The sequence below is a fragment of the Manduca sexta genome, chromosome 11, assembly GCF_014839805.1.
Source record: "Manduca sexta isolate Smith_Timp_Sample1 chromosome 11, JHU_Msex_v1.0, whole genome shotgun sequence".
Lineage (NCBI taxonomy): Eukaryota > Metazoa > Arthropoda > Insecta > Lepidoptera > Sphingidae > Manduca > Manduca sexta.
In genome coordinates this window covers 11,891,249-12,179,606 of record NC_051125.1, presented here as the reverse complement: position 1 = coordinate 12,179,606, position 288,358 = coordinate 11,891,249, and the positions used below count along the sequence as shown (strand labels likewise).

General features: G+C 35.9%; 6 protein-coding genes and 1 long non-coding RNA gene across 21 annotated transcripts in view; 2 read left to right on the top strand and 5 right to left on the bottom strand.

Moving 5' to 3' along the window:
• Window positions 1–9,418, bottom strand: part of LOC115451283 (eukaryotic translation initiation factor 5) — a 46,514-nt gene extending 37,096 nt beyond the window's left edge. For 2 of the 9 annotated variants that reach the window (XM_037437650.1, XM_037437651.1), the window contains exons 1-2: window positions 9,165–9,417; window positions 8,811–8,945 (exon numbers count right to left, since the gene is read on the bottom strand). The gene's annotated coding sequence lies outside the window, so the exon portion shown is untranslated. Of the gene's footprint in view, window positions 1–8,810; window positions 8,946–9,013 lie in introns of all 9 variants that reach the window. The other 7 variants (XM_037437652.1, XM_037437653.1, XM_037437657.1 and 4 more) reach the window with 5 other exon arrangements.
• Window positions 9,419–9,875: 457 nt separating this feature from the next.
• LOC115451285 (mitochondrial import inner membrane translocase subunit TIM44) lies at window positions 9,876–13,605 on the top strand. Its single transcript, XM_030179562.2, has 8 exons — window positions 9,876–10,057; window positions 10,141–10,236; window positions 10,690–10,851; window positions 11,316–11,457; window positions 11,773–11,879; window positions 12,381–12,470; window positions 12,696–12,818; window positions 12,985–13,605. Exons 1-8 carry the CDS (start codon window positions 10,055–10,057, stop codon window positions 13,570–13,572), a joined length of 1,311 nt encoding a protein of 436 aa, XP_030035422.1. The 5' UTR covers window positions 9,876–10,054; the 3' UTR covers window positions 13,573–13,605.
• Window positions 13,606–15,585: 1,980 nt separating this feature from the next.
• On the bottom strand, window positions 15,586–103,286 carry LOC115451281 (echinoderm microtubule-associated protein-like 2). Of its 5 annotated transcripts, none has more exons than XM_037437390.1 (20): window positions 103,006–103,286; window positions 72,136–72,230; window positions 45,788–45,985; window positions 44,257–44,365; window positions 42,997–43,137; window positions 41,230–41,343; window positions 39,981–40,052; window positions 34,421–34,585; window positions 28,314–28,524; window positions 26,835–27,041; window positions 26,246–26,432; window positions 25,424–25,632; window positions 23,361–23,487; window positions 22,843–22,973; window positions 22,370–22,491; window positions 21,264–21,396; window positions 19,349–19,436; window positions 18,672–18,816; window positions 18,056–18,137; window positions 15,586–17,362 (listed from the first exon to the last, which is right to left on the bottom strand). In XM_037437390.1, exons 2-20 carry the CDS (start codon window positions 72,200–72,202, stop codon window positions 17,237–17,239), a joined length of 2,634 nt encoding a protein of 877 aa, XP_037293287.1. In that variant the 5' UTR covers window positions 72,203–72,230; window positions 103,006–103,286; the 3' UTR covers window positions 15,586–17,236. The 5 variants fall into 5 exon arrangements, with proteins under 5 accessions (XP_037293287.1, XP_037293285.1, XP_037293289.1 ...); XM_037437388.1 differs by lacking the exon at window positions 103,006–103,286 and adding an exon at window positions 84,699–84,800; XM_037437392.1 differs by lacking the exons at window positions 39,981–40,052; window positions 103,006–103,286 and adding an exon at window positions 84,699–84,801.
• A 17,732-nt stretch (window positions 103,287–121,018) lies between these two features.
• LOC115447428 (MD-2-related lipid-recognition protein-like) lies at window positions 121,019–123,993 on the bottom strand. Its single transcript, XM_030174464.2, has 4 exons — window positions 123,825–123,993; window positions 122,871–122,987; window positions 121,916–122,088; window positions 121,019–121,136 (listed from the first exon to the last, which is right to left on the bottom strand). Exons 1-4 carry the CDS (start codon window positions 123,907–123,909, stop codon window positions 121,050–121,052), a joined length of 462 nt encoding a protein of 153 aa, XP_030030324.1. The 5' UTR covers window positions 123,910–123,993; the 3' UTR covers window positions 121,019–121,049.
• A 2,644-nt stretch (window positions 123,994–126,637) lies between these two features.
• LOC115447422 (MD-2-related lipid-recognition protein-like) lies at window positions 126,638–131,736 on the bottom strand. The gene is made up of 4 exons (XM_030174457.2): window positions 131,525–131,736; window positions 127,602–127,715; window positions 127,101–127,264; window positions 126,638–126,773 (listed from the first exon to the last, which is right to left on the bottom strand). Exons 1-4 carry the CDS (start codon window positions 131,610–131,612, stop codon window positions 126,684–126,686), a joined length of 456 nt encoding a protein of 151 aa, XP_030030317.1. The 5' UTR covers window positions 131,613–131,736; the 3' UTR covers window positions 126,638–126,683.
• A 1,687-nt stretch (window positions 131,737–133,423) lies between these two features.
• On the bottom strand, window positions 133,424–217,314 carry LOC115447416. 2 transcript variants are annotated; one of them, XM_037437521.1, is made up of 16 exons: window positions 217,026–217,314; window positions 202,582–202,671; window positions 201,988–202,096; window positions 161,025–161,140; window positions 156,665–156,805; window positions 144,622–145,100; window positions 144,118–144,346; window positions 140,936–141,536; window positions 139,708–139,881; window positions 139,214–139,376; window positions 138,595–138,707; window positions 138,063–138,282; window positions 137,310–137,427; window positions 136,596–136,750; window positions 136,014–136,158; window positions 133,424–135,490 (listed from the first exon to the last, which is right to left on the bottom strand). In XM_037437521.1, exons 2-16 carry the CDS (start codon window positions 202,639–202,641, stop codon window positions 135,290–135,292), a joined length of 3,024 nt encoding a protein of 1,007 aa, XP_037293418.1. In that variant the 5' UTR covers window positions 202,642–202,671; window positions 217,026–217,314; the 3' UTR covers window positions 133,424–135,289. The 2 variants fall into 2 exon arrangements, with proteins under 2 accessions (XP_037293418.1, XP_030030307.2); XM_030174447.2 differs by lacking the exons at window positions 201,988–202,096; window positions 202,582–202,671; window positions 217,026–217,314 and adding exons at window positions 169,052–169,833; window positions 181,859–182,075.
• On the top strand, window positions 201,443–246,522 carry LOC115445876. 2 transcript variants are annotated; one of them, XR_005112207.1, is made up of 4 exons: window positions 201,443–201,716; window positions 223,751–223,877; window positions 238,532–238,634; window positions 246,304–246,522. It is a non-coding gene; the product is annotated as an uncharacterized LOC115445876 (long non-coding RNA). The 2 variants fall into 2 exon arrangements; XR_005112208.1 differs by lacking the exon at window positions 246,304–246,522 and having other exon boundaries at window positions 238,532–238,845.
• Window positions 246,523–288,358: the final 41,836 nt, after the last annotated feature.

Sequence of the window (288,358 nt, the reverse complement as noted above, 5' to 3'; positions counted from 1 at the left end):
CTCACACCCACCACTGCAACTCCTGTAAGCCAGGATCAGCAGTGGCATGTTATGAGACTGAGTGATGGAGCTCAAAGATTCTTAGGGAACACTGATCTGCACTGTCTTGCAACGAAATTAATAAACAGAATGATATGAAGGTGTTGGAAATGTTAATAGTGCACTTCCTTCCATAGCAATGCGGGAGACAAAATAATGAACTAAAGAAGCATTCTGGATTTATATAAAATATATCCTACCACCAGCAATAATTAAACACTTTTATTTTTAATGTGCGTTAAATTGTTATTGACGCCAGGCTCTGGAATAGTGGTTTTCTTTTTATACTTTTCATGCCTAGCCTAAATAATATAAAAATAAATTAAATATGCGCTTCTCATTGCCATGTTTTTCTCACTGACACAGGCCCATTAAATTATGAACACCGAAATATCTCGTATTTTAGGAAAGATTTCACTTAGAGGGAGGTTTAAAAAATTATAGGTTAAGACCTAAATCTTTACATTCCAAACTTTTTCTAAGCTATCGTGGTACAATCAGTGAAATGACTTAACGCGAGTAATGCATTACTGCGTACTAGCTTACATTACGTTTTTAAAACAAACGTTTGATTGAAAACAATCGTATCAGAACAATCAAACGCTGTTACACTTCGCGTCAGCCGTCAAAATGTTTACAATACGATGCAAGTTACTGTCCATAAATGAGCAATTAGTATTACAAACAAAATTATTCATCAAATAGCAAGATTCAATTTCATTAGAACATATTTTATTACAATACGGGATGTGATGAAGTTTATGGAATTAAACCGTATTCTAATCTCAGACAACATCCCTCTAGGCTCCGTTCATATCTAAAGCCTCTAATAACCGTTTAATCAAATTCCGCGTGTAATTTATTACAAAACATAACAGACATGTTTGAATCCCAATATAATGGTCTAGTGCAAGAGATATCGATCCGTGCGGCTGCCGAGGGGCGGAGGGATGCGGGAGGGATGCCGCCGGGGAGCGGGGGCTGGGGGCAGGAGGGAGGAGGGGCGCACGCATCCCACGTACACGTATATGCACCTCGTTTGCTACGTGTTAGATATTGCAGGTACTATTACTGTAATATTTCGGTATCGCTTACGATGACATGGGATATATTTTTACAGATTCAATATTTTATGGATCACGTCGTGTACGGTTAAACTGCAATTTATGGAAAAGGCCCAGAGACTACGAGTGAAATTTCATCTTAGACTTCGCGAGTTTCATTATTTATCACTTTACTATAATTTCATTAGACAAAAAGTTTAAACTTACATCAAGCATCTACTTCCTTCATATAGGCTCTAGTTTCACTTAGACCATCAGCATCTGCAATAATAACTCAATCCACAATAGATTTGAAGAACAACGCACGAGAAAAATTACCAACGCTTGAATCGAACCTGCGACATGCCACTACTCACCCAAACAAAACCTTTTAAACAAACTAAAAACTAGCAACGATATGGCCGCCCGCATTCCCCGCGCCGCGCACCGTTCGGCGCTCGGAAAAGTAAATTTTTGCACATTTTCCACCGTAAAGGCTTTTAACCCAAATATGTAGGTAATTTCGCAATAAAGCATTCCGAGTGCAAAACGTATTCGGATTCCGACGCTCCTCGCGGCGCGGATTTACATGAAAATCACGTAAAACTCTGAAGCTCGCGTGAATGGATTGATGAAGGCAATAACTTTGGAAGGCTGCACAGTAATCGTGCTTCTATACTTATGGAAAAGGTAGTAAAAGACGCGTACCCGAATATATTAGTCTTGAATTCTACTTGGATTTATTAGGTCTGCGGAATAGAATGAAAGGGCAGTTGAAAGTACCTGCAACTAAGCAAACGAGGGTGATTTTGTATAAAACTAAAGTAAACGCGCAGGTGACGCGCGGGATGATAGGAGCCGTGTCTTTGTAGGCCGTGTTACCACCCTGAACTTGCACGATGCATGGTATTAGGCTGCGTTATGATTGTCAAAGCCCAGTAATTATACTTCAATGACCTAACTAGAACATAACAGCGCTTGATTGTAGCTTATAAGTTGAAATAAACAGTGGTTGTGCCGACTGCTGACCCAGACGGACCTGCGTAGAGACCAACTAATAATGATTTCTAATGTTTACGCGAATGTAAGAAATCGAAGTAATCTAGATTTAGGAAAAAAAATATAATTGTAAAATGTAGGTAGATATTGTTACAAACTTTTGGACGACCAAAACCTCAGGCCGCCTCTGACCATGAGCGCTGCAGCCTTCGAAACGTCGGGAGAAAATTAAAATTATAAAAATACCGCGATAAAATCGGAAAAGTAGTTTTATTTCGAAGGTCAGCCAATAATTTTATGGATAGTACAACTAGCAACCGGATTGTATACATTTACATATTTTGGCCATTTACGTCGGTTAAGGCATACAATGCCTAAAATCATTAGATTGTTGTGCATATTTGCGCTATTATTAGGTGAAAAACAAATAAGCAAACCTTTCTGAAATTTTTATGCGTGACATTATGTGTAACATACAAAAAGGACTTCGGGTTTAGGTCACCACTTACTACTCTTTTGAACAAAAACACATGTAAAGTACGAATTGGTAACAATAATAGCGCAATAGAGTCTAGTGACACTTGCACAAGCTTGCATAACAATTACACAATAAATCTTGCCATAATGACAATTGCATGAATCAGCTTATGGTTTTTAAGATCAGCCAATTACACCGCTATGATTGGCAGAGCGATTGCGTCCAGCTAGACCTGCATAAAAAATACGTAATAATTGTAAGATTACAACTCTCATGTTATCGTGCCATTACTTTTTTTTTCATTCTATAGCAGCAGAAGCGATGAGCAGATTTTTGCATATTATTATTAATAAAAATACTAGTGTTTCAGTCTTATAGTCAGTCCTGTCACTGGCATCATAAAACTAAGCATCTATTACCCATGGTGACAAGAATATTGCAGTGCAATATGCAGTGTTTTATGTTTCGAAGTTCTGCGTGGTGTTGCTGTAGTGGCACTTACATTAAGACGAGCGATTGTTCCTTAATTCGTATAAAAATGTGTGATATAAAAATGTTATTTGTTTATGAAACATTTTAAACAGTGTCGATATGTCAGCATCGTTCATGACAAACTTCAAACAGGCCTTAATAAGATACGTCAGCCACGTATTACGCTGGAGTCGTTCGTGACTGAATTTCGGCGGATTACGCCGCCCCCGCAGCATAATTACCATGCAAATGTGCTTGTACACGTCAAACCAGAGCAGTGTTACGAATAATTTGATAAGCAACGCAGTTTTCACCACAAATGGGCCATGACGAGGTGCCCGCGGCGTTATGTACTCAAATTACCGTTTTGGTTGTCGAGAATTTAGGTTCACGGCCTTCGTCAATCTACGCGAAAGGGCTCGACGGTTTCTCAATGTATTATGGTATACATGAAAATTAAATCATTTTATTACATCCACATAATAATAATGTGATTTTGAAAATGATTCCCGATCTCTAATTTACCTATTTTACAATACAAAACAGATGCTATTAATTACATCTCTGACACCACATCATTTGATTTAGAGCAACTCATTCATACGTATTTTTGTTGCCCACATAGATAGCAAATCCTCATTTGTTCCTTAAAGGTCAATAATGCATTCATAGCTCCACTGGCATTGTGGGTGTTCATGGACGACGATCATTAAACAATTACCATCAAGTGATGCAGTTCCTCGTGATATAAACACATATTCGTTATTCCTCTACTGAACCGTTAACAAAAAAAAATGATTTTAGATGCAAGCTATTTATGATTTTCGTCCAAGGCTATTTCTAATCCTGTATCGTAAGGAATTTCGAGAATTGCCTCATTAGCATCAATAGATTGGAAAACAAGTCTCCTTCATGACATAGATGTTCTATTCTCATATCGTCTCTTTGATTTACGATTGCCAATATCACGATACATACCTTTACCTATGTAAAGAGAAGTGGGAGAATCGCAAGAACTGTTTAGCCTGGCGAGAAAGAGAGAAAAAATAAACCAAGCTGACAATGTACAACTTCGGTAAAGGTTGGAATGGCAGCCCAAAAATATCATGGGATCAAAATAATTTTAGCTATGAAATTATTAATGATTACATTATTCGACCTTTCGACCTCTAACAGTTCAAGCGTCATTATCAACCAGACGGAATGATGCAAAATTTAACACCATTACAACATTTGCAATTTAATTTGTGCAACTTGAATTTAGTCGGGGGACCGCCGATAATGACTCAGTCATTTTCTGGATAGAACTGACTTCGTGTCTAACTTCATGCGGATCAAGTAAAATAACTTAGGCAAAGAACTCGAACTAGTAATAAGATTATACTTATCTGGTTGTAAGGACTTTGACCGTTGACTCAACGTATTGAAAACGTATTGCGTGAAGTCGTAAAAAAAATCCGCATACTTTTGAACAAAATCTGTCGCCGTATTTAATGGAGTCAGACAGGAAGTATGCGGAGATTGTGCTGGTATAACATAACCTGATTCTTGGGGTTCCGCGGATGGAACATAGAAACCTAGATATTAGTAGTCTATGATTATAGACTTTATAGTGTACTTAGGTTCCCTCACGGATTATAGTTACTAGAAATATTTAAATCACTGTAGCGTGCTCGGCACATTGATTACTTATTGAAAACATTTTATCATATTCTATTAGAATTGTATTCAAGTTTAGAAAAATAATCTAATGCCTATGATAGATTAATCATTGGATGTCATGGTAATATAATTTAATATTTTTCACAATTACATAATAAACCGTACATTCATTTGTCTGTTTATAGAAACATCACAGAACCCACAGCAACGAGTACGAGTCGCACCCGATTGATTTTTATTTTTAGCGTACGGAATGTAGAAAGTGAAACAGTTTTGTTTTCAATCCACGTATATATATATTCATTGTACGCGGCAAGGCTCAGCCTCAAGTTTAGTCTGGAGGAACGAACGAAAGAACGAATCAATGAATGAGTAATCATGAATTCGCACGCGGATATCGCGAGCAACGCACGTGGTTACACCCTAGCGTCAGTATTAGAGCTTCTAACAAGATAAGGGACGCGATAAACTCCGGTCATTCAGTTGGTTATGAACATATAACATTTTAGCAAGTAATCTTTTGCGTAAGTTTTCATGCTCATGGTGTTGGATGCAGTTAAAGAATGCTTTAGCATTTCGCTCATTCGAAGAGGTGTCATAGGCGAAGGTGGCGGTATAATATAGCGAATGCACACTATAACCTTAATTTTAAAGCAACAAAGCTCAGCACCAATTTGGAATCGAGGCTTGTTGGTTATATAGGCTTAACAGCTCCGTAAATTCTGACGACAGGAAGATAATGCAATTCGGGAATGACTACACCATCTCGAGATGACAGAATTAAGTCTAAACTATTGCCACGTTTTGTATTTGATCAAGCATATATTGGATTATTTTACAAATCTGTTAGGATTTTACAATAGATGAATATCACATTCATAATCATTACAATTAAAGTTCTTCAGCTTACCACCAGTTTTAGTCCTAGAAAATAAGAATAAAGTATGTTGGTTGAACATGAACATGTAAAATGAACGTTCAACCAGTCATTTCACTCACAAGCGGCAGTCCCGAGGCTAATTACCACAAAATGTTGATATAACGGCGCCGATTGATAACGTAAACTGAATAATAATTGCCTCGCCATTATAGTACGATGTAGTTAACTCGGCCAGCTGCTAGCTAAATACGAGCGACGGTGCTGTTCTTTTTTGAAGACTAAAAAGAAGACGAATACCGCGGTCTATAAATTGTAAAATGTATTTGTTTTAACGTTCATCTCTTTTCGCAAGGCAGCATTTTTATAATATTGATTTGCATTTCAAGTAGAAGTATTTCTTTTAGGCTCCAAGCTTAGCGCGTATTATACATCGTATTCTGTAGGCATTTTTAAGGGATCGTACATTTAAAATTGGTAACTTAAACAGCGTGCAAGGACTGTGGACTACTTAGCGATAGACGAGCGACATTCTCAAGACGAGTTGCACATATTATAAACTCAGTGTTGCATTATGAATAGTTAATGAACTAAATGTTTATAAACAGTTCTGTCTACACTCAGATAAAATCACTCAAACAGCATTTAATGCATGTCGCTAGTCATTGTAGCGTAATTGTATGCGAAATGTGACTAATAAATGAATATTAATTTACATCCAAGCATCATTATGCCGCTGTTAGATAGGCCCACAGCTACAATGTAAAGTGACAACTAAGTCCGAGATGAAAAAGTCAAGAATTATTTGCGCCATGTGAGTCTTATTCAAAACGATTAATAAAGATTACGACAAAGAGTAGCTTTTCGTAAAGGAGCCGTGGGAAACGAGGTGTACTTTGCTGCTTTATTGACTTGGACTTGGATATAGTAGGGTTTGGCTTGAAATATATCGTCCTTAGCATTATTTAATTTATAGTTTCCATAAGCATAGGTCGCTCAATTTGTACCGCTATTTACGTATTTTCCGGGAGCAAAAAAAACGTCTTCGAATGCAACTATGCAATCACTCAGGTCACTCAAGTAGCTCCTGTCCCTAAGCCGTGGCAAATACGGCCTATTGACAAATCCAGTATTGATCTTTAGTACGTTAGTTTATTTTAAAAACTTGCTGCAATTTTCGTCATTCCGCCTTTCAGATAAAATTATGTTTTGTACTTTATACGACATTGTCTTTCGTCGAAACTTTTGGTGTGATTCCACGACCCAGTATAACGTGGAGTCGGCATAACACACTTAAACCTGATTGCAAAAACTATTTGGCGTATTTTTAACACAGGCCAACGTCAAGTCCCTGTAAGGATGAGTGTGATGCAAGCTTCTAGTATGAACATTTTATCTAAGACATATCAAGCTTCTAGGTAAATGTTCCTGCCACTGATCATAGGGTCAGCAATGTGACTTCTGACTGTGTGAGGTTCAAGGGACTTAGTTTATTAATTGTATGGAGTTCTCAACACATTAACATATAACATTACATAATTTGAAAAGAAACAGATGTATAGACTTGTTGCAGTGTGGCAAAATTACTTAAGAGACTGATAGCCCTTCTGAACAGATGGGATTTGTTTATGAAACAGGACCAGTATTTATACAACAGTAATTTAAAATCCTTTAATGTTACTTTCACAAGCAAATGTTGCTGACTCAAATCCTTTCATCACAATGCTTGTATAATGTAAATATGGGAGGGTTCAATTAAACCTGATTTGAAGATGTGATGCTACTATTGTAATATACCTTTTTTGTGTTCCTGGCCATTAATGATATTAAAAAAAATTATATGTGATCACCTAATGTTATCTCACTATTAGACTATCTCCTAGATAACAGATTTAGCCTCCTTTAATAAATTAATTTAAAAAGAGAACAAAGCCAATAGCTCTAATTAAAAATCCATTTAACATGATAATACTGCTCGTTGCATCTTATTAGTTTCATTGAGTACAAATGTTTTGAATAGTTAATCCTATTACTGTTTCAGATAAGATAACAATTTGTTACATGATATTAAAGCTTTTGGTAACTTTGGTGTTTTTAAATATGAATGCAATTGGCATGACTCAGTTACTGAACTATTTTGTTACAGTCTCTGCAATGCAGCACTCGGCAAATCAAATGAAGACCGAGAGGCTCAGAGTTCAATCTTTAACATGGCAAATGTGGTTTGGAAATATTTGTATATGAGTTAGTTGTTAATGTTTCATACTCTGTTTTGGAGTATCTTCAATAAAATGTTGCATTTGAGTATTTTACAAATCCAGCAGTTCCCAGTTAGAACATAGACTTTATTTGACAAAGCTATCTGCATATTGCTTCCAAAACCATGTTTCTCAACCACAAATTTCCAGAAGATTAGACTATACTAATAATATAATATGTAAATTAACTTAATAATGTACCATAGTACATGTAGTATGGAGCTCATTTCCAATACAATAGTATTATTCGTTCCAATTAATATGTAAATTTAAATCACCTATTGATGTATAAAGTGTCCTTTTTTATATTTAGATAATTATAAACTTGAGGAAAATGTTGAGCTAAATGGGCTTAAAGTCAAAGATAATTGAAATTTTGAGGAAAATGAGCTAGAGAAAAGCTAAACTCAGGACTATATTTTGGTTGTCAGTAAATACTGTTTTATCAAGTTAGTGGTCAAGTAAACAGGTACATAGTTATTTGCGAATGTACCTAAATATGGTTGTACAGTGCCAACAAAGTTTTTTTTTTAAGTAATGTTACACACAAGATATTCTTTTCTGCTGTGTCTAATGTAAATGTAGATAAATCTCTCGAATGACCTCAGCAGCACAGTCTGAACTAGCACTTTGTACTCAACTTTAATTACTCAATAATAACTAGAGTATATACTATTAACTGTTGAGTTTCGCAAAAATGATTTAGATCTAAATCCAATAAGCCAGTTAGTAAGTACATCACTATGTTTCAAGCGATGAAGAACATAAAAATCTGTCAATTCACGTGTCGACAGCTTGCTAAGTTGACTAAATTTACCATCGTGCGTTCAGGACACTACGCGAAAATAATCATTATCCATCCACGTTTCAACAGCAATCGATCTTCGCGGACGTTGTTAACCCTCAACATCGGAGTTTTTGCATCGCCGAATCACGTTGGCAATCTACCCTCGTGATGAAATGATGTGAAATAATTTGCTCACCTGAATATCTTGCTAAAGGCATATAAGACGGTAACGCCCCGATGGACGAGATCTCGCGAACGGGATGAATTGTTGATCCTGGCTTCGGTGAAGCTGCAGTGAGGGGACTGGGTCGCGCGCACCGGCCGCGACTACCTGTCACACACACCACACGTCAACTAAATACAACACATCACACACTAACGCATCTCAATGCTACTAACTACAGAGTACCGGCTCAACTAAAAGATTTCTACCGCTGCAGTGTTCGCACCAGCTGGCGAAAACGTGGTCGCCACTCAACGACACCTACAGGCTACACCACACTATAACTATACGTAAATATGGATTAGATATTCGACACTACGTCGCTACCTTCTCTCTCACTGTCTATGACGGAGCGCCTCGTGAAACTTCTCTATATCGCGCGGTCACGGCACGATTTACTTACAAACACGATCGAACATAAAATAAATGATATTACATCAAAAGCAACACGTTTCCACGGATAAATAAGACGACAGAAAATAAATGAAAATTGTACAATACACTTTCTTATGTTTCATGAACTGCCTTCACACCGGAAATGAGCATTTTTTAAAATTGGAAACGACAATTATCACATAATTTGTAAAATTTAATTTTACTTCATTAACGTTAAAAAAATATTTCATTTCTATTTCTTTAGGTTAATTACCGTTACAAATAATTTTTACTTTGTTTTCAACTTGAAACTCAGAAAAAGAAACTCCGAATTAATTGTCAACAGGAAATCAAAAAACTTTTAAAAATAATATTGTCTCTGACTGATGCTTCAAACTATTTCTAGTATTTATATTGTATGTGTAATAAGGTAACTGATTTTTTTAAATAATTTTAATTTTATAGGTATAGTTTATTCCGAAATAATTAATTCACAATAAACTTATTTTGTTATTTTTATAAAGGGAATTTCATTCCTACTTTCACGTTTTATCTACGAGAACAAAATTGCTTTTTTGTGATTGGCTTATACGGAAAACAAACTGTTTTTTCATTGGTTATAATGTGGTAAAGTTTTCTGATAAGAAATAAGAAAAAATCTTTACTATTTGTCAACGAAAACAAACCTACAGTCTTTTGACAGTTGGTCGCACGGATTTACGAATGAGTTTTCGTCAATGTCGTAATAAAATATATATTTTTTTCTTTTACATATCTTCTAATTTAATAGCTTATCTGGGATATTTTATAACCGGTGTTATCTGTGTGTGTTTAATTGGAAAATGGTAAATAGTTGGATTTATAGGTTAGGTTATGTGAATCGTCCTTGGTGACCAAATGATTATTCTTCGTTATTTTTCGTTTTCAGCACTCGTGTAGACAGTTATTGTATAGTCCGGCAAGGTGGAAATGCGCTTTGCCAATAAATCTAAAACCCACAGTTCTTACAATCAAGTCGGACCAGGTGAGTCACATAATATGTAAATTGTTCTCTTTATTGTGAAACTTTTATTCAAACACATTAAATATCGCTAACGCAGCTGTTAGATTCGACCTCTAAACACTTATCAGTGTTAAACTTTATGTAAATAAAATAATGTTTCATTCACGAAACTATGTTTATGTAAGCTTTACTACCGATTTTTATGATATCACCTTATCTATTAAATAGATTTTTTTACATCCTAATTTGATTAAAATTAAGGTTTTCTTGATACGTTTTCTTACTTTAGTTATAGACACATACTTGCCGTACACATTCTGCTTAAAATAACACTGTTTTTATTGATGAACTTTAAAGTACCTTACATTAACACAACAGCCAGGAAAATTATTAGGAAGCGCTCAACTATTAATTGAAGTACAATAAAACATGTTTATTGAAACATTTTCAATGTATCTGTTTCCTATATTCCAGTACACAGTGCAAGAATGCCGGCAGTACTCAGCCCGGAAGGGTTTCTTCTCCTCAATCATAGAGAACATAAAGGAGGATATAGCCAAGAACAAGGAGATGAAAGATAACATCAAAAAGTTCAGGGAGGAGGCGCAGAAACTTGAGAACTCAGAGGCCCTGCAAGTAAGTTCTACATTAACTAAATAACTCTCTCATATTTTTCTGGATAAATCAGTTTCTCTTAAAAAGGGTTTCTCTTTCTCTTATTTCCTAGCCAGTGTGATTAATTCATATTATCAATTTATCTCTTTAATTTATAAATATTAATAGTAATATATAAATAGCTACTTATTACTGGAACTTCATATATGTAGATAACCAGCAATAAACCTGTTGATTGTGTGATAAAGTAATAGTGTTTGCTGGGTATTTATATAAATAATTGTCTTCAGTTCATACCTACCATTAACATTATAGTATCACCTGTATCAAGAACTAGCATTTTGTCTGAAGCTATACATTAAATTTCAGGTTAATTGTAGTCTGGCACTCACAAATTATGTATCTCTTCCAGATATTGTTCCTATAAATATTGATGTTAACCTCCATAAAAATATATGTTTCTATAAGATTATTTGTTAAAACAGGCAGCAAGAAGAAAGTTCCATGCAGTAGAGTCAGAAGCCTCCAAGAGCTCCGAGGTCCTGAAAGAGACAATTGAAGGCATCAAGGGGAAGATGGAGCATGTCCTGGAGGAAGCAAGCAAAACCGACATTGCCAAGAAAGCTGGTAAGAAGTGTATTATTTAGTTTAAGTATTTTATTCTCTATCTTTCATGTGCAAGTTGTTTGATAAACTGTTCTGAAAAGAATTCTTGTTTAATAAATGTGTAACAGTTGGTAATTATTGGTCCTCAGCTTTTTGTGGTCAAGACACCACCTCAGGGTGATTAGTAGAGGATCTATATGGCATTCAGCCAGTTATTCATTTTGTATAAAAAGTAAAAAATAAAATAAATAAATAATAATTCAATGGAACAAAGATTTTAATTATGGTTCACTAGTCATAGAACACACCATTTAATATTTTATTTTTGTTTAACAGGTAAATTTACAGAAGATATCTCAAAGTCAGCTAGGGGTGCTGCGGAGAGTATAGCAGACAAGAGCCAGAAGCTCGGTCAGACTTCTGCTTTTAAGACTATATCTCAAGTTAGTATATCTGTGATTTATACGTATTTTCCAATAACTGTATACCTTTTGGATTATTGCTGAGTGGGCCAGTGCTGATATTAAGTGGCGTATGTTTAATAAGCTTGGTCTTAATAGAGACGGCAGAAAAATCTTATCAAAGAACTCTCAGAAAAAAAATGTACTATTTACAGCATAGTTTTTTATTATAATTTCATTTCATTACAGGTTAATAATAAAACAAAAAACATTTTAAATGTACACTTTAATATTTTTTATAGTTATTATTTTTCGCCCCGCCAGCGGTAAAAAAATATCAATTTTATCAATGAGAAGAAAAAAAACTTTGTTAATAAATTAGATATTATGAACCAATTAACAAAACTATGAGAGCCAATGAACACGTGTAACTAATCAACCGCTGTGTACAATACTTATAAAATGTCCAGAGATTTTATAGATTGAGTCACAGAAACCCTGACAAAATTGATTGTTTTTGCAATATATAAAATTTGTTTTCAGGCTACAGAAGTAGTGAAGAATGAGATATCGCCGCGCGGTTTAGAGGGACGCGTCTACTCCTCGCCCGTCACGTTGAGGAAACGAGTTGAGGTAATCATACTATGATATTGTAAATCCGATTAAAATTTATTTATTCGTTCATAGATTCGGCCAAATTGATAGTGTGTTAAAATGTTTTTTGGAATTTGTAAATGTAAAAGTACAACAATGTTTTAGCTACTCAGGTGGCTAAATTATAATCGGTGCCGAATTTTCATAATATATTTTTAAACACTTTTTGACTTCGTAAAATTTTAATTCGTTGCCTAATTTCAGGTTGCTGAAGATGAGAGAACGTTCACCCCCGACACGGAATCCACTGGCGTAGAACTGCACAAGGATTCGAAATTCTATCAACAATGGGAAGACTTTAAGAACAACAATCAGTATGTCAATAAGGTAAGTTCTCTACCTTTGTATTACTTTAACATAAGCTTAGCGTATATAATCCACGAGTTTTGCGCACTAAATAATTGTATATCTATCATGGATAGTAAATTGTATTTTTTTTTAGTCGATAAAATATCATTATTGCTTGTAATTTAATTTCACACTTAAACCACAGGTATTAGATTGGAAAATAAAATACGAAGAATCGGACAACGCGGTGGTGCGGGCATCTCGCTTCGTCACCGAGAAGGTGGGCAGCCTCTTCGGAAATCTATTTGAAAAGACCGAGCTATCCAAAACGTTAACCGAAATCTGTAAAATGGACCCAAACTTCACGGCACAAAAGTTCTTAGAAGACTGCGGGAACGATATCATACCGAACATTCTAGAAGCCATGGTCAGAGGAGACCTCGACATACTCAAGGACTGGTGTTACGAAGGCGTGTTCAACATACTAGCGACACCGATCAAACAGTGCAAACAGTTAGGGTACTACCTCGACTCCAAGATATTAGACATTGAGCAGATAGAGTTAGTTATGGGCAAAATAATGGACCAGGGTCCTGTTTTGGTGATCACATTCCAGTCTCAGCAGATTATGTGCGTGCGGGATTCAAAAAACAACGTGATAGAGGGCGACCCGGATAAAGTGATGAGAGTGAACTATGTGTGGGTGTTGTGCCGGGACCCTCAGGAGTTGAACCCGAAGGCGGCGTGGAGGCTGCTCGAGCTGTCGGCCAACAGCGTAGAACAGTTAATATAGCCATGTAGATGAATTAAATCGTTGACAGTTTAACGAATGTTTTTAATCGACCCATCCAATTATCCCGATGAAGCTTTGTGGTTATCGATATATCGATATGGTGTAGCAGCATTATTATACTTTATGTATTAATGAAGTTCAAGTCACAACGTCCATGACTAAAAATATATTATCTATCAGTGAATTCTCGAATTCGTTACTATTTTAGATGTCGATAATTCTAGTCACTTGGATCGTTATGTAGTCGATATACTATCGATTTAGTGGTGGTTAATTTTGACAATTTATCTAATAAAAACAGATAAAACTAAGGATTCAACATGAAATAAAAATATGTAGTTTTTATATTCTCCTTTTATTTTTCATGTTGAACACGACGGTTTTTAAACCGATTTATGGAATGGTCTCTAAAATAATTAATTGTAAAACTTAAATATGTGATGCTTTACAATTCAAAAAAGAAATGATTATTCTTATGTACAAATATATTCAAAGTTATAAACTTAGTTTTTTTAGCCCAAAGATGTTTCGCACCGAGTTAACGCTGTCACATTTTTATGTTCGTTTAGTTTTATTTTTAAGTTATTTATGGTCTCGTGGCTTGACGGTGTATGGACCTTAGTTTTCTTGTGTTTTGTAAGAAAATGTTAAGGAACATAAAACTTGATTTTCAAGCAGAGCATCGCTAGGTTCGCGAGATTTTATTACGTTTTGAGTAGTAGTTTTTTTTAGTTTCCTATTAGTTTTATTTCTTATGGTTTATTTATGTTTTAATAAATTGTTTTATATTCTATTTTTTTTTTGTTTTATTTGCGGTTTTGGAAGGTCCACGCTCAGTAATATTTTTTTGCGATTAATTATTGATACTACTCAAATCTCGGTTGGTAGTAGTCTTTTCGTATAAGTAAAACGATCGGTTGGTATTGAAAAATGTTTTCGTTGAAATTGTCTTACTGACTTTAAATTTTTTCCAATATGTTAGACATTGTTCACGACACGCTAAGAACGTGTTCTTGTTTCAACTGCCTCTGCTGCCGCAATAATCGACCACACATGTATAAATAGTATGTTAGGTCCTTATATTGGTACAGGTTGTCTCATAGATAGCTAGGTATTACTTATTTAAATTGTCTTTATCTCTCTGCTCCTAGCGAAGTGTTCAAAAAACCGCATCAAAATCGGTCCATTCCTTTGGGAGCTACGATGTCAGGGACAGATGCACACGAACCCGCTCCTTTTTTTCCTCAAGGATTAGACATAGGTGCAACAAATGGACCCACTTTCCACCATGCGTATTCCGTCCCATGATGTGATGGAAGCTAGCCTATCGACATATCGGGCACAAATTATAGACTTCGGGCTTACACTAAATAGAAAAACTCAATCTCAGTGCCCGACTCAGAGATCTCAGTACTGTAGTTAGCCACCGCGGCATGTGGTCGGATATAATCTATATGTGGTCAATTACCTCGACTAAGCCAGTTGCGCTAAGATGGTGTGATTTGGCATCTCAAGGGAGTAAAGCCCTTCCAATAAAATCAATTAACTGTCAAAAATCTTAATATTATATCTTTTTATAATAAGTTTTGTGACTGTCGACTTTCAGCGAGAGTAAAAAGTAAAATTAAAAAAACTCGACTGCCGCGGTGGCGTTGTTGTAATGCGTACGCGGTACGAGTACGACTATGGTGCTGACAAACTGGCTTCGAATCCCGGGTCGAGCCAAAAATAATTGTGACTGCATTTTTCCATCTTAAAAATTACTCAGTCGCAGCTCAGAGACCTGAAGTTGGTGGTGTGATACCCCCGTGCCTCGGAAACCACGTAAAGCCGATGGTCCTGCGCCTGATCTCTCTCCGGTCATGTTGCATTGCCGTCTCACTGGACTATGAGAGTGAAGGAATAGATAGTGCACCTGTGTATTGCACACACTTGTGTGCAATACACAGCTGTGAGATTGACTGACATAGCCGAAATTCGGCTAGCAAGGATTTGTTAAAATGAAACAGCAAGTGAAATAAAGATATTTTATTAGAGGCACATAGAAATGCGGCCCTACACCGCCGTACAGATGTATTTACACACATTAGCTAATACAATATTAGTGCTAACGCTACGCGACAGTTGAAGCCATCGGTGACTAGGTTACGAACTGCTGATTAATATCGAATGTGTCCCTGGAATTGCTTAAAATAAAACTTGTGTGGAAATTGTATTTTGGTAGTTTATCGAGTGTTAAAATGTCGATATTATAAAAATAGACCATTTTAATTATCTGTCTATGAAAACAATTAAAAATGTGTATTTCTGTGAAATTAAAAAATAATATAATAAGTAATAAAATCCCAAATACAATTCTCACAAGTAACGAAAGCTTAAAATACGAAAATAGCCTAATTTGTATCATGACCATTAAAATTACAAACACATTAAAAAGTGCCATTAAAATTATTTTATCACTAATTAAAAATATCTCTAAAATAACGCATTCGTAAGCTCATCACATAAATTAGCACAATGTTGCAAGTGTAAAAAATATTAAAAATTGTTAAGTGTTGCCATAAAAGCGCTATGTATCGTAGACGGACTTCACGCCTTAACCCCAAGTGGGTAAAATCTGGCCGGAACCACATTCAAATTCGTGAAAAGGCGAAACTTATGTGTTGCACACAAATTACTAATAAATAATTGGATATATTATCTTCAACACCTTCATTTATAAACATTGATGTAAAGCAATTGGAAATTTACAGTGAAATATTCCGTACATAAACCTGACCTTAACTTGAGGGGATCCTTAACAGGTAAAAACCATCATTATGACGCCACACCGTACGGGTTAAATAAAAATGAAATTAGTAGCGAAGTTTATAAAATTTAGCACCCATACATAAGATTCATTTGAATATTCGCTTCTCGTAATCAGTCCACTTTACGCTATGTATCAAAAAGTATTCAGATAACGCCAACGTTTATAAATAAAGCCAACTACCCTCCGATCACAACCGTGCACCATTCAAGTCTTCGTGACATTGACACTTTTGGATTCTGTAAGTATATTCAGGAAATATGCAAGAGGTTAAAGTAATTTAGTCTTTATTACATTTTATTATTTCCATTGTATGTAAAATTCTTTAAGACAATAAATTTTGTCATACAGAATCCAAAAAGTATCAAAACTACCCACACTAATCAATGTGAACAATAAGACAATACAAAATATATCGCAATGATAGCAATTAACATCGATCGAGTATATACATTGTAGGCATCCTTTAGGCCTTGTTATATGTGGCCGTGCGGCATTCGATTATACAAGTTTAGATGCGTTTGTACACAATTTTGTTTTGGCTGCCTTGCAAGGGACATTCATAACTGCACCTTGCGTACTTTGAAGGCGAGATATTAAAACCAAACATTTCCCTCGCAAAGCTGCTTACTCAAATTTGATTCGTAATTAAATGCTCGTATAAAATATGTGATTTTAACAATCAAAAATTGCATAAAGGAACCTGAAATAGTATTTTATATCTCCACATGGATCTAAATAGAGTTGAATATAGATCAAATGAAATAACCAAAACCGACCATTTCAGGTCCTTTTTGCTGCCTACAAAATGAGAGCAATTTGAAGATGTATTAGTTGAGAAGTGCAGCAGTCCGTTCAGTCCCGCAGCCACTGCATGACGGCGGTGTCGAGGCCGCCGGCGGACAGCAGGCGCGAGTCGTCCGCCGCGAACCGCACGCAGGTGACGTGCGAGCTGTGGCCGCCGTACTGGTGGCACAGCGACTGCACACAACAACCTTTACTGCTCTAGTGCCTGGCACTGTTATACACGAACGAATTACATTCAAAAGAGCGAGCCTATCCAAAAGGCCGGCATCGCATCTCTGTCTCCTGGTATTGCAGATGTTCATGAGCGGCGGTGATCACTTACTAAAAAATGAACTGTATGTCCTATATCATAATAAATCACTGTTTCTAATGATATAAATTAAAATAAAATAAATTATACTTCATATTTGAACAGTACGTTATCTTAACTTTGGTAGTTTTAGATTTTTTATAATGTGGATATTGTATCAATAATATCAATGAATATGCCACTAAAATTATTGATTCTTTGCATCTCCTTAAAAACACACTTTATTTTGCCAAAAACACCATTAGACACAAATAGACAAAATAGTAAGTAAGCTTTTGGTAGTTTTAAATTTTTAAAAAGATATATTTTTTTTATACCTATATATTATTCATAAATCTACATATTACCGCCATAATTCGAGGACTAAAATTGTATGGAACGAATGCTCAAGACTGTTTGCTCGGAGGAAGATGCTAAATAAGTATACCGGTTGTAACAACAAGAATAAATGGTTTATTCAACATGCGTAATTTTTTTCATGTCTACTCCACTTTGGATTGATACAAGGACAAGTAAAAGATGATGCTATAATAGTTGAATATTGTCGGTTGGTTTACCTTGGGTTGGGTGACGGGATACGCGAAGAGCTTCACTTTGCCGAAGTCATCACCAGTCGCCACCAACCGGCTGTCATGGGATCTGCAGCAGAGAGAAGACGTGAGAGATGGTGAGCGACCGACTCGTACATATAAAGCTGTCATCCGTTCTGTGTTCAAGTGAATATATCCAGGTTCAAACAGGCCGGCATAATTGTGTTGACTGGCAAGAAGCGATCATCTTTTATCAATTGACAATATCTGGACTCCATTTACCACGAGGTACAGTGAGATCGCATCTAAGTGTCCTAAACAAATTCAGGAATTCTTTAAAAATACCATTTTTCTCTGAAGAACATAAATTATGCTATTCCATTATGTTCGCTTTCTGGAAAAACGTTTCTTGGCACCGGACAGCATTTTAAGGGGAGTTGTAACAAAATGTCTAAAATATATTTTTTAAATGCTAGGGAGGGGCGCCACGTTGTCGCTTTTTTGTTTTGCTAAAATGGTGTTTTTTTATATCTCGGCCGGTGTCTCAGGGCGCCAAATTTTGGGTCAATCCATGCCGGTAAAACCCACGCTACCCACTGATGAGAATGTAAACGTTACTAGAGTATGATGAGTGTTCCCCTACCTGGTGCAGGAGTTGATGTCGGTGCCGTCCGCGTTCTCGGGCCACACGCCGATGGTGTTGTAGGTGATGGGACACGTGTTGGTGCTCCACGTCACGTCGCGGACACTCGTCGCCGACGTCACCTGACGACACGTCGTCGCGTTCCCTGAGGGAGAAGTTACGTTTGTAAAGATTTCTTGCATCATGTGACCTTCTGCGAGTCGCTTTTTATTAAATCGTATATATGTCACATTTCTCCATCAGTATTTTTTAAACTCCAATTTTATGCATTTTTTTTTTATTTCTTTGAATGATGAGCTTGCCCTTCGCCTGATAGTAAGCGATACGACCGCTCATAAACAGCGGAAAAATCATCCAAAACTTTGAATTACCAAATAGTGTTTGGTATTCCACTACGCTCGCCATTCTGAGACATGAGATGTTAAGTGTCATTATGTCCAGCAGTTACACTGGTTACAGTGTCCTGCAAACCGGAACACAATAGTGACTACACACTGCTGCTTGGCGGCAGAAATAGACATTGCGGTGGTTCCTATCCAGGCGAACTCTCACATATGAGAGACCCACCACCAGTCATAAATTTTTGCATTGTAAGTTATAAGGACATGTGACATTCGTCTCAGCATAGCAATTCATACTCTCCGGAGTAAGTTATAGAGTCTCGAATCATTACTTACAAAACAGTAGCTCGTAATCGCCGGAGTTGCTGCGGATGTACTGGCTGTCTTCGGACCAATCCAGGTGCGTGATATAACTTGAGTGACCCTGTTCATATAGTTATTGCATTAGATAATTTATCGAACTTGTTTTTACAGCAAAAAGCATTACTGAAAAAGCTATAGCAACGATTCTATTATAATTATTGATTATAAATAAAAATATAAAATGCTTTTTTCATCACAGGCAAACATAGTTGCACTTATGATAAGTCGAAGTAAGTTGAGAATATGTAATTATTATTTAAACAAAGTCGCTTATATTTAAAAACACTTTATATTAATAAAATAAATGAAAGACTACAAAGTAAACAAAAAAGTCAGCTCGGGCTGGCAGGATTTATTTATATATAAAGTAGTACTACGATTATTGCATCATTATTAATTTGGAATAATGGTTAACATTACTGATTATTAAAAACATATAATTGAACTCAAATAGCATTAAATTATTCCAAGTTAAAACATACAAATTTAAACATTATCATGTTCGTCATACATGAATCTAGACAATTTTAACCAATGATTGTGTTAATAGTTTAGATTGGAACTTTAATTTCTTATAAAAGTCACCACAATGAATATAATGCGGTATGTCATTATTCCATCTTTCTATGCGCTACTACCAGCAAAATAAATTAAAAAGGCGTTACAAAAGATTTTACAAAGCTGAGCTTAATTATTTACGACCTAAGAAATAATTCTATAGGAAATATAGCGAAACATTACTATCTAATTGTGGAAAACATTTCATAGTAAATTATTAATTTTGATTGAATTTTAGTATGTTATGAACAAATTTGTCTGTCTGTCTTTGTACTGTAGAAAAATAATATATTTAATTAAATAACTTAATAATTATATTTTGACCAAATAAAATAAAAATATTTTGACTAAATAAAATTAAAATATACTGTATAAAATAAAACATCGAGTTTTAACTTTCATCCAAATATCTTGATTTAAGATACTCTATTCCTTCCACAAAATAATATCTATATAATAAGCTTCAATTACTAAAGATTGTTTTAACTACATATCAATAACAAGCTAAATTATATAATTTCAGTAAAAAATACTGAAGCTAATCTATCTATATATAATATTATCTACGTATAATATTAACTAACTACAATATTATTTAGTTATAACATGCAGAGGTTAGTTTGTTACCCTTCTACGCTTTTTCTCCGTGCACTAGAAATGCGTGAAATGTTCAATACAGTTAGAATATGTTCTGGAATGTTCTAACAGTAGTCAGGGGTGTTGGAATAATTCTATGTTGTGTTACAGGTTTGAAGTAAATTACATGTTCCTGGAATTAAGTAACTAATAGATTGTTTATTTAATAGGTTAATTGTTGATACTAATAAAATAATGAAATTAACGAAAAAGCTAATAGTTTGGGCAGCTCAAGTCATAATTAAGTTAATAAAAAAATATGTAATACAGACTATTTTGATATATTATAAGTGACAAAGTTTTTGAAGACTTAGTTTGGGATATTTTTTATTATAAGTAAACACAAATTGACGAATGGGTAATATAGTATTAATAATCGCAAGGACGAACACAGCAGGACAATTATCTTGAAAAGCGACTCACACGGATAGAACCTTAAAGACCATAGTTAATAAGTCGTTTTTAGTATAACAACTATAACTGCCTGGTGTAGTTGTATTGCGTACGTAAAACACCGTTCCGAGGTTCGGCTCAGGGTCGGGCAGTGTTGTAGTTGAGTTCAATATCAGTCCAGAGTCTAGAATATGTAGTCGATATGGCGACAGGCTTGCCCCCTATCACACAGCGGTAGGAAGTGCACTACTTCCACTCCTATCTACCCTTTAGAGGGTAAAGGCGTGATGTATGTACTGACCAGGCATTTCCCGAGTCTGCTGTAGCGGCTGCCGTTGTCGTCGACGCGGTACACGTAGATGAAGTTGTCCCGCGACCCCAGCGCCACCATCTTGTTGTCCGGCGAATATTGGATCGTTTGGATCGGCTCCGATCTGCAAAGTATTATTAGGTTTACGTAGTGTAATGTTTATTTCAGACGCTAAGGTAATTGTGTTTTTGTTTGAATGATATCGGGAGTAATAGGCAATATGAGACTTAACAGTTTAGTTCGGGAATAGACTTTAAAACAAACAAAAGTTGCAAACAAAATCTTGTTTCAAATACTAAATACTATTAGAGGCTATCAAAAATATCTCCTTCAGTAGCCTACAAATACTCAAGCTATGAATAAAATTTAGTTTCGAATATCTAATAATGTTAGAGGCTATAGAAAATATCTCCATTAGTGATTAGATCTCACGGTTGAGCTTTCTAGTAGAGACTTAACACCCATCACTACAATATCTGTAAGTGAGGATCAGTAGTGGCACGTATTTTATAACACCGAGCAGTGAAGCTTGGCAAGTCTTAGGAAAAACTAATTTGTTTTTATCCCGCAATGAAATTAAACAAATAGAAAGATAGGGAATGAGTTGAAAATATTAATAAAGTCCACTTCCCTCCATAGTAAAGCGGGAGTCAAAATATGAAGTAAGGAGACATTTCAACCTCAGTAGGAGACAAAATAGAGAATTAAGGAGGCATTTTACCCTCAAGTATGGGGAGGTCGGCGGTCTATAGCGGCGATAGCCTAGTTGGGTGTGGAACGGACTGCCAAGACGAATGTCCGCAGGTTCAAATCCCAAGGGCCACACCTCTGATTTTTCTAACAAATTATGTGTGTATTCTTTGTGAATTATCGTTCGCTTTAACGGTGAAGGAAAACATCGTGAGGAAACCTGCACATCCGAGAAGTTCTCTATAGGAATTTAGAAGGTGTGTGAAGTCTACCAATCCGCACTAGGCCAGTGTGGTGGGCTAAGGCCTAATCCCTCTCAGTAGTAGAGGAGGCCCGTGCCCAACAGTGGGACAGTATATAATACAGGGCTGATATTATTATATATAGGCAGGTGTCAGTATACGCACCCGTCGTGGTGTTGCGTGAGCAGCTCGCGCGAGTGCGGGTCGTACACCATCCACTTGCCCGACAGGCAGCCCACGGCGATCACGCCGCCGTCCGTCGACCACGCGCAACACTGTGCACGCTCCTGCACACAACACACTACTTCAGGCAAGGTTTGCATTACTTCACCGATCCAACATCTACTTTATATATAAAACGATAAGTATATTGGCTAAAAGACGGCCGGAGAAATATATCGCCAAATACACCTATTGCCACGCTCCTGCGCAACACACTACTTCAAGCAAGGTTTGCATTACTTCACCAGACCAACATCAACATACATATAAAAACAATGAGTCGATATTAACTAAAAGACGACAGGGGAAATATATCGACAAATACACGTACAAAACCACATACATTACATAGCATCATCAAAATAATACCCATTAGTGTACCCACATTTCAAAAAATTTAATGAGTCATAAGCTACCTCAATATCCTTGCTCCAGACGGTGGAGTGGCTGAGTCCGTCCCACAGTTGCAGCAGTCGGTCCCAGCCCGCCGTCACGAACTGCGGCAGCGTTGGGTGACAAGCCAGGCCCCACAGCTCATCCACGTGACCTACATATCATAATATTTATAATAATTTGTATCATTGCAAATACCTCTAGTAAATGTAGATTATGTTTAATGTATTTGTAATAAATTTTAGTTATTGAGAGGATAGGGATAGCTGAGATCCTGCTCGAAGGACCAACGTAGGTAGTACGGCTATAAGTTTAAATCTCGCTCACTCGGACAAAAATCATTTGCGATAGTTCCAAAATTAAACATCTATAGTCATTACACATATTATTAAGCAGTTATGTCCAATCTATATATGGTCACTTCCTTTCCTACCTAAAAATAAAATATAAAACTCAAATGAACGAAACTGACTAATTCAAGGATGAGGATACGATACGTAGTTTTGAGCATAGTAGATTTAATTTTGAATCTTATGCATACCCAGCACAGCGGGTGAGAAGCCCAGCTCGAGGTCTCCGTGCAGGATGCAGTTCTTGGTGGTGCCGATGTAGAGTTGGCTGCCGCGCCCCTCCGCCACCACGCGCACGCCGCCGTAGTGACCCTCGATCTAGAACAAATTATTCCTAGTACAATTTGCTTTAAATAGTATTTCAATTACGACATTGACGTTTAAATCAATTTCGTACACACATCGGAATGTGACTACTACTTTTTATATTATAAATAAGAAATGTATGTACGGTTTGAGAACCTTATTTAAATAAATAAAAATATATACATTTCGTAGCGTAGATGATGATGAATTATAAACACTATGTTGTCATTTGTCCTTCACTGAGTGATTTAGTTGTCGTTTTCGCAGTATAGCTTAACAACTGCAACCCGCTATTTTATATTCGATTTGAGTTTCAACATTGTATTATCCATAAATCCTGTGGGACATCGGACCATGTCTACGAGGTCGGTTTGGGAACTTCTACTCAGTCTGTGTTCATGATTATATAGTCAGTGTTATAAGTAGCTGAATTTTTTAAAGATGTCAAAAAAATTTAACCAAGATAATTTATATTGTGTTGCTTAAAATTAGTGTCGTTTCTTCTTAAACATTCATGTTTGTATCGACAAATTTTTTCTTCACTAAAATAAAGTTCATGGGGTTTATTTTCGATAAAGACGAACCCCTTATTCATAGACGTTTTTTCAGGGCCGTTGTGAATAGCTAATATTAATATAAGCCAATCACAATGGCCTATCGCCACGCACTGCAAAGACTGCCATGCCGTGAGCACTGAGAGACAGACTTGTTATCCCAGTTTTACTCCGTCCTCAAGTAACGTGTATGTATAAAAAAAAAGCGACGAGACGAATGTCCGCAGGTTCAAATCCCAAGGGCACACACCTCTGACTTTTCTAACAAATTATGTGTGTATTCTTTGTGAATTATCGCTTGCTTTAACGGTGAAGGAAAACATCGTGAGGTAACCTGCATACCTGAGAAGTTCTCTATAGGAATTTCGAGGGTGTGTGAAGTGTACCAATCCGCACTAGGCCAGCGTGGTGGACTAAGGCCTAATCCCTCTCAGTAGTAGAGGAGGCCCGTGCAGCAGTGGGACAGTATATAATACAGGGCTGCTATTATCTATACTATTATATAAAGCTTAAGAGTTTGTTTGTTTGTTTGAACGCGCTAATCTCAGGAACTACCGGTCCAAACTGAAAAATTCTTTTTGCGTTGGATAGCCCTATGTTCGTGGAGTGCTATAGGCTATATATCATCACGCTATACCCAATAGGAGCGGAGCAGTAATGCCTAATCTCAGGAACTACCGGTCCGAACTGAATAATTCTTTTTGCGTTGGATAGCCCTATGTTCGTGGAGTGCTATAGGCTATATATCATCACGCTATACCTAATAGGAGCAGAGCAGTAATGGCTAATCTCAGGAACTACCGGTTCGAACTAAAAAAAACATTTTGTATTGGATAGCCCTTTGTTCGTGAAGTGCTATAGGCTATATATCATCACGCTATGACCAATAGGAGCAGAGCAGTAATGGCTAATCTCAGAAACTAGGAGTTTGAACTGAATAATTCTTTTTGTGTTGGATAGCCCTTTGTTCCTGGAGTGCTATAGGTTATATATCGTCACGTTATGACCAATAGGAGCGTAGCAGTAATGACACATGATGCAAAAACGGGGACAATTTATAAGTTTTGAGAGCTTCTGTTGCGTGCGCTGCGTAAACGGTTAAAGTTATGCAACAATAATGTATGACGGGATTGTTCCTCTTAAAAAGTTCTACATAATTATATCATAAAACAAAGTCCCCCGCTGCATCGGTCTGCCCGAACGTGTTAAACTCAAAAACTACCCAACGTATTAGGATAAAATTTGGTATGGAGACAGTTTGAGACCCTGGGAAGAACATAGGCTTCCGGGAAACTACTACTTTTATAACGGAAAACTTTAGCCTGAAAAACTTTATAACGCGGGCGGAGCCGCGGGCAAAAGCTAGTTATGTACAAGGGGGTGAGTGCACGCACCACGGTCTCCCGTAGCGGCGCGTGCAGGTGCGCGTCGAAGAGCACGAGGCGGCCGTCCTTGCCGCCGGCGGACAGCACGGCGCCGTCCTTGAGCGCGGCCAGGCTGAACACGGCGCCGTCGTGCACGCCGCGCACGAGCCGCGCCGCCGTGTTGGTGCCGCGCGCCCACACCGTGATGTTGCCGCTCGAGTCGCCCGACAGCACGTCGCCTGCGCACGACAAACTTAAACTCTAACCGTATTCATAGACGTTATTTATATAGGGACGGAGCATTGCTGCTATAACAAGTCTGTTTCTCGGCTTTGTTTATCTGACAGCCAACTAGATTCAAGTAGGATTTCAATATTAGCCAAGAGGCCGTCAAAGTATTACGTATCGCAATTTTTGACCCCCACCCCCCTCTGCAACACACCGTAACGTTTTCCTGTACGCCCCCCCCTCCAAAAGTTATGTAACTCGAAAGTGATTTTTTTTGTAATATTCACAATTATTTTACGCAAAATACCGGAAAGTCTCAAATACCTTTGTTATTGTTTTAAAATAAAAAAAAAACAATGTTACATAACGAGATCCCCCTCCCCCACAAATTGCGTCACGTAATACTTGAACAGCCCCCAATCATAACGGCCCTATGTCTACGCATTGTGAAGACTGCCATACCGTCAACACTGAGAGACAAACTTGTAATCACAGTAATGCTGCGTCCTTAGACAAATAACGTCTATGAATAAGGGGGTAAAATTTTAGTAAATAGAAACCAATCACTGATTATTAAGGTAGGTTGCTACTACTTTACTCCCCAAATAGTTTTCATCCACTCACCATTGTGGTTAAACGCGAGGCAGGTGACGTACTTGGGCTTGTCTCTCGTCTCGAAGATGCCCATGCGCTTATACAGCATGTTGGTCTGGTCCAGGGTCCAGAATGCTATGTGGTTCTTCCCGCAAGTTACTATCTGATTACGGTCTAGCGGGTGGAATTCCGCTGCCACCACTGTGTCTACTGAACACTAAAATATAACAGAATATTGTATTAAAAATTCTTTACAAGAATTTTTTTTGAAAAAAATAAACATTCTAGTTATTGCAGCAAATGCATAATCAAAATTATATCTCAAAGAGAAAATAAACCGGAGAATTTTTTTTCTATTTGAAAGCAAAAAAAATTCTCATGCACATTTCGTATTAAAAAATTTGGATAGGCTGGTTAATATTTACTAGATTTGGTAGGTCACTTGACAATTATGTTGGGTTGTCATAAATATTCGAAGTCCATTTAATTCATATGAATATGAATACCAAAATATTATTAAAATACAAAGCCCAATTTACACAAGTAAATCATACACCAATAACATGGGATCATTCTTTCTATCTTCTTTCAACAACACTCTGTATAATGTTCTCCTTACTTTGGTCTCAGTCAAGCAATGTCCCTTATCGTGTCTTTGCCATTCCCACACCGATATAGTGTGGTCGGGTCCATCGTCCACTGCAGCCAGGAGTGTTCCACCATCAGCCCTGGAGAACGTGATGCAGGAGACGGAGCGCTCCATCTGCCCCGCGCCGATCACGGCCAAGGTCGCCAGGGAGACAGAGTTCCATACCCTTACGTGGGGCTGGGGGAACAATAATAATTAAGATAATCTAACTAACTAGAGTAATGGATCTGAAAAGGGCCTCTACTTGTTGGATCCATGTTCCCATGCAAGCCTACCATAAGGACCGGCCTTTATGCCGTGATTTCCCGCAGGAAAGATAATCTGAAACTTGCTTTTTAATTTTCTAGAAAAATAATATTGTGTGACGTCACCTTTTACTTCGTACGTCAAGGGAATTGTTCTATTGTACAAAACTATTTGTATTTTAATCGCTTTATATTAATACTGCAGGTCGTGACTATTTATGGCAGATATGTATAGAGGTTTGGAGTAAGAATTACTTAGACGGCAGTAGTTACGATTGCGACAAATGGTCATAATTTTAGGTGAAATATAATAATCAGCATAGTATCGTTGTAGAAGGAAATCAGACCAAGTGACTTGTTGCACTTTTATTGAAATTATTGAAAATCTAGCATAAAGACACAAATGGTTTAATGCACTGCAAATAAAATACTATACTATTTGAATATAGAAAAGATACGTATCAAATTACACGTCCTAAGCTGTGACGTCACCGTCATCATAAAGCGCACGTGGGAGTGAGAAAGTGAGATAAATATACTGCACGTCCGCTTTTGCTTTTCTATATTTAATCTATAATTGCTGCCTTTTTAAATAAATTTTAATGCTACTTTTCCAGAGGTTCCGTATTATTTACCGTTACATATACTAATGGACAAAATCAAGCAGGAACTGTCGTATTGAAGGTCATTTTGCAGAACAATGCATTACGTTAACCTTGGCAAACAATGATGAGCTAACTGATAACAGCACAATAATCAAACACTCCGGGCCCACGAGTCGCAACGTCTCGTTATCTGATGATACAGTGTTTGTTTTCGGAGAAAACCAACGGTGATAAAACATTTTCTATTGGTATGATATATAATGATTACATTTGACGTTCAATACAATTTTGCATTGCATGTTTCACTAAAAGGATCTCCGTATTCTTTGTAGGAAGGGATTCGGTAAAGCTCGTTCAGTGCTGTGATAGATTTCGTTTGGGTTTCTATGACAGTGTGGAAAGTGAGATGAGTTGGGACTCCGAAAATGTTTAATGAACGCAGCCCTTTGATTTCTGAAACCTGTTTTAACTTATTTCAGGACCACTCTTAGCCGTGCATCATGCAACTTCTTTTCTGACCAGAAAGTCAGATGAACAACTTAGTATTCCAGAAAATCTCCAAACGGCCATTATTTAGAACAAAATATTGCACAACTTACCCTGGCATCAAGCCGATCATGTCCCGCACACTGGCCGCTAGCTATGATCAGCTTGTTGGGGTGCACGGCGAGGCACTTCACGTCGTCCGTGTGGCCCGTGTAGTGTCTCTGGCATTGTTCCTCTACATTGAACAGGACCACCACCGCCGCCACGAAGTACACTATCTCACCAGTGGGCAGGAGGTACAGGTTGCTTCGACAGTCTTTACCCCTAGAACAATGATTTTGTTGTTGCAAAGGCAGGGGAACTTTCAAATCTACTTTTTATAAACTTTTACAACCATGGTTGCCTTGAAACGTTTTTCTATCAGAGAGGGTTAGTCCTTAAGTATCTTATTTTAAATATGTATATTTATATATTTATCTTGATGGTGCAATTGCAGAGGACAGGGGAATATTCAAGACAAAATTTTAAACGACTAAATAAAGTAACTTGCACTTTTACACATGGAAGGCGGTGTCGTTAAACGTATAAAGTTTTATCTACATTTAGAATGCTACCTAATAATTTACATCAGGTTTGAAGATGTCTTGCTCGTAATAACATTAAACATATACATATACTCAACAACAATAAAAGAGGATGCAAATCTTGAAAAGCGCACTTGATAAGTTATAAAACTTTAGTATAAAAAGATGTTACTACACAACAAAACCGTGGGAACTATCTGCATTCGAGCAAAAAACCGTTCAGTGGATCAGTATTCAGTTTGGTTTGACGGACACCGTGCCAGATGTTCGGTGAAGCGTGGCGCAGTGACCTTGGAAACAATTTGCTCATCATAAAGGATTCTAAAGGAGATAGATTTAGGTAGTCTTATTAGAGGTATTGTGTTCTAAATACAGTTTAATCATTGTTAAAATAACGAATGTGCGTGAGTATTTTGTGCCAGATTCGTTATTATAAATAGGGTTGTCACTCCTTTTAAAATATTTTGCTTATAAAATCAACAATACGTATTCAAATTAGCTTCTAAAATCAAAATATATCACAATGTTATGGTTTTAAAGTGGATAAAGTACATATCCATAGTTGAATTTTAAAAACAGTTTTATAAAATTGGCAACCCTATACAATGTGTACTATTTGGACCGCTAAACTGGGTTTAGTTAATAGAGTTCATCGATTGTGTTATCGCTAGTCCAGTATTTAAAAAATATTTGGAGCGATAGTGGCATAAGTAAATAAGTTTTTTATATTATAAATGTGATTGATTTGGTATATTAGAGATCTAGTTAGGTATTAAGACAAGGAGTTGAGGATCGATTCTCAGTCCGGCAAACTAGTTGCACATCTGTTTACCCTTTTATGATATCCATATGAGCTTGTATTCTGACTATAAATATATAGAAACAGATATAACATTGGGTACGCTTAAATTTGGAGTCCAATGTCCTCGCAAAAGGGTATGTTTTTGTTACACTAATCGGAATTTCATATGCCCGGTAACTAATTGTTTTAGGTTAGCAACAAACCATCTGATTAAAGTTTATAATAAGTGTAACGAGGGATTGGTCTAAAAGTGAAAGAACCTGAGTAAATTACTGCAATGCTCTATCGGCCAAGCGTGGCGTACAAAAAACAACCTTGGGTGCAACTCTACTCGTAATGCAGCCGTTACAAAGGGCAATTTTCCGCTAGGCAGGTGGGTGAGTGGGTGTGTTTTTAAAGTGACTAGCGTGAAGTTAGTCGAGGGACCTGTTTAAAGAGGGTATGTAGTGTTCGATTCTGGTCTAGAATATTTATAAAATATATGACCTTATTTTTTTTGGGAATTTTAGAGTGGGTGGTTGTTGGTGGTAGTTGAGTTATGGGTAGTTTAGTTTTTTGCCTTCCTAAACCAGGTTTGAAGTATGAAGGGAAAATGGGTCTTACTTAAATGTCATTACCGATAAGATAGGTCAAACAAGTGATTAGAACGAGGGCACCCCCATACATCGGAAGCCTTTTTACGTTTCTTTTGCGTTTTGTACTCTTCTCCTTTTTTTTTGCGTACATTTTTAATAATTACTTGCCACTATGAACTGTCGTGTGTTTAAATAGGTGCTTCAACTAAAAATACATACTGTGTACTTTATAAACTGAAAAAGAAGTAACGAAACGTAGCGTCTCTCCGCTGTCAGCACTATGCCGGCCTTTCTAGATGTACACAGTTTGACTACAGGTGACACTGGATCCATAAGACCAGATAGAAAGTAAAAAGTTTAATGTAAATAGCAATTTTAAGTGTATTATACAACATTTTTGGATGCATGTCAATTAGTTTTACAACATAATGGCAGCCAGATTGCTTTCCTGCAACTACACCGGTTGAAGTTATTGCTCTTACAACCCTTTATCAAAATTCCATTCGTATACATTATAATAAAAAAAAGCATCTTTATCTTTGCTAACTAACTACTTACTAACCATCGATATTACTAATCCATTAATTAATAGATGCATATTAACACACCTTTTGCTATCACAATTACAGTGGGATCAGCTAAAATTGCAAGTTAATAAATTAGTTTCATATGTAATTTCCCAAGGCTGTCCATTTAATGTTTTTAGGTTAATTATCTCGGGTGCTATGTTGGTCAATATGCCCTTCATTAGGGTGTGGTCAATTCATTTGAAAGAACGTCTAGAGGTCGCCTGTATAACTTAATATAAAACTCAATAACAACTGGGCCATGTGGTGAAAATATAATTTTAGCAATGTTATATAAGGATACATACTATGTTCATCTTTTTCCTCATTGCATAGCATTCCTGTTTGAAATAATAATTTACTTTTATAATACACTGGGCCTTACTAGTGCCTCTTGAAAGAACGAAATGGGTGAGAGAGCGACACTTTCCTCTTGGGAGTGAAGAGAATTTCGCAATATTTTGGTAGAAACAGGAACGATTTGTTTGCAATTTGTCTATACAGCAATAAATTCCGCCTGTTCCACATTGCACATTGAAGATTAAAAGTAGCGTTTACTTCATGCACAACCGTTCAGCAGTTCAGCTAACTGAAATCGGGTTTGTTCTGTCGGCATAGATGGGCACATGTATCTATGATCCTTGTATGTTGCACCGTGATGTCATTCTTAAATGTAAAATTGTCGTGTTGAAGACTTGCTGCATAAATCGTCACGTTCTTTATCTACGGATGTCATAAAAATCTATTTGAGTACCAAATTGCTGTAGGACTGTTCTATTGAAGATCATGTGAGGAATAAGCAGCATCTCTATATATTGTCATGATGGAAAGAACTGGTAGGAACAGGGGAGATTATAAAAAGGCCTTTGCCCAAAAGGGGTGTATCTTAGGCTCAATAAGTAAAGGCAATTTCAATTGTAATTTCCTATATCTACTTAAAATATGTATTTACCAACGATAATCTTATTAAATTTACTTCATAATTTCACGTTTGTTTTCAAAAGGGATAATTTCATGTCATAGCATATTAGTATAGGATTTATATTTTTTTTTTCTATTTAGACATACTTAAATTTCGCTTCGTTTATTTGGAATCTGTCATTATTTAACGTTCTTCAAGAGATCTTACCTCTGTATAAGTACGCTGCCTAAGACGGATTAATTAAATAGCATGGTTTAGACCAAACAAATGACTACTTGTTTGGGAAAAATACTCATTTAATGTGCGTGGGCGTCGCGCACAATTGGTCAATTGTCCAATGTCCAGTGCTATATATTTAATAGATCGCCGGTACAGCTGAGTTTACTGCCAATTGCAATAACTACACGTCGTGCGAGCGATCTTCCGCGTGTTAGATTAACCCATTTTTATTGCATACGTATGCTTTTATCCCCTGAGGGTATTTCTTTTTATGTATCGGAGTTAACACCGGACCCCGCAGTTAATACCGGGAGAAACCCGCGAATGGGATACTGGAATCCCCCGGCTTAGGGACTGCAGGGTCCTGGAGGAAAGTTGGGAAGGACGTGTGGGGTAAGGATAAGGATACCTGTTAGGATGGGAAGAGGACAGAAGGCTAGGAACTGTTTGCGAACCCTTATAGGCCTCAATGTGAATTGGCAACCATGTATACACACTTAACTGTGTAGGGCCGTGACAAATATGACGAGAGATGAGACATGATATGTTAAGTCTCATGTCCAGTAGTTACACTGGCTACAATGTCCTTCAATCCGGAACACATCAGTGACTACACACTATTGCTTGGCGGCAGAAATAGACATTGCGTTGGTACCTACCCGGACGAACTTTCACATATGAGAGACCTACCATCAGTAAGTACACTGCATTTTATATTCATATATTTTTTATAAATTGAGTTTGCTTAATTTTTTAAGATTATACGATCGTAAAATACACGTGGTATATAACCTCAAATAAGGCACATTCTGGGGTCATCTATGGCTATCTACCTTGAATCCATAAATACTGTATCCCTCAAACGATCTTTATCAACACTAAACGGTAAGCAGTGAGTACGTGTCAAGACTTATAATTCTCCAGCTACCTTAGTGTGGCCAAGTCAACCGTTCTTTGTAGATGCATTTGTTAAAGTGCAACATACTTTTGAGCCTAAAAGGTGTTCGTTAGGTCGCAGTATAGGGTTGGCGAAGGGCGAAATTCTCCGAACGGGAGCCTGATAACATATAGGTACTAATAATAGGTATACATACCGTTTGCCAATTGTTCGAATGATAATTCGATTTTATATAAATAAAGTAAGGGAAGCAGGCAGGGAGGCCGGTAGGCATCGGGTTATTTGGATCCTTAGCCACTGCAGTATAAGTAGACACCTTTGCAATATTTTGTAATTTTATATGATAGTAAAAGATGATAAAACGCATTATAATTTATTCGATGTCCCAATGAATAAAATTTTAAAAGACCGATATTCTAAACTATTGATCATCCGTTCACCTGGATAAAAAAGCAACTTTTATATTCATCATTCAAGCAATATATAGTTTTCTAACAATCGATGAGTATATCGAAATTCCATACCCTCTAATCACGGCCAAAATTCATATTGACCTGTGTTATCAACCTAAAGTTTAGTGTAGTAGGGATCAATTTAAATTTGCCTTTTGTCATCACTTATACGAGTCATGCAACCATGAGAGCGTACTATACATTACTAATGTACTCAATACTCATACAATATTAACAGGAATGTACACGACTATCTCCGACCTTGGCTACCCATTCTATCGATAAGGTAATAAGCTCACTTCAATAGTTCATAACACTCTACTGAAACATGCAGTAAATATGAATATGGATTATCTTGTTAATATTATACGGCATTTTTAGTTGATATTATTTTGCTCGTGGGTTTGTGTGAAAGCATTTATCCGGAGTATAAAGTAGTTCTTATTTCAATCCGTGTGTAAGCTAAATTCATTCAAATCCATTGCTATGGATCGCTAGTGATTTAGGGACTGTTGTGGAAAAGGTTTCTCACGCAGGTAAAGCTGGGAGCGACCTAGTTCTTAATAATATCAAAAGGTCTACAGACTCTCACGTATATACAAAACTGGGTAGGATAGTATATATTACAAGTTGTACATATACTTCTACACATATGTCGCGGTGCACCGCATGACAAAATTCCAAGTATTTCTTTAATAGCATCGTAACTTGTTCGACGCAATGACTGTATTATAATTCTCCTTTTCGCATAATAATTTGTTTCATGCTAAAAACGGGAGGAGCTTATTGCTAAATCATGGACGTCACGTCTTTGGGAGTAACATCATGTAGAGTTATAAATCGATATACCACGTACGTAACTTTCCTAATACGAGGTTATTTCGTATACTACGCTGTCCTAATTAATTTTGGTAGATTTCCAATGCCTTCAATAATCTTCAAAAGTTTCAGATATGCTAATTTCCTCGTGATGTTTTTATTCACTTTTAAATACTAATTAACAGCAACAGATGCTAACCTAACTTTGAAGTTTAAAATGACAAATGTATCCAAACGATCGAACCTGCAACCTTTACCGTTCCATGTCTCACTAAGCCATCACTGCTTCGCGAATCGTAACCATTACACTCATGCCGCCAATGTGCTGCTCACTGGCCCTAATGCTAAGGCGCTTATATAAATAAATAAACAAAATCCCTTACCTGTAACCGTAAACCCATTCAAGTTTCAACTTGTTCTGCGGAGGGGGGGCGACCTTCGCGGGGTCCAGAGGTTCCTTATCGCTGGGCCCGTACAGGATCACGGGCCTCCCGCGAAGGAACATCCTCATGGACCCGTCCTCTTCATTGTACTGACACGTGTGTGTGCTGCGGACAAGGTTTGGATAAATCATTCATTCAGGAAGGGAATAACTAAATGTTAACAAATAGGATCAATTTATTTACTATTCAACAGCTATATTTCCTTTTATACGGCCACAGGAATGGCCACTACACTTATTAAGTGGAGTAGCGTCCAGATAGAGTATCGACTGCAAGAGATTATTCCTTGTCAGTTGATACAATTATGCCGGTCCATTTGTAATTGACAAGTCTTATATAAAATTAAAAGCTGTTTGAAAAGGTATTATTTGTTAATATTTAGTTTTTTTTTCCCTTAAATGGAGTAGTTCTGGGAAATAGGATTTTGGTCCTTCGACACCGATGGTGTAGAAAAATAATAGTTTTTAAATTGTAATGTTAGATTATAAATTATGTTTTAACGTATTAGGCATATATTAGTAATTGAAAGTGATTATTGTTAAAACAGTATAATTGTTAATGTTACTTACAAAATATACTTTAAAACACAACATTTCTATTACGAAGTGCAGTGTGTTATTTTAGAATAATATTATGTTATGAATTATGATCAGGCATCGTAAGCACTTTGTGGCATTTAATAAAAAGGTAGTTATTTAGTCATTTGAGTTTTTTTTATATGAAATAATAATATCAAATATAATTGCGAGTACAAACAAAATAGTACCATTTAAATCATTTTTACATCTTTCAATGTTTATAAACATATTCTTGAATTATACGATAAGTATTTAAAAAAAAGTTTTTAAACAACACAGCATACCGTAATTAGTACATGCAACAGGAAAATTTAATACTGTTAGTTGATTAGCATTGTTAGCGATACTAGATTATTATCTGAGTATGAAAATAACTGAAAATGTTTGCCCATTAGAAAATAATTGAATAAAATAAACTCGTATTATTGTATAAAATAGTTTTCACTTCCGAGTAACTTTAAATTTATAACATATTTTTCAAATTAACATTATTAATGGATAAGTTGTTGAAACAAACTTAAACTACCTAAACAGATATATTTTTAAACATAACAAAATATGGTACTTAAATACATAAATATTTCCGTAAATACCCACGTTAATAAAATGTTAGTCACAAAAAAATCTCAGCGCATTTCCAAAAAAGGCAGAGACAATCGTCACATACAGCCAAATTGCAAAAACCACCCAAGCGACTTACATCGGTGTGAACGACATCGTATCCGATATGTTACGCTAATACAATACGCTTTTTATTCCTCTTACAAGCCACCATACGTCCGATTAAACTGAAAGCGATCTAAAAATGAAATTGACAAAAAAGTTATTCCTATAAAACGAAAATGACCCGATAACATTGATAAGATAAAACAATGCCCGCCATTACCTGTCATCCATAGCGTTAACAAAACGTTTTAAAAAAAGAAATTGTGTTCACGGCCGCGAACTTTTTAAAACCGGTTGAGCGCTGGCCGCAAGAACATACAGCCAACTAGCAAGCAACGCTCGGACAGACTGAGTTGAGGATAAATGCGTTCGTGTCAATTTCCAGTTTAATAGTATATTTCGCGTTGTAGTGTCTACATTGCCGGTCACTACACGAGGCAATTTTACACAGCTACATTTAACACGCAATGGAAAGCTTCGGATGTTTATTTTGTTTGTTATTCACGGTTGTCCATGACTCATACCTACGCAACAGCTAAGATGACGTTTTGTAAAATTAAGGAAAATAGATTCATTCAAGAACAATTGAAACCATGTAGTAACACTAATATCAGTAATAGTCGAATGATATTTTTTTTCAACCTATTTGTATTGTACAAAGTCTATATCAGTCATTTTTATTTTGCTGGCGCATCACTTACGGTGAGTTCAGTGCAGTAGTAATGACAAACATCTTGCATTCCTTGACTGTGGCCAAAATTAAGCCAGTCCGCCTTACTGGATGTACACCGGTTGACCCCGCCACGGGACTGGTCAGTTCGAGTAACTAAAGCGAATTTTATGTACTTACAATTATTATTGTGACTCTTGAATGTACCATTTTTTTCCATTTTTCGCCATATAAACCCTGTTCAATTATACGTAACGCAGGAAAATTAAGAACTTGAATAAGTTCCACTTATTTGTCACTTGCGGTCGACTTATTTATAAAAGCGGATCAAATATGGTCAAGAAACCGCTGGTCATATTATATTATCTAGGTATAATAAAATAAATCCGGTCACGAGGTAATGAGGTAATAATACTTTTAAATGTTATGTTTCAAAGTTTGATGTAATATTGAAGCGAGCAACTTAAAACAACGATAAAAATAAGATCACGAATATCTAAATTTATTGATTTTGAGATGAAACAATTTTTCGGATTTCATCGCGGTTTTTAATTATGTTAGTTTTCTCCCGACGTTTCGAAGACTTTGCAGCCTTCTTATTCAGGGGGGGGCTCGAATTTTTTGAGTTATTTTTTTTTATGGCAATTGTACATAATGCCAGTTTCAAGTTGGGGAGTAACTTTTTATCTAGGATAACTAATTACTGCTGTCTGTCGTTCCCCTTGGCCTTGTGTAAATATAATTTGAGAATATTTTTAAAACAAAGTCAAAAAGTCCTGGAAACTAACTGACTGGTCCAACTCGTGGGTCGAACATTTTCAAAACAATGTTTCACTACAAATTGCATGCAATTATTTTTCGCTTTCCCCCCGTCTTTAACTATTTTGCAAACCAGTGGCAACCAAAAGTCGAGTTTTAAAATTAAGAGAAAAAATTAAATTGTTTTCATTGAAACCTTGACTACTGATTTGTATCCGTCCAATTATAATGCATACAAAAATTAAACGAGATGGAACGGGATGGAGACAGTTTGAGACTCCGGGAAGGACATAGGCTTAATAGTAGTTAAGCTCGGAAAATATAGAGCAGGATAGGACTTAGATAATTCCATAGTCAGGGAGAACATACTAGATTAACCACGGATTAAAAATGTCCATTGATAAGTGCGTATGAGACTAGACAGTAGTCAGTCATTAAACTCTATACTCGAGTTGCATTGCGTGGGCTCACAATGCCGGCCCACCTAGGCCATGAACTCCAAAATGGTTACCTACCTTACAATACTAATTTATTATTAGATAGACGGAGTCTGTTTTGTTTTCTCAATTTGTTTAAATTTTTATATTTTCTAGGTATATTTCCTGATATATTTTTTATTAATCCAAAAGTACATTTCCTAATCTTCTACCAGTCCAAAAAGCAATATATTATTATAAATTATTTACTTTTAATTAATATCTGATGGCAGGGTATCGGACACATTTTCTAATCACTTCGATATAGCGATCAACAGTGAAACTATGTCCACAGTTCTCAATTCAAATTGCGTTTTGAAGCTAGCCGGCTAAAGTCTAATTACAATCGTCCAGGCAGTGGTAATTTTGCCGTAAAAGGCTAAAACGTAGTACCTTAAATATGGCACCAGTATTTTTTACTTTTTAACTTATACAAATAGTTATTATACACAAACAGATATAATTCTTATTTGCTATGAATAAATGGAAGTGATAAATCAAGACGTCCGTTGTCAAAATTAATGATTCTTTGACAATTCATATAAAAAGCCATTTATTATTTCATATTACATACATTACAAATGACTTCTGCTCAAATTATCAGATAAACACAGTTCTCATTGAGAGCATTGACTGCTTTGACTGAGGTTTTACGACTATTTTACACAAAACCGATAGGAATTAGGAATTTATTTCTGGTTTGATAGCCGGAAATTAGACCAATTCCTTACTCTTTTCCAATATACATTCCTCATTAAATATCGGTGACGCTTCCATAATTCCCCTGGCATTGTAGATTTATGGACAGTTAGGTGGTTGATTGCACGTAAGGTGGTCCATTTCCCTGCCGTGTGCAATAAACTATAATCCACGTGCACATGTCTGACAATTGTCTGAAGGTCACCTCGAATCATTTATCTTCCATTCACGAGTTTCGTGTCCATTGTTATTTATTGTGGTCGCGGCCTTCGAACCGTTACGGGGTGGACAGCGATCAGTTTACCCATTAATGGACATTCGTGATGAGACTTCGATAAAGTTACGTCATTAAAGATGAAGCCTTAATGTACAGATGTTCATACTACATTTAATTTTGGAACTAACCATGATGTCTTTTATTGTAGTACATATGAATCATTTTTAATTTTGCAGCATGTCTTTTGGAGTATATGTAAACTATCTAAATTTAATATAACGCCGTCTGGTGGGATATGCCCGAAGTACTTTTGCGGAGCTGTATTACGATTATACCAAATAAAAGTTAAAATACAGTTTTTTATGCCGACTCACAACTGTATAATTGGTTTTTAACTACGGAAGTAATGACTAATAATGGTTGGGTGTTTCTGACAATATTTTTTGCTTGTCTTGTAATTTGTCATCGTTACAACAATTACCTTTTTTTAATAAATGACACTAGAACTTCAGCAAGTGGCTGAATGGCGTATAGACTGTTATTCTAAGGTATACTTACTGGACTACTAAATACAATTTTCAAAATAAACAGTCACTTATTAGTTGCAATTTTGTGTTTCATGATATGCAAACACCTAAATCAACTAATTCATACAAAAATCCTAAAAATTGTCGGTAACACCTTGAATACTTCCTTTCTTCGTGCAGTTGTTTAAAAGCAAGCCAAGATATAAAAAAAATGTGATAAAAAGAAAAATGTGTAACAGGCAATAAAACCGAAACACCATCACAAGCGTTAAGTCTTGCTACACCGACACCATACTTGCATAGATGGTCAATTTACTGGTTGACATTAAAATTATATTACAATATATGACAATATTTTTCTAAATTTATTCTGATTTACAATTGATATTTGTACAATTTTAAATAAATATTAGATGGACTGCTTCTCGGCCATTACTTCTACAATACATAAAATGTTAATGAATGTACAAAGCTTCGATCTTAAATCAGGTGAGTTAGTCATCTTTTCTACTATTATTATTCTGGTAAACTAATTATGACCAAGGCAATATAGTTCAGTCCAAATAAAATGTCACACAATTAGAGCTTGCATCTCGACACTATAATGTCGGCATTTAGTCATACGCCTGTATTCATAGATGTTTTTTATCTAAGGACGGAGCAAAGCTGGGCCATAACGCCGTTGTGATTGGCTAATACTGTTATATCTCAATATTAGCCAATCACAACGGCCCTATGTCTACACACTGCGAAGGCTGCCATACCGTCAGGACTGAGAAACAGACTTGATATACCAGCTTTGCTCCGTCCTTAGACAAATAACGTCTATGAATAAGGGGGATACTCATTACACAGTTGTCAACCAGTTTCAACCATACCGCCACCAAGAACCCACAGGAATAACTTACCCGTGCTTCAGTATGGGTCCATTTTGTGACGGCTTTGAGCACAAGTTTAACAACGACTTTGTGGTCGTGAATCTAGGAAACCAAAATAAACATTAGGAACGAATAACGTTGACATTACAAAAGGTGCGTGCGACTTATACCATGTACTCAGTCACAAACTTAGCTCACAAAATCAAAATTTTATATAATTTTTATACTGTTGAGTCCGTAGCAACAATGGTTTCTTCTTTACTGAAATAAACTTCAAAGAGTTAACTTTATTTTATATAAAGTAAAAATGATGTTTTATTGATGTTAATATGTGATGCGTTTCGAAATTTTGACTTTGTTCAGCTACTTTTATGGCTGCTTGTAGGAAGGTTACACTAAATGTAAACTAATATGTACCCACTTTTTAATATAGGACTATATTAACAAATAATCTTTATAATTATTTCAAATTAAACGCTAATCAAAACATTTCTTCTGTACTTTAAAAGTGACACAACTATAATTATTTACATATTTTAGTTAAAGATCCAACGTACCTTACGATGTACGAAACATGAGTACGTACAAGCTAGAAACAAAATTACTTTCATCTCCACAAACGGCAGTCACAGTGCACAATGCAATATGTAAAAATAAAATATGATTTCTAAAAAAAAAAAAATTCACGTCGAATTGATAACCTCCTCCTTTTTTTTTGAAGTCGGTTAAAAAAGGTACTTATTGTTAACATCTAGTTTACTCCTTCCCTGATCATGGTATAAGTTTGCTAGATGTGTAAATGCAAAGTAACAACAAGCACTAACTACTTTTCTATCTTCATGATGCTTTATAAATAGGATTTTTTTATGCTTTAATCTTCTTTGTTGAGGTTTCTTCTATTTATGAAATCTTGATATTTTCCTCGATCACGTTTTCATTTCTTTCTATATATTTTTTTAAATTTGAACTTCGGGATCTGTTATTCCGTGTTATAAGATTGCCCTGAGTTTCGCATTCTGGTCATAAAACGCTTGCGTATGCCTGCAGCGCAGCATTTGTGGTAAAATATCAAAAGAATGAAACATAGTCTAAAATGTATTCCTTGTATGATCTTTTTACCTAACTTCTCCATTTAACGACACTGTGTAATGTTTCTGTACATTTTCCTCTTCCTTTTTTAAGGTAACAAAATCCTTTTCACCTGGCTTTTCCATTTCCCAAGAAATTTATAAAGGCAGTTAAGGTAGTCACACTCTTATATGATACAATAGTCACTAACCTGGTATTAGAAATGAATCCCTGCGCGTTGAAGTCCCCTGTCGAGTTCCACCGCTTGGTGAGGTTGAGGCCAGGGGAGACGCTTTGGTTGCTCGACGTTGAGTTGTTCCGCGACCTGTATAAACTACTGCTAGCAAGCTCTACGTGTAAACAATGGTGATGTTACGAGTATATTTACACACTAGAGTTTTGGGAAAATAAATGAAGATAACGGGAGGTGAGTGTGTTTATCAATAATTCGGATTTAGATTAAATACTTCGTAACATCACCAATGAACATTTGAATTTTATGATCTACGTCTACTTTGTGCTGTATCTACTTTACAATACATAACATTGTCCTTTTATTATTCTTAGTATATTTAAAACTTCACACATTAAACTACTCTAAATAAAATTCTTTATGTTGTAACTATTCTACATAGTACTTAATTTAACGTTGTTCATATCCATATCCCGACAGCTAATATTTTTTATGTTTTAAGTATAATCATGTGATTACTGTTGTCAAAATAAATTATAATAATTTTATATTTGTCTTCAATATTCGTGTATTTTGGTTAATGTAGTTATGCAATTATTTTGTTGTGAAATGTGTACCAGTTATAAGTATGTACCCAGGAAATCTTTATATCTTTGTGATTTTTAAATAATAAACTTCTTTTTTTTAATTCAAGCTCGTGCTGACAAAGTGACTAATGCACGTGATGGTAAGCGCGATGGCGTCCAGATAAAGTATCGAATGGCAAAAGTGGATCTCATGCCGTTCGACACAATTATACCGGCCTACTGAGATGTTTCTTTACACTACTAAAAATGACATATCGTTTGATATATTGTTTTCTATGTGTTTAGCTACCTATGTTAATTTCTTGTCACGTTGATTGTCCTACAATTTCTAATATATTACAACAGGTTTTTATATTGCAGGCGTGACGTAAGTGTACTTTAAACTTGTTTTCTTCAAAGCAGTCACCCAAAAATGGTTCATGGTAGTGACACCATTCTATGCAATGTGTCGTTTCAGCTAAGGTTACGTTCGCCACGACTTTAAGATTTGATCTATACTGCATTCATTATGTTCATTTGTCTTTGGTCGCATTTTATTTCATTGTCAGGTTTAGTTATATTTCTAAAAATTTCGAGTTTGTTTAGCTTGCACGGAAGAGCATTCTCCCGTTGTTTCCTTAGATTCGTATTTGGACTATGTAAACTATGTACACTGATCGATGTTTAGTCAATTCTTTCTTACATCAAGTAATGAAGTAAAAGAAACTTAATCCTGGGTAAGAATATAACTGATTGTTTTATTATCGGCAAGATGCCATAAAGCGTTATTTTATAGTATAAATCATTCTTTTACGCAATTCTTCATCTGAATCTACTGAGCTAGAAACAAAAGTTTGAAAAATATTTCAGAATATAATGGATATAAATATAACTCATAATAATCACATTTTTAATATTTAATGAAAAGAAATTGCTACAGTAAATATAGAATTTTTTTATAATTTAAATATTTTGACTTATACATATTTTGAAACTTGCGGGACTTGCTGCGAATTGTACGGCTTGTGTATAGAACTATTAAAAGTACTGCCACTAGTACAATACACATCTGGAAGTACTTGTGCAATATATTGCAGCAAGTCTTTGTAGTCTCAACTTAGCTTTCTGATGGGTATTCGATAAACACATCTCAAAATTTTCTAATAATTGTCTCAACATGACTACTCTAACCATTACCCTAGCTACCTACACCAAGTACCTGTAGGGCTGCGGCGGGTGCGGCACGTGGTGTGGCGCGGGGGTGGCGCGGGGCGAGGGGGACGGCGCCGGCGACAGCGACGATGACGACGCTGGCGAGTCCGACTGCAGCGAGCCTGTCGACTGGTGCTGCGGACCTCTTCTGTGGAACAAACGGTTTATTATATACTAGCGACCCGCCCCGGCTTCGCACGGGTGCAATGCTCATACTAAATACATTACAGAAAAACTGTGAACGTTGTATAAACAAACATAGCGGCCCGCTCTGGCTTCGCACGGTTGTAACATAACAAAATAACAGTATTTCTTCACTATTTAATGGATGTTATTATACATATAAATCTTCCTCTTGAATCACTCTATTTATTAAAAAAACCGCATCAAAATCCGTTGCGTAGTTTTAAAGATTTAAGCATACAAAGGGGGGACAGACAAAGCGACTTTGTTTTATACTATGTAGTGATTAGAGGTAAGGGCTGAGATCTGCTTTGATGGGACATGTCGACGGTCCCTAAGTATACTATCGAAACTGCAAAATTGCATTTTGCAGATTCAATACTTTGCGTAGGGACTGTCGATATTTAAGCGGTCTTTATTGAAATGAACTGCATTTATTTAAGACAATAAGGATCGAAGTGCTTATCGCCATGGTAATTAATACTAAACAAGCGATGTTTATTCCACGGTCCCCACGTAAAGTATCGAATCAGTAAAATGCAATTTTGCAGATTCGATACTTTACGTAGGGACCGTCGATGTTACTGGTTTAGAAACCCATCTCAAATAATCTGCGAAATGTTCAAGAATTATAATAAGGCAAGCCTAAATGACATGCTTCCCGAATAGCCGGTGACTCTGTTACGCGTACCACAGTACTAAAAATCCTCGCGGATTTATTCTATAGGTTGCCTTGGTTTCTGAAGGTTTGGCAACCATGTGAATGTTAGTTTCGAGGACGTCGTTTCGGTTAACACCGCTAGATGGCACTATTTTGTTTGAATTATATTTAAAGTTTAAGAAAATAAAAATAAATTAGGAAATAATACTCCAGCGGCGATAGCCTAGTTGGGTGTGGAACGGACTGCCGCGACGAATGTCCGCAGGTTCAAAGCCCAAGGGCACACACCTCTGACTTTTCTAAAAAATCATTCGAACCCACGGCCCATAAATTTTATGTAAAAATGTATTAAAAAAATCTAAGACGATAGTCTACCATTCATACCATTCATAATAATAACCAAGAGTATATCTCATGTTATACCTTTGTGGAAGTGATGACGCGCTAGACCCATAACTAGAGGTCCTTTTAGCCGTCTCTCTGTACGAGGGCTGTCTTAAACGCAGCTCCCGCGTGGGGGTGCCCGTAGACCCTGGAATAAAAAACAAAATATATAAATAAATAAATAGCGATATTCATACTGAGCGACGAATCAGGAATGAACGTCGCGGATTTCTCGGGTTTTAGGGAATTTAAGGGAATGCATATCCGTACGTAACCTAAAATTTGTTTTTATAGATCATTTTTGCAGAAGTTTCACCCGAACAGTTTCTTCGTGGTTAAGAAAGGCTCAATATGGCAGTAGGGGAGAATTAAAATGTTCAATATTTCGTATATCATATACAGAATCTGGATACATGTACACTGATGCCTTTTATCACCGAAGAGGTAGCCAAAGGCGCAACTGTCGCACCCACTTTTCATCGTGCCTATTCCGTCCCATTATGTAATACGGGGCGAACCTATCACCATGTCGGGCATAAATTCCAAACTCCGAGATGATGCCGAGTAGAAAACACAATATCAATACCCGACCCGGGATCGAACCCAAAACCTCAGCACCACAGTCGTACTGCTACGCTATGGAGACAGTCAGAATCTCGGTCTTCCCGAATTATTCAAACAAGGCAAACAGTGTGCGTCAACCTTTATTCGCAAGCTAAAGGTTATCCTGCAATCATACTACTGTTATTTTAAGAACAGTATTAGTCATTACTTTCCAAGAACCCTTACGAGAAGGTACGTGATTTTTCCGTGAGAGGTACAAAGGACCTTGCCTCGTGTAGTCACCGCTAGATCTTAAAAACCTGGCCGCGCAGTGAAAGGACATTGAATTAAATAACTTTTGCGAAATATCAGATATTCGCAACGATTTTCGAAATTGTGGCCAAATTTATAATGATGTTGCATTGGATTGTGCGGTTATGTTTTTGTGGTGATAGCGAAATAATTCGGTTATGGACGGACTTTGTCAATGGAGTATCTACGTACTCGTTACATCTGTTAGTTTTCGTTTAGTTATTTTAACTATGAAAGTCACACAATTGTTATTCAAATGAGGTGTGATATTATTAATAAACTCTAGGTGTTTTTGGTCCTCCGAGCCGGACTGTCCTGACTCTGTAGGTACCTTTGCAAGAGCCGATAATACCAGTTCTTTAGTCGAAAGTTTGGAATAAAGCACAGACAGCTATTTGTTATAAGTTTTTGTATTGATCCTATTTCATAACCTGCTACAACTGAACATATTAATCGGTTACAAAATGTAGTTTTTTTTTTATATACATATAACAGCCGACTGTGACTGTGATTGTAAAAATAAGGTTATATTTCTTAAGCGACGTTGAGAATAAGGAAGAAAACTTGTAGAAATCGACTGTCGCAATTAATTTTTTCCGTCTTATCACCAAGCTGTATTGACTTGCGGCAAACATGTGTAAAGAATTATTGAAATATTACCGATAGTGTAAACGTATCTCTAAGTTCTTGGTGGTTATATTTACAGGTGTATTACCTGTGTACGCGCCGTTCCTCTGCGTGGCGGTGGTGGTGGAGGCAGTGGGCGCGCGGCCCTCGAGCGCGTTGAGCCTGCGCAGCGCGTCGGCGAGCGTGGAGCGCAGACACAGCAGCTCCTCGGCCTGGCGCGCGCACCGCACCTCCAGCTCCGCCACGCGCGCAGCCAGCCCCGCGCCCTCGCCCTCTAGCATCTCATCTGGAACCAAACAACTTTACTGTTCAATATGGTCCTAATCATGGCCGCAGATGGCGTTATGGATCGGTTCCACTGTAAATCACTGTTAGAGACTTGCAGCGGGAAAGACTTAAATCGCATGCGAAGTTGCAACACCTAGTTTTATAAAGCCTTTTTGAATGGAAACACTGTGCAATTATTAAAGCATAATATATATTAAAGCATAGAATATGTTGACGAATACGTGTACCTCGGACAAGCAGTCTCATTTAAAAACTATACCAGCAATGAGATACAAAGGAGAATAGCTACGGCATGGAAGAAATATTGGAGCATGAAAGAAATAATGAAAAACAAACAAATAAATATATGTACAAAGAAAAAGCTATATGAGATAACAATACTGCCATGCTTGACATATGGTTGCCAAACCTGGTCATTAAAGAAAGAAGATGAAAATAGACTAGCTATCTGCCAAAGAAAAATGGAAAGAAGTATGTTGGGAATAAAACAAAAAGAAAAAATCAACAATACAACTATACGAGAAAAAACCAAACTAATTAGTGTGATAAAAGTGATACGATCTTTAAAGTGGAAATGGGCAGGACACATTTGTAGGATGGCAAATAATAGATGGGCAAAAATTATAACGGAATGGATACCACGAAATAATACGAGAGGTAGGGGTCGACCAATGAGGAGATGGAAAGATATTTTCTTGAAGTTAGCAGGACCAGACTGGATGACGAAAGCAAGAGATAGGAAGCAGTGGAAGTCGATGGGGGAGGCCTACGCCGAGGGGGCGACTACTACGTGAAGGTGTAACAATAATGTAAAGTATATTAAGTCCTTTGAAATGTATGTAAGTAGTAGAAATAAAGGCTTATTTATTTATTTATTTATTTATTTAATATATATTAAAGCAACGGAAATTGTAATTTGCTATTAAAAAAAGAGGTTATATAACCTTTAAATAAATGATCTGTCCCTCTATGTTCTACATTAAAAGTATAAATATAATAAAGCAACGCATATTGTAATATGCTATTACAAAAAAAATAACCTTTGAATAAACTATCTGTCCTTCAGTGTACATAAAAATATAAAATATAACAAAACATATCTTAAATTTGCAAAGCGCAGATTTAATAAGAACCTAAATCTGCGCTTTGCAAATTATTTATGATCAAATAAATCTTCCGTATTACGCTATTTTTAAACATTCATCCTAAACACATGTAAGGCGTAAGACATTATTTATCAATTTGTTAATAACTTGTAAATAAAATCTTCGAAATACTGATTAATCACAAATTAAGTAGCATTAGTGATTGACGCGGCTTTGCTTACGTAAGCAAGTCCTTGAACCAAAGCTTGTTGAGTTCATTAGTACGATTGTTTGTGCAACTGATAACCCTCGTCTGGCCAGTCAAATAATTACAAAATTACAGCGGTCAGAATGACACTTGTGTGGACAAACTACCCTCTTTACAAAATTATGCACTCTGTTGCAGTTATAATAAAAATATGACATCTGTATGTATGTCTAAATTGAAATTATTTGGAAATAGGCAGAAATTTTCGCGTTAGCTTTTGAAAAAAAAAAAAAACTATTTGTTTACAATAATGGTTTTGATAATTGTAATGCAAGAACAATTTCATTTACAGCCTTTTTCAATTAACGATTCTAACTCCAATCTTCAAGCTGATTGCGAGAATGAATCAATCAAAATAACTCATTTATTTGTATGTCAAAAAAATCTACGTTCTGATTGGTCCATGATAGATTGAAAACAAGTGGAATCGTTTATTGAAAATGGCTTTAGAGAAGAACGCCTCACTGTTAGTAATTACACCTGTATATATTGTACTATCATCATCCATTAAGAAGTCCACTGCTCATCGTAGGCCTCTCCCAAATGTTTCAGATCGACCTATTAGAACTTTATTTACCACCGTACATAGCAATTCAAATAAATATAATGGGCCTCCTATCTCTCCACATGTCTATCGTATATTTAAATAATGGGTTTTGAAGTCCTCACGCGTCGTCAACGATTAATGACATTATCATTGCCTCGCGTCGGTCGGTCAACGTTTCACAACATCATTGTCAACTTCACTTTCAGGTCAGGCGGCTAAGCAACGAAATTGGTGCGCAAATTGTGCACGCTGCACTGTTCTATTGTGTCCAAAACAATGGCCGGCGAATTCGACACATGCTTGAATTCGCGGAGCATACGACATGTAATTTACAAATGAATATCTTGTATACCTATATTTGCATACTAAAAAGTTTTAACAAATATAAGCTTTCGACACTCATTCTCCTGATAAAAGCATTTCCAAAAAACCGTTCTTTCATTTATTAACAAATTCTTCCAAATTTCACACATTTTTCCACGGAAAATACGAATTTCCATACAATTTATCATTCCCTTAGGAGATGAATTTAAAAAATCTTTTCGAAATGGTAATCACCGTACACCTCTATAGACTTCGAAACGTTTGTACCCCTTAAGTCCCAACCCTACAACCCCAAGGACCTGCGTGTAATAGTACTCTCAAGTTTACAAGTTGAAAGTGCATTTAGAGTGGTTGAGCCGAAGGTCGACGCGTTCGCTCCATGTTTATGTAATACCTACGTAGACAGGTGTCTAACTGGATATAAATCGAGTAGTTATAGGACATGTTTTTTAATTGTAATAGTAAATTGTCTTATAAGATAGAATAATTGCGGAGAAAAATGGTACTCGACCACAAAATGAGGGTAGAAGTTACTGGACACAAACGCAGCTTTCTGCCAATTCAAATGTTGCGTTGACGTAACATGCTTGTAATTTTTTTTGTCGCAAGTGACCTACATCAAGTAAAAGCACTACAATGCGCTCCTACTATAAAACTGACTGCAGCCGTTACGTTTAAGATGTACCCCGCCTGAGAAATAATGCAATTCTTCGCAACAAACCACTAGGTATGGTTTGCACAAAATATCGGATGCAACACTAATAAAAAAATATTCAATAGAACATATTGACTCGTATCGTTTTATGTAAATACAAAGATTAATTAATCTATAAATAGCCGTATTAATATGGCATGAAATTGATAAGGCATCGATCGTCAACAAGCCCGAATATGGACCGGTTCTCTCATGAATTATTTATCAAATGTTTTTGCTGTCCGTATAAACTTTTCATGTTTATTGTAAGTAGAATGTTCTATACGGCTCCCAATGATTACATATGTAATCAATACAAATACTTTTCTTTTGACTCAGGTCGCTTTTACATGGTATCCTAAGTTGTCCACTATGTTTGCTACACTAATAATTATACTTAATGTCCTGTTTCAAGCTTCAAGTAAATTTTATTTGACAGTTCATATTAAACTAATGTAGATAGTACTCATTTTATTACCATTTATTTGGAAACATAGATTAGTGTGCCTTTTGTATTAGGTCGACTTATACATTTATGGACGACTAGTATATACTTAGAAATTATGAAACAGGCACTCAATGGCCTTAAGGTTGAAAGCCTTTGATTAGCGGAAAAAAGGCAAATTAGATTTCTCTTAACAGACGCTAGAATTATGTCAGCCTTTTTATACATACAGTAATTGAATAATCAATACTTTTTAGTCCTCAACATATATGACAGCAACTCTACTATGTAACTTTGGTTATGTTTACTTACGCCACGCAGCATACACGTCGTTCATCGTGTCTCCGGGCGAGTCGCTCGCCCTGGAGCTGCGCGACTCCCGGTCTTGGCTCTCCATCGTGGCCATCACTCGCTTTGGCACATACTCTCACTTCATTATTACTGAGTTTATTTCAGGTGTTGCGTCTGCGTGTATTTTGCTATATGGTTTATAACATCAGTGTTCACATTGTGTAGTTCAAAAGTACTAAGACTAGTTTAGTCAGCTAGCAAAGTTCTTGTAAACATTTTTAGGAGAAAAGGACTTCACGACTAACCCACATTGATCTACGCCGTCAATACTAGATCCAATGTTCTCTATTAATAGCCAGGTAATGAGGAATTATATACACATATGTTTTCAAAAAAAATACGTGCAAATAAAATGAATATTACGATTAAATTTCAATTTCACAAAACCCGATTAAAAAAATATAAACGAACGCTTTCAGACCTCTAGAGAAATTATATAGCACTATCTCATCTTACGATCCCTAGGGAGCGAAATTTGTTTCCTCTTCCATCCCACGACAAGCCAATATAAATTTTCAATAACAATTTACGTAAGTCCAGTACATTACTTGCGCCGCAGGACCTTTCAAACGAAATAAATAATAGCAATGTTGTAGACGTTTTAAATTTATTGATCTTGGTTCGCTACAAAGTATTAAATACAGTGTTCAATGAACACAGGTCTTGTGCCTTTTGCTTTATAATGTAGTGGGTCCTTGCATTCAGAATAGTGCACGTCAATTTGATTTGACTAATGTAGTGGTGTAGTTTCATTGCGGCCGCGGTACGACATGGCGCTAAAATTTCGAGGACAACGTGAAATTTATTCTGCGATAATTTTTCTGCCCAATATCAGTCCAGAGTCTAGAATTTGTGCCGGATATCCCTAATCACATCATAGGATGGAAAAAAGGGGGTGCTTCGATTTTATCTCTCCCCACTCCTTTGGGTTAAAGGCGTGATGTGTTTTGAATTTGATTTGTTTTATTATCAATAAAAGTAATGATTCTTTAAACTTCGTAAAACTAGTTCCTTATAAGGTAAAGAACCCCAGAAAATACCATAAAACGAAATCAATACCCAATTAGCGAAGTAATGACGCATTAAATTAAGAAAATAACGTCTAACCAAAACTTAAAAAAGACAAGAATTACTGAATTAACTAATAATGATTGCTATGGTAATACCCCGATTCAGTATTGGAACAAAACACCTTATTAAGGTAAAGCCAAACACAACGAGAACAATAAGGTGCGTTGTAACACATCAGTTTCCAGCATTTTGTGGAATCCGGCGAGTAACGGTGCATACTCGTTTGACTCCACTTGCGTTTTCATATGCAAATTGTATTGCGTTCGGATCGGAATGTATGGGTATTTCGGATTCATATGCTTATAGTATATGCAAAGAGTATAAATATATAGTGTGAGTAAAAAGGTTTTTTTTTTATGCAGGCACGGTAAAATGACCCCACTGATGGTAAGTGGAGTGGAGTCCAATAGAACGTCGACTGACGAGAGATGATCACCCCTCGGCATTCGACACAATTCTGCCGGCCTGTTGGAACCGGATTTACACAGGCTGATCCTGGAACTCGACATACGTGGGCCACTTTGGTGGGTTTTAACAATTTGTGTACGGTGGCCGTATTCCAGGCGGATATAAAATTTAATCTACCGCTAGCATATCAATAATGATTTAGTATAAAAGGAAAATATTTTTTATCACAACAATAATTATATTAACCAAAGTTTTAACTAATTGCTTTTAGTTTTGTCACTTAACAAAACCAAATTGAAGATTTTGTATCGAGTGTAGTATACAATTGTAATATTCCAGACACGGTATAGTTTAAGTTATGCCTAATACGAAAGAAATCCGCAGTTTGGTCTACAGGTTAATGGAACGCGAAAGACTCAACTCATCGAGCAAAAAATGCAACAAAAAATGTAAACACTTTAGTTATCTGACAAGAACCCACGGAAATCCATCAAAGAAATAAAAGTATATAGCCAATAAAATCTAATCGACGATGTTCGTAATGTAGTTTTAGAATCATCAAACGGTTAAGAGTCAAGGTTATTGCCGCAAACGTTTGTTGTTAGACTCGTGTAGATATTTTTTTATTGCTTTGAATGACGAGAGGAGCTTGCCGTTCAACTGATGGTAAATGATACGACCGCCCATAAACAGCACAAACACCATCCAACATCTTAAATTACAGTACAAGTATTGTTTGGTATTCCACTGCGCTCACAATCCTGAGACATGAGATGTTAAGTCTTATTATGTCCAGAAGTTACGCTGGTTACAATGTTCTTCAAACCGGAACGCAGCAGTGACTACACACTACTACTTGGCGGCAGAAATAGATATTGCGGAGGTACGTACCCGAGTGGTCTCTCTCTCTCACATATGAGAGACCTACCACCTATTGTAAGTTGTAAGTAAGTAAACAAGACAAGAAATACGTACACTCTGATTCTTGTATTAAACGAACTACACATCACAACAAATATATTTTAAGATTAACGTTAGCGTGGATAAATTGTCCATCAATGAAATGATCATAAACAGTTTCAGATAGAATTGAGTTTAATTGATTATCGGTTGATGTTAGAAACATGTTTGGAAGAGGGTCATCAAGATGCACCTGTCGGTACCGTTCGACGGCACCATTGGACTTCATCGGAACGCGTTGATTATGCAGCTTTTGTCCTAATTACTTTTATTTAGGTCAAACCTGTCAGTAATGTTGAGTACAATAACGAATATTCGATGTTTTTTTTAACTGATGTGGAAGGCATGGGCGTAAACATGAATGGCTCTAACAGTACCCATACCAACTAGAATTTTCTTAATTATTTTATTTATTGCATGACATTGTACTAAACTCATGACCCTGAGACCTTAGAAGATAAGTTATACACTATCTAGTATTTATACTAATGGCATTCGAACCTGTAAACAATTATGCTAGCACTGTTACTTCGTGGCACAAATAGTCAAAGCTTTAGCTAAGGTACCATAACGTTAATGAAAATTAAAGACTGTTGCACTAGCATACATCAGATTACAGAGAAAAATTACTACAACATTTAATTTTGCTTTAAACGTTTAAATACGAAGAAATAAACTAACAAAAACCTCATCCAAAATGGATGTAATTTTAACGAAAATGACCGAGCCGTTTATTTCGATTGTCTCCAAATATTTTGCTTCCAATTAAGTCAATTATGGGTAATTTTCTCATTTACGTCAGTCTGCCATTTAAGTTTGCGTTCAACCGGCCATTACCGTTTGTCATTACCGAAATGTATGTGGCGTAAATCACGCGGCAGTACCAATTAAATTCATAAGGTAACGCGCAAGTTGAAGTTCATCTTTTAGGAGTTTTAATTTTTTTAAATGAAAAGCCTCTGTGAGCCGCAACAACATATTATATTGGCGTAATAGGTTATATGGGAAGTGCTAACATGGTTGATAAATAACATGTCTCAGTTCTAAAAGAAGCGACCACCACAATATGAGAAATAAAAATATAAATGAACCCTGAAGAGCTGAACAAGGCTACACATAACAAAGTCCTTGAAACTACACACAGTATTCACATAAAAACGAGATTTGGCAACCCGGCGACGGTCGGTAAGTTCAATGCTCCAATAACATCTTACACAACAGAGATTAGTAAATCACGAAGCGAGGAAACAGCAGTTTATCTCGCATCAGAGAGAGGCAAAAATACAATACTAAGGTGAGAACAATCCCACGTAAGAAAGTTAAAACTCGTGGGAATTTATATGAGAATGGAAAAGGACCGTTTGTTCGATAGCGTCTGTTAATTACTAGTTTTTGGGTCAAAGTCAACGGTGCTATCCTGATCTAGATTTCTATAATTTGGCTAAAGAGTTGAGATTCATATGGTAGGATATGAAATAGGTGCACCATAAACCGCTATTAACTTACTGATTTTTTTAATTAATAATGCGTCACTAACATAGTTTTATGAATAAATCTTTTTCAAAATTACTTTAAGTACTGAAAAAACTATATTGAGAGAATAATAAATTATAATCATTATTCATGAGTATAGTAATCAAATATTCACAGACTTTAAGTAACTAACAAATATTTCAAATTTCCAAAATGAAACCTTATGCCTATCATAGGTGGATGTATCTTACGAGTATTCAAATTCCATAATCATTGAAAACAAAGTAGTAAAAGATAATGATGCAACAAACAATACACGAGGAACAGCTGAGTGTACAAACGTAACAAGAAGCTGAAGGTCATTTTACTGAATAGAAAAGGAGCTTGAGTATTGTCACGATGTTGAATTTTAAAAAGGTTCTAGAAAATAGTCTCATAAATAAAATATTTTTATAGGAATTGAAGAGAAGGAGTGCGTATTTACGAGATTTTGGTGCTATATAAAGTGTAGACGCAGTTATATACCTAAATTCATCTTTGGTGATAAAGTCCAGTGCTTTATTTACCAAATAAAACTAAATTTAGACGTCACCTTAACCTTAAGTAAACCTATGTTATGTAGACAAATGTAACGGCCCGTAAGTTAAAAGGCAAAAAACGCTAACAATGAAAGTACAAAATCAGAAATATGTTTGATGCATAGGCAATGTTGTAAGGAAAGACTTTGAAAACTTTGTGTTTGAAAAGAAAGTATGATACCGAATGCGAAAGATAAGACGAAAGAACAAACTTCAGTTTCCAATATGCAAGTTTTCTTTACAGGCAAAAATAAACATTCGTATTGAAAACTTGGAAGTAATAAAACTGGTGCAGTCTAATAAAAGATCGTATCTTTCTGAACAATAAAACGATTTACAGCATTTTCTTAAAACAAACTATAAATAGAATTGAAGTCTGATATAACTGAGTATGACGAAACAAAACATCTAATGACTTAGGATGATAAACGCAATGTTACGCAGTTTGTATTTTAAAGTTTCTAATGGTGTTTCCAGGCTAGCACTTCCCATAATCGTGCGCTGTGCTCATCTCCGGTACTCAAGAGTTATATAAGAAATATAACTGAGAGGGATGTCACATAGAATATTACTACAACAATAAATTACAGTAAATTTATTGGTTGTTACATATCATTTATGTATACTTGTTTGTAACTAAAACATGAGCCCATACAGCACATGAAATATTTAAAAGATACGATATTGTTATTCAAGATCTTTTATTAATGGTGTAGAATATTTTAAGATAACATCGAATATATATAAAATGGAACAAGATTGTAGTAAGTTTAAAAGAATATAACGAACGTGTAATGGTGTGATTTGGGACTAGTACTTAAATGGACGTAATTGTAATTTTTTCCACGAATAACTATAGCTATTGTAGAGAAATATAGCTGGGCACATAGCAGTGAAATCGATAAAGGTTTTTAATTGCGTTAGTTGTCGTGTCACGGGAAACAAATAAGGTGTGCACTTCTCTAACCATCCTTTAGAGGTTAGGGATTAAAACAGCCAACATATTCAATTTAACGTACACATTATTACGAATATCGACAACTCATACTTTAATTCAGCAAATACATTTACGACCAGCCAAATAATAACTACCATAACAATAAGACAAATACTATTAGCTAATAACCAACCAAATCATGTCTAACATTCGTGCCATAATGTTCGCTGCAGGAAGTAAAGTTCCGCTCGATTACCCACGGGCGCCGTCGAGTCTAGACTCAGATGCCAGTTTGGCAGGAGCCACACTGGCGGAAGATTGTGTAAGTATCTGACATCGGGGCTTTATTATGCGTGATGGATGGTTGAGAATGTTCATTATAGGCTCAAGCCTTCATCCTTATGCTATTGGGTTTTTCTTCTGCCGCTTAAGGCAATGGACTTGCTTTTTATTACATGGGATCTATCATTGATGGAGAATTGTGGGAGAAATAAGTTACAGTATGTGGGTATCTAACTTTAAAATGGTAGCTGTAATTTTTAATGCTTGATTCGCTACATTAACGTTGATAAAGTTATTACTCCGTTATTTTCATGTTTTGAAAAGAACACTCACACGACTTAAATTGACCTTCTTGGAAATCGAACCTCGAAGCTCACGATTTACAACCCACAAACGCTACCACTACTGATGTATCCATAAAAATTGCAATGTTGCGATAATGGAATAAAAAAGAAATCTAAATTTTAAGACGTTCATTTATTAAAACATTTCGATTGATGGTAAACGCCGTGACAGGTCATAAACAGTAACAACTATACTTAAAATTTCTGACTGTAAAATACAGCATGGCACCGTCCTTCCATAATACTCTGTCTCAACAAGGTGATAGTAAAACGGTTTTATATATGCCGTGATCTACACATTTCGCAATTATCGAAAATATTATTACCATACATCTAAGCAGCACAGGTATAAATATTAAATACTCCTACACATCCTTTCCCAAGTGAAGTATCTACTGCGGATCTGATAGGTACAAAGGATATGACGTCCGGTAACACGTCTATGGCAACCAAGTCATCTGCGCGTGCGCAGCATGGAAATGTATTTTATGCGGGATTTTCCAAACTGCCAATTGCAAGACATTTTATTGAATGACGTATAGTGTTATTTAGATGTCTTAGTCGAAGGGTGAAGCGTACATGTGATTCTTGAATAAAGAAAAACTTAACATTCCAGATTTTGGCGCCATTTTGATGTAATGAGATAGGGATAAAATATAAATCTACTAATATTATTGCCATATGGGGAATATCATTTTATTCCCTAAAAAATTAAGAACCTTATTCAAAGAAGTAATAAAAAAATATATATTAAAAGATGTGCTGTATAAAAATAATATTTTGTAGCTTAAGAATTTTACGGTAACCTACCAACACGATTGATATTCTGAGCCCATAGCCCTACAGAGTAATGACACTACATCTTTGCAAATCGGTACAATCCTTTTGTGGAAAGACTAGACTAATGCACTAATAAGCATAGCAAAAGCAGTCACGATGGGTTTAAAGACAGCCTACCCACAAAGAAAGTCGTGTCAATTCAAATACAAATCTATCTTGCAGACATTTACAATAGATATTCAGATGAAGGGGTAAATGCGACAGTTGAATATATAGATACCTGTGTGTTAAAAATACATCGTAGATTTTGTCACGAAGCAAAAACTTCAATCGCCCTCAGTGATCAGCCATAGAGATAGAAGGTTAATTTCATACAATTATGATTACAATTAATCAATCTAAATTTAATTATATAAAAATTAATACGTACGCAAAATATACTTGAAAATAGCAAAACAGAATACATAAATGATGTAGGACAAACAAAAACTGTAGAATAAGGTACAAGGAAATAATAAATAAACAAAACTATTATTAAGATAATATTTCTCTTACCCTGCTGCCAGGGAAACCGAGATAAAATATTTGGAGGAAGATTATCGCGATCAGAAATCTGACCTTATCGTGGTCTATATTATCAAAAATCATCTCAAGTAGCTCCATCGTCAGTAAAACTTATATTACTAGATCCGGCTGACGCCATCATGGCTGCGATTCGAGCTGTCGTGAATAACAATAATTATTTAAGGTTATTTAGACGTGAGGTGTAGTCTTCAGTACACCTATTAACCTCGAATCTAAATATGAATGAATTTAATTAGATTTATTGTTTCGACGAGCCTCATTGGATGCGAATGTTCAATGTGATGTTAACTATATTTAATAATGTTCAATCATAAAGAGCTATACAATGAAGCCATTCAACAATGAATTTATAAAGCTAAAAGATGTAGAAAAAAATAATAAAAGAATTTGAGGAAAGTAGAAAAGGCGAAGTAGAGACGATCAATACAGCGAATATTTTATGCATTGATCAAAACCCCAATACGGAAGTAGAAGAGTTTTTATTTCTGCCTCCTCTTTGATCTTACATTCTGGTATACCATAAGGTTGCATTTTATTTGGGGTAGTGTTTATTTGCTATCAACAAGTTCATTTGATATGTCCATATGCAGTAAATTTGTTTGTAAGAAATATACCTATAAAACATACTTTTTTTTTTAACATCGACGATTAAGTTACACTCTGAATGTTAAGCCCACTGAGTATTCACAAACAGTGGCATTATTACTCAAATTTTGGAATTACAAACTACTATTTTGTGAATCTGTCATTAAATATATATGTGCTTAGTGGTGCTTAGCGACACATAGCAGATCCCACAATGGCTAGAATATAATAGACAATCTATACATATAATAAATCGCTTTTTGGGTCATTACATTAAGTATTTAAAACTATAACTGGAATACGCGAGCAATATTAATAAAGTGGCCAATTTGAAGGGTTAATATAGTCTACCAGCTATTTCAATTTTAAAATCTCATCGTATTATATTAAGATATTTTAGCTGGCCATATAAATGAACGGTATGAACGTTAACCCAGATATTCTTCGGAGCGACAAGTTTAAATATACGAACATCGAAAATCCGAGCTCCACAGAGGCTATTGTTGGGATTTTGAAAGCATTTTTCATTTCCAGTATTGGGCCTGTAGTTTGTAATTTATGGACGAACATTTCAACTGCAGACTTTTACAGCTTGCGTGATTGTAGTCACTTTGAAATAATAATAATGGCAAAGATACTCAAATAATGGGTTGCATTTTTGGGCTTAATAAATATACGAGTTCATAAGAAGATACAAACAAAACTGGTTTTTGGTACTTATAATTAGTTTTAAAAACTAAATAACAGCTACAGAATTCTAAATTAGTAGATATCCCAGGCAGCAAATAAAATCAAGAACTTAAGTTATTATACTTTTTATACAAATGTTTTTTGACTTTTTGTTTTTACATCTATAGAATGCATTTGAAGGGGCAAATTATTATTATGTTTTTTAAGAACCATTTCGCTCTTCAAATACAGCTAGAGGACGGGGAGACTAACTACAGGATGGACATAAAAGATCGAAAATCCGGGAAAGATATAATACAAATATATTTATGAGTAATTTATATACAGGACGATCAAGCAATTTCAATCAAAGTCAAGATCACAAGTCATAATGATGCAGGCATCGTTAGTAAACAAGGAAAACTACTCGACAGATATTAGCGGACGTGTGTGATAAATGATAATTTACTAGAGATGGCGGACGCGGCAAGCTTTATGGCAAAAATATTCTAAATCTGTTATAAGAGTATTTTGTGAGAAAATTCACACAATTTGAAACAGCAGATTATGTGAGAAGCATCTAAGCTCAGTGACGGCCCCAAACGAATGTTCCAGGCGAAGTAAAAAAAAAAAAAACAAACGCAAGGCCACGGGCGGAGCAAAAAGTGTCTCGGTTTTAACAGTTTGGACCAGGACCGTTGTCCCATTTACCTCCCCGAAAGGTCGCCTCTGTTTGAGCTATGGCAACAGTCAAAATACATTGTAAAGGCTTTGTAAAAGATTTTAGTTCCGAAACCAAGCTTGCATCTAATTACATCTTAAGAACGAAATGTCGAAGTGACATGTTCCCTCTATATTAATATTAAAAAAACCGGGACGCTACTATTTTAAATAATTTTACATACCCAGGGCTTAGCTTACTAAAACATATCTAATGTAGGGATTGCACGTCAAGTGAGTTTTCAGAACAAAACTTTTTAAAGTTGATTATAAATATTCCGATATTCATAAAGTTATCGTACTATCTCTATTCTCTAGAGTCTAGTGCATTAAATAAATCAGTCGTCTCGTGTAGTGATGTCATGGCAAATCAAGTCACATTATACAATATTTGATGTAAATGTTTACGGACGTGCCCGTTGAATAAACTATGCAAACTTAACTTAAACGAGTTTACATGATTAACAAGGCACCTGAAATAGATTTATATTTGCATAATATAAATATAAGCTACGCCATAAACTGAAGTTAGGAGTAAATGTGCGCTTATGATTCTTCGAGCTTATTTTGGACCAAATGACGTTGGTTTTAAAAATCCCAGATGGGAATCCCGAGTAACTTGTGTAAATGAAAAATCCATATTTTCTTTGTCTAACTTTGTGTTACATCCAAGATTTAGATATGAAACCTAAAGCAAGTAATCCCTCGATAAATTAGGCGAAAAAATAAATATTATTCAAAAACCTCCCAATATAACATCTGGATTAAAGTTATATCAAATCAATCTAGAGAAGGTGGTAGCTCAAGGTCCATTTTCATACATTTTGTTTCGGCTTTAATCTGGGTAACTAAACAAGTATTGGCAAGTAAAGAATTTAAATTCACGTCTAGTTAGTGATTAGTTCTCGCAGTTGAAGAAAAACGTAAAAATAATTAATAATCATGGATATTTCGGCCTTTAAAATTTAATATGACGAAATTTTAAAGGCAGAAATATCCATGATTATTAATTATTTTGTTTTCTTCAACTGCGAGAACTTATCACTAACTAGACGTGAATTTAAATTCTTTACTTGCCAATACTTGTTTAGTTACCCAGATTAAAGCCGAAACAAAATGTATGAAAATGGACCTTGAGCTACCACCTTAAGTAAATGCCGTAGATCATTATTCGCGTATTTACTAGCTGTAAACAGCAATTGACAACAATTCCCATTGGTTTTCTATTAGAAACTTTATTCAGAATATAAAATACCGATGTATTTTAAAGTTATAGAAAGCCTAATTTCCATCCTCTTTTCTGCAGCATCAATAGGCTAACTTGGCTACGTGTTACTTTATCTCATGCACAATAAGCGAAGGCTACTTAATTTGCCAGATTAGTTCAGTCAAGATTGCCAGAAACTCAAAATTCCTTGTAGAAGTCGGCACTACTCCTAATCCTTATGGTAAAGAAGCGATGATTTCATTCAATCTTACCAAATTGAACTGGTACAATACGATCTTTGATTTTTGGATCACGAAATTAATTAGATGAAGTAAATATGCATGGAATTGAATGTTGCGAATCTCTGTCAACCAGTCTTACTTCAGACACTTAAAGAACAAGTTAGGATAATTTCATAAGACCGCTTTAGTATTACATTGGTGCTATATCGTAATCGTCTGGCCGTTTGTTGACACGACGGAATTTCGCAAATGAGGTGCGAAAATTGGATATGGAATTGTTAGCTTTGTGTTTACAACTCGGTTTGTTTCTTCATTATGGCGAATAGGAGTAGTTTCTTACAAATGCTGTATTGTAGCCAAATTAAGGGTTATGAAAAGTATAAAATAGATAGAAAAGTATAAAAGAAATGATGCGATGACGGTGAATTGGAATAGATTGATGGATTGAAGATAATTACTCTGCAAACAACAATTAGGATTTCGGACAAAGGCAGAATACAGGAACAGAAAAAAATACTGATTGAAAGGACTAGATTATTCAAACAGACCGAGCTTCACGACATGCACTTTCATTTATATCTTTTTCAATTCTACACCGGACCATAGATTTCAATAATCACACAGGTCATGCGAATAAAGGTTAATCACACAACTTTGACCTGCGCAATCCATTGTTTTTCTATTTCGTTAACATGACACCATTTATGTTCTATGTTTTTTTAAAGACATACACAGTTGTTATGAAACAGTATGCGATCAAATATCAATGATACATGGACATACTTTCTAATTTATGATCGCGAATATGGAGTTTTGGCGGTTTAATCGTGTATAAGTTGGAGTGAAGGGACTTAATACATTTTAAGAGTCGCTATATTAATCTTAATTGTGTAATAGACCTTTGAGAAATAACAAAAGCCCTTCTAAACACTGATCAGGTAATGAGCAAGCTGGCTATACTGAAGTTAAGTAATGTCCACTGCCTATGAATATATTTTTTTTTTATTTGGGAAAATAACATTGTAACAATAAACTATAATATAACAATATAACATAATATAAATTAAATAGCTAATGTAATAACCACAGGAAAGAATATTATAAATACAGGGTTGCGTAGAAGAACAGTAATTTTGGCCCCAGCTTTCATATAAGGGAGACAATAACCTCAATAGAGACAAAAGTTGAGTTTCCACTGCGCTTTGGTTTTCTGATAAGACATTAGCAGCCAACAAGTAGTGCACATATTTAAAACATAAAGGTCTAAAAATCCAAAATGTTTCGTAAACACATAAACTTTAAAGTACATTTTGAAATGAAAAAAAGATACGCGCACAAACCACCTAATAACTATATATTCATGATCCGATTTTTGCAAAAATATCGAACCTATAAATTAGACTAATCGCGGCGCCACAAATTGTACATTAACTATATCTAGTCATTAGGGACATTCATTTTGTCAGGAAAATGCTTTACGGCAATTATTTTTAGCAACTGGAGTAATTATTTTTGGTAAATATAGGTTATATTTACGATAATTGTGAAGTAATACACTCGAAGGCCTTGGAGACAGTGAGTGGTGCAATTATATGACACGAACCAATTTTCTAATGAGGAATATAGGATATTCAAATCAAGATAATTATAAAGTAGTCTACAATACATAATACATAGACTGAACTGTCAATAATTCTAATCCCCTTAAGAAAAAAGTGGGTATGAATTACGAAGTCTTTGTTATACAAAACACAGCAATTTTTGCAAGTATGGGAATCCCATAAATTTACCAAGTTAAGGGGATCGAACCCATCGCCTATCAAGTTATAGTCGCATTGCGCTAAGCAGTTAATCAATCAAGAACATTCACTATTTAACCACCTGGATCTAATCAAATAGTTCTCAAGGTAAGCATTAAGCAAATGGATATTGAATATTCCCATCGCTTACTAAGCTGTATAGAAATACAATAGAACATTAAATCAACCGGTAATTGCCTTATTGATTTACGACTGATCTCTGGCTTAGCTGCTATCATATAAGGTACTGCGCTGAAGGCTTTGCTCAAATGCCTGTCAAGTTCAAATCCCGTAATGTATCACGTAGAATGAACTATCGTACCTTTTTTGTCGAGCACGGTTAACTGGAAATCACTCATTGTTCGACATTTTCCTTAAGTTCACCAAACCAGTGTAAAATTTATTTTCTAAATATTTAAACACGTTTTCTTTTGAAAAAACACGTTAAATACTACGTTACAATCACCCACAGATAAAAAAACAGTTCTTGCAAACACTACACTAAATCTAGGTAATCCACAAGCTTCATAAATTCTCGAAGGAACCTACTCATCACTTAGTACCACAATCTCGTAATTGAACGAATACCAATAAAGCAACATGGCCAACACAATTTTACGACTGCTATAAACTGAACCCTTCTCGGAGCTCGTCGCTGCCCGCCTACTAATTGGATTAGCGCGATGTTGCAATGGCTTCAGAGAATATATTGTTAATGTAAATAGTAAGAGTATGAATTGAGCTGGATGAATTGATCAGCCGTCCATGTTACAGTATAGGAACTCCGTCGGAACGGTTAGATGTTTAGATACTAAAACAGTTGCCGGAACTATCTTTTGGAATCAAACGCAATTTCATCTACTCAAGGCATTAACTGCTGACGTACAAAATGGGCAAGCGATCAACCACCATTAGATTAGCGTGGTAGATATCAGTTCAAAGTCTATCACGAATAAAGACAGTCTTACGCCAATTATAATGAAATAGCTCGTGACTGTCTTTTAAACACTAACATGGAGAAGTTTAAAAAGGCGTTATATAAGGCTCATAATACCATTTTTTTAGATGAGTAACAACAAACTAGTGTTATATTTATTTTATGTTATGCTCGTTTCTTAAAATTATACCGCACGTTATTACGCTAAACTAAAAGTGCATTTAACAGGCTACGCAGGTATGACGCTGTTTAAAATTGTTTATTATATGTAAGTTCATGTTGGTATATTACGTCTCAGATACATGGACCTTAATGTGATGATAATAAGTCTTGGATTCAATAAATAGTCAAATAGAATTGCGTGCTAAATTATAAACACGTCAGTCAATACTTTAACACATGATTGAGTCTCAGTAACTGGAGTTGCGGAAAAAGTGCTAGACTATTACCAAGTAGATGTTATTACCACATTTGGTGAGGACTTCTTATATCTTAAACCAATACCCTCGTAGGGTATATGCATCACTCTAGTTTGCGAATATAGTAGAACATCAACAAGAAGTCTGTTAGTTGTAACTAATTTGTACAACAATGTATTTTTAATTTACAAAGTAATCATTCTTTAATTCATTCATTAAACAATAACATCCTGAAACTTGTCACCTGGCATATCTAGTATCTCTAATTTTAACTTGCGAATACTAGAGGTATATTTATTTACATGTCGTGTACATATTCTGAACAAATTTTGACCACAGGAGTTGCAACTGAACTGATATGATAAACTTTCTAACATACCAAAACACAGGCAGGCAATAATACACCAAATCAAACCTCAAAACACAATACTTTTCAAAACCACACTGTTCAATACTTTTGACACAACACTACGAAAATGGAAGCGGCGACCGTGGTGGGTTTCGTACTAACTGAATTATCAATTGGGGGCTCACAGCTGATTAAACAAGAGACAATATGGTTCGATGGTACGCCGTCGATTCGAACCTTAACACTGAGCGAGAAAGTATACAGTACTAAAAAAATCTACAGGACCCTGGCTTGTTAACCGAGAAAGGTGATCGCGCATGCGTAGAACCCACCAGCGCTTTTACTCAAAATCGATTCTTGTGAGAATCCAAATAGAGTGGTAATTTCTTTGGATGAAGAAGCGCCTGCGTATTACTGTCGAGTAAGGTAATATTTTGTTTTTAATATACAAACAGTAACCAAGGAAATACTCGTGTGTACGTCAGGTAATGTTGATTATTTTTAATGAATTAACATGTACTTTCAATGGAGTAACATGTCACGTGGTTCGCTAAAACTTTACGATTATAGTAACGTGGGGACTGGCGTAACATTATATTAACGCGTTTGTAACTGTCATTAAGAAAGCTACTTCTAACCTTCATACTTAAAGAAATCAACGAATGTTTCTTGAAGTATATGCACACACAATTAATATTAGCTAGCAATATAATGGTTAGGGAACAAGCAGGGGAGGGAAGCCCCGGTAATTACGGGAAAATCCATGCCAAACACACGATGCTACGGTTATTAAGTAACAATATAAAGGAAACATAGGTATAATATGTACTCCGTACTAGATTTGGCGTTTCGAACATTCACTGTGTTCAAAAGATTTGAACTGATATCCATGCAAAATGACTTTAGTATGATCAATATTGACAGCATGTGGTTGTGTACGGAGTGTCGCTCATGATATAAAAACTCGGGTTTAAGTGTAAACCTAGATTTGAATAAAAAATATTAGTCAAATAAGTGAAATTATTTGTTGTACAAGTGAATAAATAGGTTATAACAGTGACGTTTTGGTTGCCATTTTGGATCAGATTTTGAACAAATAGTTTATATGGACGTTCGTGTCTAAGGAAATACTGCAATGGAAGGAAATATTGCAACGCTAGGGAAGGGGACATTCAAATTAAACTACTTTTCGGATTCTATCGCGGTTTTTTATATTTTAGTTTTCTCCCGACGTTTCGAAGACTTTGCAGCCTTCATGGTCACGGGGGGGACTGAGGTGTTGTTCATCCGCAAAGTCAAAGTTACAATATCTACCTACATTTTACAATTATACAACTTTTTTAAAATATTTTAGCAGTTGGTGGTCCGATCTTCGCAGAATGAGCTCATAGTGTCTTGAAGGGGATATGCCAAAATTGAATCAAAATATACTACACAAATTATTTTTCATTAAAGTACGTACTGTGCTATATTGTTATGCAAGTACTATCGCTTAAAAGCTTATTATCGCTGTAAAGGAGCAGCGAGATCCTCCTCCTAGTTTAATATTCAATGCAGTTAAAACTACGATTAGGGTGGCTCCCATCGATCGCAGCTGCTATTCCAGATTGCGTTTTCAATTCTGAACTGCAGAGAACGATTCCTATTTAAGTCTGTCAAGACTTACGAGTGGGTAGTGAATATTTTATAACTTTCTTCCTAATGGAGCTAGTTAGTAAAATTAATCTTACTAAATATTTATAGTTTTAAATCTCTCGTAGTTAGTGTCTGAATAGTTTAAGAAATAAACTTTTGTATGTCCGTAATGCTAGCCCCAATTACCTCCTTAGTTTCCATTTTGGTTTTAGCATATATGATAGAGAGGCCATACATTTATTCCCGGATAGCATTACTTTGTGCGGGTTTCCACATGATTTTTACTAGTAATCATATCAGTTTCTCTACAATGCTTTTACCATATCACTGTTTTATTTTACGCCAAATAAATTTCAAGTCACATGTAACACAGATGAAGTTAACCACTGAATAAAAAACGCTTCTTACGATAAGATTACGTTATTAAATGTTTACAAAATGCTCTACAACGATCGGAGCTCAGTATTGGCAAAGGATCCAGAGTCCAAGTGTATTTGACACCGCTCCAATTCTTTAAATTGGATAACTGCAGCTAAGTGTCGCGTCGCATCCTTAATGTCTGGATATCGGTTCGTGCCGTGGGAAGAATTGTTTTTAGACGTTTTGGGATTTTGCTTAGTTTTACTTCTTGTATAGGCTTGTCTATAGCATTGTGGAACGAAATTTTATCGATCAACCTATCTGCATGTTCTATAGATGGCGCAGATATTTATTTATTTATTTAGGCACACCAACAATGCAAACACAAATTAACCTAACAATAAAATCTGAGACTAGTGCGTACATTTGTGGCAGATGTGCACAACAATTTTAACGAAAATAGTAACCACCCCCCCTACCCTTCCCCTCCCTCTCTCCTATTCCAATTTATAATACGATTCTGTGATAATTCTATATCAGAAGGGAGAAAGAAAGATATATAGTAATAATAATCCAATATATCGAACATATCGGTAGTAATAATGCACTTCTATGCATATATGAGTTCTGGCAACATCGCTTTAATTAGGGGGCGTATTATAATACCAGGTAAGGTGAGTCGTACCAGTGAATATTACGAAAGTCTAAATCGGAGTTTATCGATTAAAGACTCAAAGATGTTCATGATCTCTTATAATTATGTGATAAGTTGCCTTTCGTAGGAATTCATATGGAGCGTAGCGTAAAAACTACATTGGGTGCAAATACTATGCTACCATGCTTTCCATTATATCAGAATGACCACCTCCTGGTATAATATTTTGTTGATCTATTATTACAGGAAAATTTATCGTTCCAAAAAATATCAGAGGGCGGCCTTTGAACTTATCATAATACCTACATATGAATAATGTTAAAATTCCACTACACGTATATTCGAGTAAAACCAATCACATCTGTCAAGGTCATGTGATGTAATATTGACATCATTATTCAATACATGGTGATGATGTGACCTTATCGCTCGGTTGATTGCATTTTAATCTTTAATGTCGAAAACTTTTTTATATGTTCCTGTATTACGTCTATAGCTTCTCTCTAATGTCGGACTCTCCCTAGTGCTTCTTGAATGAAGTTGTGAGGAAGCAAGACATTTTGCTAGAGGTAGGGGTAGGAGATCACCACCATTCGTAAATAACATGGGGATGATTGATAAAATAATAGACTTGAAGAAATAACATTAGTTATTTTTCCGTTTTTTAAATCTATTACTCCATATTACCTTTTCTGACTGACATAAAGACAAGAATATTTGTTCAATTATTGGATTTGGTTTTACTTTAAATATAACAAATATATTAGGTACAATTGCGTTGCTATATCGGTTTGATGATAACAATTATGACATTGAACTTGAGGTTCAGTATTCCACCTATGATGTCATTAGTCTTAGCGTGCACTTGCTGGGTATTATAAGCCTTTTTTCCTAGGGATACAGTCCTATTTAAGGATTCACATTCCAGTAAGAAGGTTGGTTTGCTGGACTCCCTAACCTTGAGACTAAACTGTCAACCACGTTCAGTTTGGCTCACTACTCTGATGATAAAAGTTAATTACAAGTAACATTTTTATATTTTGGCGAAAACATGACCTTTCATTATAAAAATCCAACAATTATCTTCAGCCTACGTTTAAATGACAATGAACCGTACTGTATATTCTATATTTAGTTGTTCTCTTAAGATCTCAGAGGGCACGTGTAAAGGAGATAATTAACAATTGTAGTGAAGTTTATATTTCCCTTATATGTACTTGTTTGTGTTGGACTATTCCAAAGTTAATTACTGATAGATGTTTTATTAATTATTTGTGTTCTCAATCAGGACTGTTAAATAGATGCAACGGTGAACATTTATTTTAAAAAAATCTCAGTATATTCAATAATCATGATAGTATGTATGTGTTATCACTTTCAATGTCCACAGCACTCTTATTCTCAATATAAAGTAACTTATTCTCAGGCCTTAAATGAACTTCAGTTTTTCAGCAAGCAGTAGCATGTGATACTTCAACAATTATAGAAACGATGAAAACTTTCTGATGAATTATAATAATTCTGATAGAGAGTTCATACGAAATAGCGAGGCATTTAAATTACGTTTGTGTTAGGTCTTATCATTGATGATTCAAAAACGATTGGTTATCTATAATTCGTCCCATGAAAGGGTCATCATATCTATTGGCGTGCGCACGCGCTTTGTAGGCGGCCATATTTCAAACATGGCCGCGGTGCCAGGGTCGGCAGTAATAATTACAATCACAGTATCTGATGACAACCGTTACGTAAGCGCCGCTGAATTCATTATCATTTAAACATGGAGCCTTCTAACAAATCTAGAAAACATTTTATTCAAACATGGATACTTCCATTTCTATTAAATCTGGAAAACAGTATTTTTTGAGAATGTGGATTTATTGTCATTTTAGTCTTGATAAAGTATAACCTAGGACCTTTTTAGGACGTAAAACAAGCATAATTCAGTTCAAATAGTCTGTATATATTTTTGTCAATAAAATGCATACACACACACATTCACAAATTTTGAAATCCTCAGGGAATGCAGAGGCGCAACAGATGCACTAGATGTGATAGGAGGTGATCTTATCGCCATACCTGGCACAAATTCTAGACCCCGGGCTGATACTGAGTAGGCAAACCCAATATCACTGCCCAAACCGGGGACCATAACCGAGATCTCAGTATTGCAGTCGTACCGTAATACAACTACGCAATTGAAGCAGTCAATAAGGACTACCAATTTACATTTGTAAATTTAAAACACCTAACACTAATAGAATTCCAAGCAAACTTCAATCATATTTCTAAGTTCAACCTTCCAAGAATATCATATTTCTACTTAAGATGACATCATCAACCAGGTATTTTTGACCGCAAAACGACTATAAGATCAATATCATTCATGTGTGCGCTACTACCAGTTTGACAACTATTAGCTGCATTTGCATTATAATAAGACTACTGCATGTGTGTATTGTAGTATGATATTGAAAGAATTGATATTATTTGTTAGTTGTAAAGCGAGGCTTAGATTAATAAGAAAACTTGCAGATTCATCTCCGTAAGTGATGTTTACCGTGTAAACATACAAGGTAAGCTGGCTACTAAAAATTTCACATTTTCCAGGTCCTATGACGTGTTGTATATGTATAGAATAAGTGAAATATTGCCGCAGTATATTGCTGCAAGAACTTGCTAGTCTAAACTTGGCTAAGTGCTTAACACCAGATATAGGACTGACAATTTAATTATGTAGTTTTTTTATAACCCTAACGGGGTAGGCTTTAGAAATTCTACTTCGTTCATATTTTAGTAGATTTTAGGAAAGTACAATCATCTTAATTCCAAAAAAAAACTAACCTCATTAGGGCTGAAATGACCACAAAAATGTTCCCTTAAACACCATTTTCCCACAGCATATAGATATAGTGGTTGACCTTATTTGTCTGTCCTTGCCCTCGCGTTATAAATAGCGAACACACCTAAATACCATGTTTTATAACATTAACTTGGCGAGCTATTTAGGGTTGCCAACTGTTAAGTTTTTTTAGTTTGGAAATTTGGCCGGACTTATGAATCTTTCTTTTTATAAGACTCATTGCTATGGGGTTACGAAGTCTCTTTTTTATTCATTCTACTATGAGATGATATCTGAGAAAAAGGTTGTGGTAAACGAAGGTCTAATTCATTTTTATCAAGTGTTCGATGCGCACGAGAGACATGAATGTAAAAGTATTTGAAGATGTTTGAATGTTTAAAAGTAAACGCCATTACCGCTGACCGCGCAGTTTTTGTATTACCTCAGAAATTACATCTGTAACTATAGTCAGAATTTCGTATCGAGAAAGCTCCTCACGTGCCCAAGTGGAAACTCGAACTAGTTTAATATAACATGTTTCATTACCCTTCTCAAATGTTCGTCTGTCATCAATCATCCCTTCTATTATATCACCAGCATGAGTGTCGGTGTATGCTGTGTAACTCGATTAGGCGTGACCGCGCCTGTCCGACGCACCTGACTTCCGGCCGCTGTTTCCTGTGTTTTGTCTGGAGCCCTCGCGTTACGCACTGCTGGCTTCATACAGTTGGAGTTTATTGATAAATTATTTTTAAGTACAGGATAGTTTGTCTCTAAGGGTCAAATTTAACTACCTGAATCACAATGTTCACTGAGAATTAAGATTCAAGAGCGTCGTGGGGTATGGTCTGGCGTAAACCATCCTTCATTCTATCTGAAGTTGGATAACTGCTCTTAGTAGAAAGAGCAGTAAAAATGAAAAAAAAAAAATGTCAACCGTTTATGAGGAAATTTTAAGAGGCGTTCGACGAGTAGCCATTTGTTATAACGTTTTCTACTATGCTCAAGGAATCGTAAGCATGCTGACCTTTGAAGAAAGGAATGTCTATTAGGGCATAGCTGACTATAACATAACCTTACTACTACATATCCTAAATTGTAAAAAAAACACCAGAATGAATAACTATCAGCCATCCGTTGGTATGCCATATCTACCCCTGGACTAATGATCATTTCTTTAATTAAAATATCCAGGAGTCACGAAAGATAGTTTCGGTTGCGTCGTTGTATTACGCATGCGGATTGACTACCGTGCTAAGTTTAAGTCATATTAGTTCTCAGTATCGCTCGGAGTATCGAGTTATGGACCGCAAAATGGATACAGGCTCGTCCCCTACATCCTAACATAAGCCTACTCTGAGATGGGAATAAAGTCTTGATACTATTTAATTGGAGTTTTAGCATGCTAAACTAAGTAGAACATTTTGTTTATAATTTTTTCTTATTCTTCGCACGGCAAAGTAACTGTAATGTTTTTTAATGCGTTTACAAGTTAGTCGTGTTTTACACCAACGGGCTGGCAGGGGGACGAGGTTAGTACAACAATGTTAGATATATTTGTTTGTTTATTAGCACGTGACTCTCAAGTACAATCACTTATTATGACAATGCATTAAGTGCTTCTCCACACTGGGCACGACTCAAGGTGACTTTAAAGTACACTATTGTTGAGTCGCACCCAGACCTATTAAAAATAACCGACAAGTATAACATGCTTACCTATTTGTTACTAAGGTAGATAATATTCCAAACTAAATCTTGGCTGTTTTGTCTCTTATTAGAATTTTACATTATGTTTTTTAAGATAAGAGATTTTTACAGCAATAAGAATTAGCTCGGCATTTAAATATGGAGTCTATTTGTATAATTCGTCCTTTTACAAATTACCTTCAATGTTTACAAACGCTTGGTAAGTTGCAAAAAGCTGAAGAAACTGGCCTTTTATTGCGACACTTACGGAAAGTGTTACTTTCTGTATTTTATGCAATAATTCAAATAATCGTTTAGCAATAAACAAGATTATTTGTAATCATACAAATTATACGATCTGTTAAATATACACTAGTCACCAGTGCCATTAAGATGTATCACTCCCCATCAGCTATTCTCATCAGTTTGCAACACGCGAGCATGGGAACGCGATACAATGTTGCCCGAACCCCGTTATAACTGTTATTTGTAATTCGTGTTTATTTACGATGAGTACTCTTGTCGTTTATCTACTGTGAAGATCCTTAACCTTGTGGTACGTTGTTATGTCCTCGCACATAGTAATTGTGAAGTCGAAGAATTTTCGTAAGGCGCCATGCAGACAGTCATTCAGTATTGTGTATTTGGATAGTTCTGATTTTATAAGTTCAATTTCATATTTCTATTTTAGACTATAGAATTAAAATATCCGTATTTCAAATGGGTGTGTAAGAATTAAGTGCCAAAAGTAGTCAGAAATAGCTTAAAAACGTACCTGTAATAACTTTCTTAATCTTAGACAGACTAAATGATTACACTGAATGTAGGTGCCATTTAGAGTCCTGTGTAACTATCGCCTCTTGTTGTGGTCTACGAGGTATCATAAATGAAGATGTATATGTACTCACTGGCATGGTCGTCATGCAGCAGGTTGTGGTAGCGGTGCTGCTTCTCGGACGCGTCGAGCCTCATCATCACGCCGTTGTCACCACATCGCGGGCATCTGAACAACAAACAATACATTATGAATAGGTATAATTTTAGATGCTTTACAAAAAGTTTAGCTTCAGTATTTTCTTAGAGTAGTGTCTCTTACGCGAAGTCGTACAAGCGTTTCGCAAAAACAGTTTGAGTTAACTTTAGGGGACGCTGCCTGCCGGACGTCAACCTTCACTGGGAGATCCAGTGGACACATCGAAAATGCAATCTAAATCGTGCTAGAAAAACTCACAAAAAGTGATATTAGGTATTCCATCTTATAACTACATCTCAATCACTGCCATTAAAGAAGGTAAGAGACAAGTACCCAATTAAAATTGATTTTCTAATACCTTTGCTCCCGGTAAAATCAGACATCGGTCTCACGTTATCAGAAATCAGTTCGCAGACTTCAAGCGAGTTCTCACGGACGACACGGCTATTAGCCAGTAATATGCTTATTACTATGTATTGTGGAAAATTACACGTATTGTGTACCATTATGCATAATGCAAGTTTTTGTAGTACTTAATTTTATAAATCAATAGCAGGTAATTTTTTATGAAACTTTTTGTTATTATTGCCTTTGTGATGGCAAGCAGCATCTGCCGCCTAGACTTTGCAATGCCAGAGATACAGCCAAGCTGTTGCCTTCCGGGAGGTGAGTACTCTTTTTAAGCCTCATTTAGAGAAGGACAAGTCATAGCGCTCGGGGAACACCGATGCAAGAAGTTCATTCCAAAATTTGCACGTGCACGATAAGTAAGAGCTATTAAAACACACCGTGCTGCTGCGAATAGAATTCAAGTAATCGATAGAAACTGCAGAGAGAGAAGTTTCATTCATGATATACGTTAGAGACAATGTGTGTCAAACTAGCGAGCATGCAGCGTTATCATTTAGTTTGATAGATGTAGCCAGTAAAGTTCCTAGTCTTAGGGGGCTAAATCCACTATTATTTTTGTATCTCAAGATCATCTACGTAGTTTAATCTCATGCAATTTATAAAACGATGCTCTAAATGTTTTTACTGTTAATAGGCGCCGTCATCAACAAACCACGAAATAATGAAGCCATCACCAATTCATTACACATAACACTTGGCGAAAGTAATTACCTACCAAATTAAGTGTCTACTAATGACAAATATTACACAAGACACCGGAAACACGTCCCATGCCGTGATGATAATTATAATATCACTTCACTTTCTACGCATTTCACTATCATTATTAATTATGTGGACTATGATACGTGAACTCAACTTTGTAATGCACGCAAAAATAATGCAGAAAGTGAGACTGGCTGATGATTACAGCAACTTTTTATAATTTATATTTTGACATTATGATACCAGTTTTTACGAGAAAAATCGGGATAATATCCATTTCGTTAACACAGAGTCCATTAATAAATACTTTGTAATAATAACTCTGTTAGTATATATATCACAGACATATGAGCAGGTGAGATTGGCTCCAATCATGATAGTTATTTGTATCTCTAAGTTCTTAATATATTCGCTAAGATAATTTATTTATTTAAAATTTTACACACCAGGACTAGATCGGGGACGTCTTTCGAAAGGGGCCTCAAGGAGACTATTTTCGTGGAACAAGTTACTATCTATATCAGTCCTATTATACATAAATCTGTCAATACATTTCTTAAGTTTTATATACTCGCAAGCAACAATCACAGATAAGGCGGTTTTGTAACAACATTAATAAGATAACGAGTAAATCTTGCAAAAAAACATTTCGCAACGAACACATTCGGGCTAATGACTGACCGATTAATATTATTTAGCAATACTCGAACGGTACACTTAATGATTTTTGTATAAATTGAGAATGCTTAATTTTTTTTTTATTTCTACGTAAATGTAAATCGCTATGTAATCCGCAAAATTGTTTTATTTCAATGTTTAAATGTCTTTTTATGGGTTTTAGAGACCGAAGTTTATTAAATTCAGTAGTGGAGGCTTAAGCCCCTCGGTGGGCCATTTTATAAACAACTTCGAATGAGTTTTTCACGATCTTCTGAATATAACGGGTTCTATATAACGGACCATGCAAACTATTATTTTAACAATCAAATATTTTAATTAACGCCCAATATAATTGTTCTGCCATTTATATGAATAACGGAATTTTCTTCGGCTATAGTTGTTAGAACATTTTTATTATATACTATACACAAAAGCACACGAAAATCAATACAAATATATTTATTGCCTATTATGATTCTACATTGGAAGCAGGATTATTTTTAAAACTTAATAATCGAGTTCTTTTACATAAATTTATTTAGATATCTTAAGTTGATTCATGACTTCCAACAAAATAAATCAAAACCTAACATTAAACGGAAACTTCAGATTCATATTTTCTTTGATAATATGCAAATATCAGTAATATTAGTACTACAAAACAACATATACAATTTCCTTTCTAGGTTTTCTGTCATGGTAAACAAAACGCAACAAAACAAGTTGCTTGGAATAATATTTCACATCAGTCGCAATAAATTGAAATCGCAAGAACAATCGCTCGCTTAGTTAGCTACAATCTTGTAATCTGTAACGGCTGAGTTGCAATGTTTGTAACAATTTGCTATGAATTAGAACTTCCTTCTATGTATTGGCATTTTTGGTTCTGAAAAACAAAAACAAACACACATCAAGCTTTTATCTCAGGTAAGGCAGAAGTGCAACTAGGGCATGCACTCTTCGCCATGTGTCCAATGTCATTGTAATATAGGGGCGAGCGTATCGCCATATCACTTTGCCCACTCTGTATATTACATTTGATAATATAGAACGATTCAAATATTAACCTAATTATTAGGACTTCTAAAGGTCTTCAGAGTTTAGCCAGGCCGGTTTCCGAGATGTTGAAAGACTGTTTCCAGCAGATAAATTGATAAAATCAGCTTCTAAAGCAGGTTATTCACCATATACAGTCGCTATCCAGTCAGAAGGTTGTAAATATAGGTATAACGTTATGTAACTAGGAAATAACAAACTGAAAGATAGAGAATAGTAATAACGAATCTAATTGAATATGTAAATTCTTCAAAAACGTTGTATAAGAAGTAGGAAATAAATAATTAAGTATTGTATTCGTTCCGTGTAGAATACGGTACGAAGTTAAAACAATACTGATGTGTTGTTTGATTTTTAACAAATTTCTTTATTAGTCCTGGAGGATGTTTAAATTTATCGTAAAGCTTGCCATAATTATAATGAATACACACCTTGAAAAGTCAGATCGGATACACGATAGTCTTTTAGAAACCAAAATATACTGTATTTAAATATTTAAATGAGATCATACGAGACCATAAGGAAAAATAAACTTAAATTTAACATATGCTGCTTCATAAATAGAGCGTTTCAAAATTAATATCAGTGCAAATTTACAAGAAGTAGAAGGTAAGCAGACATATTTTTTCTTTTAATTCCATCCTTCTAAATATGGTAGGTTAGGCAAATCAAGCATCGTAAGTATTGCACCGGCCGCGATACCTCCGTTCAGTTGTTTCACAGCAATTTGCAATCAATCCAAAAACCTTGTTTTTCGTAATAAATTCGAAACAGACGTAAAATTACTTCGCGGTAGTCTCACAGACCGGTTGTAAATGATATAAAGGCTTGATATTTTTGTCAAAATATCAGAAAAGGGTAGGTAAAAGGTTATATTATATAAGATTTTAATATACTGTTTATAGTGGCGATTCTTCTTTATGATTTATTGTCTTCCATCTAATCATTTCTTTAGTAATAGTTGAGGAACACTGATCTACTAGGTAAAAGATTGTCATCTATAGAAAAGATTGAGGAAGCTAACTATAAAGATAACAATTCAATATATTACAAGTGAAAATGAACATAAATATATATATTTCTGGAATCGTAACATTTAATTTTATTTCCATTCAAACCTTGAACTTTATTTTCAAATTCTTTTATTTCAATAAAGACAAATACTTTACAGCTTTAACCGCCGGTATTACTTTAATAGTTTTTAATGATACAAGGAAAGCATGAACCTGCTGATAAGAGCTGTGATATCTATTACCGAGCAACGAAAGCCGTCTCTCGATCATCGCCAAAAGAATGACGGCTTATGCAATTGCATCTCAACTTCAAGGATTCTATTGTAGAAAAGACGTGTATGTCATTCGTCACACAGTAATTGCATTACAAATACGCAGTTTGAAGTCACGACCGTCCTTACATAATGCCGGTAATGTGAAAATTGTTCCATCTCACGACATCATAACAAGAAATACAAATAGGAAACACAAGGGACATCATGCCCGAGTTTTTATCAAAAGATAATACGTATATATCATATGATTTGCATTAGTTTGTAATGAATTCAACTATTATATAATGTTTGAGATTTAGTAAGTCGCAACTCAATGGTGATCAGTGCTAAAATGAGTTCGCAAAAATCTTGAAAGGTTAAAGAAGCACAGATTAGGTAATAAATTAAAACAGCATTTAAATTTTAAGAGGGTATCGAAGTTTCCAGAACACCTGCAGTTGCAGTCACGTACGCAAGATAATATAAAATCAGGCAATAAATTGTAGCCATGACCACGAGGGATTGGCCCCAAATAATCGGTAGTATCGAGATAGTCGCTGATTTGGGTTGCATTGCTATCAATGTCTTTATCAAGGAGATAAACGACCTTCATCAATAGCGAATTTCGTAACTATTATCGCAGTTTATACACAACAGAAATTTGGGAAAAGTCTTCTTATATTACTTTTGGGCTTAGATAATTTCAAATCTAGAAATTGATGAAGTGACTGGACTAGGTCCTTAGATTCTGTAATCAACACAGCATGCTACGTAAGTAATCTTCGCATTATACGCTGACGATGTTTTGATGTACGTAGGAATTATAAAAAAAATATTCTTTAATATCATAACCATTATATAAAACTCAATAGAAGATAAGATAGACTCTTATGCTGAGATATGCAAATTACATTATTTACACATACCTCATATTATAAGTTCTCCAAATTTTAATCGGCATTTAAATTCGTACATAAAATAATTTAAATTAATTATAAATTCAATTATTTATAGCTAAGGATTTGCATACATAAATTGTAAAGAATTGATATTATATCAGTATTAAAATTTATCAAACAAATTATTTACTGCATGCTATATGTCAAATAGTGCATATCCGTATTGTTGCTAAAGTTGTTTAAACTTTTTTAAACTTCACCTGATATAAATTGCTCTTTTTAATTATAATGATGATTATTAAAGTGGTGTAATAAATTGTTCAATTATAATCGAAATGTATAGTGGTATTTACTTACCTAGTTGAAAAAAATAATTTTTAATTAAAGAGAAATCCATCAAGGCTTAGTGCCTTATGTATTCAATTTAATTTCTAGAGAATCAAGACTACCTGAAATGCCCCAAACCAAGATAGTTTGTGTTTAATTACTAGTCCTAACAATACATGGTGACAAACACTTACTACAAAGAAAGTAAACAATAAAAAAGGTTATGGAGTCAACGAACTACTTTTAAGTTATAAACACAGGTGGCACGTTGGCCCATGGAGTACCAAGAGCGGGTAAACATCACGCACTGTTGCGTCACGCAAATTACGAAGTTCACAGCCGGAGGTCGCAAAAAAAACCAAAATTAAAATAAGAAATTTAATTATAAATGGAAAATTACAATAAGAAATTATTACTAATTAAAATAGGTTGATAATTGATCGATGTTGGACCAAGAATGCGGCGCGGTTGCTACGACGGTTTCATGTGCCCTCCGATTGACGTCAATGGTGGTCACGTTCTGCTGACGGTGCAACACGTGTAGCTTCTTGTGTTTATGGGGCGATGCATGCGTAGCGCTTTCCATATATTAGCTATGCGTAACACCTCCCCCCGAAGAACAGCGACTATTGAAGACTTTTGTCGTAAATTGAGCTGGGGTTGATTAGGGTCAACCCTTCTGTCCGCTGGACACGCGTAGACTCCATGAAGATCAGGGTTGTCCTCGTTCGGAAGTTTCCGTTGACGCCTTTGCTTGTTTCATTCGATACTTGCGATAAAGTATGCCACTAATGAGTGCACATGCACTTAATATAACCACGTACATAGGGATTGTAGTGTGGAACAGTATGTGGTTTTCAGAGTTGTTCAATTTTACTGCTGATTGTAGGGACATTCTTGATGTTGCGGTATGTAAATGGTTTAAATTTATTGATTTCAATTTTATCTCTGGTGTGGCAACTTGAACAGCGGCGTTATATTTCGGCAGATCCATTATTTTCAGTGGTAGTCCTTTTAGGCGATTATTGTCATTCGAAATGGTGAAATCAGGCGTTTCCAGGTAACAATGTTGCGGGATTATTGCAAGATAACTGCCTTGAAGTGTCTTATAAGAGTCTTGTTCGCAGGAAAAGTGTACTTTCGTGGTTGCAGGAAGACTGATTGCGTAGTGTTTCTCGTCCAATTCCTCGTACGCGGAGTTTTCTAATGAAACCATGACGGGGTTACAGGCTTCGGTTTTCTGCTGCGTGGTGATGAGTTGATGGATGCAATCCTTTGATGGGCGACTTCGCAGGCTGCGTTCCTCTTCGCATATATACCATTTACTGGACTTCGGGCATTCAGCCTCTATGTACTTGAAATCTTTCTCATTAAGGACCAGAAATGGATAAGGAGGGATATAACTTCGTGATTTCTATTAGGAACAATGGATAATTTATATATATCATATGTAGAGGTCAAAACAATGGGGAATTTATATACTATGGTTATTTCGTTGCCTACGTAATACGAACCTATCTTAATTAAATCATAGTATTCTCTTATTTCTAAATCAACTATTCTATCTCTGCCATATAAAATGATTAACTTGCTTATAATAGCACGTATCGCATTTAAATTTAAAACTGAATGATGCATAGTGGACGTCTTTATAAAAGCTAATACATTTTGTAACCTTATTAATTCTTGGGAGATTGAATCTACGTTATCGCTGAATATCAAGAATACTTGAGCCAAGTGTGCATATTTTATTAAATCGTAATCTCTAGTAGCCTCACTTTGATTAATTCTGTTAACTAAAATCTCTATTTTATGCTGGTTTTCTACAATACTGTCTATGATTTTTGTGTATTGATTACTCCAATCCTTTGATATACTAATGTGACTATTGAGTTCCGACACTAATTTGTTCTCATTTTCCTGAAGGGTTTTAATAGCATTATTATAGTACAATGCGTCTGTATGGTCTAAGTTACCGGTAATACTTTTAACTATGGACCCGAGACCATCTACGAGCCCTCTCTTAACACGATTTGTTTCAAATGTCTCTAATTGTTCTGACACACTGACAAGCTTATTCTTGAGGTAAACCAAATGTGGTTCGAATAATGAATTCGTTTTATTGTTGAGTTCGGGCCTAATGCTATCTATTTGATTGTGGACTGACATGATCTTGCTTTTAAGGTCTTGTAAATTAACATTCTGAAGGAAACAGTGGTAATGCGAAATAACTTTTGCGGGACCTAATTTAAAAGGTAAAATTCCAGGCCCGTCATCAAGATTTTCAAGTTTTATCTCTTGTGTCAGGGCTGGCGTCAGAAGAAGATGAATGACCAGGAACATCCTGCAACAATTTGGCGCTTTTAGGCACTCTCTTGAGCCTTGTCTTTGCAACAGGCCCCTTTTTCTTTCGAGTATAAATATGGATAGGAAGATCGGCCATTACTACATCCTGAGTGTAACGAGGCGCTAATTTCTGACGTGCAGCGAATGGATTTTTAATATAAATTTGTTGCTCAGGAGAATACTCGACTTCGGTCTCTATTTTTATTTCTATTGCTCGTTAAATTCTGGCGAGAATCGTTACCCAATTCGTGCATAACATTATAGGCTTGGGTCATCCGTTCTCTATGATTGGTCATATACTGTTGTAACAAGTGAGAGGTAAGATCTATGTCAAAAGGATCACGTGGATCAAAGTGACCCGTTATTACTTCCAACGGTTTACATTTTGTAAAGCTATGTATGCTACTATTATAGGCCAAAAGGGCATAAGGCATAAGATTTATGATGGATTCGGATTTTTGTCTTAATTTTAAAATGCGAAGATGTTCTAATATGGTGGAATGAAATCGTTCGACTATACCATTTTCGTTTGGTGCATGTGGCGCTACTCTATGATGCTGGATTTTATGAACTCTGACAAATTCTGCAATTAGCTGGTTAGTAAACTCCGTTCCGTTGTCTGTGACTATAGTGATTGGTATGCCATGATGGGTGCAAAAGGTTAGTAATGCTTGTAATACTCTGATGGCGGTTCCATCCCTTAAGTAGTAAGCTTGTGCATATTTGGAAAAAGCATCTACAATGGTTAGGAATTTTTCATTATGAATAGTAAGCACATCCAAGTGAATTAACTCAAAGGGTCTACTGGCAGGCGGAACGACTTGAAACTGCTGTTTAATTGGGTTGCGATCATACTTTGCTTGGCCACATATGGTGCATTCGTTTATAAATTTAGTGATATGCTCTCTCATTTTCGGCCAGTAATATCTATGGGTCAAGGCAAGGAAACATTCGTTAATGCCCCGATGGTTAGTTTTCCTTCGTGGTACTTACTTATAATTTCCTGCTGCTTAAGATATTCCTTAACATTTTCTACTTCCCTTTTGGTTAGTGTTATGTTCATAGCGGAATTTTTAAATGTTTTTTGTATGATGGGTATGATCTGATACATGGCTAAATGCGGATTGATGAGTAAACCAGTTTTAATTTTGGGATGAACGTACTCTTTAATGGCGTTAATAACGTCCTCTTCTAAGTTGAACTCAGAAAGTTGGATGGAAATTCGAGTATGAGTTTCAAATGGTTTTGTTACGATGGGCCTACCTTTAATGTCACCAACTATATTGAAAATTAATTGTTTAGTAAATTTATTTAAAGGGTCATCTGAAATAGGTATTTCTAATATGGGGTTCTCATTGGCGGTATGGGCGGTGGCTGTTCTAGAATTGTCATCTTGCTCTGTGGCTGTGATGGTTCTAGAATCATCTAAATTGGGGGACCTTTCAGATGCATTAGCTAATATGGATAAAAGTTCTTCATTATTTAATTCAATTCGCGAAAGGGCATCGGCGTTGGTATTATGTTTACCCTGCTTATATACAACTGTGAAGTCATATTCGCTGAGTTTTAATCGCCAGCGAGTAAGTCGCGAATTAGGCTCTTTTAAATTCATAACCCACTGCAAGGGTTTATGGTCGGTAATAATTTTGAACTTTCTGCCAAATAGGTAGGGTCTAAAATATTTTGTCGCCCACACTATTGCTAAAAGTTCTGTTTCTATGGTACTATAGTTACATTCACTGGAATTCAAAGTTCTAGATGCATAGGCAATTGGTTTATCCGAGCCTATTGGACCTTGGGACAACACTGCTCCTATAGCAACGTTAGATGCATCGGTGGTTAATAAGAATTCTTTTGTGAAATCGGGGTATTGCAAAATGGGATCGTTAGTTAACAATGTTTTACAGTGTTCAAAGCAATTAATATAATTTTCATCGAGTTTAATTTTCGAACCCTTTTTTAAACATTGTGTTAATGGTTTAGTTACACGTGCAAAATTAGGAATAAACTTTCTGTAATAGCCAAGTAATCCGAGAAAACGTTTGATTTCCGTAGTTGTTTTAGGCAAAGGGTAATTTTCTATAGCTTTAATTTTATTATGATTAGGTTTTACACCATCAGTGGAGATTACATGTCCGAGAAATTCGGTCTCCAATTTAAGAAATTCAGATTTGTTCATTTGAATTTTAAAATTCGATTCGCGTAATTTCTTGAACACCTTTTCTAAATTTATAATATGCTCCTGAAGGGATGTACTGAAAACTATTATGTCGTCTAGATAAACCAAGCATACAGTATTCTGCAGATCTTTTAAAACATGGTCCATGACTCTTTGGAAAGTTGACGGAGAGTTCTTTAGACCCATGGGCATGCGTAAGAACTCATAGTGCCCATTTTCTACATTAAATGCTGTTTTATGAATATCAGCGGGGTCCATTTCGACCTGATAGAATCCGCTGGCCAAATCGAGAGTGGTAAAGTATTGACATTTTCCGAGTTTATCAAGCACATCTGTAATATTCGGTATGGGGTATTTGTCATCAATCGTTTTCTCATTAACTTTCCTAAAATCAACGACAAGACGCCATTTAATTTCTCCTGAAGCGTCTGCCTTTTGGGTACTATCCAAATAGGTGAGCTCCAACCTGAGTCTGAGGGTCTTATGATATTTTGTTCAAGCATTTTTTGAATTTGATCTCTGACCTCTTGTCGGTGAATATAAGGATATCTATAGCTTTTCGTGTGTACTGGAATTTCGTCGGTTGTTCGTATTTTATGCTTGATCTTGTTTGTGAACGTTAGAGGTTCACCCTCAAGATAAAAGACATCAGCATAATTTGCACATAGACGCTTTAAATTTTCACATTCCTCCGGATTTAGGTGATCGGTCCGTAGGCGTGATAATACCTCATTAACGCGATACGATGAAATTGGAGTACACTCGGTTTCAATATTAAACAAATCGGCTTCGACAGGACGATCCATAGAGAAGATTATATCGTTAGATGAAGGGTTAATAATTTCTACCCATCCACGACTGTTAGTTACATTAGTAAAGCAATCGGAAACAAGACAGTTGCAGATCATTTGATTTTCGATTAACACCTCACCATCTTTTGAATTAATCGGTAATTTAACTAATTTCGAGGAATGAGCTGGTATTATATCTTCGTAAAGATTAGCGTTTCTAGAGTCATACATCTGAATAGGTATCTGTGCGTTACGCGTTATTAATAATTTATTCTTTAAATCTATATTCGAATCCCAGACGTCTAGTAAATCAAAACCTAACAGTCCGTCGAAGTAATTATGAAACTTATACACATAAAGAGTTATATTACACCGCTCATTAAATTCCGGGAAGCATGGCAAAGTGATTGAATAATCATTTTTGCTGGTGGCGTGTACATTCGTCACCTCGAATGGATCGTAATTCAATGGAATATGACGGAAATATTTTCTTACACTTTCGGGACTTATAAATGATTGATTAGCCCCAGTATCAATTAAAAATTTAAGCGGCGGGTTAGATATTTCTATGTAACCTAATTGCCTTTGGATATGAAAGTTAACTTCTATTTTGGCTTTTCTAATTTTACCTCCTTCTGAAAATTTTCGTTTTTTGAATGTTCATCAGATGGTTCTACCTCCTCTACTATCGGAGTTTCGGAATAACTATACTGTTCTGGGTAGCAATATTCACTATACTGATCATATCCATAGAATTGCTGATCATAGTCCGTATAACCATAATCATAATCATAGTAATCCGCGTAGTTATCAAATTCATTAAAATTCAGTTCGCGCGTTTTAAAATAATTACTGGGTGGTGGATTACCATGTTTCATCCAATCGTGTCCGGTTGGTGGTAAAACTTTGGAACAAAATGACTTACACCGCTCATCGGGCGTGGTGTGTTTCCAAAATTAAATGATCTTTGCGGTTGAGGCTTATTAGGTAATTTGAACACATTACTTTGGGGGTTGTAATTTTGTGGAGGAGCGCGCATCATCTGTTGAGTACGCGTGAGCCCACGTGGTGTTTGCGTATGGGGTTGCATGTTAGGTTTCCACCCTTGCATTGACTGATATATTTGAGGCTGACGTGATGGATCCGGCAAATTAACAATTGGTTGTCTAAAATTTTTGATAAAGCACCCTTTTTGCCTCTATAGTAGTGCCAATCGACTCATGTAATGAAATATAAGTCATAATGGTGCTAAAAAGATTTTGACACCTTTCATAAAATTCTTGAGGAGTACTAGACCCCTGGGTCTGTAGAGACAAATCACTGTATAGAGCAGTCTCGTCACGATGGTCAGCAAAATTATTAATTAATGCACTCCTGATACCGTTCCAATTCTCAGGTATGCCGTTCGAGTTAATAAGCCTAGCTGCGGATCCTGTTATTTTATTTAAAATTCCGTTTAATAAGGCTAAGTTGGTTAATTCATGCCCTGGTTCTGTTTTAAAATGTGCCAAAATTAATTGATCACACAAATTTATGAATCGTGTCAGAATATGCGGATTCCCGTCAAATTCTGGTACTAACCTAAGCGATTTGTAAATGGTATCGACGTCGGATTGAGCCATATTTTCGCCCAAATTCCTTCTCTCGTCTATACTAGCCAACCTATGAGTTACTCTACTGTTACTTAACCTACTGTTCCTTAATTCTCTCGGATGGAAAATTTTGGAAGATTACACCTAACTATATCATAAAAAAAATTGTGTATAATATATACGATATATACTATACCTATCTCTATATTATAAGGATTATGATAAAATAGGAGGGTAAGGACTATGAAAGATTCAAAGTACTTACAACATTACTGCTTCTGGTATTTCTTGCTCGAATCGAAGTCTGGATTCCCTCGGCTGCAGCTTCCGTAGATTCTGGATACCCGATCGCACGCGCGCGGATTGCGATTTATCGTGGATATATTCGAGTATCCTACCGACTGCGCCAATTACGAAGTTCACAGCCGGAGGTCGCAAAAACCAAAATTAAAATAAGAAATTTAATTATAAATGGAAAATTACAATAAGAAATTATTACTAATTAAAATAGGTTGATAATTGATCGATGTTGGACCAAGAATGCGGCGCGGTTGCTACGACGGTTTCATGTGCCCTCCGATTGACGTCAATGGTGGTCACGTTCTGCTGACGGTGCAACACGTGTAGCTTCTTGTGTTTATGGGGCGATGCATGCGTAGCGCTTTCCATATATTAGCTATGCGTAACACGCACGCCCGCGCATGCGTGTGCGGCTGCATGGGTGACGCGCTAGGGTTGTCTACAAGGATTATTATTAAATTAGAATTTACTATCAAATTAATTATTGATGTATGTGCACAAGAAAACAAATTCTAATCAATAATTAATAACTACAAAAAATAACCACATAGTAAAATTTGTGAACAACATCATACTCCAATCGTCTAAGAGTGTACAAATCACGGTTTGCATAATGGATCCAGATATCCTATCTAGTACTCTAAATGCTTGCATTTTTTAAATTAAGTAGCAAATTTTTTCTATGTTTGACTTCTTAAAAATAGATTAAATTACCACGACTTCTTTTGACAACCCTATTTTCTAATAAATGCACAGTGCACTAAATCCCATGTTATCTGTACTCTAGTTAACTAAGCTTGTTATTACAACAAGGATGTTATCATGACAGGTTATAGCAGGTCGCAGCACCTCAGGATATGAAGTACCAACATCCTGCACACGCAGTGTTGCGACATGTTCGCCTGCGGATGCGTGTGTGACCGCATCGATGATGATATAGGGTTGTCAGCATCCCAAAGCTCGCTTGGATGCTATACTCCCGAGTGTCGACTTGGGGCCGTAAGACCGGTCAGCCAATAACCGTTTCGCTTAAACCCCTGTATTGATAGCGATAACGCGTTTTTCTCCGTGATAAAAGTAAAAAAAAAGTGTACATTACATATTTTTTTTCAGCGCATTTAATTAGTATATTTTTATGTGTTGTTTTAGCAGTCAATGCAGGTATTATTATACAGTCATAGCCCCACAAAAGTAAGAAAGTAGAACTTTCATAATGGAATGTTAAAGGTAAGAATTCCAACAAAACTTAATCGTAGGTGCGTGTAACATGAAGTAGACTCATGTTATTCCAGATAGCTAATCCCAGATTAGGCATAATGCATTAATTTGACGACATGCTCATTCCTTTACTGTGACATTTTTTAAATGCGCAAATACTGCGATTTCTTAAACAGGTCCGTCTGAATATCTTTAGGGCCGGCCGATATTCAACAGTGGATTTCATGTGGCTGATGATACAGTTTAAATATAAGCTATTTCCAGCATTCTTATACTTAACGTATCTTTTCTTAGTGGTATCTTATTCTATTTAACATAATGTAACAAACTCTCCAATAAACAAGGAAGCGTTGTAATTAAAGATAAGATTCGCGATCAGGCAAGGTCGAGTGACGAGTGTCGATACGTTATCATTAGACAGCGCGGCATGTGATACAACGGGAATGAAATTTAATTTTAATATAAATCTGATTGGATTTGTAAATCTTGGGGAAGGTAGGAATGGTTTTCTAAATGCTCAAATCAGGAAAGCCAAATTTGTTTACAGTATTAATTGACCAGTCCGTGGTTGAACTAAGAACTTGAATTTACCAATGTAACTTACATTAAATAATGCGGTTACTCTCAAAACACTGTCAATCTAAATAATACGTACAGTACTTCCAATTTTACTTTACGGCGCTTCACCTGTCCTATAAAAAAAACATAAGATGTACGCAAACTACCTTCCAGACAACCGCCTTATTTTTTGTCCATAAATGCAGGTAGCATCCCTTTAATTATTCCCTCTTGGTCCGTACAGCCCTACAGGTGGCGTAGGACGTGCGCAGGCGCAAATTATGCACACAAAAAACTAACAATACCGGCGCCAACGTTCCTCTAATGCTTAGCTTAATTACGCGCCCACGTGATAACATCTAAGAGACCGCAAAAACTACAAGTGGCAAAAAATGTTTAGCCGACGGTAAGAAAGTAAAGTTTTTGTACGTTGTATTGGTAAACAGCTTCCGTGCCGCAGCGGGTGGTGAGGCGAACGTCGAAGACGGTAGGTACGAATCTTATCCGAGAAAGCGTGCGATCTTCAAATATTTGATTGGTGAGATCTTGGTACTTATCGACCTTAAACTTATAATAATTATATTATGTGTCTAGAATTTCATGAGACACTAAATATTAGATGGAGCTGTATAAAGAGAATCAGCATGGCAGCGAGAGAACGTCACATATGTCAAAGATACGACGCTCAAAAAGCCGAAGCTAAATACTTACTGTCAATTATTTTAATGAAACTTCAGGATGACGTGTTTCAGAGTAGACGCGCCATTGGATGAACACCAACTTGTCTCTCGTATTTGCAATATTCGTTGTAATTATCGTGTCGACAATGCAACCGGTGGCATGCGAATTGTATTGATATTTAAAAGGTTGCTTAATTGTCGGTTACGGATTAAAGAAATTGTAAAACAGTTTTGTATTACGTTTACGTGGCACACGCAATGTCTATTATTCTATGCGTCAGCTATTTACTAGAAAAAACGTTTCTATCCGACCCTAGACTAAATGAAGAATAATATAAAAATTGTAGTTAATAATTAAGGTAATTCAAACTTTGATACATCCCCTCCTCCCAGGCGATTCTTGTGCCTGGTATTAATGTTCGTTTCCACACTTATTTGTCGCGGGCCTAAGCACACAGTTAAATGTGTATACCTCATGGCTGTCAATTCACATTGAGGCCTATGAGGGCTCGCGAACATTTCCTGGTCTTTCCACTCCCCTTCCTTTCCCGCACACTTCCTTTCCAGCTATTCCCTTCCAACTTTCCTCCAAGTCCTGCAGTCTCTAAGCTGGGGGTTTCTAGTAAGCCATCCGCAGATTTCTCCCGGTGATGACTGTGAATCCTATACCCAAAAAACCCTTTGATACACTCGAAGACCTGATGGACCACATGGTATTCCATTGATTACCAACGTCATGCTTAACGACAAAGCTTTTATCAAATTGAACAAAATCTTACTCATGTATTAAATAATGTATTGCACGTTCGTGGTCGCGTGTTAGTCGACAACCGTGTAAAATGTGCCGCAGTAGATTCTATATACATTATGAAACGGCTGTTACTGCTCTATTTAACGTAGGCTTTATTTATTGATTTAGTGCGGGCTGTTTCAATGAACGTTAAAGTTTATGTAATTCGATTTTAATATGACGAATGACGCCGTTAATGCTCTTTGTTACGTAACCTTATTCTTTTTGACTTTAATGATGCTTACTCTTGAAATTTGAAATCTTAAATAAGATAAATGTTCGAAAAGTATTTATGTATTGATATTGATCAATTATTATAGTTTAATATAAATTACCTATTGTATTTATCAGTGTTTATACCTGATCCTTTTGTAAGCCAGCAACAAACAAATGGCGTAAACAGTAATGTAGTTTATAAGTAGATAGGTTATTCACCAACACCTTAGTTCTTACAAAGCTTAAGAAATATTACAATATAATTGTTCAAACAGGTTGAACCGATCCGCCTTCTCTTCGAACAGCAGACACGATCCTGATGTCAAGGCTCTAGAATCTAGATTATTTATAGCTGACTAGATGACAACTGTAACAATATAGTTTAGTAGTCTGTTGTGAGCTTCACGATTTGGTGTTCATAATTGCTTTACTAAAATGTTTTTGTTTTTGATTTTAAGTTTTGATTACCTTGGTGACGTAGTTGTATTACGGTATGACTGCAGTGCTGAGGTCGCAGGTTCGATCCTCGGGTTAGATTTCTAATCAAGATCAGACAGAGTCTAGGATTTGTGCACGATATCACGATAAACTCGCCCTATATCATGGGATGGATTGGATGGAAAATGGGTGCACCAGTTAGGCCTCTGCCAACCCCTTCGGGTGTACAAAGTATGTGTTGTTTGGGGTATTCTTCTGGGCATGGAAATAAAGTCCCTAATCAAATCACTGAAATAAATGGTTCAATATTTTCACTCATGGGAACTCACTTCGTTTATGCCATAGATTACATTTATTTTGACAAATAAATAAGTAAGCCGAGATGCGAGCAAAGCTAGTACCAATATAAATCAAGAGAATGAACGAAGAATATGCCTTATTCAATTACCGAGAGATATGACACGTCACTAACAATCATTTAATAGAATTTAATCAATCGGTCCCATGTACAGACTTCAAAGCCAATTGTCAGTAAGAGCAGCACTTATTCTCGATCGACGCTTTACATATTCAATTTACGCGCAATACGTTGCCCATTAGGAATAAGACGGTTTTCGTTAGAATCAGTTAGGATGAAATAATCATGCTTTATAAATGCGATTGAGATCATTAAGGTAAGAAGTAAATTGAACGCTCAGCAATTTTGCGATATTTTTTTTTTGATAAAATTTAACACACATAGACTATGTCTTTGATTTATAGATACACAAATTTCTATCAGAATTGTATGTAGCTACTATACTAAAGTCCGATATAGAATAAGCAATAAAAAAACAATTTCCAGAATAATTACATTTAAAAAAAGCAACACAATGAATATCACTATGATCTCGAATCGATATAAACAATAGTGAGACAGTCGGACCCCTGTGTTCTCAACCTGTGAATGGATTGTTACATCTAGTGGCACAGTTTCACCGCGATGTGAAACGGTTGACGCGGCCACTAAACTAGATGTAGGTATATGTTTGACAGGATGACAGCTGTCAACAGCATTGTGTAATTAGTTTTATATACAACCAAAGTTAGTACTTAGTAACTTAACATGATAATAATTTCAAATTAACTTGATCATAAAACAAAATCGGTTTTTATAGTTAATTATAAGTGAACTGACAAAGGGATAACTAGATACAAGTATTTCGCTGTAGGCAAAAATATACAAACTTCCTTGAAGAGCCTTAAACTTCAGCTTTTGGCACTTAACAATACATATTAATTAAAAATTATAAACGAGCTATATTAATTCATACACGTACCAATAAACACCAATCGTTAGTAACATCCGTTTCCGTCCGCTATTTCCGCGGCCCCATCACAAATAGTAACTCATTGTATGCAGATGTGACAGACGGCGAAAGTAGATCCCCTCGGCCCAACGCGGGAACCGAACCGGCACGTCGCGTCGTCGCACCTTTCGTTTCGTGTGGTAACCGCCGACCGGCGTGCACGCATACCAAATCAAGAGGCATGTTGATCATGTAATTTGTATAACCGCTTGCGACACGTGAAAGTAATTTGGAATTGGTAATGTCGGAATTTAACCGCCGCGCCGATGTAATACGGCCTTATTTCTGCTTTTAGACAAAGTGTATCGAAATACTTTTTTATCTGGCTTTTTTTGGTTGCTCCTCGAAGGATACTGGAAGAACATTCACCGTCAAAATTATCCAAATCTACGTGATACAGCAGAGGAAAAATATAACGGATCATTTCTTGGAAGTTAGGAAATGAGTGTAGTACATACAATATGATATTGAAATCCATTCAAATTTTTGAACGTCATTCCATTTCATGGACAGGAGAAACGTTTACGTTCTCGACTCTTCCAATTGTCACTGGCATCTAATTATTAAAATAAAAAAATAGAACAAATATTCTACTCGTACTTCATAGTGAGATGAGAGCTCATTCGCTACGCCTGGTAAATAGTAATACCCGAAAAAATCAGCAATTAAATGCTTCGGGTGATAATGAGAATTAATGGCAGTTTTATGTACTGGTTACATCATGGTAATAATGATAAATAGCTTGTCAGAACATGTTTCTATCAATACTAATTAAGGTACGACTAACTTTCAGCTGCAAGTTTATTTTGGAGGCCGATCGGTAACGATGATGTGTGTGCAATGTGCATTAGTTTATATAACTGGTGACATTGTAAACGACGACATAAAAAAAATATGTAAAAAAAACACAATTGATGGCAAAACAGTATGCCCGGAGTTTCTTTCTGTATTTTTTCTTCGGATAGGTAAGGCATTAGTGGAAGGCTTGTAGGTTAGCTAGGTTAAGGTCTATTTATCCTCACCAGAGAGAATCGCGACGTGTCCTTGACATTATTTTGATTCAATATAGTTATATATTTTCTCCTCTCTCAGCCCAAGCTGGCTATTTTAATTACATTATGCTTTCCTTTTTTAATTTCACGTCTAGCACGAAATTTATGTAAATGTCTGTAGCTGTAAAAGTAACTCTTAATTATAAGAATTTTGTAACATATTATCACGTATCTTGACTTGTCATAAGTACAACTATATCCGCCTTCGTGAATAGATTATTTAAAAAAAATCATTCAATTCACAAAGTTTAACAATAAAAAAAATCATTATCCTTTCCCTATATTTCAATTATATATTCACACTATTAGTAGTAAAGAAACGTAAGTGAACATTACATTTTTTAGAAGCTTCTAGAAATTAATATAATAAAAGGAAATTCTATATTAAAATGTCTATAGCAACTCAAGTAATAATCGAAAAAAGAAGCCTCCAAAAATCACATTTTCTAACCAATTTGACTCTTCCCGCCAATTCACATTCTAAATTTAAAATTGTTTTTTGATATTCGAATCGACAAACTTGACCAATGGCCGGTAATCATAAAAAACTGATTACAATCTGCCAACATAATAAAGTGGGTTACAACTTAATGTTTTCGCACCGAGTTTTTTCGTCGTCCATCAATCAATAGGCGACGGAGTACGGACCGACCTTGCCTCTTACTCATTACTGTAGATATTGCGTGAAATTCTCATGACAGGTAGCAAACCGATAGTTACGTGTTACATTTTATTGATGAATCGTTTTTTGAGATTTTAGAGCTTAAAAGGTTTTTTGTTGGTTTGTGATGAATTTTTCGGTACAATTCATATAAAAACTTTGCTATTGTTCACATTCTGTAATCAATATTTCCCATATACAAAATACCATATTTTTTAAACTCGTAGTAATTTTTTTGAAAACCTGTTCCCACACACATTTTAAAATAAGGTACGCTCTATAGCTTATTAATGTCTAGTATGGTATTATTTTAAATAAGATATGATACGGCATTAATTATGCTTATACAAAATTCGAAATGATTGCAAACTGGGCAATATTGTGTTATACAGTCAGTCTTGTTTGTCAAGCAAGGAACAACCTTCAACATAAGTCACAACTGAACGTTTGAAATGCCAATTAGTTTAATACATAGTGAATTGATAATTTTGTTGCCTAGTTTGGTTTAGTTGCTTGTCCTGCAGATATACTGGATCAAGCGTGTATTACTAACTAGTTATTTCATTTACTTATGCCAAGTAACTGGTATAAATTGTATATCTTGGAATATAAAATTAGTTAATATTGTAGATATATTTTCATTCAAGCAAACTGTTTTACTGCATTATGCTATTAAATTCTTTCTAAGCGTCACCAGCGCTGGAATCATTCAGTGCTTGTTTCTTCTTGTTTATAGTCATGAAAATATCACTATATCTATTTAAATATTTGTAATCTTTGTTACTATAACACAAGTCCTTCAAACTTAAACGCAACATGTAAGGCAAACATTCACTTGCGCTAAATAAAGCGAATTCTTCGTTATCATCTGCCGCGGACCGGTCTCACAACCTGCCCTACCGGACCTCGAGGTCATACCAAAAACTTATTTTTATGCGAGCAAGCAGTGACTCCACTGCAGCTAAAAGCAAGTATAAGTTACAGATATGAGTATAACACGCATCAAAACTTTATCTCCGGAGAGGTAAGCAGAGGAGCAACTATGGCGCCCACTTTTCATCATGCGTGTTCCGACTCATGACGTGGTACGGGCAAGTCTATGGCTATATCGGACACAAATTTCAGACTTCGAAGTTAGAGCAAAAAAAACAAAATTACTGCGCAACCCGGGATTCGAATATAAGAATCTGAGAGGTGTCGTAACACGCATCCACCTCAACTACGCCACCAAGGCACTCATAAAAAGAGCGGGTTTAACTTCCAGCTGTCGCTATCCTGCCGGATACGAATTCTCTACCATGAGCAAACGTACAAATCTACACTTAGTGAAGTATATTGGCCTACTGCTAATTAGTGTACGAGGTAATGTTGCCACACAAATATGACGAAAGTCCGTCTATGACTCTTCACGATGCGTACATTCAATTAATCATTGCAAACTAATTTCATTGTTATTCGACAAGCTCAAATGATGAATGTTATACAATTGCAAAAAATGAAAGGTGAGAAATAGTTACAATAATTGATAACGTCTTCTTACTTAAGAGTTATGTAGTTGTGTTGTAATGCTATTTTATATTTTTTTTATTATGCACGATTATAAAATAACTATTGTGTAGTCATGCGACAGATTTGAAGAACAATTCTACTTCTAATTACAAAGTCATATGTTTTTTCCTACGTGCACGAAAAATAACCCACTGCACCTAAAGTGGAGTGGAGTCCAAAAGAATGTCAACTAACGAGAGGTGATTAATCCTCGGCAGTCGACACAATTATGCCGGCCTGTTAGATTCGGATATACACTGACTGATCCCCGAACGCGACACACTTACATGGATCACTATGGCGGGTTTTAACACTTTGTGTAGGGTGGTCGCTATCCAGGCGGATATAAAATATATCCAATAATCACCGACATAAAACGACGATATAAATTTAAATAAGTCAACCCCACCTACTTCTAAAAACGGCATGCATATTCACGGCCCCTGACCTTCACAAGATAACAGGCAAACAATAAATACACATCAGTGTCACCTCCTTATACGATTGGCATCTTCCGCCATTACCTCGTTTTGGCAGAATCTGCCAAACTTGGCGCAATCCTACGCGCACGATAGTATAAGAAACGTATGACCATTTTGACAAACTATTTAACTGGGCAGGGTTTTATGTGGTTTATTAAACTGGTCATTATTGAAGATGCCATGTTGGGTATCACGCCTGACTACCGCAGTGATGTTATCAAGTATTAAGAATTATAAGGCAAGGTTTATTATCTTTAACCATCGATATATGTATATATGTACTACGTACTAGATTTGGCGTTTCCGAACATTTACTGTGATCAACTGAATTGAACTGCAATCTATTCAAACTGACTAGTATGGTCAATATTGACAACTTGAGGTTGTCTACGGAGTGGCGCTCATGATATAAGAACTCGAGGCTAAGTGTAAACCTGGATTTAAATAAAAAGAAAATAGCCAAATAAGTAAAATTATTTGTTGTTCAAGTGAATAAATAGATTATAACAGTAAAGTCTTGGTAGCCTTTGTAGTTCAGATTTTGAACAAATAGTTTATATGGACGTTCGTGTCTATAGAATATATGTCAATGTCTTCAACGAATTTAATATCCTCTAACCTTCACATTGTCAAATGCCTAACAATACAACAGTACTTATACTACACAGCCGCTTGGCGACAGAAACAGATAAAGCAGTAGCTACTTATATAGAATTCTTAAATATGAGGTTTACCTGCATAATCTTGCCCCTGGATTTAATTTTCCTCATTTTGTTAAACACAGAGAGACTTATCACTCCAATCGCTTTGTGCAAGTTGCAAAATAACCAAAAAGGATTTTATCTGATTCTAAATGTGGGTCAATGAAAGCAAGGTGTGTGACCCCACGAATATATTGCGTGAGCAGTGTATGTTAGATGTGAATGTCTTTTCATGAAGTTTTTTCCTGGCAGTAATTCCCAGAAGCTATATCTTGTTAATGTTTTTCTATTGTCCATGAACATCCACAATGCAAAAGGAATCGTGAGTAAGTCTACTTCCCTTTGAAGAAAAGAATAGGAATATAGAAGTCATTAGTCCTCTGGTAACCTTACCGATTACCTATAAAGCAAATCTATTACTTCGCGTTGTTAGAGACGATGTCAATAATTCCATGATGCCGAGCCATTCCTCCTATAAATAGCAGCTACGGCAAGACATAACAATAACTTAATCATAACAATGTCTTACGAAGTGATCCCTGTTATAGAAGAAGGCAAATGAGCAGCTCAGACCACTGATGATAGGTTGATACTTCTTAAAAACCCTCAACGTGCCTACCAACACGTCCTTAGCAAGAGCAACATTCTCAAGACCGTTTTGGCAAACCAGTTTATCAGGCAATACTTAAATGTCGCTAGGAAGTTAAACTAGTTGCAGATTCTCATGGCTATGATGGATTTCTGGTAGCTTTACACGAGATTCCTGCATAAACTTTCTTGAAATGTATTTCCTCGTTTTTGATTCGAGTTGCTTTTAGGTTTTTGAGGTAGCGCTGACTGGAAAACTGTTTTGCGTTGAATTTGACTACATGATTTTTGTTATGAGAATGTCCTGTTCCACTGATTCGAAGGAAATCCCGACTATTTGGTCTAAAAGGTATTACAATCTAGTCCAAGGAATTGTGGGCCTATTTTATGTTGCAAATTATAAAAGGTTATTTTCATTGAGTAATTTACATTTCGTTTAAAAATAATAAAATGGAAAATAAACTGAATGCACTCATTATTAACGTAGGCTGGTAATGGATGCATATTATAAAGGTCGGATGTTTCCAATATCAAATATCAGGGGCAGGTAGGTGACATAAAAATGATGATGGATCACAAAAATAAATAATGCATGATGCGTTTTTCTAGAATAACTTATTTTTATGGCAGAAATAAGTATAACAGTAGGTCCTAATGGTATCACTATTAACATATGCAGGTCTTGCAATTGGAAGTAGATACCAGACCTTTGAGGAATAAAAAAAAAGGATGGAAATTATAGTTACCGGTAATCTTGCTGTTACAGGCAAGAAAAAGATACAATAAAACTGAACAATATCTACAGCATTATTAACAGCTGTAACCATACCAACAATCGCATTCCCAATTAAAATTGTATTTGTAACAAGCTCTAATCAGACTTTACTGAGAAGTCGATGGGTTTCGATAGTGATAGTCCATTGTGTCAACCTCCGCGACCGCCGAGGTAGCTGACCGGTCACCGGTTCTTCAAGTCGTGATGTCATAAATCTTAACCTGATTGTGGATACTAAAAAATGTCACGATGTTGACACAAATATTTTCTGGACCATTTTTTGTTTACTTCTGATCGATAATAGGCTTTAACTGTGAGGGATCATTAAACTTTTATTCAAAGAATTTTTATCAGAGGCTCCAAAGATTAGCGTATTCAAATAAACAATCTTTTCAGTATTATATTGTATTCACGGATCACGATGTTATTTTGATGTAATCTGAGCTCGCACCAGCGAACACCGAATCCTACTACTGCTTTTTGTCTATTCACGATTTACATACTCAAAGATCTACTTTGCGTACTGACATTAAAACTGTCGTCTATACGAATGGACCCTTATATAATATGTTAAATTATACTCTCATGTAAGCGAGTGTTATACAAGATCCGATTTATTTCCAAGTGCATAATTCTTGAATGTAATTTAATCTATTATTGCTCAGTTTTGTGGTACCGAGTTATGGTCATATTTTTTTTGTTTCTTTGGATTAGCAAGCAGTTGTAACATAGATATACGTATTATCCTTTTAAGATATAGTACTTAGGTAGTAATAATAGTGATGTAACCCACTCCTCTATACGAAATATTGAAGTGTTAAATGATTTTTTCAAAATTTGCGGTTGACGGTCTGATCTACGCAGAATGAGCTCACAATGTATTGAAGTCTAAAAGCCGGTCTTAACATTAAATCGGAACCTGAACGACCGGCTACCAGATTTTAAGAGACTGTGTGTTAAATTATTTAAAAAAAAGGTTCCTACTACATAAATTTTATTAAGTCCAATTCCTATTTACCGCTTTCAAAATCCTTCAAAGTAAAACTAACAAGGTGTTCTTAAAATATAATTTAGATTATCGATATCTATTGATAAAGGTATATTTTAACTAGGAAGTGACGTAAATAACAATATCTCTCGTAAACCTTGTCTTATCATAGTATTATCTAAGGAGAATCGACGAAAATAAACTTAAAAATTGTGATTGGATATTATTTTATCTTGTTTTGGTACTTAGCAATTTAATACTATAGTGAAATTTTTGAAAGGGAACTCGACACAATATATAGGTACTACGAACTTACAGAAATGCTGTCTGTAAATCGTTCTTATTATTAGATTTTACATAAGTTACGAAGGCAGGAATTGACTTGTATGGACCCTTCGCCACTGCTATCCAATGTATCTGGAACAGTTTGAATATCAAAGCAAAGACTTAAAAACAACAGGCCTTGCAAATTCTACGGATATCCTTAGTCTATTTTTTATCAACGGCTATTACATTCAATATGTCGTTTCGTTTCACGGCCTAGTTATGAATATAGACATACTGATAAAAAAAAAAAAAAAAACTCGGAGGTCGTGATCATAGAGAAATTAAATACGGTTTAAGAGCTTTATCTCTCTCTTCTCATTAAGGATTGTATACATAATTCACTTACTGAGAAACAATGTTTAAAACTAAGATTAATATTTAGAGCGCCCAAAGGTACGTAAAATAAAAACGAAACAGAGATAATAACAGAAATGTGGGTAAACAAACAATAATTAAGTAAGTAAGAAACTCGATCGTAGTCAAGCTGAACATGCGATGTATATAATATTTTGTTAATTTTGTAAAGGGTCTATTAAATACCATCTTTATTACGGCAGCTTTAGGTAGAATTTATTAGGATTCCAGTTTCACACATTGGCAACGGATCTCTGAAAATTGGTGCCCTCAAAACTTACCGCACAACATTAGCACGTCTCGATATCAAATCAAACAAGAATAAGACACGAGTTGTTGACCTTTCGCTGGCTATCAGGCACCGAATACATTGCTCTCAATATGTGAAGAGAAATACATGTATATAATTACACCGTTGCCTTTGCAGGGTAAGCAGAGACAACGAGTATGCAACCGTATATCGCTCAACGCTAAGGATTGGTGACCCATGATGTAATAGGTGATGAGATTATTAGTTAATTGATATACATTATTAACAGACTCATAAACATAATAATAAGCATCATAATCGCTAACTTAAAAAGTTTGTAAGGCCTAAATACTAACGACAGCCTGCATCCTGCAGTTGATTGGTATTGAAATGTCGGCCGGTTGTTTACAAAACGATTATGCAAGTCCACCTGCTATTTCGAAATCGGTATCTGGAGTACCGCTCTCAATACATACAGATGCCTTTCAATTTTGCTGTTTCATGATTTTGCATACATACATTTACAAAGGCTTCAATGGCCAGCGGGTGGTGAGCAGCTTTGAAATTTGACATTGTAGGTTCTACACGGAATTATGTTTGTACTGCTAAGTTTAGACTAGCAACTTCTCGCAGCAATATATTGCGCAAGAACTTCGAGATGGGTGCACATAATGTCATAAATTTTATACACATACGGCTCGCCGCAAGTCCAGCGAAAATCAAATTGCTGTGTTTGCTCCATACAAACTACTTGTGGAAGCTTCTGCAAGTCTTTTTGCTAACCAACACCTCACTTAAAATATACGAATTTGCATCATGTCTGTAATAGGTCAATTGTCGTAACTGATTTGCTAAGGGCATACTATGTTTTGTAATCTTCTTTTACATAATAAAAGACATTATGTCGTTGTATTGTTAAGTTTATAGTTATTTTTTTCGGTCCGCTTGAATTTTAGGACTCACCCGGTCTCACTCTGTTATTCTTTAGACCCTTAAAAGTGAATTTAGTAACAAAAAGCTTGTGACTATGTTCAATGCAGCCATCATTATCATTTATAAGGATAGCAATAATATTGCTATAATAATCTATTCTTATAAAGATGACGTCACAATTGTGACATCGTAACCCGAGCTACATTCCTCAAATCTTTATCTTTGGGTTATCAGTTATTACAATATTAAGTAAAGGAATTAATAACACGAGATATCATATAAAAGCTAATACTATTTTCTCAGAAATTTTATGCAAAGGTTAAGAACGAGGTTAGATATAATAAGTAAATAAATTCGCAAGAACAAGCAAACCTACGATTATCATTATTTTTATATCGGTTTGTGGTTTAACCGTCTTGGGGTAGGCAGAGATCACTCAAAGCGAAATGAGCATATTACTCCCCTGAAAACACACGAGACGAGTTTATATGAAAGGAAAACCTAAACACAGACAATATCAATGTTTTTAAAATAAATAAAATATTTTTTTTGAACCTTATTAGAATTAAACTCGGAACCTACCTATCAACTATTAATTTACAGTCACAAGACCATTGATGATTGTAATACATTTGTTAAATAAAAGCGTTATCAAGATTACGTAAAACTCAGATTAGGTACTTGGTTATTCTTGTTATAAGTTTATCAATTTGGTAATTAAAAACAAGAGATATAGCGGTTATTCAGGGGTTTTTGCTGATAAACAATAATATTCTGGTATTTCCTATTAGTTTATTATACTATACCTAGTAATAACCTATCCCTGACCAAGTATTGCTGCAAATTTCAATACAGATTGAAATGACTAAGCACTAAAGCGTCTTAGATCGAAAAGTTCATTATACTCGTTATTGGTAATAGCAACTGACGCATCGTAGGAACATTAGACGATTAGTTAATACAAATAATTTATTTTTACACATTGCAATTTAAATCTCATACAATTTCCTTTTGATCTTTTGCTCAGTTGCCGACTTTTGCTGTAAGTTTTTGGTTTCGATTAGATAGAACAACAATAATTGCCGAAAGGTTTCTTATTCATGCACTATCTTTACTGGTAACTATAGGGGTTGACACCAACGTCATACCAGGCATTAATTCTCACGGTGTTTTTTAAATAAAAAAAATTATGTCAAGTTTAAACATTTTTAAAATTCCTACTATTTTTCCTCTACTATTAATTTGGCTAACAATTTCCACCAGAGAAGAATGGGGAACGAACTCTAATATTGTTTTTCTCCAAATCTGTTTAAAGGTATAAGGTACAGTGCATAATTCAACAAATAAATATTTTATTTTGTTTTTACGACTCGTAAACCACAATTTGTTGCTTAAATTGGGAATTGAATCCAAAATCTCACATTTGACAGGCCAGCGGGTTAACGGAGAAAATTTAAATATAGAACATCGATTTGCACACATTACATTGACCTTTTTTTGCCCTTGATCTTTAACTTTCGCTCGCGGTTCATTCACGACTCAAAGGACCTTCAAATTAATATTTTTATGACTGAATAATTACTTAATCATCAATAAGTGCTGCATTAAAACTATCAAGTCAATATAGAAACCAATAACTATCATTAACTTTAAGGATAATTTACATTGTATTTTTGGAAATAATTATTGAATGATCTTGATCTTTTCTTGGTCATTTTGGATAACGACGTATGTTCGCCGGCGGCTGGTAAGGTGTGTTAAACTTCTGTAACGTCACCCAGAATTACGAAGCAGGACAATACGTTCGTCACCTTTTCAAATTCATCACAACTAAAAAACCCTACGAAGAAATATAAATCACAAGACTGGGTTAATTAGTCCTACCTCTATTTTTATAATCTATATGTATTTTTTTATATTTATTAATACAGTTCTACTTCAACGCATTTTTCTCTGGTAGCCAAACAAAGACTCGTAATTCAAAATCAAAGTCTATTTCAATTAATAAATTATTTAAAAACTTTTTAATTTATAAGAAAAAAAATACGATAAAGATAGAGTTGACTACACAGTAAAATCACGAAAAAACACAAAGGGTTCTAAGGTAAGAAAAAAGTGTTAGTCAACCGATACGCGCGTTATCAGTCATTGTCGTGAGACGGTTATCGCGGCCCGGTTTGCCGTTATCCAAACATAACCTCTATTTACTTCCTTGATTAGTAAAACATAAGCCCGCACGGTGCAACTGCGTTGGCGCCTCGTGGGGTTGTTAGAAACCATACGAGGGTATAACAGGTTTCGGTTTTGTGAGTAATTAGCAAATCCAGTATGACATAAATATCTCGTTTAACATTAGTAATAGCTTTCAAATTATGTAATTATAATTTTAATGACGAGAGTGTGTGTTCAGAGATAAAAGGCGTGTGTGTGTATGTTCATAATATGGGTATTACCAGGTGGTAGTAGGGTATATTTTATATCTGCCCGAATAGGCACCAGCGACCCTCCATAGTGGACCACCGAAGCGTGTCGCGTTCCGGGATCAGCCTTTGTATATCCGGTTCAAGCAAGCCGGCAAAGTATTTAGGCTGGAGCGGGATAATCATATTTTGTCAGCGAAACTATTTAATTCTCAATTGCTTACCTTCAGGTGCAGTAGATTACTTTACTCTTTCCGTATAAAAAAGGAGCAACTTCTAAACTTTCAATTAAAATAGGTACTGCATGTTTTTGCACAGCGCTCATCACATGACGTCAATTACATTTTATAATGCCACATCACACATGACTTAACAATAACACTTTAGCATAATTATCCACTGTCCTTACGATTTTTGCGAAAACTCTAAGTGAAGCCAAGTACAAAAACTCATTTTAGAACTATACAGACATTATCTCAGTCACGACAAGCTAATATTCATAAAAATGTAAAAGAATGGTGTACACGGGCGCGGCCGGCGACCTCCAACCGGTAAGGCTTACTTGTATAGACATTATGTTGAATATAGACGCCTGGCCTTATGATCGAGAGCCTATGCCCGGACAATTGTGGACACACCCGTGACCCGATGAATGTAGAATACTGGTCGATATTAATCTGATAAGTTCTTCCCCTATCCCCTCCCCATCTATATTCCCTTAGGTCCCCGCTGTCATTAAACAGTGAGGTAAAGTTTCGCATTAGCAGGTGCCTCTCGGCGTTGACATCAGGGAAACTTAGGCTTCTCATGTGCTTGCGTACCCCTGTAACCTAATGCAGAACTCCCAGGACTATGAACACGGGAAGGTTAAACCCAAAAGAAAAAACCGGATGAGTAAAACTAAATAGGAGTTCAAATATCAAGCTCCGAAGTGAACTCTTTGTTTTTTTTGCCGAGGATAGTTGCTTTGATTTGAAGAACGATGTACCATTAAATTTCTCGATTTCATAGAACGGCCTTGGTGTACTAATCATGGCTGGGAACCGACGGGTTCAATACGTTCATAGAGCAACCAATCAATGAGAACCTTAGTGATATGGATTTCAATTTACGCTCACACCAATAGGTTCCATATCCCACCATGGAATTTTGGATGAACTAATGCGCCTGTCGCTTCAAGGCTTATGAATGAGGGAATTATAATAAAAAGTTCGGCTTGCATGGACACCGGAGTCACCCTTGCGGTGAGACCTATGACTCATTGCAAGGATATCTAGTTACTCGGTACTTAGTAGACCGGCACATCGGCAGAGAATGGTCAAGTCTCATCTATCGGCTAGTCATGCTCTACTGTTTATGGTCTATGTTTTGACTGCGAAAATAGTTATTTTAGAGGTTGAGATTCATACCGTCCTATTTCGTTTTTAATTTTAGTAATTTGGCGCGATTCGACAGTCTCGTAACTTCAGAAAAGAATTTGAAATTTTACAGTGTATTTAGGGTCTTGGCTTCTTAAACTTGAATAGGTACTCCTTTACTTAAACCTTGATTTATAACGAGTGTTACTTAATAATAGGTATTTACAATAAATAAAAGTTGATTTATTTGCACAGTTTGTAAAACTAGTGTGACGATTAAAGTACGCAATCTGTTACAAACGTGATATGTTTCGCATTAGATTGGCAAACAATCGATGGGCGGATAACATACAGAATGAAAATATTAGGTATTCGCCTATTCATGCATTAATGGATTAGAAAAATAATTGAATTATTAGATAACATTCACCCACAGTCTACATCGCACAAAGTACACGCTCATTAGCAGACAATACAGATAAACTGCAATAAAGTAGACACGGTGTATTGCTATCTATAAAACAATGATCTCGACACCGTTATACCACCATGAACCAACTAAACACCATAGCAAAACGCAACTCACCGAAGCAATGGTATCAGCAAAACTCGACACGATTCAGTTCCGTTGGGAATACAAGTTTTTAAACGAGATTTTTTTCCAAAATCACGTCAAAACAAACATAAACACACTATACACTTTTTTAGCAGCACTAAATCACTGTTAAACACAAACACGTCGAGTTATTTTGCAGTTTTCGGTCAAAAATATCGTTACGTCTACGTAAAGAATTTTGAGATAACGCGACACAGCGACGTAGCACGTCCATCCAACGCGACGATTGTGATGCTACTAGCGCCGCGTTGGACGCGCGTGCGGCGAAATGTGGAACTAGTTTTTAAAATTCCGTTGACGCGCACGCTTCACGACGCGACAACCTGGCGCCGGCGACGAATTTTTGGCGGGTTACCTGGAATTTAGCATCAAAGCCTCAAAGCCATTTTTATTGTAACAGCCACGAAGTAAGTTTGTCTACCCACAGGTGGAATGAATGTGTCCAGAACATTGTGGAAGCCGAGTTTGAGCTGTTCTTCTCTCGTGCAAAATACCTAGGAACGTATGTACCTACGTGCACTACAGGCAATGCGTGTGGCCGTCGGACGGTCTGACATTCACCCTTGGAATCTATACTATTATATAAAGCTGAAGAGTTTGTTTGTTTGTTTGTTTGTTTGTTTGAACGCGCTAATCTCAGGAACTACCGGTCCAAACTGAAAAATTCTTTTTGCGTTGGATAGCCCTATGTTCGTGGAGTGCTATAGGCTATATATCATCACGCTATACCCAATAGGAGCAGAGCAGTAATGCCTAATCTCAGGAACTACCGGTCCGAACTGAAAAATTCTTTTTGCGTTGGATAGCCCTTTTGTTCGTGGAGTGCTATAGGCTATATATCATCACGCTATACCCAATAGGAGCGGAGCAGTAATGGTTAATCTCAGGAACTACCGGTCCAAACTGAAAAATTCTTTTTGCGTTGGATAGCCCTATGTTCGTGGAGTGCTATAGGCTATATATCATCACGCTATACCCAATAGGAGCGGAGCAGTAATGCCTAATCTCAGGAACTACCGGTCCGAACTGAAAAATTCTTTTTGCGTTGGATAGCCCTTTGTTCGTGGAGTGCTATAGGCTATATATCATCACGCTATACCCAATAGGAGCGGAGTAGTAATGGTTAATCTCAGGAACTACCGGTCCAAACTGAAAAATTCATTTTGTATTGGATAGCCCTTTGTTCGTGAAGTGCTATAGGCTATATATCATTACACTATGACCAATAGGAGCAGAGCAGTAATGGCTAATCTCAGAAACTAGGAGTTTGAACTGAATAATTCTTTTTGTATTGGATAGCCCTTTGTTTCTGGAATGCTATAGGCTATATATATCATCACGCTATGCCCAATAGGAGCGGAGCAGTAATCGCTAATCTCAGGAACTACCGGTTCGAACTGAAAAAATATTTTTGTGTTGGATAGCCCTTTGTTCCTGGAGTGCTATAGGTTATATATCATCACGCTATGACCAATAGGAGCGGAGCAGTAATGAAACATGATGCAAAAACGGGGACAATTTATTAGTTTTGAGAGCTTCTGTTGCGTGCGCTGCGTAAACGGTTAAAGTTATGCAACAATAATGTATGACGGGATTGTTCCTCTTAAAAGTTCTACAAAATTATATCATAAAACAAAGTCCCCCGCTGCATCGGTCTGCCCGAACGTGTTAAACTCAAAAACTACCCAACGTATTAGGATAAAATTTGGTATGGAGACAGTTTGAGACCCTGGGAAGAACATAGGCTCCCGGGAAAATATATAGCGTGACTTTTATAACGGAAAACTTTAGCCCGAAAAACTTTATAACGCGGGCGGAGCCGCGGGCAAAAGCTAGTAAAATATAAAGGGTTGTATTAAATAAGTTTTTCGTACCTACGTTTTTGTTGTTTCTAGGTTTTTCATGGCGATGCAATGGTGCCTACTGCCTATTATTTATCCTGACTACCGTCAGTGATGATATTTTTTAGTTTAGAAAAATAAGTAAGTAGATAAGTTTCTTCATTATTTATTAGTTTGTATAGCGGATTGTAAGTAATTCATAGAATACCTATTATGTGAAGGGATTATGTACTTTCTATATAAAAAAACATTTAATAATTGTCGTGAGATACTTCTACGTTAATTTTAACTAAGACCCCAAAAATGCATATCACATATAAGAAAGGGGAATCCCAACTCCCAGTCAACACTTAATCATGAGGTCCAAGGAGGTTTTAATCGGCGGTTATCTATGGGTATGCCATCATATGTATGTGACTCTGGGGCCTCGGTTTGAAGCTGTTAAACAGTCCAAGGGTTACGTATCCATATAAAATAAACTGTGTTCCTATTTTTTCAATTTCATTTATTTACTTTATAATTGATACTTATAATAACGTTCATAAGAAGGAATGTGGTAAGCACATAGCGAGATAGGATACATAAAAGACTTCGCAAGTAATGAATAAAGACAAAATGAAGATAATATAGGTATTTCTTGGAAATGGAACCTCGCCTCAGGCGGTACAAGTTCTGATAGCTTAGCCAATTCTTCTTATCCATCTAACAATCTTGAATCATCCCTTAAATTATCATGTTAAATATATTAAGCGATTCAAAATGAAAGTTCATTAAACTTAATTACTACATATTAGGGTGTGTTCTCGGCTTCGTCCGCGTGAAAAGCCTTTCAAGCTACAAAGGTCTCTAAAATCCTAATAATTCATAGCACCACCTGCATGACGCTAGCGCAATTTATTTAATAAATCCATTATTTTACATGGGAGCAAATTACCGGGATAAAAAGAGCCTATGTGTTAATCCAGCACATGGGCGACGCGTGTGCCAAATTTCACCCAAATCCGTTCAGCTGTTTCTTCGTTTACTTGTAACAAACATACAAACATTTTTAAAACTTGTGTATTTATAATATTGGTAAGATAAGAATGGAATTCTCGTTGGCATTAGAGTATGAACTCTAAAGGCTAATAGAAATTTCCGGAGTTTTTACTAAATGTACACATTGAATTTAAACAAATACATACATGTAGTCTGGATTTAATTATCATCCTGTTAGTTCTTAACCAAAAGACTTAAGATTGAATGTCCAATGTATTTAAGACGCACGCATTCGAATTAAACATAAGCTAGTTTCACGATAAATGCCATGATTGGAAATTCAGATTTACGTGTTAAGGCGAGTATGCGTGTCAGTAGATCAAGATGGTTCCCATGATCATTGAAGACTGGTTAACGGAACTATTTGCAGCTTTTCAAATTTATTGTTCCTGTTGGATGCAGTCGAATGTCTACTTTTACTAACAAGGAACTTCAAGAGACTAGGTTCCACAACTCTTAAGGACGGGACTCCTTTTTTCTATACAAACCGTTGCCATACAACAGCCATATGATTTATTTTATGTTGATCTTGCATTACCTCATTACATTACCCTATTCTTTCTTATCATTTATCTACTATATTTCTCTCACAGTATTTTTATATTCCTTTACTATTTTCAGTATTTTCCAAAACACAATACATCGGCTTGCTCACGGCTTCTTGGACGTTGATGATGATGTCTCCTGGGATCTTGCATACAGGAAAAATGACACGTTGGACATCTCTGAATGAGAATTCCCAGTTATATTACAAACGCGGGCAATTGTTTGTTGCATTCATGGTTACAGTCATGATGTTGACGTCACCAATAGACGCGCCAAATAAACACAATGGGTGATCGATTCTGAATATGCCACTCGCCATATGGCGCCAGCGACCCTGTCTCGTGACACACGAGCGGAGGTCATGACGGGTTAGGCTTGCTATCCTTGATCAAGCCCGGATATGAAGGTTCAGTGGCCATAATCTACAAAGACTGTTGCAAAGAGAATGATATGGCTAAAATTTATCGTTTTCACATGAAAGTTGCGGGAACTTGAAGTGTTTTATGAATCATTTGATTAAATATTTGATCCCAGTTGACCAGTGAGTCACAGAGTTATAACCAGTTTTAATTGAACCTAAAAATCCCAGCCCCAGAATGACCAGAGACGATTGATAAAAAAGGAATAGTCGACGTTTAAAATTAAATTATAAAGCCAGCAATTGCTTTTTTAAAGGATTGATAAAGACGAATGGTTTAAAAGATACATCTATCAGAGAGTAAGAGAGTCTATAAATCTCACAGCTGGTAAATGATTTACTAAGTTGTCAAACATTAGGAGAGTTTCGTTAATAATTACTACGACACTCGAATTTGTTTTGTTGCTAATTAGTCTATAAGAAATGCGTAAATAATCAAGAGCCTGAAAGCGTATGGAGATCATAATCATTACCAACAATACTCCATCAATCAGGATCGCTAGGTCTAATTCCCAATCAAGGCAAGTAGGATTACATAACAAAGGAACAGATTGCAACGCTTCAAACTAGATATGAGTGAATTGAATGAAAAGTCCATAACAATAGTCGTCGGCCTTTGTCTACCAAAAGTGGGTTATTTTATGCACCCACTGACCCGTTGTGGTATGCTAGGCGCTCAGTATTGACTCACGGCTCGTTTCATAATGTCACCACAGCCAAGTCAGGGCCGATTGGTTAGTACAATAGATATAACGGGTTAATGCTTTATGCGTTGGGATCAGATTAGATCAATATGCAGATCACGATCCTACGCGTTGCTAGGTCTTCGTAGTAACTCAGGATTCTAATTGTTCTAGATACAGACTATGTTAAAATCTTTGGCAAATTAAGATTAAACACCTGAATTTCATTAATATTGAGGAAGCTCAATTCCATCTACGAAGGCATATGACAACAATCCTCTATTTATCTATACAGATATCAAATCTGTCCTATTGGAGCACCTGTAATTGCAAAAAGACGAATTCGGCCCCGTGGTTGCAATAGGGGCCCATAACTGTAACATTTTCTTAAAATGATCAGAATGGGATCAAACGCCTGCGTTTTGTGCATACATTCTAAGAAAGTTTCCGCTTAATAGCTCATATTTAGAAGCATGAGTCGTCCTACGTGTAGTACAATATAACTTAAATGGTTAATTTGATAGAATTCAAGGGTTTTCTACTCAGGTTTACTTAACAGTAACAGATATCATGGCACCAATGACGCGTCTCCATTACAAACAAAAGAAAGCAAAGAAAGTCCGACAAATCTTGAACAACTAAACGATCAACTAATCTAAACAAGCTGTTATAAAAATTATATTTCATAACAGATTTGTAGAAAGTGCAATTACCGATTAATACAATAGTCATTATGGGCTTTGTGCCAGAGCTATTACCACCGTGATTGGACCATAATAGACCATTTATAGCAACTAGAATCCGATTGTTATCAGCAGTTATCTCGTGATGAGTTGAAAATTAAACAATTCACTTCGTGTCTCATTATTCCTTTCTTTTTTTAGACTGGTTTTGCCAGCTGGCAGTTAAGAATTCTGAATGGCAAACAGGTGTATGAGAAGACAACTGCGTATTCGAGTTTTTATTGAAATCTAAAAGGGTTGATTTATTATCCGAATCCTTCAAAGGTCAGGCAGCTGCAGCCTTGAATTTAAATTGAAGACGATATAGTTCTTTCATTAATCTACGAGCATGGTAAGAAATAGATATTCTTAATATATTCTTACGTTGTTATTTTACATTAGCTTTTAATTAAAAAAAATTGTATCAATTATGTATACTACATGTTCAGCCTTTAAATAATTCGAATTCCTACATTCAATCTTAAAATTTACAGTATTCTTATTCCTACACGCCCCAGCCAAATTGCTTTTCTTCACTTTATACTCCCAGTATTGTACTGGGGTTCCAAACAATTTGCAATATCAGTTAACATTTGAACTTTTATCCGGACATGGATCTATGCGTCACTGCCTGAGTCATCGAGCATTCCCAAAGATTGCGTTGTGCGTGGGGTTCCAGGGGTCTGGTCAGACTTTAGATAGTTGTCCCCTTAGCTTTTCTATCTTCGGTTTTGGTTATTTAATGAAGTCTCTTTAAGGATTTAAGTGTGGGGGTAGAAATTGATTTCAACCTACAATTTTATAGTGATACACATTGCTTCTGGATTAGACATGTACATGTTTACTGTTTTTATGATAATTTCTTTCAAATTTATTGATGACGGATTCAGTATGTCTCGGTGGCGTTGTTGTTTTGCGCAAACGGTATGACTATCGCAGCGAGGTTTCGGGTTTTAATTGTCGGTGATGAGCATCGGATAAGTAATAAGTATATCTTAATAGACTAAATTTATGACAGCTTTTCCTTATTTCACATCTCGCTGGCATTATCCCAGATAACGTCTCGACGGAACGAGGCAGAAATTTTTCCCTATTCAGGTCTCAGATTTCCCAATATGCACTGTGTTAGCTACCCTGTCTATTGTAAAATATTCCATAATTTCAGTACCCTGTCTTATCTAATAAGTCTCATCATCGCTTGGGCCACAGGTCTGTGACCAATGCTCATTTCCGCAAATCGCTTGTGTTACGTCTTTTGACATTCTGACCGATCGATAGTATGTCACTTGCATCAGTAGGCCCACGACAAATCGGCGGAAGAGCTCATTGTCTCTCGACCGAGAAGCGGAAACTGATGAAATTGCGTCGGCCATTGTGACGATTGCACAATATTTTATAGACATTTGTCCAGGTCAATACGTTCACTTTCGTGTAACCCTTGTTTATTAACTAACTAGCTTTTGCCCGCGGCTCCGCCCGCGTTATAAAGTTTTTCGGGCTAAAGTTTTCCGTTATAAAAGTCATGCTATATATTTTCCCGGGTGCCTATGTTCTTCCCAGGGTCTCAAACTGTCTCCATACCAAATTTTATCCTAATACGTTGGGTAGTTTTTGAGTTTAACACGTTCGGGCAGACCGATGCAGCGGGGACTTTGTTTTATGATATATTTTTGTAGAACTTTTTAAGAGGAACAATCCCGTCATACATCATTGTTGCATAACTTTAACCGTTTACGCAGCGCACGCAACAGAAGCTCTCAAAACTAATAAATTGTCCCCGTTTTTGCATCATGTTTCATTACTGCTCCGCTCCTATTGGTCATAGCGTGACGATATATAACCTATAGCACTCCAGGAACAAAGGGCTATCCAACACAAAAATATTTATTCAGTTCGAATCGGTAGTTCCTGAGATTAGCGATTACTGCTCCGCTCCTATTGGGCATAGCGTGATGATATATATATAGCCTATAGCATTCCAGGAACAAAGGGTTATCCAACACAAAAATAATTATTCAGTTCAAACTCCTAATTTCTGAGATTAGCCATTACTGCTCTGCTCCTATTGGTCATAGCGTGATGATATATAGCCTATAGCACTTCACGAACAAAGGGCTATCCAATACAAAATGTTTTTTAGTTCGAACCGGTAGTTCCTGAGATTAGCCATTACTGCTCTGCTCCTATTGGGTATAGCGTAATGATATATAGCCTATAGCACTCCACGAACAAAAGGCTATCCAACGCAAAAAAAAAATTTCAGTTTGGACCGGTAGTTCCTGAGATTAGCCATTACTGCTCCGCTCCTATTGGGTATAGCGTGATGATATATAGCCTATAGCACTCCACGAACAAAGGGCTATCCAACGCAAAAATAATTTTTCAGTTCGGACCGGTAGTTCCTGAGATTAGGCATTACTGCTCCGCTCCTATTGGGTATAGCGTGATGATATATAGCCTATAGCACTCCACGAACATAGGGCTATTCAACGCAAAAAGAATTTTTCAGTTTGGACCGGTAGTTCCTGAGATTAGCGCGCTCAAACAAACAAACAAACAAACAAACAAACAAACAAACAAACAAACAAACAAACAAACAAACTCTTCAGCTTTATATAATAGTATAGATTGAGTAGTCTAGCAGTTTTTCTTTATAGAGAAAATGTCTGAAAAAAGCAGCAGAATCGTTACGACAAATATTTTTATCACGGATGTCCCTTCTTCCCTGAATCTCCCTCTTCTTTTCTACTGATGGATGAGTGTGATAGTTTTTCTTCATAGACAAAATGCTCTAAAAAAGCAGCAGAATCGTACTGATAAATATTTTTTTCATGGATGTCCCTTCTTCCCTGAATCTCTCTTTTCTCTTTTTAAAACATTGTTTACATGTAAGATTTTGGTCATGGGGCCCGGTTATAGACATTTGCCTTTAGTTTTTGCTAGTTGTAGGATATTATATTTTATATCCGCCGCGTAGCGATCACCATATACAAGGTCTTAAAACCCACCATAGTAGCCCAGGTAAGTGTGTCACGCTCCGGGATCAGCCTGTGTTTATCTGGTTCCATCTGGCCGGCATAATTGTGGCGACTGCTGAAGCGTAATCATCTCACGTCAGTCGACAGTCTATTGAATCCCATTCCACTTACCATCAGGTGTAGTGGGATCCCTTTGGTGTGTACGTATAAAAAAGCTACTCATAACAATTATGCCTCTCGTTTAACAAGCAACTTGTCACCATGCTACGGACTAGATAAAATAGTTTCATTTCCAAGAACCAAGCTATGATACATTAACAATGTGTAACATTAAAGCATATTATTAAGAGCAATGGTCCAAAATTAATAGTGAGAGGCGCTCTTGGGCATCGTGAATGCGAGTGTGTGAGCGTGCGAGAAAGTTTATTATATGGACAAAGCATTATAACGGACTACGCAACATGTTGATAAACGTTGCATAGCGTTTAACTCTGTGTACAATAGGTAACATAATATGAGTGATTGATTTTCCTTCCTAACCGAATTTCGGCTACGGCGGCCATTCTCAACGGAGGTCAACCAAGTACGCAGGAGATATTATAGTGCACAAGTATGTCCGCAATACACAAGCACTCTCTGTTCTTTCACTCTCATAGTCCGTTGAGAAAGCAATCCGTCATGACCAAAAAGAGATCAGGTGCAGGACTAACGGCTTTGCGTGATTACCGAGGCACGGGGGTATCACACCGCCATCTTCCTGACTTCGAGCTGTGACTGAGTAATTTTATGAGATGGAAAAACCCAGTTTAAATTTTTTTTGTCCCGACCAGGGATTCGAACCCAGGACCTCAGCGCGGTAGTCGTACTTGTACCATGTACACCACCGAGGCATAACATATAACGTACGACTTGATGCCTATTATCTATAGCGGAATATGGAGAAGAGCAAGTCTGATCGTAAACGCCAGAGAAGAACCAATAGTAATACTGGGCAGTTTCAATTTTAAATCTCTGCCTCCAAAATAAAATGTCAATAAGGCTCATAATGCCCTGCAACATCGATCCTGTGTGCGAGCAACATGATGAGCTCATGCTCCTGGTCAAAGATTGCTAGGTGGTAGGTCACGTTTATGCGACAGATCGTCTGGGTAAGTAGAAGGTATCACCATACTAAAGTTTTACATCCGTATTCTAAGACGTATCCTCGAAAATTCCTCGAGTCCACTCAACCTCACTGGGGGTAATCTGTATTCTTAGTTGAAAAATATCTGTTCCACTCAACGTCACTCAACACTTTTCCTTTCTCGAGGAAAGGAATCAACTGTCAAAATCAAGGTACCTCGCGACTTACCTTATGGAAGATTCGAGGATAGTTATTAGCTTTGTAAACAGTGTTAACTTTATTCTGATATTATTTCAAATGTGTCAAAAATGGATTTCCAACGATTCCTGCAATACTTGTACGATACTCCATACGAATATACCGAAGATATTCCTCAAGAATCCTCAAAGAGGATCCTTAAGAATAGCTCAAACTTTAACTAAGAATACCATTTTCGAGGATTCCTTGAATTAATTCTCAACCTCGATTGAGATGAGGTTGAGGAATTTTCTAGGAAACGTCTTAGAATTCGAGTGTTAGTCTACAGACACTAGTGTTTTTCTTTGGAGACCAGTAGCCGTATAATTACTGAAGTTTACGAGACTCGGGACAACGCGATGGTGTCACGATGAGCAGTCTCAGTTGTGGGTAGTGTTAATTCTATTAAGGAAAGGCGCTTACTATTACGCGAATGATTTGCTCATCTCATCGCTCAGAGGTATAAAATTGTACATTTTACTTTTCCCATACGCAATCAGCTTTATGAGCAAGCCATTAAAGCAACAAACTAAATTAATTGCGAAGAAAGTCTATGAGTAAAGTACTGCCCGCGGCCGCCTGTGAAAGAACCCTGCGGTCATTCAGAGGTAATTTGATTATACAGAAAAACATTTAAAACTTCTACTTTTTATTTTCGCATTAGCGGTTAAGAATCGCTTAAATCTTTATTTTTATAGTTGGTGTTGTAAATTTAATTTAATAAAATATTTTACAAAACCTAGAGAAAGTGTAATCCGACCTTTGAATTTATATAAATAAATCAGGACATGGATTGTTCCTTTAAATAGTTGAAACACTAAATGAAACATAATATTGGGAAACGTTCGTCGCATGTTAAAAATCGACCTTTTAAATCTCTCATGATACCGATGCTGGTGCGAAATAAACTCTATATTCATTGTTTGCGTGCTAGAAAATGGTTCTATGATATTTGGATGTTTACATGAATTCTGACGAGCAATTACCAAAGGTGAAATTGAAAGTAACTTGACTTTAATACAGTTAGGTATAATACAAATAATCTTTCATTCAACACTCACTACATACAAATGCCTTCACAAACTTACATTTCTATTTAGTATTGAGAGAATACACACGCTAACTCATTTCCGAAAAGCAATATAACGATAATTAGAGATCGCACTAGGAGTGAGTTAATCAATACAATGTGAACCTTATCGAGCCTGTCGACATAATAAAATCCAATTGTAGGCAACATTATATGTGCTTTATTGATAAAGGTATAAAATTAATAAAATTGCTACCCGATAACCAAACCATGACATTTTAATTATTTAATCTACCGTAACATCGGCGCTGTTTAATTTACGTTTTACTAAAATCAATTTCGCACAATGGAATTCCGCAAAGCGATGGAAAGCTAACCTCATAGATATAGTATTAAAACCAGGACCCAACAGGTCTCGCGAGTCCACTCAGCTATTTGCGGTATGTGAGGTTGAACGACCGCCCGTGCCCCCAGACCGCTGGCCAGCCTAGGTTTCCAGTGTACCTTTATTACCTGTATACCACTATAATTAATATTCACAACGAGGATGAAGGAATTGAAAATCTTTGTTTTGGAAACTGAATCGTTAAGGTGATATTGAAAGTTGGTTAGATTTCCGACATACCTACAATTGTGTTACCTATGTGGGAATTAAAAACTGTTTTCTTTTAAAAATTTAAAAGTTGTGGGTTTGAATGATTTGGATTTGTTTTTGTGTTTATCCCTAATTATAAACAATATAAATAAGGTGAAGGAGCAATTAGGTGGCTTGATAGTTAATGCAAACACTTAAGAGCTAATTTGCATTGCTGAGCTATGGATTCTGTAAGGAACTTAGATATCATTTTTAGGTCTGGTTAAGCGTCATTTTTCTGTGGTAGGTACTTCAAGCACTGGTAGATTAATTTAATTGATGCCGAACTAAACTGGCATTAATATAGTCCAATATATCAACAACAAAAAATATTCTAATTGTTGTTATTTCGATAAAGCCTCACAATAATAAAAAAATAAACCTTAGTTTATTACGCAATAAAAAATAATTGAAAACACAATTAACGTCAGAAATGTGAGGAATTATTTTAACATATTTCTGCTTTATTGATCTGTTATATCTAATTCAATTACAATTTGCCCGCGGGGGATAATGAAAGTTATATGAAACCCACACGAGATTTAAATGAATAGCTATTATACAAATCTACAAGTAGGTCTGTACATAACTATTAATGAAAGCAATACAAATTTCACGCATATTTTAATTGTATAAGATTTGGTTAGTTACGTTAAGCTGAGAAAATAAAAATCATCGTCATGTTATGGTAAAACATAAAACTATTTTCTTAAATAACAACGTTAAATTTAAACCAATGGGCCGAACCTAAGAAAGTTTACGTTTAGTTTTCCTGGTCAAGCTATTGTGATCATAATCTTCATCATCTATCTATAACTATCTACATTTATATTTAACAGACGAAATGTAGGTCCGTTACCGTCCATTAAAGAAAAAGAAATTATATTTGAGGAAAGGTCCTCCGGAATTTATCTATGATTTTTGTAATAATGCCACTTGTAAGGCCTCAGTACAGAAGATCTGGAACAGTCCGCGTCTTACAGAAAACTATACTAAACTAGATTTGCTACATATTATTACAACACTCGAAGGACCTTTTTTTATTTATTTTTTTCATGGGGAAAATCCTCTTAGTTCCCCACCTACTAGTGGTACCCAGGGTATGCCAGACTTTTACCGGCTAAAAACCCTATGTTGGTCTCCACCTGCACCTTTGTAAAGCTCCGAGACGTCAAAATGAACACGCCAGAAACATCTTGTTTAGCATATTTGATACCATTGCGCAGTAGATATTTGCGTAAAACAAGTTCAACGAGTCAACTTTTCCCTTTGCAAAGAAAACAACAATTATAAAAGGCTCCATTCGATGTGAAGAAAGGGCAATTTCACCGTTAATAGACGTGGCACTGGTAGGAATGCAATATGGTGGCAAAAACTAGTCGCGACCCGAGGCACCACTGATTCATAATCATAACCGAGGTGGACCTGATGTTGAAAGGAGTTGTGAAAATTTAAATGCTACTATTCTCCTTATACTACACTCACATATTTTCCTTGTATTACTTAAAACGAAATTAAAGATGTTTTGATGTTTGTTACAAGTAAATGGTGCATCTGTTGAGTACATTTTTTTTATACGGGCACGTTAAAGTAACACCAGGTGGTAAGTGGATGAGAGATGATTGATTCTCGGCATTCGACACAATTATACTCGTCGGTTGCAACCGGATATAAACAGGCTGATCCCGGAATGCGACACCCTTACGTGGACTATTATGGCGGGTTTTACACCTCGTGTACCGTAGATCCGGGCGGATATAAAATATATCTTACGACCACCAAAATGGACCAACACCTGGATAACCCACAGGTAGCACAGGCTACTAGTATGTAAGAACAGTGCATACTCTTCTTTCTTGAAATAACATTCACGCGGGCACAACCATCTAAAGTCGAGCAGAATATAAATATATCTACAAATGGCCCTTCTTTGAGAACATCTTCATTATTTCCTTTAAATATAAAAGGCAATGGAGACTTATGCCAATTATCTCCAACTCAGCCCTAATCAAAGATCATTACAGTAGATAAGCCCATCTCCCCCTCCAATCCGATAATGAAAGTGTACCCAGGCGCATTCCATCAGACGTTAGAGAGTACACACCAGCTTATACTATTGGTTTTTGTTGTCACTTTCTGTTGTAATCGTAGATTAAGTTTTAGACACACTTGTCAAGCTAACCGGATTGTATTGATGTCATTTGGAGGTTAAATAGAAAGGTGTGTAGGCAAGAAGCGACGTTAGCTTAATTGGAATTTTCCAATTAGGTTAACGCCTTTTCCTTGTTTAGAACTGGACTGCCGAGACGAATATCCGCAGGTTCAAAACCCAAGGGCACGCACCTCTGACTTTTCTAAAATGATGTTTGTATTCTTTGTAAATTATCGCTGCTTTAAACCGTACAAAAAACATTATGAGGAAACCCGGAAAGTTCCTTGTAGGAATTTTGATGGTATGTGATGTCTACCAATCCGAACCGAACCGGCCAGCGTGGTGACCTAAGGTCTAAACCTTCTCAGTGGTAGAGGCGTGCCCAGCTCTGCGACAGTATATAATACGGTGCTGATATTATTTTATGTTATATGTATATGCCCAAGCCTAGACACTATTATTTTTATAAGGAAATTTCTCGAACGGATCCAATGAGGTTGGTAATGTAGGTATCATGTACTTTGAGCTGCTAAATATCACAATGAAACAGATGCAACTTAAGTTTTTTATATTTACTAAGAGACAAGCAAAACGCTCGTTTTATGGTCAACAACTGTCCATAATTATCAATTGCAACACAACTCGAACTTTACAAATCACTGATTGCCTCTGGCCACTGTCCCGCGGTCGTGCCCCAGTATACTCGTATACTTAATACACTTACTTACCTACACTCTTTAAAATATAACGTGTAGGGTTTTAATTTTAATACTTACCCTAAAAAATTTGTATTTATAGAATCAAAAGATTAACTTGCGGTACAATATATTAACATATTTGTTATTATAATACATGTTTAGCTATCTTTCAACTTTCTTTCGCTCAAGATGTATCTTTGTTTACGGAATTATTATAACCTCTTGACCTCGCTTACAGATCCGCCATGGACAATTTCTTCCTTCAAAATAATTATAAACCAACGCTCTATTGCGGGAAACAAAAAAAAAAGATAAACAATTTAATATGGTTCAAAGAAACAGTAGTTAGACTAGTACTATAATATGAAAGCATATACTTAGTCTGGCCATAAATACTGTTACACTTAATTATAAAAAAATATTACATTTGAATTTCGAATCTGTCATTTTTATACGATTGTTCATTGTGTTTTCTCATTTTGGCGCCAATACATTGTAAAATATTTTGCGATATTAAAATGGTGTGGGGTGATAAAGAGAACCGAATCGCTGTGATAGCATTACACAAAGTAGGTATGGAGCCAAATGCAATTTTTAAAACTCTCCATACACTTGGTATTAGTAAAATGTTTGTGTACCGGGCTATTAATAGGTACAATGAGACCTCCTCTGTTTGTGACAGAAAAGATCTGGCCGTCCACGTAGTGTTCGTACGAAAAAGGTGGTCAAAGCAGTAAGGGAAAGAATTCGAAGAAATCCTGTCCGAAAGCAAAAGATTTTATCTCGGGAAATGAAGATAGCACCTAGAACCATGTCGCGTATTTTAAAAGATGACTTAGGACTTGCAGCCTATAAGAGACGCACTGGCCATTTCTTAACTGATAATTTAAAGAAGAATAGGGTGGTAAAATCGAAACAACTACTGAAGCGGTACGCAAAGGGAGGTCACAGAAAAATTTTGTTTACGGATGAGAAAATTTTTACAATTGAGCAACATTTTAACAAACAAAATGACCGTATTTATGCTCAAAGCTCTAAGGAAGCTTCCCAATTAGTCGACAGAGTGCAACGTGGACATTATCCGACTTCAGTGATGGTTTGGTGGGGTGTTAGCTATGAAGGAGTGACTGAGCCATATTTTTGTGAAAAAGGTATCAAAACATCGGCACAAGTGTATCAAGATACCATTCTTGAGAAGGTAGTTAAGCCCCTTAACATCACCATGTTCAATAACCAAGTATGGTCCTTCCAGCAAGACTCGGCGCCGGGTCATAAAGCTCGGTCCACGCAGTCTTGGTTGGAATCGAACGTTTCGGACTTCATCAGAGCTGAAGACTGGCCGTCGTCTAGTCCCGATCTTAATCCGCTGGATTATGATTTGTGGTCAGTTTTAGAGAGTACAGCTTGCTCTAAACGCCATGATAATTTGGAGTCCCTAAAACAATCTATACGATTGGCAGTGAAGAATTTTCCCATGGAAAGAGTGCGTGCTTCTATTGATAACTGGCCTCATCGTTTAAAGGACTGTATTGCAGCCAATGGAGACCACTTCGAATAAGCTTTTTATATTTTTAATTGTTTTATATTTATGTATTAAACTGACACACTGTAAAAGTAATAAATGTTATTTGCAGTTAACAATTTTCTTTTTTCTTTATTACAATATTTATGGCAAGACTAGGTAGATAGATATTTATTTAACGTTTTGCATTAATCGCCAAACATTTTTTTTCTGCTAACTAGATATCATTGCAGTCAGTATCGCGGAAAAGCTGCGAACGGTATACTGGTTTCCCCAGGCTTACCAACTACAGGAGCCTAGGGATCGGTAGGGAAAATGGGATAAGTGGGAGGGAAGGGATGGGGGAAGAATAGGAACCCTTAACATCTAATCCTCTCAGGACTACATACGTGTCATGCAATGCTTCTTAATTCTATACATATACTGTATTCCGGTCAATAACTGTGGCTGACTATCAGATGAGAAATTCAACCATCTCGTTATTCCTTTAAAAAAACAATAAGCAATTTGCCAGAGTTCCAATATTAAACGATGTAAATGCGTAACTGCAGGAAGTCGTTATTGCCACTTTCTCGGCGCAGGGGTCACGGAATCGAATCTCAAACATCGGGGTGAACGCGCCCGAACAATGCTACGGGCAGATTTGATTCAATTATATTTAGCGTTATGGTTTCTGTTAGATAAAGGCACGTTCACACTCTTTGTTTTGAAATAAAATGAATTTTTTTTTGAACCTGTAAAACAAAACATTAATTTGATTCCGTCAATATCAACTCTACTGCCAGTTCGAAAAACAGGTTACAGGCGATGGTAAGTATGTTAAGCAACCTGGCACCTGTTTCTGTCCCCAATATGCAACTAAGTACCTACTCATAATATGTGTTTCTCAACCTACTTATTCAGGACCTGTACCTATATTTATAGCTATGTACTACGTTCTGATATTACAAAAGACAATCAAAACTAAAAAAAGACAATAACAAATTCCATGCAATTCAAGTGTGACTGTTTTTTATGACCACTCTTAAGTCCTCTGGTATAAATTATGAGGGATTTTTACAGTGAGTTTTGTTTATTAGACAGCACCGAACTCCCTTTTTTCAATAAACGACGCCAATCGCTTCCTTCGATCTATTGTAAAAATGGACCAATCAGAACAAAAGTTTTTTGAGATGCTTACAAATGAGTTATTTGATTGATTTCATTCTCGGATGCGGATTGAAGATTGAGATTGGGATTTTTTATTGAAAACGGCCGTTAGTTGACAACAGGCGCTTAAATAGCATCTCAAATTTTGCTTAAAGAATAGTTCAATGTCTTAAATGTTTACAATTCTACTTAAAGGTGTATTAATAGGGCCCATAATGATAAAATAAGAAATGCGTAACGCCAGCATCATACCGTCACCACAGCCCATAAAGGCATAAATACACCGTCCGGAACTTGTAAATCAAAACTGAAAAAAAATACAATCAAGTGCAGTGGATCACTTATAATAAACGTATAAAAAAATACAGGCAATCCTGAGACCATTGGTGTTTGCCTAATAATATCGCACACAAGCCTCCAAAGTACCTTAAAAGTTACTATCAAAATACACAGTAAAGTAAAAGTAAAAATACCAACAACTAACGCCATAACCCCATGATAATAATATATTTTTTTATCTCAAATCAGATACTTATTAAACTTTCATTTCTATTTGATATCTCGTGTTATATTTTGCCGTCGGTTGTTTACGTAGGGCTGTATACTATAGAATTAAAGAAATGGTATGTCTTGTCACCCCTATTGTTTTGCTACATCTTTTTTCGGCAGCCACCTGATAGTCCAGTTAAGAAGCGGTCAGCGTTGCAAATAATTTGGCCGGTACCAGATTTTTTTGCGGGGAAAAGCGCGTTTTCTTTTCCGTCGCTAGAGATTGGTTACTTGAATTTTAATTGATTTATCAGAATAAGGAGAAGATTTGAAGTTTTTTAAACAACATTATAATCTTTTTTTTTGTTGAAGCATTGTAAACTAGCCAGTTATTTATCTATAGTATAAAAAAGGCAGTCGTGACAGCCCTATTCAGACTATGGAAACGAGAGGTACTTTCACATCAACCATGGACAAAGATGACCAGTGGGTGAATCCTACCATTTATAGGCAAATATATTTTGAATATTAATAAAAAATACAAAAATGCCACAATATAATCCTAATTTATACTTATTTTAGTGTACGGTCAGAGATAATTATAAATACTATAATATTATGGTTATTGCGAGGTTTCATTTTTATCTGCGTGCCACAAAAGAAGTGTAATGTTTTTGAATTATCCATTGGACTTACGTCAATATTTGGGCAAAAAATAACACATATACAAAAATATATATTTTACTCAAAATGATCATTTTGCTTTAACAGTAAAAGTGAAACAGCACGCTTGCGACTCGTCCTCTTCGTTCCACAGTTTCACCTTTAGCGGGAATTTACCCTGGAACAAAACAATTACAAGAAAGTTCTAATACAGAATATTGGAATATGAAGGGAAATTGCACCTGTTACATACCTATCGAATGTTACTTTATACCTCGTTGTGTTACATTTATGGTAGTAGAGTATGTCGGGTTACCTACTAAAACCCTGTGGTAGTCTTTATCGCCGCATTAGAGGCGGCTCTAGGGCACCATAAGGCATTCCCTCAGATCTTATTTACCCTGCTATTTACTAGACGTATAGTTTTTTACTTTGATTTTATTCTTAAGCAGCAGAATTAGATTTATATTTAACGTATTTAAGCATAAGGAGACTTAAACTATCTTGCATTCGTATATAGTGAATTGATTTGTCAACTCGTCTTTTATTTGTGAGCAATTATTCTTCTACGTTCATAACTATCAAATGGGATCAGGCGCATACACAATATGTTAATGATTTTACGAAGCCTTATTAACGAAACACTACATATTTTTCATAGTTAAACAGTATTGTTATTATTCAACAAACCATTTGGTAAATTCAATTTCCGAATAGCAAGAGACCACGGGCTTCAGTCAAGATGCCTTTCTACTATTGTTAACGTTAATACAAAACAAAACGCATGAGAATGACATATCCCACCAAAAGTTATGTTTGCTATTTACACTGCTTGTTCTTGTTCTGAGATTTACACAATAGAGTTACATTGATTGAAATGTCATTTAACCTCTCTGTCATTCAAGTTTTGATACAGATTCCTCTACTGTATTACATAAAGTATTCACATTGACTTACGTTAGCCCTTTTATCAACACTGAAGTTCATATCGAAGAGCTTCCTCTCTTCAGCCTGCATGGGGCAGAAGAGATAGTCGCACGCGTCTTTAGGCGGTCTGAACATCACGCTGTAGGAGTCATCCTGAGCCACGTCGCCGTACACCGCCAGCTTTAGCTTGCTAGCAGAAAATTCTAGAACAGACCAGAAAGTAAACTGATAATGATAGTTAAAAAACTCCTTTCTTTCGTCATAAGCTTGTTTTAGGCTTAGAAACATTCAGATTACTAGCGAATTAGGGTTAGTTCCATAATAATACTTATGTAAGAGATATTGTAATATGTCTTAGAAATTAAATTCATGTTCTCCCAGTCCACAAATGAGATACGTCATAAGGGATAATATAATGCTATGAAACCGCGGCAGCGTTTTAATCATGTTCTTAGAATTCCTAAAACCCGAGAATATGAATAAAACATTCATGAAAAAGCTGCTCCGGGACAAAATTCCCACTTTATATTTTCCCGAGATAAAACGGAGCCTATAGCGTTCAGGAGTAATGTAAATAGTAATAACCCTATTAGTGAAAACAAAAATCAAGATCGGTTTAAGTAGTAGTTTCTGAGATTAGCGCGTTCAAATTAACAAAGCAATAAAGAAACTCTTCCGCTTTATATATTAGTATAGATTCAGTAACAGCCTGGAATTTGGAATTGTATGCAGTAAATAGCAACAGAATAGCCTCCTATTACAATAGATTTAATATAACAGGCGAAATGCGTGCGTCATCCTGAGACATAGGATTTTAAGTCTCATAATACAGCAGCTACACTAGTTACAATGTACTTCACACCTGAACACAACAGTGCATGTCCCCTGTTTTTTGCATGCATGTCCCCGGTGGTACATACCCAGACGATCCCTTGCATACGAGAGACCTACCACCACTGTTGCAGTATCATGTGTACATACTTACTGGGCGTCATGTTGATGGTCATTCCGTAGGACTTGTCGGGCCTGATTAGGCAGAAGGAAGGTCCTTGGCGGCAGGGGTCCACGATTACGCTGTGCACCACGCACAGGGACGAATCCACTGCAAATGTTATAAATTCAATAGAAATTTAAATAATATTGATTTCGACAATATTTAATATTAATACACAGATACATATATGCCATTAGAAGCAATTTGGAAGCTCGATAATGTTCAATCAGGACGTTTGCATATACTACGCGTAAAAAACGCATAGGTACTAGCTGCATTTTTTGTTCAAACCTTATTTTTTGCATAACACGTCAATGTTAAGAATGTGTGCCTCTACCTATATTTGCGAGAACACTTTTCGATTAATTTGTAAGAGTATTGCATAGGCTTTGTATACTTTATAAATATCAGGGCAATATGTCTATTGATAGAATAGCATAATAACAAAATGTCTACAAAAGAAATGTAGTTGGTGATATGGTTTTCGGATTTGCTTTGAAGAACAAACTGTCCACGATTACTATTTATGATCGCGGGAATATTTATATTGATTTCTTGCAGTCCGCCCCGCGACCACGAAAGCTGCAGACTCCAAAACGTCAGTAGAAAATTAGAATATAAAAAGGTACGATAAAATTAGCAAAACAGTTATTTATTCAGTAATTAATATACCTAATTAAAATATATGTCTCTCAAATTACTTTCTTAATAGATAAGTAAACAACACATTATTGGGTTCGAACATTCATAAATAACGTTTATTTATAAAGTGAAATCGCTAATAATTCTCGAAGGACCTTAATCCCTGACCCCAATGTAATATGACCGTGTAGATTTCCTACTTACAAATCTAATAACATCAATGTCCTTGTATAGTTGCAAAGACTAATTTCGATAAACTGCGTACCAAACCATCAGCTATACAGAAGGTAGTCAAAAACTTACCATCCTTACAAATCTTCTTCCTCACATATTCTGAGTTTGCGACGGTCACGCTGAATGCAATAAATAATATAGCACGGGCCCACATCGTGATGTCGTCTCGTCGACTGAGTTAAACTGTACATAAGTGTTAGAGATGGTCGTACCGAATAGCTCTAGAATCGATTGTGGAAGATGAATGTTTGCTATTACGTTGTAATATTTGTATGTACGTTTTAGTAATTACATAGACTCTTCATTAAGATACCGCACAGTCGGTGTCATTTAAGTTAACGCACAGTATAGCTCTTTTGTATACGAGTACCACTGACTAGAGTTGCCAGTTGACTCCATTAGTCCAGTTTTGAAGCCGGATATAAATAGGCTGATCCCGGCGACACCTACGTGGGCCACTATGGTGGATTTTACACCTTGTGTATGGTGGTCGGTATCCAGGCGGACACAAACTTCCTACCACCGCCAGTCTTGTAGACCTTCGGTGTATAAGATTACTTAAATATTCCAGGGGTAACGGATCTTATCATCAAGCGAGCCACTTGTTTTATTCGATTATTAAAAAAACACAGACGGTTAAATTCAAAATCGATTGCAAAATGTTTGAATTTAGTATCGATATTCACGTTGCAATCGATCGTTTTAAATAATTATTATAATGAGTTTATTGAACGTGGGGGTCAATAAATCACTTGATAACCGCAGTGGATGTTGTTAATTATTATAATTGCCGTTGTTTTCGTACCGCTATCGAGAACCTAACGATTGAACAAAGAACGATTGAGACAAAATGTTTGTAAATGTAATTGACTATAACACGTTATCTTGCGTTATTGCACTGTGGTAGATATAGTAAGCATATAGAATTGCTAGCTTCGCGGCTTCGGCGGCTTGAAAGAGTTTTCTTGTATAAAAGTTCTGTTATATATTTTCTCGGGATAGAAAGTATCTCCATACTAAATTGAAAAACTTCGTCATTCATGATTATTCCATAACTTTAACCGATTACGCAGCGCACGCAAAGGAATCTCTCAAAAGAAATAAATTTTCTCCGATTTGGCAACATTTTTCATTGATATTTTGCTCCTAATGGTCATAGCGAGATGCCTATGCCCTTCCTCGATCAATTGGCTATCTGACACCAAAATATTTTTTTTAATTCAAACCAATAGTTCTTGAGATACGTAACTACGTTAGTAAGTAAGTACTTATTCATTGTTATTCATTGCTACAATTGTCTGATTTGATTATATCTCCGTATCCAAAAACGAATCAAAATATCACTTCTTTATGTCCACTTTTCCCTGGGTTCCGTCCCATGAAGTGATAGGGAGCTAGTTTATCGTTATGTCAAACACAAATTCCAGACTCCGGGCTAATACTAAGCACACAAATACCACTTTGAAAGAATCAGGATTCGAACCCAAGACCTTAGAGCGGTGGTCGTACCGCGCACGCAATATAACTACGCTACCGAGACATTCTCAATATCCGGAAATTTTAAAATTCATTCTTCCAATCCCTAAATAATAGGATTACAGGACCCTTTCAATTTTATCCGTGTTGCTTTACATCAAGCTCTTCCAGTTGTAAATGTCTCTATGATTAAAGTTTAAAAAAAAACTTTTCTTGCTCATTATTAGTCTCCCGCTTTGTAGGAGGGAAGTAGAAAATATACTTCAAACTCCTCTCTATCCTTCTATTTCATTACCGTTACAGGTTAAACCTACTACAGTTCCCAGTGACTCGCCGAGCTCTACCGGTCAGTGTCATAATGCGGGCCACCCGATCCGAGGTAACTGGGGTTGCAGTGATGGGGATGAGAGCAGATAGTCTCGTATAACACCGTCCAAGAGCAAGATCGGAAGAATAGAGAGGGCGTTGTGGACTTATAAAGTGTGAATAGAGATAAATATTTTGCCCCGCATGGAACGCATAAGCAAATCTGTTGTTACATGTTTCGTGGGATTACTGTGAGTCAGGTACATACTACGGTCGAGTCGGTCCATTCCTGCTACAGTCAAGACGGGCTACAACATGAGTGACGAATAATAGTGAAAGCAGTGATTGATAGAAGCCTAGTTGGTAGTGAAACGGCTATCTAGATGAATATTCGCAGGTTCAAAACCGATGGGCACGCACTTCTGCCTTTTCTAAACTTATGTCATGTGTTTTTTATTTGTGAATAATCGCTTGCTTCAACGGTGAAATGTCGTGAGAAAACCTGCATAACTTAGAAGCTCTCTGTATGAGGGTATATGAAGTCTGATAATCCGCACTAGGCTAGCGTGGTAGACTAAGGCCTGAACCTGTCAGTTGCAGAGGAGGCCGGTGTCCAGCAGCATTATGATAAATAATTAGTAATAGTCAAAGTTTGGCTAATAGGAAAAAATCTGGGTATGTAAATTATCCAAATAAATGCTGGCTGCCTGTGGTTCTTCTGAATCGAACTGGAGATTTGATATTTATTTTGAAGTATGATAAGTAATAGTATTAAGATTTTTTTATCTAGTCAATTTTGCTTCGAGAAATTATATACCATAGAAATGAACCATTCATGATAACCCACCGTGAAATTACAGCTTGTTGAGTTTTTTAATGATAAATAAGTTTTCCGGAGGCTCAAACTTCCCCACTCTCTTCTCACAATTTCTATTCCTTTTATTTAAAACCAGGTGATCATCTAAAATTCTCTTAGAACTGACTGGTTTGGAGTGGCACAGATCAATGAACACCACCTGGTCGTGTGCAGATTATTTGCAGAAAAACATTGGGGTTTTATCCAAAAAAGGATTTCTATGCAAAAATTGATGTAACAACAATAAAATCAGATGTATATTTTTATTACAAAAAAACAATAGTTATTTTTTATTTCCTAATCTTTATTGTTGTCTTGAAGCAGCACAGTTGCGACGTCTCCTCTGGGTTCCAGAGCTTCCATTTGAACGTGTAAGTACCCTGGAGACAAACCATACAAAGTTAGGTTACCTAATAGATGATCAATATTTTACTTGTACTGCATTGTTACCACCTGGTTCTGTATTCGCCACCATGTATATGAAAACTGATTAAATGGTGGTAAGCAATAACACAGCAGCAGAGCTTTTACCCGAGCAGTGGGACAACTATATAATAAAGGATTTTTATTATTGTACTATTAAGCAACACTTAGAAAAATACCGAGTGCCAAAAAGAAAAATATACTTATTGTTGACGCGATACTTAAGGGGGAATTTGATATTTCAATAATTTGCTTGTAAATTAATAATTGTGGTAAAAACCAACCTGCGGCAGCTTCTTTCCAATGTAAAGGGTGTAGTCGAGGACCTGTGATTTACCAGGCTCGGTAGGGCACTTGGTGTATTGGCAGGCGTCCACGTTCGTCATCTCATCGAATTCCACGTCAAACGGTCCGTAAAGCGTAGTCACCAATTTTGACGATGCAAAGTCTGAAAAAAAGTTTTTTTTATAGAATTGGTCTAACAAAAGCTGAACTGGAAGTCTTGGGTTTGAAGCAGGCAATCTTTGTGTTATTTGAACAAAAACAAAACCTCATTAAAGGAGTATGACCATTTGGTAATAGGCTTATTTAAAACATATTATAGGGATAGAAATAACCTTAGTGAATCGAGCCCTTTAGATGCGTCTATGTCTATTCACTCGGTTCATAGGCAAGAGCTTATTATTTTAAGCAGACAATAAATAGCTCTCAATAATATCTTCTACCTTCTTGGAAATATAATTTCATGGCGGATAATCAATTTTCTCTGATGTATTCTAACTTACTTGGTTCGAAATCGAAGGAGATGCTAGCATTAACTCCCTTCTTGAAGATGCATTTCTTGTTTGGATTGCACGGATTGATGCGAACTTCCTTCACAGAGCACACGGCTTCAGAAGCTGTAATATAAAGCATATTAGAAAAATGTTAGAATATTCATAACAAGCAGTTTAGGTACTGTGATATATGTGCCATCTGGCAACACAGTTTTCACGTTGTTAATAACGCATCGTTTCCCGCCCTCTCGCAATTAAACGTTAAGTCGGCATTATCGTGTTTTTCTTTGGGTCTCCAAGTAATGGCAGTAATCCTGGCCAGAATCCTCGATAAATACTTGTCAGGTACAAATATACGTTGGGTAGGGAAAATATAAATTAAATGTAATTTGTAATTTCTTAATTCCACCAAGCGATAACTATTATTATTATTATTTAAGAATTTCGTACCGGTTTAATTTACAAGAAATTTGAACAGATATGCAACACTACTTTAACTCTATTGTATAAAAAAGCCCGATTTATACCTGAGCAGTTAACGCTTCGACTACCTATCTAGTAGTATTTATACTATACATGTATAATCTACAATTATTAAAAGTGATCCTTTTGCTTGTTTGCCCTTTTTCTAAACCGCGCTAATTTGAACTGTAGCCTCTTATCTTTAAATCAGTTCGTAGACGACACTTGTTTCTATATTATGTAAATCCGATGCGTTGGGTTATCGTAGAGTTACAATCCAGTTCTTAGAAATGTTAGTTTATATTTTGACTTTCCTATGTTTATTTTGCTCGGCGTTATCAGACAGTTGCAGAGACGCAGTTGCTTTTATTTTCGGGAAATCAGTGGCTAGCGATTAACTGACATTATTTTATATTGTTTTGTTAGAGGGCACATAGTTATTAATGTTTTTAATCGCATTTTTCTCAAATTTGCCAACATAGAATTGAGATAGATATATTTTCGGGGATAGTGCAACTGTGCGTAAATGACAGAAAAAATGATCAATCTAAGGTTTCATATCAAGTGGCGTGTTTTCGACCCTTACATGGTATTGCACTATTACGTAGCATTGCACTATTTTGTTTTATTTGGGAACATACAGTGTCACCAAATGCAATTCATAAACCAATTACATGTTTCCACAGTTAAATTTAAAGTATGTTTAAAGAAAACCCAAACGATGTGGCCTTCCAACGCTATCTTTTTCTCAAAGAATATTGTATAATATCAAAGATCAAGAGTTAAACTTATTCCATTTACTTTCGATTAATTAAGACCATCTGAGTGCAAGTGTACTAGTTATCTCAACAAGAGTTAGTGGACTTGAAACGAACCCGAATAGAATGATAATAGAAGCGTGTACATTTTATCTTTTGTACCGGATGTACCCACTATCTTCGCATTGTTCCAAAAGGTCAAATGTGATGCTAACGCAACACGATAACTCTTTGCACGCTTTTTTTACTTTATTAAGGAATGTGATTCTTTTTATGTATTTCATTTTGGATGACGTGAACTTCTTAACGTTTTCACAGTATCATTTGTACCAACTTTTTTTTATTGCTTTTAATGACGCGACGAGCTTGCCGTTCGCCTGATGGTAAGCGACACGACCGCCCATAAACAGTAGAAACACCATCCAACACCTTGAATTACAAAGTATTGTTTGGTATTCCACTGCGCTCGCCACCCTGAGACATGAGATGTTAAGTTACACTATGTCCAGTAGTTACACTGACTCCAAGCCTCCAATGTCCTTTAAACCGGAACACAACAGTGACTACACACTGCTGCATGGCGGTAGAAATAGACATGGCGGTGGTACCTAGCCAAGCGGACTCTCAGATATGAGAGACCTACCACCAGTAAAACTAATTTTAGTAGAAAGTGTTATTTTATTATTTATTTACGTAGAATAGTTAAAATAAAAAACAGACTAGTTACGTAGTGTACCTATTATTTAGATTTTCCTATATTTAAGAATAATTTTAAAATTACGCTTTTATCGTATACTATAACAAAAGATTTCAAATTTGTACCACTTATATTTTTGATAGTCACGTGTTTAAAAAACTGCTTCTGAACTTTTCTTGATAAGCACCTACATTGAGATTTGCATTTGAATGTACGAGCCGATAACCTTTTAAATAAACAAAGTGCGTAAATTGATATAAAAATATACGTATAGATACGTTTGGAATTTTAATATTTTTTATCACTGTTTGGATTTTTATGGCCATAATTATTGGAATTAATTGTTTGTTACGAAGGTATGTGAAGTCTGCAAGTCGGAAATTCTAATATCCACACTAAATTTCAAAAGAAACGATAATTAAATAATTTATGAAATACCACAGATTAGAGACAAATTATAGAATATTTGGATATATAAATAAACAATTAAAACCTATTAACTTGTTCCAGACCCAGCGTCTACCGCAGAAAAGAGCTTAAGTACGTAGAATAAAACATTTGTTACGAACTTTTCACGTATAAATAAGCGAGAAATAATTTAAGGGTTTATGTGTTTACTTCTTAAAAACTTCTTAATAAACTTTCTAAATAATTATTTAAGTACAATATTTTATTATACATGCTTTAGTCCGCCGCTCCGTCTGCGTGAAAAGGTTTTCTGGGATAAATATATTCGTGGGGTAAAAAATAGCCTGTAGCACTTAGGAGTAACCTAGCTTCTTATAAAAAGAAGAATTTTTAAATTCCATTATTCCAGAGATTAGCGTCAACAAATCTACACACTTATAAACAAACAAATAAACTCACTAACGTTTTCCTCTTTATAGTTAGTACCTGATAAAACTTTAAGTATTTTTTTTGCGTAACGACAACACAGTGTATAATAAATATAAACTATAGTTTTTATCTTTAGTAACCTTTAACTCTGATAATTACATAAGAATGTTTTATTTATAATATTCCATCTATCGACGTAACGAAACATTAGGTTTTGGTGAAGTTGTTGAAAGCCTTTGTTAATTAATTACTGGGTTTGATTACTGGTTCCATGGTTAAGAGAAAGTGACCGTTTTGGTTTTGTTCGATCTCAGGTTGGAGTGAATTTTCATTTAATTAAATTTAACAAAAGAGTAAGCTTAACATATCAAAAACTACTGTCATAATAGGAATTGTCGAAGAGTCAGATGTTAATCTCAAATTCTTAGCTACTGGGTTCAGAGAGAAATAAGATTTCTAGAAGGGACACAGAACGATCCCTAGGTAAGTCAGGATGACCTGATCGAAGGAATCAAGTGTTTATCGACTTAAACATGTCATATGGTCTATCAGATGTAAAATTTGATGTATTTTTGTGTAAATGTTTTAATGACTTGCGCCTTTTTATTTAATTTTTTGTTTATTTTTTATTTTATATGTATCGGGAGAGGGTATTCAAATAGTTAAAATATTCATAGCAAATATAACGACGGTCCCTACGTAAAGTATCGAATCTGCAAAATTGCATTTAGCAGATGCAATACTTTACGTAGGAATTGTGGAATAAACATCGCTTCGATTCATGATTGCAACAAGCACTTCGATCCTTATTGTCTTAAATTAATTTAGTTCATTTTAATAAGGACCGTTTAAATATCGACAGTCCCTACGCAAAGTATTAAATCTTCGAAATGCAATTTTGCAGATTCGATACTATACGTGAGGAGCGTCGATAAGTTTCAGTAGTGGCGTAAGAATATTATTTACAAGTCGTAGATCGTTTTAATTTTAGCTATAATCTGCCCCTAATTCTACAAGTTAGATGTGAGTCATTTTTCATACTAAAATACCTATAATTTTTTTAATTAATTTATAACATACCATAAAAATATGTAAGCATATTTATTCAGCAATGTTTTTGTTTTTCTTTCATAAGTACCATGGTTGTAAGAATTATATAAAATGCAGAAGTAATTTACCTTCTTCGCAGTTGTAGAAGATGGCCTGCTCCTCGGCGAGAGTGCAGCCGAGGAGTGCAGCGAGGAGGAACCAGTGGAGAGCCGCCATCACGTCTGATCGGCAAGGAGTGGCGCGACCGATTGACTGCTAAATATTTGTAGATCATTACGAAGCGAGTTAAGGGGACGTGATTAGTGTTGTGTTATTTATTAATAAATTATTATTGTTTGTGCTATCACGTAGAATTTACTGCTGTATCTGATAGTATGGTTAAGCCTAAATGTAAAATCTAGTAACCGTCAGATTTGTTCTGCCTTACATTGGAATAAAACAATTTTTCGGATTTTATCGGTTTTTGTATTATAATTTTCTTCCGACGTTTCGAAGACTTGCAGCGTTTTTAAAAGAATGTACTACGTTGTATAATTGACGACACTACTAATATCTAAACCTACCCTGTGACCACGAAGGATGCAGTCTTTGAAACATCGGGAGATAATTATAATACGAAAATTTATTTCAGTGTCTAACATTCACGTAAACGTAAGAAAATATTCTGCCTTACAATTCTAGAGCAAAGAATTGTGCCATGTTTTCGTTTCGAGTAAATAATGCAGAGACAATGTATATTTCTCTACAGTCGTTAAAAAATGCTACATCTACGTCAAAAAAACGTGTTTATTGTTCTATGAAATATAACTTATACGAATACTATAATGCAATTATTCGTGTTAGGGGTACTAGATATAGACTGCATGGCCCCGGAATTTGCTATTATGCTGGTGTATTTTGTAGGTATGGTCACTAAATAGTGGGGTACAATATATATCGACCCTCACCCGTGTGTGTGGCGCCAATTTAACTTATAGCGTACCTACAATATTTTTAACGATTGTAAAGTAAGAAGCATTTCATAAGTAAATTATATTTCACTTGTTTTATCTAAATTGGGACCCACTACAATTTTTTACTGTTAAATTTCATTTTTACGGTTAAGTGGTTCAATGGATAGATACGTTTAAATTAAGAATTTAGATATTATTTAAACGTAAACAGAATTAAAAGTTGTTTATTTTGTACAAGGTACATAGGAATAACACTTTTAAGTAAATTGATAAAGTAAAAATTACATTTATCACATTATGTTTTGTATTCATCTTGAACTTTTGTAACATTCCCGTACGTTCCCTATCACACGAGACCTAAGAGCAGTCGAAAAGTCAGTGTGATACACCTCTACTTTCCCATAAAAGAGGATCAGGGTGCTACGTATGTAGATAAATGTATAAACTTTGTCCTATATAATTTTTCAAGCAAAACCAAAACCCAATTTTTAATAGTTTTCATGCCATATTGTTTTCGAGAAGATACTTAATTACTGGCACTTAACGCTCGTTATCTCCCAACTTGACACTCGACCTGGCCTTACTCATCACTTAATGAATTTCAAATAACCAAGCTATTTAGCCTCTCATCAAAACAACATCGATTTCTTTGGTTTTTATTTTAGCATAAGTCGGATCGCTATTCATGGCAGAATGTTGGAGAAGCTTCTACCCATAACTAAAGCCGGAAAAATGAAGTCGGCAAACGGAAACGTTCAAGTGAATCACTGTAGGTGAAAAGGTATTAATGCAATTATTTTTTTTAAATGTATATTTAGGGACCCACTTTTCGCCATGTTTGTCCTGTCCCATGATGTGATTTATGCAAAGCCTATCGCCATATCGGGTACAAATTTTAAATACCGAGCAGTAACACCTAATATGACCTCGCTCGACCCCGGATTTAAATCCCGGAGCTCGGAGCGGTGGTCGTACCACGTGTGCAATACAACTACGCTACCTAGGCACTTGATGTAAGATATCTCTATAATACTAGAAAGGGGATTCATAAAAATTATTAAAATAAAAAAAAAATACCATAAAAAGGTTTATTAAAAATATGTACAAAAATATGCCTCTTAAACTTAAGTACACCATATACATAAGACAATGGTAATTAAGTACGTTGTAATGTCGTTGTTCTGATCACTTATTTACATACAAATATATACAAACTTAAGTATAGAAGTATATACTTATATTTTACACATGCCGATCATTTTCTTTGGCATACCCATTGGAGAACTGATTATTTTTTGTTTATCGCATGAAGCAATGAAGTAAGTTTTTTATGATTAATACTTTGAATGTATGAATATGTATAATAAATTATTATTTTTCAACTGAAAGTAATATAAACTACTAAATCAAACGTCATACAATTCTCCTAGTCACATCACGATAGGTACAAATGTTGTGGGTATCGACTAAGAGAGATCGATACAATTATTTCTGACCAAAGTTGAATATATTTTGTCAAACATCGCACCGTTCTTCGTGTAATTACCGAAAATCGATGATGCATTCCATAGTTTGTCACTTTTCAAATGTGGATTATAAAGTCAATTTAACGGTTTTTTGCATTTGCGTCATTGTAATTCTAAAGATACGATATGATAAACAAACTGGCTAAGTGTATCGCTCATTATTAAATCGTTACATTAATAATAGCTGGCTACGATACTAAAAATTTTTACGACAAAATAATACAAGTTGAACTGTAGTTTTGGCTTTATCGTATCGTGTTCGTTAGTTTTATTTGGAACTAGCGACCCGCCCCGGCTTTGCACGGGTGCAATGCTGACTATTTAATGGATGTTATTATACATATAAACCTTCCTCTTGAATCACTATCTATTAAAAAAAACCGCATCAAAATCCGTTGCGTAGTTTTAAAGATTTAAGCATACATAGGGACAGAGAAAGCGACTTTGTTTTATACTATGTAGTGATATTCATATTGGTATGTTGTAAGTTCATTCGATGAATATTTCGTTGAGTATTTATATTTATGAATATTTGATGATAAAGTTACATAATGTCCATTTGTTTTTATAGGTATTGTTATTGAAAACATTTTTTTATTATCATTATAATATGAGTGTTAAGCGCTCAAATAACATATAATATGTGATATAACAATATATTTAGGAGTCCTCTAAAGATAGAGAGCGTTAGGGTGAACAAACGAAATAATTGAATGATATTGAACGATTGGAATGAATGAATGGGCATAACTCAATTATAATCTAACCTATGTAAAGAATAATTTGCCTAAAAACTTAAAATATACGCGATACAAATCAGTCATTGTAAATTACCCGTAAAATATATTTAGAGTATTTATAATGTGTATCTTTAAGTACTTAAAATAAACTAATTTTTACATGAGTCGAGATTCGTTGTTCAAGTTTAATTACTAAGTCTTGAGTTAAAAACTTTATTTTCTTTTTTAATTGGAGTATTATATTTGTCATGAGAAATCGTTTGGTCGATTTTATTCAAATAAGTCATTTTTGTGTTTCTCTTTTAGAGATTTTCTCTTTCATTCTTGCATCGTATATTTAACAAAGAATATTGCCTCCGCCTCGGACATATCATAAATGTGATATCCGGGTGGCTACATTACAATAATAAACCTTACTACTTGTTCTTAGAGTCCATTTTCAGGCAAGACCTCGTCATTTAGACAAACGCAGTGTATTAACCCAAAAGTCCGGTTACATGTCACTGACCCTGATTCTGTAATGCCAATACTACCAGATAACAAGTGTAGTCCAAAAAACCGACCAAAGAAAGACGACCTTTAACCGTTGTCAAAATTATGCCGGCCATCTTCATCGTCTTTAAAGCCTTTTCTTAATTAAATCTGGGTATATCCTCATCAAAGTATAAATGTAATTAAACAATAGCCAAAGTAGTGGTGGTGCTGTGGGGATCGTCTCTGGACATGTGGTGCTGCAGCTCCTGGTGGATGCCGGCCTCCTTCAGTATCCTCATCCTGGGGCCCAGAGGCACACCCAGGGCTCTTAGCTTGTCTTCGCCTACGTAAGGCAGCTCCGCCGCTCCTACCTTCTCTTTTTCTAGCAATGCTGCGTATTTCTGAAAAAAAAAACAATTCGATTTATTCTGATTGTATTATTTTAAAATATCTTGGGTTTTGATTATCCGCTTTGATATCTTTCGTACGAACAATAGCTTGAAGGATTAGGATATATTATTTAACACAGATTCGGACAGCTGTCGTGATTCTACATCATCACCAGGCACAGCATGTCCACACTGAACAGGCCTCTCCTAAGATGTTTCAGATTCAGGCACCTATTAGAAATGGTTTGCGTTTCCTACATTTACTCTTAATTATTCCGATCTCTATTTTCAAATGTCACTGTTGGAATTATCAGGGACTTTTTGCTCTTTAATCGAGCATCCAGAGGTCGAAACCCGAAGAGATCGGACCAGATCACTGAACAGCTGGAGATCGTCATTAGCATCGCCTTTCATCCGGTGACGGATTGTATCAATTGCAGAAGGAGTCACCATCCTCAGTAATGGGGGATTAGGAAAAGAGAGAGTCGAGCACCAAATACCCTGTAGCCAATAAATATATCAAAGAAGACGATACCTCATATCCGAGTTTCTTAAGGAACAGCCTCATGAGTGGCGGCTCGTCTCCGAAGAACTTAGTGAGTCGCTTCACGCGGTCCGGGTTGCTGAACGAGTACGGGTCCAGGTGGCGATGGTGTCCCGACCGGATGTACTGCTGCGATCTGGAAATAAGGAATAAAACGTGAATTTTATGTTTTTGTATTTCGGATCTAAAATAAAAAAAAAATGCTGTAGAGGCGTCGTATTTATTTTTTTTCGTTATAAAGTTAACATTGTTAAACAAGAAATTAATTTCATATTTTTTACAAGATGTTGCAGTATATTTATTTTTGTGGCGCTATAATTATCATTACTAATATATAATCTGGTAAATTACTAAATTACCAACATTAAACATAATTAGCCTGTTTAAGTGTTCAAAGGTATACATAATAAATATATCATATAATGATCATCTAGCACCATTTCGAGATCTTGTTAGCTATTTTTTTTGCCCTGTGGCATGATTCAGCGACTGATCCCTCAATATAGTGGAAGTGTTAATTTGAAACATAACACTAACTTGAGGAATCTATAGTACGTGTAATGGAATACTGACTTGTACATATGTCTGAGCGCGGCGATCTCGTTCCGGATCTGGTCCATCTCCTGCATGACGAGGTGTTGGGTCCTCATCTCGCTGGACAGATGCGCCACGGAGCGCGCCAGCGTCACCACGTGAGACTCCAGGCGCTGGAAACGCTTGTTGATACCCTGGGGAACAACATGCAGATGGTAAAACATATGTTTTGCATCATTATCTCATATTTGAGAATTCGCTTGTATAGGTACCAGTGCAATATCTGTTTCTGCCGCCAAGCAGCAGTGTGAACTTAGTTATTGTTGTGTTCGGGTTTGAACAGCATTGTAGCAAGTGTAATTACTGGACATAATAAGACCTAACATCTCATGTCTCAGGATTGCGAGCTCAGTAGAATACCAAACAATACTTTGTAATTCAAAGTGTTGGATGGTGTTTCTATTGTTTATGGGCGGTCGTATCGCTTACCATTAGGCGAACAGCAAGCTTGTCTCGTCATTCAAAGTTGAACAAGAAATGTTGAATGCAATATGATTTAATCTTTTGGTGATTCCAATTGAAAGTCCTCTCCAAACAAAAGTCTCCATGCAAATCAAGGTCCTAATTTATTTATGTACTGAAATTTTTGGAAACCCCACGTTCGACAGGTACATCTAAAATACTTGTAACTACGAAGTTACAAGTGCAATAGCGCCTTCCCCCGTTGAATATGTGAAGTGGCGCAGCGGTCACCTTCAAGTCGTGCTTCTTCCTGTGGTCGGCGGCGCGGCGCTTGTCGCGCGCGGGGCGGCTGCTCACCGAGCTGGACGGCAGCGACGACATGCTGCCGTAGCGACGCTTCGACGACAACCTGCAGGTATTCATGTTCAGGGTTCACACGTTCTGGGGCTAGCACTTCATGAGAACAGAAGCTCCATGATCTCTTTATTATATCTATTTTAATTGTTTCGATTTGGAAATCATGTTCGAAGATGTTAGAGTGCGATTTCTAAAGGCCCAAACACCTCTCCCGTCAATTTTTTTTAAAACATGGCATTATATTCATGATCCTTCTAGTATTGTTGACACACGTCAACAATACTAGAAGAGCTATGGTACTACACATGAGCTATGGTAATTTTATAAGGTCCTGAGATAAATAGAGAGACACAAACAAGATTAATACATTTTCTTAAATCTATTGTGTACAATGAGCGGTCTTATCGCTACAAGCGATCTCTTCCAGGCAATCTTTGCCTGGAACCTCAACCTAATTTGCTCGTATTCCGATCTATGCTATGAAAACCTTGAAAATTTATTAGCATACACCATATATCAGGCCAATAAATACATTCAAATTTGTATACATGGTAATATACTTACTAACTCCATTATACCTAAATATGGTAAATGCAGTACCTAACAGACTATCGATTGACGAGAGACGATCAGTTATCTCTCGCCTCTGACGACAACTATGCAAGCCTATTCAAATATTTGACTTACCTAGACTCCCAAGTAGGGTGTTTAGCGAGACTGGCCGGCTTCCTGACCCCGAGCAGCTGCAGTACCTCGGCGTACATGTTCTCTAGTCCTCGCAGTTGCCGTCGGATGGCGCGAGCGTCGCCGGTGGACGCGTCACTGTCCGTCCTACCGTCCAGCAAAGACGAAAGATCTAGACTGCGAGTCGTCGTGGACGTCATGTCGGTTGTGTCTAGACCAAATACTGGAAAAACAATTAGGTGGGCTTGGTGATGTTTGTCAATATTCTACACGTTTTCTTTATGAAGTAAGTTTGGGTATTGTATTTGTAAAATATATTGATGTGGAAATAATTTTATCTACATAATATATTGCTTATTATTCACGTTGAAATTTAATCGCTGTGTTTCCAAAGCATATATATTCAGTCAATGAATACGCAGTGTATACCGATTTATTACTAGTTAATTTCAGACTGATTGAGAAAAGTAGATTAATAAATACATTGATATTAGAAATAGTTTGAATAAATTGTTATAATATTTTGAAAACTTACAATGTTTCTTGTAGTGACTGTCCCGCTTGGAGGAGTGCTTCTTGTGTGAGTGCCAGCGCGGAGACTCCCTGCCGCGTCGCCGCTCCTCCGCGTACTCCGACCGGCCCGGCAAGCTGATCCAACATCACATCAGCGTTCATTGAATAATCAATACTTTCAGGATTATTTAATATGTACACAGCAAAGTGACCCCACCTAATGGTAAGTGGAGTGGGGTTCAATAGAATGTCGACTGACGAGAGATGATTACCCCTCTGCAGTTGACTGTTGGAACCGAACATTCACAGCCTGATCCTAGAACGGGACCCACTTACATGGGCCACTATGGCGGGTTTTAACACCTTGTGTGATATAAAATATATCCTACCAGCAAGAAAATCAATAGCGGCCATATTGTGTGACTAGTTTTACCTTAGTAAATGTGACATTCAATTAGAAAAATTCATGTGAATTATCCATTGAATGTGATTGGTTGATATTTATCAAGGGCTTTAGGAAATAAAAACAATGCACCTGTAGTTATAAAACACTTCTTAGAAGTAGCTAATAGATGCTCAAAATCTGTACATACGGACCATGAAGTCGCTTAGAAATGATTAAATACTGATAAGGATTTTACCTATTCCTCTTATGCATGTCGGAGGACGGCGAGAGCGGTGGCAGGGGAGGGGTGACGGAGCTGTCGGAGCTGGCGGAGGAGTCAAGCCTCATGCCGGCCAGCTTCGGCTCCAGGATCTGCCGCAGTTCGCACTCTACCAGGTCTGCCCACTCGTTCTCACCGCCTGTAACGCAAGTTGATGTAGTAGCTTGAATTTTGAGCGTTTGGACGAAATGATCATTGATCATATTTTAGGAAACGATTGACTTGAGACAAGATTTTTTTTAAATTATATCCCAGTAATTGAAAATTTTGTAACAAAGTGTATAAGAAATTAAATTTAAGGTAGTGTGTGTTTTGACTTTTGTCCTAGTTAAGAGTTCTGAACACTAAAATTATTTATCTATTATTCTAAGTTCATTGAAGACTTTAATAACTAAATTCTTTTTTTATTGTCATTCCAGATCCATCGCTGTAAAATATAGTCTACCATCAGCAATAAAGACCATACTTACTCTGTCCAGGCGGCTGCTGACTGGTGCCAGGCTGCGGCTGCTCCCTGGACCCTACAGCATCAGAATCAGCTGACGTATCGTGCAGGCTGGCCTCTGGTCTTCTGCCGCTGGAGTACGCGACGCTCCCCCTACCTGAGTCCACATTAGATGATTGACCACCGTTCTTATCGTAATCTGGAAAGCATTGGTAAGTCGCCCGGTGAGTAGCGTTAGGTTTCAGCTTTTGTTATTTCGATCTAGCGATGAAATGTGATGGTATGGTTATAGAGTGTGAGCTGGCGTGTTATTGGCTTTACATCAGAGTTCAACTGTTTGCACACTATTGTAAGAGTTGGACGACAGAAGTAGACATTAGGGACCAAATTGGAATTTTAGTAACAAGACATAACATTGTGTAGAAAGAAAGAGAAACGATTTATTTGTGAGTAACAAACATAAAAAGAATAATTAACATAAAATAGCAAAAAAAAAAGAACTGGTAATAATAAGGTATTAGTTGACATTCTATATTTATCCCAATCCTGAGTTGCGTATGTGTAGGGTAAGTGACCAGCTGTAAATCCTTTAATATTATGTAGTAGGTATAGAATTTAACGAGAAAGATATGCGAGATATTTGTCTTATTGCTAAGCATGTGAATGACCGCACGAAAAAACTGCAGGAAGGCACAACTTCCTTACATCTAAAATTGTACTAAACAAACTTGTAACAAATAAAACTGTTCAAATGCTTGATTACTTTATAGCGTTGTAAAAGCAATAAATATTTCAATATGCAAATAAGCAAGAAGATTTAGTTTTCGATCACTTTTATACAATATATCAAATGGTTTGACAGGATTATCTTGACCAATGCGAACGCTTTCAATAAAGCATTGGAAGTTATCAACGTCACGTTATCAGGTTTGCCTTTAGCATTATCTACAATCCTTGATTTAGAATGTCTTATTAACATAATAGGATTAACATTTGGAAACTTTCGCATCGGGTTCACATTGATTTATATTATTTGGGTTATATCTTTAATAAGATAGTCATTTAGTAAATCTGTTATTGATGTTTGTTTTTTTATATTTTTCGTTTAGTAAGCAAATTAATTTTAACTATAAATTATGTACGTCTTATAATAATCTTTAAATTTAGTAGCTAATTTCGTCATCCTTATTTCAATACAATATTATTAATAAGATTAATAATTATAAACATGATAAGGTAAATATTGGTCTTACCTGAACTCGCACCAGACCCAGCTCCTTTTTTTCCATGGGCTTTCAAATCTTCTATCCTACTTGGTGTTTGCCTTGACGAAGAGGGCTGTGGGTTATACGCCTCAACTTTCCCACTAGAGTTGTATACACTATCAGCAGATTTCTGACTCGCACTCTCGTCATTAACCTGTCCAGACGTGGAAGCTTCTTCCCTCTTCTGATTTAATGAATCTGGTGTCCGCCTACTATGGCTTTCAGGCGTTCTTCTGTACACATTTTCCGGGATACGTTGGGATTCTATCGACCTTCCACTGGTCCGAATTCTATCTTTAAAACTTGATCTCCCTTGAGCTATTAATCTGGCTCGGAAGCCTCCGTCATCAGATTCCCTCTCCTCATGCCTGTGAGGGGTCTCTGTTGCTTCTAGAAGATTCCCGTGGGAGTTTCTTCGAGATCTGTCATGGATTTGTGGTGTAGTGACTTCAGGTCTTTGCTGTGGTTCGTCTAGAAGATGGGGATGTGATGCTGCACGTCTCCCTTCCACCAAACCTCGTTGTCTTATGATTTCTCTCTCCAATTGTTGCGGACTCCGCAGGTCGGGTCTTGAGTTTGAGTTATCGAACTGTAATTAGGAAGTAATGCATTCTAATGTGGTACCATCCTATCACTTTCTTATAACTTGTTTGAAAATATTTTTGATAAGTTACTTTGATTATAATATTGGCAAATAGGTATTGCAGTGGAAAGGATTTAAATTATTTCAATATTGTGGAGATAATTTCATCTGTTTAGCTACATCATTTATAATATTGAAATAACTAGAAAACATGTATTGTAAACATGTATTGGTATTCATCTAAAATTATAGTACATGTCCAATGGCATTAGTCAACTGAATTTTATAGTATATGCGTAGTCGATGGTGTTTCTAAATAAATAAATAAAACAAAACAAATCATTAATTTCGAAATGGCATGTTAAATAATTTTAGCGTTACTACAACAATGATTATAAAATATATTTGCATTAATGGAGACGTGCATGTTAATATGTTTTAAAAGGATTCGACAGTCGTGGCTCAATAAAATGTTAATTTGCCAATAAACCTCTATCGAAGTTTGAATATTTATGGACATTTGGCGCCAGCAATTTAACGGTGTTATAAATGAATGTGGACAGTGGTTCTCTACGTTACACTGGAGCGTGCCTGTATTTCTAACAATCAATTATTAGTTTTAATTTTTAACTAGATTTTGCCCGTGGCTCCGCCTGAGCAAGATTTCATTATATTCGAAAGTAAATATATTTTATTATTAATACTTCATCGAACGTCCTTACATATTATATAACAAAGTTCTCTGCTCTGTCTGTGTGTCTGATATGCTACATTTTATCCTGAGAAAATATATATAAGGGGACTTTTATCCCAAAAAAACTCTTTCATGAGGGTAAACTCGCGAGAAAAAGCTAGTAAATAACTAAATCATACATTTTTTATAGATATAAGCTAAACTTTGCAGTGCAGTGCAGAAATATTAAAACTGACTGCTTAGAGAGTCGCAAGTTCGATTTTACGATGCAAACATTTACATAACAAAGTAGTTTTTTTTACAAGTTAGCCTATGCAGAGTCATGTCAAAACATATGGTTGAAAAATTTCACACTCGATTTGAGTATTTGAAGCTTTGATTTAGAAGATAATAGTACGATGGACAGTACCACGTTTTAGCTCATCATTGTGGGTATTTATAGACATTTGATCTCATATAACAATTGCTAATGCACCTGTGAAAACCGTCAGTATAAACGCGGTGGCAACACCTTACGATCATCGCAAGAAATCCTTTTTAAACTGCTTTGTGATTACTTTATTGATATGGTTGCTTTAATAAAAGTATAATCTAGAGTGCTCTGAGAGTAATCTGCATGCAAAAAATAAGTTCCCAGAGAAAGCTTGTTGGGAAAACAAATCTTACCGGTTCAAATGTATTATCAGAAGAATCTTTCTCTCAAATAATATCATTAAGTGACTTATAACAATTTCCGCTACGACATATCAGAGATTCAAGGCTAGAAATAAACAGTTATGTATTGCAAATTGAGAGATGAAGGAAATTGATAGCTTGGTCGGCTTCCGCTAATTAACAAGGACCATGATGGGTTAATTAAGAGCTGGCTGTCAAACGATGCGAACTGATAACAAGTTTGACCAGTCCTGTGGTATTTCTAATAGATTTAAAATATATCATAAATCAGAATTGACGAAGAGAGGTAACATTTGTTTGTCATATCTGTATGGAATTTGTTACAATACCATTTAGATATAGGTTCATTCGAGAGGAATTGAGATTTTGCTTCTCATCGGAGTGTGATAAGAGAGGAAAAGACTATAAGAGAAATCGGAATATTTGTTGGATTATGGATTTTTATAGCAAAACATTAGGTTGTCTGTTTATCATCATGATTATATTAAGTATATCCAGTATCTGAACAACATAAACATCACCCAAGTAACTTTCTCCTCTAATTCTTCAATTATATCGAAATGACATGAGCAAATTTGGATCATGTAACCCAACTTATTCCGTCTCACAAGAGTTCTTTCACACTGCAGATGGAATTGGCGGCTAACAAGTACTCGTTACTATAATTACCGGCCGACGTGAGAAATCCAACTTAATTGTTGGGAACGTACGGCTTTGTTTTGAAGTCAGTGTTGCGACATTACTAAATGAGAACCGATTGAGAAATTAAGTTTTGTGGTAGTATAATAGGGATAGGGGCAAAGGTAAAGCGGATAGAGCCTGACTTTGCGCATTGAAAAAAAAAACAAAGGAATTGAATCAGTTGAAGGAAGTAGCAAAGGGGTGAGAAGTAGAAATAACTTTCCACATAGATGTCATTGTTTCGTCTCAAAATTCAAACAATATCTGATTTAGACAACTTTGTCGACCTATTTTCATTATTAGTCGTAAAATTATGTTTCCATATTTTTGTCTTTTTCATTAGACAGAAAGAGTATATCCAAGGCGAATATCTAGATGTATAGAATGGATTAGAAAATCATCTTGACTATAGCGTCTCTTATCAGAAATTTTATCTATATTCTTCTAACACAATTACCATATACGGTTCATGATGTTATTAACTATTAGTTAGTTTAGTTTAGATTGGTTGTTTAGTCAAAGAGTGTCATTGCTTACCTGACTCTGCGGCCCAGTCTTCAGCGAAGTGAAGTTGCCCATGGATCTAACATCCTCCCTCTGGTACACTGCGCTTCTCCTCCCCGGAGGTCCGTACTGCTGGTACAGGGCGTCGGCCCCAAGAGCTTGTGGTTGAGGCCGGTGGGGTGGCGATGCCAACATCTCTTGTGACCGAGCTTGATGGTTTAACAGCAACTGCTGCTGGACTATCTGTTGCTGCATTAGTTGTCTGGAAGGAAGATATTATCATCATTATCATTCTGTATTAGGAGTTAATGAGAATTATTATAATTTTGGTGGTGCAATGGGTGAGAATTTAATTAGGTAAAATTTGTGGATGTTCTTATTATTTACTACTATATGTGGAAGACAATTTAAATATTTTTTTAGTTTCTGTGATGAATTGTCGTCGTTTACATAATACTCTATAGTCTGATAGTTGTATAAATCTTTCAATCAAAATATTAAGTTAAAAATGAATAGCTGTGCTATTTCGTTTCTTACCTGTGAGGTGAGGGGCTGGGATACGCCAAGTTATTCGCCATCCCGTGTCCATACTGCATCTCGGGCCTGTTCTGCAACACCGGCCTGCCATATATCCCCTGCTCCATTTTCCGAGCCCCTGTATCCCTCGGGGTCACTTGTTCCGGTTCAGGCCTCTTCCTTTCCTCACTGTTATTCAAACTGGGTTCTTCGTTCTTCTCATCACTATTCTCTTTACTCTTAAACCTACTTGATATCATATCTTTGAGTGTGTGGTACGTTTTACTGACAGACTTATTACTCTTAGGTGCGTCTCTCGTATTATCTTTCCCAGTTTCAACAGTCACAGTGATCTGTTTGGAGTCAGGGTTGGCTCCGTAAGTTTTGGCGGGAATGGGAGGTTTCGGTGAATCGTACGTGGGATTCCTTTGGTTCTGGTGCATGTTGTAAGCATAGTTTTCGTGGTACTGTCTGAAGTCGCCCGAGGTTCCCGCTTGGTTCTGTAGAGAATGCGTTCAGTTAACGACCTTATTGTGTTATGGGAAAATAAAAACAATGGCGTATTGGAATTCGTAATGTGGTTTTGTGCCGCGTAGCTGTTTATAAATAAGGTGAAAGGTGCATTGTTATTGTAATTAAGCATAAGTGGGCGCCTGTTTTAGATATTTGTGTCTATTCTTAATATTTTGTTTGCAGTATGGAAGAAGTCCAACTCTTTTGGAGGCTCCACGTTACTCGCTTTTAAAAAATATCAAAGTATTTCATGGTTCTTACTTCAATCTTTGGTAATGAAATCTAATGTATTTCAGATAGAGTAAGATGGAATCAGGAGGAAGTAATCGTGGCCTTAAAACCATGGTTTCCCTGATAATAACACTACATCTTTAGTTAATTTCACTACTATGTAACTATTTAATGTGGAAGTGTATAGATATTTATTAAGAGCTGTTCAATTGTTACCGCAGGAGAATAGCAGTACAAAACCCGACGTGTCTGCTACAAATTATACACATTAAATAACCATTACCGGAATGACACGCGGATTTCCTCCGCATGTACTTTTACATAGGTACAGTCAGCCATAAAAATAGCTAAACATAAAACTCCAAATCCCCTGTACAAATACAATTGAATCATTTTTTCTATATAACATAAGCCATTTTATTGAAGACAAAAAATTGGTAAGAACACAAAAGTATATAGGTGATATATTTGACATTTTTCACCTATTTTTGTAGCCGACTGTACTTTTATTACTTTTGAAAGTAGGCGTTTAATAAGATCTTCCGTTGTTCGCTGAGGGAAGTAAACTTTATATAAGGTTTCTAATTATTGGAAATTATTTAAATTATTTCCGTGTGTTACTCAATTACTGGTCATTATAGTGTACCCAGTAGTGGGACGGTAAACTATGTGATGTTATAATTTATTATATTGAAACTTAATTTATTATATTAAGGTATTAATTGACTGCCTCGGTGGTGTAGTTGTTACGCGGTACGAGTACAACTACAGCGCTGAGTCCTGAGTTCGAATCCCTGGTCGGGCCAAAAAAATAATAACTGGGTTTTTCCATTTTAAAAAATACTCAGCGCAGCTCTAAGGCAGTAAGTTCTGTCGGTGTAATATCTTCATGTCTCGGAAAGCCCGTAAAGCCGTTGGTCCTGCGCCTGATCTCTCTCCGGTCTTGTCCGATAGCCGTCTCACCGGACTATGAGAGTGAAGGAACAGAGTGCTTGTGTATTACGCACACACTTGTGCACTATAATATCTCCTGCGTGATTTCCGTTTAGATTGGCCGCCGTGCCCGAAATTCGGCTAGGAGAGATTATTATGTAGGATATGGTGTCTTGGATGCACTTTTAGTTACTCGTCTAATGCTGAAAATCTAGCTTCCACTTTTATATTTTAATCCATGTTACGTTACGTATAGGAAGTGACGAAACTGAAAGCGGATCTAAGCATGCCATTTGCAAAAGGACAATTTACTTAATGAAATGTAACGGAAAATAGTATCGAAAATAATATCATATAACATTTTAAAAGTGTTAATATTTAAAAACAAAAAATAAAATTTATGATACGTTCAAGTAAACAAAAATAAATAAATTTTATGTAAATAATTTTTAAAATTACTATATCTATATATTAGGTATTTTATACATCCCTGCACGATTAACGATATTTTTACTTAATGTAGACCTAGAAAAACCACATAATTAAACTTTTTTTTGGGTTACTACACTAGTTATTTGAATATTAATTTATTTTTTATAAAATAGACAACTTACTACAAAATACACATAGATCTTTGTAGTTTAATAGGAATACATTATCTAAAATGCTATATTCAAAATATTTAAAAGTCAATAAATCTTATCACATTAAAATACAAATAAAATAAATAACGTATCACGATAGATCCAGGATTAATAACAATTATTAAATAAAAACTCATTTTTAACTACAATTAAAAATATTTCAATATCAAAAAATTATATCCACAAAAGGAAAAACAAAATGAACTTAACCGACACTGGGATTAGGTCTAAATTACCGTAAGATACCATAATTAATTAATATCTATTATACAAACATTTTCCAGCGCAAACTCGACCATTTTACGGGGGCACACACAATCACATCACAAAACACTTTAACCGTGCAGCGCTGCGGTCGCTGTCACCGGATGCGCGGGATCCGCTCGCGCGGTCGCACCGACCGCGTGCGGGCCTACTGCGACGAATGTGAGGCCGGACGGGGGTAATGTAGGCCCCGTAACTCGATCTTTTGTGATCGCGTGTTTGAGATTTATAGGGCTTTTTAAAGTTTCTATTGTATTCGTTTTTTTTTGTTTATCGGTAAAGGTGTGTGTACGGCATGATGTCAACTCAAATTATGTATACTTACATGATTCTATCTCGACTATCATAATTCTAAAGCTATATTTTTATGAGTTAATCTATTACTGATTGTTTAAATATTGAATTCTATTCGCATTTCATAAGACACGTAATAATATAAAAACACTATTTTATTGATGCACGTAACTTAACTTTATTTCTCGGAAGTCGAAAAGCAATGATGTAAGTCAATTTAATTTGACATGTTCAATAAAATATGGTAAACTTTCACTGAGTCATTCGCACCATCGCTAAACAATCACTACGGTTCACCATACATATGAATTGAGTGAAACTGATTTTGAATGCAATTTCTTTTGACACGCAAGTTTTACTTTAAAAACTGGTTCACATGCAAAGCTATAGGCGTTTGTGCTGACTGCTCTACATGGAGAAAATATACTTCTATTGAATTAAAATGGTGACTGAACCACCCAATATTGTTTGTGAAATATTGGTATGTGGTGGGTTGTATCCTTTAGTAGACGAGATATAATGACATTTAACAATAAGTTATGTCGCAGTCGACGTAATTGAGAGAACATTTCGTGATGTTTAATAAAACTTTAATTAACAATAAACATTCATATTTCACAGTGAAAATACTTATTCGAGCAATATTTCACACTATCCTCGTAATTGATGGCCTTTATTCTTGTTATAATATATTTTTTTTATTTTACACTTTGTACACATGGTATACAGGTGGACTTAATGCCATGGGCATTCTCTCCCAGTCAACCTTGGGGTGGTGTAGAGAGGACGGAGGCAGGTGTATAATAAAAAAAAGTGAAACACATAAAAAGAGTAGTAATAAACAAATGTAATATTTTGACGAGCGTATTCACTATTCAGTGTTGGTGAAAGGCGATTAGTAATAATATCCGCTATATTTGTTTTAGCATTCGTCCTAGCAAGGCCGCACCGGAGCAAGGCTCACAACCGTTGGTTTCTCAGTACATGACGCCGCCTCAGCCGTCGCGCATGGTGAATTTTTATAGGCTATTTGTAACACACAACACCACTCTATTTCATAATGTTACCTTACGTCTGCATGTTTGTTAAACGTCCGACTTCGGGTGTTGAGAAGGGTTACTTTTTTCTTTTACATCTGTTTTGTTTTTTTTTTTATTGAGAATTTGGTAGCAAGACATTTTTATGGCTTCTGTCTCTATGAGGTGTAGAATAGATCAATTTGCCGGATTCTTGGTGATTAAAAAATAGAATATGCCTAAATAAATCTCTTAGTTTGTGATAATATTACTTATAATAAATTCCACGGCATAGTTTAACGTTGTTTGCGCTTTACAAAATTCCATATGTGGATTAAATTGTTATGCAGGCCCGACGGTAACTTCTACAATTCAATTGTAGTTTATGAGAAAATGACTCAGAATCAGTATGTCGGCCTACAAATACATTTGGTACAACACAAGTATTTATGTTTACAGTGCTTTTTTTTTATACCTGTAAGTGGAGTGGTGTCCAACAGAATGTCGACTGAGGTGATTACCCATCGACAGTTGTTACAATTATGTCGGCCTGTTGGAACTGACCACTATGGCGGGTTTTAACACTTTGTGCACGGTGGTCGCTATCCGGGCGGATATAAAATATATCCTACCACCAGCCATTCATGACTGATTCTCAGTTTCGTATCATTCCACTGTTTATTATACAGTTTTATCTCAGAGAGGTCACAAATACCAATCCGTACTTCAGATCAACAACAACCAATTCAGATTCATTTTATCGAACAAGATTTTGAATGCCAGTCGGAATCGAACCCCTTTGCATCTGAATCACTGTTAGGTTAGGATAGAGAAGACTAGCGACGTTGACCATAGGTCTGTGGGATTAACGTACTTTTTTAATCTATTCTATACTATCAGCTTATGATTATAGAGTCGATTTTGTATTTGACGTTTTCACGTATGCTTACCAATAGTCTGAGATGGACAATTCTATGAAATTCTTTGTCACGTATGCTATGATTCATGTGATGACGTCACGAACCCACACACGGCTCAAATAAGATTTTACGACCAAATATAATTCTTGCATACAGATCGTGATAAGCCTTGCTAATTTTATGTATGGGAGAATTTTTATTCGTAAAATCTAGGTAACATTTTAAGTCACGTTTAAGATTCTCAACGATGGTTAAAATTCCAGTTTTCTAAAGTTGCTTTGTCATGATTTTTCGCAGCAAAACTGTTATATCGCACTCTTAAAATAATTACCTATTTTAAAATTGTTAATTTGTAGCAGTCGTCGGAAAATTAATTTTTGTTTGCTACCTTTTTTTTGAAGTTGCTATAAAATTGAGCTTATTAAAGATAGGTAAAAAATTAAATCTATAGCATGAAAAAAAAAAATGGGAAAAAACTTAAAGGACGCATACAGAAATTGGTTGTTTGACGATCCCCACAAATTGTCAATTTTGAATATTATTAAGAGTGCGATATAGTGGCCCACGTACGTGTCGCGTTCCGGCGTATCAATGGCTAAAACTAAGTTCTTTAAAGTTGCATTGTCATGATTTTTCGCAGCTAAACCGTTAGTTAAATATACGTGTCGCGTTCCAGGATTAGCCTGTGTATATGTGATTCCAACAGGCCGGCATAATTATGTCGACTGCCGAGGGATAATCATCTCTCGTCAGTCGACATTCTATTGAACCCCACTCCACTTACCATCAGGTGCAGCGTGTCACTGCCGTGCCATAAAAAAAGTAAAAAATGGTGTTCTAGCATATTGACCGAATTCGGTAAATGCAAATTACACGACTTAACCGCAGTGAGACGTTCTAAGAAGTATTTTATTTTCCAAAAATTATGACGAATCGATTGACTGCTCACAAACCGGTGCAACATCATTCGGAATTTCAAAGCTTTGCCGTTATGATGGATACAAATTCGAGCATTAAGATTCGTACCTACTTTTCTTTCAAGAAATTATACGAAAAATAACTATTTCAGGCGCAGTAGTGACGATACGCTTGACGGTAAGCGAAGTTGGGTCCAAATAGACAACTGATTAATAAAGCTATCTTATTAGATGCTGCCTACACAGGACTTTTGAATATAGACCTATCACTTACTTAATAAAAGGGTGAAAATGTGATGATTGCTCACGGTTCTGTGATTGGTATTCTACCTAAAAGCAAACATTTTTCTATAAACAAGGAGACAACAAAGTTTTATTATGAAATCTACAAGAACGACATTGTATTACCGTCTGCAGTAAAAATAACAAAAATAGCAACAAACATCAATATTCAGTGACAAGCGATAACAATCCTTCATGACGCCACTGATTCCCTATTCCGCATTCGACCTTGGCTCGGCCGCTTATAAGGAGCCTTGCATCGGCATTCAACAGGCAATAGGGTTGATAATCGCGTGACCTCATTCCATAGGATGCGAGCCATCGACCGTAGTGGTATGTTATTAATATAAAGTTTGTCATCACTAGATATAGGAGACAGGTGGTTGTGCAGTTTTGATGTAGGATTTCTATATATAAAACCCTTTTTACCTACGCAGTTACTGGACATAATAGTACAAATATAATGTCAATTAACCTTCTTTCATGTCAGAATTATGCAGGCCTGCTTAGTCATGTGGCGGACCAAGCCGGAACGGATCATTATGCTGGAATTTTCAACGACTGACAGTATGATTTACAAGTTTTTTTAATGACGCCACTGTAACTAATGGTAAATCGCTTGTGGATAGAGAAGATGGTCATACCTATCAACTTAGAGATGATTATGTTCCTATAGACCTTATCAGTTTTATTATTGAGTTTTTAAAGTGAACTATAGAATCCACTCTCCATAAGGGTTCAAATCCAACTTTACTAAAATCCAACTTGCCCTTTTATTTAACTTTTATCCCTCGCAATGCTAGTTATGTCATTAAGTAACATCGTTAAATCTTTTTTGTATTACATGTCACCACCCACTGGCGCTTCAATAAAATAAAACCAAGTCCAACTAATGAGTCCAATAGTTGTCAGCAGTCAAGCTATTATTTATCATCTGCTTTCACCGTAATCTTCATTTTGCTATTATGTCGGCTTGAGCGATGGGTGTCATTATAAATTTAAAACTCATCCTCAATCTAACACATTATTTAATCTTTTTTAGATTTTATTAACCGATGTAATAAACTAATAAACATCGAAATTGTTGGATAATACCTTATTCCAAAAGAGTAATACCAGAGTTTCTGCCCGTTCTTCTTTGGTGAGAATTGCTTTCCGAACTGGTGGTAGAGTTAATATTGACGGCATCTAAATAATGTATTACGTTTGACAGATTCATATAAATTATTTCATTTCATTTTAATATAAAGGATCTATCCCATAGGAATTAAGGAAAAGGAATAACTAAACGCAATGAATTGTCCTTTGTTCTCAATTATCCCTATTATATTAGATGTAAACAAAAGGTATATTTGAAAGAAAGTATTCTTAGAATAGACCTACATTTTTTTTCGTTCTTTAAAGATGTTAGCTTATTACGCGACTCATCATACATTTTAAAATACATTAATCATTTCTCTTATATAAGATTTTCGAAGTCACTTCCCGATATCAAAGCGGGCTTCGTGTATGCTCATTACCTGGCAAGTGAGGGCAAGGAACTCACCGGTCACGGCTGATAAACATCCAGAGAGAACGTTTCCTTTATAATTGTAATTCACTGCGTTACCTTGAATGTTTTTTCTATTACACCTTGTTATGAATGTGAAGTGTCCAAAACATGTCTTATGTCTTTAACTACTTTCAAATGGCCAACGTCAACTTGATACACAGCTAATGTAGAATTACTCATTTGACTGCTACTTGACTAAGTTACTTTTATTTTTATTTATTTATTGCACTTAATATACAAATGTATACAGGTGGACTTAATGCCATAGGCATTCTCTACCAGTCAACCTTAGGGTGGTGCAGAGATAATCAAGGTAGGTGCATCACGATAATATGACATTGAAAAAGAAGGTATATATAAAATACCTATAATAACTATAAATACAATATAAGTAACATTGTAACTATCAAAATACATAAAATACATATTATAATTACATAAACATATACGTATAAATATACATATATACATAAGAATATAATGTAATATTATAAGTTAAGGTGGTGACTATTCCGCTTCATTCAGCAGTAACTGTCGAACTCTTTTTTTGAAGGCAAACCGAGTGGTTGACGATCTGATTTATATATATACTTTTGTGGGTTTGCTATATTTTATTTAACGAACTAGCAACTGCTGGCGGCTTTTCGAACTTGGTAAGACTTTTTTCGGGATAAAGGTCCTACTATAAATTTTTCCGAGATAAAAATTTGCTCATGTCCTTTCGAGAGACATAAAATACCAACCAAATATCATCGAAATACGATCGGTAATTGTCGAGTTGCGTTTAGAAAGAGGGGTCGGGGGACTTGTTTTATAATATATAGGGAAGTATTTACTCGGGTACTGGATATTAATACCTATTTTATTTTAATATGCCTAATTTGCTATTAAATTCTTATATAGAGATACCTGTTTTCGTTGAAGATACTCGTAGTCTTTCACTATTCACTCTTATTTCCTTTTCATACTTACCAGCTTTTTATAAATTAGCATTAATGACTTCGATTACAATAATAATTTTATATTTTCACTTTTAAAATTAGATAACCTTTACTAACAATATTTAACCTTTTACTTTCATTTTGATTTTATAACCTTATGACAATGCATTTTGTGATAATCTATCAGAGCTTTCTATTTTATCGAAACTGTAAACCCAACTTTCAACAGTAACCATTACACGGCAAACTTGACGGAATATTTATTCGGTTATTTAGTCATTTTCTTATTACTTAGTTAAGTGGATGTAATGGAGACAATTTATACAACTGGAGCGAGAAGCTACACTTTATTATTATGAAAGTGTGTCTTGGAACAAAATTATAGGAGTCTAGGCATTTCGTTTATCGATTAGGAAAGTAATGCAAATGATATAGGTACGGTTTTAGAAGAGAAAGTACTTGTTTGCATAGTTTACTGGTTGCTATCTCTAATCGTTTTACCAGTCTAGTTACAGGATCGGTTGGTTTAACATGTTTGTTTCAAGTAATCAGTATCTTTCTCTTAATGCTTCTCGTTTTTTGCATCTATAATACTTTGATTCGCATAATTATGAGTACGAAAATTAACTTTAGTGATACATCTCGAAGACTTATTTAAATTATAATCAATTTTATCAAAATTACACTCTTATCAACATAAAAGATCACGACTACACCGACACGGGACGGGCAGAGTATAGGTGCTCTATTGATTCGCAGAGGTCATTTATATTCCTTAATGTGATAGAATGTGAGAGTAGGAAGATCTTACATAACTCCGTTTCCAGACACCTAACGTGTTTATTGGACTAGAAAAAATTTATTGCTTCTTCTTCATCAGTCGAATTTCACTGCTAAAGTCCATTGACTTTACACTCATAAGATGACTGATTGATTACTCTAATCTTTTCCTTGTTCAAAGTATAAGTTTATTATAAATCTTGCAGCAACGTCCTTTCTAGATCTTCATCAGTTAAATGACTCGGATTGCGAAACCACCTCATTAACCGCGGCATATGTTAGTAACTTATCTAGTAGATTAGGAGATACACAATGCTAATAGTTTGCTGATTGCTTGTAATTAACAAACTGAGTCTTTCAACACGACTTTAATTGGTGTTAAAGTTTAATCAAGTCAAATATCTGAGTGACTAAATATGGTTAAATTTACATGTGTAGTTTTGAGAAGGCCACTGTTAATTATAGAAAGAGAGGGAACTTCAGAATTGAGAAATTTGAAGGTTAACATTTTGAAAATTATAAGGCCTACGTAGGGGCAGAAAGACCACACTATCAACCTCTATACTCCTATTAGAGGAGGCCTTCTGTCCTTGTCCTATTTAATTATCATATCTGTACCTAGGATTCGATAATTTCAAAACGTGACGCAAGTATTGTTCGTTCATGGTTCTATTTTTACAATTATTAGTAAATGCTTATCTCCTACAATTCATTAGTGTCTGGTGTTAAAAAGTAATTAGCTATCTCCATATTAAGATTACGTATTCTTATAATATGGCAAATACTAATCCGTGATGGTAAAGTTTTATCTTTATATTTATCCAACAAGTGCTATGATTCGGTGCTTTTAATGCGAAGTCATACATGGCTTTTGGTTGTAAACGGATTTCTCGAATTCAATATTACCCTTTTTAGATCCACAATAATTGACGTAGCAACACATTAAGACGTTTTTATAATAATAATAAATAGTACCAAAAGGCTAGTATACAAAACGTAAGTCAGTTGTCTGTTACAAAAGAAAAAAAACTTCATAAAACTACACCCAAGAAGTGTTTAATACTAAAGGCATCATACGTTATTACGTTTAACTTTAATGTTAGAATCTTTTATTTAGAACTAATGGATGTAAATATCGCTTCGATTACACCTTCCGATTACGTATTTGAAAATCAAATCGTCTATAGGCGTCACAAATAGACGTAATTCGTATGCGTCGCCCTCGGAAACGGTAATGGGCGATGGTTTTGTCACCTACAGTTATCTGCTGTTCCAGTTAAGGGTTTGTACGTGCGTAGGGTGAAAATTAACCCGCCACGTCGGAAGTCGTGAAGGAAGTGTGTTTCCTCTGGGGATTTTATATATTTAGTTTTATTGATTTAAGTTCCGTAGCTAAGCTTGTGGATTGCGCGATGGGAAATTTTGTTTGTTTCCGTATATTACATTTGTACCGACTTCGTCCTTCGTAGATTAACCCCCTTATTTGTCTAAGGACGGAGCAATGCTGCGATAACAAATCTGTTTCTCAGCTTTGTTTATCTGACAGCCAACTAGCTTCAAGTTGTATCTCAATATTAGCCAATCACAATGGCCCTATGTCTACGCACTGCGAAGGCTGCCATACCGTCAGCACTGAGAAAGACTTGTTATCACAGCAATGCGCCGTCCTTAGATAAATAACGTCTATGATTCTATGAATAAGGGGGTAAGTATACAAGCTACTTTATAGTATAGTAGCCAAGTGACCTCAAAGCACCTGACGGTAACTGGATTAGGGTCCAATAGAATGTCGACTAACGAGATTTGATACCCCTCGGCAGTCGACACAATTATGCTCCATATATAGAGATATAGGGCTCCCCTGATGATAATAAACTTACTAATTATATAATAACTTATCTAATGCAATAGAATTATGCTGTAGATGAAACAGTGTGTGTATAGTTCTACTATGTATTAACTTATTGTGGATTTTCGTTACTTATGGACAATTATCATTTACAACCACATAACTGCTTAAAAGTTCTTTCACCGGGATTTGAATCAGATTATCTCAGAATGATTTCTTAAGTTTACGCGCATGTAAGACATTTAAATTAAACTATTTTACGAATTTTATCGCGGTTTTAGATTATCTCAGGTTACCATTCATTACCTCCTCTTGTTGGTTATTCCTCACCCAACCTTCCGCTGTTTGTCATTCGCAGCTCCTCATCGCTAATTTGAATACATCAGCAATTGTAATGGTGTCCACGTGCCAAAGTATTGGATGTCCAATTAGCAATTCGTTTGTGTTGCTAATTGAATCGTTTGTAAATGTCATAAGTGTCAGAATTGCTTGTTGTTTGTTTTGTAAGGTTTACGAGATATTTGATGTAATGTTAGATATTATAATCAATGTATTATTGCTTTATAGTTATCCAACCGACTAAGCAAAAGACTCATGTTGAACTTTATTAGTGTGATGTTTTTAAAGATATTTTGTTTGAATACCTATTAGTAATAGTGTTAATAAATCACAATCCAAATTATGTTACGTATTTACATTGTTTCTGGTATCCCAAAGTACAATAGCCTAGTTTGGGTACCCCTGGCAAATATGTTATTTTTTGTTTTTAATAATTTCTTGTAATTGGTAACTATTAAAATTGTAAACAAAACTCGGTTATTTACAATTTTCTTTATTATTATTATTACTAAACCGTAAACCGTCTCTATTATAAACCATATTTTGCTTATTACTGACTTGCTAGCTACCTTTATTAAAAACCACATACCTCAGCGTGGGTCCAAGCGGACAGTGCTTTGGGCGGCGTATCAGGAGCGACGGCGCCGAGTCTGCCCCGCTTCCTGGCCTCCTGCAGGATAGGAACTTTCGAGTTCTTGTCTCCAGAGGACAGGATCACCTCGCGCTCTATCTGTTGGAAATAGTTTTGATTAAGGTTCAGCGCTAAAGCATTTTAGATCTTATTGATAATGGGACTATGGATGAATTTATATTTGCCATGTTTGTAAGTAGTTTTTTTAACTTATTAAATTACGTGTTTAATACATAAAAGTGTTTTTATAAACGTCATACTTGTGATGAATGGCAGTTTTACCAAAATAATCGTTTTTTTTTATCATTGTTATAAAATGATGCTTTGGACACAAATTGAACCGAACGCCTTGTCACGGCCAGGATATGTTGCATTACATATCGTCGAGGATGGTATAATACCGGATCACTAGCATAGCATAAGTACATCGTAAGTGATAAAAAGTTAAGTATTATGAATCAAAAGTTTAGTACAATAAATGTCAATTTCAATTTGACTTTCTTCGTCCTTAACATATTATTGTACGAAATAGTTACGAATTCTTGCATTATCCTCGACAGTATGTAAATACAACTATATAATTGTATCGAAGCGCTCAATTATAACAACAAGTCGTTTGGGGCACTTTAATAAAACGCTGTAATCTTATAACAAAAAACTCCATACCTTTTTTTAGGTTCACGGTTTATAAAGTTAAAAATAAAATTATATAAGGTATATCAACACAAAACACACACTTTCTATATTATCAAATTATTATAAACTCATATATCTACAAATAACACTTGAAACTTTCTCTTATAAAATTTATTTGAAAGCAATACAGCAACGACAAACGAACAGACGTCAAGACGGATCTATGATAGTATAAAAATTAACTTTCGCTGCATCACAAAGGACCGTAAAAACCTTGGAGAAACCGCGGATACGTTCAGACGATAGTGGGGTTTTGTCGGGAAGTAAGACGAGAAATTAGGGAGTTCATTCATTAAGGAATGTAATAAATCAGACAAACTCACGCCTTTTAATTAAAGGGGAAAGCAGAAGCGCAACTGGTGCACCAATTTTCGGCGTGTATATTCCGTCCCAGCATGTGATAAGTGGTGAGCCATATCGAGCACAAATTCCAGATATCGGGCTACTGTGTACAAAGACCCAATATCACTTTGCCCTACACGGGGATTGAACCCGAGACACGACACGAGAGATTGAAAATACGCATGCGTCCAGGGACAGTATTAAGAAGGTAGCTACTGGGTTCGAGGCGATAGGGCTGCTACTAAAAACTAACATGGCTGAGACAGGCTTCTTGATTCTTTCAACTGACAATATCAGAGCCTGTTCCTTAGTTATCAGTAGCAAAAGGAAAGTAAAGTCACTTACAGAAAAAACTAGATACCAGACTCTTATTTAGCATTAAAATACTTGTCAGACATATAAATAATAACACAACGTAATATCTTATTGGCATTAAGTGTAAGCTGGTTTTATTTTTGTTTATTGTGTAACGAGATTAATGAACTTGCATAATATTTGCGTATATAATATTAATTGCATTATTATTACAAGTTTCACGTTGGCGTGTGTCTGAGTATGTACGATTTAGTATATATTTGCCACTTAGAACTACCTGAATTAATCCTTCCTAGTTGAATTTCGACCACGGCGGTCAGTCTCAACGGCGTTTAGCCAGGGACGCAGGAGATATTATAGCGCAATACACAGGTGCACTCTCTGTTCCTTCACTCTCATAGTCCGGTGAGACGGCAATCCGACATGACCGCAGGGAGATCAGGCGCAAGACCAACGACTTTACGCGTTTTTCCCAAGGCACGGAGGTATCCCCGAAAAATTTACTTACTCGAGCTGCGGCTGAGTAATTTTTTAGATTGAAAAATAATAATTATTTTTGAACCGACCGAATTATACCAAGATTAGGCAAATTTTTTAACATGAAAATACAGTAACATAATTTACTATTTTTAATCGAAAACATTAATTAAGGAATTGGAGATAATTTTACATTGTTACAATTAGGGAACAATGTACTATTGTTGTGTCAAGTGTATATCTCACGGAAACACCTTGTTAGAACATAACACATCACCTATTCAAAGCCTAATTTATCTGCTTTACGGAGCGGACATTGAGAAAATTGTCATACAAAAATTTTGCGCTATTGCCATGGTTACTCAATCTATCACGAAATAACAAAACACCAATATAAAATACTACACATTTCTTCCATATCACGATTTGCACATTTTTAATGCGTATATTAGCATTTTTTGGTATCTTTGTTATTTTTGTATCAATATCTATCTATCGTTGAGACAGCTCGTCATACGGACATTTCAAATAAGACAACGACTTATTACCAAATGGTAATAATGAGCACAAATTTGGTTTTGATGTGCGGTCTATAACTAATTATACTGTTTAATCTCTTTGGTTTATACCGATTTACTGCATCTATATTATGTCATGGTACATTACTATCCTCTACCCGCTCATATCCAACAAAGATCATGAAACATCAAACATGTCCTTTAGCCAATAGGGGACCGGACTCATTTTTGTTCTTTACTATTATCAAATATTTACGTTATATAAATTATAACACAGAAAGAATTATTTAAATCCGATAAAAATCAACAAGTTATAAGACTTTCAATTTCGGTGGGGGGTAAGTAACAAGAAACAAAAAAGAGGCGCAATACCCACGTGTGACGTCATCGGGCATTACGACGCGTGCGAAAGAATGAGATGAAGCGATATCCCCACTTCACGCCCACTTCGGCACATAGTAATATTTGAAATATGAATAACTGGCTCATTTTTTAACCAATTTTAATGCAGTTTTCGCAGGAGGGTTTCTTTTTCATATTATTAACCATTACATATAGAATAATGTACAAAATCAAACACAGGACGGTCCCCTATTATATCTTTTAAAACATTTTACTTGGATTTTATTAGTGATTTCCTATGTCTACGCGAATTCGACATCGAAATGAAACCAAGTCTCGGATTTTATAGCGTTTTTTATTCAGTATTTTAGTTTTCTCCCGACGTTTTGAAGACATAACAGCCTCCATGGTTATGGAACAGTAAGGAGTTAATCCTCCGAAAAGTCAAACCTACAATAGTTACCTACTTTCTAACTGTAAATCCTTCGTAAGGTCGGGAAGAAGTTAAAATATATAAAAAAAGATAAAATCCAAAAACTATTTTTTTTTCAATGGTTTTAACTACTTCAACACTTGAATCCTTTATATATAAAGTGGCAATTATTAGAATAATCAAAACATTACCCAATCAGGAGTACAGTTCACAACCCGTAACCTGTCGTATGAACAAGCTCCATCCATCACAACATAAAAGCAGTAGTAGTTACATCAATTTTAATTTCACATCGCATAAAATAAATCATAATAGCATTGACAATGATTAATAATGTCACAACAAAATTATTTCACGTTAATCTGCAACTGCAATTTTGCTATCTTGCATCCGCGGCAATCAGCATCGCGCTCCAGCCAATGATGGATGGACGTGGATAAAGGTATAAACAGGTCTTTGACTTGTGCGCAAGTGACTAATAAAGGATGGTTGGAATAGTATTTGTGATTTTGGCAGATCTCTGCGCTAGTTTTCTATATATTTTGTTTTATAATAGGACAGTTTTTTATATTTTAATGTAACAGAAAATGATACGAAAAAGACATTCTATGAAATCAATATTACAATTGTTTGAAAAATAAAGCAGTTATACATATTTGAAATATTGTTATGTGTAAGAGGGGCATGGAGTGGTTATCGCACTATCTCTTTCACACGCATTCAACGGTCTGATCGGTGACACTAAGTGACGTCACTGGTTGCTATTATTGTTATTTAACAGCTACGCCCTCCACCAAATGTATGTATGCTTATAACATATTTATTAGTGCGTAGATTTAGAAAATTATTCTGCCGTTAAATTTTGGATATCATACATTCTTGACAAACGTATTTATGTAAATAAAAGTAGCGAATACTTATGTGTACTTAATGTCCTCATGATAATTTTGTCCTTTTTACGTTAGAAGCGAAATCCATATCTTTTTAACATTAATATCTCAAACATAATACTCCAGTCAAATCATTGAACATGATAGCAAGCCTGGCCAACGACAATTTTTCTTTAAGCATTCTTTACTTTGAGCAAAAACATACCTTAATTCTTGTTGGAATTAGATTAAGCCACACCTATCCTTTTTGTAATTTGATTGATTCACCTATCCATATTCTTTAAAGAAAGAAAAAGAGAACTTACAGGAAACTTGGCGGAGTGTGTGTGCAGCGCAGCGGGGGCGGAGGGCGCAGGCGCGCCGGGCAACGCGGCCTCAGGCGCCGGCGGCATCCTGTACGGCGGGACGCTATCGAGTGTGCCTGCGAAAAACGAGTGAGGTTAGACAATGGTTCGGGACGTTGGTGTAGGGTCAATGAACTTTAAATCAAAATAAGGGGTGAATAAAAATAAATATTATAATGCTTTTAAAGATAGATAATCTCTGTATAGTTGCACTTTCCTTGGTACACCTTAACAGTGAGGTGTTGTGTTTACCATACAAGAAAAAAACTCACTACTATAAATAACGAAGTATTTTTGTACTGCTAATGCATTTAACTGCAAAAAACTTTTTTTCCCAAATAGGAAAGTTTAGAAAATGAAGAAAACAGCGTTATTTCCATCGGCGTGTGTTTTCTATAGGAAAATGTAGCGGCACCGGTCGCTGCAACCTGTCTGTCTGTACGCGTTTGTATAGAGAATGGTAGACAATAGCACGGATGTACTAAGTGGTGTTCCCGTAGTTATGTGATACAAGTGTTAATGTATTAGCGAGATAATAACGGATATTTATATCATATTTTGATTGTTTGTTATTTGTAAGATAAAAGTTAGGAATTTAATACAAATGGCGTTTTGTTAAGATACTTACGAATAGAAATCCTTTTGTTCTTAATCAAATAATTTGACAGTAAAAGAGATAAAAAACTAATTAGGAAAATGGCTATTATAATTTTTTATACGGTAGACCCAAGCTTCTGAGTTAACCATGGTAGTACTTCTGGCTCCAGAGAACAAAATGAAATGCGTTTTTTAATATCGTCCTGTATTTAAAAAACACTACTGGAACCTTAAAAAACTACCATTCTTTTTCATAATCCTCAATTCTCCATCAAGGCCAGAGGTTCCCAATCTTTTTTTCTCATAGACCACTTTCAAAATTTTGCTGGTTCCACTGGAACCCCAGCAGCTTAATTTCTACTATATTTCCAAGAATATGCAAGATTTTACATGTAACAGTTGCTGAGCGTTTTAAAATTTATCTGCTTACATTGATAGGTGGTCAAGCCACATTTTAGTTTTTTTTAAGTCTTCGAAACGTCAGGAGAAAACTAAAACATTAAAACCGCGATAAAATCCAAAAAAATGTTTAATTTTAATTTTAGTTTTTCTTTGTCAAAACTAGATAAATTTTCGTGGATGCTCGCTTATGAATTGTGAACCCTTATTTTTTGGTCGTTCATCGTGTCTCCCGTGGACCTTGGGGCTCACTTTGGGACTCTGGTCTGGGCAATGAAAAAATCTGCAGTTGTACACTTATAATTTTTTTTATCTATTTTTAAATCGCTCTACGTTTCCATCTCAGACCACTACTGACGCTTCCTACAATTATTTATGCTATTTTATCGTACAGTTTGAAGATATAAATCAAGAATACTGTTAACTCAATTGTAATGATAAATTACTCTCATGCCATTTCATTTGATACGGAATTAGGACGAGATTGTAAACTTTCGTTTGCGCCTGCGCACGTATTTTCCAGAAAAAAGTGTGTGACTCGAAGTCCGTTATACTAGTCAAGTTCTTAGAATATGTTTAGTAGTTTTATTGAGTATTACAAATTGATACTAAATTACACTTTTGTCTACCCCTGATAAGGGAAGGCTTGATGCTATGTATGTATGTGTGGAATAAGAAAAGTACCCAATAAAACCCAACCCAAAAACACGATTGAAATATTTCAATTGGACCACTCCGTAAGTATATCCTATTAAATAAAAAACAGTTGTGATAAAAGGTTAATTAATGACTTAATTTGGAAGTAACAAACATAAAATACACTTCGAATCGATAACCTTCTTTTTTAAGTCTGTTAAACAAGACCTTCTTCAGGCAAGAATTCTTGTGGCCCTATAACCGATTTACCACTTCATCATCATCATCAGGCACATAAAGTCCACTGGTGAACATAGACCTCCCTTAAAGGCTTCACACTTCATTGATTACCCATTTCAATTGACTCTATCATCTCTATGTTCACTATGAATTATTTTCTAAATTATTTTATTTCATTATTTCATTTCCTATGTCCCTTATAATACAGAATTTAAAAACCCCTCGATTAAACCTCACCACAAATCGATCGAACCATTGCTAATGTGTCAATTAATCATGAAGAGCATGAGACATAAGAATTTCGTCCAAATTGCCACCACGTCTTACAGTTCGTTTAGTTTTTTCGAAGATCCAATTTGCGAACACGTTCCTCTCAGCTGAATAACGGTACTCTTTGTAGGGAATGCGTATTGTGTCATTTTAATCATTTTTATAATAAGCCTGTGCTCCCGAAGGCAATCATGTTTAATGGGTTTGAGAGTATGAGGCACTACGGAGTACGTGTCCGAAAACCGAAGTTGAAACTTCACGATTTATAACCCAACTGTAGTCATTATAACAAAATCGCGAAGGATTTTTTTGGCTATCCTTATTTTATGTTAGCATTCTATGTGCACAGCGTGATGCGCAGATCTAATTTAAGTAGTTACAGCTGTTGGACAGATGTCAAAATACTTTGATATTCGCACATAAACAAACCGCAAAATAAGAAAGCATATTTGTATTATTAACTAACAAATTTTAAAATAAAAGAACGTTGAAATTATATTACAGCTATGTTCACCTAAACTCCATACACATTAAATTCAAAATCCAATAAAAAATCTAACTTACGTTTCACTTCCTTAGTTATCAACAATCTTTAACAATGACATTTAAATTTAAACCACACACGTAGGATATAGAGTTTGAAATCCAATGTAAAAGAACGGAGTAGCCGAGGCAGGTGCAATCAACCTGAACAGTTTGTCTGAACATCTGTTATGTTAACTTTGTAACAGAAATTACGCTTACATTTGCAGGTTAAAAATTTAGTTTTTTTACTCTACTATGCCAAAGCGAAAGGGTATTCTAGTACTTTGCTTAAAAGAAACACCGAAACTAATATTTTTTTGTAAATCTAAGAAAAATGGGCAACTAATAAAAATAGTCATGTCAAAATGACATCAAATATCATTCCAAAAAAGATGCTCTTTCTGAGTCATTAGAAGACTCGTTCATAAACACACGAGACCATCCTCGAAGGGCTAGGCAGAGGCGCAACCGGTGCACCCACTTCACGCCGTGTGTACTCCTTCCCATGAAGTAATAGGGAGCCTATCGCCATATGGGGCACAAATTCCAGACACTGGGCTGATACTGGGTATAACCAGTATCTCTTTGCCCGACTCGAGGATCGAACAGGGCCTCAGAATTGCAGTCGTAAGGTAATATAACTACGGCAACAACAACTAATGGTTGCAAGTTAACATAATTTTGACTCTAAGACCAGTTCGGAAAGCAGTTTCCACCAGAGAAAAAAGGGCGAGAAACTCAAGTGTTGCTCTTTTAAAAAACGGTTCAAGGGTGTAGTATACGGTATATAATACACAAAAGTTATATTTAGTTTTCTATTTACTTTAGAGGAGTCATTTTTTTCCTTACGAAATAAAAAATGTTCAATTCCTATACGACTGCACAACGCTTAGGAATCATGAAATCATTTCATAGTATAATATTGTTGCAATATACTATTAATTATTAATAGTTAGATATAGTAAGCGAAACAGGCAGACCTAGAAAGGCTTACCTGGTGAATATCATTTAAAGGAGTCGAACGCAACATTAATTTATTTATAAAGTGCTAATAACTTTCTACCACAATAAAGTTAATCAATCTTATGATACCTGTTCTACATACGTACATAATATCCTGACATTAGTTTATGTTACAAAATAAAACTTCATATGGCTTGATTAATTGGTCTAACATTTATCAAGATTAGTAGCTTGTTTTAAATCGCGTGGGCTGCATGCATACGTCAATTAATTTTAAATGTACTATCTTATTCAAGGTAGATACAGGTCTTATTAAAAAGAAGGAACAAAAGACAGGATCTGCTGTTAAGTAATCATATTTCTGAAAATTTAATTCAATAAAATCGTGGATAGAGGAAAACTTCAAGGCAAAAGAGCTTGGAAGAGAGAGATTTTAGATTAGATTATAACTGAACGCATGATATGTAACAGTATAGCGTTCATTCTTTTATTTCCATTTTCAATGCCAGTTCTTCTTCTATTGGTCCTATCCTAACCAAATAATGACTCTGACTACATTGAAGAGTATATGATAGATCCATCACCTAAGACCTTAGTACGAGAATTTTAAAAGACAACTCCACCAAATTTCAGATGTCGCGTTGTGGTAAATCACACGTCTAACTCCTCATTAGTCCAGTCGATACTTCGTCAGCAGTGGGATATATCAAATAGAGCTGATATTTATTGTCAACATTAAAAATGTGGTTGACACTAATTGCGGTAACATTAATTATAGAAAGCTCTGTAATACCTTTGAAAACTCTTTAACCACGACTTCGCAGTAATGTATCTGATCGGTTAACACCTCAGACATACTGATCTAGATTTGAATCCCGTTTGCGGTACCACATGTAAGTGGTTCAAACCTCAAACCTCTCCACATTGAACTGTTAAGCCATCGACGCTGAATGTTTTGAAGCTGTGCAAAAGAGATCGGGTATCAATATTTATACTATTATTAATCAACTATTTTAAAATTATACTTAATTATTATGAAAGAGTGGTGGAAAAAATATGAATGTTATACTATTAATATTAAAGAAGAAAAGTTTGTTTGTACGAGTTAATATATGGAACTAGTGAACTGATTTTGAAATATTTTTCACTACATTATTCCTGAGTGCTATAGACTAGTAGTATTCACATTAAGCAATAGTAATAGCATTCTTTTCATATCTTTTATCAACCTATTCAGAGTCATCATTTGCCAGCGTGACCGTGACTGAGAAGACATCAATCCAACCGTGTCACGCCGTGTCACGTCTGACATCAGGTATTGTCACGTCGCTCCATTGTGCCGCACCCTGACACCTGATTGACGCTTCGCCTTTATCACGCAGAGCAATGGTTTATGTCAGATGAATGTCATCGTGTCATGCAATAAGCGATGTTGTGATGCCGAATTTAAATACGATTAAGAACTCATTTTAACAAAAAAATTATATGCGTGCGGAGTACCCCTGTAGGAATGTGGGGACGTAGGTAGTAGTTACGGTCCCTGCTCGCCACTGTGTGTGCCGGAGTGTGTATAGTAGAGATTTGGCTGGAGGATTTAGGATGAGTTAACAAATTTTTGGCAAAGTATATTGGTGTATCAGCTGCCTAAACAGTAAACGGTAATTTCCATAATAAGTGTTTTATGTATCACGAATATTTCAGATTCAGTGGAATTCAAAGTATCTTATTTTGAACCTATAATTTAAAACGATTTTGATCGTACTATACTTTAGATTCTTTAAATAAAACAGAAAAAATAGTTCAATAATTTATGATATTTTAATGTGTAGCATCAAGCATAACAATCTAGGCAATTAAAAAAACGCTATCAACTAAATAAATTTTAAAAGAGCCATTTTCTGAAACCACTTGTCATCATCAAAAAATCGTGACCATTGTTATCTATCAAAAACAAGTTAAAAGCATTTTTTTAGTATCCTTATTACTTTTTAAAAGCTTTAGGATTACGGAACTCGTTTTATACAAAAAAAAAGCTTTTGAACTTATTGGAAATTTTATCAAAATTACTTTTCAAATGCTTTAGGATTAATCAGAACTTGCTTTGTACAAAAAATCTTTTGAATTCCTAGGAAATTATAAAAAAATCACAAAAACTTTGCAAAGTAAATAATTCTAGCATCTAATACACTTGTAACATTAATATTATTTTTTTTATACTTAAACAATAATTTATTTGGGGCTAATAAAGACCAAAAAAACGCGGAACAGTAACTGAAAATTCTTTTTGTACCTTATTATGTGTTTCAAAACGTATAAATTACTCATACGGTTACAGAACATAGGCATATAGCCATTTGACATACACATGTTTGGAGTATAGACAATTTGAGTTTTATAATTCAGATAGCCAAAATTCTTCAGATGCAAATGTACAGGGCAAGGGTAATAAAGGTGAAGTAATGATGCTTATATAAGGAACCTTTAATTAACAATATGATGAAATTAAATTCAGTATAATTGAACTAATCATGTATTAATTGAACTGTGACGAACTGATATAATATGGTTTTGGATATGGGTCATCCTTATTTGATGTATTTGAAGTCTATAGCGGTGGAAGGCTTATTTTTAAATAATTTTGGAGGGTCGTCTGGTATCATTTGTGTCTAACGGAAAAGCGACCGATGTAAATTTCATAAGAGATCTACGATAATATGAAGTTAGATAAAATGGAACAACAAAGTTCGGAAGACAGTAGTACCATATCTATTTTTTTGGACTTACTCTTAGCTGAACGGAGTAGAGTTTAGCTCTGCCATAATAACAATTAAGAGAAATGTGAATAAGCTAGCAAATTGTGCCAGCTATCAAGGAATACGAACTGCCTTACTGGTACTGGCACTTTGCATCAAGTGCAAGGAAGTACCTATGCCGGATCAGAATTTAAAAAATGCATTACAGTGAAAAGTTATGTAATTACTGCATCAAAATCACATTAATATGCATAATAAAAGCAAAACAATAAAAATCATGTAAGACGTTATCTACATCATACGAATCATATTATGAAAAGCAAGTAGATTAAGATTTTTCATGTTAATTCGTTTCCTAGACGATTTGTTTACTTTGAAGGACGTGATCCAAGGTTTTGATGAAGTCTAATTAGTTTCATGGCATCATTAAATTACCTTATCCAGGAGACTTAACTTTCCTTTTATTTATGTTTGCTAATCTTGAGATCATTAATATTTTGATTGCTTTTAAGTGCATTAATATATTTTCCTTCCCTTAGGTAGATATCCCAAATCGTGTGTAGAAATGTTCCCTATCCCTTAATTATTAAATAGTGTAGTAGTCCCCTAGGAAAAAGATCATTTTTGAAAACGAACATAACAAAAACAAAAACCTAATAAAGAAAATACTATTGCAAATAAATGTCAGTTCCGACACGTGATAGACCTGCATTCACAATTAATTTCCTATCAGCTTTTTGAGTACACTTTTTGTTTTTTTGCCAACAAAAGACAGTGTAAAGCCGAGTAATATTTAAAAACTTTTAGTTCATTTGTTAAATCGTTACACTTCAAAGTAATTTTTTCACGATTTATAAATTAACTAGGAATTTTATTCAGTTTTTAATCTTATTTTCCGCCTAAACGATTAGATATATTTTGCTTCGATTCACATTAATTTTGATTATGTTTAATAGATTTATATTTATATTCATCAACAGCTTTATGTATTGCTAAATTTGTCCTATAAACACTGAACGGTTTCTTATTATTCTCGCCTAGCTCCGTAAGCGGGTTATGTCCCAACAACTTGCAATTATTGTCAACTATTCCGCTTCTGGTATTTTTCTATTAGGACGTTCTAAATACCACTAATTACCATTCATGAGCCAACACGTCGTTTATAGCGACAGTTTCTCGTAAAATAACAGTAATATAAAGAATTTGAACCGGATTTTAGGATTCTACATCACTTTAAGTATCGTGCCGGTCGCTCCCTCAGACCCATTGTAAAGGAATGTGGGCCACAAATTATATAAAGTGCCGGTGAAGTGTGAGCGCGTACAGATATAAAATATGGCAAGGACACACATACCTTACCGTCCGGCGTGTACAATGAACCAGTTGATAAAATATAACGGTTAAATCACAATAAAGTCATCGGCATCACCGGCTACAGGTCGACTTTCGCCATCCACGGCGCGCGACTCGGCCGATCATCGAAACGCACTGGAACCTTGAGCAGGCGTGATTCACCGATACATCACGATAAAAACTAAGCTATAACACACAAACTGCCGCGTCCGGCGTTGGAATTTGAATTTCAATACGTGACAAAGCGCTCACCTCTTGGCGGAGCGGCGCGCACACTGGCCGCCGAGCCGGCCGCGGCGGAACCCGTTTTGTAGAAAAAAAAACCTCTTGCCGCCCCCGCCGCCGTCATAGCGACCCTTTGCATATTTCCCTGGTCACTATTTATCATTCCAGCGTTGTCCGCGAGCACCGCGGGAATTTCTTGCAACTTCTCTGGAACTAGTTGAGTGTCGCCGGGTTGATTGGCCGGCGGCCGTGCGCTCGTCGTTTGCCGCGTAACATTGTCATCCATTTGATTAGAGACGGCATCTACGCTAGGATTTCTAATGGCAAACGGTATACGCCCGTAAACAGGTTTGGTGGTGTACTTCTCGGTGCTGTCGATGATGCGCGGTTCGGTAACCGGTTGAGAATTGGCAAATGCGTTTACTTTCAATATCTCATTTGCTTGGTGCAACAGTTTTCTTTGTATGTTTTCTATTTCGCCTCTGGAGGCTCGCGAATTCTCTGACAGCTCTGCTATGAGTTGCGTCACGTTGAACTCAGCCATTTTGGAAGTGGTCGGCTCATTAATGTCTGTGACAATGTTCTTTTTCTCTTTAGGGTTTACTATTACTTTTACTTTCATCTCTTTGTCTGGCGGGGTCACTACTATGGTGGGTACTTCTTCGCGTGGGTTGTTAGTTTCCTTTTTACTTCTCTTAACTTTCCTCACAGTCCTGCTTGCCATTACATTGTTAATGTAATGGTGATTGCGTGTGATTTGTGCACTGTTTGCTTCTTCATTTTATTTAAGGCAATAAATCTGATGGAGTCTGGGCGTTTAAATAGAAAAAAAAATAAGTTAACATTTTTATTGAGGCTTCCAATTTGGATAGGAATTTTAATTAGACGTAAAACACTAAAGTAAAGGCTTTTAAGAGAGCGATTGCGTGGGGCTTTGATTGGTTGTCGATATGGGCATAGTGTGTGTCGACGGCACACTTTCGTTTATTTCATAATTCTTTGTTACACATGTTTTCTGTGAACGGGGAGTAAAATAGAGTGTTCAAGGGTTCCCACGTGTTTCTGCACTCATTGTGTTATTATTTACGACTTTAAATTATGGTACGCTTCGACAGTGCGTAAATACCATTTGTATTTCTATTATGGGAATCTACGAGGAATCTATATAATTATTGAGAAACTTTGATTGTTATCTACGGAGACTAATATGGACGAATGAGTTCATGGAGGGGTGAGCAGGTAAAGTTAATATTGGTGAATGAGTTGAGCTATGACATCGTTTTTAAATAGACAAATCTTAATAACTGTCAATAAATTAACCCGGTCTGAAGACAAGCTACGTTAAAAATCATTTATGTGGTACAATTGCTATTACGAGATTAATATGTTATGTCTCAGAATGCGACTCGATGTGTTTAGTAATTCAAAGTCCTGCTTATTGTTGTTACTATTGTTAATGGGCGACCATGACGCTTACCATCATACATATTTACTCGTCTTATCAACTATATTGAAAAAGTTAAAATAAAATTTGAATAGTGTTGTTTTATCAAATGAAATTTGCGTGTGGGTTGAATGATATAATATTGTCAAGGGAAAAGGACCCTTGGGACAACGTATCTTGCGCAAGAAATAAACAATAGTCCACCTGGGAACGACTAAAACAATTCATTGCAACATAGCCTATATTGTTTAAACGTACATAGTTACTATCAAGATGCGCATAGGCCGAACTATAGAACCTTGGATATAAAAAATTCAAGAACTAGCGAATGTAAATGATTTACCGCTGTTTTTAATAAATGCTCCTACTCTTACCGATCCGATGCTGAGAATAAACCAATGAATATACGTTATTTCTGAGCATGTCAAAAGCCTTTGTTCTGATTGGTCTATTTTTGCGATAGACTGAAAAAAACTATTGGAATTGTTTAATGATTTCTTATGTTTACGCGAATGTTAAACATTAAAATAAACTATTTTGTCGATTTTATCGCTTGGGATCGTTTTATATTTTTGGTAATTGCATTGTTTTTTCTGAAATACGACCACAGCACCTAGTAAGGCTTCGATACTTTTCTATGACCCATATTCATTGGAATGCAAGTAATTTCGATGTATTACAAACCCGGGATAAGCCAGCCTAAATCCAGCATAGCAGGCCAGCATAATTTGATCGTTTGTTGAAGGTTGCAATTTTTTTTGTCGATATTTGTATAACACGGCGGAGTGAGTTCATGGGAGATTGTTAATTCAAAATTACTGCTAAATCGTAAATAAAACAAATTTCGCGGTCACTGAATTGTACACTACCAAATGACACGTCAGTCTGTGTGATAGAAAATGTTAGTTATAGTCGTCATTTTGAACTATGGTTTTCCCTCCAATTTGAACTTAACACACGCTATACTTTAAATAACACAATAACGTAGTAGACATTTTTATAAGAATAATTTTTATATTAACTATGTATTAATGTTACGTAAACATAATAACCATTTGATATTGGTTGGTTATCTTTCAATTCTCCGACAATCGCAAGCGATCGTGGCCAAATTTGGCACGCGTGTAATTTGTGACTACCGTCAGAGTTGTTTGCATGGAGACGATGAAAGTTTCTTAGAATAATCACTTGGGATTGTTATTGTTAGTATTTTTTAAGAATTTCTAATGAATCTGATACATAGAGCTATTGAGAATTAGGATTTTTGTATGGTTTCTGTCCAACGGTGGTGCGTGAAGAAGCGAGTCAATCTTTTATCTGATGACAAGTAAACACTGTTTATAAACGTTAGTAACAAACTAACAATACAGTATTTGTTTGTTGCATGAAATGACTGCACTGCAATCGTTGCTAAGCTTACATAATAAAAAAATAACTTTTAATTTCCCCTGCACAACCTAACACTAAAATAAAGGAACAAGGGGGTCATGCCCTCCAGGACCTCTCTAAATCCGGCCCTGCACAAGACTTTCTATATAGTTTGTAGCAACCGCCGAGACACCATGTTTGGGTGTCGCCTCAGTCTGTTATGTCTGCCAGGTGACAAATAAACAAAGCGACACGATTTGTTGGCACGCCGGCGAGTTCAAATTAGCCATTGTTAAGGGACAGCATATCTAGGCTCTGAAATTACTAAATGTGAAATTGCTAACTCCTTAAAAAAGATAAAAAATGTGATATCAACTTCTATGTTATAAAAGGTTGTATTAATACCTAAACCTATTTAACTTATTTTTTTACTAGACTTGCAACGAATAGTATATTCGGCCACATGCCGAATGCTTCGGCATATTCTAGAATATTCTAGAGCATTCCTCCCGGAATACCCATAGATTAGAATGATAGGCGAAACAATTCAATAGGACGGTAATTTAGGAAATACGGGAAAATACTATCAACGTATTTGTTTTCTATTCTTTTGTCATCAAGTAAATAATTACCTCAAAATGTCAAAAATTTGGCAGTGTAATTCCAAATTTTAGTTACGACACTTCAAGTGCATAGAGTAAAATTGGATGCAAAATATAGGTTTTGTTTCATTAAAGTACATCGAAAAAGTTATCCACGCGTACGAAGACGCGGGCACAGCTAGTTGATAAAGAATTGAAAATAATATTAAAGACTGCTAATAAAAAATATTGGAAATCTATAGTAAGGCAATCAAACTTGGCCTTAAGTATTTTGTTTCAAGACAGACTGCGCTACTATGCAACGCCCGCGACGTTGTTTGCATCGGCTTTACAATAAATCCTGGAACTTTGTAAGATAAAATGTCACCGATGTAAGGTTATAAACTATCAGTGTTCGAGTTTTAATAAAATAAATCTCGCCTGCAGCGTTGCGGTTTAGTTAATGCGGAGTTTGTATGATTACTGACCAGGGACATTGGAATGCATTCTAGTCTCAGGTAGGGAATAGCCTTGCCGGTGAAATGATCTAATTTTAAAACACCTTAATGTGATTAAACATCATTATAGTGGTAGTTCCCACATTTAATTTAAGAAACCATGGCCTCCAAATTATGATTTAGACCAAAAATTAAAATGTAACTGGAATGAAAAAAGGGTGAGTTATAAAAATCATCTCTTATCATCATCAGCCGTATTTAATGTTTATTTTAGACCAAAAATTAAAATATAATCGGAATGAAACAAGTGTGAGTAAAAAAATCATCATCATTAGCCGCAGGATGTCCACTGCTGAACATGGGCCTCCCCTAAAGATTTTCAAATCAATCTATTCAAAGCGGCCCGCATCAAGTGACCTAAATACTAAAATAAAAACTAAAAAAAAATGCTTTCATGCAATTATAAGTTTAATTTGTATATATTATTTTATACTAATTATCATCGCATAATAAAAATCTATCCCCAAATTAAACCATTGGTCAAAAGATGACAGGTGTTCAAATAAATTCGGCACTATAACTTAAATGTTCGGAATGTTCGACTTCAGACTATAAACTAAGAATATTTTGCATTATGGATACGCATAAATACAAAACAAAATTTACGAGCGGAATATTTGGAAATATACTTATTTCGTGTTGTTATGAAGACTATATCATGTATCTACATGGCTATACAGATCAATGTTAAACTTGACCTTCTATTGAAATAACACTTTTACTAATCTTTATTGTTGTACACGTCCTTGCATATTATAAAACAATGTCTCCCGCCGCGTTTATGTTTGAACGTCATAAACTCAAAAACTATCAAACGGATGTTGATGAAATTTGGTATGGATATAGTTTAAGACCCTGAGAAGGACATAGGCTACTTTTTTCACGGACAAAACCCTTACTTCGCGAGTGTAGCCGCGAACAAAAGCTAGTATAATAATAACAATAATAAATTAGTGTATTCTATTATACATTTGGGGGAGGCCTATGTTCAGCAGTGGACTTTCTGTGGCTGAGATGATGATGATGATGGTGATGATGATTATACAAAATTACCTAACTTCAGTTCAGACCATTTGCCCACTATGAAAAAGCTGTAGTATTTGTTTCATTGGAAATTTTAAACTTTGTAATCACAGGATTGACTGTGGTTATCTCAGTTAATGAACTAAATGGGACGGATTTCTCATACCGAGAACTTCTTACGTAAGCAGAGAGACTAAGAGTAGTTAATAATAGTAAACAATCTAAATGTTAAGCTAACAGAGATAAATAACTAATTTAATGCCTATCTCTAAAATCATACGTATATTCACCCACTCTACCAGCATTGTCGCATTAAATAAGATCAAATATGGTCAAAAGTAATAACCTCTCAAAACGCAGAGGCGAGTGCGCGCCCCTCAGTCTGCTGATTCACTACATTAGCATTGCAGATAGCATGCTACCTACACTTTCTTGATCCTTGCTTATTATAAAACAACTGTTTTTTCGCATAGTTTTATTGTAAGCGATCAGTACTGAGGTGTTGGGTTCCATCCCCAGGTCGGGCAAAGAAATATTAAGTATATTAAATTCTCGTTCTTCTTCTCAGTCGTAAACTCCTGGCGGAGTGTTCGTGGTTATGGATTGTCTGAAAAATTGATTGCGACTTTTGCGAGTCTCCTCCATCTCAAATTAAATTCTCGTAGACAGAGGTTTTCCACAACTTTTCATAACAAAACTCTTCATGTACATTTTAGTTCATTGTTTTGATACATTAGGAGTTTCAAAGACCATGTTGTTATTTTGGAAACTACTTATATACCTATATACTATGCGAATTCGTCGTATATTCGAGACCAACCCTGTACGGGAGACCCATCAACTAGTAAAAATTAAAAATATTAATTTCAAGAAGTCAGAACAGCGTGCCCGAAAATTAACACATCAGTTTCATGAACTCCATTGTAGAATTCGCATTTAAAAACTATTTTGTGAATACGCAATACAGCCATGTTTGCACATAAAATTTCCGTTAAGTAATAATCAAGGTCTAGACGAATTTTATAGCAAATACTATAAAATTAGACTGACACTAAATAATTTGACACTTTAATTTGTCAAATGGACATTAAGTGCTTCCAGACGTGTTTAAATTCTAGAATATTAATCCTATACAAGCAAGCTATCAAGTGATAAGGTCAAGTTAAACCGATCATAAAACTTGAGCGTCTCTCGTCGGAGTTTTAAGTACCTACCTAAATTTAGGAGATTCTTAGAAATTGTGTGGTTTTAATACCTACGTACATTTAAGAGATTCTTGGAAATTATGTGGTAAGGAACAATAAATAATACTATATTTATAGATAATACTATATATATATATATATATATATATATATATATATATATATATATATATATTTTAATATCTATACATATTATAGAACAAAGTCCCCTTTTCTGACTGTCTATATGTTATCGAATTTCTCAAAATCTACTGAACGGATTTTTATGAAATTTGTTATGGAGATAGTTTAAGACCCTTTGAAGGTTATAGGTCATTTTCTATTCCGAAAAACTTTTTCCCGCGGGCGAAGCCGCGAGCAAAATCTAGTAATTTATAAAATTCATACAAATCTTCAGTAGTTCATAAGCAGTTTATAATCTATAGGTAGAAAACCGATTAAATTTTTTTTTGTATTATACACACACACACTCACTCCTTAAGATTTCAGGCTGATACAGAGTAGAAAGAACCAATATCACTTTGCCCCAAGCAGGGATCGAAGCCAAGAATTCAGTTCTACAGTCATACCGTAATGCAAATACTCCAAGGCAGGCAGTTTTGTATTTTATTTCACTCTTATCGCACATATACCTACTTATCTTACAATTTAGAATTCAAGTAAGTATTATTCTTTAATGTTCACTTGCGTTATTTATTTCGCAATGCCTATTGTTCAAAATCATTTTCGCTTGCTTATTTAAAAGTCACGTGCAAAATTTCAAATTTATCAACCACGGGTTTTTTACGTAGGTAAATCGTCAGTTGACTATCTCCCGCCTTGGGATGGGCGGGAGGACGTGTCAGACTTTTACCGACTAAGAACCTACGGTGTTCCCATCCTTTGCCTATGTGCCTAGGTCCAAGATCCGGTGGCATTGAGACCTAGGCAGGCACCGGCCCTAAAGGGCCCCGCAAATTACTCTGACACTGCTCTTCGAGGCGCGCGTGGAACACTACGCGCCGAACACACGGGCCGTTGGGGTGTTTCGGGCGACGGGCTACCCAATGCTCGTCACCCGACGGTCCGCGCCTACGGAGGCCGACGATCCTCAGCAGACGTTCGACGCCCGCGTCTTGTGCGTCTGCCGTGGCGGATGGGACGTTGGGCGCTTTGGCGCCGTATCCGCTCCGCCACCTCCTTTGCGAGCATCACGTCCTCGCAGAAGGAGGTGACTGCGTCCCACTCTCTCGCCCCGGAGCATGGCTTCTACCAGGCCCCGACGCGAGAGGTCTCCGCCACCGATGGCCGTTGAGAGAACACGGCGGGGCTCAGCCCAAGCTGGGCACACCTCCACCGTATGCTCCACCGTGTCCTCCGGCCGATCCGCACAGTAAAAACACGCGGGCGTATCCTCCACCCGGATCCGATACAGGTACCTGCCGAAGCAGCCGTGACCGGTCAGTACCTGCGTCGTCCGGAATGAGAGGACGCCGTGACGTCTCGTCAGCCACACCTCGAAGAGGGGACTTACCGCCGCTATCGTGGCGTGCCCAGCCAAGGGTTGCGACAGTCGTTGTCGCCATTCCGCCATGAGGTTCTGCCGGAGCTCCGTCCGCCGCGCGGCAATTTGTCGCGGTAGCGGAGCTACGCCCCGGCTATGCGCCTCCCCGCGCCACACATATAGTGACGCAAGGACCTTCGCCTCGAGACCCCATGGCGGTAGTCCGGCAAGGAGGCCCGCCGCCTCGCAGGAGATCGTGCGGTATCCCCGTATCAGCCGTATGGCCATCGCTCTTTGTGGCGCGTTCAGAAAGCGGCCTTGCCGCCGCGCCACAGCTGCGGACCATACGGGGGCACCGTACAGGGCCATGGACCGCACGACTCCTGCGTAGAGCCGCCGGCAGGGAGCATTTTGGCCCCCCCAGGTTTGGCAAAAGACGCCGCATTATGCAGGTGAATTTTACCAACCTGGGAGCCAAAAAGGCGGATGTGCTCCTTGAAGTTCCACCGGCTGTCGAGGACGAGTCCCAGGTACTTCATCGTCGACCCGACGCCGATGTGAACCCCTCCTGCCGTGATCTGGAGACCCGGAGGTGGCGCGTTCCCCTGGCCATGAAAGCACATGGCCTCGGATTTGTGCAGCGCCACCTCGAGTCCCAGTTGTCGGATTCTCTCAACGACTGTCGCAACCCCAATTGTAGCCGCGTCGACCGCCGCCTGATGCGACCCCCCGTGAGCCAAAACTAGCGTGTCGTCAGCGTAGCATACCACGCTGACGCCGCTCGGGAGGTCGGTGCGCAGCACCAGTCGTATCCGATGTTCCACAAGAGCGGCCCCAGAACCGAACCCTGCGGAACACCGCACGACATCTCTCGCCTGATCCATTCCCTTGGCGACCGGGGTAAATGACGGCCCTATCCGTCAAGTAGGCCCCGACAACGCGACGGAGGTAGGCCGGCACCCGGTGATACCGGAGTGCCTCCCTGATACAACTCCAGGGCAGGGTATTAAAGGCATTGGCGATGTCAAGCGACACCGCCAAGACGACCCTACCCCGGGAAACAGCATCCCCGTCGCGAGAGACCTCACGCGCATGATGGCATCCACAGTAGAGCGCCCTCTGCGGAAGCCAAATTGGCTGTCCGCAAGATCCGGCCCAACCCTCGTCAGGTGCTCGACGAGGCGGTCTGAAATAACTCTTTCGAAGAGCTTGCCCACCTCGTCGAGCAGGACGATGGGCCGGTATGCGGACGGACTGTCCGCGGGGCGCCCATGCTTCGCGATGAGGACCAGTCTCCCCGTCTTCCAACGAAGTGGAAACTGGCCCCTCTCCAAACATGCCGTGAGGAACCTCTGAAGTCGAGGCCCGAGAGCCCCAAGGCCAGGACCCAGGCTTTTCCAGGCAAGCCGTCGGGCCCTGGGGCGGTGTTCTTGGCCTTCATCTTGGCCACCGCCACCCTCAAGTCTACCCCGGTCACCGCGGGAACAGTGACGTCGTCGTCGTGGTCCATGCCGGGCGCCGCCGGGGGCGGGAGCCATGGGCGGAGGAGCGTGCTCCCCTCGCGCAGGGAACAGAGCGCCAACGACGCCCTCGACCAGTTCCTGCCGGAGACTCTGCGTCAGTGGGGCGCCCAGATGCGGAGCTTGCTCCGCACCATTTTGTAAGGACGTCCCCACGGGTCTGCGTCAAGAGACTCCAGCAATCTCCTGGTGGGCGCGATTCTTAGACTCTAGAATCGCGCCCGAGAGAGCGTCTTAGCGTCTCTGTACCCCTGGTATAGCTCCGCCTCTCGAGCCACCGCATCCACAGGCCGGATGCGGATTTGGCGGTACCTGGTGTACCGGCGTCGCGCGGCATAGCACGCCGCCTGGAGCGATGCCAGCTCCCGCGACCACCAGTACACCTTGAACCACGGGTTTAAGTTGTTTTGAAAGTCAATATTAAGAAAACTAATTTGAACCCAAAAGACCGGCTGCTAGACTTCAAGATGCTGTAAACTCATTCTGCATACATCGGACCGTCAACAGATAAAAAAAAATAGTTGTAAAATGTAGGTAAATATTTTAATTGACTTTTCATACGACCAACACCTCAGTCCACTTTATAACAATGAACCCTGCAGTTTGAAATGTCGGGAGATATAACCGTGATAAAAACCGAAAACTGTCTTTATTTCGATAATATTAAGAATCTTATTAAATATTGATCTTTCTAAGTACACAAGGCCAATACCTAACGATACCTTAAAACGGTATCCATACAGAATGAGGTTTACAGACAGGGTAAAAAGCCTTTCAAGTACATTTCTAAGTATAAACTTGTAGTAATTACGATCCCGACACTTCATTTGTATGATAAAGTTTGTATGTTTTTGTTATTTCCTATCTGTTTGTATGGACATCTATAGCGGTATCTAATTGTTTACAAGTCTAAGTTATAAGTGTCTATATGTTAATACTTGACGAAATATCTTTATATACATATATCTTTATACTTATTGCACACACGAAGTGTGTGATTTGGCATAATATAAAAAATAAAATTTTTGTAGGTTGTACAAATATAGCCCCCGCCCGTGACAATGAAGGCTGCAAAGTCTTCATCGTGAAAAACATCGTGAGAAAATTATACTTAACATAAAAACCGCTATGTAATCCGAAAAAAAGTTTTATTTCAAAAGTTTTCGAAACGTCGTGAGAAAATTATAAAATAAGATATCGCGAAATCCGAAAAAATGTTCAACTAACATTCGTGCTAACATAAGAAATCATTTTGGTACAAATAAAATTATATTATGTATTATTTCATTCAACGCTCGAATTTCGCTCACGGTATTACATCTAGTTTTAAATAAATAGTGTTATTTAAATTATTAAACTTGTTCCATTATTACAATGTTTATATTCTTCATTCAGAGAACGAAAGAATACAATGAAAACAAAATACAATTATAATCAGGTTGCAGATAGGATAAACCTTAGTTTTTATGACCAGCCGCTTTTTTTGCAGCATACGACCGCCCATAAACAGTAGCAACACCACACAAAACTTTGAATTACACGACTAATTACTGCGCTCACCCTCAAACATTAGGTGTTAGGTCTCTTAATGCCTAGTAGTTACGCTGACAACAATGTCATTTACTAGAACACTACAGTGCAAGCACTCCTGCTTCACGATAGATATAGACACCGCAGTGGTATTACCTTTGGCGAGTCTATAAGTTCAGGACTTAATTTGACAGGCTAAAATACTTATGTATTGATTTATAGATGACAAAATTCCTTCATGAAGTAATACTCATCGCTTTAATGATTAAAGTTTAATCCCTTTACAGCCTTTGGAGACACTATAAATCCGGGGATTAATTTGAATGACATTAAGGCCAAAGCACTTAAAATCTATATTCATTTATAGATGAGAGAAATACTTCGTCAAGTAACCCTCATTTCTTTAATTCGTTTTCGATTTAAGAAATATCCGAGTCTTGTTAAATATCCGTAGGGTTTCAATATCTTGATTTGCAACAGTTAGGTGTGTATCGCGGCCCATTGTTGGAGTAATTAAACTATTCTTTCACCCATTGTCTGTGGTCAGCGGCGTGTGATTCCGCCCGTGTGCCGGTTCAATGACACTTTAGATCCTCTTACGAATATGTTATTTAGTGTCATCATCATCAGCCGTAGGATGCCCACTGCTGAACATGGGCCTACCCCAAAGATTTCCAGATCCCCTTATTGGAAGCGGACTGCATCTAGCGACCTCCTGTGACTTTTATGAAGTCATTTGTAAAACTCGTGGGTGGACTTCCATTATTTAGTGTGCCAGAATCATATTGTAGCAATCGGTTCTATGTATCCTATAGGTCTAAATCTTGCGCCCTATACCATGAGGTGTATAAAACTTAGGCGAAATGTAGATTTAGTTGCACCTCTATCTACCCCTTCCGAGATAAACGCGTGAAAGGATAGGTATTTATGTATGTAAGATTCTGGATAGCGGATCGACTGTTTAGAAGTAGATGTACGGCTATTGAGCTGTTCGTCTCATCATTCGATAGCGTGAAAATCTTTGATAACATATAAATAATAAATTATAAGCAGAATAAATTTTGAGCAAAATAACTCACGAATGAAATACAAACGCCAAAAGTATTGCATAACATTTCGCTATGTATTCGATTCATAATTTCATTAATATGCAAAACAGAAAATTAATATTTTTATAGCCACTTTTATCTCTCTTGTAGCTATAAAAATAATTTAGAATGTTGGTATTATGTGTGAGATAATAAAAATTTGAAATACTAGCTTAATTTTTGGCTCTGTTGATTCTTTTGAATGCATTTAACTGACGGGACATGAACCTTCTGAAAAATACTGTGAATGTTTGTAAGTCATTGAAATGCCATCATCAAGGACCAAAAAGTTGCATAATAATGTACCTACCCTCCTACGACCAAACAAATTTCCCGTTTTAGGTTCAAAACTGTCTTTCAAAGTACAGTTATATCTGAATTACAACACTAGTGATCTTTTTCCATGGTTTTGAGTATAAAGAATATCCTGAATTTTCAGAGCTTCGAACCACAAAACCTTCATATAGTTAAAGCACATTTGAATATCTGTAGTTATAGCAATTAAATACAAATTATCTTTAAACCTTGGAATTATTTTTCACCAGAAATCCGTTCTGTGCATAAATTGTAAAATATTTTATTTTACTATGGAGAGGAAATTATTATTTTTTACATCGTTCGGAAAGGACGTGTCTTCCGTTGTATGCAAAATTATTGCTCATTAAGCGACTAAGGTCTGTATAATTAACAAAATATTACAAAACATATAATCTACAAAGATTTTGAGTGTTATATTTTAAAATGGAAGCCTCAAAATAAAATGAACGATTCCGTTTTAAAAATGGAAAAAATAAAAATCTCGAAGATGAGAATGAGTTACAGTTTTTTTCAACCTGACAAATGTAGGGAACGGTGTCATAACGTGTCTTTTACGTTTGTTTGAAAATCACAGTACACTCGTTACTACAAAAAATTAAATATTTAATCAAGAAATACCGAATCACTGTTTGGTGAACGGGTTGAAATTAATAACTTGACACATATTTTGTTTACAAAAATATAAGTACACTGTCACATCACTATTTCTCGTTATTAAAAACCAAAATATTTCGTTTGATTTTAATTTCGAATTACCATAATTACGCAAACACTAACACAACACTGTAATTATTATTTAAATCATGTATTCCAAATTTAAAATAATTTCGTGTTTCGGGAACTGTATTATATTCAACGGGAATCACAACGCGTTATGTTCGAAATTTGAAAATTTTCGATTTTCGAAATAGGATTCGCGCTCTCATTGGCTCGCTCGCGGGCCGGTAGAGCACAAGGAGGCACGCGTACAAATTACAGACTGACTGTGACTGCGTACGTTGGGCCGCGAGATTCGCTTTCTTAGCCCCAAGTGGTCCGGCGTAGACTGTGAAAAAATCAGACGCGGCCTTACCAGTGTTTGGATTTGGACATACTATTGTATAACTACGATGATTCACGGTATATGAGTATGTATATACAACATACATGTACGTGTATATTTGCTTTTAGTGTGTAACTCGTTATATTGCGGTTAGCTTTGTCTCCATAATAAAAACATCTAGCATTTGGACTACAGAATTTTGATTTAAGATTAATAACAATATTCCGAGAGAGTTCCTTTTGTCGTTCATTAGGTTTTACGCAATTTTCTAGAGTAAGATGATTTAGAATTCGTATTAACACTCTCCTTTTAGCCGAAAACTAAGTTGATGCCGGCAAGATATGGAATATTAATTAATCTAGGGATCATCATTTGTAGTTTTAACTTATTTCACATATAAATGGAATGTTTGGTAGATTTGTGTGTACACAATAAGAGATGTGTCTTACGAATTCGCAAGATATAACGGTTCACGAATTGGTACCACTCTCAATTCATTCATTCCTTATTCAGGTTAAAAACGCGGCCCACGTGATTTAAGGCGCGAATTATGCGTATTTACTTACAAACATGGCGTGCAAAATAAGCTTTACATGTAACATATTTTAGAGACCTATAATGGGGATTTGGGTCATCTCCAGTTGTTTTTACAGCCTCTGAAGCAGTAGCGTAGCTTGTCATAAAGGAGCCCTATATCGAAATTTGTTGGGGACTCTTCAGGGCAGTGCGAACTTTTGAGCGCCTGCTTAGTTTAATGCAGGGTCAAAACGGGTCCCAAAGTTCGGGGCCCCGTATCATTGATACGGCTGATACAGCGGTAGCTACGCCCCTGCTCTGTAGGCAGATCTGCCACCTGATGTTAAGTGGTAACCGTCAACCAACACGTTGCCTGGCTAGTAAATAACCTACTCCGTGTGACATCTACAATACCGGAAGAATTTTTATGAATTATCGATTTTTATGATAGTTTTTTTTCTTGAAGATTTTTAATCCACCATACGTTTTTGTCGAATGTTTAAACATGTTGCGCGTCATGTTGCTTATGAATGGTGAATGGCTTTATGATTCTGAATATGTGGGAGGACTATTTGTTTTTTAAAAGTTATTTGTCCTAGCTTTATTACCGTGTTAATGGTTTATTACTTCGATAATTTGATTTGCTTAAATGAACCCAAATGCACGTAAGGTTATTTATCAGCCACGCCTGTTCGAATGTATGTTTGTAGGTCATTTACTCCATCTTAGAGCTACCTACTAGTCGAATACGGCAGTTCAAAACCTACGTGAGATCAATGAATTAGATTTGTGCCGAATCTATTTCTCAGTGGTACGACCGAGCTGCAGCGAGTTACGATACAGTTTGATGGCTCGAGGATCCTATCTCACAGAAAGATAATTTAATCTTCTGTTTCATTCAATCTGTTAGATGTTGAAGGCTATTAACAAAGTCTTTTTTATTTTCCTCAACAGCACTATAACCAAGATAATATGAATTATAAATGTATTTTTATCGCGAGCACTACTGTTTCTAGTATACAGGATAACCGAAAACACAAAAAAAATCCAGAAAATTCCATATTCTGTAATCGTAAGTGCTGCTCGGAGATTACTTATTTAATTCCCCTTTATTACGGATTTGGTTCTGGTACACACTTTAAAAAATATAAAATATTATTAAAATTAAATACATTAAATCTCGTCCTGTCTACCCCTATCTATATCTACATATCGGTGGTACAGTACCGTCTGTCACACGTGGCTGGCTCCACTAATGTGCGGTGGTCGGGCTCGGCTGCCCACTGCCCAGCGGCCACGGGAAAAACTGCAGGCTATTGACTCCGTGGTATATGGTTACCATGGGTATAATACAATAATATAACTCCTTATTATACAACCAGGAAACATAAAAGAAACAACATAAGAAAAATTGCGAGGCATTGTTTACAATACTTCATGGAATAGCAAGATAGATAGGAAAAGAATATTTATAAGGCAACTTAATCGGTCTGAAATAGTGTTTTTGTTGGATGCGATTTCTTTAATCTCTTAATGGACAGAAATAAATCAGAGGCTAAAACTTTAAATCCTTTGAATTATAACATAATGGTGCTATAGAAGATTACACATGATAACCTGATGAAAATGGACAAAGTGTTTGTATCTTCATAGATTTCGTTTAGGAAAGCCACTAGGTAGAAAATAAGAGATTAGGGTCATAAGCGGTACCGTCCCAACTACCTATTTGGAAGTCAGCCAGCTAATATTCGGTCACTTTGTAAATCGGTATAACAATAACTATCAAAGATTTGCATATATACGTCTTTATTTAGACTCATCTTACCTAACATTAACACACTTATTCACAGACGTTATTTATCCCCGGACGGAGCATTGCTGTGATAACAAGGCTGTTTCTCAGTGCTGACAACATGGCAGCCCTCGCAGTGCGAAGACATATGCCCGTTGTGATTGGCTAATATTGAAATACAACTTGAATCTAGTTGGCTGTCAGATAAACAAAGCTGAGAAACAGACTTCTTATCACAGCAATGCTGCGTTCTTAGATAAATAACGTCTATGAATAAGGGGTAAGTATTTCTGTATTCTGGTACAATTTCATCATCATCAGCCTGTTGCAGTCCACTGCTGGACATAGGCCTCGCCTAAGGTACACAGAGTCCGATTTGCTGCTTTATGCATCCAGTTGATAGTTCTGAATACCTCCCCTAATTTTACAAATCTTCATTACTACAAACCTTTGCGGTACTAAACAGTGCTTTATATTATTTCATTGCATTTTACGACACGGGTACGTAGCATAATTATAGTATGTTAACACTTCATTGGCTCTAACGAAAGAAATTATTGTTTAATAAGCATCAACGCATTGCAATAACTGTGCCATTGTAATGTGAGGTATTTTCATCAAAACTACAACTTCGTGATTCCTAATTCGAACCAGTTGTCTCAAGTCTGATCTCTCTGGTTAGGTTTGTATTCCGTGCAACTCAGTAAGACTAGTAAACAAAATTGTGGTGCCGACAGAAGTAAGAGCAGACATACCTAGATGGACTTGTATTCGAATAGCCTAGACTAACATAGTTTTATCGATCAGATTTTTTTCATACGTGCAAAAAGTGATATCACTGCATCTGATGGTGAGTGGAATGGGGTCCAATAGAATTTCGGCTAATGAGGGCCGATTATTCCTCAGCAATCGACTTCTACACTAGCTGATCGGGATTGCGACACAGTTAAGTACGTGGGCCACTATGGCGAGTTTTAACACATTGTACACGGTGGTCGCTATCCGGGCGGATGTAAAATATATCTTACCACTAATTAAATTAGATTGTATTTTGAACGCAAAATTAGTTTGTCCTTTAACGTAGAAATATCATGTCCCCTGTGTTATTCGATCGGCATCAGTATTTCATTTGCAAATCAAACAGCATTCTCAAGAAGTCTTAATTACTTAATAAAATCACTTCCAACGAGTATGTGTGTTACAAAAACTCGCACGTTCCACATACTGTGTGGATTATGTTTTCTGCATATAGTTCCTAGTGGTGACAGCACTTTACCGTAAGCCTTAGGATAAATCTGTTCAGATGTTGGTACTGGCCGTTAGTAAATGTTGGGGATGTTTAGTTGGAAACAATTTTTGCTCGATTTGTATGTTGTATTATGTGAAGTCATTGGCAAATCATAATAAATACCAATACAGTAATTAGACAATTCGTTAGCTTACTATCACAAGGTTCTACGTTATATTCGAATAAAATGATTCTAAGTCTTTATTGTGAACATTCCTTATTATCCCGAAGGATAAATAAAGAGGAGCTATGAATTATTGTCTTTTCTTATTTTTACCAACATGAAAATTTTAAATCTCATTTTTGCAACATAAGTAAAAAAATTAAAGGACCTTGGTTGTAGTTAGACAGCGAAATCACCTAACCAACATAAGGGCACAGCATGAACTCTTTTCAGATATACCAGTCTACATAACCAAAATATTAGGGAATTGGACGAAGAAATGACTAATATCGGAGCAATCTCAAAGACACACTGAATTAGTTTGCTTTCCGATCCAAAAGTCCGATTTTGCTTACTCAATTGAAGCACATATCCTTTCAACTAAAAGCCTTCAGTGCAACAGAATTCTACGATTGTTTGCGTCCATGGTCACCGTCGGTAGCCGCTTCCAGATCGCCACGCGCCGCCAAGCGTGTCGTGGCGCAATGCTCTGAAGTAACTCGTGTGTTCTTCACGTAACACATGAACATCGAGTGGTATGTACCAGCGGACTTTTCAAAGATATTATTATATTAGAAGCACTAGAAATGTTGAGATTAGCGGCTATGGTATTTAACATAACTTAAATTTTAAAATTAAACTAGTTTTCGGAGTTTATCGCGATTTTTATATTCAAATTGTCTCTCGACGTTTCGAAGAAGTGCAGCCTTCGTGGTCACGGGGGGGTCCTCCACGATAAAATCCGAAAAATAGTTAAATTTTAATGTCTAACATTCGTGTAAACATAAGAAATCATTAGCTTAAAGCTGGTAGGATATATTTTATATCCGCCCGGATAGTACCGTAAATAAGTTGTTAAAACCCGCCATAGAGGCCCAGGTATGTGTCGCGTTCCGGGATCAGCCTGTATATATCCGGTTCCAACAGGCGGGTATAATTGCGTCTACTGCCGAGGTAGTCAACCTCTCGTTATTATATAATAAACGAGTTTGAAAATTATTGCAAATTTTCATTCATTCGGTTTTATTGTGCTTGTAGTAAAAGCAAATTTCACTAAAATTCTTCCCTTTAAGAAAAGTGTTGTCGCGGCACCCTTAATGTATCAAAGAGTAAACAAACTACGAGCGGTACCTTACATAGGAAACATTTCTTAGAAATCTGTTGACAAAGTAAACATAATATTTTAAGTTCAAAAGCTCCAAGTGCTGAAAGCATGCTCCAAATTTAGAATAAGCTTTTAGACCATAATGTAACTTTTAAAAAAGGTAAATATAAGTATAATTTCTTTGAAGTCAGTTGACAGGTTTTAAATAAAATATGCTATTTGTTTAAGATATGTTACAATCTGTTAGTAAATTCAATGATTTAAATGCCATTAAACTTAAAAGTAACCCACTCGAAATTCAGTGTTAATAAAAAGAAAAAAATAATTTCTGTTAAACCACAAACCATTAGCACGCATTAGTAATTATAAAAACATTTTAAATTCATGTCACCATGTTATGAAACGAAATCCCACTGTGTGCTTTCCATGCTGTCTAATTTGAGTAACATAATGCGATTAGCGGCAAATTATACATTCGCTTGCACTTGAGCAATACTGCGGGGATTACACACCGACCGAAGTGTAGCTGCGTAACATTAATTAAAAAATTAATATTCAGAAATATTAAAAATATATATTATCGATAGGAGAAGATTGAGCTATTTTCAATAATTCATACAAATAGACAATAATATTATTAAAACATTATCGATTTCTTTTAGCCAAAGACAGAAAAATATTCATCCGTATTATTTACATTTATTAGTAAGTGACACTACAATCTCAAGGAGAACCGGAGTGTATTGCTTACTTTGAGGAAAACACCGGCAGGGCAAGGAAATAAGACTAAACGGTCATCAAGCAATCTCGTTTTTTACAACCCAACTATGAAATCACATTTTTTTTATAATTAATAAGTTTTAATAGGCAAAATCTAAAGATGAAATATTTCGAAATACAAAGTGTCAGAAGTCTTGATTTTGATTACCTTTCAATCCAATAATTTATGATCGATGAAACTGATTTTCCACACCACACGCTACAAAACACCATTCCAGTGATTCATCAAAACGCTGCATTTTTAAATAAGTATGTAGTCCATTTAAAATGTTCTTCTGGCTATCGTAACTGCATTAGTAAAAATGTATGTAATATTGAATAATTTGTATGAAGTTGGTTCCTAATTATTTTTAATCCGGGATTTAAGCTTTGTTGTGTGACAAGTGGTCGTTTCAGGATTTGAAATAGACATGTGTATTATTGTTGTTTAGTAATCAATTTAATTGGTTGTGGAGTTCTCCTCATTGACCTAGTATACTAATTTTTGCTGAGAAGTATACGAGACTAACCCTCTTATTCATAAACGTTATTTATCTAAGGATGGAACATTGCTGTGATAACAAGTCTGTTTCTCTGTGACGGCATGGCAGCCTTCGCAGTGCGTAAACATAGGGCCGTTGTGATTGGCTAATATTGAGATATATACAACTTGAATCTAGTTGGCTGTCCGATAAACAAAGCTGAACAAACAGTAAGCTGTGAGATAAACAAAGCTGAGAAACATACTTGTTATCACAGTAATGCTCCGTCCTTAGATAAATAACGTTTATGAATAAAGGGTAAATCTAGGACTAAACAGACTAAATAAGAATTGTACGGCTTTATACCATTTATTATGTTAGAGAAATGAGCGATATGTGTAGGCATGTTACTAAGAACAATAGGAAAGCTTTTCAAACAGCCTGCTAAATTATTCCTTCGGTTTCAAAAAGTATTTAACCTAATTTTGCTGCCTTTTTTTTACTTAAACGACCTGTCTAACCTTAACTAATAAACGACTGTTCCAAACAAGTACTATAATTGTTAAACAAAATGTGTACAAACCACGCCCATGTTTCAAAAAATAAACTGTAAAGTCGTTAACTGTTGCCCAATATTTAATAACAATGAGTTTAAGCGTCAAGGTGACGAAATAATCCGTCACACTGTAATGAATAGTTTGCTCGACCTCGCGATCTATCTGGCAGTGTGTTTAGCGATTGATTGGTGTTTGTTTAATTGGGACCTTATGCAATGTATCAAGTATTAATCTAACTATGATATATCTGAAGTTTTGCCATTAAAATTAAACAATTTTATTGATTTTATCGCGGTTCAATAATTTAGTTTTCTCCGGACGTTTCGAAGACTGTAGCCTTCGTGGTCACGGGGGGGGGGGACTCCGTAAAAAAGGAGGGGGGGAGGGTTAGTTTAATTTTAATGTCTAACATTCACGTAAACATAAGAAATCATGCTAAAAATTTTGCTGTTCTGCATTTTGGTGATCGCTGTTGTGCGGAATATTATTGTGACTATCGGCGGTAGATTGTATGAATGTCATTGTAATACGGCAGTTGAAAATAAACCGTGCTATCAACTATACGCTGTGTCTCTTTACGCTCCTAAAGACATTACTACTGAACAGAACCCCCAATATTATGTAATTAATATTTGTAATTTGCTCGTATAAATATTGATTCGGATCAATGTGGTTTTTCATTTCACTTACTTTAAACCCTTTGTGTTATCGCGTATTTTTCTTTTCGTGCAGGTACCCTGTCAAACTAAAATGGACATTAATTATCTTTGTCTCATTAAAATATAATGGGCTGAGGTATTACTCTAGGCCGTTACCTAACTTAAATATGACATTTTCTCTTTGTTTTATAGAACTGCGATGAATATTTGTGCAAAAAAGCTAATGTAAAGTCTGGCCTTTAATACCAACGGACTTTTGAATTACTTTCTAATGATGGAGCCACGAAACGAGAGATACGCTGGAAAGCAGGTGGTTTTGGTAGTCACCTGAGTACTTAGGAGGCTATTTTTTTTTTATTTGGTCAACTACGAGCTTTAGTGTTGGATTACAATTTTTATAATATGACGTGGTTTCTGTATGTAGAATTTTAAAAATAAATAATTTGCATAGTAAATACGATTAAGATTTATGTGTACACTTTGTATTTTATATAATTGAGAGCGAAGTTTTGGCTGACTGCCTTATTGTGTACACCCTCGCAATATAAAAATATTTAAAAACTGATTACATATAACAATAATGCGAAAATGTTCTTTTACAAAAATATATATGAGAACTGTGAATGTAAAAGGGGCGAAGGAGGTGTATCAAGATCGGGTCATGCGGCGCTCAATAAGCTCTGCCTACCCCAATGGAATGAGTTATACAAAAAAAAAACCATTTTTAACCGCTCAATGGACTCTGCCTACCCCTATGGAATGAGGTATACAAAAAATTTTCCTTTTTTAACCCACTTCAAAAAAAGGAGGAGGTTATCAATTCGACGTGATTTTTTTTTACTATAACTTCAGAAGCAAGTCGCTACAAGCGGAAGGCAAGCTGATTCAGTGGCCCAATGCACCTGGTATCCGGCCCATGGTATTTGCGACCCTAGGGCCCAGCCCTGAGCAGGTGTACCACACAGTTGGTGTTTATATAGTATACGCTCATGGCTCTGGGGGTCAGCAGAGGTGTTCATGCCATTGGTATTGCGATTGCGAATCTATATATATATATATAGATTATCAACTGCAAAATATAAAATAAAACAAAACTCAGACAACCCATCATTACTTCATCTCTACAATTTATATATATAAAAATGAATCCATATTTCCCTTGGTCACGCCATCACGCGTGAACGGCTGGACCGATGTCACGAATTTTTTTGTTGTTGTTTTTATTATTTCAGGAGAAGGTTCTTATGAAGGAAAATTAGTAAATTTAAGAAGACTTAACGACAATATTAATTTTACATAACTGTCAGTGGTTTCATATTCTAGCAATTTGATAATATACCACGACTACAATTACCTTCAGATCCCGGGCATTTAAGTATTTATCATAGGCTTATATAAAAATAAAAATAATAAAAAAACTCAAAATGTCAGCATAACTGCCCATCTACTTAGAGAAGGTGCGTGAAGGTACAGGTACGCCAATTACACAGAATAATTGTGGGGAAAATGTTGGAGATTAGCGTACAGCTTTACAAGAATATCTTTCATAATTGTGGGGTGTGTTTTTTAAATAGGCACGTCGTGACCAACAACGAGTAATTTATGTAGACTTAATTATAAAATCGTCATATAATTTGACATAGAGTGTAACTATGTAAAATTATAATACTGGACGTGTCGTTCTGAAAATAAAGATATAATATATAGTTTTAACAATAATTAGATGCGAAAGTTTCGTAAACTAGAAATTAGATGATATAGGGGAATAGTGAGTGCATTTATAAAGTTATTTCAGCGCATGAGTTCAGTGATTAAATATATTCTGACTGGTGCCAAGTTTGTTTACATATTTTACAACTTAGGATGCGCACAAAAGAACTTATATCGCATATCCTTTACGAACCGGTTACAATAATTAAATTAGTCAGACTCTAGTTTGAAGTGTCAAAATGATTTCTTACGTCGATATATTTCTTATGTTTACGTGAATATTAGACTAAAATTAAACTATTTTTCGGGTTTTATCGCAGTTTTAATATTTGAGTTTTCTCCCGTCGTTTCAAATCAAAGTCGAAGTCTCAAAGTAAAGGAAAAAAAAACAATAACAATAACTAATATTTTCTTTTACATGATAAGAAAAAAATGTTCAATAGACTACCAATGAATGTATATTACGATAGATCTAACAACCTTTATCAGGCTGACTTGTTACACGAAAATTTAAACTTTATTCAAAAACAGCATTCACGTAAGACTGTATATAATATAACTAGTGTTGCACAATAGAAAGATGCTATCAAAATAATCACCACTAAACTGTAATGTAAAAGTTTACACATCCATTTCAATGATGAACTGATACAGTACAGTACAGTACAGTTCCGTCATTACACACGTTGCGCACATAACATTATTACAGGTAAAGCATAAAGTCATTAAATCAATTAAAATGCGAATTATAGTACATACTCCTCTCATAAAATTTGATCATTTTAATGAATTACTCGTGACAAGATGTTTGAGTAAATTCAACTTACACTAAGAAAATATATTCATAGTGTAATCAAAGGTAAATGTACTAATTCTATTTTCTTTTTTTTCGTCCTACGAAAAAATGAATAGATTTTGTAGAATAATCCTTCTTATTTCTCAATATTTAAAGACGATTTGTAATTAAATAACTCTGGAAAAACCGAACATGCATAGTGCATATAGCATCAAACAAGACCTCCATCTTATACATTCATACATGACTAACCTCTTTACATTTTAATCCATATTCGTACGCTTATAAGTGAACGCACGTGGGCGGTAATTTTTGGGTATTGGTCGGCTCGTTTAATCTATTTGGAACAGGAAGTGAAGTTAATCGTATCGTTTAAGACATTAATCTGTTCGGTATCCACCCACGGCTTTGACAAGGTTAATGCATGGGTTTATGACTGGTTTGTAGAAAATATCAGTCACAAATGTTTTAAGGATCGTGACTTTTAAATTAAACTATTTTTCGGATTTTATTAATCTATATATATATATATATTATTTTTTTTTGTTGTTTGTTATTGTCAGGAGAAGGTTCTTATGGAAGAAAAAATTCAAAAATAACTGTCAGTGGTTTGAAATAACTGTCAGCGATCGACAGAATGCGCGTATACATAGTTAAGGCAGGATAACGTCTGTCGGGTCAGCTAGTAATAATATTATTCTTTATTGCACAACCAATAAAACATAAAGAAAACAAATACAAGAAATGGTTACACAATGGGAAGTCTTATCGCTAAAAAGGATTTCTTCCAGACAACCTTTGGATGGACGGAAACTAGTGTAAAAATAGTAATTAATTTTAATTTTCGTTGTGAAGACTTTGCAGCCTACGTGGTCACGGGGGTGAATGAGGTGTTGGTCATCCGTAGCGTCGGGAGAAAATTAAAATATAAAAACCGCGCTAAAATCCGAAAAATAGTTTAATTTTAATATGTAACATTCGCGTATATAAGAGATCGTGACTTTGATATTTTAAAATTAACTATTAAGTTGCAGTGGTGAAGGGTCCATATAACTTTATAGCTGCCGTCTTCCCTTTAATTAGAATCTAATTATAATCAGAAATTGCAGAACGCATTTATGCATATTAGTGCCTAAAGGCTTCCAGCTAGGTGGAGTGACGATTGCAAAAGGTCGCTGGTAAGAACTGGATGCGACACGCCGAAGACAGGGTAAAATGGCGCATATTGGAGGAGGTCTATGTCCAGCAATGGACCAAGATATAGGCTGATGATGATGATGATGATGATGAGTGCCTATATGCTCGTCGGGTCCCTTTCAGAAAATTTTACGTTTCGCTACTGTTGAGTTGACTAACATTCTCGAATTAAGGATTCTGAAAACCCCTATGAAATATGACTTTTATTGTAATTTTGAAAATACTACAATATTCTGTAAAATATGTGAGCGCAGTCATTCCGCATTATGGGATTCAAGTGTTTCTTTAGTAAGATAGGATTGCGGAGGGTCGTCTCCTCTATAACATAATGTAACTGATCCTTAGATATCACCAAGTAACATCTGTGTATGGAGAGAGCAACAAATAAATAGACTTGGCATTTCGTTTCTAGCACTAAATCCATAAGGAGCAAATATCAGCTGGTGGGCGTAGTTTATATGCCTTTACTCTCACATCTATCACTTCGAGCCACACCTTTATTACATAATATCGTATTCAGATTTATGATTGATTGAAGGAATCGCATTAAAATTGTCTATTAAGCATCATACACAAATCCCCTAAGGAGTAGAGAGAGGTAAACTGGTGCATCTACTTTTCGCCATGTGTGTTCTGCCCTATAAAGCGATCCGAGACGGGTCTATCGAAGCATCCTTTCTATTAACTAGTAAAATATCAAACATCCATAAAAAATATAGTTCGGATGTCTTGTATTATAATATAATTTAGACAGAATCTCACGAACATTGGCAGTCCTAATTAAATTCTTTAAGTATATTTTTACTTCCATTATTATTTATCTAAATCTAGTAACAGATGATATCAGACAGGTGGCCAACATAAAAACCATGCCAATTTCTTTCTGCATCATTATTGAAAATGTGTTACCCTAACATCGAAGTGGAATAAAGGCTAACAAAATTACTTTTAGGCAAGAAAGAGACGTATACTCGACATTATGCAAAAGCTTACATTGATACTCTTCACTGGTTTTCTATGAAATCGTGGTACCTCGGTCAACGCATTTACAAAGCACCAACGCACCACCAAGCACGTTCTATTCTTAACGAATCCCGTTAGAGTAAGGTATATCGCAGTTTCTAGTAATAAATACCATAAAATCTAGGTTTTGTGTAACACTACTGTTATTCTATATTGTTTCGTTGCCGGTAGGCTGTCGTTTATGGCTCGCGGCGGCCATTGCAGCGCTGTAACGACACTTTAGGCGAAATTTTATCTGTTTCCAGAATATCTATTGTTACTATGTTATTGAGCACTACATTTACACGGATTTGGTAGCAGACAGATGTAAATAGGTAAAAGTAGAAACAAGCTAGTGTCGTTGCTAAATACTACCTCGATCAAAGGCGGCCTTAGGGGGAGGCGAACCGGGCAACTGCTCAAGGCTCCCATGCTTACAGGGACCTCGCGCGATGCCTTGGAGGACCTTTTTACGATGTCACTGACGAAACTGTTAAACCGGGGGACTTTTTGTTGCTTCACCTGGGGCCTCGCTTCAGTTCAGGTCGCCGCTGACCTTGATATCTTCATCATTCTCTTGATTTATTTTAAGGCCAATCACTAATACGACACCGGTGTTATAATTTTTAATGTAGTTGCCGATTTAATTATAATTGGTTTGTTTATGACCGCCCTTATCCTAACTGTCCGATGTTAACTAACAAAGAAATTGTACCTTGGTAACCTACAGTCTATATTCCTAACTTATACGCGGCCACTGGTTTTAGTCAACGTTATTATTTTCCCAGTGTTTTAGTTACTGTTTTAGTTTTCTTTCCTACGTCAAATAAAAGGATCAGAAACAAACACTGTCTTACAGCGGCGCGGGGCCAAATAACCTTATTCCCGCCGTCTTCCCTTTCGTAATTTATGTAAAATCTAAGTATCATTAGAAAGATTTCCAGACCGCATTTATTCATGTTAGTACCCGTATGTTGTGTCGGGTTCCCTATTGTAAAATTGCACCTTTCGCCACAGGTTAGTTGACTAACATTCTGGACCCAAGGATTTCGGAAATCCACACGAAATAAGCCTTTATTATAATTTTTTAAATACCCACCACAATGAGAACGCCTTTTGGAAAATTTCATCCTGCTCCACTACTGTTTTAAAAACGTTTTTTGTTAAGGTAATGTTTCCTTATGAATTCCCAGAGTGATCTCAGACCCGCAGTTGGCACGTTCGTGACCAAATAAAAGATTGTTTCTGACACTATAACCTACAAGAATCTATTTTAATGTTGCCTTTTTGTATTCAGTGGTACAAGTATAAGCTTTAATGCTAATTAGGTGTTAGGAGGAAAAAAGATCGCGCTAGAAGGACCAAAAGTTAAGTCTTGTTCTAGGTTAAGGTTTCATGGAAATTGTGTAATAAATGTATAAGCCAAATTACACCTTGTTATATTTAAAATAGATATTTTAATATTTTTAAAATACTTATTTTATTTTTACAAGTGTTTTGTAATTACTGTTATTCATATGAACGAAGTAATATTTTTTGCGTTTTGCTTAGTTCTTATGATGAAGATCTTATGAGTTTCTGAAATATCAGGTCGAGAAATTTTAGTTGTTTTCCCACAGAAACTAGAAAAACAAGAGTCTATTCTCTGTGGTTAGATTTGTTCCCGATATGGACTCGACATTAGTTACAATATTGTGTAAACAAAGAGAAAAAAAATTAAACAGCAGTGATGTTTCTCTACTGACCCCTTTAGATACGACCGCCAGCTTATGTAAATTTTTGGCAAAAACGAATAGCTAATAATGCGAACACTAATTGAATTATAAACTATCACATTACCACAAAACTATACCTTTGAATAGGCTCGATTTGGGCCAAAGGATCCGGTTCCATTCCGAAAAAAATAATGATAATTAAAAAACGTATCTATGGTAAAACGGTATACACAAAATGTATTTGTTTGGTTCAAAATAGCGGTACTTAGGCCTAAATTTTAACATTCTGTACCTGGGTGGCCTTGCGACAGGTTTTTTCACAAAACATTTTACATAAACAGGTGAGGAATCGGAAATCTTATTAATACAAATTGGTATTTAACATAATATCTTATTGAACCGCGTGCTTTATTATTTACAATATTGCCGATAATTTACTGGATCTTTATGTAGATTGGTTTTTTACAGTTTGTTATTTAAAATTATAATAGGCGTAGGCCGTGTGATATCAAAACAGTGTTATGTGAATTGACCTTTATAGGTACATTAAAACGCGCTGTCGTTTTCTTTATGTCTATCTCACACGTCACACTTACATTTCCTTAGCCTACACAATGAATAATCGTACGATACGTGCTAAATAGGTTTTATTTTAAGGGATTTATAACTTCATAGGCACTCACTGGCACCAAACTGCAGGCACACTAATCATTGTTTCATACTAACAAAGTTAACTCTTGGACCATGCATGTTCCTAGCAAATAAAAAATATTCACTTATCAGTTAAATAGAATTGTAATCAAATATGGTACAATGCGATACCCTAGTTGGGATGGAACGGACTGCCGAGAAGAAGGTTTGCGGGATCAAACACATCAACCTCCTGACATTTCGAAGTTACGTGTGCATTTTTTATCAATTAAGATCGCTTTAACGGTGAAGAAAAACATTACGAGGAAACCTAAACATCTGTCAATTCTCCAAAAGAATTTCAAAGGTGTGTGAAGTATGGCAATCCGTGCTAGGCCAAAGTGGTGGTCATACCTTCTCAGCAGTAGAGAAGGTCCATGCTCACCAGGCAGTATACAATACAGGACTGATATTATTCTGATTAAATATTAAAATGTATAAACGCTACCGCCTGTCTCTCACGCCACACAGGACAGGCGCAGGTAGAGCCTCGTGCCTCACTTACCCGCACGCCATCCAATTAATTCAGCCTCATTCCACCACAACAATGGATTCCTAATAGGGGTAATAAGACCAAATGTGCGAATAAATACTTTGAGAAAATGTTTTCACACTAGTTTACTGAAGGTAGAAGATTTTTTTAACGTGAATAATTGGTGTTTTAATATATATTGTTAGAATAAAAAAAAATGTTGTGAGTGTATTTATGACACTCTTCACTACATAGTATAAAACAAAGTCGCTTTCTCTGTCCCTATGTGTGCTTAAATCTTTAAAACTACGCAACGGATTTTGATGCGGTTTTTTTTAATAGATAGAGTGATTCAAGAGGAAGGTTTATATGTATAATAATAACATCAATTAAATAGTCAGCATTGCACCCGTGCGAAGCCGGGGCGGGTCGCTAGTTTGCTATAAAAACACTGAGCGTTTGACAGACTGAGGCTGGATGGTGAATTATTGGCGAAAGTATTTCTGTAACCAGTGATGGCTTTTTTATCGACTACTTCCGTTTCTAACAATATTTTATTCTGATAAAGTGACTGCACTGCACCTGATAGCAAGCGTGATGTCGTCTAGATAAAGTATCAAATGACAACAGATGTCTATCTCCATGTCATTCGACATAATCATACCGGCCTACTGAGATGCTTCTTTTTTTATTGCTTTGCATGACGAGACGAGCTTGCCGTTCGCATGACGGTAAGCGATACGACCATAATCAGTAGACACACCATCCAACACTTTGAATTACAAAGTATTGTTTGGCATTCCACTGCGCTCGCCATTCTGAGACATGAGATGTTAAGTCTTATTATGTCCAGTAGTTACACTGGCTACAATGTTCTTTCAACCGGGACACGACAGTCAGTCTACCTTCACGCTACGGTGGATGGACCCAGGATTATAGGAAGGACTACCCTCATACCTACCAATGCAATTCCTGTAACTCGGCAGTGGCGAGGCTCTGCACTAATTAGTAAGAACTCACAAAGAAATTAATCAAATAGAAGGATAAAGAGGAATTGGATTTTTTTTTACCTGATGGTAAGTGGAGTAGGATACATAGGGTAGGGTACTTGTACTTATTTGATTTGTTATTCCACCAGGTTTTACAAACTTTATTTATGAGCGGATTTTTGAGATGATATAAATTTTTATTCCCCAAGGGTTTAGGCAGAAGGGAAACTATAATAAAATTTATTATTGAAAAAATGGTAGTTTAAAATTTCATTAATTCATATTCTGTATTGTATAAAAATTTGATTTAAAACTCGATTTCGGTGGCGACGGACCCGATTCCTGTCGGCTTCCCTTTCATAACTTATGTATGAAAGCTAATTATCATTAGACCGATTTGCAGATCGCATTTATGCACATTAGTACCTATACGTTGTGTCAGGTTTCCTTTCGGAAAATGTTACTCTTCATTCGATGTATATAAAAATGTGTCCCGTCATTATGTTTGACGTTTAAGTAACAACATTCACCTGCTTATGAAAAAGTTCTTTGTATTGTAAGTCGCAGCCACACCTGCGCGGCCAAGCGAAGCGGAAATGCCTGCGAGGGTGCGCATCGCGTCACACGAATGCACCCGAAACCAGATTACAAGTTTTATTATATACTTATTAGTAATTTTTGCGTATTTTTTATATCCAACGGGGAAGGTAAAATTTCTTTGATATTTAATTCGAAAAAGCACATCTTAGTTGCCCGAATATTTTATGGATTGGAAAAGCAAAATAAAAAGTTATTTTTAGTATAGTCTCTGTGTACACCCTCATGAATAAAGGCGTGACTTTATATAGTTATGTATAAACACACATGTAAATTGCAAACCGAAATATTATGGCATTACGTTGTGATACGAAACTCTTGGTTGGTGAGCCACATTTTCGTTTGTTTGGTTTTTACATTATCGGCGTCCAATCTCATGACCGGTAAAGTGTGAATGATGCTTTATACTCTCTCTCTGTAGTAGGTCCTTCATGACTGAGAATTGTAGTCATCACTGGATGTAACGATTTAGAGCGGATTATTTGCCTCCACCGGTTTCTTTAGATTAGTCCATCGTAAAAAGGAAACATCGCAAAAAACCCACATGCTGTCAGAATAATAATCTTGGTTAATACAGACGAATATCTTAGGTTATGGAAACTGGGCTAGGTGTGAACACGCCTTTTGAATTGAGGTTATACATTTTCGAGTCGTTTAGGATTCTTTCTAAATTACAACGGTTCTGGAATCAAAAAAGAGGTCATTACCCTGTGTGCCTTTTTTCCGGAAAATCGGTTTAAGATTCCGTATCTACTTGATGAACCGAGGGGGATGTGGCAGGTATGTGGTTGTATGGTTAAAAGTTATAACTCATCCATACCATCATAGGAAAGCTGCATCGAATACCCCTTCAAATTTTTATTTACAAGGCGACTCGATAAAATTTGCAGGAATGCGCTGCGTGGGGGGGGGGGGGGCTGCTTTTGACAGGTATGTCTGAAAATCTTTAGCGGAGGCCTATGTTCAGCCATGAATATCATATGGCTGATGATAATAATGAAGATATACCGCCCTTCGACATATAGAAACAGTTCCTTGATACTTGTGTAGCAATACTCCTCAGATTCTAATTTCTCTCTGCTTCAACCATATAAGTATCCGGATGTCTTTATAGTAGGTACAGACCACCAATTTTCAAATTAAAACATCAATTGTAAAGGAAGAAGACAGGTTGTTGTTTAAAGTTTGGGAATGAACGTTAGGGTTCTGTAGTTTATACCCAATGAGGGTAATTCAACCCTTTAAAAGCTCTACAACGCGCTGGCATTCAGGGCTCATTCATTTGAAACCTAAAATGCTTTATTTTATTAAATTGTTTTCTTTTTTATTTTGTCACGGATGTGAATAATATCTCAAGGAATTAAATAAGTATATATTTTATTTCTTATATTACGGCAAAAATTGTTTGTGTAGGTAAATAATAAATTTATTTATACTTGGTTAACAGTTTTAAGTATTTTAGATATATGAGTATCAAAATTTTCGTAGCGTATTCTAGGTCTATGTCAAGATTCTTACGTATACGAGATCTTTTTGTTGTATACAGATACACGTAGTAACTAACGCCACCTATGATTTGTAACATGTACTAAAAACCGCACCGCTATTCTAGCGGAACCTCATAACATACCTTGTTTACCAAAGTTCTTGACACAAATTACTTGAAAACTAACTTTTGAGGTTATAAACAAAATTAATATAATTTATAAAATCGAAAACTTACTGTTAAACGACACGTAACTCGACGGAGAACCGAGAATGCCGCGCCTTCTTGGATCCAGCTTGGTTTTTATCGAAAAACTTTATTTCAAAACTAAAAACACGGACCAAAAACACACCCGGCACAGCATTTTCACTTTTTGGTTAATCCAAAAATCATTTTTCGATAGTTTTAACACTTTTCGCGGTTATATCGGCGAATACGTTCGGAAATCGTTGTCCGTTGGCGCGGGACGTCGGCGTTTATTGAAGCGGAGATATCAATCTGTTTGGGTTTCTCATCACGCATCACTCGTGTCTACTGGCACCACGCACGCGCACGGAACGACACCGTGTCGCGCCGTGTCAAGAATCCGACTGTTCGAATGGGTGACTGTGTTCTTACACATCGCTTTTAACAACACAAATATATTTAAAGAGGCTATGTTCACAGAATATTTTTAAATTAATTTATACTAATTAAATTATTGTTAAATAAAATTTAAATATGTAACGATTCCCTTGTTTAGTTCTACATGACCTCAAACTCACGCGCCAGCCTACGCAGTTGAAACACAAATGCGGTGTAGTATACACCTGTCTCGCTCTCGCGCGCATAAATTATACAGTTACGTGCTTCGTCCTTGTCTTATGTATCCTTTTTTTGTTAAGGGTGTGGAAATTAGTAAAAAATTACACATTTTTGGATGATTTGGGTTGAGGTAGGGGAAACCGGGGCTTTGGTGTTTTGTATTTTTAAATGCATACATAAATGCCTTTATCCTGTAGATAAGTAAGTATCATATTTTACAGATAGTATATAGGTATAGGTTTCTTTAGTATAGGTTTCTTTTTACTTTATATACTTATTTTTATAAGTAAGTATATGATAAACTTAAGGTTAAATTTAATATCTACAAGTGCACTTTTGTGAATCCATACTTAATGTAATAAATAATAAAAATATTATTTAAAAATGTACTCACATAATTTGTTTTCTTAATAAAATATTTATTCCCTTAATTAAAATTAACTAACAAGAATTTATTCCGGGTTCAACCTTAACCCTTATTACCGTGGTATATGAGTTATGTCATCAATAGAGGGTAGTCGGTAGATTCTTAATACAAAAATCATTCACGCACTCATGAAATTATTTCGTGGTTTGGTAGCGTTATCAACAAGTATAAATGTACACGAACGACAGTTTTTCCTAAAATACTTATAACGTGACAAATTATAGAGGGTAGATCTATCGTCATTTCGGACGACTACAATCTCAAGTTGTCAATCAGAAGAAATTATTATTTCATATTCCTGGAAATGAACACAAGACTTCGCTGCTTTAAAAACTGAATATATCACCTATATAAGCCGATAATAAGGTACGTTATAATAATATTTAATACTTTATCAATAACATATTATCCAGATTGCATTTTATAATCTAACGGAGGACCACCATGACCATCCAGGACCACCACATCTGATATATCTCACCGTAACAATCAACATTATTAAATCTAGGTCAAACGTGCCCACAGCTAGAATTAATAAAACTCAATCGAAACTATTATTGACAACTTCTGAGAAACGGTCGTGAGAAGTGCCCTTAGTTAATTTGAATTCAATTTAATTTTCATATCGCATACTGACCGAAATACGTGGAACCAATGGTTGCGGCCGTGACTTGGTTGAAGCAAACCGCCTGGTGGGGCAGTGACCCTTCGATTGACAGCCCCTGAGGTTCTTGCCGGCCCATTTTCTGTTGAAACGGTGAAATAAATAACCTTAGGAAGGTCGTATTGGCAAATTAATGCTTTAATTTGTTTAGCGCCATCTAGCGGTTTGAATATGTATTAGAGAGCGATAAGGCTTATTAGTTGATAATCTTTATAAACGATAGATGACGCTAATCGCACAAGATTGACCAAAATATTTTTTTATTTCTATGATAAATATTAGAGGTATTTGAATGCTTTCATTTATTATTAATTATTATTATTATTATTATTATAAACACAGTGACAATTATTTTTAATACAATATTCCGGGAACGAAAACTTAATACGAAAACAATGATATATTATATCTACCTGCTTTTATTATAAGATTGAAAAGAATGAATACCTACTTTGTTTAAATATTGTTTTTCGGCCCTGAATAATGGCATTGAACAAAAATTTAACAGACATTGCGTAAAAATAATAAACACTATAAAAAAGCCTAGGAAAATTAGATGACATTTACTTGTATATCGTCCTCTTTGTTAGTCCGTTCCTGATTGAGGTTGATGTTTTTTGTTTGCATTTTCTCCCTCTCGAGCCGCGCTGGCTCCACCTGCAATAATATAAACAACTTCCATTAGCCATTTAGTGTTCGTTGTTAGTAAATTATTAATTTAGATTAATGAAAAAAAGCTTTCATAATATAGGATTAGGGTACATAATTCATTGAATGATGGTAGTTTTTCACTTTATCGCTTGTTTTAACGGTGAAGGAAAACATCGTGAGAAAACCTGCATACCTAAGAAGTTCTCTATAGGAATTTTGAGGGTGTGTGAAGTTTCAATCCGCACTAGGCCAGCATGGTGGACTAAGGCCTAATCCCTCTCAGTAGTAGAGAAAGTCCGTGCCCAGCAGTGGGACAGTACTAATATAATACAAGGCTGATATTATTACTTATTAGTAGTCAAAAAATCGTAGATTTCATAATATTAGACATTGAAATAAAACTATTTTTCGGCTTTTATCGTAGATTGGTTTTCCGTTTTAAATTGTATGTGGTCATATTTTGAAATATATTACTGAAGTATTAAATACTAGCTTTTGTACGCAGCTCCGCCGTGTTATAGTTTTTTTCCGTGTTATAGTGTTCTTTTTTATTAAGTCCCGCTTAATATTTTCCCTAGATAAAAAATAGCCTATAGCACTAAGGTTTGATGTAGTTTCCTATTACTGAAAGAATTTTCAAAATCGGTTCAGTTCTCTACAAACAAAATCACAAACTTTACCCTACCCACAAGATTAGCATAGAAAAGAAAAACTTCTTTATAGTAGAACGATACTCAAATGAGATACTAAACATGCCGATATGACTTCCCCCGCGGTCGATGACCTTACGTTACCTTTTTTTTATAGAAGAAGTGGAAGGAAGTAAATGAATCAGTGATCATGAAGCCAATATAAGGCATCCATTAATGATTTCTTATATTTACGCAAATGTTAGACATTGAAATTAAACTAATTTTCCGGATTCTATCGCGGTTTTTTGTTTTTTATTTTTCTCCCGACGTTTCGAAGACTTTGCAGCCTTCATGGTCACAGGGGGGGGACTGAGGTGTTGTTCATCCGCACTTCTTCAAGGCACTGTGAGCTCATTCTGCGTAGATCGGACCACCAACAGCTAAAATTTTGAAAAAGTTGTATAATTGTAAAATGTAGGTAGATATTGTAACTTTGACTTTACGGATGAACAACACCTCAGTCCCCCCCGTGACCATGAAGGCTGCAAAGTCTTCGAAACGTCGGGAGAAAAATAAAAAACAAAAAACCGCGATAGAATCCGGAAAATTAGTTTAATTTCAAGGCATCCATTAACATCAACTATATCAGAGTAGTAATATAAATCAAAGACATAATTTTAATTGTATACTCGCGCAGAATTCGTACCTTTTTTATTACTTTGATTGAAGAAACGATTGCGAGACTTGCCTTTGGCCTGATAGTAAGTGATACGACCTCCCATAAACAGTGGGAACACTATCCAACACCTTGAATTACAAAGTATTGTTGGGTATTCCACTGCGCTCGCCATCCTGAGACATATGTTAAGTCTTGTTATGTCCAGTAATTACACTGGCTACAATGTTCTTCAAACTGTAACACGACAGTGACACACTGTTGCTTGGCGTCCGTAATAGACATTACGGTGGTACCTACCCAGGCGGACTCTCACACATGAGAGACCTATCATCAGTAAAAACATACCTATTTTTATTCCATACTCGCACTAAATATCTACTCGCAGGATAAAAAACTAACCACTCCACTTACCAAGACGGTCAGTATTAATAAACAGTAACCCGGGCCGCGTACCATACACTTTTATGAAACAAAGCGCAATTATCTTGGCGGCCGTCATTAAATTAAAAATTTAACCCGAAACGAGTGGAGCGTTTTAGTGTTGACTTGCGGGGATTGTACACTGCGCGAATATTACGTTGCATACGAATTGTTTAGTAATTTTTTAGCAGTCATAATCTGTACTAATGTAAAGCTAAAGAGTTTCTTTAAACTTGGTAATTTCGGCAACTACAATTTTTTTTTTTTTTCACTAACACGAAGCTATATTACTCCTTAGGGCTATTAGCTAGGTACTTTATATCCTGGACAAATATAAAGCGGGATTTTTATACTTCAAAAACTATATCACGCGGGTGGAGCCGCAAACGAAAGCTAGTGCATGATAAGTATTAAGACTTGTAAAGAATAGGAAAAGTGTAGAAACAAAGAAAGAAAAAACATTTATTGGCCACAGATTGGGTGGTAAACACAATTTACAATAAATTAAACTTCTTATGACGTAGGTATGTAGGTGCATTAAATGAATAAAAGATTTATTAATGTAAAAAGTAAAATCATTTGAATATGTCAGAGTGTTTAACCTGCCTATGCTCAACATATGTTTCAATATCGTTAGTACTAAGCATAATACTTTACACTTTTCAATTGATTTTTAAAAGAGCAACACTACAGTTGTTTCCCCTTTTTTATGGAGGAAACTGCCCTCCGAACTGGTAGTCATAGATTTTTAATGGTGGAGTAAAAACATATAATAATAATAATAATATCAGCCCTGTATTATATACTTGCCCACTGCTGAGCACGGGCCTCCTCTACTACTGAGAGGGATTAGGCCTTAGTCCACCGCGCTGGCCTAGTGCGGATTGGTAGACTTCACACACCTTCGCAATTCCTATAGAGAACTTCTCAGATGTGCAGGTTTCCTCACGATGTTTTCCGTCACCGTTAAAGTGAACGATAAATTCACAAAGAATACGAATAAATAAGAATGTATGTTATATTTATTGAGACTGAGAGAATTCACATTAAATTAGTAAGAAATAAGTCCCTTAAAACAATGTAGACTAGTAAAGTAAGTGTAAAACCTCAATCCAATTCTTAATGAATCTGAATAACACACGTAAATAAAAACCAAATTTTAAAACGAGACAACTTTCAGTGAAAACACCAATTTTTCCTCATTACTGTGGACAAAAGTTAAACGGCCAGCTCTGATTACTCCATAATCATTGTTAACTAACTTGTCCAAACTTGGTAATTACTTAACAAAACAAATTTACATTCGTTTCGCATAGCCCGCAGTTAACGGCTTCGGAATCTCTATTATCCCTTTATGGAGACAATCTGTGCAATTTCGAGGGCTTTAATATTAAGGGAGTACAGAAGGGTGTTAATGGGTTAATTGTATTGGGAAATTGTGACTCATATATACGACATCTAATCAACATGGTGGTGTAAACATTTACCCCCATATTAATAGACGTTATTTATCTAAGGACGGAGCATTGCTGTGATAACAAGTCTGTTTCTCAGCTTTGTTTATCTGACAGCTTGCTGACTGTTCAGCTTCGTTATCTGATAGCCAACTAGACTCAAGTTGTATCTCAATATTAGCCAATCACAATGGCCCTATGTCTACGCACTAAGAAGGCTGCCATGCCGTCAGCACTGAGAAACAGACTTGTTATCACAGCAATGCTCCGTCCTTAGATAAATAACGTGTATGAATAAGGGGGTAAGTACATAATAGTTTGCCAGTATACGTGTTCCAGCCTTCGGCAAGGTGACCCCACTACACCTGATGGTAAGCGGAGTGGGGTCCAATAGAATGTCGACTGACGAGAGATGATTACCCCTCGACAGTCGGCACAATTATGCCGGCCTGTCTGAACTAGATATACACAGGCTGATCCCGGAACGTGACACACTTACGTGAGCCACTATGGCGGGTTTTAACGCCTTTTGTATGGTACACTATTCAGGCGGATATAAAATATATCCTACTACATGCAAAAGTATCTGGATTGTGATCATTCATTGAAAATGGCTTTAAAATAATATATAAATTACATAATTATTCTACATTACTCCACGACAACAAACCAACATGGCGGAAATAATGTATTCTTGAGAATTTCGAATCCATTTCTCCACAATCAATCATATTCAATAAAGTTAACTGTAAAGGCGTTAAAACCGTTTATTTATATCTACAGGTAACACGTTTATCATAATGGATAACATCGTAAGGATATCCGGACGCCATTACAATAATTCATACCTATTGTACGCAATTTGCCTCAGTATTAAAACGCTGTTTATTAGTTTATTCACACGAGAATATGGAAATGATTTATGCAATTTAAGTATAGTTTTTTTTTGGATGCGTAAATATTTTTTTTATCGTTCTATTGTTAAGTTATAGCTTAAATAAAATACTAGTTAAAAACTTAAGGCAGTATTATATAAAGGTACGCGAGTTGAATGCCTTAGCTGCTAGTTATTTAATATTGTCTGTTTAGGGTATTATTTGATTAAATATTCTTCGTTAATATATGCCGATTTAAATATGAAAACAAACTTATCATGCCTTTATGATCTACGTTCCGTCCCATGATGTGATAAAGCCGAGCCTCATATCGGTCACAGATTCCAGACTCCTGGCTGATGCAGAAAAACTCAAATATCACTGCCCGACCCGGGATTCGAACCCAGGACCTCACAACGGTGTCGTTCCGCCCACGCTGTACACCACCGAGACAGTCTAAAAATAAAAATATATTGGGACAAATTTCAAATATTTATATTGAAGAGTAAATAAACTCCTTTGTGGATATGACTTTTTTACTGTGTTTTCCATTTATGCTTAGTTAGTGAAGCAATTGATGGTTATGGAGATTTTGTCAGTTGCTTTTATTATACAGAAGTATATTTTATTTTGCTGCAAAAACAATTTATTTAATCTGCTTATTTAATGAAGCGGAAACGTCCGTGCTCCCATTCAATGTACACGGTCCCTTACCCATCACAATCTTAGTCCGTAGCGTGCCGTCTGTAGTTTTGTGAATGAAATAGCCCCAAATTGGCCTCCGGGCTATTATTGTCCAGGTAACCCTTAAGTCGAGCATCAAATCGCTTTGTTTCGCTGTGAATCGGCTGGATTCATTCATTTGATGTTTGAAGGGAGCGCGGTGTACATCTTAATGGTATATTGTACCGCGGATGCTGTAATTATAGTACTTTCAACGACGAAATGTCACTCGACATAAATAGTTTGTTTGTTTGAAGGCGCTAATTTCAAGAATAACTAAATCGATTTTAATTTTTTACCCCTAATGCTACAATGTCAGTGCTATAATTTTTATCCCAAGAAAAGATTTATTCCGAAAAACTTATTGACGCGGGCGAAGGCGTAGGCAAAAGCTAGTACATATTTAAATAGCTTACTTGGTCAAAATCTAAGGTCAAGTATTGTTGGTATTATTGGTAGTTTATTAAGATAAGATTTTCAATTCGATGCCAACATTCGTGAAACCGAAATTTAAAAAACACGTGTTTTGCGTCGTATATTGTTTGTTCAAAAATTTGTGTTCGAAATGAGATAGGCTTTATCTATAAAACATTGCTTGTTATTCTGAGGTCGCAATGCTAGTTGCAGGCGACATATTTGTAAAATTGAGTTTTATATTTCGAATCAGCACTTTTTTGAACCTATTTAAAATTTGCAAATAAAACTGCACTTAAATCAATTATCATTAAACCTTATATTACAAGACATAGTAAGGTTGATTGAATAACCATTTAAATTAATTACTTCTCTACTTTACCGCCTAAATTTTATTATATTTTAGTACACAGACCAGTACAATGAACTCTTCATTCAATAAAAAAACCGTCCATTCAACGTCAGATTAATCAATCATTAGTCATAATGAAAGTCCACGTGAAGCCGTATCTATTACCCAGTTATTAGAAGCTTCCTTCCGTGAGACTCAGTGACAGGTAAGAGCGTGGGAACAACCGTGTACTGATACCGTTTTTATCTCTATGCTGTTTGTTTAACAGCAGGTCAAGATACAACCGTAGCTTAGTTTGGGCGCCTCTAGCAAATGTATGCTCATTGGATTTGTATTATTTCTTTATTCGATCAACAAAACTGGTTACAAACATTAACATTCGTAAAATATAGTTTTATAATACAACCTTAGATATTTGCTTCTTGAAGTGAACACCACACAAATTAGAGATAGTATAAATGAAAAGGAATTAACAAATCCGTATGAGATTTGTATTTGAAAAATAAATAAATATGATTATCATGTGATTGCAAATGGTCGAGAAAATTTAAATTTATCAACCATATTGTAAGAAAATATGTAATTGCATCAAAAAAAATAATTGAGACATAAAAATGTGCATTATTAAAGGCACATTGAACTTCGACTTAGAAAGGACAGCGTGAGATTGCAACGTGTTCCTCAATCTGATCGTAATTCCACAATATCCTTCAAATCAATACGGGCGTGGTCAATAATGCTTGAATGTTATTTTATTACTGTTATTCTTAGCTGTTTAATAAAATAAATCTTCGTCTCTAATTTCGATACATATATTTCCCTAAAACCGAAAAAGGATGAAGACCTTCAAGCAGGCAGAATCACGAGCAAAAGATACTATTATTTCTTTCTTGATTGGTTTGCAATCATTCCAATATTATTGTATAACGATATAACAAAAATATAAAGATTTGTATCATTTCCCAAAACAAGAGTGTTACACATTACATAATTACCATCATAAGAATGTATGCAAATATTATCGCTTCATTCATCGGTTGGAATGTTTTTGGCAATTTAGAAAGACATTTAATAAATAACGAATTTAACGTCTAATGTCTCGGATGACGAGAGTTTTACTGTCCTTGCAGACTTTTTATTTAAATTATCATTGATGGTACTTCTTCATCTGTTATAATTAACTAGAGATCTTTCGGTGGTCATTACAATTTTATCAGCTAGCCTGTTTGTTATTTATTTGCTATAATCAGATGATGAATGTAATTTTTATTGCAATAGCGAGACAAGTATACCGTTCGCCTGATGGTACGCATAGAATCGCCTATAAATTATTGCAACATCACAAACTTTATGTCATGCGACACATAACTGCGCTCACTCTGACAAATTTGGTATCTTACAATGCCAAGTTAATACGTTGGCTACAATAACCTTCAAACAGGATCTTAGTGCATGTATTTAGTATTTCTATCACCAAACTACTGCTTGGTGATAGAAATACTAAATAGACATTGCGGTCAGTAGAAAACGTCACAACGCATATCGTAGTTGCAACTCATGTAATAGTTTTGATTTAGTCTAGGTCTAGATTATACAGTTAAGTAGCGCGCCCCGGTGGCCTATAAATTCTAGGAAGTCCTCATTCGTCCAGCTAGAACCGCCGTGCCAACATGCTCAGTCACGTACTGTGACATAAGCACCTTAACGCCTAACTAACAATGAAATTGGATTATAGAGCATACATACGATTTACATATATATCATCATAGCATGCTGTATTATAGTGCGTGCAGTCTATGTACACATAGAGCATATATTGGATTATAGAGTTTAGTAGGTAGGCTTCTCGAATAGATGTTCTGTTTCCGCGACTAAAGCATACAACTTACAAGCACTATTGTATTAGTTTGAAAGTTTTTTTTGCCAGTGGTAAGATATATATCCACCAGGATAGCGATATCCGTACACAAGTGTTAAAACCTGTCATAGTGGCCCAAGTAAGTGTGTCGCGTTCCAGGATCAGCTTCCAGTCCACTCCACTTACCATAAGGTGCAGTTGTGTTACTTTGTCGTGTGAGTATAAAAAAATACGAAATTAAAATTATACTGGTGCCTCTTTTACATCTTACATTAGCGGAGTAAAGGGTACCCATGTTTAAATATAGATAGTTAATATACAATTCCTGAGAGATTTTTCTTCTAGAGATTTAACGCCAGCAAACTGGTGCAAGCTAATAAAAACTCCGAAAAAAATCTCATTTAAAATCCAGCGCTAAGCGAGTGTTTGAGCGCCATTTCCAAATCATTTAGTATGTTAATGGCGCTTTCCTCGGGTAAATTAACCTCTGGCGGAAACTGCTCTTGACCCTGGCCTGTGTTTCAATAAAGCGCCATTTTATTCCAGTAGGCGTTGACAGATTCTAAATTCTTTTTGCATTTCAAAATGTTCTCCTTCTAAGGTCTTTTGATAATATAAATAAGCATAATGGTCTAGTATTAATTAATACCCTGTCGCCACTAAGATACAAATCCAGTATTTCTAAGAGCATGGGTCTCTGCATAACATCCTGATATAAATATTTAGTGATTATCTTTTTTTTTGTTTTGAATGATGATACGAGTTTGCAGTTCGCCTGATTGTTAGCGGTACGACAGATAAACAGTTGAAACATCATCTAATGAATTACATAAAGTATTGTTTGGTATTCCACTGCGCTCTCCTGCCACATGAGATGTTAATTCTTATGTCCAGGAACTACTGGGCAAAAGACACTGGCTACAAAGTCCTTCAAACCTGTCCTGGCATGGATGTTTAAAAAGGAAAAAGAAAGGGCAGTTGTGGTGTACACTGTACGGATAGAATCAATGTGGCAAATACATACATATATAAATACATAAGAATATAAAACAATACATATATTACAGGCATATAAAACATACATTTTTATTTACAATACACATACATTTACATTGTCAATAAACCAAATGACAGTATATGTTATGGTTAAAACATCACAAATTTTTACGTCTATCCACATCGCTGCCGGCCAAATATCAGAACATTGATCATTATATCTATTGTACTAAGTTTCCCGCAAACCACAACCGCCTCCCGTTTATTTCCTCGTGGGGTTAGTGTGGTCCGTTTTTACAATATCCGGTGTTATTTATTTATGGATTGATTTGTCGAGTCGATCAAATATTCTCACCAACAAAATTCAACCAATTACCCAATTGTAATTGACCTATTTAATTCATACATTAATGTTTCGTTTGTTTGTTATAAATTTTAAACTGAAAAATCAGTGGTCAATATATAATGAAACTCCTTATCTAATGTTCAGTGTGATGCAGGGTTTTGTGACCTGTTAACATTGACTGTCTAAAGGGTCAATTTTAAATCGCGTTACTAAACTAAATCACATATTCGGGTTACCTCTACTTTCCTTGTGCTAAAAATCATCCGTGAATAACACCTATTATCGCCAAAAGTTATATGATAGTTTATATTTTTATCATCGGGGCATGTAGTTTAGAGCGAATATTGTATGTGAAGTGCGCTTCGACAAATTGTCAGTCAGGCCTTTGGGCATGTAAACTTTAAATTAATTTTTATCGACATTTGGTCTGTTCGAAAATTATTTTTTATATTTCACATCGATAGTTAAAATAAGTTATGGTAAAGTTTTGTTTTCATGAAGACAAGTATATTATTGCATTTAGTAACAGTATATCAAAATGACCCTGCATAGGTAGGATGACTGCCATCTTAGTCTCGTCATGAATAAATGGATGGTAAATCAAATTATCCTATTATTGTCCCTAAAAATACTAATGTATATTATGGTTTATAGACAAAGCAGTAAGGCGTATCTCTAAACATACACATTAATGACATAGTAAACAAACTCTTAACGTGAATAGCACCCATAATATTATGATAATATACCGTAAGTTTAATGTTTTCACACATCAACGCCTCACCTATAATTCACTCTAATCACTTTGTTTACTGTTTAAGTTTGTTAGGATGGGAAATACAGTTACCGCCTTTCGAACACTTCCTTGGTCTAACTATGTTTGGAAGAATATTCAAAGTATAAATCTGTCATACCCTAACAATCGAAATCAAGCAACAGTGTGTGTATTGTTGTGTTTCTTTTTTTGTATCGGACCCCGCAGTGTACACCAGGGGAAACCTGCGAATAGGATACTGGTGTCCCCCTTTCAGCGACTGCAGGGTACTGGAGGAAAGTTGGGAAGGGATATCTGGGGAAGGAAGCGTGGGGATAGGAGAAGGAATCCTCTTAGGATTGGAGGAGGTGAGAAGGCCAGGAAATATTCCCGAGCCCTCATAGGCCTCAATGTGAATTGGCAACCATGAGGTACACACATTTAACTGTATGTCTAGGGCCGCGACAAATGTCACCCTTGTATGGGCTTCCGTGAGGAAACCAAGCACATAAAAATTGCCTCAGGGGAGGGGGTTGTTGTGTTTCGGTTTGAAGGACGTTGAAGACAGCGTCATAATTCGTCGTTCTGAGATTTAACATTTGTCTCAGTGTGATGAGCGCAGTGGAGTGCCACGCAGTACTTTGTTAAATGAACTTCAAAGTTCTTTATGGTGTTACTTATAATTGTGGGTGGTCGTATCGCTTACCCTCAGGCGAGTGGCAAGCCTATCTCGTCTTTTTATTGCAATAAAAACTGGTGCTCTCATTAGAAAAATATAAAAACAAACAAAATATCGCGCCCTGTTCCCTGACGGGGTAGGTAGAGGTGAAACCAGGGTACACATTATCGCCAAGTGTGTTTCGTCCTATGATGTTAAAAATCTGTTAAGAGTAATCTATTTGGTCATACCGTTTAGGGATTAATAGAGACTTTAAATACGCGTCACTCTGAGGAGTTCAGGCTATTTATACCAGAACACCGACTCGTCCTAAAGTCATTAATAGATGATGTCGTCGTCGAAAATCAGACCAATATAGGACGCGTCCCAAATCAACCGAAATAAATAAACAAAATTATTAACTTTTAATATGATAAAGTGCGAGCGTAGAGTTTGTTCCGTTCGATACATTAGTGCCACATGGTCTTTGACTGAAGAGCTATAATGGCGCGGCAGACCGCAACAAAGTTATAAACTTTGCATGCTTTAGGGTTGACAGCGGCTAGGTTAAAAATATATTTAATATCTATCGTTTGCTTCTAACTTCGCCATAGACGTTGTTTGGCGGCTTAAAGGTGATTAGTATATAAATTTAACAGTGCCTCAGATTTTAGGGTTGGCGCAGTTTTTTTTACTAGTTCTTTAATCGGTTCAGCTGTACTTAAAAAAATACAAATAGCTCTTTAAAATATAAAGGCATTAGATATGTATTTAAATAAGACGTATTTTACATTAAATAAGAATGTGCTACGTTACTTAACCGGCTTCATTAATGTGAAACAAAATTAAACTTAATTAATTAACCTTCTTCACTTAATGAAAGAAAACTAAAAATTATAGTTTTTATATTTATATATTGCCCCAAAAATTTTTTATTTCGCCAACCCTAGACCGAAACGAAAACTCCTAATAGGGGCTCAACCAAAATTTGTACAATCAGACGAATTATTTTCTAACTGACAGAGGTCCGTCGGTTTGCGTGCCCAAGGTCGCGGGGTTCGATGGGGGGGGGGGCACCGAGTTCAATGCATCCTCAGCTAGACGAGCGCCGTAAATTAAATCAATCCGTTTATTAAGTTAATTTTGGTGTACCGACACAGGGGTCCTTCACCCGACAATTAAGAATAGTGGATGCCCAGTTATTGTTGAATTTTAAAATACATTTGTTTTTCATGCCTTCGTGTTTTGATATTCGTTTTCTCAAATCTATCTTATCCCCGAGGTGGCATTAACAGTGAAAATAGAGAAATTATTATGCGGAAGATCTCTTGATCTGAGATTTAAAATTACTTGTGTTTTTCGATTCAAAATGCCGTATAGCGATAACATTTCCTATATCACATGAAATAAATTCACAGTACATTAGCTAAGCTCAGCATACGTACTTCGATGTCTTTTGCAAAACAGCAGTATCTTGTATTTAAAATTTTTCGAAACATTCTTACTTTAAAAGGTAATGCAACCAATGAAATTACAGGAGATTATGCCCAAATCTAATGTTTCATAGCAAGTGCACTTCACTACTACGCAAGGCTTTATCCATTAGAAGTTGTTGGTGTTGCTATTGCTTATAATCGATTACCATCAGACTAGTGACTTGCTCGTCATTCTATGACTATAGAACATTATATTCCACATATGAATCAATACCGGCACATTGATTACACGTGACCACAGATTAATCGGGAACCACAATCACCGCATTAACCACAACAACGATTAAAAACTGCAATCCATTTGTGCTCGTAATTATGTAGTTTTATAGTACATTTTGTAATAGCTGCAATTATGCTTTACTTCGTGGTTTTGTTTTAAGGTTTCGCACCTCAAAAGAAACCCTTATAGGATTACTTTGTTCCGTCTTCCTGTTTGTCAAAACAGTCGTAGGGGTATGAAGGTGGAATTTATATCATCGGGTCCGAGTTTGTTTAAGCTGTGAATAAATGAAACGCGATCAAAAGACATGAATTTGTCATATTTTCGTGGATTTTGCGATTTCACAATGGTATTAACACTTTGTGTATAGGGCACTTTCAGTTTGGCAAGGAGCAATGTCTTATAGCACATGACAATGAAAAAATGCATCATCTGTCAATATGTACTTATTATATACTTAGATACCTTGCCTACAAGTTTATACTGAACCTTCGGTGCACGAGTCTTGCTCGCACTTTCCCCGTTTTTTAATAGCATACAGGTATATACATTGTCTTTTTTTTAACATTTTAGAATATGCTCTGCTGTTCTGAAGGTGGTTATAATTTTTATCGGGATCCTCTTTTTCATAATCCCTGATCCTTGTTTGTTAGAAGCATTGGCTATCACATAACAACACAATAAAAATCTGCGATCACGGCTCCAAATTATCAAAATTGGAAGACCGTGTAAAATCACCTTTTGGCCAAAAAGATACCTTTCTACATAAGCATGGTAGGTACAGAAGGGTGCGTGAGGCGTCCCGAGCCTCTGTTAATTGGCAAGATGAATTGATAAAGTTCCCAGGAGCAGTTTAATGCAGATGGCACGGGAGTGGACAATTCATCAAGATTTATTTGATTAGTGTTGTAAGTGAGATTTGTAGTTGGAAGGAGTCTGAAGGAGTCCTAGATGTTGATGTGATGCTATTCTAGATGCTAATGCATTGTGTGTCAGATGATATTAAAACGAGTCGGAAATCTTGTCGGTTAAGTAATTAGGTTTTAGATTTGAGTTCAGAAAACATTATATATAGAGTAATTTTGACATTGCATTGAATAAAACCATACTTGAGCTTACTTCTGTAAACATTGTGCCAAAAAATTAGCCATGAATAACGTCATACTATCGGTTTTTCTTTCTGATTAAAAAATTGTTTAGTGCAAATATTTTACGTGGGTAAGTATATTTATGGCTGAAAGTGTGATGTTGCCGCTGCGACGAATTCGTTTAGAGTAATAATAGCGATATTAGGGCGCGTAAAATTCAATCTACGGTTCAAGTAACTTATTGTTTAGTGTTACTTTCAAGATTTTTTTTTGTGGCAACACTATGACTTTTTACACTGCTCCGTTTGCTGAATCACGATCTTAGATAAGAAGATATGTGCTTTAATTTAGTAACGCAATAACAAAATGACCCTGTATACGTAAGTTAGATGCCATATTTAAGTAATCTGTCACTATAGGACGAAGACAAGGCTTCCGATCGTTATTAAAATACTTTCATTTTTAGATTTACGCTATCTCTGAGTTTTATCGACTATTTTTTATCAAAACACTCCAATGAGGGTGGAATCGCAAGTAAAAGCCAATGCATATTAAAATGTAATTTTACACTCAAGTGGCTTTTCAGGTCAACATGATAACGATAAAAATAACTAAAAACATACGCTCTGAAGTGTAACATTACATAGTGCTGTTGGATATTAAACCTTATTTGTTTAGAGTCGGTGGTAAACATTCATACACAACCCTCAAAAATACTTCTTTATGTTTACATTATGTATATTATACTTTCTTCTTAGTCTAAAATAGATTTTTAATATGAAATATTTTGAATGTAACCGAATGAGGATGCTGATGATAAATAATCACCAATCTTAATCATCTTCAATACTAGAGGACTTGTGGATTGTAGACTTGAGAAATGAATAATCGAACTTCTAAGCCTAGTTCTGGAATTTTAAGTCTGTGTACTTTAAAGTGTTCAAAAAGATATGAAATTAAGGAACGTTTGCTTTTAAAAAACAAGTCTCATTGTATAGAATGTAAGACCTACGACATAGTTCATTTAAGACAATATATTCTTACTCTGGTATAGGTTTGTTCACACCCGTGCAGAATCAGGGCGGTGGCAGAACCGTGTCAAAAACAGTGACTGACAACTTTGACATCACTGCAGCTCCTAATATGGATGTATTATTACGATCACAAGAACTATATTGTGTTTTTAGTTCCTGGCTTTGTACGGCATCGTGAATGCTCGGACCCTGAACGACATTAAAGCTTAACATATTTAGTTACCAAAAATCATTTGCCGCCTTCCCAATAACATTATTAAACAGTGCTTTAACTAATCACTGCTACTTCTTGACGTCTAATGATTTGAGAGTGAAAAAAATCTCGATTAGTTTATATCAGTAATAATAAACATAAATATACCACTTCAACAGGAACTGAGGAACTGAATTGTCCATACGTCACTGAACCACCAAACCATTTGCACAATCACCTAAAATGGAACCTTCCAATTTCGATACTTAACATCAAAATACACCATCAACACTATTAAGAAACACCAAAACCAAAGGCAGAACTCAGTCCGTCAGGCACATAAATCACACTCGGTTGACAGTGAACACACACCGGCATGCGCGCGCGCACCATCTGTTTTCAGCTCACGCGGCGGCGCGTACTTCGGGGAAGGCTGAGGCGTGCGCCTGAGTCGCGCGCGCCGTCCGTACTGTGAGGTAGCTTCGCGGAATGGCTTTGGTACTGTTTTTGAAGAACAGTGTGATTAGAAATAGTTTCGTGTATCAGTTTAGGTTCAAGGTCGATTAACCCTTAGTATTATGCTCTAATACGAGGTCATTAACTGAAGTAACTTGACTCATAAGTCATAACCCACCTCTACCAATAAATGTTACTATGTGTAGTCTAACCGATCACTGTTTCCTATTCGTCTCGTCAATTGATTTAAGGATTAGAGAGACAGACAAAGCGATGATAAAAAATTATCGGTATGAATCAAATTGGTTGAACAATAATAGTCTTAGAGGCTTGTATGTAAATATGTATTTGTTCCTGAAGTTACTTAGTCCATAATCTTGATCCTGAACCTTGATAAGTGTTAATATTTCACTACTAAAGTAGAGTTTTGGACCTTCTACACTTCCAAGAACCCTCCAGTCCTTAACAACCCGTTGAAGATAAGTTAGGTTGTATATCCAAAAGAAGCTCCTTGTTTCCATTTGACCTCTAACATTTTATAAAGGTATTTGTGGCTAGAGTGACCTCCAGCCAGTGTGTTTACGACGTTGCTGCTTTACCAGTATTTTTTCTACTGATTACTATTCAAGACGTGATACGGCATGAATATCCTGACCACAGTGAGCCCAAACGCGGCTGGCTGGACAAATATATAAAAAATGTTGTATGATCGAGGTTTAGTAGTTACGTTGCTAGTAGAAGACTGTAATAGTGTGGGTTAATTATTTATTTATTTATGTTCTATACATGATGTTCTATAGCAGTGCAGAAGGTAGTCAAAATGTTGACTTTCAGAAGAGCTTATTTCTACTTTCAGTTATAGGTATAACGGCATATTACCTAAAGGCAGTGACTGAATCACTTGACTAAGAGTCAAAGAAGCATTTTTTAGAAGCTCTAAGCTTCCTTTCTAGTGGTGATATAACCTGCAGAAGCATACCTATACGACGAAATCTAGTTCTCATCACAAATTCACCCTGACTCAATATATTATTGGGGAAGACCGTTATAAATAGAAGAGTAGTTAGAAAGAAGTTTAAAAAAAATCTTACAAAAACTTGTTTCAAACTAATTCCAAAGCTAATATAGTTGAAATATTGATACATTCTAACGCATTAATATTCTGCGGAAATCCCGCAATCCATTTAGGATTTAATGAGATTATTTTATTCCTCCAACTAATAGAGTTGATCCGAGAGGGCGACGTTTAGTGTTGTCAAGAACAAGAAATCTTTAGAAATATGACGTATAGACTTTTTACATACGAATGTTATATCTTTGTAGAACGGTCAAGGAAAACACGAGGATACCTACATGCCTAAGAATTTTGTATGAAAATTTCGAAGGTATGTGAAGTCTACCAACCTATACAAGGCTGGAATGGTGGATGGCTCCACCCGTCAAAGCAATAAAGGTAGCTCGAGCTATGGGATAGTAAATCAGATTCGATATTGTTATTATATATGTGTTTATAATATATGGCAATTTCGCGAAGTGAGATTGGACCGGCGAGGAACATTAATCCGGGAATTAATCTATTTGTGTGCCTAATTCCGTCGAAGCTATAATTGCTGAACTAATCAACTGTTGGTTACCTTAGCGAATTAGTTATAGCAACTGCCAGTTCCACTGTGATTGTATGAAAATGAAACATTGACAGCTCGTTTTCGATATTTAATACCATTTATCGTAACATTTTGACAGCATCGGTCATTTAAATAATATTCTAAAAACTATCCAACTTTTATTATTGTTGACATATCACTTTAAGACAAACGACTGTAGCATCACTATCGCTAAGCCGTTACGTCGAAAGGTATCTCGGGAGAGGATCCTGAATTATAAATTAAGCCAAAATAATATCATGTCCGAAAGCTTTGGCTTGTCAGGGGGAAATTAATGTTGGGGGTCGGCTCGGAGACGTACCAATAGAATGACCATAAAGAGGAAGTAAGAAAGCCATGTTAAAGTTGATTTAGGTTTAGCTGTAGACGTAGTTAAAATTTATAATGACAGCTATTAGATGCTTTGTTGCTTCTCGGGAATTACAAACACCAAGCGATGGTATCGATACTCAACATGAAAAAATTATTACTATCAAAAAAAAATTGTAAAAAATTATAGCTCTTATAGGTAAAACGCGAAATTGAACTTTAAATGCTCAATTTCTTCCTATAAAAAGCCCGTATTTAATAATTGAGTTGTTTTAGACGTCTAGCAAAGTAAGTGGGTCCTAGATGGTACGACATCGTCGCCCCTGGACACGTATAGAATCAAAGGAAACAAACGAACCCGATACTGGAGTTTAATGTCGTGTAGGTACTTTATAGTTATAATACTAGTCTTGTATTATATACTGTCCACCGCGGAGAGAGTGACAGACAGACTTCAGGTACCCGCGAAAGACTCATGGCTAATTATAAGATATGTAAGTTTTCTTACGATGTTTCCCTTCACCGTTAAATGAACGATTAAAAATGTTAAACAATATGCACGTAACTTTGAACGTCATAGGCGTGCCTTGGGTTTTGAACCTGCGGGCATTGTCTCGACAGTCCGTGTTTTTCACAACTAGGCCATCGCGCACACATGGTATTAATTCAAAGTCCTTGATGGAGTCGTTACACTTTAAGGATAAACTACATACTTCACTTATCCTGTAGTTATATAAAGAGAAACATTCCTTTATAGTGAAGTAACGAGGACGGAATTCGAGTTAGACTCGTATAATTTCATTATAAAAACAACAAGGCGACTCTTTTTACAGAACAAACACGGCAAAAGCGTTCAAACAACCATGTGCCCGTAAGTAACTTAATCTGTCACCCTGTAGCTATACAATTTTAAGTCTTATGCCCTCAGTTTAGAGTTGAGAAACCTTAGTATTGTTTATAGGAAGCGCTGCATATGTTAGCGAGCGATTCGCTCCTAACATCCTCAGTTAGTTTTTTTAGCGCTTTTTGGCTGCCTCTGTGTACATTCGGCCCGGTGTGCGTTTTGGATAAAATTGCTGTCGTTTTGTAGGACGGTAACGAAATTGATTTCTGAAAGCCAAGCGCTAAGCCACTTTATTTTTTGAGTTGATAAAGACTGTGGACTGGCCTGACAGCTTGTTTTAAGTGTATATTGCATGAGACTGAAGTTTGAGTTTGGATTTTTTTACTATGAATTATAATAAAAGTATAAAGTAAATATACCTGACAATTATAATGGAAGGGTTGAGTTATATCCTTGTCTAATATATTTTTTTAATATTTTGTATTTTTATCATCATCATTTGTACAATATCTTCACAGGTACATTAAACCTATGTTCAATTGTAAATAATAATAATAAACAAGCAAATCTTGTACATATTTTAAATTCCGTCCATTTATACCAATGAAAAAAGCGGTGTCCATTACAAAGGAATTTGGAAATAAAAATAATTATAAAATTTTAGGACCTGATCCATTTTTTAAAAGCAGAGCTAGGTTTACAGAATATTTAAGAATATGGTATAGTCTATAAATAGTAAATAATTCGTCTCATGTGACCACATTTTTTTTATAAATCTGTAGTCTGCATGAGTAAACAACCCTAAAACATCAGATCCAAAACCATGACGTCGAGTTTATCTATCTTCTATACTTATAATAAATCTGTAGAGAGGTCAATTCTGTACATGAAATATATTTCCAAAATAATAACTATCAGGGGGTGATTAGGGATCGATACTGATGCCAAAAATGCAATTAGTAAATTTTTTGTCTGTCTGTCTGTCTGTCTGTCTGTCTGTCTGTATAACCGTTATAGAAACAAAAACTACTCGACGGATTTTAACGAAACTTGGTACAATTATTTGTCATACTCCTGTGCTGGTTATAGTATACTTTTCATCACGCTACAATTAATAGGAGCAGAGCAGTGAAGGTAAATGTTGGGAAAACGGGAGAAGTTACTCCATTTTTTAAGCTTCCGTCGCGTGTGCAACCTTAATGGTACTCCTATTGGAGCGGAGCAGTAATGGCTAATCTCAGGAATTACCGGTCCAAACTGAAAAATTCTTTTTGCGTTGGATAGCCCTTTGTTCGTGGAGTACTATAGGCTAAATATCATCACGCTATACCCAATAGGAGCGGAGCAGTAATGGCTAATCTCAGGAACTACCGGTCCAAACTGAAAAATTATTTTTGCGTTGGATAGCCCTTTATTCGTGGATTGCTATAGGCTATATATCATCACGCTATACCCAATAGGAGCGGAGCAGTAATGGCTTATCTCAGGAACTACCGGTCCAAACTGAAAAATTCTTTTTGCGTTGGATAGCCCTTTATTTGTGGAATGCTATAGGCTATGTATCATCACGCTATGACTAATAGGAGCGGAGCAGTAATAGCTAATCTCAGAAACTACCGGTTTGAACTGAAAAAATATTTTTGTGTTGGATAGCCCTTTGTTCCTGAAGTGCTATAGGCTATATATCATCACGCTATGACCAATAGGAGCGTAGCAGTAATGAAACATGTTGCAAAAACGGGAAAATTTATTAATTAGTTTTGAGAGCTTCCGTTGCGTGCGCTGCGTAAACGGTTAAAGTAATTCAACAATAATGTATGACGGGATTGTTCCTCTTAAAAAGTTCTACAAAAATATATGATAAACCAAAGGCCCCCGCTGCATCTGTCTGCCTGAACGTGTTAAACTCAAAAACTACCCAACGTATTAAGATGACATTTGGTATGGAGACAGTTTGAGACCCTGGGAAGAAAATAGGCTCCCAGGAAATTATACAGCGTGACTTTTATAACGGAAAACTTTAGCCCGAAAAACTTTATAACGCGGGCGGAGCCGCGGGCAAAAGCTAGTATTCAATAAATCGGATAATAAAGCTTGCACATCTCTGTTATGGACATATAACTGTTGTGTATACCTAAAAATTAAGGACATAAAATAATTTGTAAACAGAAGCAAATGTCGTGGTAATTTCACACATTATCTAGTATTGTGTTCACTTCGTGTGAAAATGATATCATTATTTTGCATTCTATGCCTGAGAATATAAAGGAAAGTGGGACGCGCTATCAAGTTTGTTTGTTTTAATTTTTTGTCTTTTTTTGCTGGTGTAAAATTAACTGCTATAAAAGAATTATTAGACTTCAGATAATTATGGATACTACGGCTAAATGACGAACAAACTGCTTTTTTTCTTTTACTGACTGTCTAATCATCTCTCATCAGTCGCAACTATAGTTCATTAACTCAATTATAGTTCCGCCAGTCGAATTGGATGTAACCTGTAATGGCTGTGTGTTGATATGTAAATAAATAAATAAAATAAATAAATAACATGCCCATATAAAAAAGTTGGTTAAAATTTCATTAATATTTAAAAATTGATTGTTTTTGTTTAGCCTTGATATCCATGTATCGCGTGTGTACATTTAACGTTAAATTCAACGGTGATCAATTCTCTAAATCAACTGGAAAGCCGTTAAGGAGTCTAAATAGTTTTTACAAGGTTCACTTTATAGTTTGTTACATATATTTTAATGGTCATTCAGTTAGGACCGTGACATATTGATCTTAAATCCTGTTGTTTCGTGTCTGTTACCAATATGTAACAAACAATAATATTGGTGTTTTTATTGTTTTGTTGTATTGTTTCGACTGAATTATAGTTTTTTAGTTTAGCCTATAAAGAATAACCGGTAATAAGGATTTTAGGATTATTTAAAAACGTTGATGAATAGTTTTTTGAGTAATTCATGAGTGGTAATCGCTGTCGTATGAGAGAGTTCGGTTTTTTAGGTACTATCGCATTGTCTAATTTGACGTCAATCCGCCTCGGTAGTGTATTGTCATTATGGTACGACTACAGTGCTGAAGTCTCAGTTTCGATGCCTGGGTCGGGCAATTATATTGGGTTTTTCTACTCAGCATCAGCCCGGAGTCTGGAATTTGAGTCTGATATGGTCAGACTCCTATCACATCATTGGACGGAATACACACGGCGAAAAGTGGAAATACTAGTTCCACCTTTGCCTATAGTCTATTGTCTATAATCCGCACTAGGCCAGCGTGGCGAACTAAGGCCTAATCCCTCGCAGTCGTAGAGGAGTTCCGTGTTCAGCAGTGGGCTGATATTATTATTTATTATTATATTTATTGAGCGAAATTTCCGTATACTCATTCAATGGAAAAATATAGACTATTTATAGCTTGTAGAATATAGACTATAGTTTTAAAACAAACGTAGACCCATTCAGATATCAACGCTGAATTGTACGTAATATATCGATCTACTGTTTTTCAATTCGCACGGTATATCTACGTTTAAATGTGAATAGTGAACTGGAGATATTCTTTTTGTTTCGTATTGAAGTAAGATTTAGTTATACATTGTGTTCTTGTTTTAGAATGGAATTTGTCCGATATGGCTCGGATCACATCACACTATGGGACGGAATGCAGGGCAGATAAGTGGAGGCACCAGTTGCGTCTCTACCCACCCTTTCGGGAATAAAGGTGTGAGTGTGTATGTCTGTAAGTTCTTTTCGAATTATGATTAACATTTGTTATTTCTTATTAGTAAGAATAGTGAACATATTTATTCGTTTTATTTATATAGTTACTTTTATAAGTGAATACTATAGAGTCATAAAAAGACGGGTAGACCAACCGAAGGCACTTTTTCTCCGCCAACCTGTGAGATACAGATTAAATAAGGAAAATATAAAAAGACAAGGCTAAAAAAAAGTTTATAGACTAAACTGTGCTCTCGGTTCTACCCTCGTGAAAATCCTTCAGAAGTTCGAGGTGGACGTTACCGGAATGGAAGTAGCTTAGTAGCTTAGATAGTTCAGAGTTAGGATTTGATCGAACAGCTGTTTTTGAGTATATTTCTAAGAACCATCACCAAAAATGTTCCCATTTATATTAGATGGAAAGAATGAACAATTTTAATTTATATCTAACAAAAAACATTTTAAGTACAATAGAAAAAAACAAAATGAAAATAATATTTCCTAAAAAAGCTTTCAACTCATGCTGACAATTAAGCTAGCGCTAATCTTACATTGGACCCCTTTATAATGTCACAGCAAAGGCACCTAAACCTAATTACTCACCTTAAATTATTAGATTATATTTCCATCGTATACTTACACTGGAATTAAGAATAGAAAGTAGGGATAATATAAGATTATTTCCTAGCATATTAGCAAGCGGTGCAGGGTGCGTAGATCTAGTCTGAACTTGTCTGTAAGTGCGCTGACCGCGGCAGATGTTTCGCACTCCACCGACCGCGAACAATCGTGATTGATGGACCACCTTGCCAAGAAATCTGAGAGCCAAGGCCGTCTTTTGTATTGCTGGTATGGGAAAGTATTGATCGAATTTATTTACTTTTTCTGCGGTTATTTTTAAGTTTATGACTGGTTGTGTTGAGTATGCGTATTGCTGCGCTGAAGTTACAGATTTGTTTACCGGGCCGGATAAAGTGATGAGAATTTATTGTCAGCCCATGTTGTGATTGATGGTTGAATCTTTTTTTTAATTTAGGTCTTGTTTATATTTAACTTCTTCTTCAGCTGTAACATGGCGACCACTAAACAGTTAATTGAACACTGAACTAGTACAGTGATGGTTTAATAGCTAGTTAAACACTAAACTAACTATGTACAGTCAGAATTTGTTCAGCCACAAAATTGGTCGAACAAATTCAAAACTTTAAATTCGACCGGCTGCCAGAATTCTTGGCATTGTGAGCTCATTCTGCGTAAATAGGACCACCGACAGCTAAAAAATTTAAAAATTGTAAAATGTAGGTAGATATTGTAACATTGACTTTGCGGATGACCAACACCTCAGTCCCCCCCGTGACCACGAAGGCTGCAAAGTCTTCGAAACGTCGGGAGAAAAGTAAAATATTAAAACCGCGATAAACTCCGTTTTTTTTTTTAATGTTTAAATTCCACTTTACTTTTTAACTAAGAGCTTAGTAAATAGTCTACAGTACACGAAATTCGTACATTACTGAATTGATAATGACAATTGTACTTCGATCAGTATTCCGTGTAGAGATCACGCCCAAACCATCAGAACACATTATCAACTAAATGGCAATCACAAATCTTTCTCTGATTGAGGATAAACGTCGCATTATAGGCCGTTTGTACACTTGTAATCACTGGTATGTGTAAGGATCTATAACCAGGTATTTTGCACCGAAGTGTACATAAGTAGCAGCGGCGACGGTTGAAGTTTTTCAAAACGAAACGTGACGTATCCAATTTTTACCTTAGTTAACATATCGTGGTCAATTTGATGGAAAATAAAAGACAGTCTTAAACTATTATTATTGTTCATAGCCTAGTATTTTCTAAAATAATTGATTCATTAAACATTTTGTTTAGTATCCCCCCAAACCTAAAGGGGAAGTCGGAAGGAATAAGTTATATGGACGCTTCGCCACTGATAGGCAGATAGAAGTTAAGATATGTATAACTCTTTTTTCTGATAAACACCTTTGAGGAGATGCGCAGTGGACCAGCATGATGGATTATATTTTGAACCCTGATAATTATGAGGTGGCTTGCGTTGTATTAATCCATTTAGCATCGGAATGTTTGCTGGCAAACATGACAGCTACATGACAGTGTCAGTGAGTGATAGTGACAGTGACAGTGACATGACATTACGCGTGTCACGGAAAAAAAACCTTATTATGTAGTATATATATTCCGCTGGTAAATGGGCTCCAGCAACAGTTAAAAACATAAATATAGACTTTTATAGTGCGGATGTAACACTTGGACATATTTCTCTCATCAGTTTAAGTAAAGTTACAATGTGTATATCCAGTTATGGCAATGGCCAATGTTATTGAGCGTATAATGTGTTTCTATTTAAAATATCGACGCGATGATGTTCTACAGTTGCTTACATTCATGAAATTTTATTGGATTCTGCAATACATTATTATTGAAAGAGCAAATTACTGTGAATAGTCGAAATAAATTGAAAACTTAGGACGCAGCAAACTGGAGAGGAATCCATCCTAAATTAACTATATTTCGAATCTAAAACTATTGCTCTTGGTGAATTGATTCGTAAGCTTCGCAGTTTGGGGTATATTTTCATACTTACTGGAAAAATATGGTTGAATAAAGGTAGTAAATGACTGGAAAGAACGGGTAGCCGGTTTTAAAGCGAAACATCAGACAAAAGTACATCTGTATATTACAGTGATGACTAGATTTATTTTACATAAATGGACCTGGCGGGAGCAAACAACAGTTCATAGAATTCGACGAAAGGCTTGCACAACACGAGGTCATTGTTAAGCGCAAGGATTTTTATAGGGGGGGTCAAGGAAGTTTCTAATTTGGGCGCCGTCCACTCTCAACTCAACTTAGCTAAACCCATGAGCTACACAAATAGTCCACCAATTCGACTCAATAAGCATCTACACTGCCCAACTGCCCGTAAACAACATTGAATCACAAAGCAACTGCAACGTGTGTAAACAGCCTAAAACGGACCTCGTTTCAGCAAACGAGTTCGTGCTTAATTGGTGCTTCAGTGACGTCACACGTCATCATGATGGAGTGGTGAGCGTGGCCAACGCGGATATTGTATCTGACGCGTTTTGACTATAACGATAACGTTAGGAATTGGGTAAAGGGGGTTTACAGATAAATGCCATGCTAATCCATGAGCGATTTTCGGTATAATTGGTAAGAAAGATATTGGTATTTATGCCTACAATCACCAGACAATGTGAAATTCCAGCCATGCTAGAAAGAAAGCATTTTAATTAAGAGACTTCTACCACTTAGTATCAATGTTGTAGTAATAACATTGTAGCATGCTCCCTCAACTCAAGCATGTTTTTAATGTCTAGTATAATTTGTGCGTGCTGTATAATGTGCTAAAACGGCATCGTAAATGATCCTTGTATTACGCCAGACGTCCATTTTGCGTACCCTTGTAAAAAGTCACAATAGATTTTCTGTTAAGTATTCACGAACATCTAAACACATTCTTAGAGATTCGGTGTGTCCCGAAGGTACATTTACTACAGGATAAAATAGACTTTATGCTTTCGTATAAAATTTAGTTAGAGACAACGCTCCTTCCCTCTGGATCTTGTAGGTTAAAGTTGAAGGCCCTTTAAGGATTTCGGATGTTTGTAGAAACATTTTTGTGATATTTGTTTCGACTAACTGCCTGTGTAATTTTACTGCGTACGCACGACTTCCACTTTGAAGTCTCAGGATCGAATCTCCGGGGCAAAGTGAAATTGGGGTTTGTGCTCAATAGCGGCCAGGAGTTCGGAATTTGTATCCGATATGAGACGAAATACGCGGTGAAAATTGGGTCCACAAGTTGCGCCTCTGCCTACCACTTCGAAAATAACAGGCCTGTGAGTTTCATTTGGTTATAATCGGTAAAGTCATACTATAGCATTAATGGACTTGTTCAACAGGATGACAATATATTCTCACAGAATAAGCTTACCAAGAGTGATCAGATAAATAAAACTTACTTTTTTATTGATTTTTTCCTTTTTTCGTAATTGAATGTCAGAGAGAACACTGACTAAATTAACTACTGATTAAACATCTTGTAATATCTAAGATCCTGCAAATACAAAGCTATCTTTAACCATCGCATGAATATCATCAATATTGTTAACAATTACTTCCATAAGTGCCACCACTATGGAACCACAAATAACCTCTCAGCACATGTAAACCTTGAAATCAGTCATATAAACCGACATAAGTGCGCTAGAATTCGATCCAATACCGAAAACCTTCGGGATAACAGGTAATTCCTTTAGGATTCCGCAAAAAATCCAATTTTAGCCCCCGTCTCCCCCGACCTCAAGAAACGGTCCCCAAAAGGTTTTCATTGTCGTTTCTGCGATATAGCAAGTCGAAATGTTGATTTTCATTCGCCTAATCCATTACGGTCGGAGTTTAGAGGACATTTACACGTTCCCCTAAATGAGTTATTTTATCAGCGCTTTCTCGAAGGTCTTGGAATTTAAAATACTCTGATGGGAATTTACGTGTTACGTTAAGTAATTGGATAAATTAGTGATATATCACTGGGTCTTATAGGTTACATTTTGGGTTCAAATACCCAGTGGGTTTTATTTGTCCTGACATTAAATTTGCTTGAATTAACAATGGATACAATACTCCAAATATAATGTCATACAATGATAGACATTGAGTCCCTGATCGCCATATTTATTTTGGCATATCTATACTATTATATAAAGCTGAAGAGTTTGTTTGTTTGTTTGTTTGTTTGTTTGTTTGTTTGTTTGTTTGTTTGTTTGTTTGTTTGTTTGTTTGTTTGAACGCGCTAATCTCAGGAACTACCGGTCCAAACCGAAAAATTCTTTTTACGTTGGATAGCCCTTTGTTCGTGGAGTGCTATAGGCTATATATCATCACGCTATACCCAATAGGAGCGGGACAGTAATGGCTAATCTCAGGAACTACCGGTCCAAACTGAAAAATTCTTTTTGCGTTGGATAGCCCTTTGTTCGTGGAGTGCTATAGGCTATATATCATCACGCTATACCCAATAGGAGCGGTGCAGTAATGGCTAATCTCAGGAACTACCGGTCCAAACTGAAAAATTATTTTTGCGTTGGATAGCCCTTTGTTCGTGGAGTGCTATAGGCTATATATCATCACGCTATACCCAATAGGAGCGGGGCAGTAATGGCTAATCTCAGGAACTACCGGTCCAAACTGAAAAATTATTTTTGCGTTGGATAGCCCTTTGTTCGTGGAGTGCTATAGGCTATATATCATCACGCTATACCCAATAGGAGCGGAGCAGTAATGGCTAATCTCAGGAACTACCGATTCGAACTGAAAACATATTTTTGTGTTGAATAGTCCTTTGTTTGTGGAGTGCTCAAAGTTATATATCATCACGCTATGACCAATAGGAGCGGAGCAGTAATGGCTAATCTTAGGAACTACCGGTTTCAACCAAAAATTCGTTTTGTGTTGGATAGCCCTTCATTTGTGGACCGCTATAAGCTATATATCATCACGCTATGACCAATAGGAGCGGAGCAGTAATGGCTAATCTCAGGAACTACCGGTTTGAACTGAAAAAAATCTTTTTTGTGTTGGATAGCCCTTTGTTCCTGGAGTGCTATAGGCTATATATCATCACGCTATTGACCAATAGGAGCGGAGCAGTAATGAAACATGTTGCAAAAACGGGGAAAATTATGAGTTTTGAGAGCTTCCGTTGCCTGCGCTGCGTAAACGGTTAAAGTTATGCAACAATGATGTATGACGGGATTGTTTCACTTAAAAAGTTCTAAATAATATAACAAAGTCCCCGCTGCATCTGTCTGTTACGTGTTAAACTCAAAAACTACCCAACGTATTAAGATGAAATTTGGTATGGAGACAGTTTGAGACCCTGGGAAGAACATAGGCTCCCGGGAAACTACTACTTTTATAACGGAAAACTTTAGCTTGAAAAACTTTATAACGCGGGCGGAGCCGCGAGCAAAAGCTAGTCTTATTATACATGCAGTTGTTAAGACGAGTAAACATAATAACATAACATAATATAATGGTCCATATGAATAACATTTTTTTTCCCACCACTAAGCTTGACGAGCAGAGAACGCCAACGGCACTGAGTACATCCACATACTTTATATGTTGTTAAAATAGTGGATTTTTTCATTGTTTATACAATGTTCGCTCTCTGTACAACCGTAAGTGGATTAGTTATATAATAAATATAAAATTAGAGCGAGATAAATTTTCAAGTAGATAATCTGGAGTGAAATAACACCGCCCTTGAATTTTTACAAATTATTATGCTATGTGTATGGATATAGAACTGCAGATTTTTGGAACATATTAATGAGTCCAACTCCAATATATACTAGACACCCATCCGTTGCAATTCTTGTGCGCTCGGTCTTCACATCGAATACACGCCTATGCTTGGCGGACATTTGGCGTGTGTGTAGGTATACTTAATGGTTGCCAATTCTCATAAATGTCTATGAGGATTCGCGAACATTTCCTAGCCTTTTTTTTCTCCTCCTATCCTAAGAAGGTTCCATCTCCTTCCCACACACATCGTTCCCCAGATATCCTCAACTTCCCTCTAGGTCCCTGCAGACGCTTAGTCGGGGGATTCCATTATCCCATTCGGTTACCCCGGTTTTGACCGCGGAGTCAAATAAAAAAAATATATACTAGACATCAGATGAGTGAAATAACCTCTGCAGCGAGGGGCCCGAAGGACAATAGCTTATGACGGTTACATGTCTTAACACGTGTTCCGCCTGTTTGCAATGCGATACACGCGTGCGAGGTAAATCAGCCGATCAAGCGTTTAGCTTTTTATTATGCGCCGCGAATGCTGAGTGGATTAGGTGGGTTCACACTTGGATGGGGTATTGGGGTAATTTATAAAAGTTAGTTTCAGGCCACCTATGTCTTTTTGGAGACAATATTTCTCTTTGTTTCTAATTGGGTATTTTTTTTATGGAATGCCAGGATTAAGTCGCAAGAAGGATAGTTGGTTAGTCCATCAGTAGCAATAATAATTCCATTTTTTTATAAAATGACTTTTCTACACCTATTTCAAGAAATAAGGTCTCATAATACTTGGTAATTAAATTCACTTTTGTATTCTCTTTCGTAAAAAAATATCCTTAATCGTTTTTTTGATACGGGCAAAGCGACGTTACCGCACCTGATGGTAAGTGGAGTGGTTTCCAATAGAATGTAGTCTGACGGGAGATGATTACCCCTCGATAGTCGATACAATTATTCCAGCCTGTTGGAACTGGATATACACAGGCTAATCCCGGAACGCGACACACTGACCTTTGCCATTGTGGCGGGTTTTAACACCTTGTACGGTGGTCGCTATCCGGGCAGATATAAAGTATATCCTACCACCAGCAAACCTCAGATTTCGATACAAAAACTAACACTACAAACGAGCTCTAATATAATAACATTAGTTTCACTCTGATCCCAAAAATTCGCGGCCGTACCCTAAGCATACTTCAACAAAATATCTAACGAATATCTTATAAGCTTTGTATTAAAATTTCCCGAAATATCCCGCAATTCTAACGAGAAAAGTTCCCAAACAATATCAGGTTTAAGGATCGGTTTAATAGGGCATGATATTAGGATACGTTATCAATATTTGGGGTAACCATTTAGATGCAATAAAAGCTATTCAATAACAAAAATATTTAGGGGTAACGTATATATTATTATTTTTATGCTCTACTTACTGTATAGAATCTCCTGAAAGGTTTTCTGGCAACGGACTAAAGCTTTATAACTATAATAGCATTTCAAAATAAAACTAGTTTTCTGATATTTTCGAGATTTATTATATTTTAATTTTCTCCCGAAGTTTTGAAGACTTTGTAGCCTTCATGGTGCTGGTCACCGAAATCTAAAAAAAATAATTATTTGGATGTCTAACATTCGCGTAACCACAAGAAATCATTATATAAGATCATAATAATATAAGATCCTGGGGTTGAGCTTCATCTCTACCTCTTTTTTCAATTTCTTCAAAAGATGTGATTATAGGTATAATAAAATGGAGGGTCATTTTAACATTGCGAATGTTTGGAACAAATAAATATTATGTAATCAAAAATTATTTTAAATTTACGCATCCTACGGCCTCTAGTAACTACTCGCTGACATACTAACTAACATAATTTCAGTCATAAATACTAACACACTATATTCGCACTAAAACAGAGAATGATAAAAAAAATAATCAGAAACTAAAACCAGGATTTATGTCGAAAATATTATTATTTATGGATAATTTTTGACACAATGTAAGCTGAGGAGACAAATATGTGATCTCATTTAATAACGTATAAACTGCACAAGCACGAACTATCATAGTTTTTATATAATACTCAAAATAGACCAGAGTTTAAACAAAGTGATCGGGGAAACTGCCTGACGCATCGATCTCATTACCCCACGAGTTAACGGTCGCTTAGGCTTTAGATAATTGATTAATGACGGTACACCTATCACAGTGACAAAGGCTAATGCTACGGGACTAACTGCAAAATTATCCACGTGCCGTACAGTAAGCTAGTGCTGGTTGTTAGAAGATTTAGATTATGTAATTACTCCGATTGGATAAATCATGATTGCTTGGAAATATGAATTACAGGCATGATCCCTCTGTTCTTTATTTATGCGTATGTATAAATATGGGTATATATTACTAAATATATATGAGCTACAAGTTGGGGTATTTTAAATTCCATTCATAGATTGGGCAATGCTTGAGGTTTTAAATTGCCAGAGTTTGGATTCTTGGAATGCTTTTATATAAATCTGGAAGCAAAATTCATTGTACAATATGTCAATATTGGATCAGTAGTTCCTGAGATTAGCGCGTTCAAACATACAAACTTTTCAGCTTTAAATATTACTATAGATAACGACTTTGTTTTTGTAATTAACGAACCTTATTAATTGGGCACAAGCTTAATTACCGATACTGGGAAACTATTGGGTTTCACAAGAAAAATATCACCCAATATCCCTCTCTTATAGATCAGTTTTATTGGGGTAAGTTGTTTACCTTTATTAAATTATATGTCAACAGTATATAAATGAAGTCATTAATCAACGAAGTACGTTTAACCTTTTTTCTATAATAGCAGACGAAAAAAATTACCACAAAAGTAATGCTAATAAGGAACTAACATTAAAACATTTTCAAACCTCAATTTTAAAATGCGTTTCGAAATATTTTTTTATTTTGGTAGGGACGTGATGGTATATCCCGTGGACGGTGTTCTGTTCGCCCGTCAACAGTGGCCAGAATTATGCCGGCATATTTAACTGTACACTACCCAACCAGTCTTTGTGGAAAGTTGTCATCTTAAATTGATAGTTGCTATACACTTGAGTACAAAATAATATATTAGGTATCTTGCAGCTTCGTTTGGATGCAATTTTTTTCCTGCTCAAACGTCCATAAAACACTGTAGGGCCACCTATTCGAAATATTGAAATATTTCCCTTCGGAGCAAATTACCGAGATAAAAGGAATGTATATGGTATTCCAGCTCATGGTTTATCCGTGTGCCAAATTTCATTCAAACCAGTTCAGTTATTTCTGCATTTAGTCTAACAAACATTTGCACAAACTTTCAAATTTAGTATTAGTAAGATTATATCCGATAATTTTCAACCAACAACCTAGCGCCAATATAGCATCTTCCAATCTATTTTTATTAGCGCCATATTTTAACGAAATACCCCATTACCCCAAAGTCCCTGCACTCAGCCTAACAATAGTGCGATAAAAGCGAGTGGCCAAAGAACTCGTCGCAATAAATTTGTTTTGTATCAACGATGTGGGACTGTTTTAGTGTTACACCAATGTTATAATATCGATGACGCATACGGGCAAACGCAAAAATATTTTTATAGTTCTCAAATTGATGTGAGAATGTGTCAGTTTGGACATAAGTAGTTGGAAAAGTTCCGAGAAATTAATGGTGTGTTTTGAATGTGAAGGCTTTGACTACTTTAATTATTCGTGTCACAAAAACTATTGAATGGTAGATAGTTTCTATCGTTAATAAGCTGACGCTTTTATCCTCGAAAGGGTTGACTGTAAGTTAGATAAAAACTCACACAAATCTATGGCTCCTAAGTAAACTATCGTATCTAAAAAAATTGCTACATTCACTTTCAAGTTTTAGTTACGTACATAGGTAGGTAAAAAAATTGTAAATGATTTTTAATGAAGTTTTTAGTTCATTAACATTTGAATTAAATGGGTTTGGTAGTAAACAGTATCTTCATAAGGAAACTTTAAAAAGTGAATATACATAGCTATTTTTGATACCATAGTCTACTTAGGAGCCATAGAAATATTGTTTGATTTGAGAGGATGTCATTGATATCTCAGAGAAAAATTTACGCTGCCATCAGACCAATATTAAATATTTTACCCTAATCTATGGGGGAGCTTGTAAACTATTAATCGAACCATTGGGGTAATTGCACAATGTTACTATTCATGTTACCACTAGGGTTGCCAATTGCCAGATATTTTTAGAGATGCAGTTTGTTCTAAACTATGTTTGGGATCTCGTTTATTCTTAATCATGTAGTTGAAAATCCAATATTCGCGATTTATTTCATTTTACTGTTGATGGTGTGTTTTTCTAAATTAAATAATTGGGCACCGTGTTCGAATACTGTTTAATATTTGCTTTTTGTAACATTCTTAAAAATAATCGTTATTCCCTGTATCTTTCAATCATGGGTTCCATAAAACTAGTCTGAAATTTAACCGTCGAATTTGATATATTTGTAACACAATGGGATAATCACCAACATTATTTTTCTCCACTCCTCTACATGAACTTTAATTATGCCAAATCTCACACTCCTGCGCGTGTGCAATATGCTTAAAAAGAGGTACGTCTTTTCTTTAGGTCTATTACTTAATATACTTTTAGACATTACTACAAAAACCTGCAATTTATATCCAGTGCATCTGTCAAACAAGAAATCCCGTCCCGATTTTTATTGAAACTGATCAAACAAAAGAGGCACTAAGTTTTTTCTTTATGTATTAATATATATTTAGGCATTGCTAGAAAAACCTGCAATTTATCCAGCGCATCTTTCAAACAAGAAATCACGTCCCGATTTTTTTGAAACCGATCAAACGCCCTGTTTCTGCGGATCAGGCAACATTCGCTGTGGTTTGATGGTGATTGATTAAACTCTGATAATTGGATTGTAGCCAGATGGCTGCGGGCGCTGTACTCTTCATTTGTATTGATTACGGTTTTAATTCCAGTAAATTTGGAGAGAAACAAAGTGGCTTTTATGTAATTAGGATAGTATAATTTACCTACTATTCAAGTCCAGTTTTTTTTAAACGTGCACGGCTAAATGATCTCAATGCATCTGATAGTAATGGAGGGTCCTATAGAATGTCGACTGACGAGAGATGATTACCACTCGGCAATCGACAAAGTTATGCCGGCCTGTTGGAACCGGATATACGTATACATAGACTCATCCTGGAACGCGAAACACTTACGTGGGCAACTAAAGCGGGTTAAAAGTTTGCGTAATAAGTTTGTCTAGAAGCGTATATAATACGAATCATGTCATTGGTTTCGTTTTTCAGATGTAATACAATTTACATTTATCTGGCATAGTTTCCTTTGATACAAGTAGTTAGTTTAGTTTGATACAAGTCAGGCAGATCATAAAAATGTAACCAAATAGTTACTGCAATATACGTCCAAATCAAACACTCTATTTGGAACAGCACCTAACCTATATTATAATGGGATTGGGTGCAGTAGAAGGAGCCAGTTTTGTTTACAATATGACTGGCTTTAAGTAGTACCATGTGCGAGATTTTCAGTAAAGCGAAAAGGACTATATTTAAAAACATGCTTCTTTTATACAATTTTAAATAGAAACCACTGTATGGACCAGTGTGGTCATCACTTTGAGACCTGAGATGAGATATCGCACTATGCTCCACTTAACAAACCCGTCCCAAATTCCATTCGTCTGTTACCCTCACTATTCAAAGCACTATAAACACGGAGATTTTACTATTACCACAAATATTTATAGGTACATAAATATGAAAGTGCAATATCTAATTCAAGGACAAACAAGAAAAATTGCGAATGATAGCCAAGTTCTGTTCCAAGAGGAAAAATACGAACGCCTATACTTGGCATGTGAGATATAGTTAAGAAGGTAGTTATGCAATTTCGAGAACATTTATTGGTATGGCAAAATGTTGTAGATTCCTTTTTATAAACATCGGCATGCAGAGATAAGGACTCGCTCGCTTGATGAATTGATCAATAGCAGTGCAATTAGCTAAAAGAGAATGTATATGCATTTGAAGGAAAACATCTTGAGGAAACCGGCATACCTAAGAAATTGTCTATTAGGAATTTTTGAGGGTGTGTGAAGTCTACCAACCCGCACTAGGCCAGCGTGGTGGACTAAGGCCTAATCCCTCTCAGTAGTAGAGGAGGCTCGGCCGAGGCCCAACAGTGGGACACTATATAATACAGGGCTGATATTATTTATATGCATTTATCACTCTATCCCATGGAAGCATGCAGATACTATAGATTGGTATTTTGCTTCTTCTGGTATACTTCTTTCGATTCCTCCACTTTCATAAAATATGAATTCCGCTAGTTCAGGCTGTTTGTGAACAATAATGTCTATTTCTGACCAGAATGTGTTTAATTCAAATATTCTATCTGGACTAAGTCATTCAATATATACGTTTTGTATAAATATCTTCAAGTATATAAGACGAGATTAGAGCGTCTAAAATTGTTAACGCAAAGTGATGTATAGGATCCTAAGGGATTTGTCCCGCGAATATATTTTTCATAAAGCGATTTGTTTAACGATAATATATTTGGTTTGGTTGAAATGTGATGTTATTTAGCATTTGTTTCTGTTATAATGTATTTTTATTAACAACAAACAAAAATAAAAGTCATTTGTTAAGTATATGTAAAATATGAAGTATTATATCTAACATAAAATTTGTAAGTAGATTTGTATTTTAAAATGATTATTATTAACGTTTTTCATAGTGGTACGATAAAGTGACCTGCACCTGATGTTAGTTGGAATAGAGTCCAATAGAATGTCAACTGACGATAGAGGATAGCCCTCGCCAGTCGACACAATTACGCCGGCCTGATATACACAGGCTGATCCCGGAACGCGACACACGTGGCCCATTATGGCGAGTTTTAACACTTTGTGTACGGTGATGGCCATCCGGGCGGATACAAAATATATACTACCACCAGCAAATCAATGAGATGATTCAACCGTGGATAATACAAAGGATTCAAGCACATTCCAACAAATCAACTACAAAGGATTAGTTACCATAACTTGATCTAACGTATCCAATTAAATTAAAGCACGTAAACTACGCCCGACGGATTCTCTCACACGATACAAACTTCATCCCGAGCTGATAGTCTGAGACCAGCGGATTCAAGACGCTTTAATGAATTTGAAGACATTGCGAGACTTGAATTTAACTTCTTCTTAATACTTGGCTTTCAATATGGCATCAATGTTGACTGTGTTATTTCTATTTTTACCAAAGTGGGTACACGAGTTTAATAGTGTATTATAAAAATTATCTTGACAGACATTGCGTTTAAAATCAAAATCGATAAATACCAGAAAATTTTGTACGCCGATTTTATATTATGTTTAAAGAAATTCTTAAAATTCACCTTTTAAGGAAGGAAAAGGGACGGTAAAGTATTTATAATAAAAACTAAATTATACTTATAATATACAGAATATGAATATCATATATTAACCCATTTTTCAGTATTGTATATCTGACGGGGTTGGCAAAGGTATGCCTTGTTAATGTAATGGAAACTTGTTTTATTACCTACTTTACGAGCATATAAATGAACTGCTCTAAACAGGAATAAAAAAAAAACAATTGTAATTTTTCTCTTTTCTGTATATCATGTACTGTAGTTTTATACCTTAAACTGATTTGAAAAGAGCAACAGCAGATTTCTTGCCCGTTCTTCTCTCAAGTAAAAGTTAATCTACAATATTTGAAGATGAAGTCCGTATTTCTTAAACATAAACCTAGAGAAGATCTATAAAAATATACACGAAATACATTTTCATGGTCGTTCTACGATATCAACTAGACTAGACGTCGCGCCGGTTTTTTACAAAGTGTCTGTTTGTCCATCTCTTGAGGATAAGTATTCTGATGTATTCAATCGATTTATTGAGTGTTTGTAAATAATTTGCGATTGTTATTTTCGTATGAACTATACAGTTAATTATTTTGCAAATCGTCCTTATTATTCGAAACCTACTATAGCTGGCGAAATTTGAACGTTTTACATTAATATTAAAAATTTAAACCTGCCTACCCCTGAGAAGAGAAAAAGGCGTGATGTCATTTACACGCATGTACACGTTAGATACAAATTCTAATCTTTGTAAATGTTAGTGTGTTTACGTCATGTCCACCCGCTTCGACCCTCGACACCTCACTGGTGACTCCCACTTTACCTATTAATTATAAGCTTTCTCTATTTCCAGGTAATTAGAATCAAACAAGGCTACCGTCACTCACGATTACAAAGGATAAATTACAAGCAAAAACTTATAATGAAAGAGCGCCGAAAGGGATGAATTAGGGAAGGTAATGAAATAATACTCGCAACGAAAGTCATTTGCCGTCGAGTTCTTTAGCTTCATTACTGATCCGGCTCACTTCACCTATACATAGTTGAAAATTCAGTAGTAAGTTCACTAAGATTCGCCGCACGTCGCAATAAAATGTTTTTAAACAAATAAGTTCAGTCTGGGTTTCTAAGTGATACAATAAAGAGTATTCAATAGCATAATAGAAACATGTATTTGTTTATTGATGATGTGTATTTAGTTAATTCATTCTATACAAGTTTGGTGGGGTAGTTGTATTGCGTGCGTGGTAAGACTAACACGCTGAGGTCTAGGGTTCAATTGCCAGGTTGGGCTGTGATATAGGGTTTTTGTGCTTAGTATCAACCCTTACCGGGTTACCTTGACAATAGTCCTGCCCTGTATTATATGTGACTTCAACATGGTTGGCGAAATGTGGCTATGTTACAATTATACCGACACCTATATAGGAAAAAAGCGTGATGCTTTATATGTTTTAATGGACTACCTTGCATTATTTTGTAGTTTCTAATAACTTAAGTTTAAAAAAAGTTCTTGTACGTCTTGACGTTAAATTATGGCAAAAGAAATATGGTTCAGGTAAGGGAAGATTTTTTTACATATCAATCTCTAGAGGTAATAACACCTATTATCGCGCATCCTCAAGCGTGCAAATTGCTCTTTGTAAATCGACTTATACAAAATATTATTAAAAAAAAGAAAGAGAAAAAATCTAGTAGAAAATTTCCTACAAGATCTGTAAGTTAAGTTACTCTCTTCATCTCAACTAGGCTTCATTCATCGACTACAAACTGAAAGAAATGTTCCACCTACGCTACTAAGCTTCACTAACGAGATCTGTTGATTAAAATTACTTTTAGGGTTTAGTATGAAGTCTAGTATTAAACGAGGCCTGATCTAAACGTAGTATTATTAGAAATGTGTCATAATGAGTGGATATGTTTATTTTGTATATAATCCAAAGTCGAAAATGACATGATTGGTGGTAAGGCCCTTCTTTACAAAAGGGAGATTTAACGCTGATTTAAATTGAATATTACAGTGCTGGCATAACACGATGCCAGCATCCGTTTAACACCGTATTTTAAAGTTCTTCGGTCACATTTTGAAGACTAAGGAAAAACTGGTAGTCAAAGGACAGATAGAGGGAAGTAGAACTAATTACAGATCCCCTATTTGCTGGACTGACTTGATTAAAACGGAAATATAGTCTTCCATGAGAGTGCATACACTTCGACCAATCGACAGAAATTGAGAAATATTAGCAGACTTACGAATCGCCGAGAAGACTGAAGACGCCGACAGCTTTCCATGTATTACCATCGCAAAAACCATGACCACTCTCAAAAGTGTCACACTAAGAAGAAGGCATTACGCGTCATGCGCTATACTCGATTAGAAATTAAAAGTTGTATGCTCAGTAATTATCCTGGCTAAAATGCCTTTTAATTCGAAATATTACAGTGTCTGCACTGCTGTTTGGTAGAAATTGACAAACCAACTTATTCGGACTCTTACATGCGCAAATTTATCATCATAAAAGTTGTAAATAAATTAACAGCATCAAAACATAAATTTCCTGTCGTATGATCTAAAACCTGGCAATATGCGATGACACCAGACCGGATATTACGTCAGAACGGCCGGGCTAACTAAATCCCTGGTTATTTAATAAGCGCGGCGATCCAGGGGAAATTGTTTTACGCATTCACTTTTACGGCACTGTTAGGGAGGCAATAACTACAATTTAAGAGAATTTGGTAATTGACCTATATTTTCATGATTTTCAGAAGAAGTTTAAAGTAGATTTGAAAAAAAGATAACATTAATATTTAGTGATATACTTTTAGAGCCTTAAAGTACTTATGCCAAAATTAATTATAAATGAATATAACGTCTATATTATGCTAAAATGGAAAAGGTACATTTAGCGAGCCCATGCATCATCAAACTTGTTGCATCACCAAATTATTGCACAACATATCTTGAAAATTCAAATAACTTCAAGTTCTTCTTGCAAATATCATCCGGAATCAGTCGGTACAATGAGAAGGCGTAATTCTGACGACTGTCTACTAATATTTCTGGTTGAAGTTTTTACACCAGACTTGGCCTAGGTAGTCACTTTTTCCTAAAAATTACTAATCAGTTAACTCTCTTTCTTATCTTCAGTTATAGAAGGATCACTTTACTCGCACGTATTTAAAAAACACATCTTACTACTTACTTCCTGCTCTAGAAGTAGACAAGGCAATAACAATTTTGCTCGGTAGAGTCCTTATATCGAGTGCCTGTAAATCGTTGAACTTTGTAACAAGATTCTAAGTAACAGATCTGTCCTAAAGTTATACTGAAATGGTTTCGTTATTAGGAAATGGCTGGATTCGTCGAATCACAATTAAACTTCATTGTACAAGAGTTCGCCGTGTTGTTGAAATACTTGATGAATTCTGAGGTTCTGATACTGAGGATAGCAAATTAAAACCGAGAATTTAGATTTAAGAAACATAATAATATACTGATTTGGATTTGTATTTGCCCGATGTAGCTAAAGTCTAGTCAATTACAGGTGGTAATAAACTAGGTTGTGTGTGTAGTTGTGGCTCTACTAACGGCTTTGAGATGGCATGATCTTATGTTATCATTTATGTTTTTTACAATTATTTTGCCTAGGTTACACATACATAGGTATTTTAAGATTCAACAATGAATATTTACATTGTATTGTAGTCAGTGTGTTAGACTAGCAACAATAGTCAATAAATATTTGTAATAATTACATAGAATTACTCGATCCGCCCTCCCTCCGATTAGACGGAACGTTTATTGGTACATAGGTATATTTTGGGAGGGGATGTTGAACTGAAGCCATGCGAGTAGTAGCGAATACAAGTTTATATCAAAATACGAGCTTAGGGAAATCCCTTCGCACCCGTTGCAGTTATAAGTTCACAACTATTTTGAAGAAATTAATGTTGATGAGCTTCTAATAGGTCAATCTGGAAATCTTTGGGGGAGGCCCATGTTCAGCAGTCGACATCCTGCGGCTGATGATGATGTTGTTGTTGATGATGATGATGAATGTCGATGAAACTATCGAGTATCGTAACATAACTTCAATGTGTTTTTTAGAACAAGAGTTCCCAAATTATTTTATGTCACGCTACCCTGATGCCTAAAATAGAAATTCTCACGCCTCCCCTGCTATTAAATGCAAGGAAGAGGAAGGAGGCTCACCAAATATACGAACTAATATTGTAAAAATGAATCTATTTATTTGTTGATTAAGAAATTTTGCATATATACATTGTCAGGGGTACCTAAGGCCAAGTGGTACCTTAATTCAGAAAATAGTACTGTTCCCGTAATGTAGAAATTAATTAACAATATCTACATGAATGTCTACTTTACATGATCCCACGCCTCCCGAGGGAGGTGCGGCTTCCCACTTTAAAAAGCAATGTGGCCATAAACATTAAGTCTCTACATAAATATTGTCAATACTACATAGTATTTGTTGGGTGTCGCAATGACTTCTAAACTTTTTACTATTGCACGATACACGCTATGAAATAGCCGCAATGACTTATTAATTTTTCTTAATCCTTACGAAAGCAGACGACCTACCGGCCTTATGGTAAGTGGCTACCATCGCCCATAGACGTCGGCAATACCAGGGGCACAGCCAAGCCGCTGCCTACCATGAAAATCTTTTCTAAACCTCGTTTGAGGAAGGGTAACTCATAACGCTGAGGAAACAACGGAGAAATATCATTACAGTGTGCACAAGTGCGTGATAAAAATGATCTCTTGGAACGCATATTTCATAAATTGTTAACTAGCCAGTTTCTTCGATAAATTTGATTTGTAGGCAATTTAAAGTTTTATATTATTTTCATAGCAAAACTCCGGAAATAGCTATAAAAAACTCAACAAATAATGAAAGTGGTACCAATGTGGTCGCTTCAGCTCGGCCACAACACAATATTATCTGCAGCACAAAATTACAATTTAAAAAGTATTTTATGGAGTAGTGTATTTGTACCTTAATTCAGATTATACTTTCCATTTTTTTTATTTATTGGTACTTTGACATCGTTGTTAATTTCACTTAATCCACTTCCTGGTTACAGTGCGAATATGGTGTCAATTAAATGACAATTACCGGCCACTTTCGAGCCTAGTGTGGGAATGGTGCCGCCGACGACGAGGCGACAGTGTTTTTGTTTTGTTGGCTGCATGTTAATTTCTATATTTTTATCATAAGCGGAAGTCTCGGCGTTTTTTGTTTAGCGTCTTAAAAAGGAGCTGCAACGAAGAACTGACTGTTCAGATGATGCTAGAGCTTAAAATCCCTCAAATATTTGGATGTTATATTTGCAGTTAATGTAACTCGTTATTTATGGGTATTTTTACGGAAGAATCGACGTTAAGATATTTATTATTTTCGAAGTGTTTTAAGCACTATCAATTACTTTCAAGTTATTTCAAATGCCTATTCGTACCCAACCAAGTTTAATTGATGATCCGAAAATATAATTATTTCTGCAGTCAATCAAATAATTAGGCGTCCTAAATTGTAAGTAGCTTCATCCACTGTCAAGTTTATGACAGTATTTTTTTCGGTAACACATTAACAGGATCTATACAGAAGGAGTACATAATTTCCTCTCAAAATCCTGGTGTTACTATTTATAGACAGGCTTGATCATCACTATCAATGCCTTGTTAGTTTTATAATAATGTTGTTACTTAAAAATATTCTTGAACCTATACCTTTAATCCCTGAAGGGGTAAGCAGTAGACCAACTAATTTACTCAGCTTCTCTATATGTATTCCTTCCTACGATATGGTAGGTAAACCTGTCGCTCATCATATTTCAGACTATGAACAGGTCTTCAGCAGAAAAATATACTAGATATAAATCTAAAATGTAATCAAGCAAATTATTTTGACGCTTAATCAAATATTTTAATATGATAGCCGGGAGTGATATAATATGAGGCAGGAAAGAGTCTGGTTGGCGCGTATGAGGGCGAATTCACAGGTTAATACTAGTTCGTCTTGCGTAGTGATGTAATAAATTACATTCGACTAAATTTGCTATTACTCATTAATATTATTTTTCAACACCAAACAGAACGTTCTAGAAATAATGATAATATTAAGCTGTCATGTGATTTTGGGGAATCTAAAATGCTAGAATTGATTTGGTATATGAATACCGTCAACCGTCACCTTCGCCAGAAGGAATTTATGTAGATTCTGGATTAAATAGAAATTAAAAGAAGGTTCTATGTTACATTAGATATGCAAATATATTAATATTATATAACACAATTCTTTTATAATGACAATATCTAATAATACCAAATTTTCAAATTTTTAGCATTGTTATAATTTTTGCAAAATAAATAAAAAATAACATAGGATCTTGTAATAGCTAGCGTTAATGTAAAACATTAACAGCCATAATTTTACACACTACATAACGTTCGAGTAGTGTATTAAATATACTAATTTAATACACTACTCGAACAGCTCGAAACACAATAGGAAGTGTGTAGCTTGTCGGCTTAATGGAGACTTTCTCGCCCTCACACCCACCACTATAAACTCCAGTAAGTGAGGATCAGCAGTGGCACGCATTTTATAACACCGAGAGCTGAAGCTCGGCGCATCTCAGGGAACAATGACCTGTCTTTATCCTGCAAAGAAAAATAAAACAATAAAATGATAAGAAGTAGTTGGAAATACTCGTCGGCTTCTTTAACAGCGCTCCCAGCAAGCCGGTCTATAGATTTACTATAGACATCCAAATAGGTCTATAATCTTTATTGACTATCCCGTGGGATTCGGAGATCTACTTGGACATCAAAGACCCATTCATTATTATCTTAGACCAGGGCACAATATTTAGGATTAAAAACGTGTTTCCATCGATAATAAACAAATTCCCATCCCTACGTTGGTTTCTCCCCAATGGTACGCAGGAAGCGGACCGGTTTGATCGGAAGCCCTCGTGCATTATCACGATCGTTTTATTCTGCCGCGATCAGATTATGCGAGGCTTGTGAATTCTTAATACGAAGGGTTGAATTGAGGTCGAGGGTTGATATCTTAATGTCTCGGATAAATTGATTAGTGATACTCCTTGAGATGACAACTTATTGTGTACTTAAATGAATACTACCAAGTTTCAAAGGTTAATATCACAAGTGTATTTCATAGAGCATGATTAAGTTATCTATCTGCACGGTACAACTGATGGTAAGCCAAGTGGGGTCCTAATAGAATAGTGACTGACGAGAGATGATAATCCCTCGCTAGTCGACACAATTATGCCGGCCTGTTGGAACCAGAACACGTTGATCCTGGAACGCGACACTCTTACATGACGGGTTTTATCACCTTGTGTACTATGATCATTATTCGAGAGCATACAAAATATATCCTAGCACTAGCAGTCTCAATTAAATAGAACAACGCATACTCAATAATAAATTTGTAGCTCAAAGCATTATAATAGCTAATATATTATAAACAAACACAGATAGTGCTCTGCAATGGTCTTTAATTTCAATACTGATGACGTTTCTGTTCTTTGAACAGCTATTGCATTTAGCAACAGGCCAGCAATGGACGTCTTGATATTCAATGAATTTGTATTATTTCCTTAGGGTATTGTATATTAATGTAAAAAATTAAGGCCATATGGCTTCGTTTCGCCGGTAAACGTCAGCAAGTCTGCAAGGTAAGCCGAAAAATCCGATATTTATTGCGCTCCTTGCACCATTATTACATCACGGTACGTTAAATCTCAATATGACTGCAATATAGGTTTTATGAATTTTGCCTCTGGTTCGTATGCTGTGACTATTGTGTAATTTAATTAATTAATTTAGCTATAATATGCTGGCTATGTACAATTTTAATCGAGGGCTTGAGAAGTCATAACTATTGGTTATAGACCTTCCTATTTGAACTCATGAATGTTATAACAAAGGTTTTTTCTATAGGGTAGACAGATGCGCAACTAGTGGACCCTAGCTGGGTCTTGCGTATTTGTGTCTATTGATGTGGCATAAGGCACAAATTCCCAAATTATACTAGAATACTAATAATTCAGACTGAATTTTTTTTATGTATATATGCGAGTATGTTGTTTTTAAACTGGTACGTTTTTATAATTATGTCAACCATTTGTTTATTATTACTCTTATTATGTGATTTTCACTTTGTTTTATTATGCGTCTGCCTGCGTCCTCTCTACACCACCCCAAGGTTGACTGGGATATAATGCCCAAGGCATTAAGTCCGCCATGGGCAGGTGCCATATACCAAGTGTAGGTAAATAAATAAAATAAATTAATAAGTTCAAAGTCAGGTTTTGTCTAATTTCATAGTTTTTAAACACGTCACTTTCCGCTCTTAACAAGTTATACAATTACTGAGTAATTTAAAACCAAAAATATAAAATGAGTCATCCCTTTATTAATTTATTGAGTTTAATAACCTTAAACTTTGACCAGAATCACCTTAATTCGATTAAGTGTTAAGTTTGACCGAAACTCCAGTTCGGCGTAATAACACAAAACACAATTTATTATTCATAAAATAATAACAAAAAGTTTTTATGTTGCAGGAAACAAGACAAGCCTGCAGCAGAAGTTTAATCAGACCGGGACAGAGCAAGTTTTATTGGAAAAAATCCCGGGATGCCGGCAAGGCACTGGGATTTCGATCCCGCGCTGTGTCACCCGGAGAAAACCGATTTGTTAAACATGAAACTTTGGAGACGCTCGTTTTGATTTCGCTAGGTTTTATTTTACTTTTAGAATCCGTCCGCTTAGTTTATCTTAGTTAGATAAAATCATATTTCATATTTGCTTAGTTATTTATATTAGTTTTTAAGCATCAAAGTTATCCCTTAAATAAAATATTATCTTACTAAATAGAGACGTGAAACAATTACATTAAATCATTTAATTTATAATCACGACTTAAATTTCTAAAGTGTTGGTTGTTGTTTTTATCTTTTGAATAACCTTTATCTGATCTCAAAACTACCTTCAGCAAAAGTTACCGAAATATTTGCGGAATAATTACTTTATTATCAGACAGATCCCTACTTCGATCTTGAAGTTTCGAAGATTAACTTCTCTTACATCATTTTACAAAGGAAACTCATGCATTAATAATTTTAATCTATAAGTTCTTATAATATTACTTCGTTGGAAGTTAAGTTTAACGCCCTATACAATAAGCAAATGGAGAAATATGATTACAAAGAGGTAAAAAATAAAATATTATTTCACTTAAAAGTGACATTGTGTTTTTGACTTCAGTATCAGCCCGGAGTTTAAAATTGGGCCCGATATGGCAATAGGCTCGCCTCTATCACATCATGGGACAGAATACACACGGCCGTAAGTGGTTGCACTAGTTGTGTCACTGTCTACCACTTCGACGTTAAAAGGCATAAATATGTGTGCGTGTCACTTTATTTACTTGTGAGACGTTATCGGACAAGCGAGGGTCGAACAGGTTCATTGTTTTGTCCATTTCATTGTAAATTCAAATCTCGGGTTGGGCAAAGTGACATTGGGTTCTTCTGTTCAGTGTCAAGCATTAACATGAAGTGAGGTTTTTTTTTACAAATATAGCTATGATCCTTCCCTATCGGAACAAAAACGGGGCAATTTAGGAGGCACTAAGGAGCAACAAGGTGCATGTGTGTATGTCCTACTGAATATTATGCCTATAATATATACTTTATGCTTACGCAGACAATGTCACGTCGTTACATCTGTAGGACAAACTGGGAACAGATTCAATTAATTTGCTAATTATTTAATCAGTTAACTCATACAAATGAATTAGCTTACCAAATTTAATTGTAATTATAATGGAAACAAAATATTGGTTCGTTGATGCAAGTGTCGTGTGTGGTGAAACATTTTGATGGTGCCTACGTGGAGTTTATAATTAGAAGTAAATATGTATTCCGAAAATTAAACTTATTATAAGAATAAACAACGATGTACACACTGGGCTATGCTTGTATCTTGGAAATCAAAAACATAGTTTAAAAGGGCAACCCATATACCATGTAAATTAGTCGGTTAACGATGCATTAATTTTAGAAAGCTAGATACAAGCCTTTATTACTAAACAAATTACCACCCTTTATAAAACCTCACACAAACATACTAACAAAAAGCCACAAATACAGAACTATTGTAATTAATTCGTAACGTATTGATAAAGGTACTCAGTTGAGCGTCTGATAAATAAACTTTAGCAATAACTCAGCGGGGAGTAACGAGTTTGCGACAGGCGACAGTTATCGGGCTCTGGGCAGCATTCCTTTGATCCAAGTATTAACTTTTAATTACATTCGTCTTGAGATACTTAATTTTGGTTTTGGTCTTGTCGTTTGATATAAGCGTTATCAAGTTTATCTTAACTTATTTTGCTTAAGATTTATTAAGTACTTGCTAATATTGCGTTACGTAGAAGAAATAATTCTGTCGACAAAATTCTTACTACTTCATTATTCTTTAAAATACATTTGGCGATCAGACACACGCAGCATTTTAAGTTAAGTGCATTGTGCCTATACTCTTGGCGTAAGTGTGGATAAAAGATGACAAAGTTTTATCGCAATCGGTTGTACAACATGGCAGCGCATAAACTAGAAACAAAAACATATTTTTTAAATATTAGATTAGGTGTTGCAAGCAACTCCGCCCACGTAAAACTGCCTTTTTGGAATAAATTCCAGCAAGGGATAAAATACTTTGGTGTATGAAGGAATTGGGTCTTCACCTTCCCTCAGGCGAAAAGGCACCAGCAATTTATTACGTTCGCTCTGACACGGAACTTTGCTATGTTTTAAAAACTATTCCATACCAAATTCCAGGCCGGTATGCACACATAAACTCTTTTTTTCAAACAATAACCCTTAATATTGCGCGGATGTTATCTTTGGCCGTTTGCCCGAGCCTACCTTGTTCGAAGCATTTCCTCTTGTAATTGTTCAAAGAGTTTGTTGTAAGTGGGCTGTTTGTACCCGCAGTTGTTAATACCATCGTCAAAGATCGGCGAAGATTATTTATTTTTGAAAAGTCTGTTCAAAGGGATCACACTGCAAGCTTTATTTGCGTAATTGTAGATATTTTATTAAAGTTGAAAATGGCTTACGTTAGTGTGTCTCGTTCTGAGATTGGCAAATGTTTATCCAGTTCAAATAGACCGGCATAATTAGGTTGACTGGCGAGGATTGATGTCACGCTATATCGAGCCTACTCCACTTATAATTTTTTGCATAGGGTCACTTTGCCGTCCCGGCATAAAAAAAAAGATTATGAAATTAGAATAATTATTGGAAATTATGAGTTAGATCACAGTAAGAGCAGAACAGTAAACATGATGCCTTGATGATGATGCTTTCATCATTTTTAAAATAGTGTTTTCCGAGCATAGATCTAAGTTAATTAATCATTCTGTAGTAGCAGGAAATATAATATAGAAATTACCTGTCTAACTTTTTACATGTGAACCAATTGCTAAGTATAGTGATGCAATTCTTTATATATTATAATTAAATGAAATTAATGACATTTTTACTATTATATATGCATTATAATATCTCCGATGCTCTGGAAGCGTACCCGGACGTTAAGGAAGATTTATTCGTCCCCCACTACGCTGCACCGCACTGGACTGCCAACTACTAAACATAAAGTTTAAGGGAATTTTATTACCTTATTTTAATAAACAGACAAAAATTTCAAAAGTCATTTTACGTTTTATTACCTACTCCTCGGGAGTTTAAGGTTTATTTTTCTTTAAAAACAGATAATGTCCAAACAGGGAATATATAACATTAATTATAATTAAATCTATATATATAGAAATCAATTGCTGTTCGTTAGTCTCGCTAAAACTCGAGAACGGCTGAACCGATTTGGCTAATTTTGGTTTTGAATTATTTGTGGAAGTCCAGGGATGGATTAAACGGTGACGAACATAAATAATAAATAACGGAAAATACTAAAAACGACAATATAAGTTTTCAATACAAAATGTTCCTACCTGTCAAACATTTCATGTCTTTTCTCTTTTTAGAAATAAAGAACTGTAACATATATATAGATGTATTCAGAAATAAGTCTGTTTCATAGTTGTAATATGAGGTCCGATTTCTTTGGTTTATTTTGTTCAAATACAAAACATTTCAGAAATAAATAAAGTGTAAAAGTGTCAGTGGGTTCTTAAAAATAGAAAATATATAAATAAATTTCAAGACTATTATTAAAATCTATCATCAATTTGTCAGTGCGTGAGAACTTTATTTATCGTTATTGTCGCAAAATGCCACGGAGAAGATGACTTAGATAGTCGAAGTTAATCAAATGTACGACGAGCTACTTCACGTGCAAACCGTACTCGCGACTAGCGAGAGACAGATAATGATAACATACGTATTGTAAGGCAAAATTGTGTTTCACAATAAATAATAATAATAAATGTATGTAGGTGATACGAAGTTCACCGGGTCATCTAGTATATAATATAGATCATAAAACCTTAATTGCATATATTGTAAAAACTTAGCCATATGTCTGCAAAATGGTTACAAAAGTATTTGGCGTAGATTTTATAATCTACTGGAATGGGACAGCTGTAAGTAGAATGAATTTAAAATCCTGATGTCGTTCTATGATTTTAAAGTCTATTTACGTGTAAATAACGTTGATTTTCAAAACTCCCTGCACGTCACTTATCGTTCCGAAAAACCACGAAAAATCCAATTTAGCGTCTTTTCCCGAACTGAAGAACTTTCTAGATTTTCTTAGCGTGCGGTATCTCCATCCCGACTATTGAGAGAACTCTCTCGCCCGTTCAATCTCGCCAAGGTTTCTGCTCACGACGTTTTTGCAGTTCACTTATTCATTATTAGATACGCTTTACAATTCCACTTTAATAAATTACGCAATTATTAAGAATTGCTTTGATGCAAATATCTTTTTCATCAAATATCATATCATTTCTTAAAACCGATGTAGCAATATACATTTAAGTATGCGATTTGGTTTTCCGAAACCATTTTTTTCATCAAGCACCTTTGAAAAATTTGGCATTTGATATGTTTTTCTCATAAGGTGAACAATAAGTTTGAATACGTAACTTCAAAAAGACAGAGGTGCATGTCTTGAGATCAGACCACAGAACATAATATTATGTAATCAAATAAAAAATATCTATATTCAAATTGTGATTTTATCATAGATTTTACAAGTTTTTTTGAATCGACTGCCGTTTTGGAACGTGTTATCGTTGTGAAGAAACAGCGGAAGAAAACTCCCTCAGAAACACCATGTATATTCTTGTAGTCTGGATCAAACAGCCTTAATCTCCGCAGTTCGTTCAATCCTCGCATTAAATGCTGCAATTTACTCGTTCGTTATAAGTAATGAGAACGTTTATCAAGATATAAAATATTTATAAAAAGTAAACCCGAAAATCACTACGTGGATATGGAGAATATGTGATACTTAAACCAAATCTGAGATTAACGTACCTATAACCTATTTTATATCGACGAAAGTACACTTCAGGGCTATCTATCCTTACGAAAAGTCCACCATGAAGTTGTTTTTTCTTTCACCACGAGAGTAGAGCCGCAACCAAAAACTAGTAAACATTTGAATCTCTCAGCATTCTTATATCTAGCAACGTGACGCGAATCACGAAATGAGGGAGCAATAGATTCGTATAACAACGACCAATATAAATATGGAGATCGTGTTTGGAAAAAACATGTTCAGTTTTTATTTGATACGTTTTCTTATAAAGAGGTATTTATAGACCTATGGCACTTGGATTTTCGTGTTATATTGACTGTTCTACTGTGATCAGAGGCGCTGCGAATTCATTGTCAACTGTTGCACCGTATATGTCACAAAATGGTTGTGAGAAGCCTACATTTGCAATTGAGTTCAAACGACTGTCAGTTTTATAGTGGTTGTATGAAAACAAAAGACTTAACCCCTTATTCATAAAAATTATTTATCTAAGAACGGAGCATTGCTGTGATAACAAGTTTCTCAGCTTTGTTTATCTGACAGCCAACTAGATTCAAGGTGTATCTCAATATTAGCCAATTCCAACGGCCCTACGTCTACGCACTGCGAAGGCTGCTATGCCATCAGCACTGAGAAACAGACTTGTTATCACAGCAATACTTCGTCCTTAGATAAATAACGTTTATGAATAAGGGGGTTAGCACTTAGACTTTGATGCCTTTCACAATAAGAAAATCTTGCATACTACTCCTGGTTCCTGAAATAAATAAAGCATTGGTGTCTACCGATTCTCGTATGGAAGAGACTTGCTCAGTAAATAAAAATCTTTGAATCCCGAATTCTAAACCATCTCACGACCACAAAAGTCCGAAATATCGGGCAAGGATTGAGGGACCCTTTATTCGGTGAAAAGTATTTTTCGATCAATTACACATCACGCGGGAATATCAAAGCGTACCTTTTGAGTTATTGATAACACACTGGCTTACCCCGGTTTTTAGTACTGCTGACCTACCCTGAAGATTTTTTTCAAACGAATAACCAAACGAGAATATCACTTATATTTAAGTGTAGGAAGAGGTGTTATCCACATTTTGCTAATAGGTCCCTTAGAAATAATAGACTAATAGGGGGAAGCGGCTATAGCCATTTCCCTGGGACATTTCCCTAAGTATGTCACTCGTCAGTCGTCAGTAAAGTATTATAGCACTATTAATTGAGTAATAAATGGTCTTTCCTCCAATCAGCACCGGGGTAAAACACTGGCTTTGTGACTGCAGAGGCCCGGTGGAGAATGGGGGAAGGAAGAGTGGGAACTTCCTAGGATGGACGGTAGAAAATGGGAGGCAAAATGTGTTGCATTCTGGTATAAGCCTCTGTTTATCCAGTTTCAAAGAGGCCGTCTTAACAGTGCCTATTGGCAAAGGATACCTAAACATCTCTCGTCAATGAAGACTTTATGGGAACCCCAGTCCGTTTACGATCAGATGCAGTGGGGACTTTGTCACACACTGCCATCGATTTATAAAAAAATAACAATAAAACACGCTGATGCGTATTGACGGAAATGACCAATTCTACCTCCGACGCCTATCAAAGCAGTTTCAATAACAAATCCAATAAAACTTTGAGTAGGTATCACGCGATTTTTCGTTCCATTTTAGTAAAGGTAACTGTGAAAAATGGACGACTTTTTCCCGCCGAATGCCGCTCGGCGTTTGAAGAATTGAATTTCGTTGGGTTTTTTCCGATAACCGGTTATTGGTATGCTACGAGAGGCATTTGGTTTACGTGCTAACTTTAACAACGTAGTTTAACCGGATTTAGCAACACTTTTTGTTTGAAATATAGATAAAAACTACGAGTGTTTGAATAATGGTTCCATAACGCTTTTGAATATAGATATATTTTTACTACGCAACTTTTGATAAAATAATATTTTCAGAAAGATTTTATCGAAATTGTTTTATTTGTAAATCCACCCAAAATTAAAACACTGGTTCAGAAAGCAGTTTTGAAGCAACAAATCTATTATTTATAGGGTTAGTGAGCTGGTTATCTTCCCAAAAGTCACCACTCCCAGTGCTTATAAGCGATCATAATCACTCGATTACTTGCCAATAAAATGTACCAGTAGACTGAAGTAATATATTAAAAAATAACACTAATATTATTAAAAGGTAATTTTGCTTTTCTACGACTTCTGAGGAAATATATCTTGTAAGTCTAATAGTCCTAACACAATTCACGCTGGTAATGCTCAAACAAATGGTACTCAAATGAGTACTATCTCATTACCTGTCCAATACAATGACTGGATGGAGCCTGCTTTTAAACGGTCCCTCTACAAATCTTTTGTAAAGACATATTTTCAGCAATGGACTATATTATTCTGATAATGATGATATAATGACTAGCGGATTTATTATTGTAAAGTTTGTTAATTGGTGTGTTGAGAATAATATTTGAAACTTACCTGATTCAAGTATTCAAATTACTGATAGGATATATTTTATATCCGCCCGGATAGCGACCACCGTACCCAAGATGTTAAAACCCGCCATAGTGGCCCACGTGTGTCGCGTTACGGGATCAGCCTGTGTATATACGGCATCAATAGGCTGGCATAATAGGGGACCGGACTCATTTTTGTTCTTTATTATTTTCAAATATTTACTTTATATAAATTAGAACACAGAAAGAATTATTTAAATCCGGTAAAAAATCAACAAGTTATAAGTCTTTTAATTTCGGTAGAAGGGGTAAGTTACAAGAAACAGAAAAAAGGCGCAATACCCACGTGTGACGTCATCGGGCATTACGATGCGTGCGAAAGAAAGAGATGAAGCGATATCCCCACTTCGTGCCCACTTCGGCACATAGTAATATTTGAAATATGAATTACTGGCTCATTTTTTAAGCAATTTTAATGCAGTTTTCGCGGGAGGGTTTCTTTTTCGTATTATTAACCACTACATATAGAATAATGTACAAAATCCAACACAGGCCCCCTATTGTGTTGACTGCGAAGGGGTAATCATCTCTCGTCAATCGACATTCTATTGGACCCCACTCCACTTACAGGTGCATATGGGTCATTTTACCGTGCTCCTATCTAAAAAATCTTCCACTAATATAAAAATACGATGTCGCATATTTATATCTGGAAAAATTTGAGCGGAACCGCGTCCAAAAGTTATCAAGAACAGAATTTCTTTGAAGAAAGGATAAAGAACCCAAATACCAGCCAAGTGGTCGAAGATCTGCATGAGACGTTTTCAGACACCCTCTTTTGTTGGCTCCACTTGTAAAATTCACCTGGAATTTTAAACGAATTTCTTGCACGATTTGAACTGAAACTACGATTTATTTTCTTTACAAATGGTGTGGTTGGTTAATTTATGGATGTCGGTGGGTCAACTTTTATTTCCATTTTGTATTGAGTTAGGCAGTGTGTATAGGCTGTGGAATGTGAGGTCAAAGTTTCGACTCCCAGGTAGGGTAACAGTTTATGTAAGTTTTTCTAACTTGAAGATCGTAAACCAATATCATATCTTAGTACTATTATTAATATAAAAGTATGTTTGTAAAAAATAATTCACAATCACTGAATTCGAGCTTTTACTAGCAGATAGGCTAAGTCCTTGATTTACTTAAAAGCTACTTTTTGTGGAAAAACATTATCCTTTTATAATGGTAAAGAAGTTTCATGCAAGAATACCCGCGAGCAAAAGCTACGTTTCCCAAACCATGAGCTTAAATTGTACACGAAAAACCTATCTCTATCGTTATACAAGATTACGTCCTTAGTAAAGTTCCTTATCTCTAAATACTTAAATATATATCAGATATATTTAACTAAATATACTCAAATCACAATAAAACGAGACATTAATTACATCTTACCAATGATTTGTTCTACGATACCAACCAAATTACGTTTTGATTCATAACGCTCTACATTTATTTTGTAAGCAAAGTTGAGTCTTTTGTAACAGTAGTAAAGTTGAATATACATTGCGAATTACCTTCTCTCGTAGGTTTAAGGTGGCTTTACTGTTTTAATTAACTTTTAATCTACGTTCTGTAGAGACAATGAATGTGTATTGTTTTCAGAGCTTTCACTATTGGAGCTTTTGTTCGGTGGAGTGTTTGGGTTTGGTGTTTGATGAACAAATGTGGGTAAAGCTCGGTATTTTTTTTAAGTTAGGTTAATTTTTTTTAAATATTATTTGGACCACAATTTAGTTGATTTAGTGTACCTAATTGACGGAAACAATGGTAATCAACAAAATGTATTGCGCCGTGGAATTACAATCTAAATCTCTCCATTAATAAACAGCTTTGAAATACACGCCGCTAAACCTTACCAGAGAAATGGTAAAAAGAAAAATTGATAACCATCGTTCGACTTCCCAATTTAACTTGTGTTTTTCATACTTTAATCTTTTTTTGGTAAAAATTGTTTTTGTTAAAACATTTAGAGTTGATTTTTCATTCCTTAATGTTTTTAATAAATTATAAACAGGCTGATTGAATTTAAAAGTGAGAATAATTGATAACTTTATACATCCAACTAACATTAATATAATAAAAAAAATTGTGATTGAAAAATCAGCTCTAAAACTTACTTACACAAGAAATAAGGTGTTAAATCACATAAGAATTCTTAGCATGTATTTTCTTGAAAAACTTTAAGCTTGATAGATATAACGCAGCTGATGTGATATGTACCAGAGGAAAACGTGCTTGCCATGTTTAAAATCAATTTTATGAAAAATTTTACCGAACTCTACCATTTGTTTTCGATTGAAAATGGGAATTAATGACTGTTGTACATATTATTTCTTTGTGTTGGTGAATTTCTTATAAAATTATTTCTGGCGTAGCGTAAAGCTTCCAACTTGCACTCAATTGCTAACCTATTTTTTGTATAACTTAGCAACTTTAGACGGTGCACCAAGTATAGTCCAGTTCACCTAATATATGGATTGTCATGTTATGCTCTCAAAATTTATAATCTCGAATGTTACTCGACAGATGCTCGCAGTCATTTCGCTCTCGTAACACAATGGTAGAGGCAACAATATACGAACGAAGCTTTTCAGTAGACGAGAGTCATTTTTCAACTAAGTACACAGATTTTTTCTACCGTTATATTTTTTTCAATCTAATATTTCGAAGCGCTACGATATTTATTTTTTCAGTTCAAAGAGATTCTTTGTTATTTTTTGTATAATATTTAATTACTTTGAGAGTAGAGTTTCACTGTCTATGACATTAAGGTAATATTAACAAAGCCTTCTTTGTTAAGTTGCTTTGTCACGGTTGGATTTAGCTGGGTTTATAACTCTACAGATTTTGAAATATCATATATGCGTCCATAGTGAATGTGTCCTTTAATACCTCACACCATTTGATTCCTTGTTTCATCACCTTTCAAGTAAAACATTTTTTTTGTAATGTGACTATTTCACATCTATACGTAGCATAATGTAATATGGGGTCATTACAGCACATTTTTTTTGGATATAGCAGTTTTTTTTGCATACATTTCACAAGCTGCCGTCTGCCTGTTGTCAAACTTCATTGGCAGATTCAGTTCCAAGCAAATCTTCTTATAAAAGCATTGCTTGGTCGGGAATCAAGACTAGCACTTTCTGGCCCACAATCCAACTACGCTACGATTATAAGAATAAACTAATTTCAGGAATGCAATTTTAAGTATGTAAAATAATGGGTAGAGACGGGACCATTGAGATGATTTTACAATGACATCACCATGACGCAACGGATCTGAACTATATCTAGAGCTCATGTAGAGAATGGTCTAGAGTGACAAATCCTTTTAGGGGATTCTGAACCTTAATATCATAATACTTTATCTATAAACATGCGCATCACGCTTCAAGAGTTAAAGTTTAAAGATAATGACTTTACAGCTACTTTTCAAAAATATGGACGTTAGCGCAACACGTTGAGAATATAAATTATTTGTATTGTACACGAGCAGCGACAGTCCAGCGGGAGGGGGTCCCGAGTTTCATCCCCCCTCCTCCTATGCAGGGCGTGCACCTTTTAACCTTTTATACTAAGGGCAAAAGAAAATATCACGTCAAATCCAGATGAAGAATTATAATAACTGAAAAGGAGAAACTGGACAAAAAGACTTATTACAAGTAGAGGCACGTGCGAATATATAATTCAGCATAATATAAACACACTCATTTTATCCACGACTAGCTTCTGCTCACGACTTTGTCCTCGTAAAAATACCTTCCCGGTATGAAGAGTACATTACTCAGGAATATAGTTCCTATAAATAAAATAATTTTCGGAATCTAATTAGTTTGAGAGATTAGTGCATTCCAACTCTAGCTTTATAATATTAATGTAGGACGGCAGAAGCGCAAGTAATGCATCCTTGCTTTACTGAGATCATATCCCGTAAAGTAAAGGCTTCCCATAGTATTACGTATTGAATGTATCTTAGACGACCGACGCTACCACCTATTCATTCACGTAGTCTTAATAGAATACAAATGCTTAGTCCGTAATTACCAGCATTCTAAAAAAGCCTATGAATAATAAGTTGGAACTTATAATAAGCATATTATTTTATTTAAGCTTATATCATTTTGATGTTAGATAAGCGAATACACTTAAATATATTGCGAATAAAATTTGCAAAATGTAACCTCGTATAAATTATGTCAAGGGAAAAATTATGTAGTTTACTAGTGGTAGGTCTCTCATATGTGAGAGTCCGCCTGGGTGGGCACTGCAATACTATTTCTGCCGCCAAGCAGCAGTGTGTAGTCACTGTTGTGGTGGTTTGAAGAACATTGTAGCCAGTGTAACTATTGGGCATAATAAGACTTAAAATCTTATGTCTCAGAATAGCGAGCGCAGTGGAATACCAAACAATACTTTGTAATTCAAGATATTGGATGGTGTTTCTCCTACTTATGGGCGGTCATATCGCTTACCATCAGGTGAATGGCAAAATCGTCTTGTCATTCATAGCAAAAAAAAATTATATCTACTAATAATCATCGGCTCACTTTAAAAATTACAGTATGCGATCCGACTGATGTGACTATACATTAATGAAAATGTAGTTAACTGTACCAAAGCCTGTAAGTGGCGCACGTCGGCCGCCCATTTAGAATTTCAATGGGCTTCCAACGCGGCCGCCATTTCACTGTATTTACAGCTGTTTGAGGAGACATGTCACTTGTAATTGCGCGTATTTTGGGTTTCTGTTTGATGCAATTATTTATTATTTAGTAGTAGTCAGTTTTGAATGCGTCCAATCGATATGGGTGGGATTGTGTCAGAAAATTCACCAACTCTTCGAGAAGACGCTTCTGGTAATTGTGTAAATTGTAATATCGTTTCATTTTATACTTACATCTATTTTTTCTTAAATATAATACGATCTGTGATAATAAAAATGTTGCATCAATTATTTCAATGAAGTTAAAGGGCCAATAGTTATAGAAAGGCCTTATCAATAAACGTTTTAAAAAATTAAACATGTTTAATTATTAACTAATTAATACCACATATAATGTGCTCAATATATTTCTTACGCATTTTTTACACATTTTATTTTATTTAAAAAGCCACAGTTGGAAGCCACAAATCAATAGCGCATCCACCCATAACAGTAGAGTAATAGAGACAATTGTAAATTAACATGATTATTTTTTGAAAATAAAACGCGTTTTACTATCGCTGCGGGATGAGTGGAGCAGTTATATTGGTTTCACTGGTCTGATGGCCCGATGTACTACAACTACGAGAAAACTTTAGAAGATAAGAACAGTGTGTGATTATTGCATTAAAATATATAGTTAGAAGACTATTACATGGCAGTAACAAGATAAAATAATAAACTTTTACATTGATAAAAGAAAATTATTTACACTGTTATTATTACTTCTTAAAAATAACAATTTACATTCAAATTAAACCGTTTATCAGATTTTATCGCGGTTTCAATATTTTAGTTTAATTTACCTACGACTACTGTGTAGAAAATTTAATATATTTTTGTACGACTTGGGAATCGAACCTAAGACCTCAGCACTGCAGTTATACTGTATACAGTTGTATTATTATGGCGTAGCTACGCCACCAAGGCATTACTTTCTTAATTTGCCATAACACTCTTACACCATTAATAAAAACCTATTAGTGTTTAACAAAACACTTGTAAAACACGCACCAAAATCGTTTCCTGCTATCAACATTATTGTGGAGAGACTCAAGTCAACTGTATTATACGATGTAATTAACATTCTAATTACATTGTTGTCTAAAGCAGATAAATATCTGAGACGAGAGCTTCCATTCAAGTTAATTACAAGTGAAGTGTCCGTGGAGTTTATCACTTTGAAACAATCTGGAGAAGTATGAGATCCCATAAGATATTTTGTATGCATACTGGACCTGGAATTAACTCCCTGTTTACTTAAACGAAGACTTCCTCGAGCGCTATCACCTATCCTTCTCAGTGTCTTGGATTTTTCTATACTTCCCATTCCTGCAGCACAAGGCGTTTCACACCTGGCCATCTATACATATTATAAAATAAAGTCGCCAAAAGCTATCTGTTTGTAACAACTAGTAAATCTATACTTTTCTCTGTTGGCAAACATGTACAACATATTTTAGACTTTGTTTTTCACTCAATGTGTTAAATTAGGTTTAATTTTTTATACCAACATAGCTCAAAGAACCCAATGCTCTGCTAAGTAGAATATTGTCGATTACACCTCGCCAGTCAAAATAATTATGCCGGCCCATTCGAAACCGGAAATGAGCAGCTTAAACCTAAACATCGATACTAATAACCATAAACTAACCCATCGATTTAAACCAAATAAACAAATCCATTCAATCACAAATGCAATAACAAACACAATAGCAAAGTCAGTCGCCATTAAAGAAATCCCGGCACTACATTAAGCCAGGGTTAGTGTCTACAAATCTAGAGACGACAGCGACTCTATTGTTACCGTCCGCAAGGATTCAGAGACGTTGTACAAACACTCTCTACTTCATATTTCACTGTCGACTTGCATTCGACTGTGGTGCGAGGTGTAGGACAAAGCGTAAAAAGTATGTATTATCATTACTGTAATTGAGAGTATAATGTACAAATAGTAGCAACAGCACCTGCCTCTTAATTATAAGAGACTATCTGATATTGTATCACCCTGAGATGTTAAATCTAATAAAATCCGATAATTACTCTGCCTACAATTTTCCACATCAGAACGGCATCTTCTTTGGTTGTTAGTTGGTTCATCATCTTCAGCGATCGTCAGTTTCGTAGTTACTTAGTATTTCTTGACAATAAAAATATAGCGACTTCGTGACCTCTTATTAATCGATGGGTTATTTTTTATAGTATAAAGCACACTCTGGATCAAAACACACAAACTATAAACGTGTAGACTGATTAAGGTTAATCATTTTTCATCGGCAAAACAAGTGTTTAAATGACTTTCCGAAAATCCAGTCTCCAAAACAATACTCAAGCAACTACGACAAATCTCCACTGCTCTCCGTCTATCCCTTATTCCTTACATGTCTTTTCGGTTTAGACGTTTCGCATTAGTTACCTGATTGTATTCCAGTCGATCCCAGTCCTGAGGGAGCGCGTCACACCTTCCCCATTCTTCAAGTTTTTTAAGAGGTTATCTGATTTAGACGAAAGTGTAAGGATAGGAGATTTTCTTTGAACATAAAAAAGAAATCGTTTATGATTGGAGGATTGTTATTAAATTACTTATATTTATTACTAGAGTTTAAGGCGTTACAACTGTTAGTATAAATTATGCGTCCCTTTTAAGTCACAGTTTGGTAACACATTAAAGTAAAATTTGCGTCGCTGGTTTATCACAATTTAGTGGACTTCGCATATCTTCAAAATTCTTAGGAAGAACTACAGTTATGTATGTAAGGCCTAGATCAACATAATATATAAGTGTATAATATTATACAAAACTTTTAATCTCAGAAAACCATACAGAATAATTCTTACACCGGTATGAAATTTTAATGTGGGCGGAGTCTTAAGCAAAGATAGTGATCTAAAATAACTTAGCCACATCGTTTACATAAGAAAATTGGTGCTTAATAATTGGTTAATACTGTTCTTGGGTAAAAATATGGCTTTTTCAATTTTAATCTACCTTAGTCATCCATAAATAAGTATACAAACTTTAGGGTCGCCGGGAGCTCAGCGGGACTATAATGCATTGAAACCGGAGTGACCCCTAAATGGACGACGCCACGGGGACTCTTTATAGGGGCTCTAAGTTGGTGGAGTATTCCTGTGTTATCTGAGTGGTCTGTGATATTAATAAATACTTAGATTTTTTAAACAATTTCATGACGAGACGAGCATGTCTTGACACCTGTATGGCATTACCTCATAATCATGGTATGATAGAATATATTGTGTTTATAAACTAATTCCGGTGAGTCCGTCTTTCATTCTAAATACTTGAAGGTTCTCCCTAGTTCCCATTCGACATGGAAATGGAACAAATATAATATCTCCATATTTATTAACATGTCTTCGGGTACGTGGGACGTCGTGTACCCACCAAAAGAAATACGTATAAAAATCCTTACGAAGATCATCAAATAAGAAACGAAAAGCAAATTGAGAAAGGAAGAGAACCCATGTTTATAGGAAGAGCGTACATGCGAGTAGATTACCTAATGTGTCCTTGTAGACCGTAACAGAAGGATTGAGAAGTAGGGAAATCACTTTTATATCTCCAGGAAATACATTAACCATAGAAAACAATTAGTTACATAGCGTGGTCAGCAGGATGGTTTTGCGGGAGAGAAACCACTTCAGTTATTATCCATCCCGTGGTAGGATGACTACCGTCATTCCTGTCGAGAGTGTCATGGCCAGGGAGATCCTGGATTGTCAACAAGTCTTTAAATATAAAATCGGTTAAGAAGATACTAACAAACTGTACTCTCCGCCATCACCTGTGCCTTGCACTTCACACTACTTCAATAAACTGCATGACACACATTTGTACTTAACTGAATCGATCCGAGGAAACTCCTGGCCATTAAATATTGATGTGCCCATTGAAATCGTTAGCTCACGGTAAATATGGCAAATGGTTTCCTATAATTTCATTTGGAAATATTATTTTATTGTATAGAAGCGGGTTGGAAGTTTGAATTACGTAATGCTAAATAAATGATACTTAGCATCCTTGCTGGTGGTAGGATATATTTGATATCTGCCGGGATAGCGTCAACCGTACATATGGTGTTAAAACTTACCATAGTAACCCACATAGGTGTGTCACGCTTCGGGATTACCTTGTATACATCCGGTTCCAATAAGTCGGCATAATTGTGTCGACTGCCGAGGGGTAATCATCTTTCGTCAGTCGACATTGTATTGAAACCGATTCCACTTACCATCAGGTGCAGTGTCACAATGCCGTGCACACATAAAAAATCCAAAATAAAATACACAAGCATCGCCAATGAGTATTTGTATCTGGAATTTAGTTTCTGTTACCATTACTCGTATTGTGGTTACGCTCCCGTATCAGTCTGTTCCGAGTATAAGAACTATCAGGGGCGAAAGCTGAAATTTTCCAAAAGAGAATCCGATACAACATATAGGTACTAATAAGCAAAAATGCGATCTGCGGTGATAATTAGATTCCACATAAAGGTTAAGCCGGTAGGAATCGGTTTATATGGAATCTTCGCCGCCTAGACCTATCCTTTGATCGTCAGTGATAATGTGGCTCTCTTGCGTAGTATAGTATTGTGTACCTTTGATAAGTTTGGTTCTTGGAGGCTAACAAATACCCGCATTCTTAATCCTATTCATGCTGAACATCTTCAAAAGAACATTTTTTTTTATTTTCCTAAAAAATAGTTTTACATTACAAGATTTTGTTTCCCTGGCACTAAAACTAGGTTAACCTTTATAACAGTGTCACTGTGTAGTGACAGTGTTACTGAAATTACTCTCAAACTGTGGTTTAGGCTAAATATAAACACTTCAATGAACCCGCAAATTATAAATCTGCTTAAATAGATCCAATTTGGATTTTCGCTTTCGAGAATAAAGCAGAACTGCCCCATGTCCACTACTCGCTACACTATCGATGAGGGAGGTAATGATAAACATTAGAGCTCGTGTGACGACTCAGTGAGCCGAGGTCACACATCGGACCGTTGCACTTGATATGTCCCTCGTACTCGGATTAGGTGCGCGACACACCGGGCTAACCACCCTGATCGGTTAGATTACAGACAGTTCAAAATAAAGGGCTTTTGCACAGAAAAAGTCGAGGAAGTCTTATTTTGTTTGTATCCGTGGTGGAGTCCTTACTCCTAGACTTGACTTGTCTGTATCGGTGGTGTGGTTGTGTTACGTACGTGGCTTGATTATGACTACGAATTGAGGTCCCGAATTCTAATCCCGGATCAAGTCAAAAACATTGTGATTTCGTTTTCCAGCTTAAGGTTGACTGAGTCGAAGTTCGGGGTTAGTAAATTGGTGGTGTGATACCCTGGATCTCGGAAAACGCGGAAAGCCGGTGATCCTGTGTCTAATTTCTCTCCGATCAAGTCGGATTGCCGTCTCACAAGACTATGCGAATGAAGGAAGGGACAGTGCAATTGTGTATTGCGCATTCATTTGTACACTATATATTATGCGTATTTGGTTGATCACCGATAAAACAGCCGCCGTGGCCGAAATTCGGCAGGGAGGGATTATTTTTTAATTCAAACTTTTTTAGTTTTAAAGGAGGTCCGATCCCAATAGTAGCGCAGTATATAGCAAAGTATAACGCAGTATAAAACAAATAAATAAACTAACAAGTATTATTAAACTAATATTTCCTATATAAATTGCCATAAAATTCCTCTTCTCTACAATTATGATCGTTTTATTTATTTATTTGGAAAGCGAACAAAACATAAACCATACATAGTTATTTGTTTCAGTAAGTAATTGAAGAAACGTATAAAAAATAAAATGTAATGTATTTTTTGGTAATGTATCTCATTCTTCTACATTCTCGTCATTCATAGTACATTGTATACATCAGATTATCACCAACGTTCATGAAAACCCATAATATCAAAATCGCAGGCAAATTGCCGACATCAATCGTAACATATTATTCTGCAATGACAATGTTAAGTAGTCTGGGATGTTGCGAAAAAGTATCTCATTCATAACATTCTGATTTTACCATCGCAGTAAGTGGATGAAATACGCAAGATCTTAACTTCATTTATTATAAAACAAAGTGCATTGACTTTACTAAATTTGAATAAAATAGACTACGTAATTTTCCAAGTTTATAACAATATAAACATGTTTGCATATCGTGATCAAATGAACTATAATACGTTTATATATGAAAATGAATTGTGAAATAATTGGTTCTTTAGGCTTTTTCTTCATGTATTTGGAGGTATATCAGGACTTGAGTATTCCTAAAGGTCCTAGGCGCAATAATCATCTTAGTCAATCCTTTGTGAGTTTTTCGGTTGAATTAATACAATCGACCAATATATGGATAAGACCACCTATTATTGTACGTATTTTATAAAACCACTATCTTTTCTTCGCGGTATCGCCTGCGTAAAGTTTTGCGGGATAAAAGTCACGCTATACGTTTTACCGGGATAAAAAGTAGTCCATGTCCTTCTGAGAGTCACAAACTATCACTAACTCACTAACTATCTATATTCCAAATTTCATGGAAATAATGTTTGGTAATTTTTGAGTTTGTCGCGTTCAAATAGACAGATGCGGCGGGGGAGCCCGTTTTAAAATATGTAAGGATATTTTATAATATTTATTTTACTGTGTACATCAAAATGTTATTATTCATCGTTCAAATGAAACCATTTATGCGTGTAGTTCTAACTTACAAACATCGTCACAAACTTACGCATTTAATAATTTACACAAGTATACAAGAAGAATAATAATACTTCAACCACAAAAACATTTATTGAAACGATCAGGATGAGAAAACTTGAATTGTTTTTATTAAAACAAACTTAACTTATATTTCAAGACAACGGTACAAACTTGGTAGATTAAAACAAAATAGCTTAAACGGTCAAAGACGTGAACGAACTAATAATTCGCTTCAATGCAAGTCTTTTCATAAAACTGCTTTATAAAATAACGTATCTTTTGAAGTAAAGGATATGAAAGATACAATTTGTATTATCTTCAAGATATAAGCAAGGAGAATAACAATTGCAGATGCTTTAAGTCTTAAAGTTTAAGATAAATAGAAATGAAGTACTTATTTCGTTCATTATCGAAAAATGTATTTACGTTTTAGTTTTCATCTAAAATGTAAATTATGGAACTGTAAAAATACGAAAATTAAAAAAATACTTGGATGTTTTCAAACGGTTTAAATAATTTCGATGTAGTTTTCATGGATAAATAAAAATGAAAGTACTTTTTACCCCAAAAATTACAGAGGGAAGCTGAGCAAAGTGTACTCTATACCAAAATATTTTTCCGCCGGCGCAATCGCGAACGTAACTTACCACATTGTTCATTACTTAACCTTAAACCAATGTATGCACTCAGAGAAAATATTTCATGCACCAATTAAATATGAAAGTTCTTTTTACCCCAGAAAATACAGATATGATGTTTTATATTAAGACATTTCCCGACCGTGCAAACGCAAGCGTAATTTACCATATTGTTAATTTCTAAGTTTAAACCACTGCACAATCGAGAATTAATATTTTCGTGATATTGTTATTTACACACAGATTCGTCAAAGGTGCAACCAGGACACTTTTCGCTAAGGGTGTTCCGTTCCATGTTAGGGGGCGAGCCTATCGCCATATCGGGCACAAAATCCAGATTTCAACCACATACTGAGCAGAAAAACTCAATATCATTTTGTCCATTATGGGGTTTGAACTCAGGACCTCTGAGCGGACTGCTCGCTGGGGAAGTTGTATTTCGTGCCGTAGTGTTACTTATCACAGATTTGAAATATACTTATATTAGCCATATTTTCTTTGATGTTTTGAAATTAATAGATTTATTATTAGCATCGTACTCAGACAAAAGTATTATACAGTTTTAAGTTATCTTAATGAAATTTTATGCTGGATACTTAAAAAGCAGGCGAAAATGGCCAAAATATGCAAATGCATATAATCCGGTGTCTAGTTATAGCACTGCAATCTCAAGGGAAGTCATTTTTCGTAAAAAATATAAGAAATAAATTACTAGAATGTAAAAGGGTGTAAACCTTGTTAAACGTGTTTAATGTTTGTAATGTAAAAAAAAATATTTCATAAATATTTGTATATTCTTTAGCGACAATAAAAAACACAATTTTTACCTATAGCAAACCTTCAAAAAAGTGCAAAAACATTCAGAGGAAAGTTTTAAATTAATTTTGCTATATTTAGGTATGGTTGCAAATCTTTCGCACTCTAATTCGTTGTTATTCAAAGTTTAATTATTTAGTTGTGTGACGAGGCTTTCGAAAACTAATGTTGCAGTTTTGAAAAATTATTTATACTTAAACGCTTATCTAATTTTAAAACCGGAACTCGGTTGCAACAGGCCGTCATAATTATGTCGACTGTCGAGCGGTGACATCTTTCATCAGTCGACATTCTGGACGCCACTCCACTTACCATCAAGTGCATTGGGATCATTTTTCCGTGCCCACATAAGAAAAAAAAGTTTTGGACAACCGGCGGTGCTGTGTAAGTGTGAAGTGCTGTAACCCTACAATATTACTTTAGTTAGCCTAAACGTATTAACATTACTTATGACTCACAAGATTACTTAGCCGGTACATTATTGAGAATACATGACTAGTAACTGTCGCCCTAATTACTGTGCAAATGATAATATCATTAATCAAATAAACATTGTATTCCGCTGCGATAAAGAAAACCACTCATTAGTCATACACAGTATTTGTGTTTACGTTTAGGCGCCTTGAGTAAGGGAAGATAAGCCGGTATATTCTGGTATTATTCTAACGGCTATTGAGTTATGTAACCCTTAGGGCAGTATTGATAGATGCAACAAAATTTCACTCTGAAGTACGATATCAGCTGAGACGCGGTGAAATAAAGTCAGCATCTTAAGTGATATCTTAAGTCGCATATGACGGATTTTGAGAGCTGAGTTTTATTTAACAGCGGCGACTCAGCTTAAGCTTTGTTTATTAATAGTTGAATACACTGAGTATCTACTTGAGATTCACGACTCGGCAAACGTAGTGTGGGACGCCCTCCAACTAGTTGGAGTGACGGTTTGCGAAAGGTCGCTGATAAGAACTGGATGCGACAGGCCGAAGACAGGGTAAAATGGCACATATTGGAGGAGGTCTATGTTTAGCAGTGGATAAAGCTATAAGTTGTTGTTTGACTCGACACAATTATACCAGCCTATTGGAACCAAATATATATTACACAGGCTGATCCCGGAACGCGACAAGCTTACGTGGGCTACTATGGCGGGTTTTAACACCTTGTATATGCAGATGATAGTAAAGTTCAGACAAAGCAGTACCTATAGGTTTCTTACCACAATTTTCCGAGCCTGGACCTTAAAGGTGGTTAACGTCAGCTATGCCGATCGTATAACTATACTAGCTTTTGCCCGCGGCTCCGCCCGCGTTATAAAGTTTTTCAGGCTAAAGTTTTCCGTTATAAAAGTAGTAGTTTCCGGGAGCCTATGTTCTTCCCAGGGTCTCAAACTGTCTCCATATCAAATTTCATCTTAATACGTCGGGTAGTTTTAGAGTTTAACACGTTCAGGCAGACAGATGCGGCGAGAGACTTTGTTTTATAATATATTTTTTAGAACTTTTTAAGTGGAACAATCCCGTCATACATCATTGTTGCATAACTTTAACCGTTTACGCAGCGCACGCAACGGAAGCTCTCAAAACTAATAATTTTCCCCGTTTTTGCAACATGTTTCATTACTGCTCCGCTCCTATTAGTTATAGCGTGATGATATATAGCCTATAGCACTCCACGAACAAAGGGCTATCCAATGCAAAAAGAATTTTTCGGATTGGACCGGTAGTTCCTGAGATTAGCGCGTACAAACAAACAAACAAACAAACTCTTCAGGTTTATATAATAGTATAGCTTTTGCCCGCGGCTCCGCCCGCGTTATAAAGTTTTTCAGGCTAAAGTTTTCCGTTATAAAAGTAGTAGTTTCCCGGGAGCCTATGTTCTTCCCAGGGTCTCAAACTGTCTCCATACCAAATTTCATTTTAATACGTTCGGTAGTTTTTGAGTTTAACACGTTCAGACAGACAGATGCAGCGGGGGGACTTTGTTTTATAATATATTTTTTAGAACTTTTAAAGTGGAACAATCCCGTCATACATCATTGTTGCATAAATTTAACCGTTTACGCAGCGCAGGCAACGGAAGCTCTCAAAACGTTTAATTTTTCCCGTTTTTGCAACATGTTTCATTACTGCTCCGCTCCTGTTGGTCATAGCGTGATGATATATAGCCTATAGCACTCCAGGAACAAAGGGCTATCCAACACAAAAAGATTTTTTCAGTTCAAACCGGTAGTTCCTGAGATTAGTCATTACTGCTCCGCTCCTATTGGTCATATCGTGATGATATATAGCCCATAGCACTCCACGAACAAAGGGCTATCCAACGCAAAAATAATTTTTCGGTTTGGACCGGTAGTTCCTGAGATTAGCCATTACTGCTCCGCTCCTATTGGGTATAGCGTGATGATATATAGCCTATAGCAATCCACGAACAAAGGGCTATCCAACGCAAAAATAATTTTTCGGTTTGGACCGGTATATCCTAAGATTAGCCATTACTGCTCCGCTCCTATTGGGTATAGCGTGATGATATATAGCCTATAGTACTCCACGAACAAAGGGCTATCGAACGCAGAAAGAATTTTTCAGTTCGAACCGGTAGTTCCTGAGATTAGCCATTACTACTCCGCTCCTATTGGTCATAGCATGATGATATATAGCCTATAACACTCCAGGAATAAAGGACTATCCAACACAAAAAGATTTTTTCAGTTCAAACCGGTAGTTCCTTAGATTAGCCATTACTGCTCCACTCCTATTGGGTATAGCGTGATGATATATGTATAGCCTATAGCACTCCACGAACAAAGGGCTATCCAACGCAAAAAGAATTTTTCGGTTTGGACCGGTAGTTCCTGAGATTAGCGCGTTCAAACAAACAAACAAACAAACTCTTCAGCTTTATATAATAGTATAGCTTTTGCCCGCGGCTCCGCCCGCGTTATAAAGTTTTTCAGGCTAAAGTTTTCCGTTATAAAAGTAGTAGTTTCCCGGGAGCCTATGTTCTTCCCAGGGTCTCAAACTATCTCCATATCAAATTTCATCTTAATACGTTGGGTAGTTTTTGAGTTTAACACGTTCAGCCAGACAGATGCAGCGGGGGACTTTGTTTTATAATATATTTTTAGAACTTTTTAAGAGGAACAATCCCGTCATACATCATTGTTGCATAACTTTAACCGTTTACGCAGCGCAGGCAACGGAAGCTCTCAAAACTAATAATTTTCTCCGTTTTTGCAACATGTTTCATTACTGCTCCGCTCCTATTGGTCATAGCGTGATGATATATAGCCTATAGCACTCCACGAACAAAGAGCTATCCAACGCAAAAAGAATTTTTCAGTTTGGACCGGTATTTCCTGAGATGAGCCATTACTGCTCCGCTCCTATTGGGTATAGCGTGATGATATATAGCCTATAGCACTCCACGAACAAAGGGCTATCCAACGCAAAAAGAATTTTTCAGTTTGGACCGGTATTTCCTAAGATGAGCCATTACTGCTCCGCTCCTATTGGGTATAGCGTGATGATATATAGCCTATAGCACTCCACGAACAAAGGGCTATCCAACGCAAAAAGAATTTTTCGATTTGGACCGGTAGTTCCTGAGATTAGCGCGTTCAAACAAACAAACAAACAAACAAACAAACAAACTCTTCAGCTTTATATAATAGTATAGATTATATCTATTTTAGAAGAATATTTATAGAAATATCAACGGTTCAGAGTGATATAACATAAGCACAACTCAATAGGTTGACGTAAAATATAATTAAACAAAAGATGAATGATAATGTTCAAACAGGACTACAACAGCCAGAAATTGTTGATACGGATCTAGATTATCACATACGAGACCTAACTAGAGGGCTTGCTAGGGGTGTTATAGGTAAAAATTATAAGTATAATATGATGATTTCTGAGAGAGGTGAGCACTCGTATGGATATTTTAAATAATTTTATTACCTATTTTGCGAGCGTATAAATAAACTGCTCTAAACAACAATAAAAAAAATAAAATTGTATTTTTTTTCTTTCTCTGTATCATGTACTGTAATTTATACCTTAAACGGATTTTGAACAGAGCAACACCAGAGTTTTTTTACCTCTTTCTTTTTAGTGAGAACTGCTTTCCGAACTAGTGGCAAAGTTAATATTGAAGGAATATAAACAATGTATAACATTTTACAAGTAAAATAAATTATTTGATTTAATTTCTACAAAGAAAAACTGTGTTTATTCCAACGAGTCAAACTAAGTATACCTTCATGCATGATTCTTTTATAAACCAATCTATAATAGATATCTGATGAATACGAAATGTCCCTAACAAGCTGCAACCACTCCAACCCGATTTTAAGTGACCTAGTAACGAAAAAAGGATTATATCTAACCCGTCAGGTTACTACCCTGCCTTTTATGAATTAACACATATTTGATGGATCCCAGTGTGTCTCCACCTCAAGTAGCGACCGCTCCACTGAAACAGATTAGTGTGTGCGGGAGAGACGCGGCGCACGCCCGTCTCTGTGTTGTGAAGTGTCCTGTAGGAGAGGCATACAGTGAAACACGGATTTTTCAAGGTATTGTGTGTATTTTTCGTGTTTATTACGGTCTGATAGTGGTTAATCGGTTAGATTGAAGTATGATTTCTAGGAGAGATTTTTTTTAAATATTTGTGTATAAAAACGTTTATGTTGAAAAGTCCATTTTGGGTCGCATTAGGTAATATTTTTTGTTATTTGTATTTTCAAAGTCAAATCTTAGAGTCGAGGCTACTCGAGTGCTAGAGTATCAGGAGGGTCACGGGAAAGTCATGCATCGACAAAAAAATTATGATTTTGTTAGAATTTTCATACTCTCACAATTTTCTAATCATATTAACAAAATACTGTATAATGTATATTTATTTAAAATCCTTTCGGGAAACACGAACATGTCAGAAAGTATTTAGTGCCTAACGCTAAAACATATTTGATGGTAATTGCATGGAGAAAAAATCCAAATAACATTTCTCAACAAATAGTAATGGGTTTTTGAAATATGTTGAGGTATTTAATATTACAATTAATATCGTAGCTGGTTGATAAAAACTATCTCGTGTAACGGACACAGACAAAAAGATATTCAAGATAAAAACAAGCGATCTAGTATTCAATGACAAAGCACCTTAACTCGCCTTACACGAGTAGAGTTAATCGCATAGTTGTACAGTACAATTTGTGCTAACTTCACCAAGATAAAATGATTTGGTACTGTGCTGAATAAAATTTACTATAACTGGTAGAGCATTTGGAAGCAGTAGAGTATTATGCTAGTTGACTCTACTGTTTATTTTACTGTCTACCAGACTTTACTCATACTCTACTGTACTTACTTTACTTTTAGTAATAGATCCCTGAGTCTGCCTGTACATGGCTGCCTCTTGATACATTAAGAAGCACTCAACACTTATAGAAACATGTCAAACCTATGGCTTCATTTAAAAACATAAATTTGGTCTAAAATTATGCAATATTTTAACTACTATACGCTGATAATTTTACTCTATTTGTGTAGTGGCGGTCGTTTCCTAATGATAGCTTTATATTTCTTATAGTTAGTTAACTAGTGGATTTATTACACAATAATTTTAAATGATATTTTATTAAAGTGCTAGGTTTTGCTCCCAGCTCGGCCTGTGTAAGCCGCAATAAGATTCCTATTGTGTAGGTGCTTTCTAGTATTCGAACCCAAATGTTATACTAATAGAAAACTAAAATTAAATGATGGGAATCACATATCTTATCGATAAGTCTGTCGTTATGATTTGTCATTCTCATACATAATTTTAGCGTTAACGATTTCAGATAGGAAACTCCGGTACGGCCCTAGGAACTCTCAATTGATAGTCTACGTATACATAACTAATCGAGCATAAAGCTGAATAACGCAATTTTGTAACAAAATTGTAATTAGGTAAATTAGTTGTACGTAGCATCATAGCGCTAAGAGATAATGACCATTTAATTCAAAATTGAGGTAACACAAGAAATTTACTAAAATTTTATTAAATAAAATAATTCTAAACCAAGTACATCACAAATATCCAACTCTTATAATATGACACGACAAAGGAAGCTAAAATATGCAGCCAAAAATATAAAAGACCGTTACAAATTATGAAAAAAAGTGGTCATGTCAAAGGTATTTTCAATTTAAAAATTGTTTGCTAAAAATGTAAGCTTTTATTTCTTTTGTAGCGTGTTGTCCGCTCGTCTCGTTCGCATGGACGAATTTATTGCCAAATAGATTTAAAAAACCTACAGAGGGTCACTCTCGCGCGGGGAGGTTCCCGTACGAGCTAATAAAATATCTATTTCGTAATTACAAAGTTTTTTTTATATCCTAGACGTATATTTATAAGGCGGCACCACAGTGATAGATATCGTGAGATTAAACATCCTTATTTCATCTCATTTTTTGTGATTAACGCCTTATTAGTTGAACATTTGCACAGATAACTTGTAAAATTGGCGTGGTTCTAAGATCAAGTCGGTATATCGAAATTCGGGGATACCTTTTTAATCAATAACGTGAGATTATCGGAATAAAAAAAGCCATATACAAGGGTAAACCTGCAGTGGTACTAAAGTATGTTTAGCGAGCAATTGATTCCCTCGTTGCAACTCTGCTTCTTGAGGAAAAATATGTAAGAATAGAAATAAATATAAGTACAACTAATGATAATTCTTATAATAATCATTCACGAGCTCCTTCGCATCGGAAATAAACAGAGCTTGCGCATTCGTTTCAAACGTATAACTAATACTGTTCCTACAAATAGTAGTGACATTAGCAGGCTATGTTACATAGTGTTAAGACCAATTTGACGAGTATTCTGCATGGCTCCAGTCACTTATAATAAGCCGCCTGTGGCATTTAAAGATTTGAACGCATCAATGTTCAACAAACAGTTTAAGATTTTTTTTTGTGAATGGAACAACATTGATAATATTATGTGACTACCCAAATGACATTTATTTCTAAATTTTGAGATAAATTTTAGCATACTGTGACGGACGTATTACTTTCTCATTTTCTTATTTAGCGATAGTAACATACCTACTTAAAACTTAATAATAATGTACTTTTTGACATATATAATTGGGACATTTAAATTTAAAGTAATTTTGAATACCATTCTCTCGTTAAATATGGTTGCTCTAAATAATGACATTAATGGTCATCTGTTTTGCCCATATTTGCAAAATAAATATCCCCGTTTTCAACAAGTAATATATTTTTTTTAAAATATAATAAATTGGACCAATCATAACAAAATACAAAGTCGCTTCTGACATGCCTACTTATTTTGGTTTATTTGAATCGAAGATTAAGGCGTTCATTGAAATAGACTGCTAATACCGGGCATGACCAAAGTACTTAGATGGACTCACATACAAGAGAGTAGAGACTAAATCATGGCTCAGATGTAGCAGCGTTCGTGAAGAGGTCGTTTCACCCACCAACGCTTTGATCATCCTATACAAGTTTTATAAACGGGCCAGAGTTTATATCAATTGATTTAATGACTGCTATTGTCAAAGAAGCCACGCTAGAGGATGTTTCATGTGTCAATTGTTAAGGAGGACTATTGTATGGAATGATTTGACTAAGGGTAGGCAGAATATAGAACACTTATAGCTTACTATGTATATTTTCGTCTCCAAGGGCGAAAGGTAATTTTCTACTACTACATAATTTGATACTTTGCATATTTTTCCAATAAAAGAAAACAAATAATGTCGATTGATCGATCTAGACCTCAAAACCAATATCACAGTTTTTACATCTATCACTTAACCAAGAATTAGTATAAATCATTGTTCACAAACACTGGAGTTACATTTTATCTCGACTTTGAGAATACAGTGAGCTAAAACAGTTTCTAAAATAGATTTGAGGGAGCATTTCGGATTTTACGACATGTTTACGTTTAAAATATAACAGAAAACAAAAACAAAACGAAAATTATTTAGTAAACGTGTTGTTAACGTAAATATTCATGATAAAAATGTGGAACCGTGTCGAGCACGTAGACATAGTATGAATGTTGATTTAATTGGCTTTAGTTTATTATAATTACTGTTGCAAAGTGCGTGGAATTGTTCTCATGGTAATGCGTTCGATGTGACGTCTCTCAAAGGTCAGTTATTGCATTTTCTACCCTTTACAAGGTACGTAATAAAGATATGATGTCCATTGTAATAGAAAATAGTATTTCCCATGAATGATATTAGGTTGGGAACGGACGTATTCTGCTAATGAGGCGTTGAGTTTTTTGTGTACTGCTAGTTTAGTAAGGGTTGGACTGGAAATTGGAAATACTTTGAAGAACTAACAATTCGCAAATTTACTCACTTGTTTCAATTAGATTGTCCATATATTCTAACAATTTATGTTAATAGTTAGGACGTTTCGGTGTTTATATAATAAAAGTCTACAATTATCAACTAAATATTTTCGTTTACTTTCAACACTTATTTAAAAAGGTGCCTGATACATCAATACCTTATACATACCGTCTCTACACCTCATTTGATACACTTTCATCCAATAATAAAATCTGAAACAACATGATTTCACGCGCTAGGACGACATTCACAACGGCTTGTTGTTTATAAAAGTACTTTAAAACTTGAATTTATTGTAGAAAAATATTGAAAGCACCGTCTGCAATAGAAGATTCAATTCAAAGCACTTGTATGGGCGGTGCGCACGCCATTTTTAGAGTTCCGCTGGCAATTTAGAATGCGGACTGAAAATTCAGTAGCTGTTTTAAATTTTGTATGAGATAACCTCATTGTATTGAGACACGATATTGACAGCATTGTATTTTGTTATATGTCCATGGCAAAGTGACCCTTCCGCAGTTGATGGTAAACGGAGTGGGGTCCAATACAATGTCGACAGACGAGAAATGATTTGGAACCGGATATACAAAGGCTGATGGAACGCGATATACTTACGTGGCCTCTATGGCGGGTTTTTATACTTTGTATGCGGTAGTCTCTATCCGGGTGGATATAAATTATATCCTTTCACCAGCATGAATGGAGTGTATCATTTGGTATAGCATTAATAATGTCTAAAACAAAAGTATATAAGGTATACCTACGCTGGGGGGTTTCGTTTGATTAATAAGATTATTGGTGGATTCATAAAGTTCTTTTCTTTTCCAATACTCATTCCTCATTTTAGATCGCCATAATACACACAATTCATCATTCAATGCTATTTGGTTATGATTGCTTACTATCCGACAGCCTGCTTTGGTCGTTTTGCCTGTCTTGTGCTGATAACATATTCTCATAGTAGATTCTAAAGGAGTGAAATAACTGTAACTACTGGACATAATGAGACTTAACATCTCATGTCTCAGGATGGCGAGCGCAGTGGAATACCAAACAATACTTAAGATGGTATGGTGGATGGTAATTTAAGATGTTGGATGGTGTTTCTACTGTTTATGGGCGGTCGTGTCGCTTACCATTGGTAGAACGGCGAGCTCGTCTTATCATTCAAAGCAATAAACAAATAATCACAATATAGACCTAACTGTACAATGTATAGTCAATATATAGTAGGAGGCTTATTCGAGCCCAAAATCTAACCAAAAACAAAATTAATACATAGAAGCCACAAATACCTAATCCACTATTTCCAACAAAATTACTCGGCTGAAGTTAAAACAATGTGATTTTTAAAGTTTAGCGGAAACTAGAACGTCTGATCGTAATTCAAGAGTTAGGCAACTGGGTCAATTTAGCACCGTGGTATAAAGGCGATTTGAACTCTTTGAAACTTTTTCTGGGACTTCAATAAGCCAGTTTGTCTAGATAGGACTTTTTGCGGGGAAATAAGTTAATCCTATTTAGGGTGACTGAGCGATTACGTTCAGGTCATCGGTCTTAAGCCAGCATTAATCTGACCCTTGAGATAGAAAACATCTGGCAACCTTTAGCCGAGTCCCTTATACGTCGCTGGCATATGAAACAAAACCTAGAGTGACCTTCAGTGAATTAATTTAGATAATAGTTTTATTTCTTTTGCAAACAGTTCGTACATATTGATATATAGACTTAACTCAAAAGTTAAACGCATACGGAACCACGAGGGTGTAAAAAGTGTTTGCGCTTGACTGGTCTTTGCTCGAACATATCTATTTCCTTTTCTACGGAGTCCCTTTGTATTTTCGTATTGATTTCAAGCAGTCCTTCCAATAAAGACGGCGAGATATAATGAACGATATTTTTATTTCCTTTGCTTCTTGTTATATTTTGAAATAAAATGTTTCTAAGTTTATCGTTTTATAATGACTTCGTGACGGAAAAACTGTTACATCTGTAATATTTAATTTATGTTTTACTGGCATGCTTTTCATGAATGAATGAATGAATAGCCCTTAGCCAAATTTCGGCCACGGCGGCAAATTTAAACTGAGACCGGCCAGGTACGCAAGAGATATTATAATGCACAAGTGTGTGCGCAATACACGGGTGCACTCTCTGTTCCTTCACTCTCATAGTCCAGTGAGACGGCAATCTGCCATGACCGGAGAGAGGCACAGGACCAACAGCTTTACGTATTTCTTTTAATGGATTAACTAAACACCAGTTTACATGTTGCTAAACACATTAAGTTAATTGAGGCACCTACTAACAATTTTGGAGAGGGGCTACAAGTGACAGCATCTATGTTTGAATGCCGTGCAATATGTACAGCTCGGATACCGTTGTTATTGCAAAGGCATCTCTATACAGTACAGGCAGGTGTGCCACTTTTAATATTAGCCTTGCATTATTTACTGTCCCACTGCTGGACGCGGGCCTCTACAATCGAGAGGGTTTAGGTCTTAGCCTGCCACGTTGGCCTAGTACCAATTGGCAGACTTTACATACCCTCAAAATTCAGGAAAGCTGTTTAAGTACACAGGTTTCCTCACGATGTTACCCTTCACCGTTAAGCAAGCGATAATATAAATATAATGTCCCAGAGAACTAACTACAGACAAAACTCCTACCTATTGCGAGCGAGCAGGTCTTTTATTAACATCACGTCACTCATGGATATAGATCTATACAATACTCTTCCAAAAAAAATTGTAGCAGCTACTCGCGAGTTATTTTTTCAAAAACTAATTATAATCTTACTTTTATTTATTAGTTAGCAGACCATTTTATATTGACCATTGTATTTCCTATTTTTTACATTATATAATTTAGTAGTGGAAACTAGTAATTGGCCTTCTTTGAGTGTATTCTTTTTCTATGAGTTGTACTAGCTGTAAGTTTCCCAAATAAAATAAAATAATTCTTAAATACATACAACTTTAGTAAAGTCAGAGGTGCCTCGGGTTTTAAACCTGTAAACATTCGTCTCGGCGGTCCGTCCTATTCTCAGTCTATATTTCACTCTGGAAATATGGTTAATTGTTATGCGAAACAAAGAGTTCTTCCGAATACTAGAAACATTTAAATTTCTATAAACATACGCATGTATTATATTAGTAAGTAAGAAGATAATAGATCATTCACGGTTACCCAGTTTGTGCCCCCATGGGAACTGACACTACGTTCCGGTAAACGCATCGCATTAATTACTTTAAACGTGAGGACGCCTCTAGTAATTATCGTAAAGAATAGACGGAACCGGTGCTATCCTGTGGGAAATGTTACAATGCATAGTTTTTGTCTGAATACAAGCATATGAACTTAGAGCCACATCGTATTCAATTTTTCTGAAGAGGGCAATGAGAATGGTTCAATTTCCATTGTATTAAAGAAAATTGACGCTGCATGTATTTGAAGGGACGATATCCATGCACTTACAGCGTTTACTATTTAAGATCCAACGTCTGAACTTTATTTTATTATAAACTAGCTTCCGCTCGCAGCTTCGCCCGCGTGGATTTCGGACTTCAAAAATGGAGCCGGTCGCGAACGTTCGAGAATGTTCGTTTTACGAAGCTACTCGCTAGGTGATTCGCTAGCCTCTAGGTGCCAAGCAAGCCGCCTGCCTGTGCGTTCGCGACCTTATATATATACAAAAGTAATCCTTATAGCATGATTCAGTATTCACGCATGATGGTTTATTATTAGCGTATTTCATGTATAACTTTGGTGTTTCTATACCGATTTCTATGATTCTTTTTTATGGAATATTTAATAATGTTAACTTTTTTAATTAGGGATGACTGAGAGTGTTATAAACGTAAGAGTAGACAAATATAATGAGAAAGCTTCGAACTGCTAAGCTATCGGGAGTTACACGTGTTATTGTGAGTATCATAAAAGATAGACATATGCTGTCGTGGGATATTTTTTACATAATTTTAAGGAGAACATTTCCGTCATACATGATTTCTGTGTAGCTTTAACCATTAAGGTTGCACACGCGACGGAAGCTTAAAAAATAGTGTTGCCCAAATGCAAGAACAAGACGAGACTTAGCCAGTCTTGGTCTTGGTTTTGCGCCAATACACCTGATCTTGGTCTTGGTCTTGGTCTTGCGCTCCCAGTCTTGGTCTTGGTCTTGGTCTTGGTCTTGCAGCAAGAGTCTTGCAAGTCTTGCAATTACCTATTAGTCTATTACTATTTATTAAAGTTTACTTTAAATCTTGGAAAAACGTATTAGAATTGGAACATTGTGAGCTTGAATTAACATAGCCATAGTAAAGATCAAGCAGATTAATAAATAACTGAAGAATTGATAAGAAATTCGAAAAATCAACTGACCTATATGTCGTTTTCCATGGAAGTAACTGTTTCTTAATAAACATTTATGATTTATAAGCTTACATTTGCTAAAACATGTAAAAAAACAAATTAATTACAATAACTTGACTGTATTTTTAAAAGAACAATACTTATCTGTCTAGAAAGAGATTGAACCTTCAACTTATAAGAAATTTAATAAAAGAGTTTTACGATTTATCATTGTATCCCAAAGTAAAAATGAAAAATTATTATTAATATTTCCCAATTGGGACCCGAGTGGGGCCAAAGTGGGAAATCCCAAAGTAAAATGAAAAATTATTGTTAACATTTCCTAATTGGGGCTTGAGTGCGATTTAAGTGGGAAATCCCAACGTTGAAATAGTAAATTATTGCTAATAGTTCCGCTTGAATAAATCTAACTAAGATAAACGAAAAAACAGAAACAAATATTAAACATTTAACCGCAATATTAGTAATATCATCTAGTTGATTCGATGTACATCAAATAAAGCGACGAATGTAATATTCCCGCTTGGACCAGTGGTAACGTGAACGACTGATGATCAAGAGGACCCGAGTTCGAGCCCAACTGACGACAAGGATGCATTCAACCAATAGTTCACTTTCTAATCGAAATATAAAGTTATAGTACCATCAGAGTCCGTAATTCAAAATTATTTTTGATTTTTGAAATTTTAGATTTTTATAAATTTAGATTGGGATCTGATGGGGATTTTCAATTGGGCCCCATTTGGGATTTCCCAATGGGGCCCATTTGGGATTTCCCAATGGGGGCCCAAGAGGGCTTTGCGTGACATCCCAAAGTGGGCCCCAAGAGGGAAGCCCAAGAGGGGCCCCATTGGTCGCACTTTTAAATTTCTAGTCGGGCTATCCTTACCATTTTATCCCAATCATAATACTACTTGCGTGATCAGTATAATGTATTCATTTTCATTCTAAGCACTCTGAAACTTATTTATTCTTTGGAACACCTGTAGGTACTCTTAAAATTCGAAATTATTTTGCATGAGTATACCTACGCCCTATGGCGGCAATCAAATAGTGTCAAATGTTATGATTTCGGCGTGGCGGCAACGATTGTTTTAGATTTCAAAAGAAGCCGCCGGCGCGTGTATCATAACCATGTACTTCCGAAAAGCGGCAAATTTCTTTGAGAAGTAAGTACAAAACCTTTGATGCCGCATTATCAAAGTGCCGATGGTTAAAACATAGCTATGCATGCATTAAGTTTGATTTTAATAGATATTTTTTTATTCGCTATGTTTATGGTATTAGTCGTAATGCGCATAGGTCCAGTTTTTCATATTCTTTGATACAGTTTTTGCGTCTCATAGAATTCCTAAGCGTACCTACCTATACACCGAACTGTTACACCTAACTACTCAGTGAAATAGCGCTAAGTCCTAGCTGCAAGACGCAAGAGTCTTGCAGGCTATGTCTTGTTCTTGCTCAAGTCTTGCACGGTCAGTCTTGGTCTTGGTCTTGCTAAAAATACGCGGTCTTGTTCTTGGTCTTGGTCTTGCAAAAACGCAAGAACAAGACCAAGACTGCAAGACCAAGACTGAATTTGGGCAACACTATTAAAAAATGGAGTAACTTCTCCCGTTTTCCCAACATTTCCCTTCACTGCTCTGCTCCTATTAATTGTAGCGTAATGAAAAGTATACTATAACCAGCACAGGAGTATGACAAATAATTGTACCAAGTTTCGTTAAAATCCGTCGAGTAGTTTTTGTTTCTATAACGGTTATACAGACAGACAGACAGACAGACAGACAAAAATTTTACTAATTGCATTTTTGGCATCAGTATCGATCCCTAATCACCCCCTGATAGTTATTTTATTTTGGAAATATATTTCATGTACAGAATTGACCTCTCTACAGATTTATTATAAGTATAGATAGAATATAGATAGATAAGGAATCTTATACAGAAATTCTAAACAAGACAACCAATACCTTATTTGCCTGCCTACTATCTTGTTCCCCGTTTAATTAACAAACTACCCCCATTACATGATGAATTGACTCCAAATAACATCAAATACGATCTTAAGTCATACGTATTAAATAATTTAAATACGGGCCAAATTTGAATGCAAATACTTCAAATTCCTAACATTACAATTATAAATAGTAATGTGTTACTTCATCTGGCTAGATAGATTGATTACGCCGCTTTAGTACCTATTAAATTATTTTCGTTTTTTCTTCTGCAATAATTGAATATTGTCATTGTTATTATATGTCGGAGTGAAACTGTTTACTTGGTTATTTTTTTTACATGACCGGTAAAGTTTCACCGGTCTATATTTATTTTCCAGACAATTATTCAATTATTGAAACACTTTTTTACTTCAATAACAATTTACTGCATAGCAACACTAGCGGAATACACAATGTGCTCGGTTCGAGCGTGAAACAAGACTACTGAAGACTACAATACTGCTACAAGGCTGGTACAAGACTGAGCTCTCGTCGTTCGGCCGGTCCTTATATTGGCAACAGTCGACCTCCCTCCTTTTCTAATACTTCCTCGATGTAATAATAGATGGCGCCACTATCGCTCCGGAAATTCACCAGTGCTGCGGCGACATATATTATTAACACTATAACAATGTCAACTCTGATAGCATTAGTACAAACCTTAATGCTATCTCAATGTTTTCTAATAAACAATTAAAATTTCTTCGATCATGTTTAAGAAAAAAAAAAAGATTACCACTTTCATGGTTTTGAAACACCAAGTCTTCTTCGATGGCGTTTAGTTAAATATCGTTTTGGCAAACGATGTTACTGTACTCTAGATCATTTGGCAGCTAGTCCAAGGATACCATTTACATAGAACAGACTTGGCGCTGGTCGTAGATGGGAAATTAATTGGAGGCCGACCCCGAAACGATTAAAGATGTGAGATACTTCGATAGCTCATCATTGCTATTTCATAAGATAAAACAATAACTAACGTAGTAATAATGGATTAATAATACCTAATTGACATGCCATTGGGTATAGCCTGATTTATTAAGGACTTTTTTAGTCACTCATGAATGTTCCGATATGAAATGAAATCAAATATTTTAGCTTCCGTCAATATTAACTACCTCCAGTTCGGAAAGCAGTTCTCACCAGAGAAGAACAGGCAAGAAACTCTGGTGTTGCTCTTTTCAAAATCAGTTTAGGGTATAAACTACAGTACGTGATACAGAGAAAAAAAAATACTATTGGTTTTTTATTGTTGTTTAAAGCAGTTCATTTGATAGATGTTGCAGAACTACGTAATTGTTATTATGGATTATCTCGTGCATTCCTAATATGTTTTTGTTTACATTTAGCAACAGCAGTAACAATAAATAAACATGTCAGTCACCCAAATGCACCCTGGGTTAACCCCAACATCGTTTGAACAATACATTCCCCCGACAATCCATTTTCAAAACACAATAAATAGCTCAACCTAATGTAATATGAAATAACTTCTACAAATGAATGCTGCAAATACGAAATGCAAATGCTACAGATACTAGAAATGTAATTTGAATAAGAATACGTTTGTGCAAAGCGTTGTTTGTAGCATACAGCCACTTAGATAACAAGTTTCCTTTGCCGATGCGTTTCTTCGACGTTACAACTAATTTAAATTACTTTTTGTACATTTTCTTGATAGTTACTGAGTATTGCTTACGGTTAGTCCTTGAAAGTCTTGGAATCAAAATACTATTCTTTAGGGTCGCCACCTATCCTGAGACAGACATGGCCGAAAGTTGGTGTCTTGGTTGCATCATCGTCCTAGTCCTTCGGGGATAATGATGTGATGTGCGTTTATGTTTTCGTACTTTTACGAGAGAAATAGTCTATCTATGTCAGAATTCATACGAATTGGTTTAGAGTTTTCAGAGTTTTTAATAAAAATCCAAATATCTACACACCTTTATAATATTAGTAAAACTCTCAAATATTTAGATTCGTCCTTCTTCTTCTTCTTCTGCTTCTTGGGAAACTATAACTTAGGGTTCTCTTTTACCAAGGCTCGAAATGAAACCTCGGATCGTTGAGGTTCATAAGTTTCCCGAACTATTAATCTATGATATAGATTGCTGGACTTCGGTATAATATACTAAACGATTAATGGTAAGTCTCTTGTTTACGAGAATTCGATGCGTTCTACGGCCATATTGCAGTCTGGTCCATTTTGTCTATTTCAATCGACAAGCCGAATCAGCTATAGCCTAGTTAAGTATGGAAAGGACTGCCGAGACGAATGTCTGCAGGTTAAAAAGCCAAGGGCATGTGTATATTATTTTTGAATTATCGCTTGCTTTAATGTTAAAGGAAAATATTGTGAGGAAACCTGCATACTTGAGAAGTTCTCTATAGGAATTTTGTGGGTGTGTAAAGTCAACTAATCCGCACTAGGTCAGCGTGGTGGACTAAGGCCTAATCCCTCTCAATAGAGAAGGCCCGTTCTCAGCAGTGAGACAGTATATAATACATGGCTGATATTATTATTATATAAATAGGTATAAGACTAATTCATTACACCTATAACTCGTCCCACCCAGATCTTCTGTAAAAGACAGTTATGACGCTCTGCAATAGTTTTAATAAAATTATTTGTGTAATGCAATTTCAAAACGGAATCTTTCAGTTATCAGTATTTCTAGTAATCGAAACATATATTCTATACTTGCACGGCAGTCACTCCACTTTAATAGAATGTCGACTGATGAGAGGATTACCCCTCGACAGTCGACACAATTATGCCGGCCTACCACCAGCAATATACCCATTTAGATTTATTTATATGATAATAAATTATATTGTCTGCCAATAAACACCCACGAACCAATAAGACGAGTAAAGGACCCGACATGAAACACTCACCGTGCGTGCGTCCGGTCTGTGTCCTTATTGAAGGCAAATAAATTCACTGCAATTATACGTAAATAAATACTGTGCACTCAGTATGGACAGGGGCGGAGTAAGGGTGGGGCCCGGGAAGACGTACATAAGGGATGTTGAAATTAAAAAATAGCGAACTTCTGGATACTTTTATTGTTAATTGTTAAACATCTCCTTGTTGTTTTATATTATGGCTGCCATCGTTTTTTTATCGGTGATTTTACCGATGTCGAGTAATAATAGCAGATACAAAAGAAAAAGAGACTATAAAACCAGATCGCCATTATCAATATCCTACTATTTCTGGCAGAATAATCTAGATCTTTATCGATGAAATGATTAGGACAATGTCGTTACATATCTTATTCATCTTATTCACTTCATACCGATGCTTCATTTGTCCTAATTTCAACTGACATCTTACTGTTATTCGATATATTATATAACCAGCCAGCAACTCAAACGGTTAAAAACCTTTTTAGATTAACTATTCCTATATAAAGGCTTGATAAAGGTCGCAGGAACACGATGCAGGCCGCTGTCGACAAATCCGTCTGAAATTCTTTGGAGGAGGCCTATGTTCAGCAGTGGACTTTATGTGGCTGATGATGATTCCTACATAAATATCAACAATATATTATTACTCTTACCACTATTACAAACGAAGTTTGTGAAGCTGTTTGGATGTTTATAACAAGTCAATTAGAAAGTGCATGACGATTTTGGATGAAATTGGGTACACAGGTAGATCATGTTGTGGATTACCACGAGCCCAAAAATTAAGAAGAGCATTTTTCTAAATCCGGCTCACCGTTACCCTATACGTCTTTGCCATTAATTTATGGCATGATGTAATGAGACACGAGCTAGTATTTGGTCTGATTTATTGTATGTACAAATGGTGCTTATATACTAATGTAGTACGTGACGTACGTGAGTTAACACTCATCCAAGCACATACGTGATATTATGTGCGACGCTGTCGCTACTGGTCAAATTAGCTGTAAGTTTGTTGAATATGAATTATGTTTGGTCATGTTCAAAAAATAAATGCGCTACTCTACAGTTCTCAAAAGTAAGTAATTAAATTTATAAATTCCTTGGCCCCCCACAGCGCTTCCCAAGTGCGTCCCATTTACGTTTAACGCAGCACTGAAATAGTTATTTACAACGTGCGAACAATATTCCACGCAGTGTTTAGCGTGCAAACGATCGCTTCCCTACATAAGGATTTAACGATGTTTTGCAATGCATTCGATTCTCATCATCTAGTCACGAAATTGGTATGTTTATAGATATTAGGATTACATTGGTCGGTCTCGGTGACTTATGTACAAGGTGTTGCCGCGAGGTCTCGGCTTAAATCTTTGGATCGGGTAAAGTGTTCATTAGGATTTTCTGTTCGGTGTCAACTCGGAGTCTGGAATTCTCTTCGTCTTCCCTTCTCAATCCTTATACATGAGACCTAATAAAACTGGCGAAAAGTGGGTCTGACACTCCTCTGTCTCAGTAATAGCCTGAAGTTGCAGTGTCGTATATTATAGCGGCATAGTCTATATAGGTAGATGTTGATTCGTAAAGATACAACCATGAACTTGCATACCAAAATTTTGTATCAATAATATTATATTTTTATTGGGCGCTTGTTTATTTTAATTTCTACATATTTACACACTTGTGTTAGTCTGTTTCTTAAATACATTTATCGCGCATAGCTCGTGGAGTTTATTGCGAAGTTTGCGTTGTTTTTGAAATATTTCATTTCGTTACAGTGCAGTGATTAAGCTATAAACGTCGACGTGCAAACACTGGGTTGCAGGCACATTATATTTTTAGCTATTTTAATCGATTACTACATTAGACATATTCTATAGTATAATGAACTAACACAGCGTAGGCAGGCTCCTCACCAGATGGACCGAGGACCTGGTGAGGGTCGCCGGAGTCCGATGGATGAGGGCGGCCCAGAACCGGTCCCTGTGGCGCTCAATGCGGATGCTTATGTCCAGCAATGGAAGATTCCCGGCTGAAAAGATGATGATCATGAACTAACGTCTAAGATGCTGTTGCCGCGATCCTTGCTTCAAATATTTACACCGAAAGTGACTGCTTCAGTTACGTAGTTGTATTTCGTGCGCATTACCACCGCCGCTTTGAGATCCCAGATTCGAATTCCGGATCGGGCCACTGCGTCACTATGTTGGATTTTTCTATTCAGCCCAGAGTATGAAATTTGTGCCCGATATGGTAATAGGCTCAAATACAGACGAGGCAAGGGTGGACTACTTTTTCCGACACCGTTTTACAAGTAAAATCGTCAGTTTATTTTATAAATTCTGGACGTTTCATACGTCATCTGATTTCATATAATATCTACTGCACAGAACTCTGCATCTATGCAAAGAATTTAGACAGAGTCGTTATCTCCTTCGGTTTTTATGTTTTAGTTTGTTAATTATTCTTTAATTACGCATTTGTCTTTTCAACTCAAATCTTTATAACTCAATTTTGAGTTTATTCCTCTGTATATCCACTACGCATTTCAGAAATAATTTCACTCTAGCGTAAACCAAACACAGCTCACTAAATCTAAAACGGGTGCGTTTTATTATTTATAAAAATGACGAACAAACGAATTTCAAACTGCGGAGAAACTACGTTCCGCTAACAAGCTCCGCAGTTTCGTTTTAAATTCTACGTCGAATAATCTGTGTTGTTTTCTGTTTAAATTTCTAGAGTAAAGACGAAAGGTTTAGTTAGATTGTATACTCAGTAGTTCGACAAATTAGACTAGTTGAGAATAGACGAGACTGCCGAGATGAATGTCCGCAGGTTCAAAACCCACTCACCTCTTTCTTTTTTAAAGTAATATGTGTATCAACGGTGGACAATTCGAATGTCGTAAGGAGCAAATATCGACTCTACGGAGAGTCAAAAAACTGTAATTTATATGTCACAATTTTTTTTTCCTATTTACATGCTTTCAAGACAGATAGTTACTTTAAAACATGTACATATTTAATCATTAACAATAAACATTCATTGTCAATATGACGCTTAGGTACCATCAGGTGGGGAGCTAGCTCGTCCAATCAGTTATACAAAACCAAAATATCTAAATTTGCAATTTCAAATCCAACGTCACACAAAGTTTATGCAACCGTCTATCTTCCTGCCAGCTTTCCCGAAACACGGGCATGATGTATTTCACTCCAATAGGAAGTAAACACGTTTATGTTTAACTAGCCTTTGGTCGTGACTTCGCCCGCGTAAAAAAAATTCTGGTTTCAAAATCCCGCTATATTTTTCCCGGGATAGAAAGTAATCGTTGTCTTTCCCAGTGTCCAGGTTTTTGGGTTTATCCCAATCATACAAACAAACAGATGCGGCAGGGTATTTTGTTTTATAATATATATATATTATAAAACAAAATTTTAGAATTTAAGAAAATTTAGAATTTGCTAAGAGGAATAATTCCGTTATACATGTTTGTTACGTAACTTAAACCTTTTAAGCAGCGCACGCAACAGAAGCTCTCACAAGGAATAAATTTTCTCCGTTTTTGGAATATTTTTCATTGATGCTTCGCTCTTTTTTTTGTTATAGCGTGGTGTTATATAGCTTAAAGCCTTCTTTGGTACATGGACCACCACAAACAGAAAACAAACAAACTCTTTAGCTTTATATAATAGTATAGAAGTATAGATTTATGAAACTCGACTTCTTTCTGCTTGGTATCAGTGCGGAATCTGGAATTTTTTCACGATATGAGAATAGACCTATCACATTATGGGACGGAATATACCGAGAATATGGGTGCAATATTTGCGTCTGTTTCTCCCTTTAGGAATAAAAGGCATGAATGTATAAACTTTTTGTTATGCATTTAGTTTGCAGCCGACGGCGATGTTCGTGCAGTGTTCGGATTGACCTATTTCTGCTGACACCTTTTTGTTATAGTTAGGTGGTATTTGTAGCACATTATGGGCCTTACTAATGTGTTTAGGCGTAGATGTC

Bases quoted from the DNA above. Each gene is read 5' to 3' on its own strand.
- LOC115451285 (XM_030179562.2), top strand. The intron at 12,471-12,695 runs GTAATCATACTA...GCCTAATTTCAG, and splicing joins CGTTGAGGAAACGAGTTGAG to GTTGCTGAAGATGAGAGAAC. The intron at 12,819-12,984 runs GTAAGTTCTCTA...CTTAAACCACAG, and splicing joins ACAATCAGTATGTCAATAAG to GTATTAGATTGGAAAATAAA.
- LOC115451281 (XM_037437388.1), bottom strand. The intron at 43,138-44,256 runs GTATAACATGAG...TTTGTTCCACAG, and splicing joins GCGTCATCACTTCCACAAAG to AAGAGGTCCGCAGCACCAGT. The intron at 19,437-21,263 runs GTCAGTACATAC...CTATATGAACAG, and splicing joins GCAGACTCGGGAAATGCCTG to GGTCACTCAAGTTATATCAC.
- LOC115447428 (XM_030174464.2), bottom strand. From the start codon at position 123,909: ATGTGGGCCCGTGCTATATTATTTATTGCATTCAGCGTGACCGTCGCA. The intron at 122,089-122,870 runs GTAAGTATGTAC...GGTCTGTTCTAG, and splicing joins GACCATCAACATGACGCCCA to AATTTTCTGCTAGCAAGCTA. The intron at 121,137-121,915 runs GTAAGTCAATGT...GTTTTGTTCCAG, and splicing joins GTGTTGATAAAAGGGCTAAC to GGTAAATTCCCGCTAAAGGT.
- LOC115447422 (XM_030174457.2), bottom strand. From the start codon at position 131,612: ATGGCGGCTCTCCACTGGTTCCTCCTCGCTGCACTCCTCGGCTGCACT. The intron at 127,716-131,524 runs GTAAATTACTTC...TTTATATTACAG, and splicing joins CTTCTACAACTGCGAAGAAG to CTTCTGAAGCCGTGTGCTCT. The intron at 126,774-127,100 runs GTTGGTTTTTAC...GTTTGTCTCCAG, and splicing joins TTGGAAAGAAGCTGCCGCAG to GGTACTTACACGTTCAAATG.
- LOC115447416 (XM_030174447.2), bottom strand. From the start codon at position 169,748: ATGGCAAGCAGGACTGTGAGGAAAGTTAAGAGAAGTAAAAAGGAAACT. The intron at 138,708-139,213 runs GTAAAATCCTTA...ATGTTGGATCAG, and splicing joins GACATGCATAAGAGGAATAG to CTTGCCGGGCCGGTCGGAGT. The intron at 137,428-138,062 runs GTAAGTCAAATA...GAATACCTGCAG, and splicing joins CACCCTACTTGGGAGTCTAG to GTTGTCGTCGAAGCGTCGCT.